General features: G+C 38.1%; 3 protein-coding genes across 3 annotated transcripts; 1 reads left to right on the forward strand and 2 right to left on the reverse strand.

Annotated features, from left to right (window-relative positions):
• Positions 1-2,109: 2,109 nt before the first annotated feature.
• On the reverse strand, positions 2,110-3,558 carry LOC146003410 (uncharacterized). The gene has a single exon (XM_083141693.1). It carries the CDS (start codon positions 3,556-3,558, stop codon positions 2,110-2,112), a length of 1,449 nt encoding a protein of 482 aa, XP_082997819.1.
• Positions 3,559-53,514: 49,956 nt separating this feature from the next.
• On the reverse strand, positions 53,515-54,957 carry LOC146003411 (uncharacterized). The gene has a single exon (XM_083141694.1). It carries the CDS (start codon positions 54,955-54,957, stop codon positions 53,515-53,517), a length of 1,443 nt encoding a protein of 480 aa, XP_082997820.1.
• A 45,455-nt stretch (positions 54,958-100,412) lies between these two features.
• LOC146003412 (venom dipeptidyl peptidase 4) lies at positions 100,413-240,321 on the forward strand. Its single transcript, XM_083141695.1, has 16 exons — positions 100,413-100,512; positions 114,472-114,619; positions 133,545-133,639; positions 138,967-139,041; positions 140,870-140,922; positions 154,687-154,880; positions 155,871-156,040; positions 159,469-159,575; positions 208,378-208,501; positions 209,471-209,691; positions 213,918-214,137; positions 216,586-216,773; positions 227,162-227,356; positions 231,845-232,005; positions 236,066-236,277; positions 239,073-240,321. Exons 1-16 carry the CDS (start codon positions 100,501-100,503, stop codon positions 239,190-239,192), a joined length of 2,295 nt encoding a protein of 764 aa, XP_082997821.1. The 5' UTR covers positions 100,413-100,500; the 3' UTR covers positions 239,193-240,321.
• Positions 240,322-288,358: the final 48,037 nt, after the last annotated feature.

Consider the following 288,358-nt stretch of genomic DNA (forward strand, 5'->3'; position numbering starts at 1 on the left):
AGCTGAACAACCTCGGCACATTACTTGACACTCATACGACTATTACTAATCAAGCACTTTGTATGTTCTCTGTGTGCATGTTTGTGCGAATGTGTACGTGTGTCTACTTCTGTCAACTTGCTCCCTTCAACTTGCTCCCTTATTTCAAGAGTTCAAGGTTCATTTAATAACAGGAAAGTGGATACATCTTAATAAACAACTCTCCATTGGCACGAATAAAATAAAATGTGTCTATGCCGTTTATTTGAAGTTACGATACATATCTCAAACAATTTTACCCAGATATTGTTGTACGCCATCAATGTCTCTAGCATATGTAGGGGCCCCTCTTACACCAGACGGCCTTGCGCTGTAGATCCAAATATGTGCTAAATTTAAATGCATGGTTTCAATCCCGGAAATAGCACCTGAGTATCTTATCTAAATAATATATTCACCATCCACCCGTGTCTTCGGAGACAGAGAATCACAGGAAAACAAACAAAATGATTCAAGAAACAGAGGATTTAGCTATCATCATTGACATTCCAATTAGGAGAACACAAAATATTTTATTTAAGTTTTTTTATTTACTTATGTAGATGTAATGGTGTACCCCCACTATACTAGGCACTTTGTGCTCCTTTTTGAAACTTTTCTTGAGAGATGAATGGAATGTTCCAATTCCTTGTTCTTCGTCTTCAGCACTGTCGAGAGGACATGTTGTGTACAATATGGCCGGTCGCATGGTGATCATGTGGGCCTTTGATTAGCACAAAAACTAATTTTGGAACTTGCATTTCAATATTAAACAAATGTTATTATCCTATGCCGTTTCTGTCTCATTGTCCTTGTATGTTGGAAACATAATTGTGGAACACCCTGTACATTGTTGGTGGCAAAATTAGTGTAAGAAGGATAGAAAACATATGTTAGGAATTATAACAACAGTTAAAAGTAATGGTGTTCTGTAGTGTTCTCTTCATTTCGATGGAAAAGCATTAAAATAGACAATGCATCTGAAATATCATTTTCAGAAAATATTATGTTTATATTATTAATTCCTTCAACGCTATTATAAATTCGTATTTTTGTTTGTGACGAAAACAAAAACTCTGTCTGTATTAGCAGCAAGAAAGTTTGACATTTGGGTGCATTATGACGACTTCACCCTTTACATTCCGCTGACCAAAAGAGATCACAAACGGAGGAAAACTGCTGGTCTGGATAATTTCTATGACTGCTAGGATCACATGTCCACTCATAACAATTTCTGTCTTTAGAACCTTATTGAATTCAGTTCTATCGTGGAAGTCATCGAAGTATCATCGAGGAAGGAAAACGAAGACATGTGTTTTCCAGGACAAAATATTTAGAATCGTTTGTGTTCCACGAGTCTTCAGTTAAAAATTTCTTCATATTAGGGAATAACTCCTCTCAGGCAAAAAGATTCACTTGAGAATGTTTCACTTCACTTCCAGGTCTTGCTTCACACCAGGTATTATAATTCGTATTTTTAATTATTATAAGAAAATTTCACACATATTATCTTGCATTCTAGTACATTTTTTAAACAATTAGTCTAAAATATTAAACAGTGTTAAAGAAAGTCCCCAAGAAATGTTATGTGCTACTTACATACGACGTTGTCTGCCTTGTTCCACAAGGCAAGTCTCTTGTGTCCATAGCAACAATGGATTAGTGAGTTTATTTAGTCAGAATTAACTCCAAAAGTCTTGCACTCTAGCCGTCCAAATGAAGAACTAGTTGATCTAATGACAACTGTAGAATTACAATTTGCAAATGTTAACCCATATTTACTATGTGCTGCTTCTAGAAATAACAGATGACTATCAGAATTAAATGGCATTACTTAAGTTGAACTTGTAACCAAGGGCCTTTTCTCTAACGTATAGTACAAAACATATATTCAGGACCTCCTAGATTTCGTAACGGTAAGATCAACAGCTTGTAATCAAGTGTTCCAGGATAAATTAGACTTACAATCAAAATTTTAAGAAATCCCACTATAAGCACATTCAAAGTCAACAAAAAGATAAAATTTTATGTTATAACGACGTAGTGCACATAAACCTATACATGTGAATGCCACTCCACCATTCTAGTTCTTCAATGCTGATCTCTTACACATTTCATTGACGCTAAAAATAACCAAAACGAATTCACCCATTTACTGAAATGTCTGTATGTGTTTTCCAATGCAAACACCGCTGTGCTGATAATTAGACCCAATGTGAGTAGGGCGAAGGCTCCCATTAGATTCTCCAGAGGAATCACAATGACATCTGGCTTCTCCTGGAACTTCATTCTCTTCAGAGCATCAAGGATCATCCTTTCAGCAGCGTCCTTCTTCCACTTTGGAGGTAGACCCGCTTCAACGCAGGAGGTGATTATGTGCTGAAGTTTGTCCCGAAAGGGAGAACCTCTCTGCAAGAGGAACACCTGAGGGGTTTCCAACATTCTGCTGGATGTTACGTGGAATAAAGGTTTCCCGTAGTTATCGAGTAGCAGATAACGATATGCGAAAACCTCTGGAAACAAGTTGCACGTAAGAAAGGCAAAATCACCTTTATTCAAAACTCTTTTGTAGTTTTTCAAATTCTTATTCTCTAGTACCCAGTTTGCGTAGATCTCCATATATATTGACTCATTCAGTGTTCGTATAATATGTTTACAATACTTATCGCCTCCGACAGATAGTCTCATATTCAGAATATCTTCTATGGTGTTTATATGAGGCGTAACTTTAGGATTTGTAATAAAACCAAACAATGAAGATTGGTAAAGAGTAGCGAGTATCACGGTAGAAAATATCCACTGTACAAAGATAAATCTGAGTGGACCTGCAGGAGGGGGAGGAACGTGGACAGACCCGACTAAGGAAGCCGAGAGACCTGAAAGCAGAGGGAACCGATATGTGATCCTTCCCCACCGACGCAGCAAAGAAACGGCCGCTCTCATCCAGATGAGGAGACTCAGTGAAGCCAGAAGCATGAGGGTCCACAAAGGTGGTTGGAATGCAAAGTACAGACTCATCCACTGTGGATAGAGTCGAGATTTTGGAACCACCCATGTAAATTCGACAAACTGCTGAATCTGCAACACTTCACACCAGAAATTGCTGTAAGTAGAAGCCCGAAGGAACTTTATGCTTCCATCTACGACTCCATTCCGCATTTCTGCAAAGTCTCCTGTGACAGTTCCATTTGGAAAAACATTTCCGTTCGATATAGTTTCGGTGAATATGTTGTTTGTTTCCAAAGTGAAGTTCATCTTTTCCATCGCTGTCGTAACAAAGCCACCATGTAAACCTGAATAAGTGTCATTGCTTTCAGAATTGCTCTTCGGAGTAAAGTATAACTCGTAAGTAATCGCTCTTACCTTAATTGAGCACTTGTGCATATTTTCCACTTTGTCTGGATACAAATCTCTTCCTGTAAGAAATCTCCCATTACTCCAGACATCCACAACTTCTGCTCCCTCAGCCGTTCTGCATTGGGACTCGGTGAAAGGGAAGTAAGAGTACAGGACAAGAGAATCATCTCCACCAGCTTCCATCTCAGATTCGTTTTCTGCTGATGGGGAAGCAATTACAATATTCACCATAAGATTAGTCTGTGCTACCAAAATCAAACCATTAATCGATTCCAATGTATTATACCCAGTAAGAAGGAAGAAGTGTTTTGCACTCCGTCTCCATATCTTAAAATGCCAGTGATATTTGAACGGATACATTATCGTGGATATATTTCTGACAAGAAACAGGTAGTAGATTTCTCTCCTCGTCGCAAACCATTCAAAGTCAAAACGTGTCCACCAGTTTCTTAACTTCGTAGGTTTAAAAATTGTTAACGGCATTGTATATTTCTTGCAAATTTGATCTGCAAACTCAGTTGATTCTTTGTCATAATGAACAACTACTGTTCGAGCAGTGTGGAAATATTTCCTCAAAATCTCTTTTACAAGGTGAACAGTATTATCACGGATTATTGTTGTTGGTACTGGTGATATAGGAACACAGAACGAATTGACGTTGAACCACAGAAAAATCACCAGGAGCAGCATTTCCTTCATCTTTCTTTCCAAGCAATGGGCTAGAATAGACAAGATATAAATGTAAATGGAGCAAAACAATTGGAAATGTCTTGACATTTTAAAATCTTGGGTGTATATTTGAATACATTGATGATTAATATGTAAAATCTGTATGAAGGAATGTAGAACCATACGCAGAGGCAGAGAATGACTTGATGTTACAATATAAAAGAAATGTATCAAGTAGTGCTCAAGTAATTGTAACGTGACATATTACAATGAATTTTTCCGTACTTTCAAATGAGCTTAAAATAAAATGGGGTTTCCATAAAAAAACTAAGTTTGTTTTGAAAACTACATTTCCTTACGTAGTTGAAATATTGTGTCCACTAATTTCCTGAGCCACTTTCATACCTAGATATCTGCCAAAGCAGTTTTTCAATATTTTTGTTGTTCACGAAATATTTCGGGTGGTACTTTTAGGTGCTCCACCAGGTGTGTGTGTGTGTGTGTATACACACACACACACACACACACACACACAGAGAGAGAGAGAGAGAGAGAGAGAGAGAGAGTTCACAAAGTGGGCGTACCCCCCTTTTTTCCGATACTACAGTGGTTGTTGTTATTGCGATGTGATCACGTACCCTAGAGTTTACTTGTCCAGGACATCGGTATAAAAAACCTTCATGATCGTAGAACAGCTGAATTCTGCACCATGTCCTGGCAGATGGTTTGCGGAGATATTCCGGCTTCACGTCCTATCAACATCAGAGAGTTCGTTAACGAGACAAGGACAGTACGGCTTGCGCTTTAAATCAAGTTTCATGTGTTTTATAATGGTCGAACGATTCCAAATCAACAACAATTAAACATACTTTCCGACGAAAACCCTGGGGTATTGTGGCTACCCTGTGTGTGTGGGGGGGTGTGTGTATGTGTATATATATATATATATATATATACACACATACACACACACACACACACACACACATGCATACATACATACATATGTGTCCTTGTATTTTTTCTGCCATTGTCCTACGTGAGCCTGTATGGCTTCATGGCGTCGTGAACTTTACTTTTTTATATTGAGCCTTGTATTGCTACGGTCACCCATCTGAATACTGTTCAATCGAAGACGCTGCATGACTCTTCGCTTGTGTTTCATTAAACCAGTAGCTGTATGTATTATCTTATGCGGCGTGTCGGCTTGTGTATTTGATATTTTTCTGATAATTTACTCTCGGCCTTTTATAAATGCGCCTTTTAGGGCACTGTTGGCCGATGTTATTGATAGTTAGGTTCATAGGATGTGGCCCTTTCGCGTTGCATGTAGTCGTACAACGTTTATTTGTCCAGCATTTACGTGTTGGGAACATATCCATCGGCACCAGATATTATGTATTCTTATTAGGTGTACTATTGGTATATAAGTTAAATGTTGTCATTATTACATTCAATTTGCAGATTTCAATTTCTTCTGTTGCTCGGGAACAGCTGCCACTACTTTCACGAGACTCTTACATTTGAGATGTGTTATTAATATTGGGGCCTCTAGCATTTTTAAAAAAAGTATTGTTTTCTGAAAAGTCTGAGGAACTGTAAACATTAGTACTTTAACGAATGTGCATTCATATCGACGTACAATAACACAACACTAAAACAAGACAAAGTCTTTCCAAGCAGATTTTCATTGAGTGATCACACCAACAATTCTTCTTGGCCTGGGATAGAACTCAGGATGTTTTACATCAATGAGAACGCAAATCATTTGTTTAAGGACATCGACTTTGCTCCTAGGAATATTATAGGAGGTGTATTGTGTCAAAACATTAATTGAATCCAGCACTGCTAAAGGAATTTATATTTCACTTTAACATTCGCAGTCAACTGGCGGGGGTGGATCATGGACTGAAAGGCCTCTCAGTAAGTTCAAACGGAAAATGCTGTACTTCACCACAGAATCGTCGACTACTCCTTTTTGGTCCATAATTTGGTTTATAACCTTTTCGAACACTGATGATTAAATTTTGTAACTTCGCAACGTTTGTAGTAAATTTCCTCAAGTGTAATACTTCAATTATAATGCACAAATAATGTGTTAACTTTTGTTTGCAGACCGCAAAAAAATGTTCCTTAAACTGTCACAAAGGAATGACCTTCGTAGATTCGGACTTTTCAATATTCACGAGTATTCGGTGCATCCTAAACTTGCACCGGAATCAGTTTAGTAGTGAATATTTTTAAAGTTCCGATTATAAGCAGGTCGCAACCACCTTTTGGCAACAAAAAAATGGCATAAAATATGCGACGAAATACGGTGTTTACTATCTATGGAAGAGTCCCAGAAACAGTATTTTTACATGTGTGTTTTTTTTTTATGTATCTAACCTTATTCTATAAAAATGTGTAAAGCAGAGAAGAAATACAAATGATATCATGAACCAAATATTTGCCCGCACTGACCCTTCCAAGACAGAATCCTGGCTGCGCCATAACGTTGAAGTAAAAGATAATATCTTCAATTTTATTTTCCTTTCCACATAGTTATGAAGAAATCCATATTTTCCTCATGAATGTCTTGCATACATACATACCGATAATATAAAGTACGTTGGAAGCCAGGGCGAATAATACCTTTGGATGCACATGTTAAAATCGGGTCTCCTGCAGATGGGCGAAGGGGGGGGGGGTAGCTAACTGCTGAAAGCCCTTCCAAAACTCAAGCGTCATCGTTGCCTAGATACGTTGTAGTATTGCACCTCGCCACTGGATATAATCATTTAAATAATAACGCAATACCCTCCGAATGATAGGTATTGTAAACATCTTTCTCTTATTAGTACAAATCCATTAAAAATTACCAAGTTAGATCAAGTGAGAACAAGCACGTATAACGGTGGGCTTGGCTAAAAACAACGGCAAGTGGCTGAACTCTTTCCGGAAACAAAGTAAACTATTTATTTCAAGATTAAGATTTCCATACCTGAGGTTGAAACCGAAGCGTCATGCAGGTAAAAGTACAAAACATGGGGCAATAATCAACACAGATACATGTCCCTATGCAATTCCAACAGAGTATTTTCCCACAGAAAAATGGAATAAAAAAATAATAGCACGTACGAAGTCATCTTAGAAGATGTTTGCAGAAAACGAAAAGTATTTTTCTTGAAAACAGCAAATATATCACTATGGTCCTTAGCATTACTTGTCAAAGATACTCTAGATCATGTTTTCAGCAATAGATGCTCGTGTACAGATTCAAAACTGTTATCTAAACGGTCTACTTATTCTGCTCCTTTGCCGAAATGAAAGAAAAATCTGATGAGACTGTTGAATATTGTTGTGGAGCACCCAGTACTACAACTACCTTCCTCTTCAGTACAACACAATGAACCTGGATGAGAACACGGCCAACGAGAGACCTTGGGTCGACTTCAAACAAACAGCATCATATGTCGACATCTTGATTGGTTTTGTTATTACTTGGCAGTGTCTTGGTTATGCAATTGCGAGGAAGACAAGAATTAATAATTACTATTGCCTTACCTTTAGTACGACCCGAAGCCTAATGGTGTCATTTAGAAGCGAGAATATGTACGAGCTAAGAGTCTTGCGTCACCAAAAGGTAATTTTCTTTTCAACAAGTATGCAAGAACTCCTCAATTGCCCTTTAGGGATATTCTACCAGTACGTCTTTGGTCAACATTTGAGTCATAAAATTTCTTAATTATCTGCATGAGAGCCGCAAGAAAGGGGAGCAAAAGCTAATAAATGTCAACCTACACACAGAACATAACTTGCATAAACAGCAAAGCAGAGAGTAATTTTACCAGCTGCTGTTCCATGTGATGAGAAGATAAGTTGCAATAACTTCAAGGAAACCAAAATTACACATGTAACTGAGTCAACTAATGCAGCAAAAGTACATTAACTTTGGATCGATGCATTTCCAGTTATGAGCATTATAAAGGGTGTCCCAGTTAAAAGTAGCCTGGCTCCGATCAGCAGTTACATGCCAAGGATCATGAAAATAAATTAAGTGTTTGTTCTTACTGATTACAGAAGATGCTGAAATCATGGTCTGCAGAGTTCAATCAACATATTCTGCTGCGCCTTATATGATGCAATTTTGGCACTCCAATATCACGGATGGCACGGCGTATATTATACGTGTGCTTTTAATTAATGTTCTAATTTTAGGTTATTTGGTGCAGTCAAATCATCGGTGATAATCCGCTTAACGTTGGCCACAATTTACTCTCCAACAACGCACAATAATTTAAAACCCTTCGATTACTAAAGTAACAATCAAGTGATGCCCGGTAATTAATGAGAAAGATGTTTTATTAATCTCATCTAAAAAAATGTAAACTAGAGGTATTAAAGTGTCAGAAGTTTTTAAAATGTTAGAAACGTCGGTAAATAGCCGTCATTTGCCTTTTAGATAAATGTCTTTGAGCCGGCCTACATTTAAGAGGGACACACAGTATATCACACGTTTAATTTCATTTCAGTCACCCATAGATATCTGTTAATTGTTATGATCGAGTAATAATTAGATGGAAAGCTCGTACAAATCGTTGATGTCAAATGGAAATGAACCACGCAGAATGTTTTACCTCTCCCCACTCCTTTGCTGTTTACTGGTCTTGAGGTGCAGCGTGCAGGCGTAAAGCTCTCACTGCACGAAGCGCTCGCTCCTTTCTACAAGTGCAAGGGAGACACTCAAGGCTATTCTAGACCGATCCCGATATTTCTTTCACGTAGCTCGTCAATTATCCAAAAGGTAATTCAGCATCGATATTCTACTAATAAAACCGGGGATCGAACCTGGGACCACTCATACAAAGGCAAAGACACCAACCATTTGGTTACTTCGAAGTCCTTAGAGTTTGGAGGTCAGGAAAAAAATCAATGCAATTTCCATTTACCTTTGAGTCTGCAAGTTTTCTTTTTCTAATTGATGATATAATGCATAAACATCAGAGGCGTAGCAAGGGGGAGCAACCGCCCGGGTCCTCGCGCTTGAAAGGGCCTAGCTTCCCACGGGGTCGATACGAAAAATGTTATAAATAGAAGTGAGAGAAATGGATGTAAAGGCTAATTTTTGTGGACAATAAAATTAAAGCATTCTCTTTTTATCTGGCTTTAATTTCTAGTTTAACGTTATTATTTGAATGAATACAAAAAATCAGATACGTAACATACAGGCGGGTGGGCTCTAAGCCCAAGGCGGCCCGAAAATAGAAAAAAGTATTGTCTTATTTCTCATGTGGAACACTTACGCAGAAATTGACGGTGACTAGCTTACACGTTTTTATTCATTTATTATTTTCTTTACTTAAGTACTTTGCCTTCTCTTTTCTTCATTCTCTCGAACTTGCACTCTCCAATTTTAATATGTTAACAATAAAGCACCTCCAACTTCCACGGAGCAAGATGTGAGACGTTTAAATGCTTGCGTTGCGTTGATTTCAACTTACGGAGGGCATGGATAATATTAGAAGTTTTCCCTTCCTTCCAACAGCTTCAGATGCCTCTGTAACGAGTACGAAGATGGTTTATCCTCCCAATATCCTGATCCAGTTCTAAGTTTCAGGAATGTGCTCAACTCAACAAGATCCATAAGTGCTTTGGAAAGTTTCATGTCCTCGATAACTCTACACTATACTCTGTTCCAGCTAACTGTAGAGCAGGCAAACGTAATGAAGTCTGTGCAAGTAGTGACGGGAGAGGGCTCCACCAATGAACACGTGAGAGGAACGGAATTGCGTGGAGTGGGGGAAAGTGACTGCCTTCCCAGCAGCGTGCACTGCTTCGCACTGCCCACTCGATTTGTCTCGCTTCTCTGACGCTATACGCTGCCTTGCTCCACAGTTAGCTGGCACAGGGTATAGCTTCCAGTGTTCTCTACACCCTGTATCGCCTTTCAGTTGTTTCTTATTCTTCCTGTAAGTCACGACAGAATAACTACCTTTCTCAAAATTGAAACTTACAAAGAAGCTTGTGTAGAGTAGTACGATTCAGGCCAAATTTAGCTGACTAAGTATTTTCACTGTTCAACGTGAAAAGGCAAGTTCTAATAATGTGGTGAAGTAAAAGTGTCATTCGCATCCCAGAAGTCTACTTTCTACTTAGAGGGGCAGAGTAGGGGATAAATTTGTATTTGTCTATTTTATTCTTTTGATTACACAAATGTCACAAAATAATAAGTTATGATCTATGAAAATTCACAGGTCAGGTTCGATTTGTATGATTATTAATATGAGTGAGTAGTAGAGATCTGCGCGAAGCTCGGTCGCTATTTAATATTCGCAATTAATTTGCAAGTACTTATAACTAATTTGCACGGGTTTTAATTAATTTGCATGTACTTAGAACTAATTAGCATGTACTTAGAATCCTTTATATTTATGTATTTGCATGTTTATAACTTTTTATGAATATATAATTATTTATTTTATGAAAAATATGTATATAGAAGGTAATTAGAGGTACTAAACGCTATGCATATGGTTTTATATTCATTACTGCAAAGTATGTAATGTATAAATCGATAATATTAATGTTTATAATATTGAAAATAAGAGTTTATGGTTTATGAACCGCTAAAAAAAGGTGTTAATGGTACGAAAGAAGACGGTCCCGGTACTCGAACCCACGATATGTAACGGTAATAAACGGTTAGGCCTATAGTGTATACAATGTATGTAATAATTTCATTATGTTATGAAAGACGGTGGTACGACACGCTAGACAGAATACGGTCTCTGAATCTGAACTCCGCTCTGAGGGTAGACGAGAAAGGAATTTGGGGAAGTTGCGGTCAAGGTCAAATGACGTCAGAACGCCAGAACAAAGAAAGAACCCGATTGACCAATGTGAGATCGCGTCGGTAGGTTTTCAGAACAGGTTTTTCCAAGGTCAACTATAACGCAATAACAGGGGAAAGCCATGCAATACTGTAGGGCAGGGGAAGGGATTGATCCAGACAACAAAGGATGTCTGAGAGTGCGCAGCAAGGGTCAAATTTCTGAAGCTATGCGTCGCTTGTAGAACCGGTTTCCGCCGCCAATTAATATTCCGCTCAGGGTTGCCCCAAGGCACAGGACGCTTTAGCGCGTCGTTTTAGGCTAGAACGCTTGCATGTCAGAACAGGTTTCTGTCTAAGTAAGCCAAGGTTACCGAGAACACAAGAGAAAAGGATTTTTGGATACCCAATTAGATTGGAGCGAGAACTTTACTTTGAACAAGGAGAACGAAGCGTAAGGTTTTTTTTATATGTACTAGGAAGAAGGGAGAGCTATCAGGGACTGGGCCTACAGTTTTCACCGTTTGCTTTTATCACGGGGTATCGAACCTAGGACCCTTTGATTATTGATTTAGGTAGTAAATTTATGTTACTGTGTGCTATTTAACATAATATCGAGTTTATTTTGTACCAAATTTTGACTTTATGTCAAACATTTTTCCAGATTATCCTTATTTTTATTCAAATAACACAATTCAATCTGTTCAGGAAAGACTTTTAGTTACATTTTCGACACACAAGGTGTGTGTTCTCAACTTCTATCTGTTTATTTCACAAGTTTAGGCTTATGATTACTCAAATAACACAATTTAATCAGTTCAGGAAAGATTTTTAGTTACATTTTCGACCCACAAAGTGTGTGTTTTCAACTTTTATCTGTTTATTTCACAAATTTATACCTATTTTTACCAAAATAACACTATTTATGCTATTCAGGAAAGACTTTTAGTTATATTTTCGACACACTAAGTGTGTGTTCTCAACTTTTATTTGTTTATTTCACAAGTTTAGCCTAATATTTACTCAAATAACACGATTTGAACGTGTTTTTTTATTACATTTTGGACACACACGCACTCACACACATACACACATCCACACACACACGCACACACACACACACACAGAGAGAGAGAGAGAGAGAGAGAGAGAGAGAGAGATATTTTTCCAAGTTTACAGGATTATTCTCTAGTTTACTCAAATAACACAATTTAGATGTGGTTTGAATTAAATTTTGTACACATGAAGTGTGTTTCGTCAAGTTTTACCCTTTCATTTTACAAGTTTAGGCTTAATATTACTCAAATAACACAATTTAATCCAGTTAGGAAGGATTTGTTATTATATTTTGGATGCACAAAGAGATGTTTTCACTTTTTTTACTGATTTTTCCAGGGTATGTATTAATTTTTATTTATTTTCTTTTGTATCATATATACATTTACAAATTTTTAACTTAGAGTTTAGTATTTATTTAATTTTTTTCAAAAACACTAAAGAAAAATTACTTTTAGCTAAAATGTAAGCCACAGAATATATTATTATTATTATTATTATTATTATTATTATTATTATTATTATTATTATTATTATTATTATTATTAGGGTTTCCTGATGTCCACTATGCTATTTTTGGTTCTGTATTTCTATATGTATTTATTTAGGTCAGGTTACGCCTGCTACGTAGGAAAGTTTGTTTATTTTAGAGTTTGCTGAGTATTTTGTTACTTTTATACTAGGTAAAGTTTCCTAAATATATCAGGTAGGGCTCCATCCATATACTTTTGTTTTGGCTGTTTGGAGATGATGTGATCAGCATCACTCTCCATCTGCTTTTTATTTTATGTACCCAATATTATTTTGAGGCTTAGTGAATTCTAGAGCCTATTTATGCAGGAGAGAGGGCTTGAAAATTTTGATCTCAGATTACCCACAACTATTTGTCAGAGTATTTTAAAGGATATTTTATATTTATTATGTGCCACTAGAATATCAAAGCTTGCTTAATATTTATGTCTGTAACGTTGTTATTGTATTTCTAGCTAAGGCTTACTGGATAAAGTACACGAAATGTTTAACATTTCGACTATTTACCTTTATACGAGGCCAAATTTTTAGTGTAACGAAAATTATTGTGTGTCTATAAAGACTGAAATTTCTTTACCGATGGGTCCATAACTGGACGCTTGCCAACATTGTTCCTTTTTTTTTAAAAAAAAAAATATATAACCATTTATCAATATATTGACAATGCACAGGACAAGACGAAGTTCACAGACGACTGACTATATGGACCATAGGTCCACTTGCTAAACTTTTTTTCTATGCTAGAAGAATAATTTAACCTTATAGCCTTTTTCAAGGTATTTTTGAAGTATTACTGGTTTTTTGGGTGCATCAACACTTGGGTTATTTCCATTTGGTTTATTATACGAGGCTACAATCACTATTTGAACACTGAAATTCTCTGATTGAAACTAAAAGCTTAGGCTGTAACTAGGGACTTATTATGTATATCGACAATTTATAGGACAACACGAACCTTACAAAGGATTATAGGTGATGTAGGCCCACACGCCAGAGCTTTGTTAACCTGCAAGAAGCATTTACAGCTAATATTACGAGGAAATGAGGTTGATTTTTACTGTTTCACAAGAATGCTATCTTTTATACACCCAATATTTGCTTTTTCAAGTAACTACATGTACCAGAAGCACTTACAGGCCAACTCTAACTGGACTTCGACTTATTCTATATAAGGTGCTAAATTTATAAAGAACTATGATTGTGTTTATTTCTGAGGAAGTACGCAAAAGCAGATTACCAGATTAAAGTATCTGAAAAACAGATTTTTCTATGCAAGTATATTTTTATTGACTGGATTATTTAACAGATCAAACAGGAAGACTGCAAAAATTCATTAAATGTAGTTCTATAGTATAGGTGGTTTCAGAGATATAAAAAGAACAAATATAAGATTTCGCTTTTTTTGCTTCTGAGGCTAATTGCGAAGCTAAGGGGAAATGGCGAGGAAATGTAACGGAGGAGAAACAGTCCCAAAAGTTATGGGCTGCATGTAAGTTAATACCACAGAGATATTACAGTAGGTGTAGGTTCTACCACCAGAACATTTCTATTAGAATAATACTGCTAATGCTGTAAACATGTTTTATATCCATTCTGCACAAGATCCGATGACAAAATTCAAAAATTGTAATCGCCCAGACAGGGACTCGAACCCTGGACAGATAGGTTAAAAGCCTAACGCTATACCAACTAAGCTATCTGGGCACAAGGTATTCTTTTTTTGAAAAGTTAGTTATGTTAAGAAATATATTGAAACAATTGAGAACACTCTTGGTCTGGTTCGCCAGAGAAGGAGACAACATTTCCAAATTTTTACAGACTGGGTGTATTTTTCCACTATAGAGGCCTTCACTATATGTTATTCGAAACGCTAAAGTTCAGCTAGCTTGCAAAATTGAGGTAAAGATTGTGTCTGGCGAGATTAACAAGTTACATTTATAGCCAGTTACGGACAAATAAAGCTAAAACTCTCAGATTTACTGCACTAGCCAAGTTTTAGTAACATTTTCCTTCACGTTAGTACAAATACCAAAGAAATAGGTATATTTTATTTATAATTTGACAAAATGTACTAGTATTTAATTCACAAAGGTATGTAAAAAACAGTATTTTTAATAAATATTGTTGCTGCCTTCAAATTTTATGTTATTTAGCCACTAACAATTGGTTTACACTGTTTGGCATCCTTTAAATAGGAAAAGAAGGAATTATTTGTTTAGTATTTTTACTACTTTATATTTATTTAAGAAAACAATTCTACAGTTTAACTTATTTTTTAACAAATTGTTACTAATTTATATATCAAAATTATGTTATTTAGAGTGTATGAAGGCGTATAAAGTTAATATTTGTACTTATCAGTGCAACTAACAATTATATTTTACATACAAAAGATAATGTTTACAGTTAAATTATTTGAATCAGAGAATAATATTTTACGGTAATTGATTCATTCAGCACTAGTCAGTACTTTTATGCATCAGAAAGTTTTCTTAATTTTCTATTACGCATGCTATTTTGTGCTATTTTTAAAATGTATTTCTAAGGCAAACTGGTTTAATTTTCTGCTTATAATGCAAAGTTGACATAGTTTTCGCACAATGCATTGTACATTTGTTATATTCACTACTGACAATCCAAATATGATGCTTATTTAATGTATAACTAACTAACTCTCTAGCCTTCTTAAACCCGAAGGTTCATGGCTGCAGCAACACACGCCTTTCATCTGTTCCTGTCCTGAGCAAGATCTATATACTCCTTTCCTTCCCCAACAATTTCCTTTAGGTCCATCTCTACATTATCCCTCCAGCTTTGTTTTGGTTTTTCTATTGGTCTTTTACCATCAGGTTTCCCAACAAGAATCCTGTATACTTTTCTTTCCTCTCCCATTCGTACCACATGATCTACACACCTAAGTCTTCTTGATTTAATCATTATAATAATATCTGGACATGAATACAAATTATGTACTTCTAAATTATGTATCCATCTCCACTCATCTGTCTCCTCATCTGCTTTAGGCCCAAATATTTTCCTAAGGATTTTATTTTCGAATACTCTCAACTTATGTTCCTTTTTCAATGTAAGTGACCAAGTTTATTTACTGTATTTAACTTTTATTTTCTTGTAATTAACAAAAATTAAAAGCTTATACTGTAGTTATTATATCTTTTTCTATCAGCTTATTTTGAAATTAATATTATTAGGTATAGTCTTTGATTTATAACTATATTGCTTTTTATCAATTTATCTAAGAGTACACACAGACAAACACATGTGTACACACTTTTATGTAAATAGATATGCCTTTTTTCAATATTTTAGTATGAAGATTGCACTTTAGCTATTTAAGCAAGGGTAGGAAAGGTAGGATTTCTGATAATTTGTTGCAAGATTTTGTTGTCCAAGTATAGATGAGAACTGAGCTGGGAGACTGTTTTGAACCTTTTCATGAGAGTTTGCATGTGAACTGTATGCAAATTGAGCACTATTGACTGTGCATGCTTCTAAGTTTTGCTGTTATTTCACATCAACTCTGTGAGACTGTAGACAGTTTTCCCATTTCAAGTAGTTTTTATTGATTGTATTTGTATATGTTTTGGGGACTTAGCAGTTTCATGTTATGAGGCAGTTTGTTGTAGAATATTTTTACCGGATTGTTTTGAGATATTGAGTGTCTGCTGTTTTACTTGTAATTATTTTCCTTCTTGTGTTGTGTATTTGACTATATTTTGTCCAAGTTCGTAGTATTTAGAATAATTTTTATTGACTTGTAGATGTAGGGAGTAATAATCCTTTGCAAGATGCCCTATAATTTAGTCTGAACATTATTTTTAGTGTTCACTTTTGAAGCCTTAGTATTCTGGTAGTAATTAATCTGTAATGTAGGCATTTTTCTGATAAATTAGACTCACTTAGTTGTTTCAGCAGGTAGAAGTTGCATGATGGTTTACTGCTGATGATGCTAATTTGCTCTTCTTATGTACTACGTATGATGTAGCTTACTTGAGTAATTGGAATTTTCTACTGAAAAAAAGGATTGCTTGTCTATTTTATTCCTATGTTGTTGAGTTTGTCCATAAGCAAGCCATGTTTTTACTCTATCCTATGCCTTGGAAGAATCTAGATATATTGTGCTTGCAGTTTTATGTTTCTCTAAGGTTTCAGCTATGTAGTTTTTTAAACTGTGCTATGGGTGTGACTATTGATTTATCTTTCTGGATTCCATGTTGGTTTCTGTGTATTCCTGTTGCTGCTTGAATTTGACTTAGGTTGTTTGCTTGACCTTGACCGCAACTTCCCCAAATTCCTTTCTCGTCTACCCTCAGAGCGGAGTTCAGATTCAGAGACCGTATTCTGTCTAGCGTGTCGTACCACCGTCTTTCATAACATAATGAAATTATTACATACATTGTATACACTATAGGCCTAACTGTTTATTACCGTTACATATCGTGGGTTCGAGTACCGGGACCGTCTTCTTTCGTACCATTAACACCTTTCATAGCGGTTCATAAACCATAAACTCTTATTTTCAATATTATAAACATTAATATTATCGATTTATACATTACATACTTTGCAGTAATGAATATAAAACCATATGGATAGCGTTTAGTACCTCTAATTACCTTCTATATACATATTTTTCATAAAATAAATAATTATATATTCATAAAAAGTTATAAACATGCAAATACATAAATGTAAAGGATTCTAAGTACATGCTAATTAGTTCTAAGTACATGCAAATTAATTAAAACCCGTGCAAATTAGTTATAAGTACGTGCAAATTAATTGCGAATATTAAATAGCGACCGAGCTTGGCGCAGATCTCTACTACTTGAGTGTAAAGTAATTACTTAAATTTCTTGGAAGAATCTGACTGTACATAGGGACCAAAATATGTTTCTTGGGAAAGCGTATCTGATGATTATGTTACGCCACTGCGTAAAATATTTAGTACTACAAGAATATTTCAGACGTATACAACAAAATGAGATTCACAATTAACATCCAAGTCCTGAAATTAAAAATTATCTGGTACAACTAATCTGCAACAAAGTCAAAATGGCTATTCGAAGAAAAAAATTCAAATCAGTTGTATCAAATTGATTGTCCCAAAGATTCCACACTTATGGAGCACATGACTATCCTCTTAAGATTTGTTGGTACTGAAACTGATTATGTGAAGAGCCAGACATTTTGTCGCCCTAGGCAGGATTGTGGTTTAGCGCCCACCCTCTTTCTCTCTACCAAGCACCGCATTTTATGTGCGTCCATCGATATTTCCTTCTTACGCCATGGTTTGTGATATTTATATCCTTCAAATTTTGAAATGAGGAAACAAAGAAAAACATTAAAAATAACATAGGTTATATTTAAGGATTCGTAGTTTGCATTTCTGATTTTTAGAAAAAAAGTTTGGCACATTGGTGGATATTTCAGTTATATCTTAGTGCCTGAAGAACATCTTTGAAAACGTACTATTGCTACTACTTTGGTTAAAAAACATTCCAGCAATGTGCTGTAAGAATATATCTCTGCCAAGTGTAAATTTCTCAGTCGCATGTATTATTAAATATAATTTTCGTCAGTAATTTATTATTATTATTTAAATATGATAATCTGCTCATGTATCCCTGAAGTTTTTTCATCGACTCACAATGAGATTTCAAATTTAAAGAACGGATGGGGGCTTCAAATTCTAATCTTGCCCAGGGCCTCGCAATATGTTGCTACGCCACTATGTAAAATATGAGCTAAACGCTAATATATGTACAATCATGGAAAATAAAAACTGAATTTTTCGAGTCTACATGCCATGACACTCAACGATAATACAAAATAAAACTGACTTCAGTTTCATACAGAAACATGTATGAACATCCGTTCAATGGTCATTATTATTATTATTTCTACTATTTAATCTTTAACAACGTTCTGATCCCACCCATAAAAAATAACTGGCGATGTTCATAAGAATAAACGAAATAATCTAATATGCAGATTTTTCTGATATTAAAAATAGGATCAAATATACACTGTATATCACGACAATTAGGAATGTTCCTGTTAGGCCCAATTTGTGGCGAGATGAACTAATTGTGACTGGGTCTTTCAAGTGGAATCCGAATCACTTACGTTTTACCTCCACTTGGAAACCAACCCAGAACCCTTTGAAATGGAAGGAATAGGGTCCCCTCTGTCTTTCTCTCTCTAAATCCGCCAATGGCTGTAGCATTAAAAGCGCGGCCACAAAAATAGGCGGCTGCGCAGAATAGCGCTGGTGCCACATACGAGAAAAGCAAAGCGAGAACATGACACAAATAGCTTGTTCACGCGCACTGTGTGGCAACGTGAACCGGGCTGTGATGCCTAGTTCGAGCGTCAGGCCGACCTCTCTCCGGGTCACTTTTGCGTCATCCTTGACCTTTCGAGCAAATACTGTCAGTTTGAATCACATGGATTACAAAGACCAACTCTACAACGAGATCTTTCATGATCGTAAACCTCTGAACACAGGGGGTTGTGGTCCGACTTGGCAACAGCGCGAACTACTGCCCTCTGCCTAATTTCATGGCCGTTCGTTTAGATGAATACATCTACCTTAACAATTATTTATAACATATCAAGCACGAGATCATTGAAATTTGGTTTAGTATTGCATTATCATTAGTTTTGGGATCAGTGATCTTTAGAAGAACGAAATAATATGGCATTTTTTATTACAGAACATTTACTACTACCACCAATAATACATAAAATATTCACATAACACTTCGATCAACTTCAACTTACGTAGTTTAATTCAGTGGAATATATAAGATACGTGATATGTATGACTTCTTCTTTTCAAAATACATTTTACAACAGTGCAATAAGAGTTTTTATTAAATGTGTATATTTCCAGATAATTCTACCAATAGTAGCACTAAGCACCTTAGGTTGTGAAGCTTGTTTCACAAAAAATGTTATTTGTAGTGTTCGCATTATTGTAAGTATTTTGGTAATGTTAACAAGGCATCTCTTGTTAAAAGTACACACTTCTCTTGCAGTTCAATCACAGTTAAGCAAGTGTGTGTGATTGTCTTCTACATTCGCGAATAACCAATATTTGCTTTATTTTTATTGTAAACATGTTTACACAATTAACAGGAAACCATTGAGATTAAGAGTGCTGTATCAATGTCAATATTTTCTTTTCTGATGTTGATTCCTATTCCTTTTGTTACTTAAGAAGATTGAAAATAAATTGTTGTGTTAAAATATTGAAAATGAGTATCGAATTATCTGAAGTGACATAATAATAGTTAAATTGTGTTCTTCTAATTCTCGCAACGTAAGTAATAGAACATTATGGAAACCCAGTTGAGCGCTAAGGACTTGAAATTTAATATTTAAATTGCGTAATACTCCGCTTATCCTTCGCATACTGCATGTGCTATATTCAGCGTAAAGTATAGTTGCAAGTGGTTGAAATGGAACACTGAATGACCTCGCCACTTTTTTTGACACTCGTACGACTATTAGTAATCACGCATTTTGTATGTTCTCTGTATGCATATTTGTGCGTATTGGTGTGTGTATATTTGTGCCAACTTGCTTCCTTCTTTCAAGAGTACAAGGTTCAATTCATGACAGGAACGTGGATAATAAACAACCCTTCCTTTGCAACGAATATAATTAAATGTTTTCCTTACTATTTATTTGAATTGTACCAAGTTAATGTTGTACTTCGTCAACGTCTCTTCCATCTGTGGGGGCCTCTTTTGTTTATAGTTGGAGAGGAATACAAGGGCGCTTACACCCCATGGCCTTGCGTCGGAGAACCAAATAGGTGCTCATTTGGAATGCTTGGGTTTCAATCCCGACAAAAGTAAGCACGTTTCTGCTCCCAATATCATATTCACCATCGACCTTCGTCTTCGGAGACTGAGAATCAAGTAAAAGAAAGAACATTATTAAAAAAAAGGAACTTCAAAATTTAGCTTCACAACATTGACCCTCCAAATAAGAGAACATTACACCCCAAGTTGTCTTTTTTGTGTTTATTTTTTCCCCTTATTTTCGAAAGTTAGCGTGGGTCGTGGGAACTCTCATGGACGTCACCCCTATCTTTGACCACCCCCTTCGCACAGCATGGTGCTGTCACAGTATGTCATTTTACCACCATGCGACTATCAGAGCCGAGGGACAGAATGTTGCAGCCAGTCTAGAAAGCTGAAAAAAATGTAACAATAGAGCTAGGTATATATAATATAACGCTGTAAACTTGCAAGGTCACACACCCTCCATGTTCATTGTCAATAGTGCGTCAGTAGTGCATAAGGAACATGAAAGTGAAAGCTCCTGATTGGTCAGGGGAACACAATAGTGCAAAATAGTGTTTCCAGGAGTGTGGAGAGTCCTGGGACGGGCAGTCTAAGTTTTAACGGTGAAGAAGTAAGGAGGCGAAGTGGTCGCTCGCGATAAGTTATGTTTTTCTTCCTTGTTCGTACGTAGATGTGAGCAGTGCTGATTTGTTGACGCTCGGACGCGTGAACGGGCAAGTGTTGAAACACCGTCAAGTACGGCGAGTCCAACGTTAAGATGCGTGTAGAACAACTTATACAGTGATCAAGCTCGCTGTAATGGACTGAACCGGAGACAACCAAGGAACCCACCAGTGGTTCTAGGTTCTATACTGAAGGACTGCTATCATTTCATCTATTACCCCCCCCCCCACCCACATATCTCTTCAAACGTGACATCAGGACCATATCAGAAGACTGGGCCCCAACGATGAACTAACTCCGTGCGCGCTTGTATATATGTTTTTCTCCTCTAATGTGCATCGGCAGACAAGGTAGCCTAATGTGCAAAATAGTAGTGTAGTACGCGTACTGCATGCACTTATTTAACTAGCCAAATATTTTAATTCTTCAATTCTAATTTTGATTATAACCGTGTGTGCAAATTTATAAATATGTTAATAGGTGTTTATTCTCGTATCAGTTTTGTTTCATGAATCAGTTAGCCAAACTACAGCGCCTTGAATAACGTAGTGTGGAAAACGACCCAAGAAACTAGTTCCCCGAGACGATGACAAGTAGATGGCAGTGCGATCGACCCAGGTGCTAATTTTGTTATGAAAGTAATGCGGCTTAGTTAGTTTTTGGAATATATTGTGTAGATCTGTTTCTCTAGAAAGGCGGTAAGTGAATTGATGGAAACAGTTATATTTGTGGAGTGATTTGCAGTCACGAAATGGCATTAATTTGGAAAGAAAAGTAAAATAAAATTAATAAATAAATATTATGCGTAACACAAGAAGAAACATCGCAATGTGATTCCGGACGTCAGGTCTTGGACTGTGTATTACAGTTTATTTTTCTATGTTATTAGAATATAAATAGTATCCTGAGAGATATTTCATACCGAGGCGACAAACCACAAATGTCGCTTGAAAGCGAGCAGTCGGAAATCAATGCAGCCTTTCGAACCGTAGGGACAAAAGCTCTGACTGCACCGTTTCCTCAAGGAGATTTTAGACCAAAGCGACACGCGACAAACGATACGAGGATTTCACACCAAAGCGACACGGGTCATTCGGTCCAAGGCAACTTTCATACCGAAGTGACACATTTTGCTTGGAAAGGAACCAATCAAGAGCAACATTTCACATCGTAGCGGCATGACGGGAAGCACAGGCCAGCGTTCGGTTGGTGAAATCCTCAAGCGATAAGTGTCGCGTGCCGCTTGTCGGTTTGGTGTGCAATCTCACTAAAGCAAGACACCCATTGCATCGCGTATGCGCGAACAACAAACCGCGGCAACAAGTTGCAAGCTATTGAGGAAATGGCCCAGTTTGAGCGACGCAGAAGCGACAAAGCGACACGTGTGGCTTATCGTGTCGCCTATCTGTTGTTCGCAAGCAACGCTTGCCAATAATAGACTGAAGGCACCATGTCGCTTGTCACTTAGTTGGGAACTCCCCCTGTAGCGCGTCGCTTCGGTCTGAGCACCCTTCCTTTAAGGAGCTTTCCGATCAAAGTAACAAGTAGCACGCAAATACGCCATATGAACTTGTCGTTTGCTGTTTGGACCCTCATGTGCAATGAATACTATTTTGCAGTCTGGAAGTATGTGTCACTAGTGTGACAGTGTGAACTTCCCGTGTCGCTTGTTCCATTGGTTTGAAAGTTTCCTTACACTCATGTCGATGGCACTAAGAAAGTTTTGTGGGGTTTCCCCTTGTCGTTTCCCCGGTGGAGGCACAAGTGGTTCGGATCCCACTTTAAACTGTAGGTCCAGTCCCGATTAGCCTTACTGTGCATAAAGTGGACTTAAAACACCAAATCAAACCAAACCAAACCCTTGTCGTTTCATGCAATCATCATTATCATCATCGCCGCGATTAGTTTAAAGCGGAAGAAAAGAGACAGTAAATATCAAAAATACAAATGCTTCAGTGTGTATATCTTTAAATGAAATGATGATGATGATAATAATAATGAACCTAATTCATACACAAAAAATTAGTTGCCAAGAGCATTCCACGCGTATTTTTTCTCCCGTATTATTAACGAAAGTATGACGATAACAGGACGTGGTCGACTGTCTGGAATGTTTGTTAATATCTTCGCGACCACTGTACCAAATATCATAGCAATTATCACATTCATAGAAATGCTTCATGTAAAAGAATCAGACGTTGCAGCGAAAAAAAGCAATGTAAGAGGTATAGAGAACATTTGGTAGGAAATATAACAATAAATTAAGGTAATGGTGTTCTGTAATGTCCTTTCCATTTGGATGGAGTAGCATTAAAAGAGTTAATGCGTCTCAAATATAATTTTCAGAAAATATGATGTTTGTATTATTAATTCTTTGAACGCTACTATAACTTGATCTTTTTGTTTGTGAACAAAACAATAATTCTCCCTGTAAAGTTAAACTGTATAACGAGCAATAAAGATTGACATCGTAACGTTCTCTCATGAACGTGAGATCGAACCAACAACCTTTAACCATTGAGGTGGGTGATTTGAACGCTCGCTCTTCTTGGTGGTAAGTCTAATGGTAAATAGCAAGATGCACTAACTACACACTTGGAAATGGCAAAACACAATCATTTGGATTTATACCTTAAAGTCTAGATCAACATGGTTGGAAGACTATATCTGTCCGTTTCTGATGATAAAGTTCCGCTGATGGCTGATGAATCGAATCGTGATCGACCGCTCAATCGCCTCAGTTGCTACTTCCTCGTCGACTCCAGGCAAAAGACCCCACACCGCCCGTTGCTCTCAGATTTGTTCTCTTTCCTGTAACCCTGTTCATTGTCCTGCAAATGCCAGTTGCTCAGAACCTTAATTCTAGTAAACCAGGAAGATTTGTTAATAACTGACATAGCATTTTTTGAATGCCTGATAGAGCAACGGCCGATGACTGATGTTAAGAATCGTGGCTTGATATGATTCTCTATTAAGAGGAGATTGATACGATCACTCCCTTATAAATCGAAGATTTTATTTTAAAAAACACAGAGGAGGAAATAAAATAAAATAGAACCATGTTTTAACGCCAAAAACAAAAATAAATAATAATAACAGAATGGTAATTGTGTAAATACTTGGAGATACTTCACATGCGAAAACAGGTCAGAGGCATGAATGTACTGTCTGGTGTAACTAGCCGTATAAGAAACAAATAACAATCTCTCATCTTTGCTGAGTAACAAAAGAAAAAAAATAACACAGTTCTTACATTTACACGTAAGGCAATCTGGGACATGTAAATTGCACTGTGTTGATGGCGTAATGTGACCTTAATTGGGTTATTTTGCTGGAACATATTGTATGAAGTTTGTGTGTCCAAATCTACAGTTGTTCATTCTTCTTTCTTCTTTTCTTCATATACGGGAACAGTGAGTAGGGAAACGGACTGTAGGATCCTGGTCCGTTGTGGGGTATTTCTCCTTGTGGAGAATTGTGGAAAATTGTGGAAAATTTTGTTGTTGGAACTTGGTAACTCAAGTGACCTTCTTCGTGAACAAAAGAGAAAAAATGCTGCATTCTTCCGTTGAACCTTAACTCACGCAAACCAGGAAGATTTGTTAATAACTGACATGGCATTCTTTTAATGCCTGATAGAGCAACGGTCAATGACTGAGGTTAAGAATCCTGGCTTGATATGATTCTCCATTTAGAGGAGAGTGATACAACATTTGGGAGAATTCTCCATTTACATCCCGCCGACGAAAGGAGACCAGAAACGGAGGAAAAGAGCTCGTCTGGAAAATTTCTATGACTGCTAAGATCAGATGTTCATTCACAACAATTTGTGTTTTTAGATGTTTACTGAATTCACATCTTTCGTGGAAGGCATCCAAATATCATCGAAAGAGTAGAACGAATACATGTGTTTTCGAGGACAAAATATTTAGAATTGTTTGTGTAACACGAGTCTTTTTTTCGAAACTCTTCAAAGTAGTGAATAGCCCATCTCGGATGAAATGGGAATTCACTTGACAATGTTTTACTTCAATTCCAGGTCTTGCTCCACACCAGCGATTATAATTCGCATTTTTAATTATTATAAGAGAATTCCACAAATATACTGCTGGACAAAAAAAACCGGACACTTGCATTTTTTGTGATAACGCAATGGGTCGATAAAAGCTCTGGTACAAGGGCTAACTAAATGTTGCAGAAACTGAATTAAGTACGAATGCATAAACAAAGTCCGAGCCTATGAATGGTGCATATGGTACTACATGATCTGCCGAACATTCTGTAATATACCTGCTAGCTGTTATTGCAATTCAGATGTCAAATATTAAAGTGTCCGGTTTTCATTGTCCAGCAGTATATTATTTTGCATTCACGGACATTAATGTTAACAATTACGCTAAAAGAAAACAGTGTTAAAAAAAATTCCCCAACTAATGTTAAGTCCTACGGACACAGGACATTGTCTGCCTTGATCCACATGTCAAACCGCAAGTGTCTTGTTCCCATGGCAACAATCGATTAGTCAGTTTGTTTAGTCAGAATTAACTCCAAAGGTGTTGCATCTTTTTCTTGCTGAAATAAAGACGGCTGCCGGAAAGTAAGGTTTGCATACTCTAGCCGTCCAGATGAAGAGAGAGTCGATATTATGAACAGTGTAGAATTACAAGTTGCAAAAGTTAAGCCATATTCACTATGTCCGGCTTCTCGAAATAACAGATGACTATCAGAATTAAAAGGCATAACTTAATTTGCACTTGCAACCAAGGGCATTATCTCTAAGGTATAGTACAAAACAAATATTCAGGACTTCCTGGATGTCGTAACGGTAAAATCAACGGCTTGTATTCAAGTGTTCCAGGATTAAATACAAATCTCGATTAGCATATCTGTGGATCAAGTAGACTTACAACCAAAATTTTAAGAAATCCCACAATAAGCAAATTCAAAGTCAACAAAAAGATGAAATGCTGTTATGTTATTACGACGTAGTGCACATCATCCTATATATGTGAATAGCACTAAAATATTCAACTTCTTTAATACTAATCTCTTACACATTTCGTTGACGCTAAAAATAACCAAAACGAATTCACCCATTTACTGAAATACCTGTATGTGTTTTCCAATGCAAACACTGTTGTGCTGATAATTAGACCCAATAGAAGTAGGGCGAAGGCTCCCATTAGATTATCTAGAGGAATCACAATGACATCTAGCTTCTCCTGGAACTTCATTCTATTCAGAGCATCAAGAATCATCCTTTCAGCAGCTTCCTTCTTCCACTTTGGAGGTAGACCCGCTTCAACGCAGCTGGTGATTATGTGCTTAAATTTGTCCCGAAAGGGTGAACCTCTCTGCAAGAGGAAAACCTGAGGGCTACCAACACATTGCTGGATGTTGCGTGAGATAAAGGTTTCTCATAGGTATCGAATAGCAGATAATGATATGCGAGAACTTCATGAAACAAGTTGCACGTAAGAAAGGCAAAATCGCCTTCATTCACAACTCTCCTGTAGTTTTTCAAATTTTCATACTCTAGCACCCACTTTGCGTAGATCTCCATGTATATTCACTCATTCAGTGTTCTTATAGTATCTTTACATGCCTTATCGCCTCCAACACATAGTCTCATATTCAATATATCTTCTATGGTGTTTATATGAGGCGTAACTTTAGGATTTGTAATGAAATCAAACAATGAAGATTGGTAAAGAGTAGCGAGTATCACAATAGAAAATATCCACTGTGCAAAGATAAATCTGAGTGGACCTGCAGGAGGGGAGGAAACCTGAAACCTGAAAGCAGAGGGAACCGATTTTTTATCCTTTTCCACCGACGCAGCAAAGAAACACCCGCTCTCATCCAGATGAAGAGACTCTGGGCAACCAGAAGCGTGAAGCTCCACAGAGGTGGTTCAAATGCAAAGTACAGACTCATCCACTGAGGATGGAGTTGAGGTCTTGGAACTACCCATGTGTATTCGACGAACTGCTGAATCTGCAGCTCTTCACACTAGATGTTGCCATAATTCCAAGAAGTCCCAATGAACTTTATTCTTCCATCAATGACTCCATTCCGCATTTCTGCAAAGTCTCCTGTCACAGTTCCATTTTGAAGAATAATTCCGTTTGAAGAAGTTTCGTTGTATATGTTGTTTGTTTCCAAAGTGAAGTTCATTTTTTCCATCGCTGTCATAACGAAGCCACCATGTAAACCTGAATAAGTTTCATTGCTTTCAGAATTGCCGTTCGGAGTAAAGTATAACTCGTAAGTAATAGCTTTTAGTTTAATTGGGCACTTGTGCATATTTTCCACCTTGTCTGGATACAAATCTCTTCCTGTAAGGAATCTCCCTTTACTCCAGACATCCACATCTCCTCTCTCAGCTGTTCTGCATTGGGACTCGGTGAAAGGGTTGAAAGAGTACAGGACGAGAGATTCATCTCAACCAGCTTCCTTCTATGATGGAGACAGGGTATCTGGTGATGGAGAAGCAGATACAATATTCAGCATAAGATTACTCTGTGTTATCAAGATCAAACCATTAATCGATTCTAATGTATTGTTTCCAGTAACAAGTATGAAGTGTTTTGCATTCCGTTTCCATACCTTAAAATGCCAGTGATATTTGAACGGATACATTATCGTGGATATATTTCTGACAAGAAACAGGTTTTAAATTACTCCTCTCGCCGAAAACCATTAATTGTCAAAACTTGTCCACCAGTTTCTTAACTTTATAGGTTTGATAATTGTTAATGGCCTTGTATATTTCTTGCAAGTTACAATGCAAACACAGTTGATTCCTTGTCATAATGAACAACTACTGTTCGAGCAGTGTGGAAATGTTTCCCAAAAATCTCTTCTACAAGGTGAACAGTATTGTCAGGGACTATTGTTGTTGGTACTGGTAATATAGTAACGCATAACGAAATAACGATGAACCACAGAGAAATCAACATGACCAGCATTTTCTTCATCTTTAGATCGAAGCATTGGGCTGTAAAAGACAAGAAAAAATTTAAAGGGAACGAGAAAATGGAAATTTCTTGACATTTTAATATTTTCCATGTATATTTCAATACATTGATGATTAATATGTAAAATCTGGATGTTTGAAGTAGAATGAAACCATGTCCAGTACAGAGAATGACTTGACGTTACAATATTAAACATTGTATCAGATCATGACTTAGAATATTACCCTGCTAGGACAGAAACTTTTCCTGTGAGCTCTTTGTGATTTCTGAGGACTAGATTTAGCCACCACGTAAGTGATTTACACTCATCTGATCTGATCTTTAAGGAGTCTCGGAGTGTTTTAGAGGTGGCTCTTTCTCAAGACATCATAATGCCAACCTCACTACCACGTAGTACACCCTAAACTGCTTTTTACAGACAAATGATATTCTGATGTCTGGACACATGGCCAGTGTAATCCTATAGAGCACTTGTGTGCTATCCATAAGTGTTTGTGATTGTGCCTCCATCTATTTAACTCTCGAGTACTCGAGCGGCATCCCGTAACACGGATACTCGCGCGGGTGACAGTTGTCAGCCATAAGGTTTCTTTTTTTAATTTCGAAAAGAGTAATTATGGTATGAGGTACTTTTTTATATTTACAATTAATTCTACTTACATTTGAAGTATTTTTTATTTTTTTATCAAACAGTTGTTGGAAAAAATCCAAATCGTTATTTTATAAAATTTTGCACCCAAAAAATATCTTAAACATTAGGCTATCATATTTTTTTTTAATGCAGGGTAACATTGTAAATCTCTTTGCTCATCTAAAAGACAGCTTTATTGAGAACCCATAAAAATATATATTAACATATTTTGGGCTTTATTACATGGCCAAAAAAATCGCTCAAGCATACTCTGCATTTTACATACAGAAAGAATGTAGCCACAACATTCTTTGTTACTTGTAATATTTTTTACGCATGTTGTAGGTTGAAAATTTCAACGTAATAAGTAGGCCTATATTGTCCTTATTTTGTTGCACTTTTTAGATATCAAGAATGAAATGGATGTTAAACTACAGAAATACATTTGTACATATGAATACTAAGAAGTCAGCAATATTTTACAGTTGCAATGGTTGTATTACCTTAGTCCTATTAAAAGCATTCAGTACAAACAATTGATGAATGATCACTACAGATATGACGTCCACATTTTTCACACTGTTTTCCGGTCGTTTTGTCTCTCGCCCTCCCCCACAGATAGCAGCGACCTCTACTGTTACCTTGTTGTCTGCACTCAGGCTGTGGAGTTTCTTCGATTCCAAGAAGGGCCTTTCCTATTCTCTTCAGATGCACAGGGATGAAAGGGAGCTGGATTCGACTTTCAATCAGAGGTTTCATGAGTTCCAACGCCAAACTTTGAAGGAAATCTCGTCTTGCAGGTGGTTAAGCTGCAACATTGTTGAACTTGTAAATGATTGAGGCGTTGATCTCTCATATGTTCACCAGATTGAAGAATACAACCATTGGCAAACGTTTTGTGTTGGGAGATACGTTGTATTTCGAACACATCTAGTCAAGGACATCTACACCTACCTTTGTTTTGTTATAAAACGTAATAATTTCGGGTTTCTGTTTATCACCTGTTTCGGCATCAATTGTGTTATCATGTATACAAACATGGTGACTGACAAACGTCCTCGTCATACACTTCATGCCCTCCGAGATGCATTGTAATCAAAGGGTCCAGGGTTCGATATCGGACGGACCTACATAGTGCCTGGATTCGAACTTTAAACTGTATGACTAATCCTAGTTCTCCTATCTGCGCATAAAGTGCACTTAAAAAGAAATTCACACCTTATCAATTAAGGCTAATCGAGACTGGGTTAAGGGACCAACCATGGAGAAACATATTCCCAGTGGGAATCGAACACTCGGGCCGTTGATTACAAAATACTCAACTTTTATATTCTTGCAAAAGGCTTATCGGCACTTGCCATGTAAGTTTCTTTAAAAAATAGATTTTTATAGATATATAGATTATATATTATAGATAGATTATAGTGTTATGGAATTTGCCAACAGTGGGAGTCGAACCAGGGACCTCTTGATTACAGCATTAACTTTACACCTCTTTCCAATTTAGATTTCCTTAATTTCCACATAACCGATCGGGACTTTATTAAATATAGATCTAAAAATCCAATTTGCCTACATTGGGAATCGAACCCGGAAGCTCTTGATTAAAACATCAGATTTATGCAATTAAATTGTAGAATATATATTTTGCGAGGGCAACCCTATCCGCGCCCTTGCTGGTAACCCGACCGCAATATTCTTTGATTTTTAAAATTCTATGTATGCAGAGATGGGCTAGTCGGGACCTACATTGGGAACAATAACAATTCCTGCATTTGACTACGTAAGGAACTGTACCCGTAACCTCTTCATTACGATGCAACAACACTAACAATTAGGCTGACGAAATCGCATTTCCAACACCGCCATCCTGCATGCTTTACATGCACATTATGCTCACATAGGCAAATCGGGACGATGTTTACACTTACATACGATACTAATTCTACCAGGAATCGAACACTAGACACCCTTGATTACAGAGTACCAACTTTAGCCGTTGGCCTTCGCCGCCATCTTAAAGTAAGATGAATTTCATGTCCTCAAGTTTTACCCATTGACGCTGTATTCATTCATATCCTCCCTCCCAATTACATATATTATGATTCTGTTAACGATGTAACCTTAATTCAAAATAATGGAAAAAGCTCCTACTGAACTACAAAGCTGGTATTCAGCAAACAAACTTTCTATGAATAATGAAAAATGTAATATAATAGAGCCTCCCCAATGGAGCAGTGGTAGCGTTGTCCCCTTGTAATCAAGGGGTCCCGGTTTCGAGACCCGGTAGAGGCACATAGTGGTTCGGATTCCACTTCATACTGTAGGTCTAGTCCCAATAATAACAGCTAATTGCAATACAAAATTTCTTGGAATATTTATAGACGAGTGTCTAAACTGGACCCAGGGCGGGCCTCAGCTACTGGGCGGGTCGCAGGTGGCGGATAGCGAATGGCCATCAGATATGATGGTTAGCTGCGAATAACCAAATAAGCAGTCCCGGACCGAGGCGGCAGTGCTATCAGGGTCTGGAGGGAGTGATCTGTGGCAGGATCACACCCATTAAAACCCAGAAATGCCCAAAGACAGCACTGTGACATGGCGAAGAAGTGCCGCCATTAAATAAGCACAGCCGCTGCTGCCTTGCAGGGAGGGGAGGGATCCCCAAAGGCTAAGGGAAGGATACCCTGACAGAAAACCAAGGGGTAGGAAGGGCTCCGAAGGCAAAGCAACACCAACCTACCTAGGGGAGTAAGCCTTAAATAAATCCTGGTCCTGCAGGTTGGGGGTTGGGCGTAGCGTTAACTCCCCTACCCCGTCAAAAGAACTTGTTACGGATACCACAAGATTGCCTCGGAGGAGATCGGATAATTTGTTGACGACCCGGCGAAAGAAAAGGTTAATGAGAAGGAAAAACGATATAATGCTCGCAACCTGGAATGTAAAAACATTGAAGAGACCAGGAAAGCTGAGAGAAATAAGAGACGAAATAGAAAAGTATGGAGTGAAAGTGTTAGCATTACAAGAAACACTCTGGAAAGGACAAGGAATGATAACGTCTGGAAAACATATACTGATGTATAGTGAAGGAGAAACTGGTAATAATGGTACAGGTTTCCTAATCCAAAAGTCTATTAAACCAAGTATTATTAACTTTACAGCAATTAATGATAGGATGTGCTCAGTCAGAGTTAGAGCAAAATTCTTCAATATCACAATGTTTTGTGTGTATGCCCCTACAGAAGAAGCAGATTAGGAGGAGAAAGATGCTTTTTACTCAAAATTAGAAGAAGAAATAAATCATGTACAAAGACACGATGTAAAAATCATATTAGGGGACTTAAACGCCAAAATAGGAAGAGAAGAGATGTACAGAAGCGTAATTGGCAAAGAAACCCTGCATGAAGTAAGCAATGATAACGGAATGAGATTGATAGACTTTGCAAGCAGTAAGGAAATGGTAATTAAAAGTACTTGGCTTCCGCGAAAAGACATAAAAAGGAGACCTGGGTGTCTCCAGACGGCCGCACAAAAAACCAAATAGATCATGTTATAATAGACAGGAGACATGCCACAGATATTATGGAGATGAGTAGTTGTAGAGGTGCTGATGGTGACACAGACCACCATCTAGTGAGAATTAAGTATAGACAGAAAATTGATGTGAAAAGATCAAAAAGGGAAAGTAAGAACATGAAACATAATGTAGAGGAACTCAGGAATGCCAGAGTAAGAGAGGAATACCAAGAAAAACTTATGGAGGCACTAGAAACAAAAAAGGATGTATGGGAGAAAGGAGAACTAGAATGTAAGTGGGAAATACTAAAAACAGTAATAGGTAAGGCAGCAGAGGATACATTGGGAAAGAAACAAAACAAGAAGAGAGATCAATGGTTTGATGAAGAATGCTCAATATTAATACAGGAGAGAAACGATGCCAGAAAAAGGATGCTTCAAGTTAGAACAAGACAAGTAGTGGAAGAATATAGAGAAAAGAGGAGAGAAGCAGATAAGACATGTAGAACTAAGAAAAGACAGTTTGAGAGAAATAAAATAGAAGAGTTAGATGAAATGAAAGATAGAAATGAGATACGAAAGTTTTATGAGAGAACAAGAGATCTGAAGAAAGGATGCCAACCCAGAGCAGTTTTCTACAAGGATAAAGAAGGAAACCTCATTGGAGACAAAAGAAAGATGATGGAAAGATGGCAGGAGTATTTCTGTGAATTACTTAACGGAACCAATGAGGAGGATAAAGAAGAGGAGAAAAGTGATGAAGAAGAGGAAGAAATAAGTGAGGAAGAGGAGGAAGAGATAATACCAACTTTAAAGGAAGTAAAAGATGCAATAAAGTGTCTAAAGAATAATAAAGCGCCAGGAGAAGATGGCATAGAATCGAAGCTGTTGAAATATGGTGGAGAAGGAGTGAAGAAGGCCATATATGAAGTGATAGAAGAAGTTTGGATAAAAGAAGAAATGCCCAGAGACTGGACAGTAGGAATAATATGCCCGATACATAAGAAAGGGGATAAAGCTAAGTGTGAAAACTACCGCGGAATAACACTACTGGATGGAACTTATAAAGTATTTGTTAAAATTTTAGCAACACGATTGGAAGACTGGATGGAAAGAATCATGGGAGATTACCAAGCAGGATTTAGAAAAAATCGCTCCACGATGGACCAGATATTTTTACTGCGCCAAGTTTTGGAGAAGTTCTATGAGTATAACAAAGAACTTCACCAACTATATGTCGATTTTAAACAAGCATACGACAGCTTGGAAAGAAATAAGATATACAGTATAATGAAAGAGTTTGGAATCCCAAGGAAATTGATAACACTGACAAAAATGATAATGAAAACAATGGATGTAAAGTCAGAGTAGAACAGGAAATGACAAACCTGTTTAAAGTAGAGAAAGGACTGAGACAGGGAGATTTACTTTCTACAATACTATTTAATTTAGCATTGGAAAAAGTAATCCGATAATCAACCCTGGAGGAACAATATTAAATAGACTAACACAAATAGTAGCATATGCAGATGATGTAGCTTTAATAGCAAGGAATAAGCAAGCTATGGAAGAAAGTTATCAAGAATTAGAAGAGAAAACTCAAGAACTAGGACTGGAAGTGAACACAAATAAAACCAAAGATATGAAGATGGGAAATCCAGAAAGAGGCAGAAGAGAACCTTACATAAGAATAAATGAAAAAGAATATGAAAGGGTGGAAGCCTTTAAATATTTGGGCTCAATAATAACAGCAGATAACAAGACAGCTACAGAAATACAGGAAAGGATAACAAGTGGAAATCGATGCTATTTTTCTTTGCAAAATGTGTTTAAATCTAAGAATGTTAGTAGGAACACAAAAATTAAAATATATACAACAATATTAAGACCCATAGTAATGTATGGTTCAGAAAGTTGGGTGATGTCGGTAAGAGAGGAAGATTGGTTGTTAAGGTGGGAAAGGAAAATACTGATAAGGATATTTGGAACGGTAAAAGATAAAGAGGGATGGAGAATGAGAACAAATATGGAAGTACAGGAATGGTTTAACCAGCCAGATATTGTAGTGAAGATCAAACAGGGTAGAATACGATGGGCTGGGCATGTTCAGAGGATGGAAGAAGCACGGGTTGTCGAGAAAATATTCAATGGAAAAGCGGAAGGGAGAAGAAGAAGAGGTAGGTCCAGGAAAAGATGGATAGAGGACGTGGAAGAGGACCCAAGAAGATTAGGAGTTAAAGGATAGAGAAGAAAAGCAGAGGATCGAGATGAATGGAGAGAGGTAGTCAGGAAGGCCAAGGACCTACATGGACTGTAGCGCCGACCAGTAAGTAAGTAAGTAAGTCTAAACTGGAAAGTTCACATAGATCATTTATGCAAGAAGTTAAACACCGTATGTTACCAATTAAGAACTCTAATATATAGTTTCAATACGGTATGTATGCCAAATATTTATTTCTCAAACTTCGAAAGTATTTTGAGATATCCAATTTTGTGGAAACTCGGCACAATCGCAGATGATTTTTAAAATTGAAAAGAGAGCATTGCGTATTTTGGCAATTGCACACAAAACTGATATATGTAAACCTCTTTTTTCGATTTAAACGTAACAGATCAAATTTTTCACATCAGAGAGACACTTGAGAAAAAGTGGGACTATAATCAAAACGTCCATCAGCTAGCTATTCATTGATTTTAAAAAAGCCTATGATTCAGTCAAGAGAGATAAATTATTATAATATATTAGTCGAGTTTGAAATACCTAAGAAGCTTTTTAATTAATATGATAAAAGCATGCACCAGTGAAACAGAAAGTATAATTCGTGTGGATATTCATATGTCTGACAAATTTACAATTCATGATGGGTTAAAACAAGGAGATGAATTATCTACATTTCTCTTTAAAGTTAAACGGTGTGACTCAGCTGTTAGCATATGCTGATGATATAGACTTACTGAGGGATGATGTAAATTAAATACAATGCTTAAATATTTTTCAAAGCAGCTAGAGAGGTAGGCTTGGAAGTTAGCAAAGAAAAAACTAAATATATGCTTACAGGCTGAAATCAAGTTTTAGGTAGTAATGAAAATCTAATTATTGATAACAACTCGTTTGAACCAGTTTCCAAATTCAAGTACTTAGGAGTAATACTAACAAATGAAAATGATATCAGAGAGGAAATAAAAAGTAGGCTTAATTCAGGAAATGGATGTTACTTTTCTCTTCATAAACTTTTGTCTTCTCGCTTAATATCTAAGAAACTCAAAGTTAAAATATACAAAACAGACGAAGATTTAGGAAAAATGTTGAGATGGACCTAAAGGAAATGGTAGGGATTGAAAAGATTATATAGTTCTGCTCAGGATATGGACAGATGAAGGGCCTCTGTTGCTGCAGCCATGAACTTTCGGGTTCAATGAGTTAGTTAGTGTCTTAGTGGAACAACACACCCATGCAAATTAATTAACTTGTTCGGATACAGAGATGCTCCGAACAATAAATCCTTTCCATTCCAAACATCCGAGGGAAGAACTCTTCCAACAGATCTACAGAGAGATTCCGAGAGGGGAAAATAGGTATACAATACGAGTTTCGAATTATCTGAAAACGAATAAGTTCAAAGTTGTTTTAACGGAGCAACGACAACCACATTAACTACAGGGTGACGCACGAAATGATCCACCATTTTGTTGTTGAATAAAAACTATATTATAAAGAATCTCTCAGTGAGATGGAAAAACGTACTACTGCAATACATGCTCAATATGGCGACCGTTTTGACTTTTAACCTCAGTTACACTAATATTTCCAATTACCCTACGGCACATGGGTTCCGTAATTTCACTGCAAGCTTGAACAATAAGTCTTCGCAGTTCCATTATATCTTGAGGCTTTTTTTTCCGAAAATCTTTTCCATCAAAAAAACCCAAAGAAAATAATCACAGGGGTTGAGATCTGGGTTATTTTCGGGCCAGGATTGTCGACCAGCGAAACGATCAGGAAATCTGTTTGAAATTACACGAAGATTGAAAATGTCGTGAAAAAAACAGCACAATATTTGCTGTGTGTGGCCTTGCACCGTCTTGCATAAAGCACTGCGTATTGAACGGTAAAGCTGTGGCAAGAAGCTGTGGAATAAAACTATTGCGGAGCGTGGTCAAGTAACGTTCACTGTTGACTGTCTCTTCAAAGAAAAAGGGTCCGATCAGACCGTGACTGGAGATAGCGGCCCAGACCGTAATCTTCGGTGCATGGCTAACTTTTTCATGAAGCACTCGTGGATTCTCAGCTGCCCAAAAGCGCACATTTTGTTTGTTAACCACACCATCCAAATGGAAGTGCGCCTCGTCAGAAAACCACACGTTGTAGAGTGTTGCATTGTTACCCTAGGCCTAATTAGAGAAGGTCAATCTCTTGTGTTTCTGTTCGTTTGTAAGTGTTTGCACCACGGTAATCTTGTACGGATACATGTGGAGATCACTTTTAAGAATCCTTTGAACAGAACGTCTTGATATCCCAAGTTGTGTTGCTGCTTTTAGGTCGATTTGCCAGGACTTCTCTGCACAGCGACGCGGACGGCTTCAATATTCTCTGGCGAACGCACAGGTTTACGACGATCACGCTTTGATTCCAGTTCTGTTCCTTCCACTAGAATCTTTTCATGCAGTTTGTGTATAGTTTTACTCGAGGAGACCCACCGAGTTTGAAAATGTGCACGAAAGCGCCTCTGAGTCCCCACAATGCTCTTTGTTTCGGCGAAAAATAGCACAGTTGCTGATCGCTGTTCCGTCGTAAGTCTTCCTTTGTCCGCCATGTTGTATACTCTAGCCCCCTCGGGACAGGTGGATGCATTACGCTTCAGTTTTAACCACACGATATTTCCAATGACTACTGCAACTGCTGTTGGCACACACGACATCATTCCTCATCTCAGATCTGAAAAACCAAAAAACAAATGGTGGATCGTATCGTGCGCCACCCTGTATATTGATGTTACTAATAGCTTCGAACAATGCAATTAGATCATGTTCAACACGCTTGTTTGTAACAACAATTACAAATTTCATTGCAGGCTTTCAATATCTAAACTGCAAGAAAGTCTGCATCATATTATTGACAAGAGATGCATTACTTGCTAGTATGACACAGCACTCTTCATTTCTCTCTTTGAACCATTTAGAATCGCATGTTCTTTCCATTACGTACAAGTATCCAGCATCAAGAATGATAAAAACTTCATTTCGAGTAATTACATCAGAAAGCTATTTTGTGTGTTCGTCATAAATTTCATTGATTGTCTTTGCACTTCGCAAATGCTTTTCCACTATTTCATTGATGCAATTAATAATACTACTGTTTTCATATATGGATTTAAATATTCACCAATATCGTAACTGTAATTGTTGAGAAATAATATTATAAAAATGTACTAACATTTTATCTCACGAGAACTGAAAATAAGGTAGAAAAATTTAGGGCTGAGCAGATACCACTTTGAACCGATACCGATGCCGATACTTTTACCGAATCCCACCGATACAGACACCGATACTTGAAAATTGCAATAAATTGATATTTGTTTGGTTAGAGGGGGTGAAAAATGACCTAGATTAGTGTCTTAATACATAATTTTCGGAGTCGCTAAACTAATTGGTGACATTCACGATGAAATGAAATATAGTCAGAATTCATTACTCTCCTGTCTAATAGAAGATTGGGAAAAATAAATGCCCTTGCAGAGCCGGGTAATCAGCTAGTACAATCCAATATCCAATATATATAAAGCCCCAATCCCACCACTCACTCACTCACTGACATAAATGTTCTCCATGAAGGAAGCCCCGGAGGCGAAAAACGCCCGATTACGACCCCCCATGAAATCGTCCCAAAAGTCCGAGAAAATTCAAAAATCGCTCAATCGGCCCTTCCTTAAGGGCGAAAATGCCCTTTTCTCACGTCCTTAGCAACCGTTGCCACGGGCATTTCTTTTTTGCACACATTGTTTCCTTCAATTCTTAATTGTCGAGATACATTATATTTCTCACAGATCAATAGCACACAGATGAATGAACTCCTGGCTTTGAAAAGGTGCCTAAAACAAGGGTGACATCTACATAATAAGGAGTTTCAGCCCAGATACAATTACGTTATACTCAATGCGTAAATATCTACATCGTGCTTGTTTTAACTAAATGTTTAGGGGGTATAATGACATGCAATTCCTTATAGCTTGCCGTGCCTGTTGTTGTCCATGGAAACGGACGTTGCTAGGGAACTTAAAGAAAGTTTATTTTTACCCCGGAAGCTACTGTAAGGGAATTATGCTAGACTTTTCGAATTTCAAAATACGAGCATCAGCATTTATTACAGAGGCAAGGTAGGGATTTGAGGGGAATGACGGAAAACAGTTATTATCCAATTACGTTCAAAAAAGTGAAAATAACAAAATATGTAAATATTGAATTTTCAATTTAGTCGCTATTCACTTCGTTCATGCAAAACATCCAACTACTTATCTTGAAACGGTTATTACTTACTCAGTTCATTATTAAGAAAATATACAATAATATTTTGAATATTTGTACCTTATTAGAGCCCATACACACATAAAGTTACTTTCTAAACTTTACAAATTAGTGAACTTGTACACATGTTCCCCATCATCCAATACAACATGCCACTTTTTCAAAGTCATTAAGGTCATTGAGGAACCCCATCTATAACGTGATTGCGCCCACAACGTGGCCGAAGGTCACGCATGCGAGCGTACAAGACGTGGCCAAAGGCCACGTCGAAAGTACGCGAGTATATATATAAAGCCCCAGTCTCACCACTGACTGACTGACTCACTGACACAAATGTTCTCCATGAAGGAAGCCCCGGAGGCGAAAATGCCCGATTACGACTCCCCATGAAATCGTCCCAAAAGGCCGAGAAAATTCAAATATCACTCAATTAGCTCTTCCTTAAGGGTGAAAATGCCCTTTTTCACGTCCTTAGGAACCGTTGCCACGGGCATTTTTTGCAGCACACATTCTTTCCTTCAATTCTTTATTGTCGAGATACATGATATTTCTCACAGATCAATAGCACACAGATGAATGAACTCCTGATTTTGAAAAGGTACCTCAAACAAAGGTGACATCTACTTAAGAAGAAGATTCAGCCCAGATACAATTACGTATGCATTGGTATACTCAATGCAAAAATGTCTACATCGTGCTTGTTTTAACTAAATGTTTAGAGGCATGATAACAAACAACTCTTTAGAGCTTGCCGTGCTTGTTGTTGTCCATGGAAAGGAACGTTGCTAGGGAACTTAAAGAAAGTTTATTTTCACCCAGAAAACTACTGTAAGGGAATTATTCTAGACTTTTGGAATTTCAAAACATGAGCATCAGAATTTATTGCAGCGGAGAGCTAGGAATTTGAGGGGAATGACGGAAAACAATTATTTTTCAATTACGTTTACAAATGTGAAAATGACAAAAGACGTAAATATTGCTTTTTCAATATGAAGTCGCTATCGAATTCTTTATACAAGAAATCTAACTAACTACCTTGAAACGGTTATTGCTTCCTGACTTTATTATTAAGGAAATACCATATTAGAGACACACAAAGTTACGTTCAAAAGTTTCCAAATAAGCGAACCATGTCGGCGAGCGCACGTAATGACGGAAGACATTTTTTTAAAAAAATTACGTTTAAAAATGTGAAAATGACAAAAGACTTAAACAATCCTTCTCCAATATAGTGTCGCTATTCAAATAGTTTATATGAAATACCTACTTTCTTGAAACTGACAATATTTACCCAGTTAATTATTACGAAAATATACAATAATGTGTTGAATATTTGTACAATATTAGAGTACACACATAACGTTATTTTCTAAACTTTTTAAATTAGCAAACTTATACACTTGCTCCCATTCATCCAATACAAAATGCAGATATTTTCAAAGTCATTAAGATCATTGAGGAACCCCATCTATAACGTGATTGCGTCCACAACGTGGCCGAAGGTCACGCATGCGAGCGTATAAGACGTGGCCTTCGGCCACGTAGAAAGTACGCGAGTATATATATATACAGGGTGTCATTTTAATGGCGCCCACGGACCACACATTTGTATAGAGGACATCAAAACAAACAACCTTTCTCAGTAACATTTTTCTCGTTGGCGGATCGTTTCGGCGCTACAGTCGTTCAAAAAAGCTCGTTTTGCCGCCTGAATGCTGGCTGGCAACCACAAAAAACATTTGATTGCATTTGTGACGTCATATCTCGCTGTGAAGCGATGCGTTCCAGGGTTGCCAGGAACACACGTATTCTGTGAAAAATCACATATCTACAATCAGCCACATTAGGTACAGTAAACCAAAACGAGCAAACACATTCTGTAACCTAATAGGAAGTAAACAAAAGTACGAAAAATGGTAGAAAGAAAATATAATTCAAGTGGAAGTGGTCATATCGAATTTTGTCTCAGCTTACATGTCAAATATTTGCAAATCTAGTTACCAAGTTGGCATCTGCAATTTAGTCTATCCACTTCGTCCTTCGGATACTAGTTGTCTGTGACACACTGAACACATGACAAAATAGAAATGAAAGAACTCAAAATTCCAAAGGTAAACAACACATAGTATAATGTATATTCACGGCATTCACGGCATTCTTAACCTCACAAATGATGTCTGAACATGATAGTTGAGTAATGAGTGCTGTAAGAGTAAGACTTTTGAAAAGAGGATCGTCAACAACAGAAAAGATATCGGAACTCAAAAAAGCCTTAAAATTTGAACAGCACTTTTTTACGTCACTTGCAATTTTCACAATTTAAGTGATCTATTGTTGAGAATCCGGACAAGAATAATGTATAATAATTTCGCGCGACTGTACTTTAATTTTTATAGTTGTTTTTAATAACTGACTTTTTCTTTCACGTGATATAATACTTTTCCAGGTAGCTAGTAAATATGGTCCTTTGTTTTATATTCACACATTTATCGTCAAGAAGAGTTATTACATAAAATATTTTTTCTTCTGTCCCATGTCTCCTAACCTCTAGGGCTATCTTATTTACAGGTATTATAATTTTAAAATTGTTGTTACCAAGAAAAAGAAGGACGAAAATACGAGGGGAGAATATCTGCTTAGTAATGAAAACATACGTTAATATTAAATTATCGGATAGGGCATAATGTCAGTCGTAGTGTATAATAACATATATCATGCATTTACACACTTAATACATGTTTTCTTTATAATGTTGGGAGTTTCTTCGATTCCTACCCGCTGTTGAATTACACATGCTCGCAAACCAGAAAAAAAGCAAAGCATAGTGTAAAAATCTAAAAGTTTGTATTGTAGACCCATGGCAGCTAGAGACGACCCAAATGACGTCAGGTTTAGTGTTCTTTGTGCATAAATGTACTATGTAGCTCGTTTTCGCAACCATTCCGTTGCGCTTTAATATATTAATTCTTAGGTTCAGGAGAATATAATTTTCGGAAACTTATGACTGGCTGCGTTATCTTAAAGCATTGCTAAACCCATTTTCATTATCGATTTACACGAGAAATTCTTACCTTCTTTGAAAATAACGTTTGAATAGCCATCCCATCGAGCTCCAATGTAAAGATTAGGACAACCAAATGACGAACGAAATTATTTAGCGACGCAAGGGGGGTGGCACCTCCACCGTACAAATTTGGCAATGAACAGCCCCATTTCAAAATACGAGCATCAGGATGTTTTACAGAGGCAAGGTAGGAATTTGAAGGGGATGACGGAAATTAGTTATTACTATCAATTACGTTCAAAAAAGTGAAAATAACAAAAGACGTATTGCTTTTTCAATTTAATTTTACTCACTTTATTATTAAGAAAATAGACAATAATATTTTGAATATTTGTACCTTATTAGAGCCCATACATGCATCAAGTTACTTTATAAACTTTTCAAATTAGCGAACATATACGCATGTTCCCCATCATCCAATACAACATGCAGCCATTTTCAAAGTCATTGAAGAACCCCATCTATAACATGATTGCGCACACAACGTGGCCGAAGGTCATGCATGCGAGCGTACAAGGCGTGGCCAAAGGCCTCGTCGAAAGTACGCGAGTCAAATATACAGGGTGTCATTTTAATGGCGCCCACGGGCTACAGATTCGTATAGAGGACATCAAAACAAACAACTTTTCTCAGTAACATTTTTCTCGTACGTGCATCATTTCGGCGCTACAGTCGTTAAAAAAAGACCGTTTAGCCGCCTGAATGCTGGAAACCACACACAACCTTTGATTGCATCTGTGACGGCATATTCCGTCGTGAAGCAATGCGTTCCAGGGTTGCCAGGCACACACATATTCTGTGAAAAATGACATAGCTACACTCAGCCACATTATGTACCGTAAACCAAAACGAGCAAACACATTCTGTACCCTAACAGGAAGTAAACAAACGATACGAAAAATGGTAGAAAGAAAATATAATTCAAGTGGAAGTTGTCATATCGAATTCTGTCTCAGCTTACATGTCAAGTATTTACAAATCTAGTTACCAAGTTGGCATCTACTATTTGGTCTATCCACTTCGTCCTTCTGATACTAGGTGTTTGTGACACACTGAACACATGACAAAATAGAAATGGAGGAACTCAAAATTCAAAAGGTAAGCAACACACAATATATCGTATATTCAGGGCATTATGAGGCAAGTAGCAAAAATGGTTGAAAATACAGGGATATAAGTAGCAGTAAAACAAGCTCTCCGACGACTGTGTTTATCTGTGAACAGTGCTCTGTATTCGCTACTAATTCATCATTAGATTGTTACTGTAGTTGTACGTGTTTTAGCTGAAATGTAATAACGTGAAACTCGGATACTTCCATTATCAGCACAAAAATACCACAAAGGCATATGGGCACAAACCTGCACATATCAACCTTGCAACAAGATTTGTAAATATTATTGACATGTAGCCGGGCTTAAACAGCCACACGTAAGCTTTAGATCCAATAACATTTATTGTTGTTGATATTTTACATGTAGGCTGAGACAAAATCCGATATTGACACTTCATTTTTAATAACTTTTTTACCATTTCTCATATCGTTGGTTCACTTCCCCCCTCCCCTGAGATGACTGCTGATCTTCTGGCTGGTAGGGTATGATGTTCGGTCTACTTGACGCGTTTCTCGCTTCGTTTTAAAACTAATAATGTGGTTGGTAGGTTATATTTTTTTCACAAAATTTGTGTGTTTCTTGCAACCCTGCCGTGCGCGGTTTCGCTGCAGGATATAACGTCACAGATACGATCAAATGTCGTGTTGGGTTGCCAGCATCCAGGTGGCAAAACGGTCTTTTTTGAACAGTTGTAGAGTCTAATCTACTCAACAAAGAGAAAAATGTTTCAAAGAAAAGTTGTTTGTCTTGATGTCCTCCTTACGTTTCCGTGGTCCGTGGACGCCATTAAAATGACACCCTATATAAAAATTGATGTGTGTGTGTATGTTTGTTCCGGCATAACTCTCAAACGCCTGGAGCGATTTCAACCAAACTTTATACGCGTATCACTTGCAACCTGGAAAGAAATACTGTGGGGGTAAGACACCCCTGGCACCCCCGGGGGGGGTGGTGGTGTAAGGGAGTGACATGTAAAAATATTCGAAAACTACCGATATTAGTTGTGGAATCCATAGTTTTCGGGCCGCTAACATGAATATTGACACTCCCAATCCCGTTCAAATCCAAGACACCCCTGGCAACACTACGATCGATTTTAGTTTTTAATCAATAGTTCTCGGGCTCGCTAAGATGAATAGTTACATTCCCAATGTCGTTCAACTCCAAGAAACCCCTGGCATCCCTCGGGGTCGGGTTGGAAGGGGGTGACATGTAAAACGACCGGTATTAGTGTGGAATCCAAACTTTTCGGGGTCGCTAAGATGAATGGTGACACTCCCAATGCCGTTCATCTCCAGGACATCTCTGGCACCCCTAGGGGTGGGGGTGGGAAGGAAGTGACAAGTAAAACTAGCGACATTAGTGTGGAATCCATAGTTTTCGGGGTCGATATGATGAATAGTGACTCTCCCAATTCCGTTCACCCCTGGCATCCGTAGGGGTTAGGGTGTGAAGGGGGTGACATGTATAACGACCGATATTAGTGTAGAATCCATAGTTTCCGGGGTCGCTACGATGAATAGTGAGACTTCCAATACCGTTCAACTCCAAGACACCTCTGGCACCCTTAGGGGTTGGGGGTGGGAAGGGAGTGACATGTATAAATAATCGAAAACCACTGATATTTGTGTAGGATCCACAGTTTTCGGAGTCGCTAAAATGAATTGTGACTCTCCCAATACCGCTCAACTCAAATACACCCCTAGCATCCTTAGGGGTGGGGGTGGGAAGGACGTGACATGTAAAATTACCGACATTAGTGTGGAATCTTTATTTTTCGGGGTCGATAAGATGAATAGGAACACTCCCAATGCCGTTCAACTCCAAGACACCTCTGCCACCTCTAGGGGTGGGGGTGACATGTGAAACGACCGATATTCGTGTGGAATCCATAGTTTGTTTTCGAGGTCGCTAATACGTATGAATAGTGACACTTCCAATGCAGTTTAATATATTTATTCTTGCTCTTCGAGGTGAAACTAAAAATTTTGTTCTTAAATTGTTGTTGTTAATATACATTATAGTGAATTTGTAAAATATATTAGTTTATGATTTGTTGACTGTAATTATACTTTTAAATATCTGTAAAAAAAATTAGGTACATTTTACGCTATAGTTAGAATTCATCATACACCCGGGCAACGCCGGGTAATCAGCTAGTATAATACAAAGGACAATGAAACAAACAGAATGATTTAGTCAAAACTTCAAAAAAATATATATATATATCGATATGGAAGCTCTCAAATTAATATTTGTTACTTGAAATCAAACTTCAATGAAGACTACAGGAATAATTTTGGAAGTTTCAATAAATCTTTTGTACACTACTCAAGAGAATTAGGGGATAATGTGATATTGACGGAATTCGCCACTAACAATCACAAATCGTTACTCTGTGGGTCAACGTACGTATCGTAGTGTTATGTAATCACAAAAGTTGGTTGAAAAGAATATGCACCAGGGGGCTACCGACGTTCCACATCACATGACCTGAGCGTAGAGGGCGGAATGGACAGAAGTACTGCCCTCTCTGTGTCATCCTGTTCACTTGGAACAAGGCAGTGCTGCTGTAGGGTGATTACGTGATGCCTCCGCAAAGCGAATTATGCGAGTCCACTGCTTGGAGAGCAATTGGACGACTGGAAGGTGGTCAAACACACCATGTTGTGGCAGCAGTGTGTGGAGTGTCGCAATGTGTCATCTGCAGACTGTGGAGGCGTTTCCAGGATACCGGAACGGTACGAAGACGACGTGGTCAGGGTCTGTCAACATCAACAACCCCACAAGATGACCGGTATTTGGCATTACTAGCCCATCGAAACCGCCGAATGAATGTTAGCGAACTGCAACGTGAGTTCACCGTGGCTACAGGAAGACGCGTATCGGCGCAGACAATACGGAATCGCCTTCATCAGGTAGGCCTGTATGCCCGTCGACCGATGGTGTGTGTACCCTTCACTGCACGTCACCGGATAGCCCGCAGAGAGTGAGTTGAAGAAAGAACATCGTGCGTGGAGCCATGAACAATGGCGATCGTTTTTTTTTCACTGACGAGTCTCGGTTCAGCACGTATCCCGATAATTGACGACTGTTTGTGTGGCGGGAAAGAGGAACACGAAACAATCCACAATTTGTGCTAGAACGACATGCGTTTGGTGGTGGTGGAGTTCTTGTGTGGGCTAGCATCAGTATCGGTCTTCGTGCAGACCTCTACAGTGTCCGGAATGCATCGCTGACAACAGTGCGATACCGTGATGAGATCTTGCGACCCATAGTTGTACCTTACGCTGCAGCGGTAGGGGACACATTCCTTTTTATGGACGATAATGCTCGACCTCATCGGGCACAGCTGGTGGACACCATGCTTGACGAGGAAGGTATCGAGCGGATGGACTGGCCAGCGTACTCGTCCGACCTGAATCCTATCGAGCATGCGTGGGACTCACTAGGGCAACGTATTGCAAGTCTGCAAACACCTCCCCGGACTTCTCAGGAGCTTGAACAGGTCCTCATCGAGAAGTGGCACAGAATCCCCCAAGACCTGTTGGATAACCTGATTCTCTCTATGCCACAGCGATGCGCAACGGTTTTAGTGGTTGCTGGACACCACACACCATATTAGAGGTCCATTTCCATGCGGCGGCATTGCTCTCTCAGAGTCCATCGTTGGTGACTCCCATGTAACATGTTGCTGTGGACCACTAATTTTGCCTTCATGTTCCACAAGTGGCCTTTGCCTTGCCTGTTTGGCATGTGTTAGACCCCCATTGACTGGCATTCTTGGTTTTCATACCTATCTATCGTCTGGCTGTCCATGCAAAGTCTAAACTCACATTATCCCCTAATTCTTTTGAGCAGTGTAGTACTTATCTGATGGAAAAGTGTATTTAAAGTATAGGTAGTGTAGAACAAAGTGAAACTTTCTACATCATATCGTACACTTCTAGATTTCTTTTGCATTTCATATCGACCAGCATTTTATAAGTACGTGATCAACTGAAACGATTTGTTTATGAGAAATTACAAACTTGCAACAAACAATCGGGTATTGCTGTTTTTCATATATGACATTTTCATGTTGAAATATTTATCCGAATTATTTTGATATCGATCGAGTAGCACGTAAACCTCTTTGAAAGTAGTCATTTTAGAAAGTGGGTGATAAAGTAAAGAACACAAATTATTATTTAATTGGTCTTAATATTTGAATATTGCTCAATACAATTTCATAACACAGAATTTATGAATTCCACAGTTTCATCTTCTACACGGAAATCCCGATAATGAAACTTAAATGTATCGGTTATTGTATTATATTATAATTAGCTCACAGAGGGAATTTCTAAATTTATCCCTTTTTCTCCCAAAAATCCCTAGTTTTTCGTAACGTCAGTAAAACATTGCATTATTTCCACAACAACCCCTTTCGTTGCCATTTTTACCTAGATTCAGTTTTAATTGGTAATGAAACACTAATTGAAACAAACGCTAACACCGAATATTCTGTCACACAACAGAAATCTTTAGAAATACCCTCGTTTCTTTCTCACATTTTGCATCACTTTGATTTATTCCGGCACGTGGAGTTCGCTAAGTCATCAGATCCGCCAAATAACTGTAAAGCATGTCAATGTAGAACCATGGGCGTTCTGCATCCTTTCAGTAACATCACTATCAATAGAATAAATATAATTTTTATAGGTTTCAATCGTACATCTAACAGTTAAGTATATGGTTGCTAGCTGTTTATCCAATAGTCACATATTGCAAATCAATTCAGACACTAGTATCCAGACTACTGTTATAAAAAAAAACTAAAAAAAAATACGATGTAAATTCTAAGAATGATTGGAATCTATCAATTTACGAATTTTCGTTTAAAAACGAGCAGAATCCCTTTTCAAAAATTATGTTATATGACGCATAGCATTCACGCCTACTACTTTACAAATGTAATACCAAACGCATAAATGACTAAAGTGGATGTTTGGATGCATATGGCATTTGTTCGATATGTTTTGTACTTTCTTACCTAGTTGCACCTGCTTAGGGAGAGGGATAATAAAATCCACCCACTTCAGTTTTGACTGAATTAATGCTCTGATAGTTTCGGAATAATTATAGATCTTTATACTGAAGATTATTTCAGATATTTTGGGTGGGGGGAGCATCGGTATTGAGAAAAGGGAGTGAATTTAATTTAGAGGCAAAGAGAATAGCAATGTTATCACTTACCGCGTTGCTGTATGGTCTCATCTAGCACTGCATATGGGAAGAGGCGGATTATATGAATTGTTAGACAGTCATAGGTGGATATAAATTCAAAGTCAAATCGACATAAGATTGCATGGCATTATTTTCTAGGCACATTAAGTAAGCTAATATTATTTTACATACCTTCCAAAAATCTGTAATGGTATCTTACGTATTATTTTATATATTGAGGTATTACCTATTAAATATAATATTTAGTCTGTAATGTACCTAGGTATACATTTGCGTAGGAAGGGGGCACGGGGGTATATTGTTTTGGGAGACTGTACAGTATCCCATAAATTCTTTAAATACAGCTGTACCTCTTGTAGCTATCTTCAGATAATTTATCACGCGCAGGGTGTTTCCGATCAAAGAATCACTATTTAGTAGCAGATTGCAAGAACTCTCTTTTGTATGCATTATTCCCCTATCCAAAAGAATGAAAACCACTCCATTAAGAAATAAAAACTGTTTAAAATTACTGCAAAGTGATGGAATCAGGAATTTATGTGCTTCTGAATTACGCACATATTTTGAAAAAATTGTTAGAACTTTATTGAAAATTTCCATATTTTAAAATATGTATATATAAATATCAAAATCAATATGTAAATATTTATTTCCTTTATGGCAGCACAAATTCATGTAAATTTTACTTTTAAAACTAAATTCACACACACACACACACACACACACACATAGAGATTAAACTTTGAATGTATACATTTCTTGTTTTCTTCCAAAGATTTTTTACTAGCACCAAACGTTTAATTCCACACTGATCCGGCTGATGCATTTTTGACATTTGCACAAAGCAATGCGCAGGAAGTAAATACCAAGTATCACTTGACATTTTCTCTTTTGGGTTATTGTGTCTACGTGTTGCATTGTAGTATTTGGAAGTAACTAGTAACAAGTAACAAGTAACAGAGTGACAAGTAACATGTACATTTTTGAGGCATTAGAGTTGCAGCTATACTAGCTACTTCTAAAAGTAACTGTAACAGTTATTTTCAACAAAAGGGAAGTTATGAAGAGGCGTTTTAACAGTTACTTCACGACAATGAAATTGTTAACTTGAAAAATTGTAACGTGGAGGAAAGGCTCAGATATTTTTTTTTTTATGTTGGACGTCCATAAACATTGTTACTAAAATTGACCCAATATTTTCGAAGACTTTTCTCAAACGTTAACAATAAATGTAATAATTATAGGCGTGTTTCACCTACGTTACAAACTGTTGTATTGCCGCTTCGAGCAGCCATGATTGAGGCCAAGTCTTGTAAGTGTATGGAATTCAAAAGGGCGACAGGAAGATACTAACACATATATTCTTGACTTATAACAAACGTGGAGTTGATGCAGATGTAACGAATACGAATACGAATACTACGTAATTGATATTTCCATGCATACGACAAATAAAATTGTCCGCAAACATGGCGACTGTACGCATGCTGACATCACATGAAACCCACCTATACATTCCAGTACTAACTGTATGAAATGTTTACAAAAATAATGACAAACAGTTGTGCTGGATGGTCGCTGTAAGATATAATAGGAAAGTCTCCCGAAGAATATAATAATAGTAATAATAATTAATTTTTTTAGTTCATAATACTCATTATTATTATTTCTACTTTAATATATAACGAAGATTTGACCACAACAACATTAAAGTATCTGGCGACGTCCATAAACATAAGCGAATTATCAATAATAATATAATATGCAGATATTCCCAGATAATAAAGATAGGCTCAAATATACTGTATATCACATTCACATAACGATAGTTACGAGGGTTTGTTTCAGTCAGATTTGAGGTGCGATAAACTAATCGTGACTGAAACATCCAAGTGGTATCCGAAACACTGTACGCAGTTCCTCAACTTGGAAACGAACCCAGGACCCTTTTAAATAGAAGGATTGATTGATTGATTGATTTGGTGTTTTAAGTCCACTTTATGCACAGAAAGGTTAATCGGGACTGGACCTAGAGTTTAAAGTGGGATCCGAACCACTATGTGCCTCCACCGGGTATCGAATTCGGGACACCTTCATTACTGCTCCATCAGGGATGCCCTTAAATAGAAGGAGTATGGCCCCTGTACCTCCCTCGCTAAATCCCTCGATGGCTGTAGCATTAAACGCAAGGCCATGAAAATAGGTGGCTGGGCAGAATTGCGCTGGTGCCACATGTAGGAAAAGCGAAGCGAGAGCGGAACAAAAGTCGCTGTTTCCCGCGCACTGTGTGGCAACGTCATCCGGGCTGCGTAGCCTAGTTCGAGCGTCAGACCGACCTCTCTCCGGGGCACTTTTGTGTCTTCCCTGACCTTTCGAGTATCACATGGACAACAAAGACCAACAAGATCTTTCATTCTCTTAAACCTCCGAACACAAGGTTTTGAGCTCGGACGTGGCAAGAGCGATAACTTCTGCCACCCACCTAATTTCAAGGCCGTGCTATTTGATAGATACATCTACGTTATCAAATATTTGTGGTTTGTCAAGCAGGAGACCATTAAAGTTTTTTTTAGCATTGAATTTTTAATAGTTTTGGGATGAGTTATCTCTTTAAGAATGAAATAATATGGCAGTCTTGATACAGAACATTTACTGTTACCACCAACATCATATAAAATATGCAAATACCACTTCCATCAACTTCAAGTTACATAGTTTAATTCAGTGGAAGCTATAAGATGTATGACCCTCTTGTTTTCAATATAATTTCAAAATAATGCAAGAACAGTTTGTAATTATTAAGTCTGGTTATACGATCTGCATTTTCCCCAGATAATTCTTCCAATAATTGAAGGAAATGTGTAATAACGCTAAGCACCTGAAAGTTGTCAAGTTTGTTCAACAAAAATGTCCATTGTAAAGTTGGCATTACTTTAGGTATTTTCATAATGCTACCATAAGATTTCGTTTTTAAAGTACACATTTCTCTTGCAGTGCAATCTCTGTTAAGGGTGTGGTTGAAACGGAACGCTGTGTGAACTCGAAACTTTACTTGACACTCATACGAGTATGAGCACTTCGTATGTTCTCTGTGTGCATGTGTGTGTGAGATTGTGTACGTGTGTCTATTTCTGTCAACTTGCACCCTTCAACTTGCTCCCTTATTTCAAGAGTTCAAGGTTCAATTCATAACAGGAAAGTGGATACATCTTAAAAAACAACTCTCCATTGGCACGAACATAATAAAATGTTTCTATGCTAATTATTTGAAGTTACGATATATATCTCAATCAATGATGATATCCAAATCCTCTGTTTCTTGAATCATTTTGTTTCTTTCCTGTGATTCACTATCTCCGAAGACACGGGTGGATGGTGAATATATTATTTACAGAAGAAACTCAGGTGCTATTTCCGGGATTAAAACACATGCATTTCAAATTAGTACATATTTGGATCTACATCGCAAGCCCGTCTGGTGTAAGCGGCCTTTTTTCCCTCTAGAACTTTAAACAAGAGAGGCCCCCACATTGCAATGTGGGGGCCTCTCTTGTTTAAAGTTCTAGAGGGAAAAAAGGCCGCTTACACCAGACGGGCTTGCGATGTAGATCCAAATATGTACTAATTTGAAATGCATGTGTTTTAATCCCGGAAATAGCACCTGAGTTTCTTCTGTAAATAATATATTCACCATCCACCCGTGTCTTCGGAGATAGTGAATCACAGGAAAGAAACAAAATGATTCAAGAAACAGAGGATTTGGATATCATCATTGATATTCCAATTAGGAGAACACAAAATCTTTTATTTAATTATTATTTTTATTACTTATTTATATTTTTTAAATGTAATGGTATTTAATTATTTTTTTTTTAAATTACTTATTTATATTTTGTAGATGTAATGGTGAACCCTCACTATACTAGGCACTTTGTGCTCCAGAGTTCCTTGATGAAACCTTTCTTCGGAGATGAATGGAATGTTCCAATTCTTTCTTCTTCATATTCAGCACTGTCCAGAGGACATGATGTATAGAATATGACCGGTCGCATGGTGTTCATGTGGGACTTTGATTAGTACAACAACTGATATTGGAACTTGCATTTCAATAGCCAACAATAGTTATTTATCCTATGCGGTTTCGGTTTCATTTTCCTTGTAAGTTGCAAAGATAATTGTGGAACACGCTGTACATTTTTGGTGGCAAAAGCAGTGTAAGAAGGATAGAAAACATTTGGTAGGAAATATAACAACAGTTAAAAGTAATGGTGTTCTGTAGTGTCCTCTTCATTTTGATGGAAAGGCATTAAAGTAGACAATGCACCTCAAATATAATTTTCAGAAAATATTATGTTTATATTATTAATTCTTTCAAAGCTATTATAAATTGGTATTTTTGTTTGTGAGGAAAAACAAAAATTCTGCCTGTATTAGCACCAAGAAAGTTTTACATTTGGGTGCATTAAGACGACTTCACCCTTTACATTCCGCTCACAAACGGAGGAAAACTGCTGGTCTGGATAATTTATATGACTGCTAGGATCACATGTCCAATCATAACAATTTGTGTCTTTAGAACCTTATTGAATTCAGTTCTTTCGTGGAAGCCATCGAAGTATCATGGAAGAAGGAGAACGAAGACGTGTTTTTTAGGACTAAATATTTAGAATAATTTCTGTACCACGAGTCTTCAGTTAAGAATTTCTTCATACTAGAGAATGACCCCTCTCAGGTAAAAAGGGAATTCACTTGACAATATTTCACTTAACTTCCATGTCTTGTTCCACACCAGCGATTATAATTCGTATTTTTAATTAATATAAGAAAATTCCACAGATATGATCTGGCATTCAAGTACATTAATATTAACAATTAGGCAAAAATATAAAACAGTGTTCAAGAAATTCCCCAAGAAATGTTATGTCCTACGGACATACGACTTTGTCTGCCTTATTCCACAAGGCAAGTCTCTTTTGTACAAGACAACAATCGATTAGTGAGTTTATTTAGTCAGAATTAACTCCAAAAGTCTTGCATCTTTTTCTTGCTCAAATCAAGACGGCTGCAGAAATGTAAGTTTTGCATACTCTAGCCGTCCAGATGAAGAGCTAGTCGATCTAATGACAACTGTAGAATTACAAGTTGCAAAAGTTAAGCCATACTGACTATGTGCTGCTTCTCGAAATAACAGATGACTATCAGAATTAAAAGGCATGACTTAATTTGCACTTGCAACCAAGGGCATTATCTCTAAGGTATAGTACAAAACAAATATTCAGGACTTCCTGGATGTCGTAACGGTAGGATCAACGGTTTGTAATCAAGTGTTCCAGGGTTAAATATAAATCTCGATTAGCATATCTGTGGATAAAGTAGACTTCAAACAAAATTTTAAGAAATACGACTATAAGCAAAATCAAAGTCAACAAAACGATGAAATGTTATGTTATGACGACGTAGTGCACATAGTCCTATACATGTGAATACCGCTCCACCATTCTACTTCTTCAATGCTAATTTCTTACACATTTCGTTGACGCTAAAAATAACCAAAACGAATTCACCCATTTAGTGAAATGCCTGTGTGTGTTTTCCAATGCAAAAACTGCTGTGCTGATAATTAGACCCAATATGAGTAGGGCGAAGGCTCCCATTAGATTCTCCAGAGGAATCACAATGACATCTGGCTTCTCCTGAAACTTCATTCTCTTCATAGCATCAAGGATCATCCTCTCAGCAGCGTCCTTCTTCCACTTTGGAGGTAGACCCGCTTCAACGCAGCTGGTGATTATGTGCTGAAGTTTGTCCCGAAAAGGTGAACCTCTCTGCAAGAGGAACACCTGAGGAGCGCTCAACAATCTGCTGGATGTTACGTGGAATAAAGGTTTCCCGTAACTATTGAATAGCAGATAACGATATGCGAGAACCTCTGGAAACAAGTTGGACGTAAGAAATGAATAATCGCCTTCATTCACAACTCTTCTGTAACTTTTTAAGTTGTCATCCTCTAGGACCCAGTTTGCGTAGATCTCCATGTATATTGACTCATTCAGTGTTCCTATACCATGTTTACCTGTCTTATCGCCTCCCACAGATAGTCTCATATTCAGAATATCTTCTATGGTGTTTATCTGAGGCGTAACTTTAGGATTTGTAATGAAACCAAACAATGAAGATTGGTAAAGAGTAGCGAGTATCACAGTAGAAAATATCCACTGTACAAAGATAAATCTGAGAGGACCTGCAGGAGGGGGAGGAACGTGGACAGACCCGACTACTGAAGCAGAGAGACCTGAAAGCAGAGGGAACCGATATGTGCTCCTTCCCCACCGACGCAGCAAAGAAACGGCTGCTTTCATCCAGATGAGCAGGCTCAGTGAAACCAGAAGCGTAAGGATCCATAGAGGTGGTTGGAATGCAAAGTACAAACTCATCCACTGAGGATAGAGTCGAGATTTTGGAACTACCCATGTGTATTCTATGAACTGCTGAATCTGCAACTCTTCACACCAGATGTTGCCATAAGGAGAACTGCCAATGAACTTTATGTTTCCATCTACGACTCCATTCCGAATTTCTGCAATGTCTCCTGTGACAGTTCCATTTTCAAAAATAATTCCGTTCGAATAAATTTCGTTGTATATGTTGTTTGTTTCCAAAGTGAAGTTAACTTTTTCCATCGCTGTCGTAACAAAGCCACCATGTAAACCTGAATAAGTGCCATTGCTTTCAGAATTGCTCTTCGGAGTAAAGTATAACTCGTAAGTAATCGCTTTTAGCTTAATTGGGCACTTGTGCATATTTTCCACCTTGTCTGGATACAAATCTCTTCCTGTAAGGAATCTCCCATTACTCCAGATATCCAATACTTCTGCTCCCTCAGCCTTTCTGCATTGGGACTCGGTGAAAGGGAAGTAAGAGTACAGGACAAGAGAATCATCTCCACCAGGTACCATCTCAGTCTCGTTTTCTTTTGATGGAGAAGCAATTACAATATTCAGCATAAGATTACTCTGTGCTACCAAAATCAAACCGTTAATCGATTCTAATGTATTATTCCCAGTAAGAAGGAAGAAGTGTTTTGCACTCCGTCTCCATATCTTAAAATGCCAGTGATATTTGAACGGATGAATTATCGTGGATATATTTCTGACAAGAAACAGGTAGTAGATTTCTCTCCTCCTCGAAAACCATTCAAAGTCAAAACTTGTCCACCAATTTCTTAACTTCATAGGTTTAATTAATGTTAAGGGGCTTGTATATTTTTTGCAAATTAGATCTGCAAACTCAGTTGATTCTAAGTCATAATGAACAACTAATGTTCGCGCAGTGTGGAAATATTTCCTCAAAATCGTTTCTACCAGGTGAACAGTATTGTCAGGGACTATTGTTGTCGGTGCTGGTGATATAGTAACACAGAACGAAATGACGTTGAACCACAGAAACATCACCAGGTGTAGAATTTTCTTCATTTTTAGTTCGAAGCAATGGGCTAGAAGAGACAAGATATTAATATAAATGGAATAAACATATTTGGAACATAATTTGATTTTGAATCAAGAACAAATATTACACACCCACTGAGGATAGAATCGAGAGCTTGGAACCACCCATGTGGTGACATCTTAAAATCTTCCATGTGTATTTCAATACTTTCATGATTAATATGTAAAATCTGGATGTTGAAGACAAAAAACATGGCCAGTGGCAGAGAATGTTACAATATAAAAAAGTGTATCAGATCCTGACCTACAACATTGCCCTTCTACAACAGAAGCGCTTTCTGTTAACTCTTTGTGGTTTCTGGGGAATTGTTGTAGTGAAAGGACTCGATTTGGCAACCACGTAAGTGTAAGTGGCGGAAGGATCTGATCTGTAAGGAGTCTTGGGGGTGTAAGGCGTAACCCGTTCTCAAGACACCCAAATGCCAAAATCAAGTAGTACACACTGAACTGCATTTTACAGACAAATGAATTTGTGGCGTCCGGACACACGCCCACTATAATCCTCTAAGGAAAGGGTTCCAAAACTATTTCGTTTCACGGCACCCTTGATGTTTCAAGATTTTTTCGCGATGCCTAAGTCAGAATGTAGGTCTGGCTAAGATTTGTAAAGCTCCGTTAGTGTGGTTAAGTTGCTTACCTTAAGTTATAAAAGCACATATTTGAAATTCAGAATTATTTTACGTGTAAAAAGTGCTACATACGCACATATTTGGAAAAACCATATCATTGATTGAATTTACAATTGTAATAGTGGGACAAGTGAGCCTCAAAACCATGTATAGACTGACAAGTAACACTTAAGTGTCATAAAGTGTAAGAATTGAAACATTTTGCCGCGCCACTGTAAGCCAGGTTCGGCACCCCAGAACGCCGCGGCGCACACTTTGGGAACCACTGCGACATTTGTGTGTTGCCGATATGCGTTTGCGATTGTTCCCATATCTATTCCATCTTATCACCATTTATCACCACCTTCGCAATTACAGATAAGCGGCAGAAACGCGAAATAAAATGAATGAAATATGTACTATATCTCGTGAATCTCTGGAGCAAGGCTGCGGATAAGGTTTGAAAAGGGGGGAAAGCGAGTGGTCGGAGCAAAGAAGTACACGCAGTTCCATAGCATGGTAACTGCAGTCGCTTTTCAACCTGCACGCAATACCGCCCCCTTGAACATTGAAAGGTATTTCTTCTGCGGGCGAACTCAGACGTACGTTTCGTGCAAACATGGTGACTAGCCATGCTACTGCACGAGTCCATTGAAAGGGAAAATAAATAATATTAAAGCTCTTGGAGAGCATTTTCTTTTCCTCATTCCATCTGTTACAGCTTCTCCCTCCCCCTCCGCTGCGAACGTGGCAAACGAGTGTTCAAATTCCCCTCTCTCCAGAGCTCCTCTAAGTAGGTGAAAGCACTCACGTGATGGTTGCCAAGGTCAGAATAAACCTTCTGAGGTAGAGGCACCTGGGCAGGGCAACCTTCTCTCTGGAAGACGTGTTGGCTAACTGGAAGAAGTCACACACAAACAGCAGCAAGATTGGAGGAAGCTGCTAAGTATTGGGTGGCGCCGTGTGTAGTAAATAGCGCACAACTCCTGTATAGATCTTGTGATGTACTGAAGAATAGCAGCCATTAAATAAGCTCAGCTAGGTAGGATGGTCCTTTAGTGTTTGCGACAATCTAGAAGATTTTTAAACAATCGTCTGGTATGGTGCAAGGAATTTTTGCCTAATATTGTGAGAAATCCACATCTTTGCATTCAAATGCGACGGCAATTCCCTACACACGAGAATCTCTTCAGTGTTTCAAGCTGTTTCAACATTCGAATTTTATTTCTACTTGCGATGTTTGTTAAATTGTGAATTGTATTACTGGTTTAGGATTTTATCTTCATGGAATGTGTAATAATATATATAATCACAAGATCGTTTTCAGTTATAATGAGTAGGGGTCCCGGGTTCGATACCCGGTGGAGGCACAAGTGGTTCGGATCCCACTTTAAACTATAGGTCCAGTCCCGATTAGCCTTACTGTGCATAAAGTGGACTTAAAACACCAAATCAAACCAAACCAAAGTTATAATGAGTAGAAAACCTGACCCCTTGTCTCTGCAAAACATCAACGGGAAATAACTTTCCAAATAAATATTTGCATTTTGAAAGAATATGTTTGTGGTTTTAATTCAGTAGTTGCAACAGACAGTGGCTCTGACAGTGACACAATTCGTTATGTGTGCGAGTAAACAAGCAAACAAAATAGAATTTGTATTAAAATGTTGACAAACGGTTCATTGTAACACCAATAATAATTATGTAGTGTAAAGGTGTGTATTTTTGTATTTTTGACTCGTCAGAGATAAAGCATAGAGCTTTCCTGTACGGTGCTGGACATACAATGCCAAGTATCTTTATTTTCATTCTATTCCTATCAGCCATTCTTTTGTTTTCTTTATTTTTTGTAAATTTGTATTTCTCTAAGTGAAAACTAACTCAATTCTTTCTTAAACATCTATCGCCATCTTTCTTGTTTTGTGTGTGGTTTCCCTTTATGCATTAATACTAATAGAGACGTAAATATATAATTTTACAAAGGAGTAAAACCAGAGACATTTGCCTCCATTAGGAATCAAACCTTGGAGCCCCCACTCCACATTTGATTATAAAATGACAGTGGCCATTTAGCTTGTTTTGCCTGCTCTTTATGCAATAAGACTAATCGGTACTGTGCCTGATTTGCAAAAACAAGGGATCGGACGCCATCTTTGTTTACTTTACTTCCCATTCATGCACTTCCCCCAAGATGGAATAGTTGCATTGTAATCAAAGTGTTCCAGATTCGATGCTCGACGGAGGCACATAGTGGCTCCGATCTCATTTTAAATTGTCGGACCAGTCCCGATTACCCTAATATTGCATAAAGTGGACTTAAAACAAAGACTCACACCTTGTGCATTAAGACTAATAGAGACTGCGTTAAGAGCACCAACCATGGCGAAACTTAGTCTCAGTGGGAACCGAGCACTCGAGCCCTTGATTACAAATTACCAAAGTCCGCTCTTCGTGCTAACCGGCACTGGTAACGTAGTTTTATTGTTTTTAAAAAAATCGATTTCATTATGAAATTTGTCTGCATTAGGAATCGAACCCTTGACCTCTTGATTAAAACATCGGCTTTAGCCAAATAAATTTTATAATGTTATATATCGCGCCGCCGTACGAGAAACACCGAGTCAATTTTCTTTGTCATTTAATGCTATTTATTTACAGATTGGCTAACTGGGACCTACAATAGGAACAATAAGAATTGATCCATTTCACTACGTAGGGAATCGAACCCGCGACCTTTTCAATACGAGGAAATAAGATTACCTATTAGGCTGACCAAATCGCTTTTCAAAACACGGCCGGCCACCTTACTTGCTTCTCGTGCACATTGTGCTCACCCGGACTAACCGGTACAACGCTTACACTTACAATACGATACTAACCCTACCACGGATCGAACACTCCACACCATTGATTACATAGCATCAACCTTAGCCGATAGGCTTTCGGGATACAATAACTTCGCCACCACCTTAAAATGAGTTTTCTTCATGTCCTCGTGCTTCTTGCATTCACGTTGTATGTCCGCGAATATTCTACACACACACACACACACACACACCCACACACACACATACACAAACACCACACACACATACACATACACACAGGTTATTAAACGACCAGAAACAACGTCAAGACTTAATCACACCCTCCCACTTCCACCTCGGCACGGGGTTCTCAGACGGATGTATTCAAGGTCAACAGGGAGATCGTATTTCCCGCCAAGGTCGGCGGAATTGACATAGCACTGAATGTGTCAGATTTCTGCTGACTTGTTGAACTTTAGTACCTCCATTATTAGTCATGTTTTCAGCAAAGAATATTCGTGTGCAGAAACAAAACGGTTATCCAAACTACCTACTTACTCTGTTCCTTTCGAGAAATGCAAGAAAAACCGATTGGACTGTCGAGATAATACAGTTTTGATATTATTGTGGCGCACCCAGTTCTGTAAGTATCTTCCTATGCAGCACAACCCTATGAACCATCAGGATGAGAATGCGGTCAATAAGAGACCTTGAATTGACTCAAAACTAATGGGAATATATGTTGACATCTCAACTCATTTTGATATTACTTGGCTGTGACTTGGTTATGCAATTGGGAGAAAGGCATGAAGTATAATTTACTAATACATTAACTGTAGTATTGCGCCAAGTCTAATGTGCCATAAAAGAGTGAACAGTCTTGCGTTACCAAAAGGTAATTCATTTGTAACAAGCATGCAAGAATTCCTATATATCCCTCGAGAGATGTTAAACTAGTACATGTTTGGTCAACATTTAAGTCATAAAATTTCGCAACAATTTGCATGTGAGTCCGCAGCGATAGGGGGGCAACAGGGGCGTTGCCTCTCCATGGAAAATATATGTCAACCTACACTGAGAAAAAAGTTTGGTTGGCTGCAACAAATCCTAGTTACAGCAACCAAATCCCTTGTTTGTTATACGCGAGCAAAACGTGAAGGTTCAGGGTACAAAATCATTTGACTGACTTAATCTTGTTCATCCAACCAAATCGTCTGTTTGTTGTATCTAATTGGGTCCAGTTATCTGAACAAATTGCTTGGTACCATCAACCAAACAACCTGTTGGCAGTAAAGGTTATTTTGTTGGAATTATTATTATTAAAAATATGAAAAAGCGCGAAATCCTGGAGACAGAGGAGGAATTCCCCCCACAAACAATTTTGTCCTACAAAAATCCAGTTGGTAAAGGAACTGGTTTCTTAGTTTATGAATACCTGATGTGTATGTTTGTGTGTATGTACACATATGTATCTAATAATACACACATACTTATGCATATCAGGTATTTATTAGCAAACCATTTCCTATAGCAACTGAATTTTTGTAGGACAAAATTGTTGCTGGGTTGAAATTCCCCCATCCCCCAGGATTTTACACTCTGCTCTTTAACATAAACACACACACACATACACACACATATGTGTGTGTGTATATATATATCATAATAATAATTCTCTCACACATACATACATATGTATTTGTGTGAATTTTTCCGCATCCTTCAACAGTCTTCACTGATTTGTTTCTATCCTGAAGTAAAGTAATTTTCTGTTAATTACAGCGGCATGCTGGTGCAAAGGGTCATGGAGATGTGATCAGAACCATGCTGTAGCTTCCTTTACACCCCCAGTGATATGAGGGTGGATGTGTGCCATAGCTGCTTGTACTAGGACAGATCAAAATATTTCCTCCCAAAAATCACATATCCTGATAACCAAAACCAAGTGTCCTGTATGGTAGTCGGACATCCTACCGACTGGACCAACATGTTAAACTAGACCACCGGTTACAATGGACATTAGAAATCTACACTGTACATAGCTAAAAAAAATTGAACTTTTTTTTTTTTTTTGAGGCACTGCCTTGTGAATGTTGCAAAGACAGATTGCAATTTCATTATATTTTTTGCATTATGTTTCGTAAAGGCATATTCACCATAGCTACAAAATCTATATGGTATATTCCATTTCTTCACACTGACATTATAGACAACAAATAATATCTTAAAGTATTATTAACCTAGAACACTAGCTGGTTCCCATATTACACTGTAACCTAGAACACTAGCATGTTCCCATATTACAGTGTTAGTACTACATAAATTTTACTTAAATGAAGCAATCTATTTTCAACACAACCTCTTCATCATGAAAACAGTGTGACGATTCCTTTTGAAAATCAACTTGTGTATATTCCTTATATTGGGGTTTTATTCTTCATTTTTAAAAGTATAAATATGGTTTTATTATCACCACACTGCTCAGAAAGCCCATATGCTGAACAACAGATTTATTTCACAAAAGGAAATAAAAGAAAACATAGTACACGAATACTACAGCTTTAAGAGTATCAACAGCCAGCCCACTTCGAAACACGGATTGCACACAAACATCGTGCACCACTCACAGTCCGAACAGCAAGTGTCTGACGTGAATCACTAGACCCCGTCGGTCAGCTGTTGCTACTTGGCAGTGCTGCCCTCACACAATGGCGGAATTTATATGTACTGCACATCTTATGATCATATCTCCCCCTCCCTGGAGAGAATAATTTTTGACATAGGAAAAAAAATTACAATACACAAAATATGCAAGAAAATATAACAAGTTTAGTCCAAAGTTCAAAATTAATATTTGAATAAACAAAAATCAACTTAAATTCTTATCCGGTTTCACACTTCAGGATATTTGTTCATAAATTCATTCAAATAAAATTTCCTTTCTTCTATACTACAATTCCATTTTTTCAAGTTTTCTACATGATGGTTTTCTGTTACTTTTCCTTTGCTTAATTCAATTAAACTAAATACACCTTTTCTGAGCTTCTTAAAAACATAATAAGGATCTTCATATACATTACAATATTTTCGAATTCTCTTGTCAACAATACTACTGAGATAATGTGTTTTGATAAATACCAAATCATGAATTTTGATCTCATCTTTTTTTCTGTTTTGTTACATTATGTCTCAAGTTTCTCATTTTTCTCTTATTTATATCCTGCATACTGGCTGAAAAAGTTTTATCGTCCCAATTCTTTTCTTCTGCCTGGGGAATATTAAAATAATTTACCACACGGAGCATCTAACTTACGATTGACCATTAATTCCACTGGTGCATATCCTAAATTGGAATGGATACTATGCTTTATTAAATGGACTATAATATCTATATATTTTGGCCAGTCTTCTTGACTTTCTGAACAACAGATACGCACCATTCTATTCAATTCTGCATGTACTCTTTCTACTAAATTAGAACTTGCATCATAATTTGGAGTATACATTACTTTAATACCTAGAGAACTTAATGTATCCACATATTTCTTTGAATGGAATGTTGTAGCATTATCAGAAACAATACCATCTGGAATACCCATATGTTTGATGTATCCTTCTTTCAAACATCTTAAAATACTATCTGTATTACAATTACGAATAGGATAAACAAAAATATATCTTGTTTTTAAATCTTGAATTGTCAACAAATATTTCTTGCCACACTTACTTCTGACAAGTGGCCCTTGCAGATCAAAATATAAAATAACACCATTACAAGAAGAATCATGAAATGAAATTACATTTTTAGATGGATGTCTATTAGCTTTGGTTCTTTGAGATATCTCACAATTCTTAACATATTTCTGCACATCTTTTCTCATTGCAGACCAATAAATAAATTTATTCATTCTTCGGGGCATTTTGTCTGCTCCAAAATGACCCATGTTGTCATGATATGACCTTAAAAGTATTGGAACTAAAGATATAGGTATACACAACTTATAATTATTAATGAAATGAAAATCACGATACAACAAAATTCCATCTTGTAACTTAAAATACTTTTTCCAGTTTCTTGATCTAGGCTCTAAAGTACCTATAGTTATGTTTCCAGATAAATAATCAATGATTGGTTTCAAAATCAAATCTTTCTTTTGTTCATCCACAACAACTTCTTTTGGTATATTAATAACATCACTCCTTAAGAAATCTACTACATTTACATGCAAGTATTGAGTACTTTGTTCTTGAAAATTTTTAGAAATAAAATCCGCTAACAAATTATCTTTTCCTCTGCAGTAGTTCACTTGAAAATCATAATTTTGGAGTTGTAAGACCATCGCAAAAGACGTGAATTCCAATTTTTTGCATGTCGAAGCTAGATTAGGTAACAATGATCACATGCAATAGTAAATCTGCTACCTAGGAGATATTCCTTGCATTTATCGATACAAAAAAGAATACTAAGGCATTCTAATTCACTAATTGTATAGCGTGACTCATAATCCTTAAGAGTTCTACTCATGTATGATATTACATGTGTTTCACCATTAATAATTTGGTATAAGTAGCCACCAAGACCAACAGAAGATGAATCGGTTTGAATGTAAAATCTGTTTTCAAAGTCTGGATGATAAAGCTTGACATCCTGTACAATTGCTTCTTTTAACAAATTGATACTAGATTGTTTTTTGTCTCCCTAATGCCATTTTTTCCCATCCTTCAGCAAAACAGACAAGGGTGAACATAAATTCGAGAAGTCTGGAATAAACTTCCTTAACCAAGTAAAACATCCAATAATTTCTTGAAGACTTTTAACATCTTTAGGAGTTTGTAATTCAGCTATTGCCTTAACTCTATCAGGGTTCATACTGATACTATCTTTATCTATGATATGTCCTATAATACAATAGTTTTTCTTTGCAGAAAAATGTCTTTTTCAACTTTATGGTCATTCCAGCCTGCCTAAGTTTTTCAAATACTTCTCTCAAATCTTGCAAATGTTTTTCAAAACTTTCACTACGTATACACAAATCATCTACATATATGATAACAGAGTCACTTAGCTTGGACACCGTTACATTTACCAAAAACCAATCTCTTGAATTGATATTGTTTTCCTTCAAAAGCAAACGCCGTGTAAGGCCTAGACTTTTCTGTAAGAAGTATGTGATGAAATTCAGCGGACATATCTATAACTGAAACATAAGGTTTATTCTTAAATCCTCTTAAAGCAAGTTCAATATTTATTAGACGCAATTGGCTGTTTTTTTATGTAAGTTTATAAGTCTAAAGTCTGTACACACTCTTATACCTCCAGAAGATTTAGGTACTACAACTAATTGATTTAAATATGGAGATTCACAAATTTCAATTAAATCCCATTCTAACAATTTTTCAATATACTCTCTCACATCTATATTGGTAAGGAATAGTTACCCTTACTAATGGTTCTTGAGTATCTAGTTCAATGTTATGTTCATATACATTACACACACGTGGTTTTTCATCAAATAAACTCTACAACCAAATTAAACAATTGCTCTTTTTCTTCTACTGACAAGATTTCTGCCTGATTTACATTGTTTCTCAAATCTGTAGTATTGGCAACCATTTCTGATAAATTTTTATTTTATTTTTTAAAATTTAATTCATCATTCAAATTCTTGAAATATACCATATACTTCTTCAGATTGCAACGGTCAGCCCCACGTTGTGAGCCATAAACGTTTGCAACGGACAGCCCCAGTTATGTTAGCACACGTTATGGATATTCACCGGCTGCGCAGAGCCGTTTACATCACTCTAACACTTTCACAAAGTGGGCGGCATTGCAAAGTTTACCCATGATTACTAGCCTAAACAACAGTCGGAGAACACGAGATTCTAAAATACCTCAGGGCTTGCGGGGTGTGTGTATAGGACCAACCAGGTGACCAGGATGCAGGTGACCCGTTACAAAGTAAGAAAAGGAAATTACAAGAGATAAGAGATGTTTATTACTTATTTAACACAAATTCTCGAAATTTAACAAAATAAATACAAAAGGGCTTTTCTTCCTTTCTGTGATATCCGGGCTCTTCACTAACCCGGTGACAACAATATACATCTTCCTATAATAATTTTTAATGGGTTAGATCCTAAATAAACCTTTTTATCTCAGTTAGTCACCTAGATGAGCCAATCTCATATTAAAATAAAACATGTTTATTTCAGTTAGGTTTCCAGACTTACTTGAAACGTTTGCCGGTTAATAGAATGTCAAAACTTCATGTGCATATGCTTAAAAGCTAAAACGGGAAAGGAAAGAAACCGACCGGGGTCTTCCCGGGGTTTGAACCTGGGAGTCAGTTCCTGAACTAAATAAAACTAGGTTAAATTAAAAATAAACCTTTTCCCCCCTCTCCTACCCTCCGAACATATGCTTATTTATGGAAAGGAAAAAACGGAGGGGAAAGGAAACCGACCAGGGGACTTCCCGGGGATTGAACCTGGGAGTCGGTTCCACCACAAAATACAAAGCAAAAAGAGGGGAGGAAAGAAAAGAACCGGCCGGGGACTACCCTGGTATTGAACCTGGGAACCGGAACTTTACGGGGCCACATCTATTACAGGCCTCTGGTCGGGGACCACCCGGGATTTGAACCTGGGAACCAGAAACCTTGGAAGGACCCAGCCGGGGGCTTCCCGAGGATTGCTCCTGGGAACCGGGTCATTAAGGGCTTCATCTTTTAAGAAGGGACCTGGCCGGGGTCTTCCCGGGTTTTGAACCTGGGAACCAAGTCCTCCAATGCTGCTACTAGGCTTCTCTGGCAAGTAGGCCGTTTCCTGGATGTCTGCCAGTTGACATCAGGGAGCCATAAAGAGACTGATTTTTCGGGCCGTGTGAGCTACTTATATAGGTAATGCAGATGGCGCTGATGTACCTAACTACGTCACAAATTTACACGTAGCAAACCTCATATATTTACATATTGCAAACTGTGATAAACTAGATTACCCAAATCCTTACTGTTAAAAACCCTAAACGCCAGAAAATATACATGTTAATGAAACACAGCTGATATAAATCATTTACCAAACTTTTTAGATAACAATGAGCCTCGGCGGAACGGAGAGCAGATAAGATAACACGACAATGAACGATTATGCAGCATTTCAACAATCAGAAAAAAGGAGTTATCAAATCTTCGCTGACAAAACCAAAACAGTGCGTTTAATGAAAAAGATATTGTAACTGCGGGCACGTTACAAGATACACATGGTAAAAGCTTAATCTACTTATTACCTTGAGCCGTCTTGAATAACAATTCATTACATGAAAAATCAATATGGACTCCTATATTGTATAAGAAGTCTAAACCTAATAAAATTCCAACATTTAGGTTCTTTACCACTACAAATTCTATTAAAATATCTTCTCCATCAAAACTTACATTGACAATGATCTTGCCTAATGCCTTTTGTTGTTTCTTGCCAGAATAATCTAAAAGTATTATGTCTGTTACTGGTTGTAAAATTGGTCGTGTAACTTCTTGAGTAATCTCTTTCCATTTATCTGCAGAGAGTAACGAGAGTTCACTACCCGAGTCTACGAGGCATTTATAACCTAAACCATTAATTTGACAATTAATAAAGCATGTACCTTTTATTTTTTGTCTTACATTAATAGGTAAATTCATGTTTTTTTGTACTGAATTTCTCTTTTTATATTATCAAGTCATTATAAAAGTCAACATATACTTGGCAAATATGTACAAAAGTATTAACCTTAGGTCTTTACTCGGAATTTATGTTAGTGGTTTTCAATAAAGTTTCATCACTACTGTCAAAATCTAGTATCTTATGTTGGTATGACACAAAAGCATTATCTTCGCCTATTGTACTCAAAATTCATTTTAAACTTCATGAGGGAAAAATTCTCAATGAAGAATTTTATCTTACACCACTACAATTATTCCTATTTGGAAAATTCACTGCATGGACTACACCAGTATTTTCTTCAAATTCAGTATCCGTACTACTTGTTCGCATCAGAGGCTTCCTCTGATGAAACGTATTATATGGATTATATCTATTTCTATCATTAAATCTACTGTAATTTTCATTTCTGTAACCTCCTTGGTAATGATTGAAATTATTCAGAGATCTATTGCTTACAGTATAATTTCCAGATTGATAATCTGTATTGTTGTTATACCTTCTATAGGAATTAAATCTATCACGATTGTTGTTACCAACATTTCCTGCACTATTATTTACATTTCTGGATGTATTCGGTTCAACATTATCATCAAACGTTCTTACATTTACTTGCCTAACAAACCTACTGGATGGCTTTGAATCTACATCATAGGAATTATAAAGAGCTTCTTGTCTTGAAAGTAATTCAGCTACAATTCCCAATGAGATATTTGGCTGATTAAGTATAGCCTTTCACTTTCATTGGCATTTGATGAGCAACAAAAATAAGTTTTTACTGATCACTCATTTCAGGTTGAACTACATTTAACACATTTATCTTTGACCAAAAATAACCTAACAAACTTTGTTTACTCTCCTTGGAAAATTTCTTACATAGTACGTACATTCGTTAAACAAGTACTCTTTCATGATGGACTTTCAAACACATTTAGAAACAATGCTTTATAAGTTTCATATTCATATATCAACTCTTTGTTTTGATCAAACCAATGTTTTGCAACACCCTTAAGAACCATGGGTATGTAATTCATGTAATGTTTAATTGGAATGTCTGACATTACAAAACTATCTTCAATCTCTTTTAAAAACTGTGACGCTAAGTAATCTGTCCTTGTGGCATTGAAATTTGGCAACTTTCCTATATCAGAGTATCTCAATATACAATGCTTTTTCTTGAATCTTCTATTAAATTCAGATTCAGTTTCACTAGCTACATAACCTTTTCTATCTTTATTAAAACTAGATTTTCTTTTGTTAACACAATTTCCACTTGTACTTAAAGAATGACTATCTATATCGTTTTTTCTTGTACTCTATTAAGCTTTCAGTATCAGAACTAGAAGTATCAGATTTTGTACTAGTAGTTTTCTTTCTAAATGTAACATTGGAACATTTTGACTAGATCTTGAAAAACGTACACGACTAGCAATACTACTAGGACTTTTATTTAAATCACTAAGTTTACTGGTGCTTTGCACTTGACTTTTGTTACTTTGTTGCTGAGCAATGACCTGCAATGCTCATAAGTCTTTCAAAATATCTCTTAACTGATAATCAGTCAACAAATTTATTGTTTACTATTTCTACTTTTGACGCAATGTCTGTTACTTGTTGAACACAACCCTTATATGTAATTTCACATCCTGCAATTTTATTTGATACTAAATGAACACTTTGACTCAAGTCCTGTATTCTTTGACCTGTCTTCGTTGAAAGTTCTGAGAATTCTTCTTGTGACTGAACAATACTAGCATTCTGTTCACCTATTTTAGTAACTACAGTTTCGTACCTAGATTGGTCAGTACCGATAATGGATTTTATTTCTCGAAGTTCAAGATCATTCTGTTTCACGTGTTCATTCAACCTTTCTTGTAACTTGTTACTTTGGTCGGAGCAGTTTCTTGCAACCTCGTCAATTTTTGTTTCTAACTGATTACGAAAACACTCATAATTATTCTTTACATCAGTTAAAGACTCACGAGAGTAGTGGTATTGACTGTACTATAAACCCACGAAAGGAAGAGCTCCCCTCCAGCAGATTTGCTATACTTAAAACAAGCTCAACATGGCCATATGAGCTTTTTGCTCTAGTCTGGAACCCTGCCTAATCCAAGATTTTTGTAAAAATGCCCTCGGGAATTTTTCAGAAAAGAAGAGCTCCCTCAGATTGATTTGCGCATACTTACAAAAGTTGCATCAGCCAGATTTTCGTCCATAAATTTGTCAAAAATTGATATATTTTTGGCCACACCTGAAATTAAGCAAAAACCCATACATACACACACATATTTACTTCTGGTTTAAGTTTAATTGGAAATTAAAACAATGCAATATGCAGAGCCCCTCTAGAATTGCTCCGTGTTTGCATGTTTCCCCCTCTGTGTCAGTGTGTATAATTCCCGAGACGGTAGTATTGATTTTTGTTTTGCATGTTTCTCCTCAGCGCCAGTACTTACAGAAATTCCCGAGTATTGCATCAGCCAGTATTGTGAGAGTGGCAGGGGAGAACAGATGTGTTGATACAGTGCTTCTCATACTTACAGGCCTGTTTGGTTTAAATATTCATATTGAACAATATAAAATCTGATATTTGTTGTAATCCACTCATATTTAGAGTCAAGCTTATATTTGTCCCATGTCCTGCATGTTTGTGCAGGTATTTGTGCTGGGTCAGTGTGAATGAATATTTATTCTCTTTTTCCACTTGTAGGCTATTGGCTTTACAACCTGTCATAATAAGCATAGAGATTAGATTTAAAACCCAGGAAATTTTATATAAATACCAAAGCCAAAAATATTAAGTGTATACACACATACATACATACACATACACAAAGTACAGTGCTGATCCCAGTTGATATTTTTATCCAGCATAGAATTTTGATTTGAATCCCAGGAAATTGTATATAAATACCAAAGCCAAAAATATTAAGTGTATACACACCTACACACATATACACACACACAAAGTACAGTGCTGAACCCAGTTGATATTTTTATTCAGTATAAAGTTTTGAATTGAAACCCAGGAAATTGTATATAATAAACAACAGCAAAAATGCCGAATCAAAAATATTGTAATCAGTGCAATAAAAATATATTTAGCTCTAATTGGGCCAGACACCAAAAGATTTGTAACCCAGACAAATACAGAACTCCCACAAAAATTTGCCCCAAATGCAATAGAAAATACAGCATGCAATACTTCACATATACACATAAAAATACTTGCTCTGTACAGTCATCAACACAACCATCTACATCTGGTCTGAAAAGAAAGCACGAAGCACCTCTTAATGCCAGAGCAGCAAAGCAGCCACGCTATGCACCACCTATCCATAGCAGTTTTAAGGGCCAATTAAGAGATTATCGGTTTGTATCAGAGCCAAGATGTGGCATTAAGAATTTTTTGAACAGTGTAAATCCTAATCTGCAGGCAATTCTTAATGCACAAAATGGCTCTTATAAGCTCTCCCTCAAATTGTTTACACAATATAAGAAACCAAATGGCACAAAATTTACACAGCCCCACATAACAGAACTGTACCGGTATATTCAAATGCAAATTCAGACAAAATAATAAGCAGTTTGATGGATCAATTAAATATCAAACACTCTGAATTTGCGGCAAAAGAGTCCGGATGGAGCCTATATGGCTCTCCGCACAAGTTATATGTTAATATTTCTGAATTCAGTCCATTACAAGGATCTACATATTTGCCATTACCTGACAATATTAAAAACAGAAGAGCTGTGGTCAATATTGAAAATACCGACCAGAAATGTTTTCTGTGGTGTATATTAGCTGCTTTGTTTCCAGTTTCAAGGCATCCTGAGAGAATAAGTTATTACAAACAGCATGAACATGATTTTGACGATGCAATAGAGGGTTTAGAATATCCAATGCTTGTTCAGAATATTGATAAATTTGAAAAAAAGGCCAGGCACATCAATGGCAAACAATTATCTATTAATGTATTTACTTGTTCCACTGGCAATTGCTTGATAGATCCTCTCAGAATCAGTACAATTGATGATGAATCTGCTATTCCGATTGATCTGCTCTTAATTGAAGGGGATGGCACATATCATTACACTCTGATACATAATCTTGAAGCTTTGGTGAGAACACAACTAGACAAAACTCATACAATATTCAAGTTGTGCAGAAGATGTTTATCTGTATTTTATGGTCAAAAAATGATAAAAGGGGTTCGGGAAGAGAATGCAGAAATTGCCAAAAACAAGTTAATTGAGCATCTGAAATACTCTGGGAACCATAAACCTGTTCATATGGTGATGCCCAATCCAAGTGAAAATTGCAAATTCAAAAAGTTTGAAGCCTTGTTGGAACACCCCGCATATATTGTCTGTGATTTTGAATCGAACCTCAAACCTCTTGCATTCTGCAATCCAGATAATGAAGAATCTTCAATTACACCATACCAGCTACATGAACCTTCCAGCTTTTGTTATACAGTTGTACAGGATGGTGTAGCTAGTGAGCCACACTTATACATGGGACCAAATGCCATCAAAATATTTGCACATAGAATAGAAAATGAGTGCCGTGACATAGCATCTAACATCTTATTAAAATCAAAGCCTATGTTGCCTTTAACAGAGGAACAGATTGAAGATTTCAACAATGCAGAAAAATGCCCGGTATGTGATTCTGAATTTTCAGATACAAATATCAAGGTGAAACACCATTCTCATACAGATGGTAAATTCAAAATGGCCCTGTGTAATAGCTGTAATATTAAGATCAAGAGACCAAGATTTGTCCCCATATTTTGCCATGGAGCATCCAATTATGATTTCCATCATCTGATCAGGTACGAGGGGTTTGACAAGCAGAATTTAAATATTTTAGCTGAAAATGATGAAAAATATATATCTATTAGCAAGATAATTAAAGTTAGTGGTGTTCCTATTTACATAAGATTTCTTGATTCTTACAGATTTTTATCTGCTAGCCTGGCCACACTGGCCACTCAATTATCTGATGATCAATTCAAAATCACACGTGCATTGTTTCCAAATCAGGACCTGAAATTAATTAGGCGGAAGGGTGTATATCCATATGACTATGTTACAGATTTTTCTAAATTTGATGAGTGTTCTCTGCCACTACAACAAGAGTTTTACAGCAAAATCAGAGGATCTGGAATCACTGATGAAGATTATCACCATGCTCAGTTGATGTGGAACAATTTAAAATGCAAGACATTTGGTGATTATCACAAGGCATATTTGAAACTTGATGTCACCCTCTTAGCTGATATATTGCAGGCATTCAGAAAATCTTCCATGCAAAATTATAAACTGGACCCAATATATTTTTTCAGTGCTCCGGGTCTAGCATGGTCTGCAACGTTTTTGAACACTAACATGCAATTGGATCTGATCCACGATCAAGATAAGTATCTGTTTATGGAGAAATGTATAAGAGGGGGGATGGTGCAATGTTCCCAGAGATATGCCAGAGCAAATAACAAATATATGCCTGATTATGATCCAGCACGGCCATCAAATTATATAACGTATGTAGATGCAAACAGCCTCTATGGTCACGCCATGATGCAAAAATTGCCATATGCAGGGCTTGAATGGGTTGAATATTTCAATATTGAGGATCTTCAGGACTTTGATGACAGTGAATATGGCCTCTTATTAGAGGTTGATCTGATAATTTCTGATGATTTGCACAAAAAATTTTCTGATCTGCCCCCAATTCCCGAGGTTCAGTGCTCACCCGGCTCTAAACAGAAGAAGCTCATGATGACTCTGGAGCCAAAACAGTGATATGTTACATATTACAAAAACCTCCAGTTCCTGATGAAACATGGTGTTCAAGTGACCAAAGTTGGCAAAGTCTTAAGGTTCAGGCACTCAGAATGGTTGAAACCATACATTGATACAAACACAGAGCTTCGAACATCTGCAAAGAGCCAATTTGATAAGGGCTTGTTTAAATTGATGGTGAATTCAGTGTATGGCAAAACTATTGAAAATGTCAGAAAACATACCGATGTTAAAATAATTACTGACCCCAGCCTGAGCAAAAAATTGGTTGCAAAGCCCAATTTCAATTACAGAAGAATTTATGATGAGCACATGGCACTTTTCAACATGAAGAAAACAAAGATTAAGTTTGATAAACCTATTTATGAAGGGGCTGCGATATTGGATTTGTCCAAATTACATATGTTAACATTGTATTATGATGTGCTGAAACCTTTTTATGGTGATCGTGTAAAATTGATGTACATGGACACGGATAGTTCTATTCTTGATATTCAAACAGAAGATGTTTATCAAGATATGACACAGCCTGAATTGTTTCAATACTTTGATACCAGTGAACATACAAAAATTCAACACCACCACAACAAAAAGGTGCCTGGCAAGTTAAAAGATGAGACACTTGGTGATGTTATTGTGGAATTTGCTGGGTTAAGTGCCAAGGTGTATACTTTTAAAACATGTAGTGGTGCTGCTGCCAAAAAGGCCAAGGGCGTTGGCAAAGTAACTGTGGAAAAAGATCTTGAATTTGAAGATTATAAAAATTGCATCAAATCACAGAATTTAATCAGAACATCAGAAAATAGAATTCAGAGTGAGGATCACTTGCTGACTAGCAATATTGTAAGAAAAGTGGCCCTGGACCCACATGATGATAAGAGATGCATTTTATCATGTGGCATACATACTTTACCTTGGGGGCATTGTGATTTGAAAAATGGGAATCAATGCCCAATTACAGAGCATGATTTGAAATAAATAAACATGCCTATGAACTTATTTGGGTTCAAAAAACAGGCTATTATGGAGCTGCCAACACCACAACCCTCTTCTGATATGCTGTCTAAACTGAGTGGCTTGTTAATTATTCATCTGAACAGCATACTTACAGGTGTTGATGATGAAACAGGTAAAATATTGTACATATTTAACAATAATTTAAATCATTACCAATTACCTGTAGGTGGGCAATTGCAATTTATTACAACCCCTGAGGGTGATGTCAAGATTTCAATAGGGAGAAATATTTATAGAATTAAGCACTCAAACATGATTTCTGGCACTGTTTATACTGTTTCTGCTGGTGACTGCTTATATATTGAGGTCCCTGGATCCTATGACAAGCTTATACCCTTTTTTATAGAATTAAGAATCAGATACTCTATAATAAATAACCACTAAAACAAAAATGCCTAATGATATATTTGGCCATACAAGACATGAAGATCACAGTGATGAGATTCTGATGCTTGATGTCAGAGTCAAGAAATTAAGAAGTGATTTACAAGCTTTGCAAACCACACTCAATGCCAGTCTTCAACTAGAAATTACAAATTTACAATCACAATGCATGGACCCTCTTCTTAAAATCGATTCTGAACTCAAATTGTTGCTTCAAAAATATACTGATCTGGCAACATTAGATAATTTTCAAAGTTTGGAAGAAGCTGTAGCAGCTCTTCAAGCCAAATTTAAGACCCAGGCTAACAACTCTGAGCAATTGAAACAACAATTGGAAGAGCAAATAAATAATGTCCAGACACAGCTCCAAACAATTGTCAAAAGCATAAAATCACAAGAAGATTTTGATCTAGTGATTTCCACTCTAAAAGAACAGATTCAGTCACTCCAAATACCTAATCTGGATCCTCTGCACAATGCCATAGCCGAGGTTAAAGAAAAAATTGAGACACTTGAAAATTTTATAAACAATTTGCCATCTTCTGATGCTTTGAGTGCAATAACTCGGAGTGTAGCAAATATTAAGCTGCAACTTGAAACATATGAAGATTTTGGAAAAATTCAAAGTACCATAACCCATCTTGAAGGTACAATAGCAGCAGTGCAAAATGATTTGGCAAATGTACTAGAATCCCGATTGCCTGGGATTGTAGATACACTTGTCAGTGTCCAGCAACAAATCACAAAGCTTGAAAACCTCAACACTGAATCTGAGCTATCTCATTTTCATCATTTGATCGATGATATTCAAACAAAACTTGAAATTTTACAACAATCAACACCCACTCAGGCAGATATAGCTCTGCTCCAAAATGCTATGCAAAATGTGGCTGATGCTTCTGAATTAAACAATGTGAAATTGGCACTTGAATCTTTGCAAAATACAGTATCAAATCTTCCTACATCACAGGAACTTAAAAATATAAAGAGGGCAGTGAATAGGATATTGAAATCAGAAGATATCAAGAATATCCAAGCAGAGATCAAACAACTCACTCAGACAGTGGCAACTCTTCCAACTAATCAACATATTAATGAACTGCATGCCCTGTTTGAGGATATCAGAAGACAGGTCCATGATCTTACTGCTCAAAATTCAAAATTGGCAGTTGTTAAAAATTTGCAACAAATTGTAGCTAATATCAAGCAACAGCTAGGAACCATGGAATCCAATCAAGCAAATGCTTTGTCTGTTTTTGCCACCCAGCTTCAAGAAATTGTGCAACAATACAAGAAACTTATTGTGGACATAAAAATTAAGCCAGGCCATGATGATGTTGTTAGGACCATCAATGAGCACCTTGAATCTGTAACAAGCAGATTGCTTACAGCAGAAAAGGAAATAACAGGCATTATCGAGAATCCAAAACATACAGTAATTCTTGAATTGTACAGTATCCCCAACAAAGAATATGATTCACCATTTACACCAGGTGGCAAAATATATATGCTGTCCCCTGCACAATTTTATTACCAGTTTTTTGTTGGGGGCACATTGAGACCAATCAAGATCAAATATTGGCATCAGCCACAGGCACACCACTACCCTACCTTATCAATAACAAATGCTGAGAACAAAATAAAAATCACCAGTGTAGAGTTAGAGGATTTTACAGACCCCAATACATTAGAAACAGCCTATACTGAAGATGATGGCACTTTGGAATTTAAAATACATATTGGAGACAAATTATATTTAGAAAATCCTGCAGTCTCAGCTGCTGAACACCCCATAGTTGCAATATTCTTGTTTACATATTATGTCTAGACAAATTATTGTTGATGAATTACACAGACAAGCCAGACATAATTTTAAGAGACTCCCAGTAGTCACAAAGGGCATAGATGATTTATGGCAGAGCGACTTGATTGAGTTGTCAAGTGGACAGTTGAAAAACTTAGACAAAATCAACAAGAGCTACAAGTATCTACTCACTGTAATAGATACATTTTCAAAATTTGCCTGGGCTGTGCCACTCAAATCCAAGACTGGAACATGTGTTACAGAAGCCTTCAGGACAATCATCAATCAGAGTGGAAGATCCCCGCGCTATTTGCAAACAGATAATGGCAAAGAATTTTATAATTCAGTGTTTCAACAATTTATTAAAAGCCAGGCAATAAAACATTACTCGAGTTACAGTGACCTCAAAGCCTCAATTGTAGAGAGATTCAACAGAACCTTAAAAAATCTTATGTATAAACAATTTACACTTCAAGGTAATTATAAATGGCTTAATATTCTTCCAGAACTTCTACATAAATATAACAACTCGGTCCATTCCAGAATCAACATGAAACCCTCTGAAGTAACTTCATCTGATGAGCAAAAATTGATCAGCACTGTTTATTATCCTAGATACCAGACAACAACAAGAAGGGCCAAATACAGGGTGGGTGATCAAGTAAGAATCAGCAAATATAAGCACTTATTCAAAAGAGGTTTTACAAGAAACTGGAGCACTGAATTATTTACAGTGGTTCAAGTTAAACCCGGGACCCTTAACACATATATAATAAAAGATCACCGAGGAGAAATTCTCAAAGGCAGGTTTTATGAACAAGAGCTCAGCAAAACTAAACAGCCTGACACTTATCTCATAGAAAAAATCATCCGCAGAAAAGGCAACAAGTTATTTGTCAAATGGCTGGGTCATCCGGAAAACAGCTGGATCGATGCAGACAAAGTGATAATATGAGCACCTGGGATGTTATAAAGAGGCTGCCAGAACCTGAACAGCAGAATAAGAGAAATGGCAACTTGCTGCCTGATAATATTAGGTGTCTTATTGTTGGGCCATCTGCTTGTGGTAAAACTACACTAATGGTTGATAATTTTTTATTGGCACCCAACTGGTTAGACTGGAAAAACAGGCACTTGTATGTCTTCTCTAAGAGCTTGGAACAATTAAAATATCAGCAGCTGATGAAGCTATATGATGGATTAGATATAGCTATTTTTGAACCAGATGTTAAGCCACTTCATGAATGTCTCGATAATTCTGTTGTTGTGTTTGATGACATTATACTGGATAATCAAAACAAGGTTAGAAATTTCTTTACACAGGGCCGACACAAAAACATTGATTGCTTCTACCTGGCACAGACTTTTTCTAAAATACCGAAGCAGCTGATCCGAGACAACAGCAATTTTATATGTGTGTTTCATCAAGATCATACCAACCTCAAACACATACATGATGAATATGTAGGTGGGGACTTGAGCTACAATGATTTTTCCAAGTTTTGCAGCAAGTGCTGGAACCAGGACAGTTATGGGTTTGTCACAATTGATATGACAAGAACACCCAATAGTGGCAAATACAGAAATAAAATCAACAATTTTCTAGACATTGAAATATAAATAAATAAACATGAAAAGGCCAATCATTGATGATCTTAAGTTAAGAGATTATCTTGTAAAAAGATTTAAGGGATGGAAATCAGAGAACCGGGGAATTTATGAAAAACACAAACAAGCAGAACAGCCTGTAATTGATGCTATTAATAATTTAGGTAAGAATATCAAAACTGTTACAGAGCAAAATCAAGATTTGATCACAGAGCTTGTACCTGTAGCTGCAAGGAACATATTAGATTATCCATTCACCCCACTTTCCAGTATTCATACACCTAGTCCTGTTGCTCCTCGAAGAATTGAAGCTACTCAGGATCCTATTGAATTGGGTCTTCTTGCTCAAAAATATTTAACCACGCCTAAAGACAACAAAGATGAGGTGTTTGGTTTATATGCTGACACAGAGCTTGATGGCAGCATCATACATAGAATTGGCAATTCCAGAGTAACATTTATGGGGGATGATCTGATTGTTTATTCAGAATCTCGCCTCGGAGAAAAAGGTGCTTTTGTTAAGTACCCCGGAACACCTGGGTTGTGGGAACTGATGACTAGGAAAAGGCCTGGCAGCTATACAGATCAAGATTATGAATATTACAAAGAAATATTAATAAAATCAGATGCCCTATACCAGAACAATGATCCCACACAAAAAAGAGTCAAGTCTAGCAGTGGGGCAAAATACAATAATTTAATCATGCCAATATGGTCACAGATCAAGACTGGCAGTGGAATCAAACAATACAACACCCTGCCTAAAGAATTTGTGTGGGTTGATGATGTCAGGAAACTTGTAGATAGGTTGTTGGTGATAGCTGGGGAGGAAAATGCTGGCAACAACAATTTTTACAATGAAAAGGTTGGAATTATGGACATGATAAGCACCAAATTGTCTAATTTTATAGTGAATGACCCTAAGGGGATTGGATATCTCATAAAAATTATTAATACTCTACCCCCCAAATTTTGGAATATTTCTGAGGGTAGGGGACTGGTTAATGACATTATAAACAAGCTGCCATTTGAACTACACATTCCAGGCTATCAGTATTGTGGTCCAGGCACAAAATTGGACCATAGATTAAACAGAGGTGATCCTGGTGTAAATCCTCTAGATGCTGCTTGTAGAGACCATGACATAGCATACAACACACATTCTGATCTTGACAAGAGACATGTTGCAGACAAGAAATTAGAAGAGGCTGCATTTGGTAGATTTGTAAGCAAAGATGCTTCTTTGAGTGAGAGAATATCAGCATTGGGAACCACCATAGCTATGAGCACCAAACAAAAACTGGGGTGGGGGTTGTGAATATGTATATAATAAACCTACAATGAAGGCCAAGGGTGTTATGTATCAAATACCTTATGCAGGTCTCAAATCTCTTAAAACTATTGATAGTCTTTTAACCAAAAAGCAGCGCAAGAAAAAAAATTCTTGTCTTGCAAAGGGACATGGTATGAAATTGTTGCTTAGTACCCCCCAATTAAAAAAATTACAGCAATCAAGAAAAAAATCACATGTGGGGGGATTTATATTTACCATCCCTGCCATCTTAGCAGCACTTGGGGCTGTGGGGAGCTTGGCTGGGGGATCAGCTGCCATAGCAAAAACAGTAATAGATGCCAAGAAAAATAGGGCAGAATTAGATGAGCAGAGGCGCCATAACCTGGCCATGGAGAAAAAAGGCAAAGGTGTTAAGAGAGCCATGAATAAGTTTAAAAAAAACAAGAGCCGCTTACAAACCAAGATATTGAAGCTTTAATCAAGCCACTGGGCATCAAAAATTTTAGGGGTGTGTTCATGTCTGATTCTATACCAGAACAACCACTCAACAAAGAGTGTGGCATTGTTAATTTGAATGAGTACAAAAATCAGGGCACTCACTGGATCTGTTATCTTAAATATTTAAAAAATGAGGCATTTGTGATTGATTCATTTGGAGGTGTTCCACCTGAAAATTTAATAAAATATCTAAATTCATCTAATCTTTATTACAATAATGCCCGTGTTCAAAACTTCAAAGATGTTAATTGCGGACATTTGTGTTTATCTGTTCTTAGATATATGTCTCAAATAAATAAACCATCAATTGAAAATTTTCAAAAAGCCTTGTGGTATTTAAAACATCATGGGGGTATTCCATCTCACCAGCCAAAATTCAATATTGAAACTCAAATTGCATGATGACATAGTGTATCCCAAAACAATAGCTCTCAGAGCATTTTACGGCATGTACTTGATCCCTAATATTACACACCACAACAACAAAATTGCAGTAGGGGATCAAAAAATTGTCATCACTCCAGGGCAGTATAATCTATCCACTCTAAATGCTCAATTACCCAGAGGTGTGGTGTTAAGTCAAAATTCTGTCACTCACAGAGTAGAGATTGTGTCTGCTACAGAAACAGTGGATCTGGGTACTATAGGAGAGCTGTTAGGCTTTGAGAACAACACAAAACTCGAAGCGGCCATCAAACACACTGCTATGAATATACCTAAATTCTTAGCCATAGAGATTCTGAATATTCACTGTAATGTGGCCGAGGGTATGATCACCAAATCAAATGGCATAGGCACTCACAAACAATCCGGCATCATTGCAACATTCAAACCTAATTCCGAATTCATGGAGCCCATCATCTACAATCCATCCCCAACATTATATTTTCCTGTGTGTCATAATAGAATAGATTACATTGAATTGATGGTCACTAATGAAAAAGAAGAATTAGTTGATTTTGCTGGAGCCACAACAACTGCTATCATAGAGATTAACATTTAAATAAAAATACATACAATGGAAAATATTGAGAGTTATGAGCTACAATCATTCCCTCCAAACAGGAGGACATTTGCAAATTTAAATCAACCCAACACAGAGATTGAGGTTGATCTTGATGTAGGGGATGGATTTATACACCCCCACAGAGCAGATCTATACATCAAATTTGATGTTGTAAAGCTCGATGGAACAGATTATCCGGCAAATTCAAATATAAGATTGGTGGACAATTTTGTGCCGCATCTGTTCTCTGAAATTGAGATCAGAAAGCATGGCGTTGTTATAAACAGAATAGATTATCCCGGCATTACCTCCACAGCTTTGGCCACACTAAAATTATCCAAAACCGAGGCTTCATACTACAAAATCGGTGGATTTGAGGCTGGTGATAAAATATTATCTAAAAACCACACAGTGCTGTTCCCCATGCGCCTGTTGCCAGGATTCTTCTCGGATTACAAAGATATTATGTGGAAGGGTGGGTTAAGAATTACATTTAGAAGAGCTGCCAATGATAACAATGCTTTGATGAGGTACAGCACATTAAACTCTACAGGGGAAGCTCTGCCCAATACCCTACCTGATGAAGGCAAATGCATTATTCAGACTATGGAGTTAAGAATCCCGGTTGTTGAATATGAGGCCAGTTATGCTCTTAAATACAAAGCTGATATAATAAAAAATCCACAGATTCCTCTGCAATTTTACACATATCAATGCGTACAGAAGCCCGCATCTGGCACATATTATGAGTTTGATGCTACAAATTCATTCTCCAGTATACAATACGACATGCCTGATTTTGTGGTGGTACTGTTTCAGACTGGAAGACACAACAATCAGGAAAAAAATTCGAGTAAATTTGATAGCTGCAACATCAAGAACATATATCTTAAAAATGGCAGAAATGAGGTATTTCCTAGAGAAAATTACAATTTAGACATGTCCAAGGATGATTTCCTCAAATTATATGAGGCATTTTCGGCTTTCAAACGTGTCACTACAGGCAATACTGACATGTATTACACACCAGATGAATTCAAGACACAGAGACCCATGTTTGTAATCAACACTTCAAAAAGAAAACAAGTTGTGGTGAATGACAGGACAAACATTAAAATTATCTGTGAATTCCATGAGGCTTTACCCGATGACACCATATGTAGTGTTATTCTCATAGGTGAAAAATCATATGTTTATGATGTAAGAAATGAGCGGGTCACGGAGCAATTCTAGAGGCCCGATTCAAACACAGAGGCCCTTTGGATATAAAACAATACTTTACCGTCAGAAAATATATTACCTACCCATTTTATAGCACCTCTGCTCATGGCAGAAAAGCTTTTATATATATTACCTACCCAAATAACACAGCACATCTGCCAAAAAGCCTAAATTGCAATTATTCTGTTGCGACAAGACCAAACCAGTTTGCATGACAATATCCGAGAAGGCAATTCCTCAATATGATAGATGGTAAGTAATTTTCCTGAAAAGAGCATAGTGTAGATAAGAATTTCTCTTTGAGTTCCATGACAAATGACATGTAATTTCCCTCGGAAAAGGCACAGTATAGGTAATGTCAACAGATATAATCTCCCAGGCATTTACTAATGACGATGAATAATATGTTATTTCTCTCTGAAAAGACACAATATAGATTATATCTGTTGACATACAACTCCCAGGCATTTACTAATGGGACTGGTCAAAAGATTATAAAAACATGGAAGCATGTTTGTTCGCTCCTTTCCCTTTGTATATGTCGGGCAATTGTTTACGCACAACTCGGGAAGCAAAAATCAATACATAACAAGGTTATGGCTAGACTAGAGGGGCTCTGCATATAAATAAAAAAATTGAACCTGGTATCCAATTGAACTTAAACCTGAAGTAAATATGTATAGGTGGGTATGGATACAAGTTTATAGACAAAAATCTGCTTGAGGGGGGTTGATACTTTCCGAAGAGCATTTTTACAAAACTCTTGGGTTAGGCAGGGTGCTACACTTGAACAAAAAACTCATATGGACATGTTGAGCAAGTTTTAAGTATCGCAAATCAATCTGAGGGAGCTCTTCTTTTCTGAAAAATTCCCGAGGGCATTTTTACAAAAATCTTGGATTAGGCAGGGTTCCACACTAGAGCAAAAAGCTCATATGGCCATGTTGAGCTTGTTTTAAGTATAGCAAATCTGCTGGAGGGGAGCTCTTCCTTTCGTGGGTTTATAGTACAGTCAATACCACTACTCACGAGTTTGAACACACAAATCAGTAACCCTTTTTTCAACATTCGCTTCAAGGCGAACAAATTTGTCGTTAAAGTTAAATTCAAATTGATCCAATTTTCTAGACACGTTTTTGTCAACATGCGTAACACTCGTTTCCACATTGGCAATTTTCTCATTCACGTTAGCAACACAGTCTTCTACTAACCTTAATTTCCTTGTAAAACTTTTTTCTACTTCAGAAAACTTCGAATCCAACAACGACAGCTGAGAATCCATCTTTTCATCCCTCGCCGCGACGTTCTCTTGCAGGGAGGTAATATTTTCTTGCATGGAAGCAACATTTTCTTGCAAGCCAGTAATCTGGGATCCAAATGTAGATAGCTGCTGCTGCAATACGTCTCCTAGTCGATATTCCAACTGCTTCAACGACTGTTCAATGTCTGGTTTTGCTGGCATTTTGCTGCAACTAGTGACCTACTTATCCTTTCCACTAAACGCAAGTAGCTGGCAATCAAAGACCTTCTTCAATACTCGCGACCATCACAGTACATGGCACAGAACAACTGCTTACCTTCGTAATCAAATCAACTTCTCCCTTCCCAGCACAATTCGTAACGTAACGGCCAAAAACGTCGTGTATCGTTGAGCGGTCTGATATTCGGTCCGTTGTTCGGGCACCACTTATCATCACACTGCACAGAAAGCCCATATGCTGAACAACAGATGTATTTCACAAAAGGAAATAAAAAGAAAACATAGTACACGAATACTACAGCTTTACGAGTATCAACAGCCAGCCCACTTCGAAACACTGAATGCACACAAACATCGTGCACCGCTCACAGTCTGTACAGCAAGCGTCTGACGTGAATCACTAGACCCCGTCGGTCAGCTGTTGCCACTTGGCAGTGCTGCCCTTACACAATGGTGGAATTTACATATACTACACACCTTATGGTCATATTATTAATTCTAGTTTTTTACTTTTAACCACTGTTAACTAGAATGAATAAAGCACCACTGATTAGCTACAGAGAAGAATGGTTTTTTATTAAATATATAATACTTTTAAAGAATATCTTGATTGTTAAGCCAATATGTACATTAAGAATGAAGGTGAAAAGTTTATAAAATGAAAATTAAACAAAAAATATTCATAACACTGTAAATATGGAACGAATGCAATATTGTAATCCTGCAAGAAAATAGTGCATGCTTCTAAAAATTTTTCAAATTAAACTCTCCAAGTCGAATTTACGAATGTCAAAATTATGTGAAAAGTTTTTTCTAGTTTTACTAGAGCTACGCAAAATTGGCATACATTGCACAACATAACACACAAAATCAAGATGATCAGCACTTACCTTCTCCTTATGTCGGACAGGCTGGTTGAGGCACTGCTAGGTGGAGGGATGTGTATGTGAGAGGTACGGAAGGGAATTGAGGGAACACCACATGTACGTGTAAATATTACGTACACTAGTGTTCTAGGGTAAAAACATTTGATATATTGAAAAAAATATAAATTAGCTCTATTGTTGTGTTCAAAGATGAAATGCAGGTCACCCTTTGTCACACAGGCAGAGTGGTGAGATTGTTTGCAATGGAAAGAGCCAACATGTGGTCGGAAGTATTTAAATGTTAGGAAGGTGGGTGGTTTTGGTTATTTTTCGGTGAACGTGTACTCGTTGATATTTTATGATAGGTTTTGGACCAGGAGTAGTCAAGTAGTTGCGAAGCACATGGCAAAGTGTCATCAGCTCACAGAACTATCACATCACACACAATACATAAACAATGGTGTCTTGCATTATGAACGCAATCCATTCCAGGACAGCATGTGTTAAGTGGCACACTGTTTTAAGCAGGTTACTAAATGAATCATTTTAATCTGTTCCAAAGCCAGGTTCAAGACCTGGAAACATCATAAAGAAAACTAATAGAGGTAGAGAACACACCAGCAAGGCAAGAATGTTGAAAATGCTATGAATTTATCAAATTATAAGTTGTAGAAAATACAGCATGTACTGTACAATAGTTATAGCCTGTGTGCAATGTTTGTTATGCGGGATGTTCACTGTGTGAGCAACCTCTGTATTTTTAACATGCATCGTAATATTCAATGAATGATAGAGGGAAAGGGAAAAAAGTATGAATACTTCTTTAATGATATGAAGTTTCTCAATATATTTAGATTTGGATTTTCTTCCACCATTACACTACTCCAGGACACAAGTATACAAACAAATATTAACGCAGGGGGATTTAATGTTACAGCAGTTGCACTAAATTGCTGAAAAAAGTAGTCGAACCACAATTAAAAAATTATAATATTATATCATCATTGGTATATGCATGAGAAATAATTAATGCACCTATTAGTGTTCCAAAATGTCTGCGAAACTTGCATGTATTTCAGAAACTTTTTTACACGTGTGACCACAAGCAGTTAAATAGGTACCACAATGCTTAAAAACAACATACCACACAAGCAATTTAAGAGTACCAAAATTCTTCTTGCACATGTAGCAATTAAACATATTGAAGTGGAACAATAATATTTTTTTAAGAATAATCAAGTGTCATGACTTATTGTGTTCATACCCACACATACACTACATATAAAACTTTTTTGTTCACATAACAAAAGTTCATCTGTATTAGATCTCTGGAGACATTCAAAGGATGAAGTACAAGAGTTGTTAACGTAAATATTGATTTAATGTATATCCTCCTGAATCGAAACATGTTTGGTTACTTTTTCAGCTGGCAATCCATCAAAATAGGAATAAAAAAATATTCCTTTGAAGCAGATAGTGCTCTTCAGTGGATTCACGGAAGGTGTTATTTGCTAAGAAAGAAAGAATAATATAATAAATAACAGAGTTAACTGGTTGGTTGGTTTATCAGATTAATTAGAATTTTAAAATTCTATGACCATCAAACATGTTGAAAAACATTCTGAACTTACAGGTATGGAAATATTTGCTGCAGAATGTATTGTCAAAATAACATTCTGTAAAGTATATACAGTGGTTCGTATCCCAGTTAGGACTAGTCCCAGTTAGCCCATGTGGAATTTGAAACTTTTTTTATTTTTATTTAACCAAAACTGTTTACAAATTATCCTCTTTCTTTTGTATGTGCAGTGGATGTACGAGTGTTGCTCGGCAAATTAACCATGACTATTTCCATTGATTTTTTGCTCTTGAAAGACTTAGTGTTTTTAAGCTGGGTTTTCACCTGGTGGTTGCAGTGTTTGATAGCAGCTTGTTTGGCATGTTGTTTCAATTTTGTTCCTTGAAGGTCTCATTGTCTAAAACAAAGAATAAACAAGTTCGGGGAATATTTGCTTGGGAATACTTATATATCACACTCAGTGGCAGCGATTAAGGGGGGCAGTTGTCCCCCCAGTTTTCATCACTTTTGCCCCCGCACTATGCCAAATATTATCTATACTATCTTTGACATCCCAGTTTTGGTACTTTGCACCCCAATCGCCGCCACTGATCACACTGTATATATTGCTTGCATTGTAGCTTCTTTCTTATAACTTACAGTTATTACAAGCAAATGAACATATTTCTTGTCGTAAAGTTTGGAGATAACACAAACACACACACACCCTGTGTGACACTTACATTGCAAGAAATGTGTTAATGCTTGCAATTACAAAGTTATAAGAAGGAAGATTGAATAATACTTAAAATGCAATATTTTACATTTTCTAAAAGTGAACACAATTTGTGCAATACCATCCATAAGAGGCAAATTAAAGTTACTCTCCCTCTCTCTCTCTCTCTCTCTGTCTGTCTGTCTGTCTCTGTGTGTGTGTGTGTGTGTGTGTGTGTGTGTGTGTGTGTGTTTGTTTGTTTGTTTGCCCACCTTGAGTTACATAGAATCTTGTGCGTACATAGTGTGTCTATTGCAAAATTTAACCATTAAATTTTCACATTATTATGCGTTGTTTTATTTTAATACATGCCATGATTCATTTCTACGCATAATGTAACAAATTACCTACCTTTCCATTAATTTGCGAAACAGTTGGAAGTCACTTATCAGTATATAGGATCTACCCTGCCAAGTAATGTCGGAGCATCCTGCACTTGCAGTTGAATTAGGTGACAAGTTTAAACAGCCAAAGAATGACAATTCGATCAATTCAGAATAAAGTAAATTACCTCTAACGTGGTCTCTGACAAATGATTGATTGTGAAGAATGGTGTAACATTTTAAGAGAATAACATTTAGTACTACATAACTAAAAAAAATGTTTCACAACATGAAGTAATAAGTAATGTTTCAGTTTTCCATCAGGTTAATGGAAGCATAGTTTAGAATAACACTTAGGTTTCATATATGAATAATGTTAATCTATACACAAGGTCAAATCGAATGAAATAGCATTAAACTTCCTTTTTGTAATATAAAACCTTTGCTTTTTATTATTTATAACACTGCCATATACAATGATAATAATAGATTGACTGTTAATTAAATCATGTGCATCGTTACTTTTATGCATAGTATCGTTAGATATTCTGTTATAAAAATATATTTGTGACTGTTTCTAAACTTTAAAATTGTAATTTTACAAAATGAAAACTAGCCTTAGATATTCTTTATCTGTCTATCAGGTCCAAATGTCTTGGTTGGATGTAGCACTTGAGAATTTTTCCCACACAATGACTAAACATGGAAATTAAGAAATGTTCTAGATGATTGAAATTAGGAATTACGAATATTAGTTTCACCTTTCTTGAAATGCAGAGGGTACACGATGAACCTCTGGAGTATTGTAGTGTCTTGCGGTTACTTATAAGGTTAACAATGGTAACAATGAAACAAGCAAGATGTGCGGTAAGCAAGTTATAGATGAGGGTATGATGACTCCCCCCACTCCCGATCGCTCCCACTTGCAACACTGCGTATAACAGTTCGATCAAGAAAGATATAGTATTTTATGTATCTTTCTTGTGAACGCAATGTGGCATGTAGCTACTTTAGTAACTAAAAGATTCTCCAGGAATTAGCTACTTTCATTTTAAACTATAAAACAACCTATCCTGTGTAAGTGTGTAAGCAAGATATTTTTGGAGGAATATACAACTTGAAACCGTTGCATAGACATCTTATAAGTTAACTAAATGAAATGAAGTATTCATCTTTTCTGGCATATTTTCCTAAAGAAAGTCAAATGGAGAACTTGAAATACAGCAATTCAAACACAAACACCGTTATACGTAAAAGTAAACCTTTTGTCTGTAAAGCGAAGGCTCCCAGTGAATTCTATATTTGAATTATAATATTAACCGTAGGATCCTCAAAAGTTGTATTTCTTATTAAACTATGTATTAACATGTGTATCGTGTCGCTTACCACTTGAGAGGAAGACAGATTCCACACAAAGTGTAGTTAAACAAGGAAAGGAGAGCCTGAACAGAGAACTAATTAGCAAAATAAAAGAAACAAAGGAAGAGTTGAGAGCTTTTCCGAGGTCCTATGGATTACCAGGTTACGATAAGAGTCAAACAGCTTATACCTGTAGGCCATTATTCCCTGTTAACTGATCAAAATCACCTTGACTTACAATTTTTATATAAATTGTTTGCATGTCTTTCCACCAATATCCATTTTTCGGATATAATTCTAATTACAGGATCATCGAATTGTGCAATCTGTTGATGGCCTATGGTGTCACCTCCAATGTATAACCCTTGGTCCAAAATATCCTGCACATTTCCGATCTTAGGATATGTCTTGGGTTTGGTTTTGTCCTTGCACTTTGCAAATGCTTCTCCACTAATTGATTGATGTAATTAATAATACTACCGTGCAAAGTGTTCAGATAAGAATTTATAGATCCACCATTATCGTAAATGTAATTGTTGAGAAATAATATTATAAAATCTGCACGTCAAGACCTTTCAATAGAGTATATGGTAGACCCCCCTTCCATATACTCTATTGAAAGATCTTGACGTGCAGATTCCGAATCTGCAATCGCTTTCATATTTATTTATTTATTTATTTATTTATTTTATTTTATTTTATTTATTTTTCTTTTTTTCTTTGCGAAAATGTAAAATTGCCATATGTCCGTTCCTAATTGAGCTATGAGGATGGTTGATAGCTCGTTGGACTCGGAATGAAGTCCTCTTTCCGATTCTACAATACAAAATTGGGGTTTCCATTTAAAATTTCACAATTGCCTCCGCCCCAACCCCTGGGCGGGGGTGGGGATTCAAGTGTGATATCATTAAATAGCTTTTTTCACTTATTAAACACGTATTTCTTCGTATTCCGATTCGATGTGTATTTCTCACGATATGTGACCGTTCCGGGAATTTTGGACCACACGGTATATATATATATATAATAGCTGATTACCCAGCTATTTGAATCAAGTTTGGTTAAAATCGCTCCGGACGTTCGAGAGTTATGCCGGAACAAACACACACATATGCACATACACACACACACATCCATTTATATCTTAACTAGCTAATTATCCGGCGTTGTCCGGGTATTTATTTATCCCACTCTTGTATTAGACAGGGAAATTATGAATTCTAATTGTATGTAACTAATTTTATTTCATCCTGAATGTCACCAATTAGCTTAGCGACCCCGAAAACTATTTTTCACCCCCCCCCCCCCATGCCGATAGCTGATGAACTTGGGAGTCGAACGAGATTGGGAGTGTCACTATTCATTTTAGCGATCTCGAAAATTATGGATTCCACACTAATCTAGGTCATTCTTGACATTTTATTTTTCACCCTCCTCTCATTGAGAGTGTCATCCTAGCAACCCCGAAAACTATCAATTGCACACTAATATCGGTCATTTTATGTCAACCTTTTCCCACCCTACCCTAAAGATACCAGGAGTGTCTTGGAGTTGAACGGTATTGGGCGTTTCATTATCCATCCTTGCAACCCCGAAAACTATGCATTCAGAACTAATATCGGTCGTTTTACGTGTCACCCTCTTCCCACTTCCCACCCCTAGGGGTGACAGGGAGGTCTTGGAGTTGGATGGCATTGGGAGTGTCACTATTCATCTTAGCGGCTCCGAAAACTATGGTTTCCACACTAATGTCGGTCGTCTTACATGTCACCCACTTCCCACCCCAACCCCTAAAGGTGGCAGGTGTGTATTGGAGTTGAACGCATTGGGAATGTCACAATTCATTTTTAGCGAATCCGAAAACTATGTATTCCACACTAGTATTGATTGTTTTCGATTATTTTTTTATGTCACCCCTTCCCACCCTCACCCCTAGGGCTGCCAGGAGAGTCTTCGAGTTGAACGGCATTGGGAGTGTCACATTTCATCCTAGCGACACCGAAAACTATGGATTCCACACTGATATCGGTTGCTTTCATTAATTTTTACATGTCACCCCCTTTCCAGCCCCACCCGTAGGGGTGCCAGTGGTGTGTCGGAGTTGAACGGCATTCGGAGTGTTACTACTCATCTTAGCGACAACAAAATAATATGGACTCCATACTAATATCGGTCGTTTTCGATTATTTTTGCATGTCACCCCCCTTACAACCCCTCAAAGAAAGTGGATGTTTGTATGTATGTTTGTTCCGGCATAACTCTGGATAGCTTAGAGCGATTTCAATCTACCTTAGTATGCGTGTCACTTGCAACCTGGAAAGAAATACTGTGGGGTAAAACACATCAGGCACCCCAGGGCGTAGTAAAGGGTGACATGCAAAAATAATAAAAAAAACTACCCATATTACTGTGAAAACTATAATTTCTGGGAGTCGCTAAGATGAACTGTGACACTTCCAATGCCGTTCAACTCCAACATACCCCTGGCAGCCCCCCTAGGGGGGTGTAAAGGGGGTAACATTTTTTAAATTAAAGAAAACGACCGATATTAGTGTGGAATCCATAGTTTACGGGGTCGCTAAGATGAATAGTGACACTCCCAACGCCGTTCAACTCCAAAACACCCCTGGTACCCCTAGGGGTGGGGGTGGAAAGGGGGTGACATGTAAAAATAAAAGAAAACGACCGATATTAGTGTAGAATCCTTAGTTTTTGGAGCCGCTAAGATGAATAGTGACACTCCCAATGCCATTCAATTTCAATACCTCCCTGGCACCCCTAGGGGTGGCGATGGCAAGAGGGTGAAATGTCAAACGACCGATATTAATATGGAATCTATAGTTTTCGGGATCGCTAAGATTACTAGTGACACTCTCAATGACGTCAAACTCCATAAGACCCCTGGAACCCCTAGGAGGTTGACATGTAAAACGACCGATATTAGTGTGGAATCCATAGCTTTCAAGGTTGCAAGGATGGATAATGACACTCCCAATAATGTTCAACTCCCACGACACTCGTGGCATTCTTAGGGTAGGGGATGGGAAGGGGTTGACATACAATGACCGATATTAGTGTGGCATTAATAGTTTTCGGGTCGCTAAGATGACACTCCCAATGACATTCAACTCCAAGACAACTCTGGCGCCCCTAGGGTTGGGGGTGGGGAGGAGGTGACATGTGAATCGGCCGATATTAGTGTGGAAACTATTGTTTTCGGGGCCGCTAAGTTGATTAGTGACACACACAATGCCGTTCAACTCGAAGTTAATTTTACACTACAGTTAGAATTCATTATTTTCCTGTCCTTCAAGGAATAGTGGGATAAATAAATCCGCGGACATCTACGGACAATCAGTAATCGAAAACTACCCATATTATTCTGGAATCCATAGTTTTAGGGTTTGGTAAGATGAATAGTGACACTCCCAATGAACTCCAAGTTTGTTACCTATCGGCATGAGAGGTGAGATGAGGGTGAAAAATAAGAAGTCAAAAATGACCTACATTAGTGTGGAATCCAAAGTTTTCGGGGTCGCTAAGATGAATACTGACACTGCCAATCCCGTTCGACTCCCAAGTTCATCACCTATCAGAATTGGGGGTGAAAAATTGTTTTCGCAGTCGCTAAGATAATTGGTGACATTCAGGATGAAATAAAATTAGTTAAATATAATAGATTTCATAATTATCCTGTTTAATAGAAGAGTGGGATAAATAAATACCTGAGCAACGCCGGATAATTAGCTAGTTAAGATATAAGTGGATGTGTGTGTGTGTGTGTGTGTGCATATGTGTGTGTTTGTTCCGACATAACTCTCGAACGCCTGGAGCGATTTCAACCAAACTTGGTACATGTATGACTTACAATCTGGACAGAAATACTGTGCGAGTAAGACACCCCTAACTCCCCTAGGGGTGTAGGTAGTTCGGGGTGACATGTAAAAATAATCGAAAACGACTGATATTAGTGTGGAATAAATCTTTTTCGGGGTCGCTAAGAAGAATAGTGACACTCCCCATGTCGTCTAACTCCAAGTTCATCACCTATCGGGATGAGGGGAGAGTGGGGGTGAAAAATAAAATATCAAAAATTGCTTACATTAGTGTACAATCCATAGTTTTCCGAGTCCCTAAGCTAATTGGTGAACATTCACGATGACCAAGCTTGGTACACATATAACTTATCCGCACAGTATTTCTTTGTAGATTGTAAGACACCCCTGGCACCCGTAGGGGCGGTGTGGGAAGGAGGTGACATGTAAAAATAATCGAATACGACTGATATTAGTGTGAAATCTATAGTTGTCACGGTCACTGAGACGAATAATGACACTCCCAATGTCTTTCAACTCCAAGACAGCCCTGGTACCCCTAGTGAGGGGGTGGGAAGGGGGTGACATGTAGAAACCACCGATATTAGTGTGGATTCCTTAGTTTTCGGGGTCGCTAAGATAAATAGTGACACTCCCAATACCGTTCAACTCCAAGACAGCCCTGGCACCCCTAGGGCGGGGGCGGGAAGGGGTGACATGCAAAACGACCGATATTAGTGTGGAATCCATAGTTTTCGGGGCCGCTGAGATGAATAGTGACAGATTCTAATGCAGTTCAACTCCAAGTTCATTTTACACTACAATTAGAATTCATTTTATTCGTGACTAATAGAAGATTGGGATAAATAAATACCCGTATTCAATATAATACGAATAGACAATGAAACAAATTGAATGATTTAGTCAAAGATTCAAAACAAAATCATCGATCCAGAAGCACGCAAAGTAATATTTGTTACTTAAAAAAAATAGTTAAATAAAGTCTACAGGAGGCATTTTTTTTCAATTTTTTTAAATACGTTTCACAGTTTCAATAAATTTTTTGTAGTACTTATCTAATGGAAAAGTGTATTTAGAGAATAGGTAACCTAACCTTTGACAGTATTCAAGATAATGAAAGTTTCTAAATTATATTGTACACTTCGAGATTCCTTTTCATTTCATATCGACTGGCATTCTACAAATGTGCAATAAATTGAAACTATTTGTTGATGAGAAATTACAAACTTGCTGTAAACATTTGACATTGCTGTTATTCTTACATTTTGAATGTTTCATCCGAATTACTTTCATGTCGATCGAGTATCATGTTAACCTCTTCGAAAGAAGTTATTTTACATAGAGGCGTGATAACGTAAAAATACAAATTATAAACTGGACTCATATATTCGAGTATTATTCATTTCAATTTCATAGCACAGAAGTTATGAATTCCACAGCTTATTCCTCTACATGGAAAATCCAATAATGAGACTAATTAACAAATTATTGGTTATTTCAAACTACGTCCATACGAGTACATTATAAATATTATAATTCTCTTCTTTTCACTCAAATATACTCAAGCCGTTCATTTCAAACAACCAACCGTTGGCCACGATTCCAAACCGAAGCATAACAATACTCATTTGCCTCACTCTGTTTATAAATTTGTAAATTTCTCTGTTTTCTTGCCAGAACCCTTACTTCTTCGTAACTTTAGTAAAACTTTCCATCTCCCTAGAACTTTTTCATCCGTTGCCATTTTTATGTTGCTTCGGTTTTCACGGATATTGAAATGCTAATTGAAATAAATATTAACACGGAAGTATTTCCTGTCAAAAAACAGATTTTTTTAGAACTACCCTCGTATATTTCTCACATTTTACATTACTTTCATTAATTCCATCTCGTGGAGTCCGCTAAGTAAAGAGTTCCTCAAGACCACAGTAAAGCATTTGAATGTATAACCAAGAATATTGTGGATCATTTCAGTAACATCACTCTCAATCGGCCTAATTACATTATTTATAGGTTTCAATCTTGCCTCTAATAGTTAAGTATGGTTGCTAACTGCTTATTCAATAGTCATATATTGAAAAGCAATTCATAAACTATTTGTCAGACTACTGTGTATGAAAACTCAAATAATTTCTAAGATGTAAATATTAAGAATGATCGAAATCTCTCAATTTACGGACTTTGCTTTTAAAGAGGAGCAGAACATTGTCGAAAGATTGTGGTACACGAGGCATAACATTCACGACTCCTACTTTATAATTCAAATATCAATGACTGAAATAAATGTTGGGATGCACATGGGATTTGCTTGATATATTTTGAGAAAGAAGGAGAAATGGTAGGCAGCGACGCCGGTCTTGGTCTTTCGAGGGGACCGAGCTGGTGTGTCGTGTGCCTTGGCGACGGGTTGAAGGCCTACATTGTTGCAATCTCCCCAAAAGTTTGTAATGTATATAGTTGCGCAAGAAATTATGCATGTGTGGAAAATACCAAGTTACTGATAATATTTGGTGCAGGTGTGCAAAACATCAAGGAAATTGCAGTAGGCTATTTGTTACAGAGGTGCAAAGTTCCAACTTCTGGAGAGTATTTGCTGCAGGTGTGCAAAATAATTAGTGACAATATTTGGGACACGTAAAAGGTAAAGTGCTCCCCTGTGCATAGCACCACGCCATGAAGTCGTATAGGGGGTATGGGGGTAACGCCCCACACTTTCTTGATCCGTTCGTGAGTGGGGGTGATGTGATCAGCATCACGCCCCTGACCGCCTTTACCCCCCAGGGTTTCCCCCAGGTACCCATGTTATTCGACGCTGGGTGGGCGCCGGGGCCGCTTCCAACGTTAGAAAAGTTCCCGGATTTGAACCGGCCGGGGATCGAACCCGGGACCTTGAGCATGGTAGTCAGACGCGTTACCGACTGAACCACCGCGGCCACGTAAGCAATTCTAATACTCATAATGCTGACAGGCGTGTGAAACACTATATAACCCATTGTAATTGTTCAGATGGCAGTGTCACAAATTTAAAGAGAACATCTTGAGTGTTGCTAACTTACGATATGATTTCTTCCGTGGTAAATGTTTTAATCTCCTGCCCCAGTGGTCTAGATATTACAGAATGCTTATCCAAATTCTTGATCCAAAGATTCACTAAGTTCCAAAATCCCCATGAATACTCTCACGTCTGACTATGATCGATTGTTTTATATACATTTCATTCACACGATCAGTTTGACAGTTAAAGGTATTGTGTAAACGTGAATGGGTCTTACTAAATCAGTGATTAGTCAAATCTCACACGTTTTTCTTCACCTTGACTCTAATAATAATCTCTTGAGGTAAATCTCTTACAAAATAAAACATACATTTATCAAGTACAAATGTGATGGAGTTGTTTCGTGTGAAAAATCTTGATTCTTGGGATCGAAACTCTGGTAAAGGGTTGTAATACCTACAAATTCGAATGTATACGATTGTGGGGATTGAAGCTAAAGCATACCCAAGGTGTATGAACACACGATAAATCATTTGGTGAATATCATAAACGTCCTTGTACGAAAACAAATCGTGAAAACTAATTATATATTTTATACAAGAAATGCTAATCATTTAATTCAATTTAGTTCTGTTTTCACTTTGCAGTGGTTTATAGTGCACAGCACGTTCTAAAGCATACATCGGATATTTCAATGCAAATTTAAGTGCACGTGGATATATTAGTGTACATGCAACAAACATCAAGCCACTACACATCGAGTCAGATTTTGATGTAGGTGTAATCGATTGATTGACTGAGTTTGTGTTTTAAGTCCACTTTATGCACAGTAAAGCCAATCGGGACTAGACCAACAGTTTAAAGTGGGATCCGAACCACTGTGTGCCTCCACCGGGTATCGAACCCGGGACCCCTTCATTACAAGGCGACGACGTGATGTATAATCCTGCGTGGTGTTTGGATATGGGATTCTTGGGTTCTAAACTCTGGTAAAGGGTTGTATTACTTTTGGTATCTATTTGCATTTTACGTATGTTCTTTTAACATGTCCAGGTTATTTGCGGCGACGAGGATGGATAAAATAGATGAGACAAACGCTATGAAACCTGACATAGAATTCGCACATAGGAGACCTAGATTCGCAGCCATTCCTTCTCTGATTGATTAACTAACTAACTCTCTAGCCTTCTTAAACCCGAAGGTTCATGGCTGCAGCAACACAGGCCTTCCATCTGTCCCTATCTTTAGCAAGATCTATATACTCTTTTCCATCCCTACCGATTTCCCTTAGGTCCATCTCGATGTTGTCCCTCCATCTTCGTCTTGGCCTTCCTACTGGTCTCTTACCATCAGGTTTCCCAACAAGAATCCTGTAAACTCCTCTTTCCTCTCCCATTCGTGCCACATGGCCTGCCCACCTAAGTCTTCTTGATTTAATTATTCTAATAATGTCTGGACATGAATACAAATTATGTAGTTCTAAATTATGTAACCTTCTCCACTCACCTGTCTCCTCATCCCTTTTAGGTCGAAAGATTTTCCTAAGGATCCTATTTTCAAATACTCTCAATTTATGTTCCTCTTTCAATGTAAGGGACCAAGTTTCACACCCATATAATACTACAGGCAAAATTACTGTTTTGTATATTTTAACTTTTAGTTTCTTAGATATTAAACGAGAAGACAAAAGTTTATGAAGAGAGAAGTAACATGCATTTCCTGAATTAAGCCTACTTTTTATTTCCTCTTTAATATAATTTTCATTTGTTAATATTACTCCTAAGTATTTGAATTTGGAGACTGGTTCAAACGAGTTGTTATCAATAATTAGATTTTGATTATTACCTAACACTTGATTTCGGCCTGTAAGCATATATTTAGTTTTCTCTTTGTTAACTTCCAAACCTATCTCTTTAGCAGTTTTGAAAAATATTTTAGCATTATTCTTAATTGTATTCACATCATCCCCCAGTAAGTCTACATCATCTGCATATGCTAACAACTGAGTCACACCATTTAATTTTAGTCCTTCTTTAGTTTCTTTTACCTTCCTAACAGCATATTCTAAGGTAAAATTAAAGAGCAATGGAGATAATGCATCTCCTTGTTTTAACCCATCATGAATTGTAAATTTGTCAGACATATTAATACCCACACGAATTTTACTTTCTGTTTCACTGGTGCATATTTTTATCATACTAACAAGCTTCTTAGGTATTCCAAACTCTACTAATATATTATATAATTTATCTCTTTTGACCGAATCATATGCTTTTTTGAAATCAATGAATAGCTGATGGACATTTTGATTATATTCCCACTTTCTCTCAAGTGTCTCTTTGATGTGAAAAATTTGATCTGTAGTTGATCTGTTTCGTTTAAATCCACATTGATAATCACCTATAATTTCATTAGCATATGGGGTTAGTCTTGTTAAAAGAATGTTAGATAATATTTTATATGTTGTTGAGAGTAGAGAAATTCCACGGTAATTATTGCAGTTCATTTTATCACCTTTTTTAAACACAGGAACAATTATGGATTCTTTCCACTGTTGAGGGATTTCTTCTGTATTCCATATTAAACAAATTAATTTATGAATTTGACATATTAATGAATTTCCACCATATTTAATTAACTCATCTGGTATTAAATTAATGCCAGGTGCTTTGTTATTCTTTAGCCTTTTAATAGCATCTTTAACTTCAGTCAAGTTAGGTTCTGGAACTAAAGGTTCTGCTGTGTGTACTTCATTTACTTCTGATTTATCTCCTACATGGACATTTAAAAGGTCATTAAAGTAGTTCTTCCATCTATTTAGACTATCGCTTGGGTCAGCTAGAAAATCACCGTCTTTATCTTTTATCAAGTTTACTTTAGGTTGCCACCCCTTTCTAAACTCATTTACACCTTTATATAAATCTCTGATATTTTTATTTTTGCTGTTTGTTTCAATTACGTTAATTTTGCTTTTCAAGTAATCTCTTTTTTTACTTCTAAACGTGCGGTTAACTTCTCGCTTTATTCTATTATAATTGTTTAGATTTGTATCATCAGAGTTATTTAACCACTTAAGTCTAGCCTGATTTCTTATTTCTATTAGATTATGACATTCATCATCAAACCATGGCTTACTTTTTCTCGGTTTATGGTATCCTATACTTTCTTTAGCTCCTGATTCTATTGCATTACGTATGTGCTCCCAATTCTTATTTACGTCTGTTTCATTTATATTTTCATCATCATTTAAATCCTGCAAAACATCAACTCTATTTGACAGTTTAATTTGGTAATCTTTCTTAATTCTTTCATCAGTAAACTTTCCTGTATCAATTGTCCGGTAGCCGGACAATTGCAATGACAGTTAGAAGTGAAGTGAAGAGTAGACAATTGCGATGACATTTTAAATCTTCTATCAAATTGAAGGGTGACTTAACACACCACCGTACAATACCTCTTACAAGAGGATTATGTGAAATATTGATATTTTCGACTTTGAATTTGGTTCAATCAAGTTTTTGAATATGGGCTAGAACCAACTGACACCTCTTGAAGTAACCCGTTTCCTCATATGTGCGAATACACTTCCCAACTCTCTCCTCGATTTTAATGTCACGCTTCTTCCATTTCTTACCTTCTAGATTATGTTCCATCCGCATGTACTTGATGTTGGTGTCTTCTGCTTAGCTCTTGAGGCAGGCCAGAACATCATGAATTTTTGGATGCGGTCTTCCAAGCCACCTATTTATTTTGTTGTTCCAACTTTCCACAACATTATTAGTTCTGTAGCGTCTTTGGTTAGGTTAGATTAGGTCCTGATGGATGCAATTGTCCTATCATTAATTTGTAAAATGATCTTCACCGTCAAAATCATCGCAATTGTCCGTGATTTTGGATTCATCGCAATTGTCCGCCATCGCAATTGTCCTAGATTCTTCACAACGCCCAATGCAAGGTAGAAATATACATAAAGTTATATTAATACTTGTATCCCAATAACGCTACATACTACAATAAGCCCGCATAATCCCAGGAAGCTCTATTGGTTAAAAAAGGATAAGGTTGCAAATTCCTATTATTAACACTGTAATAAGTTTACTAGATAAATGACAGTCCAAGAAGGTGAACTTCAGCTGTAATCTAACTGTAAAAATGTCTATGAATGTTTTAAATTATTAAGGACCAGCACATATTTACCCTAATTAATATAATTTAAATGAATGAGTTTTCAAAAATATATTTATGGTGCAGGAAACTCAAATTTATAATCATTATCTACTCTTATAAACTGATATATTACGATAACAGATTCAAATTTAAATAAGCCAACCTCCGTGGAGGAGTGTTATCAGAGGGGTTCAGGGTTCGAATCTCGGCCTGGACATGATTCTCCTTTGTAAGTGTGTTTTCATGAATTTCATCATACCATCATTCATTCTCATCTTCACGATTAGCCAAAAGAGACAGAAAAGCGAAGTAAAATGCACCAAATAAATCAATCAATAAATAACGGTTGCGTCCCGTTTCTGTAAATTATCAGGCAGGCTGTTAAATTTTAGCTGCAGAATGCTGTACATTTTACGGTAATATCGAAATAAGAGCTAAATAAGAAATTGCTCGTAACTGGAAGACTAAATAGCTGGTAAGGTCGTCGCCTTGTGATCAAAGGGTCCCGGGTTCGATAGCCGGTGGAGACATATGGCACGGTGGTTCGGATTAAATTTTTAACTGTAGGTCCAGTCACGATTAGCCTTTCTGTGCAGAAAGTGGACTCAAAACAACAATTCGAACAAACAGATTAAATAGCTCCTCGTCCCCTAGAATGAAGCTACAGGGGGAAGTTTCAATGAAGCTACATGGGGAAAACTACAAAATTAAAATACCAAAAGTAGTGATAGATTTTGAATTAAATATGATCAATTTTCAAGTCTGTGACGAAAATTCACTCAGAACTCACCCCTCATAGGAGACTTAATGATCGGGTGACCAGGGTTGGGTGACTGCCGACGTGCCACCCTCGGGGTGCGCTCCACTTGAGCACTGCCAAAATCTCACATCAGAATCTGATAATGTAATTGTGGCTATTTTTTTAAAAAAAGAGTTGGCTTTGTGTAGACTACCAAGGTATTCTCTAACAGTAATATTTAAAGTACTTAAAAATATGGCTATTATTTTTCGTCATTGAAACCGTAAATACATAACATGGTCATGTTTTTATTAGCGGATGTGGGAAGTAAGCGGAACGGTGCACAAAGTTGGAACGTTCGTGAAGGGGTGCAAAATCCACCTTGGTTGTGTGTTAATTTTTTTTTCTGAGCTGCCCCTGTTGCCAGTGCCAAGAATTCACCCTGAATTTCAGGGTTGTTAAAGATCCAGGAATCCTTAAATTCTAATGGGTTCTACTGGGTTTGGTAACAGGACGGGAAACATTCTTCTCGTACAATTTAGATTCGGTCCAAGTTGTGTATTGTTTCATTTCAATACGAAACTTTGACCCTATTTAAACTTATCCGGAAAAAAGGTTCCTGGACCAAATTGAACTACTTTACAGTCCAGAACCCATTCTCTCTCCTGAACCGGAATTGAATTTATTTAAAATTCCTAGACCTTTAGGAATTTTCTGTCGGTAGACACCTCGCATTTACATCACGTATCTTTTTCAACACCCTGTACCAGAAACTTGTGTATTTTGTTAAAACAATATTTTTGTCACCGTGCTCATTGCGTGGCATTCCTTGTTTGTTTGTTGTGCGACTGAGGTCAATATCGTAAGACTGCGGTGGGGTAAGAGATATTGAATAATTTTTATCAAAAAGAGCAAGCGCAACATATACTTTTTTTATCTCATAAATAGCTGTCAAAGTGCTGTGATGTCACATATTGACGCTGTCTCATTGGTCGATAATGTTGAGTAAAGGAGAGAGCTATGTAGACGAGAGAGCGGCTATATAAGCTAAGACAATTCCGATAACTCGGTATACGCATCCAAGGTTCTGTATTGTTCTGTGTTCGTTGACCCCACAGGAAGATACCAGACTGAAGGATGAGGAATCAGGTAAGTGTAAATATTTTCGAATGTGCTCCTTTGTGAAAATACGATTTTGGTTTGCTTGTCTCGTGATAAGATTGCACAGGTACGCATTTCGTACAAAACAGAAATAGGCCTCCCCGATGGCGTAGTGGTAGAATCATCGCCTTGTAATTAAGGGGTCCCGGGTTTGATACAAAGTTGAAGCACTTAGTGGTTCGGTACGTCCAGACTTAATTAGCCTATCTGTGAGTCCTCCTCCGTGGCCGGGGTCTAAGGCGCTATGCTTTGGATTCCGATTGCGGGTCGGCATGCGTTCGATTCCGCCTGGGTTCAGTCTGGGTTTTCGGCCTGTGTATAGGACCGGTGGCAACTCACCATCGTGAGGAAATTGGGGAGCTACGAGTGAGAAGCGTAATCCGGTCTGCGAAATCTCCTATAACAGCTGAGGGTTCGACGTGCTGACCCCATCTCACCCCATTACCGGTTGAAGATCTCCACACCTCTAGGTAAGATTGTTGGAGGGAGATTGGCAGCCGGGAGATAGGCCGATGCTCTTCTAGGGCTGTATAGCCAAGGGTTATGAAATGTTTTTTATGTGATTTTTAATGGGGTTTGGTATGTCCAGACATAATTAACCTATCTGAACATAAAAATGGACTTAAAACTCAATCAATCAAGCAAAACAGAAATTGTTGGAGCTGCGTTTAGTGCGTAACAGCGATTTTATGCATCAACACCTGTACAGTGGATGCACACTCATTGCTCAGCAAACTGTACATAAATATCTTCATTCATTTTTAAGGGGCGTTAACATCATATTGTTTTGCAAGTTTGTTTGGTTTTTATTCTTGAAACTCTCACTGTGTAAAAGATAGAGCATGATGACAATGATGGTAAATTCTTTGGCTAATACTTATGCATTCCACTATACACCGGATTAGCACCATAGCATGATATTTTGTGCTCGCCGGCGACCATACCGACATTTTGTGTGCGTCCTTCGATATTTTCTTCTTGTGTCACGGTTTGTGATATTTAGATTCTACAAATTTTGAAATGAGGAAACAAAAATACATTAAAAAAATTATATAGGTGTTAAAAATTCGTAGTTTCCAATTAGGATTTAAAAGAAAATTTAGCATATTTAATAATATTACTGCTGTGTCATAGTGTCTAAAGAAAATATTTTAAAAAGTACTATTACCAGTACTTTTGGAATCATCAAATTCCAACAGTGTTTTACCAGAATATACATATGCCCTTGCTACAGGACAGTACCGGGTCTGGTAAGTTCTCTCTCGTATGTATGTGTGCCGGCCACCGTGGCGGAGTGGTTAGCACGATGCCAGGGGTCCCGGGTTCGAATCCTGGCCTGGACATGGATGTTTGTGAGTGTCCATTCACCAATTTCATCATATCATCACTCATCCCCATCTTCGCAAATTAGCGAAAAGTGGCGCAAAACGCGAAGTAAAATAAAGCAAATCAATCAATCAATCGTAGTCATGTGTCAGGTGTAAAGCAGTAGCGGCACTATAACCTCGTAAAAGGGGCGGAAAAGAGGAAGTGAACGAGACGGGAGGCTTCGTCAGTCACGTTCGAAAAGTGGGAAATCTGTCATGAGCCCCAGTGCAGTGTGGAATTGTGATCATGGCAGACGAAACAGGAGGTGACTCTGTGAAAACGAGGACTCTGCTGCTTACTGATCTTGAGTTTCAGCGTACAGGCGGGAAAACTCGCACCGCACGGAGTGCACGCTGGCCTACACAAGTGCAAGAGACACACTTAAGCCTGCTGTAAACTCAAGTTCAAAGACAGATGTACACCAAATTGTACATAGATAATTTATTTTGTTTGCAGAATATGGTTTTAAAAACTGGAACAAAACCTTCAGAAATTCAAAGGGTAGCCTGGTCCAAAATTTCATTTTTGTTTTAAGCAAGTCACCCGCAGTTGGGTGCCAATTGACCTAAAAACACCGCAAATAAAGTTTGGCATCCGAGCGACATTGTCCGGCCGTGCCACAAGCGTTTTTATTTTTCCCGTACGGATAACATATCTAGAATGTAGACATCCACGCCGAAACTGTTCTATGACACTGGAAGAATCTAATCACTTTTACCTTCTTTTAAACTTGTTCCTTTATCATAATTAGAAGGGAAAGCTGCATGTCGTCATAATTCGCAACCATATTTCAACTGAAAGCGAGCTTTCGGACCGAAGCGATAAGAGGTAGCCACAGGTGACAAGCGGCATGTAGAATTTACACCCAAGCGGCAAACCACGAACGACTCTGCCTGAAGCAAAACATTAACCGCGCATGCGCGAACAACAAACCGACGCGATACGATAATTTGTTCTGCAAACATATAGAGATAATGCAATTAACGAATAAAGAGTGTGGGAGTTTTAATTACAAGAAGTTTGCTAGAGAAAGACGTTGGATAGTTTAATTACACAGGAAATTGCACCCCATCCGTCGTTGCTTTGAACTTGAAAATACTTTTGTTTTTATTTATTTTTACGATGATAAGATTCCTATACACTAAAGTTCTGAATGAGAGTATTGTGGGGGCAACTGCCCTCTTGTTCCTCCACCCCCCGTGAGCACGCCTATGTGCACGGTATTGAGAAAACGGCCCAGTCAGAGCGACACGTGCTGCTTGTCTGTCTCGTTGCTTTTGAAGTTTACATTGGTTACTGGTTCACGACCAAGCGACACGTGCCGCTTGTCGCTTCGGTCTGAAATCTCCCAAAGTGTCTATTCATACTGGCCACTGTTCTTGTCCACTCTTACGGCGGGCACTCTATATGCTGGCAAGGGAAGTGGAGAGCGAGGAAGCGACCAATCATCCAGCAGCAGTGTGCAGTACTTCCTCCCGCGACGTTGCAACTCTCGGCGCCACCGATGTTGTCTGGTTGGTCTGCTGAGTATTCCCGCTCCCCATTTCCCTTGCCAGCGTGTGGGCCGACCGCCGTAAGCCCAGAATAGTAAGATAGAACGAGTGGATCGTTTGCCTATGGCCTTCTTGTGAAGACTCATGGATGAATTTTGTCCAACGAACTGTGAAATTTATATTTATGTTTCGAAGCACATTTTCGATTTTGAACAGGGTTTAGTTAGTTTAAACCAGAGTTTGGTGAACTTCCGCGTAGCTTTAAAGACCCCCAGCCTCACACGTGTTATGCAAATTGATGCGTTCTCTGTTACACATAAGCTTGACCCCTGATCGTAAAGCGCGACGAACTTATCTGGCGTGAAGCCGCCGTTTTTTTTCGTAATTTGGTAATTGTCAGTAAGAGCAGGCGCCTCTGCGATAACCTCTCGTCTCAAGCGTGACCTCGGAAAATTTTACAACCAGTTACGCACTGAGGCGAATAATGACCCTCGACCTTTAAGAAAAACAGTTCGTGTTACATTTCAACTTTTTATATTAATAAAATTATAATATACTAGCCCGTGACGCAACAGCCTACCAGAGCCTACCTACCAACTGCCGGTCTCACTCCCACCTGCCGAGGTGAGAGTTTTGATTTGATTTGATCTAGTTTATTTTACTTCGCGTTTTGTGCCTCTTGGCTAATTTGCGAAGATGAGGATGAGTGATGAAATGATGAAATTGATGAATGGACATTCACAAACAACCAAGCCCGACCGGGATTCGAACCCGGGACCCTTGGCGTCGCAGCGCGATGTGCTAACCACTCGGCCACAGGGTCGGGCCAGCCGAGGTGAGAGATCAACCAAACAGTTACGGGGTGACGTGTGGCCAGCACGACGAACCCCTAGTCGTTGTTGTAATATTCCAAGACAGGGTTACGTTACTCGTTTGTAGCTCCCCAACTTCCTCACGATGATGGGTGGCCACCGGTCCCATACACAGGCCGAAATCTCAGGATAAAGTTGTCACACTTCCCTCGGCAGACTCAAACCTGCGCCTGTCCCAAGGCATGATGCCTTAGACCAAACAGGCACGGTGCGGGTTAACTTTCTATAGTAGAAATAGGAAATCCGGACGCAATAATTACAACAGTTTTTCTGGATGATACACATTTGCTTTTTACCATCAGGTGCACTTCGGTCCATTTCGAGCCCTGGTTATTGTTATGTCTTTTTTGTGTAATCTGTCCATTTTCTCGCTATATTAAGTACAACGAGTCATTAGGCTTCGTATCCATCTTCTAAACGGAAACATATTTGCCAACAAACGGGGATTGGGGTATTCAATATGATACAGCAAGGAGGTGAAAATAACACAAGTCGAAGCTTTCAGTAAGCATTGTCCTTTATTGCTCCATAACGGGGAATATGATGTGCTGTACTTAACAATTAGGAGGAGCTTATGGGGCTGTAGCCATGGACCTCCACTGTGGAAAATTGCTTCAAAGAAAGCTACAAAATTAAACAAATTAGCACTAGGCAAGCCCGGGCAGTTGGTGATCATGAGAAGGGAGATAACTGAATCCTTTGCTCCCCCCCAAAAAAAGGTACTAGCTAGGCTGGATATACCCCATTCCAGGAATCTCTGGAGCAGGCCGCGCATAACGACAGCGGAGAAGAGAAAGCGAGTTGGCGGAGCGAAGCAGTACACACTGCTGCAAACAGCTGGTACATGCAGTAGCTTTCTCCCTCCACGCAATCCCGGTTGGTCGAACCGTGTAGAGTCAGTCACTACTTGCGCAGAGACCTGCTTTCGTTCGCTCGCTGTAGAGAATCCTAGGGCTGAGTGGAGTTCCTTAATAACTGACCGGTTGTCTAGCTTACGAGAAAACCTCGTATGATTTACATACAGGGTGAGTCAAAAGTCGCTTATCACACGGATAAAATGTAGTTACGCTGTGTTCATTTGATAAGGATAGAAACAGGTGCAGGTGAACCATAGTTGCGTGTATCAAGCTGAGGTCTGCCATATTCTTTGCCGCTATATTGAATTCAACACAAAAATTTTAAATGGGAAAAGGAGATGCTATATATCAAGTTAGGCTAGAATTTAACTAGAAATACAGTGGTGAAGGCTTTTTCAACGTAATCTTTAACAAAGAAAAACGTGTTAAAATACTTTTGACTCATCCTGTATTTGATATGTGATAACAACATGAAAAATATAACTAACTGTCTGACATAACTTTAAATAAAAGTTACAAGATAAATTCGATATAGGGGGGATTCCACAAAATAAATCCGGGTTTAGAACTTGAAGATAAGCTACGATAAAAAAAAAATGATCATAAATTATGAATGTCGTGTCATTGCTCAACTTATGAACAGATTAAAAAATCAAAATATCAGCTTCCCTTTGTTTGTGTTTCCATCTTATGATATATATATATATATATATATATATATATATATATATATATATATATATAGTGTGTGTGTGTGTGTGTGTGTGTGTGTGTGTGTGTTTGCAAACTGCTTATGAGTACGATTATCGAACTCCTATTTTAGATCTGATTTTAAAAAAAATCAACATTCATGAATTAGGATCTGATTAGTAACGGATTATTATCTGTTTAATCTTTTTGTTTACATAATTTTCTAAATCTCCTTTCTATATCGAATACTTGTAACACGATCCTACATTTATCATAAACAAAAATTTTACGCAATAATTTTATCAAACTGCTAGCAGCTGAACAATGCCTAGACATTAACATGTCCGTCATTATGAGATATGGAGAAGCACTTACAAGCTAAATAATCCAAAATTACTTATGGTTAAAGTGCGTCTCTTCAGACTAATTTAATGTGCCTGATAATCCATGCGATGGATTATTTATCTAGAGCCGTTTACAAAACGTCTGAACATTCATATTGAAGAATCATGGGCTTGCAAACTTTGCGATTGTATGACATAGCTCTGTTACGTAAGTAGACATATTCGCAAAAAAAATAGCAAACTGTGTGTTGCGTTTTCGTGATTTCGTCATTTTTACATCTCCTTTCTATCTCTCAAGGCTAATCCGTCCGTGCGATTATAATTCAACGAAACAGATAAAATCAAAATAAAGGCATACACATGCCTTGCCTGAGCCTTCCAATGACGTACTGGTCATGTCGTAGCCTTGTAATCAAGGGATCCCGGGTTCCATGCTCGTTGGATGCTGGTTCTGGTTTGCTTTAAACTGTAGTTTCAGTCCCGATTAGCCAATCTGTGTATAAAACGGGCTTAAAACAAAAATTTAAATCAATTGAATGTGACTTGGTTGACAATCAATCACTATATGAGGCTTCGCATAGTGTTATGGTAGCCTGTTAAGCTCAAGAAACCAGGAATAGACAAGAAAAATGTTCCGGTTTGCAGTTTTAAAATAATATACGAAACCGAAAATCGGGTACTCGAATCCGAAAGTTGGAACTGCAATTACTTTACTTGCGTTTTTGTCATTTTTCATCGCATTTCTGTCCCTTTGGCTAATCGCAAAGATGAGAATGTGTGATGATATTGATGAAGAGACACTCACAAAGAACAACAATGCCCTTGGCAGGATTCGAACCCGGATATTTCGGTGGTGTGTAATGATTTCATCACAATATGATATTTTTCTTTGATATTTCTGCATGCGTAACATTAATTTTTGTTTGATGCCAAATGTAATATGTTCCTTTATTCAGTATTTAGTATAACTTAGCCTATTATAGCCATCGCCTACTCAATCCCGTTCGTTGGTCTATAATACTTGGCTGGGCTACGTGACTCTTACATTTCTTGGGCATAAGGGGAGACTTTGAAGGTTCTCTCGGCGCTGGTGTATTTATCTAGTCTAATGGTTAGCGGTCGCTCAGTTTCCTGCAAGAAAAAAGTATAGATAGTTCACGTATACTTGAAGTCCTGACTCGAACGCCACTTTACTTCGAAGAAAGTTATGAAATATCAGTTTCGCTCTGACAGTCATATATCAAGTTCACGCGGAGCCCAGTAATTCCTCCCCTGAAACCTTTCCCACCAATAGCGTCCGTTTTAGGAACTGACAGTACTTGTCAAGTCCACATGGAGTAAACGAGATGTTACCAATTCAGTTTCTTTAGAGATTGCATAACGTGAGGTTGCATTATCTTTGTTAGTTTGTGTTATTGTGTTGAGCTACTGTTCCATTTACAACGCAGCCCGGAGTTGAGGATAGTACAACTTTTGAACCGGAAGTGTTACGCATCTAATCCTTATACCAAATTGAAGCCTTTTTCATGCGTATATTTTAACCGGGGAACAATGATTGGATTTCAATAGTGTCAACGCAGTGTTGCCAGATGTAACTGGAAGTGTAAATAATTTTTTTAACAAAGCATGAAAAATGGCACGTAACCGCATGTACAGACATGCCATCGGCAATTTTCAGTTTGGTTAGGTGATTAGCTCGGCATCTACGGCAGTGAAAAAAGAAATTTTCATTTCTACCGATAGCGTCTTTAAGGGGGAACTAGGAAAATCGTTGTTTTTAGAAATGAAGACTGTGCATTGGCAACACTGCTGGTGTTTCAGTGCTACAAAAGGTGTAATTACTGAAAACAATAAAAAAGAATTACTTTCACCTGGCAATCATGCGATGAGATTATATTTTCCCCCGCTTGGAAAGAAACAGAGGAAAGGCCAGTCGTGTTCCAATCCTGATGCATCGCATCTTAGTAAGTAAAATCATAGGAAGTCGAGCCACAGCTGGTTTCAACTAACGATAGACAAGCAAACATTACAGGAGAGATTGAAAATTAACAAATTAACCTGCTCGGGCACTGGTTACTGGGTAATAGCGATATGCTCATTGGGTAGCAAATCAGAACTTGTCATATAATATTCTGTAGAATAGGGTAAGACTACTATAATTTGAATTATGCCTCTAAGTTCGCAAATGTGGATAAAGGTACGTTGCACCCAGCGTTGTTAAAGATACAGGAACCCATAAATTATAATGGGTTTCTATTGGGTTCCGCAACAGGACGTGGACCTTTTGTCTCGCACATTTTAAATTCGGTTCAAGTTGCGTATTGTTTCATTTCACGGAACTTGGACCGGATTTAAATTAATTCGAAAAAAAATGTTCCTGGACCGAATTGAATACTTTAAATATTTTTTAAAAAGACTTTACGGTCTAGAATCCATTTACACTTGCTAATTTTCTCTCCAAAACGCGAATTGAATTTATTTACAATTCCTGGACCTTTAACAATCCTGGTTGTAAAACTCTTGCAATTGTCATTTTGAGCAGATTTGTGATTTTTGTTTCGAGAAACTTGTGGAAAATATCTCACTCTGATTGAAATTCTTGTCTGATAAACCTTTAGCTTTACAACATTTAAATATGCAGATTTATTCTATTAGTTTCCAACACATCGGCTAATTCTCACTTCATTTTGTAGTTCCTGAGATATGGATTTGACAGTTGTCAACAAATGACAAACATGATCTGCGCATAAGTGCAGTTTTTCAGCTCTATAACTGATCAGTATCTTAAAAACAAAGGAAAATTAGTATTGATGGTTGATATACGCAACAATTGCCAGGTTTCTGTTATAAAAATATCTGAGAAAAATCAATGATGGAAGACAGTATGTAATGATTATATCTCAAATAAAATTCTGTGTCTGAAATAAAAGATTGAAAGAATTACCGCATCAAGTTTTATCAGATTACAGGTGAGATTCTCTGCCACGTTTGTTAAATCTTGATTGTATATTGTGTTGAGATGTTCTATTATGGTCTGTATTAAGATGTAATTAATTCAAAAATATTAATCGCCGCAGTTAATCTTAACAAATGTAGCATACAAGGAAAATGAATGTGTTAGTCGCAAAAATCGACACAACGGCGCATGAGCTAAGTGAACGAGTACATTGGCAAAATCGGGATGGTGTCTGCCGCAAGACGAACGCAGATTGGGAATTAAAATTTGTGAAAATAATTTTAGATCATCTTCCAAAAGGTTAATTGCAAGTTGTAACGCCCATTACAAATACAAAAACCCACGCACGCTAAACAAACGAAAGAATACAAGCAATGTACTGATCCGAACACAAAATACAGTTTCGGCCGTATGTTTCTGCCAACCTCCCGTTCAGGGTTTGGATTCGTCCAGTCTACGTAGGGACTACTTCAGCAGTCTAAACTTATATTATTGGGCAAATGATATTTTTAACCAGAGTATCACAAAGGAAAATCAAAACATACATACATACCATTATATGATCAAATTGTTTTGATTTTCTTGGGAGTCCAATTATCATTATTATCATAAGACATAAGGATTGTGAACACACAGTGTACATAATCCCCAAGTCATATGATAATAATAATAATAACAAGAATAAGACCCCTCCTTCTCCATAGGCTATCACTAATAAAAATATATTTATAAATATTCCATTCCCAGCGTCCAACCTAATGATATTTCGAAACAACTTCTTGGATTTTATGAGTTCCTTTCAAAGTTCAATCTTCATGATACTTCCCTGTCTTTCTGTACATAGCACTCCAATTAAATTCAAAATCTAAAGTTGCGGAAAAAATAGTTTAAATTTAGACCTACAGTTTCACAATCAAATAAAATAATTTGAGATTCTATCGTAAAGCAGCCTTACCTTGAACATTAGACTACAATCCTGCTTATTTTCAAGTTGAGATGAAAATATTTTTTTGTTGTCTATGTGTTTAGGTAATCGCACACATATGCATGTATGTGCATAGGTGTAACTTGGCTGGGGCAACGGGGAGGGAGGGAAGGGGGCACTTTCATCCCCAAAATTTTATGAAAATTTACAAATTAATGGTATTTTTGTTAACTTCTTGGAACCTGAGGAGCAAAGTAACGAGCAATTTTTGTGATTTTGCAAATGTAAATTCAACAGTCTTGAAAACTTTCCATTTTGCCCCCCCCCCCCCCTTTCCAAAGTTAAGTTCTAAGATACCACCATCTTGTGGTGAGTTGACAAAACATTTAAGTGTATTTCGCCCAACATCACGAATACAGGGATAGCAGGACAAAAGAATGCAATAAATGACCTTGAACTATCCAATGACCGGACAACTCCTATGCACAGACAGCAACAAAGCATGTTGCCGATTCCACTTTAGTATTGCAGATTGTACGGTTAAATATACACTTACAGGGTTATTTCGTTCGTTTACAGTACATTACTATTGCTAGCATTGTGCTGGATTCAAGAATCAATTTTAAAATATAAATATAAATTTTGGAAGCACAGTAGAGAGACAAAAACATGACTGCTTGCAGAATAATAACTTACGGAGGTGATCGATTGAAAAACGAACTTTTGTAGACATAAAAATCAAGTGCCCCTGCTGTCCCCGCCCCTTTGTGGTCGCCCCTGGCAACACTGCATCTGGACTTCATGCGTGGAAATTCCCACTGTAGCGGCGCACTGTAGTAGATTGCACCATTTGATTCCATGTGAAGTAGGAAACGAAAATTTCTTATCGTCGGCATAGGACTGATCTATACGCTTTGGCGGGCGAGAAGCTTAAATTGGTATGTGGAAGACATGGGTCAAACAAGAATAGTTAGAAAATATTTTTCCTGCGACGGAGCAAAAATATGTGAAGGTATATCTTTCCCATGAAACATATTAGAAAAGATACACATGAGGAGTAAATATTTCCACATGGGCAAAGTGTACAAGCGTGCAAGGATAGCGACTTACAACGAATGTTGAAACCAAATTTTTCACGTCGAGACCTCATCGAAAATTGGAACGACCCAAACAACAGGTCTGTCCGTGTCATAGTGATTGAGTTCCATTGATCTGTTAGATATGATCTACTGTATGCAGTGGGCTTCGTGCCATTTGAAAGTATGGGTAGAAAAGAAAGGTGCGTGGCACTTGAAGGCACAAAAGTGTTTTCTTCCACCCACAAGCCCCGTCTAGCTCTCTGCACTTTTTCAATTTGCACCCGCGTGTCTAGTTGGTTACGAAGTGCAACACTGAGTCGTCAACTTTGTCAATTTGGTGTCACTCAGGGTCGTTAAAGGTCCAAAAATTTTAAATAAATCCAATTCCGGTCCAGAAGAGAAAATCAGCAAGCGTAAATGGGTTCTGGACCGTAATGAACCTTTTTATGTGTGAAGTATTACAATTCTGACCCAGGAACCTTTTTCTCGGATCAATATTTAAATACGGTCCAGGAACATTTTTTCCGGGTCAATTTAAATCTGGTCTAATTTCCGTATTGAAGTGAAACAATATACAAACTTGGACCGAATTTAAATTGCGCGAGAAAAAAGGTTCCGGTCCTCTTGCTGAACTCAATAGAACCCAGAATTTATGGGTTCCTGGACGTTTAACAACCCTTACGCCATCTACTGTATTTGATGTCTGTACCGTTTGCACCACGTTATCGACGGGGTGTACAGTGTGGTGTATGGTCGCATGGTACGTGCTAAACAATCAAATGAACGCTGAAAGCAGCAGGCAGTCATTTCTTGGATCTTCTGAACATGAACAAGGCTATTCTTGCGAGCTGCGTCTACTTGGCTTAACACAATGCCCTTGCACCAGCCTGAAGCCCCGTTTCCATTACCACAAATTTGCCGCGCAACATGGCGCGGGGCATGCGACGTGGCATGTGACAAGCATTTGTTGAAATGGAAACTATCTGCAACATGCAGCGGGGCAAGTGCCGGGGACAAAATTGCCCCAAACTATTTTGACGCACAACATGCGCCGCGGCCAATGGAAACAGCCTGCAGCAAGTTCCTGGGTCACGGGCATGCGCACTAGAGTAGAAACAGACGACGCGACTACAACCACGTGCTCGCTGTTCGGACCGAAGCGGCGTCACGACACAATGTCCTGTTATTTGAGTGTAGTTGGTTGTGTAGTTGCATGTGAGTATTTGTTTTGTGGACAATATGGAGTGGTCGAAAGATAAAGTAGTAAAACTTATAGAGCAGTATGAACAGGAATCAGTGTTGTGAAATGTCATCAGTACCCGCCTGCCATAACCTCAAAACTCGCCATAGCTGTATTGTCCATCTTTACACAAGTTACATCACCACCAAATTATTACAATACCAGAGGAGAAACACTGAACCACTCTCAAGCACTGCACAACGCCACACTGCGGTCCTGCACTCCAGTGTTGTTGCGGGCGTATTTTGCAGAAGTAGTTTTGAATTGGAAACATTGCACTAAATGACACGCAACATGCGCCGGCGCATGTTGCTCGTCATGAGTGTGGAACTTGTCAGAATGGAAACTAGGCTTTACACGAAAAGCACCTGCACTACACCTACAGTCTGTGGAATCTGTGGAGTAAAGCCGCACATAACAGTAGAGAAGGGGAGCAAATGAGTGGGCGGAGATAAGCAGTGCGCGCTGTTACAAACGGTTGGTGGCTGCAGCCGCGTTTACCCCTCTCACGCATTCATTGGTCGAGCTTTCTAGAGTGCGCGTCAAATCTCCTGCATATGACCTTGAACGGCTGAACAGCACCAGTGAATCACAAACGTGCGGCGTTGCCTAGTTTCGTGACAAGGCGTTTCGCTCAGCACGCTGTCTCTTATCCGTGTGAGATCTCGACATGGCACCGCTGCAGAGCGCTGCTATTGGCTATCGCCATATGCAGGAGATTTGACGCGCACTCTACGAGTCGCTACTTGCGCAGAGAACTTGTTTTCGTTCGTTTGCTCTAGAAATTCCAGTAAATGTGCGATATCGCCCGATCGGATTTCTTCAAATTTACAGGAGAAACTACTTACTGAAATCAGTTTCTGTAGCATTGTCGAAGTTCATCGAGGTATTTTCTTTCGCGGAAACTGAAAACTTCACCATATAATGCTGCAGAACAAGAAATAATCACTTTTTATATAAGGAACTTGCATTTTCTGTAAAGCGACAACATTATGCTGTTGTTTCCATTATATACCTGCAAATGGCGCGAGCGCCGAAACTCACGCGGTCTCGCCAGTGTTTCCAAACGTGCATTTTTTACGAGAATTTTATTTCTTTTTTTTAACTATGCTTACCAAACCTAACCTAACCTAACCTTGCCGGAAATGGTCCGTGGGGCTATCGTGACTGGTTTTTGTGGCTATCGTTAATGGTTTTTGGGGTTATCCGTCATTGGTTTTTGGGGCTATCGTGAATGGTTTTGGGGGCTATCCGTCAATGGTTCGTGGGGCTATCCGTCAATGGTTTTTGGGGCTATCGTGAATAATTTTTGGGGCTATCCGTCATGGTTTGTGGGGCTATCTTGAAATTTTTTTGGGGTTGCTATCCGTCAATGGTTTGTGATGACATAATGAACACGAAAGTAGGTATTTTTCGATGAAGAAGATTGAAACACTGCATACCCACTCCAAGTCGACAAAACACAAGCACGACGCGCGATGATCCATGACGAGTGCACGCCATATTGTCTATTACCCAAGCGGAACAAGGAAGACAAATAATGACTCATAATATGAAAATTTGACACTATTTTATGGGAAAAGGCATAACCTCACCTTAAAGAATCTTCTGCAATGCAGAATAGGTACGTATCAATGCTAAAATTAACGAAATAAACGAGTGAGAGGTGTTCGGGCGATATCACATAATTACCGAGATTCCCTGGACATAGTGAAGAACCAAAGGAGCCACGAACTTGACTGGACTACAGTGGGCCTAAGAATGCAACACATATTGTCAATAATAACTCTATTCAAAGATTCAAATCATTGAATAAAATGCACCAAAATGATTAACAAAAGAGAGAGAGTTGCAGTTAAAAGAGAATCAAACAGAGAGACTCGTGTGTAACAAAGCATCCTTTACCGTGTAAAAAAACCCTCCAATATCTCTGGCCAGGCAACTAACACTATGCTATTCTTAAACTCGATGGTTTATCGCCATAGTGATACAAAGCCTTCCATCTATCATTATCATCTCAAACTAGATTATCCTAATTTCCTTCAGTACCATTTCAATTGACACTTGGTGGTTATTTGTGATAAGCTGTTATAGGTAATACACATATTCTGTATATATTGCAGGGAAGGTTGTGGAGTGTGTTTACAGTAGCAGTGCTTGCGTTTTGCTGTGTGTCTGCAACCCCTTTACGTGCGCTGAACCCTTTCACTCTGGAGGAGATTCTTGGGGGAGAGTTTTCTGCGACTGGCTTCAATGGACAGTGGGTCACAGGTGAGTACTGACTCTTAAAGACAAATTAGAACAATTTTAGTTTAAAGTTAGAGATATTTTTTAAAACAACTTGAATAACACTGGTCTACATATGAAAAAAAGATTTCTGCTGACTTAGATATTTTAACTGATTCTATATAATTTGAGGTCGCTGATTCCAAATATGTAGTCAGAAAATGTGTATCACGTCACAATTTTTCACAAATCACATTTGAAAATTTTCACAATATTATAATACTGGGCTAAACTCCAACAATTTTTCATATAGATATCTGCACATAATGAAATTTCTTTTTCTGTTGACTTAGATATTTTAACTGATTCTATATAATTTGATGTCGCTGATTCCAAATATGTAGTCAGAAAATGTGTATCACGTCACAATTTTTCACAAATCACATTTGAAAATTTTCACAATATTATAATACTGGGCTAAACTCCAACAATTTTCCATATAGATATCTGCACATAATGAAATTTCTTTTTCTGCTGACTTACATATTATAACTGATTCTATATAATTTGAGGTCGCTGATTCCAAATATGTAGTTAAAAAAAAGTGTATCACGTCACAATTTTTCACAAATCACATTTGAAAATTTTCACAATATTATAATACTGGGCTAAACTCCAACAATTTTCCATATAGATATCTGCACATAATGAAATTATAGGACTATACATAAGGTGGCGGAGCTGATAACAGGTATTAAGTTGCATTGTTTGACAAGTCACATTTCAAAATTTTCAGAAAATTATATCCGGCTACATTCCAACAGCACTTGCAAAGAGAATGCGACGTAGTCAGATGTTCAATCAGAGTATCACGTCACGTTGTTTAACAAACATACGTTTCTATTTTCTCAATAGGGAGTTCTTAATGAACAAAAAGTTTAGGTAATTCCGGCAAATTGATCAATTTGTTTCACGAGCACATACAGTCAGCACCTGATGCCTGTACTTATGCTAAACTTAACATACACCACAGAATAGCACAACATGCATACCTAACTTTTGAAACGTCACCAACAAATTTTCAACTAGAACCTCGTAGTTGTGCGCCCTGAAGTTTCCAAGAAAGTTTGTATTGACATCAGAAAATGCACAGCATACATCTTTCTTTGTGTGGTTAATTGTTTGTAAGAATTCTTCATCTTCCATTAGCATCCTTATCTGAGGACCATCAAAATACCTGCTTTTACTTTCTCATGCGTCAATGCAGGACATTTTGAGCCAATGTATTTAAAGCAAGCCCCATTCTTATCCAGAGCTTTTACATACTGCTTCATTAATTCCAACTTAATGTGCAGTGGAGCAAGTAACACTTCCTTAGGATCAACAAGCGGCTTGTTCTGGATGTTTTTCACCCCGACTTCAAAGCTTTTCCTGGCAGGCCACAGTCTTCGTACCCGATGTTCGTTCCTTGCTCGACTGTCCCATAAATACAAAAAGCATGGATATTTCGTGAAACCTGCTTGTTGACCAAGTAACATTGAAATGACCTTGAGATCTTCACACACAAGCCAACTGTCATTTGCATACTTTTTTCTTTCGAAGCAGTTCTTTCATTGTTTCGTAGCTTTCCTTCAAATGTACGGAGTGGCCAACAGGAATGGATGCTAACTTATTGCCATTATGTATCAACACACACTTCAAACTCCTCTTGCTATCAATAAAAAGCCTCCATTCTTCTGCATTATACGTACATCCCATAGCTTCAATTAGTCCCTTCACATCTGTACAATACACATATTCTTCGTCCCTTTGAAAATATCTTAATACATGCCTATCTCTGTCCAGATACATGAAGGTTGTTCCAGACGCTAACATATTTCTTTCCTTCTTTTCTACACAGGTCCTGCATACTTTATGAGGTGCCCAGGATTTATCTTGGTCACCCAATTTAATCCCGAAATATGCACTATACGCTTTCCTTACTAAGTTAGTAATATTTGTCCTTTGTTTTGAGGTTAACAATGTTCGAATAACTGATTTAAATAATAATCACTATAATGTTCCATGTGCTGCCATCTTGTGACCTCTTTACGGACTACGTTGTTTCATTGCTCTAAATATACATCCCTAATATTAGATAATTTTCTATTTTCCTCCGAAACCTGACGTGATAGAAAAAAACGGATTTCGGTTTTGGATTTACCACCCTCGAATTACTAAAGAACAACCATCAGACTCCAGTCAGCAAAATGGACGTAGACCAGTGTAATCATTCATGTTTTGAAGCTGATTTCGAGTCGCGTAGCTGTTGCCAGTGATTAATCCATACGCAACACCCCCTAACACCTCCCAAAATATCTTCTACAGCCCCTAAACGTTTTCACAAAGGCCCAATATACACACATAAAATTAAATGCATCATATCGATTGATGCACCAGAATGCATCTAATGATGCACTAAAGTGTGTTTGATGGATTCTTCAGAGAATCGGATTCACATTTGATGTATTTGTGTTCATTTTTGTATGTCGTGAAAGAAACACCAAAGTGCATCATTTGATTTAAGTGAGGATTCCTTTCCGTCGAGATGCACTTCAATGCATCAGTTGATGTTCCTTGATGCACTTTCCTGCATCCTTTTGGGTGATGCACTTCAACGTTTGGTCTGAGCTACAGGGTTTACGAAGCTCAGGCGAAACGTTTAAGTGCATCATCAAAAAAGATGTAGGAAAGTGCATCAAGGAACATCAACTGATGCATTGAAGTGCATTTCGACTGAAAGGATTCCTCACTTGAATCAAATGATGCACTTTGGTGTTTTCTTTCACGACATACAAAAATGAACACAAATGCATCAAATGTGAATCTGATTCTCTGAAGAAGCCATAAAACACACTTTAGTGCATTATTCGAAGCATTCTGGTGCATCAATCGATATGATGCATTTATGTTTTCTGTGTGTGGTCAGCGCATCGGATCCCATCGCCACTGTTTTCTGGTTTTTATGACTAGAGCCCGCTACTTCCTGAAGTAGCTTCCCAATTGTCCTCACGGTGCTGGGTCAACTACGGTGACCAGACACATACATGTAAAAAAGAGGACAGAGCATGGTGAAAGAGGAGGATAAAGTCATAAAAAAGAGGGCACCCCAAATGGCAACTCATTTGCCATTACTCATAATTTAATCAATATAAAAGAAAACCGTACCAACACTTTGCTCACATATAATTCTGGTGAATTTTTAAACAATTTCCTCTTACCTTTAAGCAACGAAAGCAATCTCCTAATTATCATTTAACACATGACAATCATAACTAAGAATATCTATAGTTTGAAGCACAGACTTCTACTCTTTCTACAATCTTGGATATTAGAATGCAATATCACCACAAGTGAATGCAAATGTAACAAGTAAGCTTCGCTTTAACTTATTTCCAAAAACCGAATTTAAATTTTATGTAGTTTAGATTGGGTCAAAAAATATGATTTTAATGCCACGAACATTTCTATCACTCTTTCAACAGCAGGGGAAAGTGACAGCCACCTTATACTTTACCTCATATTCGTTTCTTCCATCCTTTAAAAGTTGGATATTTTCTTGCAAGATCATTGATGCATATTCGCTTCGTTATTTCATAAAAGTAAATATGACTTAATAATCAAAATTCTCACTACGCGTTTCTGTATCACGTATGTATGTCTCGAAAATGAACTTGCCAACCTCTGTGGCGGAGTGGTTAGCACACCACGCCACAACGCCAGAGGTGCCAGTTTCGAATCCCTTCCTGGGCATGGATGTTCTTTGCGAGTGTCCCTTCATAAAAATCATCATATCATCGCTCATCCTCATCTTCGCGATTAACCAAAAGTGGAAGAAACGCGAATTAAAATAAACGATACGTATCAGTCAATCAAAAAGGTGCTCAAATTACATGTGTTTCACAAGTCTCAGGTTGTGAAACAACGAATTAGAATAATAATACGTACTGGGTGTGCGGGACAGAACTTTTTTTGGCCGGGACGAGGAAATCTTATAAATTCTGACGTTCGGGACGGGTAAAATCCGCAATTTCCCGACCAAGTGGGAAATTTTCAGTAACGGTAAATGATAAAGAAAATTCCCCAGTGGAAATCGCGAATTTGACGTCATTTCTCTTTTTTTTCTTTTCTGAAATAAAAACTAAAAATTTCCAAGAAGTGTCAACACACTTACAATGCAGAAAACATCAAGAATTAACCACTCTTTAAAACGACCATTTGAAGGTTCCGAACTGCTCGGGATCCCGAAATGTCTGGAAATCATATCCCGAAGTCAGGATCGGGACGGGGATTTTTTTTTACCGATCTCGGTACCGACTTTTCTGGATCGCGCACACCCCTACTAATGACTCAGTCGGGAAAGGGAGACAAATTTATGGTAAATAAAAATGCAGGAGAGCGGTAAATAAAATGTTAGATCAGCGGTATATACCAGCGGTGGACAAAAAAAAAAAATTGGCACACACTTTTTCATCATGAGAGGAAACAACATACAGAAGAGCTATAAATTGATAAACTACTTAATTTTTATGTACTGTACACATACACAAGTACTTAACTGTCCAACCAAAAATAAAACATCAACACAAAATCAGTTCATTTCTAAATTGCATATTCAGGGGAAGAAAGGAATGCAGTTTCACAGGGAGCGAAGTTTTTGAACTGAGATTATGTGCATGGGAAATCCCAATTTGCAGCGTCTTCCTGATGTGATCGAAGATAAAACGTTCTTCAGCTGTAAGTGGTAGGAAACTTTAGGCAAACGTTTCGTTACAAATCGACGGTTTGCTCGCACAACCTCGATTTCCAGTTTTTGCGTGTTTTCTACTTAATTTAATTATATTTCACCGTTATTTCGCGAAAAAGCGTTCATTTCGTGGAAAAGCACACATATCTCATTACTTCGCGAATACAACTCATGCATATTTCATCATTGGGGGAGTAGTTACGTACAGAATGTTTAAAATTGCATCTTTTTTTCACATTTCGCGATTTCGCACATCGCGAAAATTCAATGTCCCTAGTGATCATGTTCATCTCCAAGATGCTAGGTGAGCATTGCTCGAATACTTAATGCACCCCAAGTGATATGAATATCATTATGTGTGGAAGCATTCTCTATGCAGAACATTTGCTACTGTCGATGCTATACTCATTCTAAAAAAGGAGGACATTTACCGATTTCAAAAAATTCCGCCCGGACAGATACCTAAAAAGGAGGACATGTCCGGATAAAAGAGGACGTCTGGTCACCCTAGGGTCAACGCCGTTATTTTGGGAATATCGAACTCAGGACCGCTCGCAACCAAAGCCGAGAGCGCTAACCACTTGGCTACGCGGGAACCCTCTCCATTGGAGAACAGTTACCCAGACTTCAGTGACATGTGTCGCCTGGGAACAAGGCAAAGAAAGTTTCACACCGTAGCGGCATGACAGACCGCACAAGCCTTCGTTCGATTGGCGAAATCATCAAACATGCATCTGCTTAGAATTCATTTGCGTTAATCTTCGTGTTCTTTGCTTTTGTTGTCGTCTAGATAAAGTTGAACCTGAGTTATACGCATGTCAAGGTGAAGAGAAAATAATACGTATAACTGAGAATTACTTGATTTGATTTGAATTTAAAATTTTGGGTGCGTCAGAACTTAGGCTATTTTGCACTCGTCACAATATGCGGAGTCTAGCCCTTATCATAAATAAAACACGTAATATAATTGTTGTGCCGTGTAACTAAAATATTAGAATATTCTGACTTTGGTGACTGAGGCTGTAAAGGTGCACGCAGCACACATAAGGACAAAGCACAGGACAACGCACAGAATTATACTGGCCATGAAGACAGACACCAGAGCCTCGTTAGTCTGCAAAATGCAGTCCACGGTGTACTACGTGGAAGGTCACTCCTTTTACCCCTTGAGAATTACTTACAAATCAGGTTTAAATACCATGTCATATCATTATTAAAATACTGTAATTGTATCTATTTTGAGGAACAAGATACATGTATAATACAGGTTATTTCTGTGATAATGTAGTAAATTAACGAATCTAAAAATTTGATTCTTAAATACAGGTAAGAAGAGCTTTGTGCAAATCCGTCTTGTTGACGGCCTGAGTTTTGTTCATTTACTACCCAATTTTAAAACTTGGTCTCGTTTACTAATGACTGTGTAAAGTGAGGTAATATAAGCGATACCTAAATCTGCAGTACTTTCACTTTTAATTTTGTGTAGATTAGCGTTCACTTGCCGTATAAATTTAACTTTCTGGTCAAGTGTGTACCTTCTCCTCTTTCTGTTCTCCGTGACCGACCAGTAGAATCTGAAAACGTTCACTGAAGGAGCCGCTCTTCTGTTTTTATTATGGAGCACGATAAACGTCAGCTATAAGCACCTTTTTAACGTGTGTACTTTCGTATCGTGATTACCAGTGAACGGATTTATATGTAGCAAAAATGTGCTCAATATGTAAATACATATTTAATTATTTTCAGCAAATAGGCTATGGATTTAAATATGGACTTAAAATTGCAAAAAAATATATTTTTAATAATATGAGACTCTGCACGAGCTATATAAAATACAGTACGCTTACATTGATATTAATTGTAAAACAACACAAAATGGGTTTTCATTTGCTGTTTCCAAAACAATGGATAAACCAATTTTGTTGTAAATGTTCGAACGTGAATTTGCTTCTGCTATCTTTTAAGATGGATTTACATTGACTAAAACTGCGTTCAATATCGCAAGAAGTAATGAGTGTGTATTTCAAATTTGTCAGTTATTCGCAAGAAATTCACCCAATTCTTTCGGTCACACGGGGACATGTAGACTAGTTATTGCGCGATGTTGAGAAATGTTCTGAAATATGGAAATAATATGTAAAAATAGCCAAAATATGTCAAATATCGGCCAAAACCTAATACAACACCAAATATGTACAAATATGGGAAATAAAAAATGAATTTTTCGAGTCTATATGCCGTGATGCGCAAAGACAATACAAAATATAACTGACTTCTAAACTTGAACAACATAACCAGTAGCAAAACACCTGGAAATGTAATCTTACCTATATATATTGTCAAAAATTGGCAAGCTGAAAAGTAAACCATAATACTAACACGGTGCAATAATATACCCTAAAAATCCCGAATAAGCACCATAGAGAAAATACTAGAATTCAATATAATATAAGCGGAATCATAAATGGTAGAAAGCTAACATATTAATCCGCAAGAAATTTGCAAGAAAACTCCATGAAAAATTCAAAATAGAAATACATATATAGAAATACTCATCTAAAACCCATGAATATACTCAAAATATGGGTGACACTAAATATACCACCGTGTATTTGGAGCCGGAGCATCCACATGAAAAATGTGTCCAAAGGACATTCCAATTTACAATTTGCAATACATGCACAACACCTATAGGAAAAAGCAACAGATGAGAGCACCTGCAGAACCTATGTTACATAAATTGACGCTATTAGGGGAAGAACCAATGTATAAATTCATACATATAAATCAAACATACATCAAAATATGAATTTGTTACAATAACTATCATACTAAATCAGTCCACACGCACTACTAATTCAAGGAAACTCCCATGTCAGCCATCCCGGATCCAACATAAGGGGAGCAACTTAGTATTCACACGAAACAACATTGGCACTGAAACGAAGGGTTTCCAATACTGGTCACTTAGCTGAAGAAGAGTGCAGAAATGTCTACAGCTGAAGATGAGAAGGTTGTAACGGAGATGGAGAAGCATGGGGGCAATAAGCTGAGTTGCAGATCTATAGTCCAAAGCAAATGACGAATGGCACATAGCAGTGCGTGCGTTTCAGATGGTAAAGCCGATGCATATACTTCCAACCAAACATTATAGTAGCGTAGGAGCCCCGTGAAATATGTAACATATAAAAGGAAAGGGAACTAACAAAACGATAATAAAAGAATAGAAAATTAGAGTAATAAATAGGAAAGTTAAGGCAACTCGCTGCAAAAGGAAGGAATAGAAGGAAAGTAGTATCATTAGAACTATACTGTAGCATCATAGCAAGGTATTGAATGCCTCAGTGCAAAAAAAAAAAAATATTAATAACTATTATAACACCATTAAGCCTTGTTTCCATGATTATGAAAAACCTAATATGCTTACCAAGGCAGTAATTTATTTTATTAAAAACATAAACTAAACGTAACGTTTCAATCTTCTAGCAAGGTTTTCTTCAGACTCTGTATCAAGTACAATAACGGTTACAGTATAATGGGAGATAAAATAATGTTAATGAGTGAAGGACTGAATATAGGTTCTAGCCTAAGCCCAGCATTGGCTGAATTGGTTACGAATGAATAGGAAAAGAAAGTGATAGATAAAGGAGGTGACAAAATAATTCCGTTTTGCAGATATGTGGACGATTGTTTTGGCATATGGGAGGGAACGAAGAGGAAGCTCGACATTTTTGCCAAAGAAATACAAGATGAAGAAAGAGGGATAGTATTGGAACTTTAAATAGAAGAAGAAGACAAGTTAAGCTACCTAGATATGTTGATGAAAAGGAAGAGAGGACAAGAAATTGAAACCGCTTGGCATCAGAAGAAGTGTGCAGCAGGGGTATTCTACCACAAGAGAAGTGATGTAACAGAGGTGACAAAAAGAAATTCGAGGACAGAATAAAGAAAATATGCACGAAAGAATGTGAAAAAGAAGGCAAAATAAATAGCCTATGGGCACAGCTGGAAAATAATGGCTATGAGAAGCAGGATAGATTGGACATAAACAGAAGAAGGAAGAAAAGGGGCAGGGGAGAATTGGAAGAGAAAGAAAAAGAGAGAAGGTTTGGAATAAGGAGTATGGGGAAGACCACAGAAAAGGTATGCAAAGTGCTTAGGAAAGCGGGCATTAAAACTTACAGGAAGGGAGGGAAAAGCATCTTAGGAATAGCAAAGAATGCAAACAAGAAAAAGGAAAACAGAGAAGAGGAAGAGGAATGGATTATCTACGAAGTGAAATGTAATGAATGTCAGAGTGTGTACATAGGAGAAACGAAAAAGAGACTGAAAGACAGGTTGAAACAACATAGGGATGATGTACGACTTAAGAGAGAGAGAAATGCAATATTTAAACACACGAGAGAAACAGGACATGACATAGAGTGGGATGAGGCTAAGCAGATAGGAAGGGAGAAGAGAATGCTAGTGAGAAAATGGAAGGAGTCCAAGGAAATAGAGAAGAAAGGTGAAGAAGACACAATGAACTGGAATGCGGGGCTGAAGTTAAACAAAGAATGGAAGAAGGTGTTAGAAAGAGTGAAAGGACAAGAGAGAAAGAGGAGAGGAGAAGGAAGAAAAATGAAGGAAAAAGAGCGTGAGATATAAAGTCCAATCACATTCTATATGGAAGTAAATATGTTTAGCCTTTTAGGTGAAAGTAGAGTTGACAAGGGAAACCCACCTGCTAGAAAGTTGCAGAACAACTTTCTAATAGTCTGGAGGGAGTAATGTTTGTGTATAATGCCCTGTTTTTGTATCTTGTTACATTTGTACTTGATACAGAGTTTGAAGAAGACCTTGCTAGAAGGTTGAAACGTTACGTTTAGTTTATGTTTTTAATAAAATAAATGATTGCCTTGGTCAGCATATTTAGTTTTTCTTAATAACGTTATTTAATGACCAATATTGTATATGGTCAAAAGGAGAAGCGATAATCCAATTTAAAAGGAGATAATACTTATGAAATATGTTACCCTTAAAATTTAGAATTAATAGTCGAAATGGAAAGATAAGGGAAAAGAGAGAGGCTCGAGAAAAGGAAATGTTGCTATGAACTATCATTACCTTTGTAGGTCTTAAATCAACAGGTGACTGGGAGTAGTCTAAGTCCCAAATCGCGTACGATTTAAGATGGGACACATGAGCCTTACGAAGTATGTGTTGGGTATCTGAATCGACAAACAAGGTTGTTACTGGCGTCAACATCTTGAGGACCTGAGCAAGGGGGGGGGGGGGCGAAGGCAGAAGCGAAATCGAACCCGCCGAAAGTGGCACAACAGGGAACGACAAAACCGTCCGACAACTAACATCGAGAACTTTCACCTCATCGAGAGGTGTCATTCTTATTGGACAATAGAAAAGGTACAAGGTCAAAATTTCAAAATGAGCGTGGTGGATGGGGAAAATGAGGATGGTAAAAAAATTTCTCAAAGAAAACTCTCACCTCAGTCAATAATATGGAATGGAAAACCGAGCTCTGGTGCCAAAACTTTGTAACGGTCGGTATGGGCTGCTATCGATTTACCCCAGTTAATATTAGATGATATAAAGGCAGCGCGTGTAAAGGAAACCCATATCGACAACTAACATAATCAACCCGAGCGATACAAACAATCAATAATGTGACGTCCTTGCTTCGCGCGAGTTCAAGGAACTACTCCTCTAACATGGAGGTCACATTAGGTTCTAATTACTAGAAACCAGAAAAACGGGACTAATCCTGCGGAGTCCGTTCTATTTACCACGCAAGGACAAAAGAATGATTATAATTATTAATATCAGATTATAATACTCCTTCTTTGAGCTGTTATCTTTCCATACCTGATAAACAATCATACACATATATATTATATACCACCTGCTATCGACAGGGCGATTGTAACGTCACGATGGTGTTACAACGGTAACAATTTACTATCCGTCGGACACCTATAACTTCTTCTTTTTGTCAATTTTTTGACATTCGTACTTACCTATCTGCATCGCGAAACATTCCTTAAAGTGTATTGACGTTTTTTTGATCAAAGTAATTGCAATTTTTCACATTACGAGTACTTTTTTATCTTAGTCTTCTTGCTTCCCTGAGACACAATATGGCGCGTACACCTTCCTACATAATCGCGCGTCGTGCTTGTGTTTTGTCGATTTTCATTCGTTATGCAGTGTTTCAACCTTCGGAACCCAAGAAATTCCCGTGAACAACGCTCATCTGATCCATTTTTTTAAAAACTTTTTCGCATTGTTTTACGAAGAAAATTGTAATGTTTCTTGGCGTTATCCGTGAATGGTTTTTGGGGCTATCCGTCCCGGAATCGGTGGGAAATTTAAACTAAAAATTATTTTCGTTTGAAATTTTTAACTCCAAATTTCTCACCGATTCCGGGCTCCGCACCTGGGGTAATTGACCGACCGACCCCTACCGCTACCGCGGCCCCGTCTCCGTTCCGGCTACCCGGCTTTCTCTATAGAATCCCTGTTAAAGGCATGTTAGATAATGGCCGTAGTCACCTGCCCCCAAATGAGCCCCAAACTTTTAAATTTGAAGAAATACGTTTCCAGGATACGGAAAACTTACCTGAATTTCACCACGCATCCACGACACGTCATATTAGTAGTGATGGGCACCATCGACTAATTTCCACCATCGACTAGTTAGTCGTTAGTCGAAACAAAATATCGACTAATTAGTCGAAAAAATTAGTCGACTACTTTTTCGACTAATATTAGTCGAATTAGTCGTTCGACTAATATTAGTCGAATTAGTCGTTTGACTAACATTAGTCGAATTAGTCGTTCGACTAATATTAGTCGACTAATTTTTTCGACTAATTAGTCGTTCGACTAATATTAGTCGAATTAGTCGTTTGACTAATATTAGTCGAATTAGTCTTTCGACTAATATTAGTCGAATCAGTCGTTAACGACAAATATTAGTCAAAGTGGAACTATATATTTTTCTTATTATTTTCAAATTCCTCCACTCTTGTGCTGAGCTGAGCCAGGCTAAATTGGACTGTTTATAAACGAATGTTTATACACACACACACACACACACACACACACACACACACACACACACATATATATATATATATATATATATATATATATATATGTATATATATTTGTGTGTGTGTGTGTGTGTAGGCGCACAGAGAATAGACCCGGGATCTCTTCATTACAAGGTCACGCATGAGAACATTGAGAACAGTCTCTGTGGCCCGAAACGTTGAGTTGTGTACTCACGATGTCAGTCACCATCAAGGTTCCGGCTTCAAATAAAGACGTAAAGAAGACATAGGCAGGCCCATAGACGGGAATTATCATGTGTCTTGGGTGGGGGGGGGGAAAAATCCTAATTGGAACAAAGAAAAGATGCGAAATGTTGTTTGTTGGAGTGTCAGATGTGACCGATAACTTTACTATAGTAGTATTACAGTTAGACATACAATTATAGAGATGCTACATTAAAATCTAAAGTAACGGAACAAATCAATCTCACTGATAGATACCTCGCCTACGTCGTACAGCTTCATGTTTGATGTTTACATATATTCTTAGAAGTATTCTAATAGTATTCTAATAGTACTGTATTCCTTAACAGTGTTTTCAATGCAGTTCGAAGAAAGTCGGGACGGGGATTTAAAACAAGGACACTCTGGGCTGAATCCGGGCGTCTGATAGATATGCATCAATTAAACCTTTAAAGGTTATAATACTAAAATTATAAAATAACCAAATATTGTAGACTGCAGAGTCCTGGAGCCTATCTCGCTTCGCGAACAACCCATTCATTTATGTAAGAATAAAATCGAATTTCTTGCAAAATCTGAAAAATCGTCAATGTTATTTTCGTAGGTTTTACAGCTTCATATTAAAACATTTCATAGTTGGAGGGGGTAAATGACCCCATTGCCCCACCCCTTGAGTATTAGGCTGGACATGGATGTTCTTTTTGATCAATTCGTCCTCATCGTCGTGGTTACCCAAAGTGACATACATCCTCTATCTTTCTTTATTATTATCCTCATTTTACATCGCTTTTATGCCTCTTTAGGCTAATCGGGATGATGAGAATGAATTGTGATTACAGGAAATGGATGAGTGGAAACTTACAAGAAACACCCATGTCCACCACAGGATTCGAACCCGGAGCCGTAAAAGGCGTGAATGTGAATGAACCACCCTGCGCGCTCTGCCACCGATGTTGCTGGCAAATTTTTACCCCATAAGGGGCAGAAAGGTAAATTAACATCTAGCGACTGCAGCAAGTTTGAGATCGTTCTGGACAGCGTATATTTTAGTATTTGCCCCACGAACATAATTAATGTTTATTTTTAATTAAATTAATTTTACCTTGCCTTGCATCAGAGCTGGTGGATTGTAAACTCTCTTCTTATATTCGACCGGTTTTTTAAGTTTAAGAATATTTCCATTCCAGTAAAATGCATTTATCATAAACCCTCTAATCCATCTGAAGGTCAGAAATGGATAGTTTTGCTTTTAAAATGTTGCGGTGTCTTTCTTGCACCAACAATGTGCACTGGCCTGTGAATACCAAGGAACTCTCGGAACAATGAATGTGTATCCCTTCAGAGAAAACAAAAATAGCGACATGAATGACGGTAGGCATCGCCCCCTGGAGGTAGGGGGGGATAGAGCTACAGCAGGGTCAGCTTTCCCTTTGCATACCAGCTCTTTCGAGGCATCAAGGGATAAAAGATTCCAGTCACTGACCTTTCCAAGAAATACCTACCTGCTTTGCTTCCCTTCTTGACAATAAGCCCTCTGCTCAAGTAGTCGATTGTTCGTCTGGAAATGAGACATGTTCGGTCATTTCGACTAATATTAGTCGGAATGTTCCCGACTGAAATCAGTCGAAATGTTTCCGACTAATATTAGTCGAAATGTTTCCGATTAATATTAGTCGAAATGTTTCCGACTAATATTAGTCGAACGACTAATCCGACTAATATTAGTCGAACGACTAATTCGACTAATATTAGTCGAATGACTAATTCGACTAATATTAGTCGAACGACTAATTCGACTAATATTAGTCGAACGACTAATTCGACTAATATTAGTCGACTAATTTTTTCAGTCGACTAATTTTCATTAGTCGATAATTTTTTCCATGGTTTTAATAATCGACTAATATTAGTCGACTAATGCCCATCACTACATATTAGGCATATACTCACAGCCCATTCCTTCTAACAAGTAGCTTGCATTCACTGCCACATTTTCGACATTCCTTTCCTTCCTTCACGATCCCGTGTTCAATTAAATTAAAAATCCACTGGATCTTCCACACCCGGTACGAATTTCCCCACGCATCCACGACACGTCATGTTTCTAACTTTCGTTGCAAACACAGACAGTTCGAAACACTGGATAACCAATGAACATGAACAAAACACAATCACGACGCGTGATGGTGTACAAAGGTGTACGCGCCAAAGGCTATTGTCCGTCGGAGAATTAATTTACAACAAAGAACATGAATTTCCTCTATAAAACATTCCCACATCACACAAAACACGTTCCCGATGTTAGACAATGCTACAGGAACTTATTACGGTAAGTAGTTTCTTCTGTAAAAATGAAGAAATGTGTCCGAAGCATGGTAAATTAGTACCCATAAAACAACTAAAAGGAATGTGCATTGACGTAGATATACCAATATTTAATACAAGGTCCTACATAGGTTCGATTAATTAGTCTTGGTTCAATTTTCACAAATTAACAATTCCTTTTATTTCTGTGTCTCACACCTAATCAATTAAACACAACATCAACAATGACACCACGAAGGCTTCCCTTCATACATATGTATAACTACCCATTCAACGATTACATTGTGCTAAAACTGCAATATTCATATTCATACATATATCAGGCGAATGCTTCGTGAATTTGTTTACAAACAATTAATACCTTTTTAAAATTCACGCTGTTTTCAAACAGTCGCACAATTCATTAATTCTGGTTCAGCGATTAACGTTAATGTCTACGTTACAATGGGAGACATGCAATGACCAATTTATCCGTCAAATTTCACCAATAATGCAAATAATTAAATTGGTTCAGTAACTACATTATTTGTCTTCCTACTTTCTATTCAATACATTATTGGCGCTTAGGCCTTTTTTCGCGGATTGATGCTACTAACAAGGACAAGGAATGTATGGATCATTTTTCCTCTTTTAACTTTTTTGTGCAAAGTGAGGGGGGGGGGTGGTTGTTTTCTTTCTACTCAATGATCAAATCGTAAAGAACGATAGCCGAGATATGTAGACAAGCTCTTATCCGTCAGTCTTGGACATGCAAGTCAAAAAGGCAATTTCACTATAATTTGAAATGGGAAGCACATTATTATGTTCAAACTTATGTTCACACGTACGAACCATTCAAGTGCCATGATTATCCGCCGTGTTGGCATAACGTCAAGTCCACTTACTATGAGTCGAATAGCGATCAGTCAAAGTTCTTGCCAATTTTTAACCGGAGTTAACTTCGTGGACAATATGATGTCTCGTAGAACTAATAACGGAACATATAAAGTCACTGGTTTACCTTATATCCCTTAACGCCGGCTTGATGATTCCCTTGAACCGTACGGGTACCCACTTCTACGGCTAGATGTTGCCAGAGGAACACGAAGCGCTCGGCGACAGGAAAAGGCTTCCGTTACAGCTTTCTGGCGAGGCGTAGGAACAGTCTACGGCGAAGATAGTAACCGACAACTGAAACCATAGGCGCCGACTCCATGGGGCTTGGGGGGGCTCGAGCCCCCCCAATATTAATGATGTGGGGGCCGAGCCCCCAAATAATTTTGCTTAAGAGGATCTAATGTATTATTTTTCTTCTCTTGTAAAGTTTACTCTGAATTGTGCCATCTGAACTTAACTTTAAAAACACATTTGAAATGTTCTAGACCATCAATTTTGGGGAGCTGAGACCGCTAAACCATCAACTTTGGGGGGCTATGACCAGATACAGCAAAACACATGACTTATTACTACTGTATATACTAAGTATATATAATTGTGAGTATTGTTAACATTTTTACTAAAAAGAGTTTCAAAAGAAGATGTGCATGAACTGGAAGAGTGGACTACAAAGCTCTCACATGACATTCAGAACGAGATAATTGATATATTAGAAAGATCTGTTTTGCGCTCCATGGTAGCAGATATTAAAAGTCGGGAATATTTTGCTATTATGGCTGACAAAACTTGTGACATATCCATCCGTGAACAATTGACATTCTGATTCGAACTGTAAATAAAAATTTCGATATTTTTGAGGAATTCATGGGCTTTTATGAAATTCTGAACACTGAGGCCTAAACTTAAAAAAGGGAGGGAGTGAGTCATTCATTAATTTATTTCAGTGATCAGAGCCCCCCCAATAATTTTGACAAGTCGGCGCCCCTGACTGAAACTTATTTATTTACTCAGAGTTTCAGATACAGTCTTATTTGGCCATTTTACACTGAAACAACATAAAGTAGAAACAAAAAATAACAAAAGATAAAAACAATAACAAGGTGGGATGGATTTACATGTTCTTGGTCAGTAATATACAAAAATTACTTTCTGGAAGGAAAATATCTACATTCAGGGGAAGTTTGTTGTAGATTTCTGGGAGCCTGTAAAACAAAGAGCGTTGTAGAAGGGATAGCCTAGTGGTTGGGTTGTGGAAGAGTTGCAGGTTGCGCGTTTGCTTTTGGGGTACTCTAAGTGTGAATTTACTGATTAGGAGATCTGTTCTGATTTTGTCATTTATTATCTTGTACAAAAATTTCATGTCAGCTAGATCACGACGAAATATTGAGTGTGAATATTCAGAGTAGCCATGGTGTCTGATTTTTGATACATGTCGAAAGGAAGGTATTCTATGGCGAACAATTGCAAGAAAGAAACTGAGAACAGAATCTATTCTGGTGAGATTGGTTTTTGAGGCCATTGCCCAAATTGGGGAATAGTATTCAAGGATGGGCGAGATGAAAGATTTAAAGAATAAAGCAAGAGATGATGGGTTTTGAATTTTGCTAATCTGTATAGAAGACCGAGAATTCGCATGGCTTTTTTAGTGGTAGCTGTAATATGATAATTAAAAGTGAGTTTTTCAACCATGATAATACCTAGGTCCTTTTGGGTGAAAACGTTTTGGATTGGATTGTTTTCAACAGAATAAGTAAAAAGCAATTTGTTCTTTTTTAGAGAATAAGTAAGGAAAGAGCATTTCTGAGGGTTTAGTTCTAAATTCCACTGACAACACCACTTAACAAGTTCTGTGAGAGCATTTTGAAGAATCATCATGTCATGATGCGATGAGATCTCCTTAAAGAGTTTACAGTCATCCGTAAACAAAAGTCTATTGATAGGAAGGGAGGACAGTTTTTCAGGGAGGTCATCCATGTACAGAAGGAATAGGAGCGGCCCTAAGACACTCCCCTGAGGAACTCCAGACAAAACGGGTAGAAAGTATAAAGGGGGAAGAGGGGGAGGAGGAAGTTAGTTTAATTTTGTTCCGCTTGACGGCGACTCAAGTCGACGTGCAGAGCTTCTGCCGTCTGAATGCGCATCTGAGAATTTAAATAAACAAATAAGTTCTGTTTTCGTATGTACTCATACGTGTAATTATCACAAAAAGTGATAAATGCTTTATGATGTTACAAGCTTCATACATAAGTATGTATTTACATATAAATCCGTTCCCAGGTGATTACGTACAAAAGAAAATGCGTCTCATCTCTGAACAACTGCGGCAAATCCTTCTCCTCTGATTTCATGTTTACCTTAACCTTCTCTGTGACACCACAACTCGAGACCGACCGACTCCATACCGGCCTATCCTGTTTCGTATTTGAAACTCACCTTGAGTTTTTGTAACAAGAAATGTATACTTCTGTGGCATGCATTGTTGTACGTTAGTTACGTACAAGGGAACTGTATTTTGTGAAAATTAGTACGTATAACACCGAATTACGTACAAATAAGGTATAATAAACAAGTTTTTAAATTATATTTTGTCCTACAGTAATTTTCATACACAACAGAATTACGCAGAACTGAGTTACTTTTAAAGCAGTGTCAACTGTATTTACAATAATTTAACAGGCTTGCATAGCCACTAAATCTAGCATCATATGAGGACTTCGAGTCATTCCATTCCAAATCGACACAGATAAGTGCATTTCTCAATCTGATTATCTCCGATTTTCATGAAATTTGGGGAGTAAAAAGTATGTATGGAACGTAATAACTATGAAAAATTTGAGTTTCGTTTCTCTTGTATTTGTAAAATTACATCACTCCTCTAGTTTCGATTGAAAATGTTTGAGTTTTATTCAATATGGCGGTTCTCTGATTGATATACACAACTATGGTTTCCCTGGACCTAACATGTTTCTGTCACAACTCCTTTACATTTTAAATGGATTGTAAAGAGACTTTTGACTTACTCTAGTACATTGTAATGATACCTTCTTAAGTCACATAGCTGTACACGATATTTTGTATCTTCTGATCCCATTGTAGACCCACCTTGATTTCTTCATATGTTTTAGAGTATAGCATGGTGTACCAAATATATTTCCTTCAAGATTTCTAGCGATGACATGTTTTGAGATATTCAAGGTCAAAGACCAAGGTCACGTGACAACATTTTATTTTTATCCAAAGGTTGGCTTGTTACATATAATTGGAAAGCTTGTTCCATTCCATGCACAAAAAACTTTATTTCAGCTTCTTAGGCGAAATAGGAGCAGAGTTACAACACATTTAGTACAGCTAAATGAGCTCAAAAAGGCAATTTCTGCTATTTTTGACACTGAATAATTTTACAATTACAAGACAAACGAGACTCAAAATTTTTATAGTTACTAAGTTCCATGTATAGTTTCAACACCCCAAAATTTTAATGAAAATCTGAGATGATCAGCTTGTGGGCTGTGTTGATTTCGCATGGAATGACTCCTCAGTGTCATTGATCTAATAAAGTTGTAAAGGTTCAAGTCACGGTGAGAGAATTAGACAATGCATCCAATCCAGAGCAGCCTATCTAGACATATAATAAACCTTAAACATACTTTTCCAAATAAAATATAATGAATTTTTCTGTTATTTCCAGATGATTTGATTCTGTATAAGCATACAAATGGAGACCTCTACTACAATAATGTCACAACTGGTTCGAGCAGTGTGTTAGCTGATTCTGATGTTTTAGTAAGTACGGAAGGTTGATTCTCAACTTTAACACTTGTCTCAAGGTATACTTTTATGAAAACTGTGTTAATTCTCTTCTCTTCTGGTTTCAAAATTAGTTCCTAGATCTTAATACTATATTTTGCTTATCCTAATAATACTCGTCTTGTGTACATATGTAACTCGTTAATTTTATGCCATTTGTGTTACCCGACGATGAGGCTAAAAGTGACAGATGGAAATGAATTAATTAACTAAAATTGTTGGGTTCTGCAAATAAGGTCATTTTGCAGCATTAACAAGAGGAAATAGTCTAACTAACTAACTCTCTAGCCTTCTTGAACCCTGAGGTTCATGGCTGCAGCAACACAGGCCTTCCATCTGTCCCTATCCTGAGCAAGATCTATACGTTCTTTTCCATCCTTACCAATTCCCTTTAGGTCCATCTCAACATTATCCCTCCATCTTCGTCTTGGTCTTCCTACTGGTCTCTTACCATCAGGTTTCCCAACAAGAATCCTGTAAACTCTTCTTTCCTCTCCCATTCGTGCCACATGGCCTGCCCACCTAAGTCTTCTTGATTTAATTATTCTAATATCTGGACATGAATACAAATTATGTACTTCAAAATTATGTAACTTTCTCCACTCACCTGTCTCCTCGTCCCTTTTAGGCCCAAATATTTTCCTGAGGATTTTGTTTTCAAATACTTTCAATTTATGTTCCTCTTTCAATGGCTAATATCTAAAATTCTTAGCTAAGAGGTAAGAAAAGGTGTAAAATGCCACTTAGGAAAAGTTAAAAGTTCAAGGTTTCAAAGGGACCTTGCACAGGACAATCACAGCATATTCAAAAGGTAGCAATATACTTAAAACTTCCTCACAGACAATGGAAGAGACCAACTCTTCTCAAAAAGCTATAAACATTTATTAAAACACTGTTGTCATCTCCCAACAGGAATGATAAACAATTAAGAAGATTAAAAGTCTGTCTGAGAAAAGCAAAATCTGCACTTTCAAGAAGAATATGCCGAACACCTAAAATATTATAGACACGAAGCATCGGAGGGTCCAGACCTTGCAGTAAGTTACCATGTGTGAGACGGCTGCGTCCAATATGCAGACGAAAAGTACAGAAATTCACATAGAAATGTACTGTTTGTTATATCAGAAGACCCAATATCCCAATGTCTGTTTACTCAGAAATATCTTCTATACATTATAAATCTTTTTTGGGTATATTTTGACGTGTGAGAGACATGACCATCCGCAGGATTTTTTTCCATCGAGGGGACAAGCGAGATATATTTTCCCACATAATAAGTGTTGCCACCTCAAAACAATTCCATCGATTTGAAGTTATCATGTTCCTGTAACGCCATAATTGATATAAATTACTGTGACTAAAATTAAATTAAATGTGTGAAATATACAGGCGATTCTATGGTGACATGTGTCTTTTATAAGTAAAATCTGACACCAATTTGTTTCTAATCCATATACAGGGTGCGTCAGAAATAATAAGACGATTTAAATTTGTGAAATCTGTATTACACTTAACAATAACTATGAAAACACTTACAAAACTGGAAAATACATAGAAAAGCATTTCATGCGATGCATATGTCTTGAAAATAATGTCAATCAGATGGGCACTATTTTCCCTCAAACAGACCTCTGTACGTCGACGAACAGCATCCATAGCCTTGTACACCATCTCCTGCGGAATGTGCTGTATTGCAACGCGAATAGACTCCTTTAAGTCATCCAACGTGCCAGGTCGGGTCATGTAGACCTTTTGCTTCAACAACCCCCTACAAAAGGAAATCACACCCTGACGTGAGATGATCATTCCTGGAAACATCGCACAAAGAACCGTCATCGATATCCTCACTGTGTGAGCTGTGGCACCATCTTGCTCAAACCACGGCATTACCACGGAGCCTATGAAGACCGAGCCTACGCAGTTCTGACTGTAGAAAGTCTGTCAGCATGGTCACATATCGGTGAAGCGTTACAGATACACCGCTGGAGATGCTGCACAAGGCCATGGTTGTTGTTCGTCGACGTGGAGACGTTTGTTTGAGTTGGAATGGTGCCCACCTGAGTGACATTATTTTCAAGACATAGGCATCGCATGAAATGCATTTGTATGTATTTTCCAGTCATGTAAGTGTTTTCATTGTTATTTTGAAGTCTAATATAGATTTAGCAAATTTAAATCGTCTCAATATTTTCCGCCGCACCTTGAATTTGTGATAAAATGGCTTGTTTCCTTCTAAATTATTTTGGTGTAAGGAACATATACTGTACATGAAAGATTCCAACTAATTTTCGTAGAACATAATAGACGCCTGGAAAATCACCGTGTGTGATTCTACATCAGCATGCAACTGCGAAGCGCTTCTTTAGAAGTGCCAAATAGGATTATATCTTTATTATCTGAGTAGAGAAGATCCTTCTGTTGAATTCTACATTACTTTTAATAGTTGGCCAGAATGTTTTGCTATTTTTTATAACTAGCAAACCAATCAGAAAATAAAATAAAATAAATGTTTAAAAAGAAACGAAAAATATGACATCCACATGCAAAACAAAAAAAAAATCATTTTCAGAAATTCGGGCCTTTTGCTGTGAAATTTGATAGACGCATGATAAGAGGAAGAAGAAGAATTTGTATTTTATAGCATGTTATTGATTGGTTGTGATAGTAACCGTGTGTAAGATGTACCTGAATGGCTTCCATGCATTAAAGTTATTTTGTTTAATTTGAACCTACGTGTTTGTATGTGTTGTGTAAGTATAGATAAGAAATCACACACACACAACAAGGCTCACATCTATGGAGCAGTCGGTAGGATATTCTTGTGATTCTTCGTGAGAAGAAGTATGGATGAAGACATCACGAAGAGTACGCGACGATCATCATTCCAGCATAGGCTTATGCAAAGAGAAATTGTGTCGGCTTGATCAATTTCTACGGTAGGAAACCAAGATTGCACGGTTTGTGTATTATTTACAATAATCGTACAAGGGCAAGTTCAAATCAGTGTGATATAGCTTGTATCTATGATGTTGTGATATTAAGTTATTCACAATTATAAATATTGAATTTATTCACTGAGTTCCGGCCAGATTCGGAAGAAATAGAAGATTATTTAACGAGGTTTGAACAGTCTTGTTTGGCTCATGATGTTAATGAAGCCAGGAAGGCACCCATACTGATTGCAGTTATAGGGTCTGAAGCTTTCAAAGTGCTGAAGAACATCCTTGCACCTGAACCAGTCGATCGTCAAACGTATTCGATCCTCAAGGACAACCTGCTTAAACATTATGGCCAGAGAATAAACAAATATGTGAAACGTTTTAAGTTCAGGCAATGCATACAAGAAAGTGGCGAGAATGTAACACAATTCCTGGAACGTGTTAAGCAACAAGCACTTAAATGTAGTTTTGGCCACTACTTACAGGAAGCCATTGTAGAGCAAATAATTGCAGGCGTTCGGTCTGACACCATTAGAAAAAAATACTGTCTGAACCTACATTGACTCCAGCAAAATGTCAAGGTGTTGTGCATCAAATGGAATTAATTGAACGAGAAACACAAATGTTTTCACGTCGTGAAAAGAAATGTAGTCCTAATCTAGTTGCATTTGCTGGGACACAGAAATTTAAACCAGGTTTCCTGTCGTCGCGAGCACAGAAAAAGAACTTCGTTAATCCTCACGATAGAAGTTATAAAAGCATCGAAGAATGTGATAGATGTTCCAGAAGACATGACAGTGGACAGTGTTCAGCAAAAATTTCAATGGTTTGATATATTGATACGAATCTTTTAATTTTGGTTGTATGGGTTCTCTGACCATGAAATCGTCCACAACTATTCTTCTATGTTTACTTTAATTTTTCAGGAGGGCTTGTTCCCTCTTGCTCCCCACCCCCCTTCCCTTCAGGACGTTCATGGTGAGGTAGCGTTACTAACAGTAGTCTCTCCAATGGTGGCAAAATATATGTATGTACAGCAATAAACTGGTGAAAATTGTTATAATTATTAATTCCTCAACGTTACGTAAAGAAACACTGTTAAGTTTCTTTATGTTAGCGGTAACGAAGAGACTAACCTAGCAAATTTATTAACCGAAGATAGGAAACAAAACTATCGTATTTTGTAATCAATATGAAATTTCACTTTCGCAATTTCCAAATAAAATCGAATACACAAAGATCAAATATTGAAAGATTTTTTGTGTTTAACGTTATAGCTCACCTTACTTTTTCAAATATATTGATAAATACAGAGTCTACATAACCAAGGCATCCGGTCAAATATGTAGTGTAATTTTTGGTAGGGCTTGGGAATTCGTATTTTTTCTAATTTTTCTGTCTGTTAATAGTTATCACGATGATGAAGGGTCAAATGCCAAGAATACTCATTGCCAAACCGGGATTCGAATCCAGATCCCTCAGTAGTGGTATCGTGGACCAAATTCTGAATAGGCTAGGCCAGTGGTTCCCAAAATGTGCGCTAAAATGTGCTTACAGAGGCACCGCGAAATGATCCAAAATTCCCACTGAAATGACACTTACTTGTTAGTCTGCACATGGTTTTAGTACTTTTTACATTAAAAAAATATTTTCCTTAATTTGAATTGTGTGTTTATTTTTTAACTTAAAGCAAGCAACCTAGCCACACTAACTGAGCGTTGCAAGTATTAGATAGGCATACATTCTGACTAGGGCGCCGCCGAAAAATATCGAAACACTAAGGGCGCCGTGAAACAAAAAAGTTTGGGAACCACTGGACTAGGCCAACAAGATATGCTAAACAAGCATACCTGTTAAAAATAAGTTGTCCTCCCTGCTAACGTCGTGAGTAACGTTGTCGTATTGTAATAAATCTTCTGAGTTTAATTCCCTACGGAAATAGATTTGGATCCGTCTTAAAACTGAAGGTTTTATCTGGACTTGAACCAAAGGCTTTGTTAAAAATTAAGCTAGCTAAAACCACAAATTCTCCAATACATGTTCAAAGTAACTAGTAGATTATGTTAAAGAAGAAGTTTTAATCCTGGTCCAATATATGCATATCAGTGCAACTGAAATTTCAGTGTGGCATATCAAAACAAACAACAGTGGCAGTAGCATACAGGACCAATTCAATCATTCAGAGAGTGAAGTTACGTAAGAAATGTATGTCCTGCTTACTACTGCATTTGTTTCCGATGTACTATAAGCGAGTCTTTTCATATATTTCGGGCGTTTCTAGAAAATAGATGCAAAATGCAGTGAAAAGGGTGTACGAATAATGTGCTGAAAATGAACAATAATTATATTTAACTTCTCTTGCAGACAAAGTATGGTGCCACAGGATATTCACTTTCTCCAACCAGGACGCATCTTCTCATATCATATGATTACGAAGCGGTACGTTCCATTGCTTAACTTAATCTTTGTGATACTTCTTGATCTGGTCACTTTGTTCTTCAAATGCAATTTTTCATGAATTTTCCTAACGCTCGAACAAGGTGCACGCGCAACATACAGAATGCATTTATAATTACTAATAACTAGGGACGTGAAGTCTTCGTTTTATTTTTCCATAAATGTCCATGTTATTTTTTACTGCAATTCGGTGTTATTTTTCGCGGTTTAAGGCTTAATTCGTAGTTATTAATCTATTTATTTATTAGCTTTATTTTACTTCGCTTTTTGTGCCACTTTTGGCTAATTTGCGAAGATGTGGATGACTGATGATATGAAATTGATGAATGGACACACACAAACATCCATATCTAGGCTAGGATTCGAACCTGAAACCCCTGGCGTCGTAGCGCGATGTGCTAACCACTTCGCCACGGGAGCCGGCAGTGTTATTAATTTAAAATCGGTTTGCTTGCCTTTATGAGAAATGGCTAAATTTCATCCATTTAGAAAACTATGTCATCTCATCAGACACTAAATATAAAATATTTTCTGAATGATAACACCCAAATCTTTGAACACAATCATACTCATCACATTTCCATAACAATGGCAAAAAATCCCTCTGCCACCTTGAAATACTGTTTTGTGTACACACGCATACACGCCTTCCCCCTCCCTCATATCACCACGTAGCGTTCGTTACATCTGCACGTTTGCTTTAAATCATGAATGCCTGTGTTTGTACTGTATCTCCCGCCCGGCCACTTGAATTCCATATGTTTACAAGAACTGGCCTCAATCATGACTGCTTGAAGCCACAATGCAACAGTTTCTGATGTAGGTGAAACACACCTATATTGAACTGAACAATGCATTAAAGAGTGAAACAGGACAAGAATACCTGTAAGATCAATGTCAGTGCACTTCTCAATGGTAGAACTTCTCGGTATGTTGACCATCATTCTCGTAAACACTGGAACGCCACGTGCGTCTGTTTACTCGACTTAGCATTTCGGAGTGATTATTCTGAAGACAGTTAAACTCAAGGCGGGAACGCACACTAACACAACGTGGTTTTAAATGTAGCATTCGGACTAACCTGACTCCTAACACAGTGTTCAGATTGAGTGATCTGTATCGGAAATCATAGATAAGCATTCACTTTGCAACAATTTACGTCAATTTCGCTTGTGGCTTTGGCCCACGGTGTATATCACAGTATATATTTACAACTATCCACTCTTAGAATGGCGATCGGGGGGTAGTTTTAAAAGGGGTTTACATTTACCACTCTGCTTCCCCCCAGTTCTTCACTGCTTTTATTTGAAAATGTTAATTTTCTCAAAATTTCGGAGGGGGCTTTAGCCCCATCAGCCCCATCCCCCACACACCCCTCTTCGTACGCCAGTGATCCCAGCTAAAGCAGTGTTGGTAGTAGGGAAGGTTATACGGAGGGATGGTATCCCCTGAGCTAGCAAAATTTTCGCGAAGCATCCCCCCACCTCTCCTACTGTTACCATGTTAAATCATAGGAGCATCCCCCCAGCCAACCCCAAGACTCGACCGAGCATCCCCCAGCTAACATTTTCCACTTCAAACGCTGAGTAAGGCATGGACTTCGATTCCATAAAAACAATTAAGGCAATAAGCACTCTTGTAGCCAGTTACCTCCACATTTCAACCGATCATATCCAAATGTCTTGTGACAAAACATCTTTGTCTTCATGTACCATTGAAGTCTAAATATTCCAACAATCCTTTATTTAAACAAGATAGAACATTGTCTCAAAACCTGCACATTCTCACAACCGATTTGTTTCTTTCACAGGGATATAGACATTCATCAAAGGCGAAATATGTCATCTACGATTTAAAAACAGCGTAAGTAGCTACAATAATAGTAATATACCAAGACATTAATGTAAGAGAAATGTTGCATGAAAAACAATATAAGCGCTTGAATAGCCGGCATAGTTTATTTTTGTTTAACATAATTGGTGAACCATAAAGTGGTTCAAATCAATCACAACAAAAGATAATACGCCATCAATGTTTATTATATTTTTGTTACTCGTGGAAAATAGATTTTTGTGTTCACAACTTAAAAGTGATTGTTTAAGAGGAGTATCCCGTTGAAAACGTTGCAGGAAATAAGTAAGCATTTCTTCAATACTCTTTTTCTGTTTGATTCGTTTCATGCACACAACACTTAGCAATGAAACATTCTTCAATAGTGTAATTAGAAGAATTGGCCACAGTTCAATTTGTATGATTTGAAACAAGTAGTGTAATTGATGCTACAACCAGCACGAGAAATGATGAGCCCCCCTCAAGCAGATTTGGCTACACTTAAAACTTGCTCAACATGCCCATATGAGCTTTTTGCTCAAGTGTGGTACTCCGTCTAATCCAAGATTTTTGTAAAAATGCCCTCGAGAAGTTCCTCTGAAATGATGAGCCCCCTCAGATTGATTTGTCCACACTTACAAAAGGCACTTCTGTCAGATTGTTGTCCATAATCCTGTCAAAAATATGCCCCTCTTGATATTTTTTTTTGCCCACACCTAAAACTAAGCCCCCCTCACCCACACCCACCCACACACACACACACACACATATTTACTTCCGGTCTACTTCCGGTCCACTTCCGGTCCACTTCCGGTCCACTTCCGGTTTGCCTACTTCCGGTCCACTTGTGGCCTATTTCTGGTTTATTTATATTGCATCATGTTTTGCAACAAATTATTAGACATGTGTTGTTTTCTGATAATTGGTTATGACATAAAGTGATGATGTGTTATATTCTGATTGGCTTATTGTTTCATATGCTTTCAATGCGGTCTGTGCTTAGGCTATATAAAGAGATTTTGCATTGCATATCAGCCAGTATTGTGAGAGTTGTTGAAGAGTAAGGGTGTGTTGTTGCAGTGCTGCTCATATTTTTTTAAACACAAAAATATTGCAGATTTGTATAAATTGAAACACAAATCTATTTGATTTAATATACAGAATTTTTGACAACCTGTCATAGGTTTATTAAGTATAAAGTTTTGATTTGGACCCCAAGAAATTTTATATAAATAACAAAGCCAAAAATATTAACACATACACACACACACACACACACACACACACACACACACACAAATCACACTGCTGAACCCAACTGATATTTTTTATTAAGCATAGAATTTTGATTTGAACCCCAGGAAATCTTATATAATGAACAACAACAAAAATGCCAAATCAAAAATATTGTAATCAATGCAAAAAGAATATAACCAGCCCCAATTGGGCCAGGCATCAAAGGAATTGTAATCCAGAAAAATGCAGAACTCCCACAAAAATATGCCCTAAATGCCATAGAAAATATAATCTGGAATATTTCACATATAAACATAAAGGTACTTGCTCTGCACAGTCATCAATATTGCCCCCACAACCATCTACATCTGGTCTGAAAAGGAAGCATGAAACACCTGTTAATGCTGGACCAGCAAAGCAGCCACGCTATGAACCCATCCATAGCAGTTTTAACGGCCAATTAAGGGATCGCCGTTTTGTATCAGAGCCAAGATGTGACATTAAGAATTTTTTGTACAGTATAAATTCTGATGTGCAGGCAATTCTAAAATCACAAAATGGCTCTTTTAAGCTGTCCCTCAAATTGTTTACACAATATAAGAAGCCAAATGGCACAAAATTTACACAGCCCCACATAACAGAAACTGTACCGGTATATTCAAATGCAAATTCAGACAAAATAATAAGCAGTTTGATAGATCAATTGATTATTAAACACTCTGAATTTGCTGCAAAAGAGTCTGGATGGAGCCTATGCGGATCTCCACACAAGCTCTATGTTAATATTTCTGAATTCAGCCCATTACAAGGATCTACATATTTGCCATTACCTGCCAATATTAAAAACAAACAAGCCGTGGTTAATATAAAAAATAATGATGAGAAATGCTTTTTGTGGTGTATTTTAGCTGCCTTGTATCCAGTTTCAAGGAATCCTGATAGAATAACTTATTATAAACAACATGAAAATGATTTTGATGAGGCAATGGAGGGTTTAGAATATCTAATGTCTGTTCAGAATATTGATAAATTTGAAAAAAAGGCCAGGAATATCAATGGTAAACAATTATCTATTAATGTATTTACTTGTTCTACTGGCCGTGGCAATTGCTTGATAGCACCTCTCAGAATCAGTGCATTTGATGATGATTCTGCTGTTCCGATTGATCTGCTCTTAATTGAAGGGGATGATACACGCCATTATACTCTGATACATAATCTTGAAGCTTTAGTCAGAACACAACTAGACAAAACTCATAAAATATTCAAGTTGTGCAGAAGATGTTTGTCTGTATTTGATGGTCAAAAAATGGTGAATGGGGTTCGGGAAAAGAATGCAGAAATTGCTAAAAACAAGTTAATTGAGCATCTGAAATACTGTGGCAACCATAAACCTGTTCATATGCTTATGCCTAACCCAAATGAAAATGCCAAATTCAAAAAATTTGAAGCCTTGTTGGAACACCCAGCATATATAGTCCGTGATTTTGAATCAAACCTCAAACCTCTTGCATTCTGTAGCCCAGATCCTGATGAATCTTCAAGTACATCATACCAGTTACATGAACCTTCTAGTTTTTATTATGTGATTGTACAGGATGGTGTTGTTAGTAAAGAAAATTTATACATGGGAGCAGATGCCATCAAAAAATTTGCAGATGAAATAGAAAATGAGTGCCATCACATAGCATCTAATGTCTTATTAAAATCAAAACCCATGTTGCCTTTAACAGAGGATCAGATTGAAGATTTCAACAATGCAGAAAAATGCCCGGTATGTGATTCTGAATTTTCAGATGCAAATATCAAGGTGAAACACCATTCCCATACAGATGGTAAATTCTTAATGGCCCTGTGTAATAGCTGTAATATTAAGATCCAGAGACCAAAATTTGTCCCTATATTTTGCCATGGTGCATCCAATTATGATTTTCATCATCTGATCAGGTACGAGGGGTTTGACAAGCAGAATTTAAATATTTTAGCTGAAAATAATGAGAAATATATTGCCATTAGCAAAATAATTAAAGTTAATGGTGTTCCTATTCACTTACGATTTCTTGATTCATACAGAATTTTATCGGCTAGCCTGGCTACACTGGCCACTCAATTATCTGATGATCAATTCAAAATCACATGTGCTTCGTTTCCAAATCAGAACCTGAAATTAATTAGGCGGAAGGGTGTATATCCATATGATTATGTTACAGATTTTTCTAAATTTGATGAGTGTTCTCTGTCACCACAACAAGAGTTTTACAGCAAAATCAGAGGATCTGGAATCACTGATGAAGATTATCACCATGCCCAGTTGATGTGGAACAATTTAAAATGCCAGATATTTGGTGATTATCACAAAGCATATTTAAAACTTGATGTGACCCTCTTAGCTGATATACTTCAGGCATTTAGAAAATCTTCCATGCAAAATTATGAGCTGGATCCAATGTATTTTTACAGTGCTCCGGGCCTAGCATGGTCTGCAATGTTTTTAAACACTAAAATGCAATTGGATCTGATCTAGGATCAAGATATGTATCTGTTTATGGAACAATGTATAAGAGGAGGCATGGTGCAATGTTCTCAGAGATATGCCAGAGCAAATAACAAATATATTCCTGATTATGATCCAGCACTGCCATCAAATTATATACTTTATGTAGATGCCAACAGCCTCTATGGTTATGCCATGATGAAAAAACTGCCATATGCAGGGCTTGAGTGGGTTGAAGATTTTAATATTGAAGATCTTAAAAATTTTGATGACAGTAACTATGGCCTGTTCTTAGAGGTTGATCTGACAATTCCTGATGATTTACACAACATATTTTCTGATCTGCCCCCAATTCCTGAGGTTAAGTGTTCACCTGGCTCTAAACAGAAGAAATTGATGATGACTCTAGAGCCGAAACATGATTATGTCATATATTACAAAAACCTCCAGTTTCTGATGCATCATGGTGTTCAAGTAACCAAAATTGGAAAAGTTTTGAGGTTCAGGCACTCAAGATGGTTGAAGCCATATATTGATACAAACACAGAGCTTCGAACATCTGCATTGAACCAATTTGATAAAACTTTGTTTAAATAGATGGTGAATTCAGTGTATGGCAAAACAATTGAAAATGTCAGAAAACATATTGATGTTAAAATAATTACTGACCCCAGCCGGAGCAAAAAATTGATTGCAAAGCCCAACTTCAATTACAGAAGAATTTATGATGAGAATATGGCACTTTTCAACATGAAAAAAACAAAGATTAAGTTTGATAAGCCTATTTATGTAGGGGCTGTGATATTGGAATTGGCCAAATTACACGTGTTAAAATTGTATTATGATGTGTTGTAGCCTTTTTATAAGGATCGTGTAAAACTGATGTACATGGACACAGATAGTTTTGTTCTTGATATTCAAACAGAAGATGTTTATCAAGATATAACACAGCCTGAATTGTTTAAATATTTTGATACCAGTGAACATACAGAGATTCAACACCACAACAAAAAGGTGCCTGGCAAGTTAAAAGATGAGACACTTGGTGATGTTATTGTGGCATTTGCTGGGTTAACGGCCAAGATGTACAGTTTTGAAACATGTAGTGGCGCTGTTGCCAAAAAGGCCAAGGGCATTGGCAGAGTGACTGTGGACAAAGAGCTTGAATTTGAAGATTACAAAAATTGCCACAAATCATTTAGCACAATCAGAACATCAGAATCCAGAATTCAGAGTGTGGATCACTTGTTGACTAGCAATATTGTAAGAAAAGTGGCTCTGGACCCACATGATGATAAGAGATGCATTTTGTCATGTGGCATACATACTTTACCATGGGGTCATTGTGATTTGAAAATTGGCAAACAATGCCCAATTACAGAGCATGATTTGAAATAAATAAACATGCCTATGAACTTATTTGGGTTCAAAAAACAGGCTATTATGGACCTGCCAACACAACAACCCTCTTCTGATATAATATCTAAACTAAGTGCTTTGTTAATTATTCATCTGAACAGCATATTTACAGATGTTGATGATGAAACAGGTAAAATATTGTACATATTTAACAATAATTTAAATCATTACCAATTACCTGTAGGTGGTCAATTGCAATTTATTACAACCCCTGACGGTAATGTCAAGATTTCAATAGGGAAAAATATTTATAGAATTAAGCACTCAAACATGGTTTCTGGCACTGTTTTGACTGTTTCTGCTGGTGACTGCTTATATATTGAGGTCCCTGGGTCATATGACAAGCTTATACCTTTTTTTATAGAATTAAGAATCAGATATTCAATAATAAATAACCACTAAAACAAAAATGCCTAATGATATATTTGGCCATACAAGGCATGAAGATGACAGTGATGAGATTCTGATGCTTGATGTCAGAGTCAAGAAATTAAGAAGTGATTTACAAGCTTTACCAACCACACTGAATGCCAGTCTTCAACTAGAAATTACAAATTTGCAATCACAATGCATGGACCCTCTTCTTAAAATTGATTCTGAACTCAAATTGCTGCTTCAGAAATATACTGATCTGGCAACATTAGATAATTTTCAAAGTTTAGAAGAAGCTGTAGCAGCTCTTCAAGCCAAATTTAAGACCCAGGCCACCAACTCTGAGCAATTGAAACAGCAATTGGAAGAGCAGATAAATAATGTCCAGACACAGCTCCAAACAATTGTCAAAAGCATAAAATCACAAGAAGATTTTGATCTAGTGATTTCCACTCTAAAAGAACAGATTCAATCACTCCAAATACTTAATCTGGACCCTCTGAACAATGCCATAGCCGAGGTTAAAGAAAAAATTGAGACACTTGAAAATTTTATGAACAACTTGCCATCTTCTGATGCTTTGAGTGCAATAACTCGGAGTGTTGCCAACATTAAGCTGCAACTTGAAACATATGAAGATTTTGGAAAAATTCAAAGTACCATAACCCATCTTGAGGGTACAATAGCAGCAGTGCAAAGTGATTTGACAAATGTACAAGAATCTCTAGAATCCCGCCTGCCTGGTATTGTAGACACACTTGTCAGTGTCCAGCAACAGATCACAAAGCTTGAAAACCTCAACACTGAATCTGAACTATCTCATTTTCATCACTTGATCGATGATATCCAAACAAAACTTGAAATTTTACAACAATCAACACCCACTCAGGCAGATATAGCCCTGCTCCAAAATGCTATGCAAAATGTGGCTGATGCTTCTGAATTAAATAATGTGAAATTGGCACTTGAATCTTTGCAAAATACTGTAACAAATCTGCCTACATCACAGGAACTTAAAAATATTAAGAGAGCAGTGAATCGCATATTGAAATCAGAAGATATCAAGAATATCCAGACAGAGATCAAACAACTTACTCAGACAGTGGCCACTCTACCAACTAATCAACATATTAATGAACTGCATGCCCTGTTTGAGGATATCAGAAGACAGGTCCATGATCTTACTGCTCAAAATTCAAAATTGGCAGTTATTGAAAATTTGCAACAAATTGTAGCTAATATCAAGCAACAGCTAGGGACCATGGAATCCAATCAAGCAAATGCCCTGTCTGTTTTTGCCACCCAGCTTCAAGAAATTGTGCAACAATACAAGAAACTTGTTGTGGACATAAAGATCAAGCCAGGCCATGATGATGTTGTTAGGACTATCAATGAGCACCTTGAATCTGTAACAAGCAGATTGCTTACAGCAGAAAAAGAAATAACCGGCATAATTGAGAATCCAAAACATACAGTAATTCTTGAATTGTACAGCATCCCCAACAAAGAATATGATTCACCATTTACACCAGGTCGCAAAATATATATGCTGTCCCCTGCACAATTTTATTACCAGTTTTTTGTTGGGGGCACACTGAGACCAATCAAGATCAAATATTGGCTTCAACCACAGGCACACCACTACCCCACCTTATCAATAACAAATGCTGACAACAAACCAAAAATCACCAGTGTAGAGTTAGAGGATTTTACAGATCCCAATACATTAGAAACATCTTTTGCTGAAGATGATGGCTCTCTGGAATTTCATATACAAATAGGAGACAAATTATATTTAGAAAATCCTGTAGTATCAGCTGCTGAACACCCCATAGTTGCAATATTCCTGTTTATATATTATGTCTAGACAAATTATTGTTCATGAATTACACAGACAAGCCAGACATAATTATAAGAGACTCCCAGTAGTTACAAAAGGCATAGATGATTTATGGCAGAGCGACTTGATTGAGATGGCAAGTGGACAGCTGAAAAACTTAGACAAAATCAACAAGGGCTACAAGTATCTACTTACTGTAATAGACACATTTTCAAAATTTGCCTGGGCTGTGCAACTCAAATCCAAGACTGGAAAATGTGTTACAGAAGCCTTCAGGACAATCATCAATCAGAGTGGAAGATCACCGCGCTATTTGCAAACAGATAATGGCAAAAAAATTTATAATTCTGTGTTCCAACAATTTATTAAAAGCCAGTCAATACAACATTATTCGAGTTACAGTGATCTCAAAGCCTCAATTGTAGAGAGATTCAACAAAACCCTAAAAAATCTTATGTATAAACAATTTACACTTCAAGGTAATTATAAATGGCTTAATATTCTTCCAGAACTTCTACATAAATATAACAACTCGGTCCATTCCACAATCAACATGAAACCCTCTGAAGTAACTTCATCTGATGAGCAAAAATTGATCAGGACTGTTTATTATCCTAGATACCAGCCAACAACAAGAAAGGCCAAATACAAGGTGGGTGATCAAGTAAGAATCAGCAAATATAAGCACTTATTCAAAAGAGGCTTTACAAGAAACTGGAGCACTGAATTATTTACAGTGGTTCAAATTAAACCTGGGACCCTTAACACATATATAATAAAAGACCACCGAGGAGAAATTCTCAAAGGCAGATTCTATGAAGAAGAACTCAACAAAACTAAACAGCCTGACACATATCTCGTAGAAAAAATCATCCGCAGAAAAGGCAACAAGTTATTTGTCAAATGGCTAGGACTCCCAGAACACAGCTGGATCGATGCAGACAAAGTGATAATATGAGCACCTGGGATGTTATAAAAAGGCTGCCAGAACCTGAACAGCAGATTAAGAGAAATGGCAAGTTGCTGCCTGAAAATATTAGATGTCTTATTGTTGGGCCATCAGCTTGTGGTAAAACTACACTAATGATTGATATTTTTTATTGGCACCCAACTGGTTAGACTGGAAAAACAGGCACTTGTATGTTTTCTCTAAGAGCTTGGAACAATTAAAATATCAGCAGTTGATGAAGCTATATGATGGATTGGATATTGCCACTTTTGAATCAGATGTTAAGCCACTTCATGAATGTCTTGATAACTCTGTTGTTGTGTTTGATGACATTATACTGGATAATCAAAACAAGGTTAGAAATTTCTTTATACAGGGCCGACACAAAAACATTGATTGCTTCTACCTGGCACAGACTTTTTCTAAAATACCGAAGCAACTGATCCGAGACAACAGCAATTTTATATGTGTGTTTCATCAAGATCATACCAACCTCAAACACATACATGATGAATATGTAGGTGGGGACTTGAGTTACATTGATTTTTCCAAGTTTTGCAGTAGGTGCTGGAATCAAGACAGTTATGGGTTTGTCACAATTGATATGACAAGAAAACCCAATAGTGGCAAATACAGAAATAAAATCAACAATTTTCTAGACATTGAAACATATATAAATAACCATGAAAAGGCCAATTATTGATGATCTTAAATTAAGAGATTATCTTGTAAAAAGATTTAAGGGATGGAAATCACAGAACCGAGGAATTTATGAACAACACAAACAAACAGAACAGCCTATTATTGATGCTATTAGTGAATTAGGTAAAAATATCAAAACTGTTACAGAGCAAAATCAAAATTTGATCACAGAGCTTGTACCTGTAGCTGCAAGGAACATATTAGATTATCCAATCACCCCACTTTCCAGTATTCATACACCTAGTCCTGTTGCTCCTCGAAGAATTGAAGCTACTCTGGATCCTATTGAATTGGGTCTTCTTGCTCAAAAATATTTAAGCACACCTAAAGACAATAAAGATGAGGTCTTTGGCTTATATGCTGACACAGAGGTTGATGGTAGCATCATACATAGAATTGGCAATTTCAGAGTAACATTTATGGGAGATGATCTAATTGTATATTCAGAATCTCATCTTGGAGAAAAAGGTGGTTTTGTTAAATATCCTGGCACACCTGGATTGTGGGAACTGATGACTAGGAAAAGGCCTGGCAACTATACAGATCAAGATTATGAGCACTACAAAGAAATATTAATAAAATCAGATGCTCTATACCAGAACAATGATCCCACACAAAAAAGAGTCAAGTCTAGCAGTGGAGCAAAATATAACAACTTAATCAAGCCCATATGGTCACAGATCAAGACTGGCAGTGGAATCAAACAATACAACACCCTGCCTAAAGAATTTGTCTGGGTTGATGATGTCAGGAAACTTGTAGATAGGTTATTGGTGATAGCTGGGGAGGAAAATGCTGGCAACCACAATTTTTACAATGAAAAGGTTGGAATTATGGACATGATAAGCACAAAATTGTCTAATTTTATAGTGAAAGACACTAAGGGCATTGGATATCTTATAAAAATTATTAATACTCTACCACCTAAGTTTTGGAATATTTCTGAGGGTCGGGGGTTGGTTAATGACATTATAAACAAGCTGCCATTTGAACTACATATTCCAGGCTATCAGTATTGTGGTCCCGGTACAAAATTGGACCATAGATTAAACAGAGGTGATCCTGGTGTTAATCCCCTAGATGCTGCTTGTAGAGACCATGACATAGCATACAACACACATTCTGATCTTGACAAGAGACATGTTGCAGACAAGAAATTAGAAGAGGCTGCATTTGGTAGATTTGTAAGCAAAGATGCTTCTTTGAGTGAGAGAATAGCAGCATTGGGGACCACCATAGCTATGAACACCAAACAAAAACTGGGGTGGGGGCTGTGAATATGTATATAATAAACCTACAATGAAGGCCAAGGGTGTTATGTATCAAATACCTTATGCAGGTCTTAAATCCCTTAAAACTATTGATAGTCTTTTAACCAAAAAGCAGCGCAAGAAAAAAAGCTCTTGTATTGCCAAGGGCCATGGTATGAAATTGTTGCTTAGTACCCCCCAATTAAAAAAATTACAACAATCTAGAAAAAAATCACATGTGGGGAGTTTCATATTTACTATCCCGGCCATCTTAGCAGCACTTGGGGCTGTTGGGAGCTTGGCTGGGGGATCAGCTGCCATAGCAAAAACAGTAATAGATGCCAAGAAAAATAGGGCAGAATTAGATGAATTGAAGCGCCATAACCTGGCCATGGAGAAACAAGGCAAAGGTGTTAAGAGAGCCATGAATAAGGTTAAAAAAACAAGAGCCGCTTACAAACCAAGATGTTGAAGCTTTAATCAAGCCACTGGGCATCAAAAATTTTAGAGGAGTGTACATGTCTGATTCTTTACCAGAACAACCACTCAACAAAGAGTGTGGCATTGTTAATTTGGATAAGTACAAAAATCAGGGCACTCACTGGATTTGTTATCTTAAATATTTAAAAGATGAGGCATTTGTGTTTGATTCATTTGGAGGTGTTCCACCTGAAAATTTAGTAAAATATTTCAAATCAGCTAATCTTTATTACAATAATGCCCGTGTTCAAAACTTCAAAGATGTTAATTGTGGACATTTGTGGACACAAAACGTGAACCAGCCATGAAACACACTGCTATTAATATACCTAAATTCTTAGCCATAGAGACTCTCAATATTCACTGTAATGTGGCCGAGGGTATGATCACCAAATCAAATGGCATAGGCACTCACAAACAAACTGGCATCATTGCAACATTTAAACCTAATTCTGAATTTATGGAGCCCATCATCTACACTCCATCCCCAACATTATATTTTCCTGTGTGCCATAATAGAATAAATAACATTGAGTTGATGGTCACTAATGAAAAAGAAGAATTAGTTGATTTTGCTGGAGCCACAACAACTGCTATCATAGAGATTAATATTTAAATAAAAATACATACAAAAAAAATGGAAAATATTGAGAGTTATGAGCTACAATCATTCCCCCCAAACAGGAGGACATTTGCAAATTTAAATCAACCCAACATAGAAATTGAGGTTGATCTTGATGTAGGGGATGGCTTTATACACCCTCACAGAGCAGATCTATACATCAAATTTGATGTTGTAAAGCTCGATGGTACAGATTATCCGGCAAATTCAAATATAAGATTGGTAGACAATTTTGTGCCGCATCTGTTCTCTGAAATTGAGATCAGAAAGCATGGTGTTGTTATAAACAGAGTGGATTATCCCGGCATTACCTCCACAGCTTTGGCCACACTAAAATTATCCAAAACCGAGGCTTCTTACTACAAAATAGGTGGATTTGAGGCTGGTGATAAAATATTATCCAAAAGCCACACAGTGCTGTTCCCCATGCGCCTGTTGCCAGGATTCTTCTCAGATTACAAAGATATTATGTGGAAGGGTGGTTTAAGAATCACATTTAGAAGAGCTGCCAATGATAATAATGCTTTGATGAGGTACAGCACATTAAATTCTACAGGGGAAGCTCTGCCCAATACCCTACCTGATGAGGGCAAGTGCATTATTCAGACTATGGAGCTAAGAATCCCAGTTGTTGAATATGAAGCCAGTTATGCTCTTAAATACAAAGCAGATATAATAAAAAATCCACAGATTCCTTTACAATTTTATACATATCAATGTGTACAGAAGCCTGCCGCTGGTACTTATTATGAGTTTGATGCTACAAATTCATTCTCCAGTATACAATATCACATGCCGGATTTTGTGGTGGTATTGTTTCAGACTGGAAGACACAATAATCAGGAAAAAAATTCAAGTAGATTTGTTAACTGCAACATCAAGAACATATATCTTAAAAATGGCAGAAATGAGGTATTTCCTAGAGAAAATTATAATTTAGACATGTCCAAGGATGATTTCCTTAAATTATATGAAGCATTTACAGCATACAAAAGGGTCACTACTGGCAATACTGACATGTATTACACACCAGATGAATTCAAAGCACAGAGACCCATGTTTGTAATCAACACTTCAAAAAGGAAACAAGTTGTGGTTAATGACAGGACAAACATTAAAATTATCTGTGAATTCCACGATACACTCCCCGATGACACCATATGTAGTGTTATTCTCATAGGTGAAAAATCATATGTTTATGATGTAAGAAATGAGAGAGTCATAGAGCAATTCTAAAAGACCTTTGCATATTACATTGTTTTAATATTAGATAAACAAATTGAACCTGGTATCCAATTGAACTTAAACCGGAAGTAAATATGTGTGGGTGTGGGTGGGTGTGGGTGTGTGTGTGGGTGTGTGTAGCTTAGTTTTAGGTGTGGGCAAAAAAAATATCAAGAGGGGCATATTTTTAACAAATTTATGGACAACAATCTCACAGAAGTGCCTTTTGTAAGTGTGGACAAATCAATCTGAGGGGGCTCATCATTTCACAGGAACTTCCCGAGGGCATTTTTACAAAAATCTTGGATTAGACGGAGTACCACACTTGAGCAAAAACCTCATATGGGCATGTTGAGCAAGCTTTAAGTGTAGACAAATCTGCCTGAGAGGGGTTCATCATTTCTCGTGCTGGTTGTAGCATCAATTACACTACTGAAACAGAAAGATAAATATGTGCTAACTATTATACACATGCATAAGAGTAACAGGACTTTGTTGTCACCCTGTATACTGTGGAAACTTATTTTCAGTGTTATCGTGGTGCCTATAAATCACTTTAAAAGTTCAAAGTGCAAATGTTAACTTTTGGTTCTGTTAATGTGCGTGATTGTGACGTAAATTTCAATTTTCTAATATATGTTATTCGTAATATCATCGCAATATTAAGTTAAAATCTCAACTTCTAGTTTGTTATCAAAGGGTTAATTTACGATCTCATGGTGATATAAGTATGCAAATTTATACATATTCAGCTAAGATACAGTACATTGCTTAGTAACATTTTCTAGAAATCTAAGATAATGACTTTTTTATTATTCAAGGTAAACGAAAATATGTAAGATATTAAATGCAAGATCTTGAAAATTATCCCAATAGCTGCTTTATACAATATAATTAAAAATAAAACATTATTCTGCAAAAGTTGCTAACTTTACACCATATGATCTAGAAACAGTATAACTAGAAATAAGATATCCTGTATCTGTGCAAAATGTATTAATATATGGGATCAAGTCAATGTTCTCTCTGTACTGCTATGATTTGATATGGAATGACAATATTTGCGTTCCAATCCCCTGCAACTGGTTTCGATTGTTAATAATATTCATCACTGAGTTGCATTTACGGTTGAATTACGTTAGCATTTCTTTCAAAGATTGAGATATAAGCATAGTTGTAAATGAAGGGCGATTTGTTTTCATCTTTCAGCCAATACCTAACGGTAGCAGACGGTAAGCCGCTCCAAATGTGCAAATGGTCCCCGGTGGACAACAGCCTCATCTTCGTGCTGGATAATGACCTCTACTATAGGAGCGCCCCTACGTCATCTTCGGAGTATCAAATTACAAAGACAGGGGTTCCTGGGGTCATTTACAACGGCGTTCCGGACTGGGTATACGAGGGTAAGTCAAATTATGACTTTCACAGAATAAACACAGAAGAGTTGTGTGATTTTAGAGCTCCATGTGTAGCTTAGTAATTGAGATCTTAGTATCCTGTTTGTTTAGGGGTGTTTTTTTATATATATGAGAAGGAAAAACGGATGCGTTGATACAATACAAAGATGTTTTCGCTATGAGTAATGGAGTACCGTAATTACAAGTTAGAAAATTTAACAATAATTTGGCGCAAGTTTAGATTTCTTAATTTAGCATGCAATTTCATTATATTTTAAGTCTCAGAAAAGCGACGTAAAATAACAAAAAAATACGTAAAAAAAATACATTGCTTGAAGTCGTATTTTGAAAACACGAAGTTATAGTAGCCTAATTGACTATATATGTTTTGGTATGATTTTTTTAATTTACCGTCGCTCTTCTTCTGATTTTGGCTAATCGCAGCGAGTGATGGTATGATGAAATTGATAAAGGGACACTTACAAAGAACACCCACGCCAAGGTCGGGATTCGAACCCGGGACCCTTGCGTCGTAGCGCGCTGTGATAAGATAACCACTCTACCACGGATGTTGGCAATGTTTGGAATTTTGTACTTAAGAATTTGTTTAAAAAAAACATTGTTTTTGAAGTAACAATGTGCTAACTTTACATTATTTTCTAATTTTCGTATTTCCTGACGATACCTAGTTATAATATCATCGCACCAATGCCAAACCCACGAATGTGCAAAATTCGACTTTTTCACCTAAGTACAGTTACTGACTATATTTTGTTAATGGTTTTTTATGCTAACTTATGTGAGCCATAAAAGGCATACGTGGGAACATTTTCCAATGACAACATTTATCCAATATCTAAAACCCAGGACCTTGAAAATGAAAAGTAAGATTTAGCACACTCGTGGTTCTGGCATTGGTGCAACATATTATTTAATGTGAATGATTGTGTTCTACATTTCGTAACCCTGTGCTCAATTCATTGTTTGTCTTTGCAGAGGAGGTTCTGGGTTCCGGCTCGGCAAGCTGGATTTCCCCCGACGGGTCATTCGTCGCCTTCGCCGTCTTCAACGACACCTTTGTCAACGAGACGGCCTACTCCCATTACGGTCTTCCTGGCAGCCTCGAGTACCAATACCCAGAGATCGTGAAGATACGCTACCCTAAGGTAAGTTCAAGAAAAGCAGTGCTGTTTTTTGACTGCATGGTTTAGTCCTTGGTGTGTACCTGACCTGTTGACATGAGAGATGCAAATTAGAAAGAAAGCCGTGCGTCCATTTGACCATTATCGGATTTAATGCGAGGGGTACGGGGGCACCTGTCCCTCCCAAAAAGGGATGACTAAGTAAGTATTATAATAAGTATAGATAACATTATATTACAGCGAAAAACAAATTTTCGAGAAATATTTTTCCAGATAACGAATAGAACAGTCTAGTACAAATATATTGATCGGGACCAGTTTCGAATCCGGGACCTGTTGGTTACAAGACAATAACGTTAACTGGATAAGTAAGGATACAAAGCGAACGTATTGTAGGTCGAATACATCCGATGTTTGTAACAGTTTTCCTGAGACATGAATTGTCAAGCTTTATATTTTTCTGTCTGTCACCATTGTTAATACAAAAAAACGTAGAACTATTCTGTTTCACGAAAATGTACTAATCTTTTAATCAAAGCTAATCTTTTAATGAAAGCGACTTCGATTCTTTTCCTAACGCATGTACATTGTGGAGTGCTTCCATTAGTTTATTTGACCACAATTGGACCTAAAACGAATTCCTTCAATTGTCTGGATGCCAATATGGTATGTATATTTGGGACTGAATATACTATCTAAAAAAAACCCTGCAAATTATATTTCCAATGTCATATCTCATATGTTTACAGTATATTTTCTGCCCCTCCCAGAAGAAAAATCTAGATCTGTATATGCATTTGACCTTTCATCTGAATCTCTACTTCTTTATCTTGTAAATGATGTTAGAACAACATCTATAGCTTAATTATATCATAAATTTTGTGATTTTTTAAGCCTCTTTTATAAGACTAACTGTTTGTCAATTTTTTTCAATTAACGAAAAACGATTTGTTAATCTTTTCGGTAACCGTAATCAAAATATTTAGTAGCCTTTATTAAATTTGAACATTTTAAATAATTCTTTTAATAACTCTAAGCGAATGTGTACTAATGGAATTTGGTTATGGTGAACAAACATTTGTTTATCGCCCATTAAAACATATATTAGGTTACGAGAAATATGTTTCGGTTACTTCAAACAAAGGTTTTCCTCTGTGTACTGTAAATATGCCACATAGTTTCAGAAAAAGACTATTATACTCAAACATTAAAAATTTTTCAATACAATGAAAAGTTAATTATATGTAGCTAGAATAACTGTATTAATTAAGACCAAAATTCGAATTATTTGTTTTTATAGACAATAAGAAATTGTTTTTGCATCACTAGATTTAAAATTTTCCAACTTTTCACCAACATTTATGGAGGGTATAATTTTGATTACTGAATTTAAAGGGTGACTATACCACCTTGCAACTTACAATGTACCATATACACCCCGTTTTCCTCTTTCCTGTGCCATTGTAATTGATAAGCATTGATACAATAAAGATTCAAAGATACAGTGTTTGAATGTTTTTGATTTCCTAGTTACATTAGTTGTTAAAACATAATAAATCGGGAGTAATACCATTATCAAAACTAGGAATTAGATTACTTCATAAAAGGTCGTAGCTAATGTTACGTGGGCGAATATGCTTAAATGTAAACACAGTTCAATTATTTTCTGTGTAGGGATAAAACCTGAGGTTCTAATATATCTCTTCAAAGGAGGACACTATACTATAAAATTATAGTTGAAGACAAAAGGATTTAACAATTCCCCTCCTCCTTCTGCTTTCCTTGCAAAGCTGTACATTTAATAATAGAAATAATACCTTAATGGATTGGGGAGGTGCGAGATTCAGCATGTGCTGTTCTCCGACCTAGCGACGTCAGGTCCAGAATATAAGGCTGGAGTATATTTATAGGCTTACGAAAGACCATTATGTGGAGATGTGAAGGCCGTAGTTATTTGTAATAGATAACAAATAATATATAAAGTACATTTATCAAATAAAAATAAAAATTTATGGATTAAAAAATACCAAAAAATATTTTAATAATCAGAAGCTTGGCAGATGTAACAAAAAGCAATGCAATAATAAAGCAAGTATAAATTAAGAATTAATAGTATTTCATCATATCATCACTCATCTCCATCTTCGCAATTAGCCAAATGTGGCACAAAGCGAAGTAAAAATAAAACAAATCAATCAATCAAGAAATAATAGTATCACAAAAATTAAAACAAAATGGAAGTACTTATATATAGGCTAAGTACAGGATATATATATATATATATATATATATATATATATATATATATATATATATATATATATATATATATATATATATATATATATATATATGTGTGTGTGTGTGTGTGTGTGTGTGTGTGTGTGTGTGTGTGTGTGTGGGTGTGTGTGTGTGTGTGTGTGTGTGTGCGTGTGTGTGTGTGTGTGTGGGATGGGTGTCATGTTACGTCGCTCTTATGCCACGTTCTCTAATTGCAACAAAGAGGGTGGATTATTATTATAGTGGGACCACCACCACCAGCAAAGAAACCTGCGCAGACCCGCGGCTCCTGTGAACCGTACTCCCACGAGGAGGGGAGGGGGAGAGTGGAGCATGCTTTCTTATGGTCCAAGCTGAACGGATCGAGGGGAAGATGCGCGATGGATTTTAGCCGAAGGTTATTTTGTTTGTGGTCGCTATATAGATAAAAATCATGAAAGGACACTTACAAAGAATACCCATGTCGAGAATCGAGCCCGGGAACTTCGATGGAGATTGAAAGTCAACTACCTAACGCACCCGGCCACCGATTCGGCTGCTTTATACAGTATATTTAATCACAGGCTCTACAAAGGTAGTGGTAGTTAAGATTAAATAAACACACAGACACACACAAATAAGTACTGCATGACCACTACAATGAGCGAGTCAAGTCAGAAAAAAATATGACAATACTACAACCGTAAGTAGGAATTACATTTAAAATGAAATGCGTCTGTTTCCCAAAATATAATTTGAATGTTTGACAACTGCTACTAACGTTATTTCAATGAAATATAAATCAATTTACTCATGCTAATTTAGATCGTAATATAAAAATGTAAAATTAGGACGTTCTCATCCCTTTTACATTTTCCATTTCGAAGTACTTAATTCAAGGTTAGTATCATTAGAAACGGCTGTACTTTCAAACATATTTCTTTACTACGTAAAATGAACTTATCAACAAACATCCTAAAACCATTCAAACTTAATTCCTACGATTGAAAGTACGTGTCTACAGATAAGTTGCATAACAATTGAACTAAAGCAGAGAACATTTGACAACAAATAATTTTAGCCATAATAACTAGACTATCTCTTTGTATCTAAAATCATGCTCCCATCATATCGTCAACAATTGTTAACTATATTTGGCATCATCTGTTTCATTTTGTTGTTTTCTGTTTTAGGCTGGAACCAACAATCCAACAGTTTCACTGAAGGTCGCAGATCTAAAAAGTTCCACAAGCGCATTCAAGATTGTAAACATAACAGCTCCAGTCGACATCGTCTCAAAGTAAGTGATTTTTTTCATGTCATATCTTGTTCATTGTTTTCCTAAAGATGTACACTCGCCTCAGTTAGTACTCTAGCAGTTTGATTTCTTATACAGCATATTTGCAGAAGATACAATTCAACATACAAGGTATCAATATACGTTGTATAAAACACAACTAATTACTAACTTCGTAGCCCTGTACATAAATTAGCCGTATCGTGGCCAGGCATTTTTATTCAGGTGGGTGCAAGGGTGGACACTCGACGATTGTTACTCTTAAGACTTTTCTAATTTTAATATCAACATTCGACAAAGTTGTTACAATTTTGTTATATAATTATATATCTTGCCTACAGACAATTTCCGATATTGCCCTCCCCTGTAAACCACTATCATAATAAATAAAGCAAAATAGTAAACAAGGAAAAATACATAAAAAGGCATTGAAATCAAAACAGTTTTATCCGTCCACGGTTGCGTCATGCAAGGAGATAAACGTACCGCAGGGAAATTTAGTATATCGTTGCAATAAAGTACTTAATCATGCATTGTGTGTTAGAGCGAACAAAACAAGCTTCAAAATACAACATTAAAACAATAGCGTACCGGACAACAACGTACAGGATTGAATGTAAACAAACAACTGTGAAGAGGATGAGGAGTGAACTGAACAGTTGTGAGACGGATGGGAAGCGAGTGAGGCGTTGGAGTGTGAACAAAAACAACCGTAGGCGGTTCTCCGACAGTGCATCAATGATTCTTAATATAGACTTTTTCAAGCTTGTCCGAAGTCAACTATATTCACAGATAAGCTAATGGAGAATGGACCTGGAGTTAAAAGTGGGATCCGAATCACTATGTGTCTACTCCTGATATCGAACCCGGGAGAACTTTACATGTCGACTACGTTAAAGACTTTTACAAATAATATAATAGAAGGCGATATTTCATCAAGTGCACGCAAACTATTTTGATGACCTCAAACCCAAAAGCCAGCCATTGTGAAACCAGAGATGAAACTTAACCATTCCATAGTCTATCCGTTGGCTTAGTAGTAACGTCGGCTTGTAATCAACTGGTTCCGTGTTTGATACTCGGGTGGAGACACTTAGTGGTTCTCATCCAACTTTAAACTGTAGGTCCAGGCCAGATTAACCTATCTGTGCATAAGGTAGCTTTAAACTGAAAGGAATGACTTCTGGATGATACCGAATACCCCATTGTTAGGTTCATTGCTCAAGACATGTAGCTGTACTGTACTATTTATCATGAGGATGCCTGTTATCATATCAATTTGAGAAAACATGAAAAATAAGTTTTCACAATACTAATAATCAAAGTCTTGGAAAATGTACCACTCAACGATATCTCAGTTAATCTCAATTTTCGACATATCGAGTAATTCTTGTTTGTTCGTTTTCGCTTGCGTTACACGCAATATTGCGGAGAAATCTTGGCTAGCGTTGTCCATGATCAGTGGCTATGCAACCTTCTTCATCGAAAAATACCTACTTTCGTGTTACTTATTGCGTATTGTTTTCCAGGTTCGAAAACCCCACGAACCATGCACGGATAGCCCCACGAACCATTCACGGATAGTCCCACGAACCATTCACGGATAGTCCCACGAACCATTCACGGATAGCCCCACGAATCATTCATAAATAGCCCCACGAACCATGCACGGCGAGGCTAGGTTAGGTTCGGTTAGGTTAGGCAAACATAGTTAAAATTGTCATCTTCAAAATTGTCATGTTCTTGGAAAACAACGTTGTGGTTGGAAACACGGACCGGGGGTTACATCATCGAACGCACGCAACATTTGGACGGGTTAAAGTTACAGTGGTGTAAGTCACTTTAAAAAAAAAGAGAGACTTAGACACAGAAACCAGATCTATATAAGTCAATCTGTTAACAGAAAACGTGAAGTACATCAAAGATTCGTTCAACTGTCAACAGATGACAGTTTAAGGTCTAGTGATAAAGGAAACAGCTATTGTGTTGATCAGCAGAGTGCTGTGAGTCAGACTTGTTTTTCTTTTTAAGAAAGTGGCTTACACCACTGTAACTTTAACCCATCCATTTGATTCACGTAGTGTAGCAGAAGCAGTTCCCGGCTTGCAGCGAACTGAATCTCGTTCTAATATACGTAAAGATACAAAAGACCAAAGGAATCATTATGGAATGGTGTAATTGGATCCTTTTATGGACAAAATTTTACATTAGCGTACACGGCAGATAAAGAAAGGCAGAGGGAACACTATATAAATAAGAGCTGGCGGTCACTTGTACAAAGTCGACACAGCGTATAATTTGGAGCACTCTTGAAGTAGCTCCGAAATGTAATGCACGAGGATCTCGAAAATTATGGAGGGGGGAAGGGGAGGAACGTGTGCAGTTAAAGACAAGACTCCCAGCCTGACTGCACGCGAATATGAAATCTTATTGACCTGGCACGTCACACATATAAAAAAAAATGTTTGGTGAATTTTAGTGCAGTGCCGAGAAAGAATGCGAATGCTTTTTTCACATAAAGCGGATAGAACACCCCTTCCCTTTGTAAGTACGTATCTGTACGACGTATCTCAACGTATCTTTCCACAAAGCAGTGCCAGATTAACCTATGGGCAACTGGGGCAATTGCCCCGGGGCCCGCACCAAAAGGAAGCTGGAACGGGCCTCCACCAAAAAAATAATATTTTAACCAGCTGGCTGTGCTTGTGAAAAATTACAAAAGAAGTTGTATTTTAAAAATCAAAAAGCTTCAGTATTGTCGTATGTCTACACTCTTCTGGATCAGAAGAGTCCAATAGATAAGGAACACTCACGTCAGCAGGTGATAAACGTCAGACTGAATCCTCTTGACTATGAAAATTAACCTCAAATCCACCTATATTTATTTATTTATTTATTTCACCTATAACAGAGCTTTCGCTCCAATTACAATAGGCTTACATATATATATATATATATATATATATATATATATATATATATATATATATATTTTAAACAATTAAAAAATTATAATTCCAACAATACAAAAACAATAGAAGAAAAAGGAGAGCAAAACTACAATAATCGTTTCATAAAGAACACCAGCACAAGTATTCTAGAGAACATAAATCCAAAAATGATATTCACTGAGGTAGAACAAGGTACATATCTATATACAGACTGAGGCATTTATAACTATACACATGTAAATACTCATATATAAACAAATATACACACATACAGGCATAATTGTATTTACAAACATACCCATATACACAGAAAACATCTATAATTATTTATTATTTATTCATGATATTCTTCGAAGGACTGACAGGAATTGCATGAATGGCATAGCGAAATCCAAGTCTCCACCGTTTCTGACTATTTCATTATGTTTAATACATAGTCTTAGAATGGGGGAATTCTGGTGTTCTGTTGAGTTGGATTTACTGTAATAAAAAGGCTGCCTGAACCTCAACATGTCCTTCTTAGCATTAAATTTTAATGTTTGGAGGAGACTTGGACTGTCAACCAGCCCGTTGACTAACTTATATAAAAATAATTGATGTGATACTACTCTCCTTTCGTACAGAGGTGTAACATTGAATTCTCTGAGTAGTTGTTTATATGATACCTGATCCTGAAAAGATGATCTTTTGTGTTTCTTGTAATATAAGTAACGAACAAATTTCTTCTGAATTATTTCTATCTTTTTGCTATTACATTGAGTGTAAGGTGACCAGACTACACTTGCATATGCTAATTTGGTTCGAACAAGGCAATTGAACAGGCTTGTCAGAGCTCTTTCATTATGCATGTCTTGTGAACTTCTAATTAGAAACCCTAACGTTCTGTAAGCATCATTACAAATCTGATCAATGTGTGTTCCAAAAGATAATTTATTATTTAATGTAACTCCTAAGTCATTTATGTGATTTACTCTTTGTAATGCACGATTATTCATTGTATACTGATAAATACTGGGTTTGATTTGCCTGGAAAAAGTTATTGCAAAACATTTTGTGTCATTAAAATTTAATTTATTTTCGATGCTCCATCTCTGTGCATTTTCCAAGTATTTTTGCAACTTATGTGCATCATTTGGATCTTTCATTACTTTATACAATTTTAAGTCATCAGCAAAAAGTAAGCATTTTGAGTATTTAAAAATTGTGGGTAGATCATTGATGTATAATAGAAAGAATAATGGTCCAAGATTGGAACCTTGTGGTACACCGGAACAGACTTTGTAAGTGTATGACTTAGCTTGATTGTATGTCACAAACTGCATTCGATTGCATAGGTAAGAGGATATTAACGTAAGAAAGTTATGAGAGAGACCAAACTTAGACAATTTACTTAACAATACATCGTGATCAAGAGTATCAAAGGCTTTGGCGAAGCCCATATATATTGCATCAACAGAATTCCTATCATCGAGGGAATCGGATATACTCTGTGTGAAATTGACCAAATTAGTTGAAGTAGACTTTCCAGGACAAAAACCATGTTGATCTATTTGATATATAAGGTTTAATGTGGTTGTATATCCTGTCATATAATATATATTCAAATATTTTTGAAGGAGCTGAGATTAGTGAAATGGGTCGGTAATTTGTAATTTCGCATGGGTCTCCCTTTTTTAAAACAGGACAAATTTTACTGATTTTCCAAAGATCAGGAAAAATTTGAGTTTTTAAAATAATATTGTAAATATAACACAAAGGGGTGCATAATAATTCGGCACAACCTTTGAATATGTATGTTGGCAATTGGTCGGGACCACTAGATTTGGTTGATTTCAGTTTTTTTATGGCTTCATTGCATTCTGCGTTGGTGATAGAATCTACCACCAACGACTGAGATACTATCATGTCAGAGGATTCAATGATGTTATATGTTGAAGGATTTGAAGCATACACTGTTTGAAAATATTCAGCAAAACCATTAGTAATTAATACGTTCGTTTCCAATCTATTCCCCTTATACATCATATAAGCTAGTTTCCTATTTGTTTTTTTCTTTCGCCTAGTGAACATTTCAGAGTGGAAAGTTTTCTACCAGTGATTGATCAAATCACCTCATCACTCGCAGACAGGATTTTTCCCTATGAAACTGTCGCAAAGAGGTTCAGTATTCTAAATGAACTTGCAGTGGCAACTCCCTCACAAATTACATCTGCAGCTCGCGAGCTTGTGAGCATCTACGAGGAGGATCTGGAACCCTTGCTAGAGAATGAGCTGATACAGTTTGCACACCTAGTAATCTGTAGCAATGTCAAACATCAGTATGACATCTCAACGGAACTGCCTATGTATAATGTTTTCAATTTTATGCTGAATATTGTCCTTTAGTTGTTGTAACGTCTCTGTCTTATTCACATAAACCAATGATTTCATATATCCCCAAATGAAAAAAATCTGGAGCGGACAGATCGGGGGATCTGGCCGGCCATGACAATTCACCAAAATGCCTGGAAAAGTGTCACGCAAAATTGTCACAATTTTTCCACGTTCTTGTGCGGTATACTTATTCATTTTCGCACACTATAAATTTCGTGAGTATCTTCTATTTATCTGACAAGACTCTACTGATATAAACAACAAGATGTCAAAATAAAGGTCAGTTCAAATAGGATGATGACTTTTGCGCCACCCTTTATAAGTGTTAACCTTTGGGAATGTTCTTGAAGAAAGTGTAGTTACTACAATTTCCACAATGAACCTGTCGGTAATTGTCCAGTAGATGGACCGTGCATATGTAGTGACATATTTACTCTTAATTGTAAATAATATCATTTATAATAAATTATGTACGTAGTACAGTCTACTGCTCAGTTCTCTGTTTCAGAGTGAACCCCCTTAGTATTTACTACATATGGCAGTTACGGTGTTCACTCTTCATAATATACTGTAGACATTTAGACGTAGAATTTTACTGCTGCTATAGCACTACAATTTTCGTCCTGTAAATTTATTTTACTGCGCTATTCTCCCTGCAAACTTATCTGCGATATGTTCGGTTGTGAACGACTACTGAATCTAAAATCAGGTATACCATTTCAACTGTTGAAAATTGGTGATTAACATATTGAGCAAATAGAGCTCCTAGTAAAAAATAATAAAAAAAATGGAGGGCACAAAACGTTTTGCCCAGGGGCCTCCACAAACCTTGATACGGCCCTGCCACAAAGTATCGCAACAGACTGGATACAGAGGCGGACATAAAACTGCAAACTCCCCTCATCGGATGAGAATGAACTTTGGGAGAAGAAACTCTCGCCACCAAGGACGTATTTAGGTGGGGTCCGCCCCCCCACAAAACACTTTCCAAGTACTAAAATAAAATAATGAAAATGTACTTTTTAGCATTGGTCGTTTACTATAATCGATGATTATTTAATTCCATTGAATTCTGAAGGCAAGGATTATTATATTGGGATCATACTGCTTTGAAGGGCAGTACCAAAGAAGATTTATGCACACTACTTATGAAAATATGCATAAAATATTAATCACGAGCATCCTTTTTATTATTATTCAATGAATATTCAATTCTTTATCTATTTGACATTAATTTCCTTGTTTTAATACAAATTTGGCGATCTTATGTACACACAAACTACGCGTAGATAATAAATATATGCTGTTATGTTTATATTCTTATACTACCATCTTTATAAATATTTGTGTAGTAATAAAAATGCAATATTAATAAAGTTACGTACTTTAATTAATATTTAATTTACTTTTTTTAATTCAATTATTATTATTATTACTATTTCTGGAACCGAAATATATTTCTAGATACGTGCCTGCTCGCCACATTGAGATCACTAATTGATTTACATTTTCCTTTTATTACGAACACTTACCATGAAGTTAACCTTTTCTTCTAGATTCCCAGAACATCAGAAACGCTCAAAGTGTGCATGTGGTGTTAGCTAAATCCAACATATCTCAGAAACGTAATTCCTGAATTCTCACTGACTGATAATATACAATTTTATTATGAAGAGCATAGAAAAAATGTTGTAGCTCCGTGGCCTCGTCTTTGGGGGCAAAGGGCTCCGCGGTCTCCCCTGCAGTTGAGACCTAGGACCTAGGGCTGCCGTCGAATGTTCAATGTTCCAGCGAAGAGAGCATGGGCGAGCCAATCAGCTGTTGACCATGTAATTCTGCCCTTGTGTTGCCAAATGTGCGGTATTATTTGACTCATCGCCGTACAGTGGCGCCAACGTTTCAAAAACATGGGCGGGCTGAACACAGAGATTTGTTTTATAATTTTATTCAATCATATGATATAAGTGGGCTGGGAATTTGCTCTAAAATGCCTTTTTTGTTACTTGACCTGAAAATACAGGCTTTTACGTTTAAAAACTGTTTCAAGCAAAGTGCATGGAAATAAGCTGTACAGAAAAATTATGGTTTATGATTGATTTATTTAACTTCGCTTTTCTGCCTTTCTCTAATTTTGAAGATGAGGATGAATTTTTCATGAGATGAAATTGATGAAAAGAAAATCACAAACACATGACACTAACCTCATGGAGGATTATACTGGCTGCTGGTCCAGGCGCCGAACCCTCGTTAGCCTCCAAGAATGATACGTGGAAGAGAGGTGGACATTTCAACATCGAAAAGAAATGTTATATCCATTCAATAACCACTGCGGAGGACTTCTTCCATTTCGTTTCTTCTGCCAAGTGTCCTTGATCCTCACTTGGGGACTATATCATCTGCAAATAGGAGAACTACCGAAGGTGGTGCAGGTAGATGTTGGTGGAAAGCCCCACAACGCCGTCAAAGTCTCTACCATCTGTGGGGGCCTCTTTTGTTTAGAGTTGGAGAGGGACACAAGGCGGCTTGCACTGTACGGCCTTGCGCCGGAGAACCAACCATGTGCTCAGTTGGAATGGGTTTGCTTCTCTCAATAGTTTGTCCACTATCTACCCTAGTCATAATTTTTACCTGCGGAGAGAATCATGATAAAGGCCAGGAAATGAGGAATCAGAAAATACAGGGTATTCCAATTTTAGCTTTACCACGTTGATCCTCCATAAAATCTAAACGAATTATGAGAGCAACATTTTCTGTTTCTTTTTCACGTAACGGTGTATCCCCTATACACTTTTTGTTCATGAGTGTGTTGATGTAAACTTTCCTGATAGATGCATTGAATGAGATGGTCCAAGGATTCAACAGTTGTGGCGCCTCCTGGCGTCTAACACTCTTTTGGAAAGACAAGGGTTGCCGGCGATCTGTTATATCCTATTCCGTTTCGAAGTTCATTGCCTTTGAAAGTTGTAAAGATAATTGTGGAACACCCTGTACCTTTGTGGTGGTAGAGTCAGCGTAAAAGAGGTAACGAACATTTGTTAGGAAATGTAATAATAACTAAAAGGTAATGGTGACGAATGATTATTTCTGTAAAGTCCTTTTGATTTTGATCCAATAACTACTGACGTAGCTATCGTATGCCAAAAGTCCTTTATTAAAAAATGAAATTTATCTTCATAATTGTTTCAACACTTTAACTATTTTCATTTTTTTTTGTTTATAAGGAAAACAATACCGCTACTTCTGTTTATTTCTCACCTTTCTTCTTTTGTTTTGGCACTTCTGTTATTTATACACCTTGAATGATTTTTCTTAAAATCTAGCTTGAAGTTTTGTATCTTTAAACAATTATGATTCCCGTATTCTAACATCCTCGTGACGTAATTTAGTCTCGTCTAATAATCATTTATTACCAATACTAATAAACAAACCTTCCGCCCACCTTAGATTAGGACAACTTAATTTAAAGGATTTCCAATAGATGGTAGCACTTAAATTAATATTAATTTTCTAACAAATAAAGGTGTATTTAATTCTTATGCATAATAACGTAACACACTATGCATGCTTTTTACTATATAATACATTATCTAAAACATACTGACTAGCACGTTTTATATTTTAGTTGTTTAGGTTTGTCAGCAAATTATTATGTAACACTTGCATATAGTTTAGCGACAATTCTTACTTAAAAACTTTAGGATTTCTTTTTAATGGACATCAAGGTATAGGTAATCGTAAATCGGTCTCTCTTGTGTCACGCATAGTGGGCCAATTACTCCAGGTGGAAGCCGTAAGTCTGGAACGGACAAACGGTACCAATTGTGCCTATACGGTGGTTAGGTGATTGCGAGGAACCTTCTTTTGGTTGAACACGTTGAGTGGAGCAGACATACGACTTACACTATTTTTTGAAACTGTTTTTCCTTATTACCTTCATCCTTCCTCTTCTTGGTTGTCTTGGGCTCTACAATTAGTTTGGAATTGCTTCTTTGGATTGAGTTGCCGGTTGGTTTGAGTTTGTGCGCTTTCCCACAGGATTTTCGTTTGTTCCATTGGATCATATAACAACTCACGGTTGTGGTCTTCTGATATGCATCATGGTCTTCCTGCAACGCTGCTACGACAGCGAGAAGGGGTGAAAACCTTCACCGGAGGTACTAAACGGACGGACGGTCCAAACTCCGAGACGATGCTCGATTCACGAAGTACCAATGATCCAATGCAAACGTCCAGCTATTCCACAAAACACCGACGTCGCAATTCCTATGAAGGATTACCTCTACCTCAACGTCAACGATCTAGATCACCAATTAAACGAGATACAGGAAATACAGCTCATGCAACCCAACTAAAATCCAAACAACAGGATAATAGCTTATACAACTTCCTGCTCACCAATTACGACACCAAATTCAATACAGCAAAACATGTGTTCCAACAAACATCTAAGTATGTACCAAGGGCACAAATTGCACAAATACTGTTCACCCGTAATGCCATCATATTGAAATCACCAGATCCAGACTTTGCAAAACTAATTAGAAACAAAGCTTCTTTTGAAATTTATGGAGCCAAAGCAAACATCCAAACACTGAATGCTTCCATTCAAAAACAACCACCACCACCACATAAATCCCCACTACTATCAGTAGTCATCAGGGGTGTAGAACCTATCTTAACAGACGAGGAGATCTTTGAGGAACTGCAATGCGAAGGTGTACAAATCCGCAAATGTATCCGTATTCGCAATAACAACGGACCCACATACATGGTGCGGGTCCTAACAGACTCACAAAATGCTGTAGACACACTACTACACAGTGGAGCATACATATACAGACGCAGGTACAAAGTTGAACCATCCCGTTCTCAACAACCTCTTCCATTGCGGTGCGAAAAATGCCAACAGTATAACAAGCACACTACCGCTGCATGTCCAAACCGAGATAAATGCGGATACTGTTCAGGACCCCATTCAACCAAAGAATGTCAAAACCAAACTGCTCCACCAAAATGTGTCACATGTACGGAAAACCATCCTACATACAGCTACAAATGCAAAGCCAAGCCTGAAGCAATACCTGAACACCCCGACCTAACAGTCCCCCTGCGCACCAATGACACTGCTACGGAACCTGACAACTCACTACGACATCCTGTAACAGTGGAAGATCTAATACGTTTCTTCACACTGACTCTCCAAAATGTGCACCCATTTTTAAGAACGCACATATTAACCCAAGTAACGGCATCGGCAAAAACCATTTTCAACTTGCAACTCCATGCAACATACTCTGGTCCTCACGTGCATTTCCACATATCCCACTTGGAAACTGCGGTTTAAGGTTTTGAATATGGCAGTACGGAATATGTATAATTTTCTATTTTTAAATATCCGATCCGTTTCTAAACGAAAAGCTTTATTGCAACACCTGCTCTTGGAAGAATCTGTTCACTGCTTTGCGCTAAACGAAACCTATCTTGCTCCAAAAATGATCTGTCATATTCCACCATACAACATCTTACGCCACGATGGCCCGCCGGGCTTAAGAGTAAACGGCGGCACAGCAATTGGAGTAGATAGAAAATTACCATATCGAACAGTTACCTTCCCACCACACTTCCACTTGCCAGAACATACTGCTAGTACAATTTACTTTCCATCCCGGGTCGTTACATTTGCTACCATCTATGTAAGACCAGGGGAGACTATTCCATACCAATTCTTCCAACATATCCAAACCCTTAGCAAACATTATATCATAGCAGCGGACATCAATTATCATAGTCGAACCATGCAAGACAAAACAAACTTTTTACAATTTCTGGACCAAAACACTACAGCAGAATTCCATGTACTGCCCAGAGCCACACGTCCCATAAGTAACACCACCCCTGACGTTGTTATAACATCAACATCTCTAAGTGCCTGCTTGAACATATCTGTGCTGGATTCCATCGGCAGTGACCATGACCCAGTGAAAATTACCTTAAATCTTGGTAACCGCAATACGAGCAGTACAATACAACCTCGAAAAATCTGGTGTTACAACAAAGCGAACTGGGAGGCATATAGTGAAAAGCTACAGAATGCTTTTTCTCACCCGCATCCAGAACCAAACAATTCAGAGGAACTCGATACGGCGGTGGAACATCTTACTGCTCAGATTACCAGTGCGGCAACCACTAACATACCTACGACCACTCTCAATAGTTACAAACCAAAGCTACCTCCGCAATATCTTCACCTAATCACAGCATCACGACGAGCATACAGGGACTATCTCCAGACCAGAAATCCTGAATCCCTTAACTTACACCGTCAATGGCTGCGTACAGTTCATAACTATATAAAAGCTTATAAACAACGTCGATGGATTGAAACGTGCAACCAATTGAGTGACGAAAGCCATCCCACAAAATACTGGAAACGTTTCAAGGTGCTCACTGGACAATCCAGTAGTACTCCTTATCCGATAACAATCAAGGACGCAGCTCTAAACACAGACACTGAAAAAGCTTATGCCTTCGCAAATGCCTTGCAAGACACTTTCACTCCGACACCGCAACTAGCTCCAAATCTCCGCCTCCAGACCAAAATTGACAGAGTCACAAACCCCAATAACCGGCAACTGCAACCCAGTAATACGCACACTATTGATCCTACAAATGCTCTAACTGTTCCTATCACAACAGACGATATTATCAATACTGTGCGTAGGAAGAGAAACACTGCTCCCGGATTGGACAATATCACATACGTATTGATTAAACAGGCCCCGCTTGCATTGCTGTCCTTTCTGGCCATTATCTACAATTTTATCCTCCGCACAGGACACTACCCGACAGACTGGAAGATTTGAAAGGTTCTAATGTTCCCAAAACCAAACAAAGATAGTACCAACCCAACAAACTATCGACCTATTCAGCTCACATCAACCTTTAGCAAAATATTCGAACGCATCATTGTTCGACGCATACACATGCACTTACAAGCACACAGTTTACTTCCGTCGCACCAAGCAGGCTTTAGACCTCAACACAGTGTCCTTGATAATTTATTAAAACTAACGACTCGCATCACAAATCATTTCAACACATCCAAACCATCCTGCCTAGTACTATTCGACCTGGAGAAAGCATTTGACAAAGTATGGCATACTGGGCTCATCTACAAGCTCCATAAATTCCACCTACCGCTTTCCTATGTCAGATTAGTACACAGCTTCCTAACAAATAGGGTCGCCTATGTCACTGTAAATGGAGCAATGTCATACCCCATTTTCCCTTACTCTGGCGTTCCACAGGGTGCTGCTTTATCACCATTACTCTACATACTATACGTTGCCGATATGCCAACACCCCCACAAGTTTCTATCTACCAATTCGCTGACGACACCGCATTTCTCGCCTGTTGTTCAACCATCCAAGCTATAAACAAAACTCTCCAACCAGCTATAAACTCCTTCCAAAGATGGTGTGACACATGGCGTCTCACAATTAATGCTCTCAAAACACAAGCATTGGTGTTTCTGCAGACAGGCTGTCGCTCGAAGATCCAAAGGAACCCAACATTATTAAACATCAAAATACGGGGAACTCCAATTCTGCCTGCCACCACTGCAAAATACCTGGGAGTCATATTTGACTCCAAGCTAACCTGGAAACCTCAATTGCTCAACATCGTCCAAAAAGCTACAAATCGTCTGAGCTTGCTCAAACGGCTAATTGGAACATCCTGGGGACTCAACTCCCAGGTTGTCCTGCATACCTACAAGGCTTTCCTTCGACCAGCAATTACTTACGGCCACACTGCATGGATATCAGCCCCAGACTCATTCTATCACAAACTACAAGTTCTGGAAAGACATGCTCTTCGTTTGGCCTTCAGAGTAGTCCTACCAAGTCCTACACGACTACTGTACGAGCGAATAACCTTTCCCGAAATCACAACCCACATCGAAGCCATCCGTCACAAATATATAACTGGTCGAATGAACTCGCACCATCCACAACTTCTTAGCACAATGTACGAAGATGCTCTACACGACTGCCTTCCCACATACCACTGCACACCATTACAGCATCTCTTAACCATGTACACCTTCCTGATAGATCCACAGCATCCTGACTACCAGCTGTATAATATCCATCATCCTCCGGAACTACGGCACGTGATATATCCAACACATGCCGCACCATAGCAAATTATTACTTTCCTAACTGAAGTAATTTTCCCACTACTGCATAAATAAGATCTAAGTGAACTACCCTCAGAATAAGTAAATATGTACCACTTCATTACTGAAAACACTTAGACCATCACCTTGCAAGGGAAAACATTTATGGAAACAATTCACTTACCAAAGAGAAGGTGTACCCTTCTAAATGGAAAACGAGGACAAAAAAAAAAAAAAAAAAAAATTTTAATGGAGACGTCAGTGCGTCGAGAGAAAACCCCCTTGGAACATTCGCTGTGACTGTAATTTCAGTACGTTTGGAACGGACGACTGGAGGTAATTGCAGTCTACACAGTGGTTTGGTGTTCCCGAGGTACTTTGTTGAACACCTTGCTGCGAAGGGATATCTGGCTCGAACGACACTTTTCAGGTGGCCGCAGCTAGGTTGTAGCCCCAAACATTCCCTGTTGGAGCTCTGGTCACAGTAGCTAGAGATACCAATCCTTTCTTTCTTTCGTTGGCTCTGGTTTCTGTCCTCGTTTCTCATTGGCTGTTTGGTTCTAAAATCTTGTTTGGTAAGTGTCTGTTCCGAGACTTTGACTCTGACTCTCTCCATCACGTGCAAAGTTTTTAGCACTTTGTACTCTGCTTAACTAGAAGCGAACTGTGCTACAATTCACGTTTGCAGCACTTTGTACTCTGCTTATTTTGCAACACCTGAAATAACTCTGTCTCCTAATTGTTTCGTCTTCGAAATGGATTACTAGGTTGCCTCCCTTCGCTCACCATGCATCAAGGGCTCCCCCAACAAGTTGGGGGTGCAAACTCTCGAGACAGGATAATCCAAAAACAAGACCGAGGCAACTCAAGAAGCACTTCAGCCGATTCAAAAACATCCAGGGATCGCTCTCGATCTCCTCTTCAACTACAAACGAAACAAAAATATCAAGAACAAACACGCAATCCAAAGTTAAATCCCAGAGATACCACACAAATTGATGGCCGAACTGAAGAAAATTCCACTGTCTACAACTTCCTACTACAAAATTACGACTTAAAGTACAGAACTCCTAAGTTGCTCCTTCAACAGTTACAAAAATACCTTCCCCGAGCACAAGTAGAACAAATTATATTCACCAGAAATGGCATCATTATCAAATCCAGAGATCCGCAATTTCTATCCACTTTGAGAAACAAAGTTTCGTTCAAAAATTTTTGGACCACAGGCTGCTCTATCCCAACTGACACCCAAAACTGCCAAACAATCACCACCCCCAAACAAACCACCTCATATGTCAGTCGTTATTAAAGGCGTAGATCCAGAACTCGCTGACCAAGAAGTACTAGAAGAACTACGTTTGGAAGGGCATGAAGTTATAAAATGCGTTCGAATCCAAAACAACAACGGACCAACTTACCTGATGCGAGTAATAACAGATTGTTCCAGCACAATGGATCGCTTACTTCATGAAGGGGCTTATATATATCGCCAACGACATAGGGTTGAACCATCGCATTCAAGGGCACCTCTTCCGTTACGATGTGAACGCTGCCAGAAATACAACGTCCACACTACGGCAAATTGCCCCGAAATACCTATCTGTGGCTATTGTTCTGGCCAACACACGACTAAAGAGTGCACAAATCTGAATGCACCACCCAAATGTAACACGTGCAAACAGGCTCATCCCTCATATAGTTACCGTTGTGCTGCACGCCCAAACCCCGAAGCCTCACGCCCTGACCTAACTGTAGCATTAAGAACTATGTACTCTACAACTCCACCACAGAACTCTCTGAAACAACCAGTGACTGTTGAAGATCTACTTAGATTTCAAACATTAACCCTACAAAATATCCACCCATTTCTACGCCAACATATATTACAACAGATAGTACTGACAGCTAAGACTCTTTTTCGTGTCCACCTGTTCGCTACATATTCTGGTCCACATGTACATTTTCAAATTGTACCACTGGAAACTGAAGTTTAGAAACCTAACTGTTATTTATGTAATTATGGCGGGCTATATACAATATAATTTCCTATTTATGAACATCCGTTCTCTACCGAAACATAAAGCTATATTCCAGGAACTTCTCCTGGAAGAAGACATTCATTTCTTTGCACTGAATGAAACCCGTATCCCCAAAACCACACCCCTTTACATACCCAGGTATTCCTTGATACATGCACCTGGTCCTATAACGGCGCAACGATTATGTGGTGGAGTAGCCCTAGGGATCAAGCCAAAATTTCCCTATAGAACAAATATATTACCACCTCAATTTCCATACCAAGAATATTATATTGCCACACTTTATCTCAAAAGTATAAATGTGACATTGGCTACTGTATATATACGACCCACTAGCCCACTACCTACGGACTTCTTTCTTTATATCGCTTCTACATACCGTCACTACTTCATACTAGCTGATATTAATATACATAGTCGAACCAATGCAGAACGAACAGCTTTCCACACTACCATCGATAACAATACTACAGGTATATTTCAAGATTTACCATCTGCAACTCGTCCAGAGAGTAACACAACCCCCGATGTAGTTTTTGTATCACCTTCCTTAGCTGACAAAATTAACATAGAAGTCCTAGCACCGATAGGAAGTGATCATGCACCAATTAAAATAACTCTACCAGTGCACCACTATACTCAACACAAACAGGTTCCTTCAAAGCGGATCTATGATTATAACAGAGCAAATTGGGAAGGTTATCGAGAAGATATCTCCACTGTCTTTCAAAATCTCACCCCTCCAACGAACTCTAACGAATTAGATAAGGCTGTAGAAAACATCACGTCAGAAGTCAAACAAGCAGCAAGTACACATATACCACAGATAACTGTGAACAGTTTTAAACCTAAACTACCACCTAAATACCTTCATCTAGTAACTGCATCACGTCGTGCCTATCGGGAATACGTACAAACAAGGAATCCTGAATGTCTGCGAGTTCACCGTCAATGGATAAGAACTATCCATAACTACGTAAAGGCACACAAACAACGTCAGTGGATCGACACTTGCAATCACCTTGATGCTGAAAGCCATCCTAGCAAATTCTGGAAACGATTTCATATGCTTACAGGAAAACATACAAGTACTACGTATCCTCTTCTCTCACAACAACAAGCTCTTACAAATGATTACGAAAAGGCAAATGAATTTGCACAAATTCTCCAAGACACATTTACTCCTCCGCTTCCGCTTGCTCCTAATAGCAGATTAGAATCTCAAATAACAAGGAAGGTACATCCTGAAAATAGACAACTGCAACCCAGTCCTCATCATGCTATCAACGCAAATCACCCTCTTACTACTTTAATTACCACAGATGATATAACAAACGCAGTCCGCAACAAAAGAAACACTGCCCCAGGGTTTGATTCCATCACATATGTTTTGATAAAGAAAGCTCCACTAGCAATGTTGTCATTTCTCGCCTTGATATACAACTTAATCCTTCGCACTGGATATTACCCTGTCGAATGGAAAGTGTCGAAAGTACTCATGTTTCCGAAACCTGATAAAGATCGTACAGATCCAAAATGCTATAGACCTATACAACTAACATCAACACTCAGCAAAATCCTTGAAAAAATTTTAGTCCGCCGATTACACTCTCACTTATTGTCAAATAATTTTATCCCGATACAACAAGCCGGATTTAGGCCACACTTTAGCGTCTTGGATAACCTACTAAGACTCTCAAATCGAATCTGCAACCAGTACAATACCTCTAAACCCTCTTGTTTAATACTATTCGATCTTGAAAAGGCATTCGATAAAGTGTGGCACACCGGCCTCATATATAAACTGCATAAGTTTCGCCTTCCTTTCTGTTACATTCGATTAATTTTCAACTTTCTTACCAACCGAATGGCATACGTAACAATAAATAACAATCTGTCTCACCCTATCTTCTTGAACGCCGGAGTACCGCAAGGATCGGTATTATCTCCATTGCTCTACTTACTTTATGTCGCAGATATGCCAACATTCTCTCAGGTGTCAACATACCAATACGCTGATGATACAGCTCTACTGGCTTGTGGTTCTACAATTCAAGCAATAAATCGCATTATGCAACCAGCTATTAATGTATTTCAACGATGGTGCGACACTTGGAGACTCACCATCAATAGCGCAAAAACTCAAGCTATAATATTTCTTCCTACCGGATGTCGCTCACGGATACAAAGAAATCCAAGTCTGTTAGATCTTAAGATCCGTGGCACACGCATAATTCCTACCAACAGCGTCAAATATCTTGGTGTCATATTTGACACAAAACTAACATGGACACCACACCTGCAGAACATCAAAAAGAAAGCCAAAAACAGACTACAGCTGATGAAGAGACTTGTCGGCACGAATTGGGGACTTCGAGCAAACATCCTCCTAAATACCTATCTGGCCTTTCTTCGGCCCGTACTTACGTATGGACACACAGCATGGCTCTCAGCAGAGGACTCGTTCTATGAACGACTACAAATCATAGAGAGACATGCATGTCGACTGGCATACAGAATCAAACTACCAAGTCCAACTCGACTCTTATACACACGAATAAGTTTTCCACATATAACACTTCACCTAGAGGCATTGCGAAAACAATATATAAATAACAGGATGGACAAAGAACACCCACCGTTGGTTCACACAATCCGTGAAGATGCAATACACGACTGCTACCCGTACAGATTGTATACTCCATTACAACATCTTTTAACTCTGTATACTCTGACCATCGGGCCCAGACATCCTGATTATGAACTATACACCATTCATCGTCCACCACAATTACGACCACATTTATACCCTTCATATTAAAAAAAAAAAAAGTAAAGTGTTCCCCTGTGCACAGCACCACGCCATGAAGGCGTATAGGGGGTGTGGGGGTAACGCCCCACACTTTCTTGATCCGGTCGTGAGTGGGGTGATGTGATCAGCATCACGCCCCTGACCGCCTTTACCCCCCAGGGTTTCCCCCAGGGTTTCCCCCAGGTACCCATGTTATTCGACGCTGGGTAGGCGCCGGAGCCACTTCCACCGTTAGAAAAGTTCCCTTTAGCATGGTAGTCAGACGCGTTACCGACTGAGCCACCGCGGCCTCATATTGCAACTAATAATCAAACTACAAGAAAGGGTATTTATTTACTAACATAAGAATGAAAGTAGGGTGTTATATAATATAGCAATGAAAATCCAAGGTCATTTCAAGACTAGGTTAGTGTTCATTTCATAATCCGAAAAATAGAAAAAGTCCACTTAGCCTATCTATTATTATTATTATATATTTAAAAGTATCAGCACGTACCGAAGAGAGGGACATAACCCTCTAAACGGATGAACGAAAAACAAAATTAATGGACACGTCAGTGCGTCGAGAGAAAACCCCCTTGGAACATTCTCTGTGACTGTAATTTCAGTACGTTTGGAACGGACGACTGGAGGTAATTGCAGTCTACACAGTGGTTTGGTGTTTCCGAATTACTTTGTTGAACGCCTTGCTGCGAAGGGATATCTGGCTCGAACGACACTTTTCAGGTGGCCGCAGCTAGGTTGTAGCCCCAAACATTCACCGGTGGAGCTCTGGTCACAGTAGTTAGAGATACCAATCCTTTCTTTCTTTCGTTGGCTCTGGTTTCTGCCCTCGTTTCTCATTGGCTGTTTGGTTCCAAAATCTTGTTTGGTAAGTGTCTGTTCCGAGACTTTGACTCTGACTCTCCTCCACGTGCAAAGTGCAGCTTCCACACTCACTCGCCGATAGCAAAGTAGTGCAAGGGAAGCGATGCATAAAGGGCTCCCCCAACAAGTTGGGGGTACTGTCCCTAGAGATGTCAGAGCCAGAGGCCGGAACAAGCTTGAAAACCCAAATTCCCGAAGCTCTTCCATGGATTCCCGTGAACGATCTAGGTCACCACTTGCCAACAAAAAGCAGAAACTTCCAGAGCGAACAGACTCCAGACAGAACAAGACCGAAGTAAACACACAGACACCAGTGCTGTACAATTTCCTTCTTTCGAACTACGACACCAAATACAATACAGCAAAACAGGTATTCCAACAAACATCTAAATATGTGCCAAGGGCACAAATTTCACAAATACTGTTCATATTGAAATCACCAAATCCAGACTTTGCAAAACTAATTAGAAACAAAGTTTCTTTTGAAATTTATGGAGCCGAAGCAAACATCCAAACACTGAATGCTTCCACTCAAAAACAACCACCACCACCACATAAATACCCACTACTATCAGTTGTCATCAGGGGTGTAGAACCTAGCCTAACAGACGAAGAGATCTTTGAGGAACTGGAATGCGAAGGTGTACAAATTCGCAAATGTATCCGTATTCGCAATAACAACGGACCCACATGCATTGTGCGGGTCCTAACAGACTCACAAAATGCTGTAGACACCCTACTACACAGTGGAGCATACATATACAGACGCAGGTACAAAGTTGAACCATCCCGTTCTCAACAACCTCTTCCATTGCGGTGCGAAAAATGCCAACAGTATAACAAGCACACTACTGATGCATGTCCAAACCGAGATAAATGCGGATACTGTTCAGGACCCCATTCAACCAAAGAATGTCAAAACCAAACTGCTCCACCAAAATGTGTCACATGTACGGAAAACCATCCTATATACAGTTACAAATGCAAAGCCAAGCCAGATGCAATTCCTGAACACCCTGACCTAACAGTTCCCCTTCGCACCAATGCCACTGCTATAGAACCTGACAACTCACTACGACATCCAGTAACAGTGGAAGATCTAATTCCTTTTCTTCACACTGACTCTCCAAAATGTGCACCCATTTTTAAGAACGCACATATTAACCCAAGTAACAGCATCTGCAAAAACCATTTTCAACTTACAACTCCATGCAACATACTCTGGTCCTCACGTACATTTCCACATATCCCACTTGGAAACTGCGGTTTAAGGTTTTGAATATGGCTCTACGGAATATGTATAATTTTCTATTTTTAAATATCCGATCCGTTTCTAAACGAAAAGCTTTATTGCAACACCTGCTCTTGGAAGAATCTGTTCACTGCTTTGCGCTAAATGAAACCTATCTGGCTCCAAAAATGATCTGTCATATTCCACCATACAACATCTTACGCCACAATGGTCCGCCGGGCTTAAGAGTAAACGGCGGCACAGCAATTGGAGTAGATAGAAAATTACCATATCGAACAGTTACCTTCCCACCAAACTTCCACTTGCCAGAACATACTGCTAGTACCATCTACTTTCCATCCCGGGTCGTTACATTTGCTACCATGTAAGACCAGGGGAGACTATTCCATACCAATTCTTCCAACATATCCAAACCCTTAGCAAACATTATATCATAGCTACGGACATCAATTATCATCGTCGTAGCATGCAAGACAAAACAAACTTTTTACAATTTCTGGACCAAAACACTACAGCGGAATTCCATGTACTGCCCAGAGCCACACGTCCCGTAAGTAACACTACCCCTGACGTCGTTATAACATCAACATCTCTTAGTGCCTGCTTGAACATATCTGTGCTGGATTCCATCGGCAGTGACCATGACCCAGTGAAAATCACCTTAAATCTTGGTAACCGCAATACAAGCAGTACAATACAACCTCGAAAAATCTGGTGTTACAACAAAGCGAACTGGGAGGCATATAGTGAAAAGCTTCAGAATGCTTTGTCTGACCCGCATCCACCACCAAAAAATTTACAGGAACTCGATACGATGGTGGAACATCTTACGGCACAGATTACCAGTGCGGCAACCACTAACATACCTACGACCACTCTCAATAGTTACAAACCAAAGCTACCTCCGCAATATCTTAATCTAATCACAGCATCACGACGAGCATACAGGGACTACCTCCAGACCAGAAATCTTAAATCCCTTAACTTACACCGTCGTTGGCTGCGTACAGTACAAAACTATATAAAAGCTTATAAACAACGTCGATGAATTGAAACGTGCAACCAATTGAGTGACGAAAGCCATCCCACAAAATACTGGAAACGTTTCAAGGTGCTCACTGGACAATCCAGTAATACTCCTTATCCGAGAACAATCAAGGACACAGCCCTAAACACCGACACTGAAAAAGCTTATGCCTTCGCAAATGTCTTGCAATACACTTTCACTCCAACACCACAACTAGCCCCAAATCTCCGTCTCCAGACCAAAATTGACAGAGTCACCAACCCCAATAACAGGCAACTGCAACCCAGCACTACGCACGATATTGATCCTACTAATGCTCTAACTGTTCCTATTACAACAGACGATATTATCAATACTGTGCGTAGGAAGAGAAACACTGTTCCCGGATTGGACAATATCACATACGTATTGATCAAACAGGCCCCACTTGCATTGCTGTCCCTTCTGGCTATTATCTACAAATTTATCCTCCGCACAGGACACTACCCGACAGACTGGAAGATTTCGAAGATTCTAATGTTTCCAAAGCCACACAAAGATAGTACCAACCCAACAAACTATCGACCTATTCAGCTCACATCAAACTTTAGCAAAATATTCGAACGCATCATTGTTCGACGCATACATATGTACTTACAAGCACACAGTTTACTTCCGCCGCACCAACCAGGCTTTAGACCTCAACACAGTGTCCTTGATAATTTGTTAAAACTAACGACTCGCATCACAAATCGCTTCAACATTTCCAAACCACCCTGTCTAGTACTATTCGGCCTGGAGAAAGCATTTGACAAAGTATGGCGTACTGGACTCATCTAGAAGCTCCATAAATTCCACCTACCGTTTCCTATGTCAGATTAGTACACAGCTTTCTAACAAATAGGGTCGCCTATGTCACTGTAAATGGAGCGATGTCATACCCCATTTTCCCTTACTCTGGCTTTCCACAGGGTGCTGCTCTATCGCCATTACTCTACATTAGGGTGTATCGAAAAAAACTTTTTTTCGAAATGTTAAGGTGGCTAGTGGGGAAAAGTGGCCATTTGTGACAAAAAACACGTCTGATTTTTTTCAGATTTTTTGGAGGTCGTTTAGGTGGCGCGCATCGACCTTGAAGTTTTGATAGTGATTTGGTTATGCAACACGCACAACAATTTCACAAAAATGTCATTATTTGGCTATTTCATGTGTTTTTTTCTGCATTATGGTCGTTTATTGTTTTGTTTATGGCAAATATGTTACATTCGTGTCTTAGGGGTGGTTTCCTATGCTGTTTACGTATGCTTTTGGTCAAAAATTGTCAATTTGAGGCTAAAAACTACATATTTTTCTATTGATGGTTTCCAATTGGTTTCGACTGTGTTTTATTAGAAGATTTTCAGATATAAAAGACTGAATAAAATATTTCGGCTCTCTAATTGCTAACAGTTCCTCAATTACTGTCCAGCGCTTCGCTTATTTTCATAACTTATTATGCTTTGAAAATAACCCAGAGCTCACCACGAGGAGGTGGCTGGACTGCGAGCTCCACCCACCCAAATGATGTTGGCAAACATAATTTTACTAAGGGGCAGGCCAAGATTTTCTTCTAGTTTTCTCCTTGAACTTTATAGGCACTTTTTGTTTGAAATGTCGGCATATGTTCTCTAGATTCGAATTTCGCTTTGATGTAGCCATCACGTGCGCTGGCGCCGAAAACGAAAGAAGCAGCCTCTGTGATAATTTTCACAAGTCGCTCCACTCCTTGTGTGTGGCAGGGGAAGTCTTGAATTTCCGCTAAATTTTTGGTTTTATTGTAGTCATCTACTTCTTCATTTGTAATATTATTGGCCAACGTAGGCTCGTGGAGGGAGTATGAAGCCCAATCAACCATGTCATAGTATTAGTCTGCATTAAAATTGATGGTTGGTAAAACAAAAGTGCGAATTCTTTTGCCTTTCTTTCAATCCTCTTGCTTTCTTAATTCTTTGCCAACCAAAACGTCCTATTTCTGGGATTTTGTCGGTTATTAAAGCCAGCAGGAGATTTTCAGGATGAGCCAAGAATGCGTTTTGTTGAATGACCCTATTAATCAGATCTCTCAAGTGGTGTGGGAGAAATCTGGACAAGTGGATCAAATTCCAGAGGTGTTATCGATGGTTCCTTCTTGATCCCAAACCACACCGGTGCGTACACCTTCATTATGTAGTATGTGGAATTTGTTCTACTTGTCCCGATTTCTCCCACACCACTTGAGAGATCTGATTAATAGGGTCATTCAACAAAACTCATTCTTGGCTCATCCTGAAAATCTCCTGCTGGCTTTAATAACCGACAAAATCCCAGAAATAAGACGTGTTGGTTGGCAAAGAATTAAGAAAGCAAGAGGATTGAAAAAAAGGCAAAAGAATTCGCACTTTTGTTTTACCAACCATCAATTTTAATGCAGACCAATACTATGACAAGGTTTATTGGGCTTCATTCTCCCTCCACGAGCCTACGTTGGCCAATAATATTACAAATGAAGAAGTAGATGACTACAATAAAAACAAAAATTTAGCGGAAATTCAAGACTTCCCCTGCCACACACAAGGAGTGGAGCGACTTGTGAAAATTATCACAGAGGCTGCTTCTTCCGTTTTCGGCGCCAGCGCACGTGATGGCTACATCAAAGCGAAATTCGAATCTAGAGAACATATGCCGACATTTCGAACAAAAAGTGCCTATAAAGTTCAAGGAGAAAACTAAAAGAAAATCTTGGCCTGCCCCTTAGTAAAATTATGTTTGCCAACGTGGGTGGAGCTCGCAGTCCAGCCACCTCCTCGTGGTGAGCTCTGTGTTATTTTCAAAGCATAATAAGTTATGAAAATAGGCAAAGCGCTGGACAGTAATTGAGGAACTGTTAGCAATTAGAAAGCCAAAATATTTTATTCAGTCTTTTATATCTGAAAACCTTCTAATAAAACACAGTCGAAACCAATTGGAAACCATCAATAGAAAAATATGTAGTTTTTAGCCTCAAATTGACAATTTTTGACCAAAAGCATACGTAAACAGCATAGGAAACCACCGTTAAGGCACGAATGTAACATATTTGCCATAAACAAAACAATAAACGACCATAATGCAGAAAAAAAACACATGAAATAGCCAAATAATGACATTTTTGTGAAATTGTTGTGCGTGTTGCATAACCAAATCACTATCAAAACTTCAAGGTCGATGCGCGCCACCTAAACGACCTCCAAAAAATCTGAAAAAAATCAGACGTGTTTTTGATCACAAATGGCCACTTTTCCGCACTAGCCACCTTAACATTTCGAAAATAAAGTTTTTTTCGATACACCCTACTCTACATACTATACGTTGCCGATATGCCAAAACCCCCACAAGTTTCTATCTACCAATTCGCTGACGACACCGCATTTCTCGCCTGTTGTTCAACCATCCAAGCTATAAACAAAACTCTCCAACCAGCTATAAACTCCTTCCAAAGATGGTGTGATACATGGCGTCTCACAATTAATGCTCTCAAAACACAAGCATTGGTGTTTCTACAGACAGGCTGTCGCTCGAAGATCCAAAGGAACCCAACATTATTAAACATCAAAATACGGGGAACTCCAATTCTGCCTGCCACCACTGCAAAATACCTGGGAGTCATATCTGACTCCAAGCTAACCTGGAAACCTCAATTGCTCAACATCGTCCAAAAAGCTACAAATCGTCTGAGCTTGCTCAAACGGCTAATTGGAACATCCTGGGGACTCAACTCCCAGTTTGTCCTATATACCTACAAGGCTTTCCTTCGACCAGCAATTATTTACGGCCACATTGCATGGATATCAGCCCCAGACTCATTCTATCACAAACTACAAGTTCTGGAAAGACATGCTCTTCGTTTGGCCTTCAGAGTAGTCCTACCAAGTCCTACACGACTACTGTACGAGCGAATAACCTTTCCCGAAATCACAACCCACATCGAAGCCATCCGTCACAAATATATAACTGGTCGAATGAACTCGCACCATCCACAACTTCTTAGCACAATGTACGAAGATGCTCTACACGACTGCCTCCCCACATACTACTGCACACCATTACAGCATCTCTTAACCATGTACACCTTTCTGATAGATCCACAGCATCCTGACTACCAGCTGTATAATATCCATCATCCTCCGGAACTACGGCACGTGATATATCCAAAACATGCCGCACCATAACAAATTATTACTTTCCTAACTGAAGTAATTTTCCCACTACTGAATAAATAAGATCTAAGTGAACTACCCTCAGAATAAGTAAATATGTACCACTTCATTATTGAAAACACTTAGACCATCACCTTGCAAGGGAAAACATTTATGAAAACAATTCACTTACCAAAGAGAAGGTGTACCCTTCTAAATGGAAAACGAGGACAAAAAAAAATAATAATTAATGGACAGATCATTCACAACGCTTTGCCGTCTTACAAACCACAATCTTTGAAAGGACAAGGGTTTCTGTCGGCCCTTGCCTAAAAATTGCAAATTAAATACTAATCGAATGATGATAATCTGGAAGAAATATATCCTTGACTTTATGTATGTAATGATTCATTATAATACACCACTTCGATACATATTATCAAGTGGAAAACTATATTCAATTGTATACTTTAATAAGATTCTGTTTAAGAAGCTGTCTGGTTTCCAATAATATCGGGTGACAAGAAATAACCCGTACTAATGTTTGTGATCATAAAGTTATTAAACCGAAACAATTGAGCAAAACAACACTGAAGAACAATGACATGGGACCTTAGGAACAAGATGTTCAACTGGTTTCGAAGTGGCCTCCCTGGGCGGCGATACAGAGGTCCAAACGGGCTTTGAAATGTTGGGCAATGGGCCGCAGGTCCTCGGGCGACAATCGGTTCCACTCATGACGCAGCAATTGCTTCAGCGACTCCAAACTGTGGTGGCATTTAGCACATACCCTGGCCTCCAAAATCGATCACAGACTGTAGTCCGTTGGGTTGAAGTCCGGCGAGTAGGGCGGCCATTCCGTCGATGCGATGAAGTCCGGAAAATGGGTTCTGCACCACGCTTGCGTCATTTTCGCCCTGTGGGCCGGAGCGGATACTTGCTGGAATGTCCATTGTGTATCGCCGAAGTGCTGCTGGGCCCACGGAAGGACAACGTTCTCGAGAATGTTGCGGCGGTACACTTCTTGGTTGCTTTTGACCCCTTGATCCACGAAAACCAGGGTCGTCTTTCCGCTTGCGCAAATTCCGCCCCATACCATGACCGACTGCGGATTTTGGCGGTGTTGGACGATGGCTGAGGTACCGGGAGCCTCTGCAGACCAGGTCCTGTTGTTTTGGTGGTTGTGCGCCTGCTCCACGGTGAACAGCTTCTCGTCTGTGAAAAGAATGCGCTCCCATTGCTGACCTGCGGCCCGGCACTTCAGAGGGCGGCATCTTTTGAGTCGCAGGCGCTTGATTTCGTCCGTGTGAAGCTGAACTTTTTGGAGCTTGTACGCCTTGAGGTTGAGGTTCTTTTTCGCCATTTGCCGCACCGATTCGCGGTTGATCCCGATCTCACGGGCGATTTTTCTCATGGAGACCCTCGGATTTCGCTGAACTCGCTTTTTGATGATCTTGCGGTTCTGGGACGTGTTGATGGTAGGCTTTCTTCCTCTTGTGGGACGGTCGCCTTCATGGCCGAGCTCCTTGAATCGCCGAACTGCATCTGAGACTGTCATTTTTGAAACACCCAGCAAACGAACAATTTCACATTGACGCTTTCCCTGACGCCACAGTTAAAAAATTGCACTGCGTTTGGTTGACAGTCTGAAACACAAAGACTGTAATCGCTATGAAGCCGAAACAACAAGTACAGTTACAAAAGACTATGGAGAATCCAATAACACAACAATTATTTGGCTACGATACACTACATTCTTGTCAGGATACGCCAAACTTTGTACGGGTTATTTCTTGTCACCCTGTATAATTCATTTTCTCTTGTTCTTAAGACGAGGAGATACAGTTACGCACCATGTGTGCATTTATTTGAATATCGTCGGAATGGGCAATGCTACTGAAGAAAAACGGGGTGTTACAAGAGAGTATGAATTTGTCCACATGTGGCAGGGCGAAGGGTTTTCAAAGTTGATTATTAAGCTAGATACGACCTGTAAAATATATGACGAATAAGAATTTTCGGAATCCCATGTATTCCTTATGGGGAATCAACTTCAACAGCAAGTTACGGCTAATGAAATGGGAGTTTCAACTTTGGTGCTGGGCAATCACTTCTTCAAACTGCCCTCTTCCCGTTGATATCATTTTCTATTCCATCGGAAGTTTGATATTCCCAAGATAACAAATCAAAAAATACTCCCATATGTCCAATGCATTTCTCCTTGCCTCCTGGCAGTGTTGCCAAACCTGGTGCGCATAAGAGAGCTAAATTTCACATTAAATGGAATTAAAACTGATAAGGAGCTAGATTTATGAAATGCTTCCTAGAGAAATGTTAGTTCTCAAAGGATTGGGGCGCTGTTATTACCGTTAACTCTAAATTGATGACAATTTATTCTTAGTTTTCATCATCTAGATCCGGCGGCATCACCCATCTCATGGTCGTACGAAATGGAAAATAAAGGATTCCCTGATAACTATATTATGCCAATTTCACGTCAATACGGCGCTATAGAAAAGTAGCCTTGGATATAAGAGGGGATGGGCGACGCAGCTAATATAACAATATCACGTCACGTGCAAAATGTATAATTATGGCAAACGTTGGTCTATGTGGGCCGGAACCAGTGATGGTATCATAGTGAGGCACAGGGCGGGCTCCCCAGTTCTGACTCGAAGAGAGCTAAGTTGGCAACACTGACTCGGAGGGAAAAGCCGGACGGAGACTGTATCGCATGCCCTTAAGAGTCAAGCGTTGAAAGAAACTAAGTAACTAACGAGAAAAAAATCCTTCAAAGCCTGATTCAGCAATATTACAATGCTTTGCATCACTCTTGTACGGTTGTCCCGATATTAGTTCTCTGTGCATTACTGTCCAGTTTTAAAACTGCACTACATAAACTGCTTCTTTGCAGGCTGACAGGGCTGAGGTGCCCCTATTTTCTTTGTGAGCGCTTCCTCTTCAGGCCATCTCCCTTCCACACAGACAATTTTCATCCTAATGCAATATATGTATTTAATATACAATATAAAAAGAATTGTCATATTTAAAAGCAAGATTTCTGCATATTGGAATCACGCGATCTGCTCCTGCATATTAGGTGGCGATACTCGTGTCCAAAGTGAAATTATCAACTTGAATGCAGTGACGCTTAGTTTCCTTGCTGTTTAATGTGGTGAGTCACTCATGTGAATTAGTTTCGAAATTCTGTTATTATTCCATCGCCTACTGCTTTCTTTCATTATTAATATTTCTTGCGTGTACAACATGAACATTCTCATTCGATTATTATTAATTTACCCATTTGAAGCAAGAGCCGCCGGCAACCCTTACTATAATATATTAGATAGATATTAACATTATACTGCTAACGTGTGTGTAGCTGAACTTAAACGTTATAAAGGTTGCAAAATCAAACATGAAAGCACGTTGCAACCTTGCTTCAAACAACAAACAATAATTATAAACTAAGTTACTCTCTATAATGTTAAAAAGAGTGTATTTTTCGACGAAATAAGCACCGCACCGTTTATTACAAAACTTTGCATTTCTGCGTACCTTCGCATGCTATATCCAGTGACTCCTTGCCTTCGGGAGAAGCTTGTCGTGTAGCTATTACAAGTAACCAAGACGACTGCGTACCTAAACTATTCAATGAACATCATAAGCAACTTATATGAATGGGTGCGAGAAAGGAGGTAAAGATTCCACATTTTGGTCATTTTGAACTGAGATAGTCATTTTATTACTTAAGCTAAGCTGCATCAACTGACGCAGAGAAAGCAAACATTCTCTCTCTCATCTCGTAGTAGTAGGCAGCAGGAAATATCATTGAGGGGAAGAAGGAAAACATTCCTGGAATAATGGTCTTTTAGCTCTCAGCACCGCGACAGTTACCCAATTTGCAACAATAGTGCTCTGCTGTTTCTTGTGCGATTGTGTTTTGTTTTGATTCAGAATTATTCAGTCGTAGCAAGCAAGTATCAATGGTTGTGTTCATAGGCGTAGATACCAATTTTCGTTTCGTCTCCCTCTCTCTTAGAATCACGTGTTCTACCCTGCTCGAAAACCTTCGCTATTGTTGCCATATTGTCATTCCATTCCTGGACACATTCGCGCAAACATCATTGAAAACAATTGAATAGCGCTCCAGCTCGCGGTTCACAACGTTCGGCAGGGACGGTAATGTGGCAATATAGCACGGCGTAGTGGTTGCTTCTTTTATGCAGTGCATGTTCATTGGCTAGCTGGTAACTAGTGTTGCCAACTGTAATAATGAAGCACTATTTCCGTCACGGAAGGGGAAAGACAGGCAAAATGACGGTGAGTTTTGTTGGATTGGAAGCACCATATTTTTATTTCATACTAAGTATTTTACCGGTTTGACGTGGTGTGCGTGTATAGCGTGTGTGTATGTGAAAGTGTGTGTTTGTTAATGAACGTTAAATTCCATAATGCCTCCAGTTATGTCAAAGTTGAAATCAAAAACCTTGCATAGCCAAGCTCGGGAAATTCTAAGCAACGTGCACGAGTTCATGAAGGAGGAAGCCAGTGAAGGTGTTAGCATCCCAATACAGCATTTTGGAAAGAGAGCAGCGGCTGGAGTTCCTGAACGAACAATCAGGGCTATCATGAACGAAAGACAATCTCTCGAGTTGTCAGAAGGCCCCTCCACATCATTCCACACTCCCGGGAAAGAACGACAAAGACCAGCGACCAAATCGTCAGTGGACGCTTTCGATGAAAACGTTATCCGTAGGCGCATATACGACTACGCTCTGCGTGAAAATGAAGTGCATGTCAAATTACAGGCGGACATACATTTTGCGGGAAGTCAAGAGAGTTTGCGACGTTTGTTGTGAAAGATGGGATTTAGGTGGAGGAAGAGGAGGCTGTCATTTTTGCTGCTTAATGCGATGCATATTGTTTTCTGTGTTAAAATTGCCATGCTCTGATGGGTGACCAAGTTCATAGCAGGGCCGGCGGAAGGGGAGAGCGAACCGTGCCACCGGCCAGGGCGGCAAAATTTGAAGAGAAGAAAAATATAAGCCTATTGGAAACTGTGGTCGAGCGAGATATTCTTTTGCGCTTAATAGTATTGAAATAGCATAAGAAGTCTCATTATTTATTTTATATTTTTATGTTTTACTTAGGAATCTATTGATTTTCAATTTCCCGTTGCTGCGTAATGGCGCGGGGGGGGGGGGTCGAAATGGAGCGGCATCTACCGCCACCGCCCAGGGAGGCAAAATGACTAGCGCCAGCCCTGGTTCATAGCAAAAGAAAAAGCCGCGCAGCTTATCGTCTAGTGGCAGTATATGTACGTACTTGTTATTGTTGTGGAAGCCGGCATCGTTTGTAAATGTAGAACAAAGGCAACCGACTTTCGTCGATCACAGACAGGAAATAATAATACTGCTTGAGGAGGAGTGTTGTGGTCCAATTGTCGCGGTTTAACACGTTGGCATGTTGTTATCTGCCGTTGCAGTTCTGTACCAGTGTATAGGGGTTTTGGGAGTGAACAGTTAGAACGCCACCAGTGCATTAATCCAATGAAAAATAATATATTTTTTATTTTGTTTGAAATGACTCAAATAAGGAATCGTATGAAGAAGTCTTCTTTGCAGCATTTTTCGTAATTTTACGTATGTGTTAGTTCATATTTTGCGAATTTTTAGTCCATATGTATGTAGATACATACAAAGCCACTTGTTAGTACATATTAATCCTAGTCCTGGTATAATGCATGACGTTTAAAACTCAACGTTAGATAGACCTGAATTCTCTAATTTCCTTGTTGTACCTAACAGCTGTGCATCGGCGCACTGCAGCGATTTTTCTATCTGCTCCATTAGCAACACTGCTTCTTTAGTTCTGTCGGGCATCGCACGGCAGAAATATCTGTGCTGGAGTCTAGCTAGAACTTTATATTTGGGTGTGCACAATGAAAAAAATGAGGTGTTGTACCTTTTTAATAGCATATTTTGCAACACAATCACTTGGCTCTTTAACTGCACTGATGTTTGTAAAGGAATATAAATTCACTAAATGACTGTGTTGAAAATTTCTGATTATATGTAGTAGAAAAAAATCAAATTGCATAGAAATTACACACACACAAAATGTTCATAAATGTGTAACGACCCTGCGTGGTCATGACATTTAGCTATCCTGCGTGATAGCCATATTCTTTAATATATAATTATTAATGCTTGAGAAATACCCTGCGAGGCTTACGCTTTTGTTTTATCTTTTATCTAATTTTGGAGTGCATTGTTGTTAAGCATATATTGTTATGGCACACACGTTTTGGTTAAAGAAAGCATGCTAAATACCCTGCGTGGTTTACGCATTCAGTTATCTTTTGTGCAGTAATTGTTGTTTAATTTGTAACTTGCATTGTCGAATCTCTTTATCTTGTAACTTCTTTAATGTAACGTGTTCAGTATAGCACACAAGTGTTAAGTTTATATCGCCACATGCTAGTGGTTTTTACAATGCTAAACTTGATATTTTATAACGCACGAGTTGCATCTCGTGAATTGAAGGGAGTCTGCAACGCTGCAGCCGGCTTAATTCCGATCTTCTCCACCCACCTCAGTGCTGCCACCAAACAGTATATAAACAAAGCAGCGAGGCCCGGAGCTCAGTCGACTGCCAGATGGCGACTGCGAAAGACCTGGTTCCCAGATCTAGTCTGGATGTTTCCCCTACCAGGATCCAATAGCTTCCTTGAGAAGGAAGGAGGAGAATAAGAAACGCAGATTCCCTACCTACCTGGTCTGCTCCATAAGAGCTTGGTGTGCTACCCTTGGGTCGTGATGGCCCAAGCCCAAGTCTCCTGGGTGCTTCCAGACCTTCCCATTGTACCTTGCCGTCTCTTGCTACTGACTGGACATACCAAGGGACCGAACCGTTCCCTTGTCGTAGCTGGATTGACTTTGCGGCGTCCTTTCATACCAACACCTTTGTGAAACCGCGGGTCCTTTGGCCCGTCCCTCGCTATTGACGCTTTCGCATGTGGTCCCCAGACGGCGTGTCACGTGACGACTACCAAGGTTCGTATTGATTACACCTGTACTAGTTGGTTCCCCCTAAATTAGATAAGAATACTAATATTGCCCAGGTACCTCACTGAGGAGGATTTAAGAGCGTATGTGCTAAACTGGTTATTTACATGCGTGTATAAATATAAATAAACTTTTACAAGTTGACCTTTGACCTTTCCATACTAAACCCCGCAAGCCCTGAGATACTTTGAGTCCATGTCTTCGGCTGGCTACAAGCTAGCATATATGGGTACACTTTTGCACCGCTCCGTGGTGTAGTGTACAGTGCTCCGGCGCGCGGACGTTGCAAATGTTACAAATACATCAAAATACACGTCATCTATAACAAGAGACGTCTGTCAAAAGGTACAATGTTCTTAAACTCATCAATAACTTCATTTACATAAATAGACTAAGCTTTTTCCTGTTCCACAAATAGCAAGAGCAGGGCTTCCAATCTATCCTGCTTCTGAGTTGCTCTTAATTTAGTTTTAACTTGAATAAGCTTGGAGAAAGCTCTCTCACACGTGCAGCTTGTGACAGGTACAGAACAAAAGTGCTGTAGTACAGAGTAGAGTGCAGTAAATATCTTCTTTCTCCAATGACATCAAAAAATCGAAAATCTATAGAAACCCGTTTCATCAGCGACAATGCACACGTTTGTACCAAGTAATCATATTTTCAACCAGGGAGTCGTAACGTACCCAATTTGCGTTACACGGTACGTTCCATTTTGTAGGAGGAAGAGTATGGTTCAGCTGCTGGTACCCATGGAACGTAACGAAATGCAATATGTTACAGACTGACGTTACAGAGAACGTAACAAAATGTATTATGGTAGATATTAACGTTATAAAGGAACGGAACGAAATGAGCACATTGGAACATAACGTAATATGCAATATGGTATATACTACCGTTACAAGGATACAAGGAACGTAGTAACGAAATGCATTGTGGTATATACTAGCGTTACAAAAAAACGTAACGAAATGCAACATGGTAGTAAATAACGGTACATAGGAACGTAATGAATGCAATCCTCCGTAACGGAACGAAGTGAAAGGCAATATGGTTAATTAACGTTACATAGGAATGTAACAAAATGTAAACCACTGTAGCGGAACGGAACAAAATGCAGTTGGGTACATACCATCTGCATAAGGAACGTAAATAAATTCAGTATGGTAGATGTTAACGTTACAAGGAAAGAACAATTCACAAATGTTTGCTAGTAACGTTATAGGTGCGTGACAAATATAATCTATTAAACATCAAGGAAGAAAAAGGAATAGCCCAAATCTCTTGCCATTCATTGGAACATTGCGAAAAATAACTCAGTATATTGTGTGGGATTAATGTTTCGTTAAAAATATGGTTGTTTGTAAATTAATGAATTTCCACCAGGGTTGTTAAAGGATCAGGAATTTTAAATCAATTCAATTCAGGTTCAGCAGGGAATATTAGCAAGCATAAATGGATCTGGACCGTAAAGAGCCTTTTTATGTTTAAGGTATTTAAATAAGTTCCAGGAACCTTTTTTCTGGATCAATTGAAATACGGCACAGGGTCCTTCGTTCCGGATCAATTTAAAGACGGTCTAAGTTCCATATTTGAAATGAAACAATACGCGACTTGGACCGAATTTACACTGTGATAGAACAGGTTCCGGTATTGTTGCGGAACCCAATAGAACCCATTAGTTGATGGGTTCGTGGACGTTTAAAAACCCTGATTTGAAAATTACATTTTTGGCTCGAAATTGAATAAACCTTCCATGTAGTGTAGAAATGAGTAGCCATAGGCGTGCGCACGAAGTCCAAAGGGGGGGTTAATGCCCCGCCCTAATCATGGACGTCTGCAGATATTTTCGACGGAGGGAGAAGCGAGGTATTTTTCCATGGGGCATATTACCCCGATAATAGTGTTGCCCCCTCAAGAAACACCACTTGAATTCGAAATTATCGCATTCCTGCATACCCATTATAATAATTAATGTAAATTACTATGACTGGAATCAAATTATACGTGTGAAATATATACTTTTAGCTGACATTCGTTTTCTAAAGGAGAGAGGTGGCCATCCGCACCCCCCTTTCAGATTTCCATGCCCCTATATTATTATACTTTAATCCAGAAATTTAGGGGAGAGGAATTTTATCGCCGGTTATTAAACTATATTATGCTCTTGAAGAAAATGAAGTATTTTTAAGCCAATGAAAGTTCACAAAACAACTACGGCTAAAGAAGGTGCAGTGGCGCAACCACAGGGGGGGGGGGGAGATTGGGCCTCAACCTTGGACGGAAATCAATTCTAAGGGGTAAGGTTGCAAACATTGAACTATGGAAAGAAAGGTTGCAGAATCTAAGAGTTACAGGACAAAACGATACTAAAGACGGATTTAGTTTTCACGTCTTTCGTGCATTATTTCTTCCAGACGGTCAAGAGCATCTGCAAGGAGGCACAGAAGGGCAATTGCCCCCTTTCGATTTATATCTTTATACAAATGTAAATAAAGTTATATAAAATTGTCTAGCTCGTTTCGCTCGCAATATCTGCTTTTCTTACAGTCTTGTCAATTTCAAACCCTTAGCTATAGTGGAACCATGAGCAAAACAACCTGCGCAGACCCACGACTCCTGTACACCATACTCCCGCTTGTAGGGGAGGGGGAGAGTGGACCATGCTTCCTTATGGCCCGAGGTGGAGGGAAGAAGGGAAAGCTGCGCGGGGACTTTTCGTCCCAAGGTTTTTTTCCTTGTGGTCGATGTATAGGGGACGGCGGCAGTCAGCCCTGGACGCCGAACGATGTAAATAGAAAAAAAAATGTAAAAGAGAATGTCATGGGCCTCCATGATTTTTTTGCGCCATATTAAATCAATATTGTTTTCAGTTTGCAAAAATTTGGATCTAAAAGTTTTCTTGATCGCTTCGCTAGCAATTTATTTTCTGTAATGCATTGTAAATTACCAGAGGGACAGACGGGATCAAATGAAATGTACTTCCGTTTTCCTACCAACTCAGAAGCGAGTTGGAAACTCTTCATTGCTCCTGTATAGATAAGAAAGTGGGGGAGGGCAATAGCAGACAAGGCCAGCACGCAAACTTGTTTCCGGCAAAGCGTCTTGTTGGAGTCTTGGCAGTTTGTGGAAGGATTTTGTGTTCCTCCCCCACCCCAACCCCGCCTTTCTCTCTCTCCTTGAGTTTGTGTTTGTGTGTGTGTGTGTGTGTGTGTGCGCGCGCCGACTCCTGTTTCATTTTAAGTTTGACGTATTTTTATTGCATCGACTAATTGCTGTCATGACTGGAAATGAAACAGGTTAGCAATGGAGACATAATGAGGGATCAAAAATACAAAAATTCCGGGCATGAGTACTTAGTAGTAGTAAAGGTAAGGTAAAGTTCGTCGTGCGTATAGAACCGTGCCATGAAGGCACATTTAAGGGTTTGTGGCAGTAGGGTGTCGCATATTCTCGAGATCGGACATTTTGGAGGTCATATGACCAGCACCACGCTCCAGCCGTCTTTACTCCCCAAGGATGTAGAAGAAACGAGAAAATAAAAATGTTTTACATTCTGCGTATGTGACAAGTAATTTTTTGGATATTGTCTTTGAAGTATCTGTTAACATCCTAACCCGCAATTTTGTTTAAGGATAAAACTGGTTGAAGGCCGCGAGTGTTCCTGAGAAGTAATGAACATATCACAGAACGCGCAATAGTTTAGCTCGCGTTTTTCTGAAAAAAAGAAAGAATGATATACAAATCAATTCTACGAATGCTTACGTCATTGTGACCATGGAGTGCATTTTGCACACTAACGAGGATCTGGCGTCATGACATAAGGTCAGTATAATGGTCTGTGGGGTTTGGACTGTGTCCTATCCATTTACGTTTGTAGTTGTCCTTTCACAAATTTCATCTTAACACACCTTTCATACTTATCTTTGTGATTACCCAAAAGTGGAAGAAAAGCGAAATAAAATAAATAAACACATCGATTATTGTGTCCCTGCGTTTTTCAATCTTTCTTCATGACCGAAAATTTATGTTTCACTGATGTAATGCATCACTTTAATCATGTGAATTATTTTCCGTCATCGTTGTGTGCTTAATCATTCCTTAAAGCATAGACTCTAATGCTGTTGTCCTTAGTGTAATTGATCTTATTGTGTGGAAGTTTTGATGTGGACAAAATAATGGTGAAGAATAAATCTCAATTGATTGTTCGAAATTTAAAATATAATAACTCCGAGGTGACGCATATTAACTGTTCTTAGTTCGATGTCAAAGAACGATTTCTCCTATACATTAAGAAGGATTCCGGCCTCCGTGGTAGAGTGGTTAGCACAGCTTGCTTAAACACCGGCTTTGGCATTGTGTTCATTCGGTGTTCATTGTGAGTGTCCCTTCATTAATTTCATCATTTCATCGACCATCCTCATCGTCGCGTTTAGCCAAAAGTGGCACAAGAAGCGAATTAAAATAAAGCAAATCAATCAATCAATCGATCATAGGGTCTCCGGTTTCATAGAGCAGTATGCAAAGCACTTCGTCATGGATGCCCTCAAAATTCAAATAATAATTTGCAACAGAAAACCTGATATTAGAGTATTTTAATAGTTTAGGCATATTAACAATTCACGTCAACCAACAATAAACAATTTATTGATTGATTTTCTTTTATTATACTTCGCTTTTTGTCCCACTTTTGGCTAATTTGCAAAGATCAAACATTCATGGCCAGGCCAGGATTCGAACCCGGAACCCCTGGTTCTGAGATTTCGGCCTGTGTATGGGGTTGGTGGCCATCCACCGTCGTGAGGAAATTGAGGAGCTACAAATTAGTAGCGTGACGCGGCCATGGAAACCTGCAAAGACTGAAGACCACAGATTAGCTAAAGACTTGTCTTGTTAACCACGCGTCACCCCATAATTCCAACCTCGGCAGGTGGAAGTGAAGCCGGCAGTCGGTAGGTAGGACGTGGCCCTCACGGACCGTTGCGTCACGGGTTATTATTATTATTATTATTATTATCATCATCTTCAATCAAATAAAGCTTTATCGTTATATATTACCGTATTTCATCGCATAATCGTCGCACCCTGTTTTTCAATCCAAAGAGAGAGAGGAGGGGGGGAAGGCAGAACACAAAATCCTTCCACAAACTGCCAAGACTCCAACATAAAGCTTGCTGGAAACAAGTTTCCGTGGTGGCCTTGTCTGCTACTGCCCTCCCCCACTTTCTTATCTATACAGGAGCAATGAAGAGTTTCCAACTCGCTTCTGAGTTGGTAGGAAAACGGAAGTACATTTCATTTTATCCCGTCTGTAAAGCAGTCCCAATGTCTGCTCCAAGTTGCACAGCTGCTTTCAGAGCCCTTGGTTTGAGAAGGGGGTGGGGGTGAGGAAAGGGTCTTGATTTTTCATACCGAAGCTCCTTCATTTCTTTCTCCCATTTATCTTGGTTGAATTTTCTGAGATACGGAATTTACCTCATTTTGCTTTTCATTACGTTTTATTGCGTTACCCACGGTACGCTTACATGTACTTAACATTTTCAATTTCCTTGCACGTACCGACACCCTTTGGTTAGATACGGCAAATATAAATAGCTGTCGTTCGTCAAATGTTGTTTTTTTGTTTTGTTACCCATTTTTCTCGTACTTCAGTCAGGGATCAATGCAGTTACTCATAACAGATGTAGTCAGGAAGTAGCATGAATTGTTCTTTCCCCGCATTGTAGTTGACCGGTAAAAAACTATGTAACAGTAACAGAAGGCTTTCAAGATTTGTCTGAATATTAAAGTGATCATTTTTTTCACACCCAAATATAAATAACTAATTTCAGATTTGAAAACGTAACAGGGGTGTAAGGGGTGACCTTCCACGCAGTACATACACCCGATCGTCAAAATCAGTTCCACGTAGTACACCCTGGGCTGCCTTTTGCTGACTAACAAGTCTCTGGCGACTGGCCAGTATAATTCTGTATGTTCTCCTGCTTTTTGTCATGTGTGCTGAGTGCCCCTTTACAGCCTCAGCTTTTAACCTAAGTCAGAATATTTAGATATTTCAGTTATGCGACCTTACAGTTATGTTATTTGTTGTGGTAAGGGGCTGGACCCAGTATAACGTGGCGGGTGCAAAATAGCCTAAGTGCTGAAACACCCAAAATTAAAAAAAAAAAGAAAAACGTAACAGGGAATATAGCTTTAATAAATGCGTATAAATATTTCACAATGGATTATATTTATGTACATGTTGTTAATTGTGAAATATTGTGAAGAAATGAAACAAAATGCTACGTTTCGGTTACTAATGTGAGCCACTGTATATGTAATGTTTTTATTTCATTAACAATGTACAATGGTCAAATACAACTTTGCAGACCTCCGTGGCGGAGCGGTTAGCACATCGCAATACGACGCCACAGGTCCCGAGTTCGTATCCCAGCCTATGCATCATTTTCATTTTTCTTTGTGATGTCCTTTCGTCAATTTTGTAATTTCATCACCCATCCTCGTCTTCGCGATTAGCCAAAAGTGGCAGAAAACCAAAGTTAAATATAACAAATCAAAATCAAACATTACTTGGCATGACAAGAATGGATAGGTTATTTTGAAGCTGCTGTTATTAAAAGCAAATTTTATGTAGCTTTCCTAGACAGAAGTTTCAAACACAGAAACTGATTGATTGGATAACGCCTGTGGATTCCTACTCGAGCAGAAAATGTATATGCTTCCATTTATTACTTACAACAATAGCAGACTGATTTCCCGCTAAATCAAAGAAAACTTGCATTCACAGTTACAAATTGACGTGTTGAATGATTTCTCTCACTCCAATTCTGCTTAATCGAACAGCACACCACAACGTGGGTCATTAAATATTTGCAACTTACTCTCGAGTTCCTCAACTAAAAATAAATTGACTGCGAAACAAGACCTCGTCTGCGATAACTATATACCACGTTATATGAAGAGTATACGCAAGTTGAAATTCCATCATAATAATTTGAATTCTTCTAGTAGCTACAAACATATTTTTTCATACATATTTTCTTAGCAAAATATGAAGTTCCTCACTTCAACAAGGACAACATATACACAGTATTCCACAAGAGTTTTTAGTTCGAGCTAGTCGTAATATGAATATACACGTCACTTCATTACTTAGTTTAAAAAAAGTGCCAGGCAATGTGAATTCGACGGCATGCCTGAAATTATTTGCAGTATCTCATGTATCAAGGGTGCTTTTTAAGTAAAATGAAGGACACATACCACATGCTTGGGTCAATTGAGAGTAGTAGAAACGTAATTATACTGCATGTTGCAACTGAAACAGTATCCTCGAAGCCGAAGTCGTTGAGTGATCCACTCATAAACTCTCTACCAAACATTTCAAGTTCGAGTAGACACCTGGGCATGAGCGTTTTCTTTGGTAACCATCCCTTCATAGATTTAATATGATCATCATTAATGTTCATAGTCGCGATTATCTACAAGTGGCAGAAAAGCGATACAAGAACAATACAAAAGTAGAAGAAACAAAAGAGGATAAAAGGATGAACTTAGTTAATGATAGGAAGTTTTATAAAATTACTGTTTCTTGAAGAATCTTGTCCTTTGTTCCGATTGTATTTCTCAGTCACACGTTGCTCAATGTCCATGTCGACTGTCGTTCTTACATTCTTGAAAATTACTTTCATGTCTGCCTATGCTCTTCTTTCAAACGTGGTAGGCGCTCTGTCTGTTTCTACACCAAAAAGTTTAATTCATCTCCTGTCCAAAAAGGCACGAATTACTGAAAGTAATTTTCAAAATTGTAAGCAGATGAGGGCCCTTGTAAAATACGTGTACTGTCCTTTTATTCGCTTAGTTTTGAGAATCACTCTCCATACAATTGTTGCCTACTTCAGAGTCCAAAGGCCCTGTCTAGCTACAGACCAGTTGCGCAAACGCGGTTTCATTTGTTTCGTACACAAATTCCATCCTTTATACGTATTTTCTACTTGCTAAAAGCAGCGGCGGCTCAAGGGGGAGAGCCGCCGTGCCATGGCACTACCCTCAGAAGAAATGCATACCTAGCCCCTAGCCCAAGTATTGTTAAATTAATACATTGATAGTTTACAGACAATGAGATTCGAATCTTTCAATCAATCAAGCTGACGTGACGACCGCCCCAACCACAGACTAGATATGAACCGCCCCAACCTCCTCACTGCATCGCCAGCTGTTTCGTATCCTCGGCGAGGCAGCGGTCGGCGCCACCCAAGAGCTGGCCTAACCAAGTTGAAACGCGTGCAGAGGGTTGGTGAAGTCTCAGCGAGTAACCTTTGCACCATAAGCCGGGAAGAAGGTGGCAGGGGGTGGTGTTAGCCAATGGGGTTAGCCCATAAGACACCAGCCGTGCCCGTTTAGCACAGCGAGGGAACTTTCTCAGTGTTGACACCGTTGCCATCTTCAGAGATAAGTCGCTAAATACGACGGATTTGTACGACCCGTTGGGGAAGTAATTCGTGAAAAAGGTACTATCTACTTTTCTGCCAACATTTGGAGAAACGAACCTAGTATTTTTCCGAAGTTAAATGAACATTTTGATAATAGATAGATGCGCCTAGAGGGCCATCCAGACTTTTTAAAAATATAAAAGTAAAAATTCCTTTGGCATTTCGACAATTTCTTTTTACATCAAATGTAGAATATTTTCAACGTCCAGTTGGAATACGTGTGCATGGGGGAGGAGAAGGTGAGAAGATTTGCTTTCCCTTCCTCTTGTAATTGTGTTTTTAGTGAAGTGTCCTGTAGTGTTTAAAGATAGGTTAGTGAGTGAAGATGAATCGTATTAGTGTGTTATTACTTAAACACACTGTTTTCCACGTTACCAAACAAGGATATACATCTTGGCCAGTGGGGCAACCTCAAGGAGGGGGGCCAAGGCATTGCGGAGGTTTTTTTTCTTCGATTTCTTGATCACGTTGACAGTACCCGCCGGCCGCCACTGGCTAAAAGTGCCTTTCATATCGCCTCAGGGCGTTGTCTACTCGGATGCTTCGTGATCGAAGGTCACGTGTACAAAGTTTCAGATTTTCCGATTTGCGTGGTGCTGCTGCTATCAGTTCGGTTCGCCTTCTCAAGGTCGCGCAGCAAGCAATTATTTTTCGTCTTCCGATAGGAAAAAGCTTGCCTCTCGCTTATGTGGACGAACGCGTGGCACGGATGACTTTTTGGCTCGACCATGGTTGGTCCTTTATGTTTCGTCCTTCAGCATTTTAATCTAAGAACGAATCATTCTCATCGAAAAACATAATGTATTTTTTTTTAATTGATGTAACACATGTAAACCGAGAGCGAGAGATAGATAGATAGATAGAAACGTTTTCCTTCAACAAACGTTTGTTTTCCTATTGTATAAAGTGAACGCACATGTTAAAATTCATCTTGCATAGATATTCAAATTAGAACAAATTCACGTAAAGTGATTAAGTATGCAGAAAAGAAATATATTTGTGATAAATACATAGTTAGTCAGTAAATTCCGATAACCAGAATTCTGTCACGCCGAATGAAACGTTTTGTTTTACAATTTAATGTTTTCACTGACATCCAAAACGAAAATACGTATTATAACTTAATGACTTTCAAGGTGTCAAAATATTGTAATGTTACTATGCTGCCGATCACAATTATGAGAACGCTACGGGTCCCGGGTCCGAATCCCGGCCTGGGCGTGGATGTTTGTGAGTGTGCATTCATCAATTTCATATTGTTATCACCAATCTCCATCTTCGAGAATTAGCCAAAAGTGGCAAAAAAAAAGCGAAGTCAAATAAAGCATATCAAAATCAAACAATTATGAGACTTCTTCGAAAACGCCTTCGATAACGGTATTTGCTATTCGTAACGGATATGTGTATCACTTTTTCGAAACAGACTTTTGTGGAGGAAAAGAACTGTAACGTTACAAAAGTAACGAGCACAATTATACGAGAGACCTATGTTATTCTCTCCGGAACACGGCATCGGACACGGTATTGCACATCGGAACGTCTGTATGATACCAGCTATAAATAACGTTGTTGCTTTGAAAAAAGGAGTGTAACGTTTTTTCAGTAGTGACCTCAATTAAGTTACTGGTTAATTGTAACGTTACTATCACTTTCCACACACACTAAAGTTACTAGTCAATACGTGACGAACCTCTTTCTTACCCTGTAACGTTACTGGTTGCCGGCAATGGATGTAACGTTAAAGTGTCACGTGAAGACCTACTTCTTTAAAGATCAGTTATGGTTCGGTACCGTTATGCACACCTGTAACGTAATGTTCATATACCTGAGGTAACGTTTCTGTTCACGAAAAAAGTTATTCTGTTTCTGGTTGTAACGTAACGGAAACCGTAATTGAAAATACCGTTCCATTTCGTTACGTTACGACTCCCTGTTTTCAACTTCTTACTAACTGCCGCTTATTTTCTTTCTTATTGAAATATCTGTCTTTAATTCTCTTTGATAAAGCAGCCCATTAGGGTGTGCCTGGGCACACCCCCGTAGCTACGCCTATGGTTGTGTTGTGCGTATACTCGTAACAAATATCTGAAACTCAGTGTGAGAGTCCAGTTAAGAGGAGGGTGTGTGTAAATTTAAAGACATTTATGAACAGATCTAGACTGAGTGAAGAAGAATTCGTGACACCTGAAGGCAAGTTGGTGGAACAGAAAACAACAGGACCAGAACGTAATTGTAAAAGTATGTGTACCAATGTACAACTGTTACTTTGCTATAATGAAGAGAGTAGTTCGTCGCAAGGACCGCATTTAACCATCACGACAATACGATACCAAAATACGAGATGGAAGAAAGAAGCAGCCAACCTTTGAAGTAAAAAGTGTTGAAAATAAAAATATAATGAACTTTAAGCAATTGAGGCCTACTCTGCTTAAGAAGAGTATTAAAAGCTTGCAAAGCAGAGAAGTGTTTCAAATTACCAAGTACAGGCATCTCATTTACAAAGAAGAAGAAAAGGGATATGTGACAGCACACGAGTTTATAAACTGCTTTGGGAGTGACGTGTTCAAACTCTACAAAGGCGGTAAGATTGTTTCATTCCTAGTACTAATGCTTCTGGTAGAAAAGTTCCAAAAAACAGTAAAAAAAAATGAGGACATGGCTAAAATTGTGAATCACGTACTAGACGACTGTAAAGAGTTGTATGAGAGCATTTTCTCATGGCTTACGTCCATGCAGTCTGCATATGATGAACATTCTGATAGTGATTGGCAGATCTGTACAGAGAATACTGTTCAAGGTAATGTTCATGTTGCAGGTTCACCCCTATTTGAAGATAATTTTGTGATATTTAAAACTTATTATCAAGAGTTGTGGTCAGAACACTTATCTTGCATTCATAGTAGCTAATCTTATATCAACTAGTAGCTTGGCTGTAATATTTAAAAACTTGCATTTATACTTGCTACGTTCAAGTGTGTAACGACCGCCATGTTAGGCGATTTCAGTTGTATATTGGCATTTATTTTATTCGTATACTTTTAAGTTAAGAACTTGGATTAAATTATTTATACTTAATTGTTTTTATAATTCATGTATATATAATGAATGTATATTCATGTATAAATTAATTTGTTTAATATGGAATAAAGAAGAAATCCCTCAACAGTGGAAAGAATCCATAATTGTTCCTGTGTTTAAAAAAGGTGATAAAATGAACTGCAATAATTACCGTGGAATTTCTCTACTCTCAACAACATATAAAATATTATCTAACATTCTTTTAACAAGACTAACCCCATATGCTAATGAAATTATAGGTGATTATCAATGTGGATTTAAACGCAACAGATCAACTACAGATCAAATTTTTCACATCAGACAGACACTTGAAAAAAAGTGGGAATATAATCAAAATGTCCATCAGCTATTCATTGATTTCAAAAAAGCATATGATTCGGTCAAAAGAGATAAATTATATAATATATTAGTAGAGTTTGGAATACCTAAGAAGCTTGTTAGTATGATAAAAATATGCACCAGTGAAACAGATAGTAAAATTCGTGTGGGTATTAATATGGCTGACAAATTTACAATTCATGATGGGTTAAAACAAGGAGATGCATTATCTCCATTGCTCTTTAATTTTGCCTTAGAATATGCTGTTAGGAAGGTAAACGAAACTAAAGAAGGACTAAAATTAAATGGTGTGACTCAGTTGTTAGCATATGCAGATGATGTAGACTTACTGGGGGATGATGTGAATACAATTAAGAATAATGCTAAAATATTTTTCAAAACTGCTAAAGAGATAGGTATGGAAGTTAACAAAGAGAAAACTAAATATATGCTTACAGGCCGAAACCAAGTGTTAGGTAATAATCAAAATCTAATTATTGATAACAACTCGTTTGAAACAGTTTCCAAATTCAAATACTTAGGAGTAATATTAACAAATGAAAATTATATTAAAGAGGAAATAAAAAGTAGGCTTAATTCAGGAAATGCATGTTACTTCTCTCTTCATAAACTTTTGTCTTCTCGTTTAATATCTAAGAATCTAAAAGTTAAAATATACAAAACCGTAATTTTGCCTGTAGTATTATATGGGTGCGAAACTTGGTCCCTTACATTGAAAGAGGAACATAAATTGAGAGTATTTGAAAATAAGATCCTTAGGAAAATATTTGGACCTAAAAGGGATGAGGAGACAGGTGAGTGGAGAAGGTTACCTAATTTAGAACTACATAATTTGTATTCATGTCCAGACATTATTAGAATAATTAAATCAAGAAGACTTAGGTGGGCAGGCCATGTGGCACGAATGGGAGAGGAAAGAGGAGTTTTCAGGATTCTTGTTGGGAAACCTGATGGTAAGAGACCAGTAGGAAGGCCAAGACGAAGATGGAGGGACAACGTCGAGATGGACCTAAGGGAAATCGGTAGGGATGGAAAAGAGTATATAGATCTTGCTCAAGATAGGGACAGATGGAAGGCCTGTGTTGCTGCAGCCATGAACCTTCGGGTTTAAGAAGGCTAGAGAGTTAGTTAGTTAGTTATTCATGTATATATTTACGTTTTATCTTATGTTATAATATTATTCGCGTATTTTTGCAACATTTATTTAGAATTTATAGGCTAATAATTATCTCAAATAATATATGCAACGTCTTCATTGTTTTTCAAGCACAAGTTAAATACATCTCTTCTTAATATCGATTTTTGTTCAACAATGTACCAGATTGAAGTAATTTGTCTTCGTTATAAACTAAATCTTTATTTAATCATTTTTTTATGTACAAGGGCAAATATGATTTATTTGATAAAATCAGGGTCTCACTGCAGAACATGGGCTGCTGTTTTCCTCTGAATACATGAACAAAATTTATATTTACACAAAGTACGTACCTTCTGCTTCGATTTTCCGGTGTTCCTTTTTGGATTACTATATAGTTTAATATTGTAATATTATAGCAAAGTATTTCTCCCTCGTTTTCAATAAAATATCGTATTCCTATTGGCTGTTTATGTTAGGAGTGGGGGAACCACGCTTCGTGTTCTTGGCGATGTAAAAACTTCCACGTTGGCATTTTTAATTGTTGCCAACCTGAACTTTAGCTTACTATCGCTAATTAACATTGATGTGTTATATAAATTATCAGTTTTTCTTGTGCTATTTTGTGTTATGAGTTTGTATTGTAAGTTAGAACAATCTGTTATGCTGCGCCTCGCGCTTGAGGTAAGCAGTTGAGGTCTTGCTATTAACGGTGAAGGCGGTGCGCGGATTCTGTCGTGATAAATAAGTTACTCATCACTGCCTACAAGCGAGCAGGACCCAACACATTATATTTTTGGCTTGTGCGAATCAGTATGTACGCGCGCGATTCGTGATTAAAAATTTTGAATATTTTTAATATAAAGTATTTGGAATTTTATTTACTGTCACGTGTCGCAATTCGGTGGTTACCTTCCTGGAGGAAGGGCGGATCTTCTTAATCCCGATCCCTGGGTGAGAACTGGTGCTCGCAACTGACCAGCCGGAGCAAGGAGTGGTGGCACGTTGCAAGTGAGAACCGAAAGGAAAACATTCCACGATGTTTTTGTAACTGTATCTATTTACGAATTAACAATTTACAAAAAGTATTGCTTTAGAATTATTGTCGAAGCTTTGTATTATAATTTCACAATGGAAAGTTTATAAATTGAAACAGTATTTTGAGCGCCAGAACTATATCCTTGATATCCCAAAAATGACACTCTGTGGAATATGTTCCTTCTTTCTTTCACCTATTCAAATATTTTTTTTAAAAAAAACGGAGAGGGGAAACCGGGATAATACCGAACACAGAGATAATGGCAAACACCAGGTTTTCTGCTTTGCATCCTTGATAAGAGTGATCCAATTGGTGCTGCCACCTAGCGCCTATCTCGGACAATGCGTTTAAGGCGCAGAAAGGGGTAAAGGAAAACAGTTGAATCCTTCCATAGAGGTGTGCGGTGTGTGTGGACAATTTGGAAGATGTCAAGACGTAAAATGTTCAAATAAAAATGTAAGGACAAAACCCGGAAAGACTGTAATTCCTAGGATAGAAAATTAAAACATATTTGTGTGACTCTTGCCCAGAATATTGCAAATAGAACGCTTCACTAGTTTGTGGCCTGAGAAATTGAATGTGTAATGCTTCATATTTAATGTTATTATGTACTTTGGTAAAAATGTACTTAAAAACAGGGTCTATATTTCTAATTTTAGATTTCATTTTTCTTGGTAGTAACTATTTTTCATAAGGCATTACCCCGAAAAATAATGGCAATGCTGAACATGACAGCTACGTACTTTTCTTAGTTTCCTGTGTAACACAAATATTTCTGGAACGTTGTTACCGAGTTGATTTTGAAGGGAATGTATTAAAGTTTTCTTTAGAATCCATGCAATGTCTAAAATGTTTTCAATTGTGTTCCGGTTTCCTCCCATATACACTTTTCAAGTACTCGCCGATCCTTGCAGTCATTGATGGAATTTGATTGTAGTTACATGGATACAGAGCAACAATACCAAATTATTACTTCGACATTGTTGTGCGCCTGCAAGATGAACATTGTCATCAAATGCATCATCCTTTCAAATCCTGTAAGTCAGTCAAGGCTATGAGGATGAATGATTCTATGGCAGATGCTCAGGTAAGAAATCCTTACAAAAATCAGCTATCAAAATGCTATTGAAATGCTTACAAAATGTTATAACATTTTGATACGAGATATTAACGCACACTTAGCATTCGATTTAGTATTTGTGATTACTTAGATAGATGGTGTGTACTGGCAAGGTTGTTGTTTTGTAATCAAAGAGTCCAGGGTTCCATTGGCGGACCCTTGGGACAATGGTTTAGTGGATGGTGCTTTAAGTTAAGATATTGTTAATGTCTGTCTCAAGGAATAAAAACGGTTGGTGTAGACTTCTAAAGTATTTCATATTGTGTAAAAATTTCAACATGCGAAGAGAAGAAGCTCTAACTCACTCCTACGTTCTCTCTACATTTTATTCAATTCTAACATTGGTATGACAAGCCACAAATTATTTTATTGTTTACTTACTTGAAGACGAAGAATTATCACCTTATGTTCGATATTGCATGTCCTCATCACTATTGGCTATAAGGGAACTAGAAACACGACTAGAATTAGGCAAAAGAGTGTCAAAATTAAATAATTTCCTCCTAGGATTGAGCAACACGTCACTGCATGACTTCATCTTTCACAATAGCTTGTCATGTTCTAAAAAAGGAGAGGGAAAATCGTTTTGACAACAGCATGTTAGTCTGCATGGTGCTGCTATCTGTTAGCAATTTACCGAAGTAATACCTGAAATAGCAACACACCACTTAGACCGAAAACGATTTTCGCCAAGAGTGTGGCTTGTCATGTTATTGCACCAAGCCCGTTATTTGCATTGCAACATGATGATACTTGTACTTAACAATGTATTTTGAGCCTTCGATTTAAACTATTGAAATCAGACATTGACTTGCGTTTGAAAACTAAACTAAAACGTTGACTATTGTACTGCTTTCAGGGACCATATTCTAGCAGCGGTCACTTGGGCTCCAACCAATGAGCTGGCAGTGACCTGGATGAACAGAGTGCAAAACATATCTGTGATATCAATTTGCAACCCCGTAAACGGAAGCTGTACGAACGTAAGTAACACTTCCTCTTTTAAGAGATTATATTATTTTTCACCTAAAAACTATGCATGCATTCTTTTGTCCCTGTATATTTTAAGCTTACCGCTGTTTGGTTTATTCAAATTACTTCAAGTTCTACAATACAGGGTGTTTCACTCGCTCTCGCCCCTGACTCATTTTCGCTTATGAAAATAAAACTATTGGTCATAGTGTAATGAAATTTGCTATGGACATACCTTGGTGTATGAGAAGCATGGTGACGTCATTGTAGATGGCCCCACAGTCTCTAGTCCTTGCGTGGGGATGCGCGTGCGTTTGAGTGATTCTGCCGTTTAATACCAATCGTACGGACTTGTGCTTTCAGTCTGAGTTCTTGGCTCTGCTGTTGTGACGCGCCTGATAGTGGTTCGTGTTTGTTCGGGTTCGGTTGAAAGTTCGTGCTTAATATCAGTAGTTCGCGATTACAGTACAGTAACAAAGCAGTACAGTATGAATCAATACTTAGTGGAACAGCTTGTGTTTATCTTTCGTACACACTGGAAAACGGAGTCCATGAAGGACTATCATGGAACTGCAAGACAGCATTCGGCGGGAAATTGACGCTGTGACTATTAATGTGTTGGTGGCTGCTTTCTGTAACATTTAGAGACATGCACAGGCAAACATTTATGCTAATGGAGACCACTTCCAACACTCGCTGCAACGTCACCATCCTTCCATAGACCAAGGAATGTCCGTAGCAAATTTCATTACATTATGGCCAATAGTTTGAAACCTACACAATAAATGAATGCCTTCTTTCTCCTGAGATTTTGCAAAGAAGGAAAAAATTATTTTATTGTATTATCATAAATGCTGTCACAAATTTGGAAGGTGGCTCCTCATCTGGTGTTCAAAGTCAACTTTCCCTAGTTACATTTAGAATTCTTGAAATAAAGACGTGTTATTTCCAAACACTGATATATCATGTGATTCTTCCAGGTGATCCAACTGATCGAATCTAAAGGATGGGTGGACACAATGGAACCAGTTTTCTCAAAAGACGGATCGTATTTCGTGGTGATCATGCCTCAGCCGCAAGGCGACTATGGAAATTACAAACACGTTACCCTGATTGACCGAAGCGGCCAAAATGTTTCCCTATCGTCCGGTACGAAGGTGGTGACCTCTATACTGGGAATCGACCACAGCAGGAACAAAACGTAAGTGTTTACATTCTCGCAATGTGCTTGGAAGCACTTATTCTACTGTATTTGTCAGAATAGACAATTATTAGCTCTTATCATGGGCGTAACTTGGGACCTAATTTTGAGGGGGAGGGGGCAGAATTAAACTCGACCTAATTTTGAGGGGGCAGAATTAAACTGGGCCTAATTTTGAAGGGGTAGAATCAAACTTGGGGCCTAATTTTAAGGGTCAGAATTAAACTAGGTCTAATTTTGAGGGGGCAGAATTAAAATAGGCCTGATTTTGAGGGGGCAGAATTAAACTCGACCTAATTTTGAGGGGGCAGAATTAAACTGGGCCTAATTTTTAGGGCGTAGAATCAGACTTGGGGCCTAATTTTGAGGGGGCAGAATTAAACTAGGCATAATTTTGAGGTGCATAATTAAACTGAATCTAATTTTAAAGGAGCAGAATTAAACTAGGCCTAATTTTGAGGGGGCAGAATTAAACTGGGCCTAATTTTTTGGGGGTAGAATCAGACTTGGGGTCTAATTTTGAGGGGGCAGAATTAATATAGACTTAATTTCGAGGTGCATAATTAAACTGAATCTAATTTTGAGGGGGCAGAATCAAACTAGGCCTAATTTTGAGGGGGCAGAATTAAACTAGACTTAATTTTAAGGGGCAGAATTAAACTAGACCTAATGTTGAGGGGGCCGAATTAAACTGGACTTAATTTCGAAAGGACAGAGTTTAAACTCGACCTTATTTTGAGGGGGCAGAATTATACTGGACTTAATTTTAAGAGGCAGAATTAAACTAGACCTAATTTTGAGGGGGCCGAATTAAACTAAGCCTAATTTTGAGGGGGCAGAATCAAACTAGGCCTAATTTTGAGGGGGCAGAATTAAAGTAGGCCTAATTTTGAGGGGGCAGAATTAAAGTAGACCTATTTTTTGGGAGGCAGAATTAAATTGCGCCTAATTTTGAGGGGGCACAATCAAACCTGGGGCTTAACTTTGGGGGAAGAGAGTCAAAAAGTTTTCCATCCGATAAAAACAGCGTCCAGGATTATTTGCTAAATAACTGCGACGTTTGCGAAACCACAAAAATTACTCTTTAATACTTTGCTCCTCAGGTCACCTAACTTGTACATTTTAATAAACCCGATTTTTGGGGGGGGGGGCAAGTGCCCTTTTGTCCCCGCCAAGTTATGCCTATGGCTCTTATAGAGCATTTGGTATAAGGCCCGCTTTAAAGGAAAGCATTTTCCTTAACATTTGTGCCATGACAAAAATGCTACTGTGTAAAGTGAGAAATGTTATGGCACTTCAGATGCCATGGCATATTTCATGGCATTTCTCAATTATAGGATTGGTTCTATTTCCGTAGCATTTTTCGTAGCATAACCAATCAGAAGCGAGCTCTAGGTCACGAGTGCAGCTGTAGGTGATGGTGGCCGAGTGAGACGTAAACAATGTATCACTTCACATTTTTAAAAGTCGATAACTATTCAACGGAGAAGAATAACGTATCTTATTAAAATATATTAAATACAAATCAATAGCGCTACTTGGACCTTCCCGGCGGCATAGTGGCAACGTCGTCTCCTTGCAGAATATTTTAGTCGCTTCAGTTGTAAACATCATAGACGTTGTAACTCGATGTGCCATTCGTGCTGTATATATAATACATTGTAGTCGCAAAAGCTTACCTAAAGGTTACATGAAATGCGTCTGTGTAAAGTACTAGGTGCTGTAAGATTTTTGGAAGAATTTACATAGCATACATAATTCATGCATAACCAATGTTAGCAAAAATGTCAAAGTAAATGCTTCCGTCAAGGCAGGCCTATCTCCAATGGCTTCCCGCTAAAAGAGCAGACGACAGAATGGGGTTCAAATTTCGACGACAGCGCTGCAGGGTTTATGTTTCTTGGTTAACTGTCAAGCAGGCAAGAGAGATAAAATCAGATCTATTTCTCTCATAATAGTATTAATTTTATACGGCGGTAATATATGCATGATTCTCCAGTACGTTTCCCTCACCTTCTTGTCTACGGCTATCAAGCATATTAATTGAGTTGGTGTTTTAAGTCCACTTTATGCACAGTAAAGCTAATGGGACTAGACCTACAGTTTAAAGTGGGATCTGAACCACTATAGGGCTCTAACGGGTATCGAACCATCGACCCATAGATTACAAGGCAACGACAATACCTCTGCGCCATCGGGGAGACCCAAGCCTTATTTCCTGTATGCTAAAATTTCAGACAACGAAAAATAAGTACATTAAGATAGTTAAATGCTCATAGAAAATTTAGAATTCTTAGCTTACTTAAGAGTATTCGAAAATAAAATCCTTAGGAAAATATCTGAACCTAACAAAAATGAGTAGAAGAGTGAGTGAGAATGTTACATAATGTAGTACTGCACAATTTGTATTCCTGTCCAGATATTATTAGAATAATTAAATCTTGAAGACTTGGTGAGCAGGCCATGTGGCACGAATGGGAAGGGAGAGAAGAGTTTACAGAATTATTGTTGGGAAACCTGATGGTAAGAGACCTATAGTAATGCCGAGACGAAGATGGATGGATAATGTTGAGATGGACCTAAAGGAAATCGCTAAAGATGGAAAAGATTGGATTGAAATTGCCCAGTTAGGGACAGATGTAAGGCTTGTGTTGCTATAGTCATAAACCTTCGGGTTTAAGAAGGCTAGATAGTTAGCTAGCTAGTTAGTTAGCACTCACGGCATCTGAACAGTGCCGACCCGACAATATTTACCTGGTAATGCTGGGAAGTTAATACAATTAAATGAACATTCCTGGGTTGTAATGAATATATTGATTTTCAATGGTGCCCTTAGCATTAAGCTCCTTAGGTAAGATTTCTTTACATGAATGGTTCTAGTTAAGTGCATCTACAACCTAGTTCTATCACACAGAATTCTGTTCAGGTAAACGAAATCAGTGCCTGTGACTGTACTACATACCCCCAACACCTCCTAAATTTCCCCCAATAACCCCATGAAAGTTTTCACAAAGTCTTTTTTATGGCAATTTTGTTATTAAATTTACCTTACAGGCCTCAAAAACTACCCTACAACCCATTGATGAAAGATTTTGGATAATAACTGCAAATAGACATAACATAATTTTATTTGGATTTTATATATTTTACTTCGCTTTTATGCCGCTTTGGCTAATCGCGAGGATAAGAATGAATGGTGATACGATGAGATGGAGGAAGGGGCAATCACAAATAAAATGGACAACCACAAAAGTCCTGCACTGGATGTTCCTTGCCACAGGTCCTGGCACCAGACCCTCGTTAGTCTGCAGTCCATAGTGTAAGATTGACATTTGAGTGTCTTCGGAAAGGTCACACTTTACACTCCCATTACTTTCAGTAAATTAATTGCAATACAGGGTGTCTCATAAGTAATAGCACAAACTGAACAGGTACACGATATTTGAAGCAAAAAAAAAGTCTCAGTAAACAATGATCTGCAAACGAGTCGTTTTCAAGATAATCGAGAATGTGTGATTACAAGGCGCCACTGACTTCATTGTTTGTAAACGTCGTTCTAGTTGGTAAAATGCTAATAATGTGTGCAAATGTGTGGTTAGAAGCCGTCACTGATTGCATTTTGTAAACACCGAGTGCTTTACTCCTTGCGCGGTCCGAGGTCTGCTCTTTGTTTACAAAAGAGAACATTTCGAGAGGTGGCGTTGCATCAAACAGAATATTAGCACACATTATTAGCATTTTACCAACTAGGACGACGTTTACAAACAACGAAGTCAGTGGCGGCTTGTAATCGCACATTCTCGATTATCTCGAAAACGACTCGTTTACAGACCCATGTTTAGTGAGACATTTTTGATTCTATTATCGTGTAACTTTCACCTGTGTCAGTTTCCGATATTACTTTTGAGACACCCTAACATTAAGACACGCTATCTGCCTTTTCACACTCACTATGTTGAACAAAATGTTCAATCCAGTTGACCCTAGATCCCTAGACAGGGGTAGTGAGCGCTACCTCTGGGTGCATTGAATGTACGCCACTGGGTGTCCCCTTTCAGTAACTGGATGGCAACGACGCTTATGTTCAGAAGTGGAAGATTCCTCGTCTTCTACACCTCTAGAAGGAAACGCAGGCCTGTCCTTTATTCCTTATATTACATAACTTCTCATTAAATCTTATTGTTAAATATACAAGAGTGGGTATATATTAGATACTCTTTCGTCAGGTATTTCCTCGCTACCGCCGAGGCGAGGCCATCCAGAAGGGAACTTTATGAGGTGGATAATTTCGACTCCTCTGAAGCGCTGTGTGTGACGTGCAATTTCCAAAACGAAGCCGGTGGGGACTGCTTATACAACTCCGCCATCTTTAGTAAGAACTTCTCCCATTATATGTTGGCATGCAGTGGACCTGACGTGCCCGAATACAGCATATACAGATCAAGCGTGAGTATTTATTTATTATCGTTGACATCACCGTGTTGATTGGATACTATCCATTATGGAGACACTACGTGTCGAGAGCTGAAAAAAATATATATTGTCTGGTAAGAAGGAGGCACATTCCACGGTGGTTCAGATCCAACTTAAAACTGTAAGTTAGGCCACGATGAGTCTATCTAAGCCAGTGGTTCCCAAAGTATGCACCGCTGTGCCCTGGGGCGTCGTGGTTGGCTTACAAGGGCGCCGCGAATATTCCAATATTTTCACTGAAATGACACTTACTTGTTGTTCTACACTTCGTTTTTAGTACTTTCTACATACGAAATGTTAATGAATTTGAAATTTGTGTTTATTTTCTAACTTAAAGCAAGCAAACCACACTAACTGAGCTTTGCAAGTACAGTGCGCTCTCTTTAATTCGAAATTGGATAATTCGAATAAAAGCACATTCCCCTTGAAACTCATATCTAAAACAATGTTAAAAATGACTACTTAATTCGAATTTTTAAGGTTAAATTTGGATAATTCGAAGTTAGGTTTCCAATAATTTAACATAAATCTTTCCAAGAAAGACCAAAGTGGTTGTTACATAAGAAATTCTAACAGATGACTCGTCCCCCCTTTCTTCTTGAAAAGGGCCTCCCGGATGGCGCAGTGGTAGCGTCGTCGCCTTGTAATGAAGGGGTCCCGGGTTCGATACCCGGTGTAGGCACGTAGTGGTTCGGATCCCACTTTAAACTGTAGGTCCAGTCCCAATTAGCCTTACTGTGCACAAAGTGGACTTAAAACACCAGCTCAATCAATCAAATCTTCTTGAAAAGGTTGTTTTTATGGTTAACAGATGTGCCGACGGCAGATAAGAAAGGGCAGCTGGAATCCCCAGAGCTTTTGTTTGTAGGAATGCGACGTTCACCCTCTCAGAAACAAGTTTAGAGCGGAGCGGATAGTCAGACAGAAGGGGTCATTTGTCTGTGTGTTTTAGTGGAGTCACAATGTCGAAACATGGTGCGTACAGTGGCTTAACATTAGATAAGAAAGTTCAAGTTCTTGGAGAGGTAGAAAGAGGAAGCAAAAAGATTGAAAGACAATCACGTGATGCGAATATTCCTGGATGGAGATATGGATAAAACAAAGGAGTTGTAAGGTAAGGTGTACTGTTTGCGTATTAATGCAGTTTTATGTTTAATACAGTTTGTTATTTCATTGGTGTGTTTTTTATTATATTCTGGTTAATTCGAATTTTCGATAATTCGATTTTTTTTCGTAGCCCCTTGGAGTTCGAATTAAGAAGAGTCCACTGTATTAGATAGGCGTACATTCTGACTTGGCCGTCGTGAAATGAAAATGTTTGGAAACCTCTGTTCTAAGCAATAAACAATAGCCCTTGGCGCAACGGCCCTTGAGGGCCCGGGCATACCTACCGACTCTCACTCTTACCTGATCGTACTCACTAACTCACTCATCTAAGGTGGGAGATCATGCAACCAGTTACGGGTAACGTGTGGTGAGCACGACGAACCCCCAGTCGCTTTTGTAAGTTTCCATGACCTGCTTACGCTGCTCATTCGTAGCTCCCCAAATTCTTCACGTTGGTTGGTGGCCACCGGCCCCGTACGCAGGCCGAAATCTCAGGAGAAAAGTTGTTGCACTTCCCCCAGGAGACTGGAACTTTCGCGCGTCCAGTAGCCGAAGCCCAAAGCGTGACACCTTGCGGCACGATGTGGGACTGGAGGCAATAACACTGACTTTAAATAATTTCATTTTTGTCAAAATGATATACAAGTCTATTTCCAACGAATTGTACCCAAGTATGCATTGTACTTTGAAATTATTATTTATTATTAGGCTATAGTTATAATTATTAATTTAGAAATTATGCTTTCAACTGCCCTTAAATGGCATTTTTCGGAACTTGACACGTCCTATCCCGTTGAACAAATAGTTACTTTTGTTATTTTGTATTCTCTGTAACTTACACATGATTGCTGCGTGTGTTCTTTTGCTTATTTGTTTACTATTTTCGCCAATTACTGATGATGTCAGAGAATAGTAACGCACCTTTCTGACAACCGGGTTTTCTCCCAGATTGTACGCTGGGAGGGCGTGGAAAGCGAGGGGCTGTCAGTTCCACCGCTGCAAACTGCGTTGGCTGGAGAAAACCGCATGTTCCTTTGTGCTTTCTGTGCCGCGCTTAGCAGAGGCAGCGTTGCTACATCAAGGGAAGTTTCCCTTTGTGTACGGAAATCTAGGTCCAATTTTAGGTAAAAGGGAGATTACATGAAAAATATAGAAATTGCTGGAAATTTTGAAGTTGTTGTATTTCTTTTACGTATAATTATAAATGGGTGTATTATAAATATGTACACTAAATACGAATTGTTGAGTTAAACCATGTCAAATTTTCAGAATACGCCACTAATATAATCTAAAATGTGCTTTCTGATATTCTAGAACCACACCCGTATGTCTGTTTGGGAAGACAATCAAGATCTGAGGAACAAGCTAGCATCGAAGCTGATGCCTGAGGAGATGGACATTGATGAAATTGTACCCGGCGGCTTCAAGGCCAAAGTTAGGCTTCTCCTTCCTCCAACGTTCAAGAAGAATCGTCTGGTGTCCTATCCACTCATAGTATATGTGTGAGTATTTTTTTATATTACAATATTCATTGCAAAATGATCTTCAAAAATTCCCTTCAGATGGCAGCAAATTTTGAATTTAGATGTTGTATTGTTAGGCGCTGTCATTTCGACAGAACGTCAAACATTTCATCCGATTTACTTAACATTCTTATTACCCATAGCTTACGAAGACAATTCTCTCCGAAAGAAGCACAATCTTGTCTTTTCACTAATAATTCTAGAAACTTCGGGATAATATGTACTCGTAAAATATTATTTAATGCATACGATATGCATTTGCATCTATTACTAAAAAAAATTGAGTGACAAAAAAATCCTGACAGAAATTAATTCTGATAAATTATTAACTGTACTTTATGTAGACATTTGTTAGACAATATATTTTAATGAAGAAATGCTATTATGAGGTCCAGACAGGAGAACATTTCTTAGAAAAAAAATCATAACAATGGGATCTTATGAGCCCTCATTATCTATTGTTGACAACAATTGTAAATAAACAGAAATTTAAAGTGTTTTACAATACCAAGAGCAAATAGTTGACGAGTGCAAAATTGAAACAAAAAAGCATTATGATTCAAATGACAGAGAACTTTGTAATTAACGCAATTGGAGGGAATAAAAAAAATGTCGGGAACTTTTGTTTGTTTAACGTCGCTTTGGACTTGTTATCAAGTTCTCCCTTTAAATGTGGAAATAATGTGTAAAAATAAATAAAAATATGAGGGAAAACATAATGTGTGTTCAAATATGGGAAAAAAACAACTTTTTCGAGTATACATGCCATGATGTTCAAAGATGAAACAAAATAGAGCTGATTTCAGCTTCATACATAAATATTTATTTACATATAAATCCGTTCCCTGCTTATTACGTTATGCAACTAACTAACTAACTAACTAACTCTCTAGCCTTCTTAAACCCGAAGGTTCATGGCTGCAGCAACACAGGCCTTCCATCTGTTCCTATCTTGAGCAAGTTCTATATACTCTTTTCCATCCCTACCGATTTCATTTAGGTCCATCTCAACGTTGTCCCTCCATCTTCGTCTTGGCCTTCCTACAGGTCTCTTACCATCTAGTTTCCCAACAAGGATCCTGTAAACTCCTCTTTCCTCTCCCATTCGTGCCACATGTCCTGCCCACCTAAGTCTTCTTGATTTAATTATTCTAATAATATCTGGACATGAGTACAAATTATGTAGTTCTAAATTATGTAACCTTCTCCACTCACCTGTCTCCTCATCCCTTTTAGGTCCAAAGATTTTCCTAAGGATTTTATTTTCAAATACTCTCAATTTATGTTCCTCTTTCAATGTAAGGGACCAAGTTTCACACCCATATAATACTACAGGCAAAATTACGTTATGCAACAGTAACTTCAATTAATTCTTGTCAACAATAATTCCGACAAATAGCCACGGACCCGGTGAAGTCACTTAGTGGTTCGGATCCCACTTTAAACTGTAGGCTTAGCCATTCTGTGCATCAATGGGACTTTAAAAATAAACTCAAACAAACAAAATGTTGGCTACCCACGCTTCTGCAATCAGAAATAAGATTTTGGTGCTAATCTCGGGGAAACCCGAAGTGGCGCCCCGAGCAGTCTCCCAGGGCGTTCGGCCAATAACCCCCCCTCCCCCCCTCCCTGGCTTGTGGCCCACAGAAATCCACATTGACTCGTTAGAAGATTATTCTATTTTGCTGAAAGTTGGCTATTTAGTTGTCAGTTGGGTGCTAAAACGCATGAAAGATGCACGATCCAATTTAATTAATTCAATGATATTCTCTGTCTGAAAGAGATAAAATGGACCCTAGACTTGCCTAAACTACCAGTAATATTTCTAATACATGGACAGGTTAAAGTTACAGTGGTGTAAGACACTTTTCTTTTTTTTCACAGCACTTTGCTGATCAACACAACAGCTGTTTCCTTTATCACGAGACCTTAAACTGTCGTATGTTGCCAGTTGAATGAATCCCTGACTTACTTCACGTTCTCTGTTAACAGATTGACTTATATAGATCTGGTTTCTGTGTCTAAGTCTTTAATTTTAAAAAAAAAGTGGCTTACACCACTGTAATCTTAACCCGTCCACATGATTGATCGATTTGAAGTTTTAAGTGCACTTTATGCAGAGTAAGGCGAATCGGGAATGGACCTACAGTTGAATGTGGGATCCGAACCACTATCTGCCTCCACAGCGTATCGAACCCGGGACCCCTTCACTACAAGGCGACGACGCTACCACTCTTTTTTTTTTATTATTATTCCATTTTAGTCAACAATTACAGTAAATCTTTACAATTCTTACAGATATGTTATTCAAGTATTACATTTAGAAAGTTGGCATAGTGTAATTTCTTATAACCTAACGACATTTGTTGATATTCTTGTCTTATAGTTAATCCAAAGTCCAAGTAATTATAATTTTTCCCCACAGGAAATACAAACATTAAGTATTGTGCTATAAGCCACTGAACTGATTGTTGCTTTGTGCTTGGAAACAAGTGGAACTCTGGTAAAATAATGTCTTTTACTGATACCTGGTTTGGTGAAATACGACAAATTCTACTTAGCATTGTTCTTAATTTTGACCAAGCTGTGGCTGCTTTCTTACATTCTGTTATCTTATGGGTAATCGAATCTGGTGCTTGGCAATCATAGCAATTTGGAGAATTACTAAAACCATATTTGTGACATCTATCTGCCGTTACAATAACTTGTTGAATCACTTTGTACCATATAGATGATGCCTTGTTCGTTAGGTGTTTCGCCGTTACATTGTTCCATATTTGTTTCCAATTACATTGTGGATTTTCTCTTGCAATTCTAACGGTTATTATATTTGCGTTAAGTTGCTCTCTGTAAATCTGTTTAACAGAAGGACAATCATAAGTTTGTTTCACAGTTTTGTAAAATGTATGTATAACGTACTCAGTATAAAACGCTAATTCTCTGGGTATAACTTTTATATCCATTGGTGCTGTTAATGGTACATCTTTTAACATTGTAATTATTATTCGTTGCGTGGTGGATTCAGTTGGAGAAAATATCGCTGAAAGACCGGTTTGGATAAATAAAGCTTTTGATTGTATCGCCACACTCTTTAGATTCATACCTCCCCTCTTTTCCGGGAGGTATAGCTCGCTCATAGCCACACGGAACACTGAGTCATGCCAGAGAAATTTACCAACCTGTTGCTTTACCCTGGCTGTTTGCTTCGCGGACAAGGTCAATGTCTTGGATAGGTACCAAAGCTTCGATAGAGCGTAAATATTTACGTATCTCACTCTCGATTTCAAACAAAGAAACCTGAGTTGATTTGCACGTAAAGTGTATATCACTTTTTCGGTTACTAACCGACTATTATGCTCAATGGTGTCACTAAGATTTGCATAAAATTGTATACCTAGAATTTTTACTTTCTGTACTACACGTACACTAGTGTTATTACTAAACAAATTGTTGACTCCCAAAGGTAACAAAAACGTTTTGTTTACATTTAGCTTTGCGCCCGAGACGTTTTCGAAATATTTCAAGTAGTGTTGGGCTTTCTCCAAATCCCTTTCGCTATTTAAAAATAATGTAATGTCGTCCATAAAACTACTAAATCGTTTTTGACATGACAGAAATGCCTTCATTTATCTCTTGTATTCTTTTAAGTAAGGGAACCAGTGTTAATACATATAATGCACTACTAAGTGGACTTCCTTGTAAAACCCCTCTTTTCATTTGGAAAGTTTTCGTGAAACACCCATTAATTTTTAATTTTAACTGAATGTCTCCGTACAAAATTTGTATCCATTTTATAAAGGTGTCTCCAAAACCAAAAGCCTTTAAAACACTGTACATGTATTTATGACTAACTCTATCATAAGCCTGTGAGAAATCCACCGATAAAATTGCGTTGCTAGCTTGCTGGTTTTGTGTTGTAATGATTACGTCACGTATGGCTTGTAATAATTGATGAATCGTTCTTTGAGGATTACATGCATATTGGGTGTCCCCTATTAGTTTGTGCATGTAAGGAAATAGGCGGGTGTTTAACCATCTGCTAATGATCTTAATGTCACTACTTAGAATTGTAATCGGGCGGTAGTCAGAAACCACTTTGGGTTTCAGTTTTTTTGGAATAAAAACCATTATTCCTGTTCGACTTGAGGACCCTAATTTCCCACTCTGTAATACCTCATTAACCCATTGCGTGAAAACATCCCCAAAGAGATTCCAAAAGGTTTGGTAAAAGTCTGAGGGCAGGCCATCCTCTGCCGTTGTTTTATTTCTGGCCGCTTTGAAAACTGCATTTCTTACTTCGGTATTCGTAAAGGGTTTACTAATTTCCGTTCGCTCTTCTTCTGTTAATCTTTCTGTCACATGGTTTGTGAAGTCCCACTCTGTTTCTAAGGGATTATAAGCTTGGCCCATTAAGTTTAAATAATACTGTAAAAATGTGTTCTGAATTACTCTAGGATTAGTTGTGTCCTGTCCCGTAGCGTCTGTTATCTCTGTTATTAGGTGACTTTTAACGTGTCTATGCTCTTGTAAAATATGATATAAATTTGCCTCTTCGTCATTATCCAAGGGTAACTTTTTGCTTTTGATTTTTACGATACTTCTCTTTTTTCGGTGTAAAGAAAGTAATTTTGATTTCATCTCGTTAATGTAAGGCTTATTTACATGACCTTGTAAAGCTTGACTTTGTAAGTCGTGTAACACGGCATAATAGAAATTATACATGTTGTTAAAATCTCTACTTTTGTCTATACTATACATTTTACTAATATAACGAAATTTTGGTTTTGCAATGAATTCCCACCAATCTGTCAGTCTTACTGGGTGATCTACGCCTAACTAACTCTTGCCAAGTGTCTTTTATTAACAGTTCATAATTTTTATCTGCCAATACGGAACAATTTAGCATCCAGTATCCTCTTCCCATATGTGATTTGTTTTGTTCCAATTTTATTTTTAAAATTAAGGCACTATGATCACTGAAGCACACAGGGAACACACTTACACTTTGTACATTTTCTTTATAACCCTTCGCTATATAAAAGCGGTCAATGCGTGAGGAACTTCGAGTTGTAAAATGTGTAAATCCTGGTTGGTCTCTATTTTGACAACTCCATGCATCTTTTAACTGTAAACCTTTTGTCAATTCATAGAGTGCCCGGGAGAAATTATAACCTGGTTGTTGATCTTGCCTGTCTAGGACGGAATTGAAATCGCCAGCCACTAACGCATTTAATGTATGCGATGTTAATTCTGGACTTAAGATTGTCGAAAAGAAATGTTCTCGTTCATGCTTATTATGACTTCCTGAAGGCGCATATACATTGCATAAAAACAAAGGACCTAATTCCGCACTTATTAATCTTCCTGATGGGTGGAAGGTGACATTATGTAATTCAATTCTTTGATGCACCGCTACTGCTGTGCCTTGATATGTGGCAGTAAAATTATTATGAACCTTGTACCTTGTCAGGGTTGAAAAATTGTCAATGCCTACTTCTTGTAGGAAGGCGATATCAATATCCGACTGTGACAGAAAATCATTTAACGCCATTAGTTTATTCTGACTTTGTAATTTGTTAAGGTTAATCGTTGCTAATGTAAATGTGTACATTAGGGTTGGCAGGATCTTATTTAAGCAATGCATTAATTATTTTTTGTACTTTATGCTCTGCAATTGTTCCACTTTTGACGCTGGGCATACTCACTCATATCTCTTCTTCACTACCTGAGATATGAACTGTAGGCATTTCTGTATCACTTGGTTTATGTGTCCCTGCCCCTATTAGTTCTAAGCTTTTTTCCTCTTTTCCTAAAAAAGGGTTTGGTTGAATAGGGTTTTCTCTCTTGGGCTTGAGCTGTACTTCTACTGCTGTACTTACCACGTCATCCTTTTTTTGTTTCTTCGGACGTAAGGTCATGTGGTCTGTTGCATTTTTCCTCGCATCCCTGGCGGATCGTGAGCGGGGTTTTTTGGGGGTCGGTGCTGGAAATTCTGCTGCTGTGAACATCGAACTTGTTGGAGTTTGGGGGTCTTGATTCGGGAAGTCGAATAGGGTGGATGGAACTATAGATTCGTTCCCACTTACACTTTCACTTGCACTTTCGTGCACACTTTCCTTGTTCCCATCACTTGCATTATTTTCTTGCGGATTTAACTGTGGGGGTTTGGAGATCTTAGTACTGACCTTGGTCTCGTTGTCTTCCGTGACTTCCATCTGCTCGTGTTGTTCCTTGCGGTCCTCTGGTGTAGCCTGTCGGTATGCCGGTACTGGTAAAATGGTTCGGATATCCTGGACATGAGCAGTTGAATCCCTAGGAGGGTGTGAAGAACTGGGTAGTGTATTTACCACCGCTGCAGCGTACCCAGCGGTGCGTGTCGGCCTTGCCACCCTATTCTGGCACTGATGATGTAAGTGGTCCTGCGCGTTGCATCTAAAACAGAGTTTAGGTTGTCCTTCATAAGTAGTCCAATAACGCTCTTCATTTAACTGTATGTAAGATGGCACCGGTTTTTGTAGGATGATGCGTACTATTTTCCTGCCCGTTCTGACTGGGTAGGGGAGGGTGGTGGAATAAACTTCATCTCGTACTGCTTGTACTATTCCGTATTTGGACATTTCGGTTGTTATGGCACTGTCTGGTAATTCCATGGGCACTAGATGAATACGGACGATTGTGACAGGTTTGTCTGCTTTATGTACTGGTATATCGTATTCTCCCGTATCGTCTGTGAATACGAAGGTTCCTTTACTACGTGCTATTAATTCCGTGCAAAATTGTTCGGTGCTTAATTTAACAAACACTTGGTGTTTTACAAAGTCTACTTCGATACTCAATACGTCCGCAACGCGCAATTTCACTACATCTCTCATCCATTCATGGATGGCGAGCGTGGTCGGTCTTTGCTGCACACGGGCGAAGGAAAATTGCAAAGTATTTAACCTTTTGACCGGCATGACTCAGAAATTACATACGTACACTTAACGTCACTGATACTGAGCTGCTCGCTCTGCTGTTAGTATAATAATCACCTGTCTGTAGAAACAATTTCCGCGTGTTGATTATACTCTACTTGACGAAAGTTCGGGAGCGCTCGCTAGACACGTCTGCTCTCTACCTCGCCTCGTCGCGGAGTTCCACTCCGCCATCGAGGAGGCTCTCTAATGCATATGATTTTTACAGTAGCATACAGGATCGGTTCTCCAATCACTCACTCCCTTCATCTGTTTGAAATATATCACCAAATAAATAACTTCGTCTGAAAATATGCAAAGAGAAAATTAATGTGCTGATTGAATGAGGATATTTTACGTGGGTTTTCTGCCACTTTTGGCAAACCAATCAGCCACGAAGGTCGGCACAGCACGCTACGATAGGTCCCGGGTTCAATCCCGGTCAGGGCATGGATGTTCTTTGTGAGTGTCCCTTTATCAATTACATCACATCATCACTCATCCTCGCCTTCGAGATTAGCCAAAAGTAACAGAAGAGAGAAACTAAATAACAACAAAAATCATTCTGTGGTCAATAAATTTACCTACAATTTTTGAAGGGGTAGATGAGCCGCAGTAGCTCAGACGTTGTCGGCCTCCGTGGCGGAGTGGTTAGCTCAGCGCGCTACGACGCCAGAGGTCCCGGGTTCGAATCCCGGTCAGGACATGGATGTTTGTGTTTGTCGGGGAATACTTCTGCATAGGGGCATTCCTTAAAAAAAAAGAGTCGTTAGAGCGTCTCACTACCATACGAGAGATTCGGGTTCGATCCTCGGCGGGGGAAAACCGGGATTTTTGGATTTATGGAAAGATGTGAACATACATATATTAGATATCCAAATTTGTATAGCTACGTTTGAGATATCCTTCTTAGATATATAAAATAGATCCTGTCTATATATATATATATATATATATATATATAGAGAGAGAGAGAGAGAGAGAGAGAGAGACTGGATATCTCATGTACAGTCAAGGGGACTTCTGGGTTGTATTAACATACTGACTGTCAATGAAGTCCCTACAACTCAGAATTCTTCGTCACTGTACGTTCAGTGAATATCCATAGTATGCATGTATCTGAAATTGACATTGTGAATATCCAGTCGATGTGCTTAGCGCTGAGTGGAGCTCGTCCATCTGACAGTTAATTATTGCTGGGTTTAGGTATATACGTTACATTGCATGCATTGCGTCATCTACGTCATCAATTCATCATTCACCCTTATCGTGATTTAACAAACGAGGCAGAAAAGTGACGTAATTAAACAAAAATGCAGAATAAAATACACCATTAATCATCTTTGCGGTTTCATTCAACAGGTAACGTACGGAAACAGAAAATATTTGTCAATACGTCCATGCGTTATGCGCATTCCTACCTCTCGCCATCTGTGGAGAATATCCTGAACTAAATGCAGGAAAGCTTCCTCGTAGTTTATTATTTTCCCGCCAGATGTCAGACTTTCACTCTCCGGCCAGATAAGTTCAGTTCGTCACTTTGATAATACATAATTTACATTGGCAGCATAATTCAGTTACAATGCATAACTTTGCGTGAAGCAAGTAAGTTTTGGATTGCTGCATTCACTGGAAATTGTTTATTAAGAGAAAGTATTTAAGGTACTGCATGTGCATAAGTAGAGAGAGGAAAATAAAATGAATGGTCATTGAAGCAAAACTGGTTGATGGTTTGTATTGTCATAAAGAGGGAAAGGATTTTAAGGTGCAATCTGTTGTTGAGTTGGTGTTTTAAGTCCACTTTATGCACATTAAGGCTAATCGGGGCTGGACCTACAGTTTAAAGTGGGATCCGAACCACTTGTGCCTCCACCGGGTATCGAACCCGGGACCCCTTGATTACAAGGCAATGACGCTACCACTGCGCCATGGGGGAGGCCCTTAAGGTGCAATCTGTATGTAATGTGCGAACCGCATATAGAACTGTGGTTCTGCCAAATAGATTTAGTTGAAGTTTGTATTTTTTCATAGCGGGTTTTGCTACATTAACTTGTGAATTATTGGAGCTGCAGTGAGTATATTATATAATTTTATAGCTCTCGTTCTGCTCAGGAAGAGTAAAAATTATTTATATTTCTGTTCAATTTTTGAACAAAACATGACAGAAGGGGAAGGAAAAAGGTGCTGAAGCATCAAAGAGAGGGATAAAAAGGGGATAAATGAGCTAATATCACGAAAAAGTGCAACAACATGTGTTCATTTTATTTGATTTCATGTCCTAAAATACATGTCTCAAACGATCGGTGTGAAACACCTTAAAATCTGTTCCCTGTTCATAAAGGTACGTATCGAATAAATATATTTTAGTTTCTTTTGAGTTTGTTATCAAGTCCACATTATGCACAGAGAGGTTAATCGGGACTGGTCCTACGGTTTAATGTTGGATCCCAAGCACTCGGGTATTGAACCCGGAACCTTTGATTACAAGGCTGCAAATGTTACAACTACAACATCGGGGAGGTATTTTAAATATGAAGGCTTATATTATGTACCAGAAACATAAATGAAACATACACATATGTATATTTTATTACAATTAATGATTTGATTGTGTCTGAAATTTTCCAAACACCACGGTGCTAACACATGAATTATTATATGATACACATATTTAGTATGTTATTATATAGTATAAAAATAAATTTTGAGATATTTTAAAAAATATACTCCCTCTGTCCCATAATTATTGTCCGGTACACCTTTGTAGGTTGTCTCATAATATTTGCCCGATATTCAAACTGTGACATTGGTGTATACAGAATTATATTACACACACACACCTATATATATATATATATATATATATATATATACACACACACACACACACACACATACACACATGCATGTTTTGTGTGTGTGTGCGTGATATATATATATATATATATATATATATATTATCATATATGTCAGACATTTATATAAAATAGTAAACAATTTATTTTACTAACCGGTTAAAAATGTCAGTGAATTACAATATAGTTGATATTGTTTTATTACTTATAAGTTTTTGTGTAGTTTTTGATTTCTCTTAATATAAAATACTTAGATTTCGTAGTAATATTTTTCTTCCATTCTTCTTCATTCTTATTGCACATATATATTGAAGTATATTTGAAGTCAAAATTAATTCAATATCATTGCAATTGCAACAAAAACTCTCCCTTTCCCGGAAATATTTGATTGGGGGAGGAATTCTTTTAGGACAAAATCGTTCGAGGGGGGAGAAATCCCTCTTCCCCCAGTTTTCACCCTGGCGAACACTACTATAGTCAAATCAACTACTTTCTTGCTATCATTCCTATCTGATTTCTCTATTATTGTAGAATTAATCTTTTGTTATGTTCGTTGCAGATACGCCGGGCCAAACTCCAATCAAATATCTGATAGCTTTGGAATCGACTTCTCCACGTACCTGGTGACCAATAAGAGCATAATCGTGGCCCTCATAGACGGACGAGGCTCTGGGCTTAAAGGAGATAATATGCTCTTCGCCGGGTACAGGAACCTGGGCACTGTTGAGATCGAAGACCAGATCAATGTTACCAGGTAATGCAGTTTAATCTGAATTATAAGTATGTCAAGGTGGAGAGAAAATAATGCGTATAACCACAGATCTGTGGTATAACTGAGAATTACTTACAAATCAGGTTTGGATACCATGTCATATCATTATTAAAATACAGTAATTGTATTCATTTTGAGGAACAAGATGTATATAATATTATTTCTGTTCTAAAGTGGTAAATTAATGAATCTAAAAGTGAACACATTGACACTAAAATACTACAGTAAACACTATACTTTTACAGTTTTACTACCAATTTTTTTAAAATGGTCTAAAATAGCATTCTTTTTTTACTAATTACTGTGCAATTTATGGTATAAGCTATGCCAAAATCTACAGGTATTTCAGTTTTAGTTTCATGTGTATTAACATTCACTTCCTGTATAAATTTTATTCTCTGGTAAAGCGTGTAACTTTTCCCCTTTTTGTTGTCCATGGCCGTCACTTCTGTGACATTGTTGTAGCTTGGTTACGTTCAAACAAACTGTATTTTATGAAAATTAGTACGTACAACACCGAATTAGGTATAAATGAATCACGTACAAATAAGGCTTAATTAACACATTTATTAAATTCTGTTTTGCCGGTACCTACAGTAATGTACGTATAAAATAGATTTGCGCAGACCTGAGTTATGTATAAAGCAGTCTGAAGTATCTGCTTTCGATCTTCAGTCCAAGAAAGTTTTCTACAAGAACGACTTCCCTTCCGAGGCAGGCATGGCAAGCCTTTGTTCAGGATAACGAAGCTCTGGCGACATAATAAACGAAAATAACTCTTGGCTTCCAGCGGTTGTTTACAAATTCTCGACACTTTCTTAAGGACATGATGTGACGTGGGGCGAGAGGTTAGTATGTAACAGTGGCGTGCGGTGACCATTTAGATAGCCGAAGAAGTGAATATATAATTTTTGAGTAAACAATAGTAAATGAAGGGACAGGCTTGCCTTGATAAAAATCACAGCTGGTAACAGATTAAATTAAAAGAATAGATATTGATATAATTAGAGCTAATATCAATTTTACTGTAAGCACAATTTTATTATCTGGGGAAAACCAAAAACAATACGAGTTGAAACACTCCAATACACTCTCTGTCTCTGTATAGAGTAAACTAACTCAGTGTTGCCAATCTCCGAATGTAGGATTTCCCTTTTACCAGTGTAAAATTTCCCTTTTTCGACCACAATTTCCCTCGATTTTCAAAACACATCTGAAGCTGTATTTTTGTATTACTATAACTGTTAATCAGGACCGTATATAAGGGGGTTTGTTGGTTTTAACCCCCCATTGAATAAAATACTAGAAACTGATCATAGTTTCATAATATAATTATTCTTAAATAAACATTTGAATTTTAAAATAAAACGCTAAGGTATTGAAAAATCCCCAAACCCAAAAAATTTCGTATTCGGCGCAATGATTGTCGGACTTTGAAACCCACCCATTGTCAAACCTTAGCTAGGGGCCTGCTGTTAATATTTTTCTTTTGACGCCTGTTTTGCTTAAGGAACAAACTTTATTATTATTATTATTAAATATTTATGAAAATCATAAAAGTGTGAAGTAATGAGCAGATATTCTCGAACAAGAGAAGATAACAGGGCGCACCGAAGTGGTGTCGGGTGCTATACGTTTTTCAAATTTTCCTGGGGAAAAAGAAAGATAAAATTTTCCCACTAGCCTCACCTGGGATACAAACATTTCTATGATATTCAAGACACTTACACTCGTTACCTTTAACTGATTGTAGCCAGCCTTTGAAATGCAGGTCTTCCTGCTACTCAATACGAAATTTTTTCACATGTTTCTTTTCATACGTATATAAATCCCCACGACGCTTTCTAACCTTTTTGGGAGTTGCAGGTAGCTTCCTATCAGCATCAGTCACCTCTTCCATTCTTCTTGCAACGACACAGGACACACAAAGTCACACACACAGCCACTAACAAACGTTATAAAATGATGGATGGAACAAGGAAAGAAGTTGAAAATCGCGTCCCAAATTCTACCCATGTGCAGCGCTGCTCGTGCATTGAGGCCTTTCTAGGAAACGCGACAAATATAAGACTGACCGGTCAAGGTCATCTATAACAGGGAGAAAGAAAGCTTACTGAAAAGTGTCACTGTTGCTAACTATTCATTTGGAAAAAGCACACGCTGAAAAAAAATATTTTTGAACTTTTTAAAAGAATGAAACGAAAATGTGAGTTTAAATTTCCCTGTTTTTTAGCTATTTTTCATTAAATTTCCCATCTCCCTTTTCACCCTCAAATTTCCCTGTGGTGAGGGAAATTTCCCTGCATTTGTTAACTCCCTGTCCGATGCTAGCTTCGCTTATAGCAGAAATACGCGCACACGGACCGTGACCTTGAGGTGCGCGCGCAACTGTCTGCTACTGCTGAACTGATGCGAGAGGGAGATCGCTTCGGCTCAACCTCAGTTAAGGCCTGCAGGGGCTAGTATTTGTTCTATGTGTAGCGAAGAAATGGAACGGTTTTATCTAGATATTATGGAATAATCGTATGATTATAATGACATAATATATTGTTACGTTATTGCATTCCGAAGCAATGCTTCGGTAGCTTACATTGTATGCACGCCACTGGTATGTAAATAAATGAGTGAAGCCGGCCTCTATGGCGAAGTGGTCAGTATATCGTTCTACGAAGTCAGGAATCCTAGTTTCGAACCTGGTTGAAGGATGGATGTATTATTCCTTTCATCCCATCATCAGTTCATCATTCATCCAAAAGTTAGAAATACTATGTCCAATGATCAAAATACAACACATAGTGAATGAGTAATTTACATGTGTCATATAAACTAATTAAAATTTGTTGGTGTATTATCAACGAGGGACGTGTGAAACTGAAAGTACAATTTGAATTGCAATGTGTGCTTAAACAAGCTTAACCTTTACTTGGCCAATGGGTCACATGTGACCCGTAGAAAATATAGGCGTAGTCGGCCGATGGGTCACTGGTGACTCATTGTGCTGATTAAAAAGTTCATGTGCTTTTAGCACCTTCATACTTGTATGTGAGGTTGTAAACGCTGACAGATGTTCAGATAAAACTTTGAAATGTCATGTGGAAGAACATCCCCCCAGGACCCTCTCCTCCCCCCCCCCCCTTCGACTCCAAAGTTACGTATGGAAGCTGGCCCGAATTTTAAATTTGTACACTTATTTGACAAAAAATGTTATAACTCGTACACTATCTGACCAATTTACTTCGGGTAACTTTTGTGTTGCAGCTAAAACATCATGGCATGCAACCGTGTAGGAATAAAAACGCCAAAGAGGGGTTAGGTGGGCCGCGGCCCCCAACTTTCAATGAAAAAAATCATAAAAATGGGTAGTTTGCCCCTGTTCCCCCGCTATGTTTGCAAGGGGACGCAAACTTTAGCCTTATTTTCAAAGAATGGTCATTTCTCAACCGATTGAAAGTCATTTCATGGTCCTGGGTGCATTCAATTATCGAATATGTGGAAAAAAACATTCTTATGATTTTTTCATTGAAAGTTGGGGGCCGCAGCCCACCCAACCCATCTTATTGGCTTTGGCGTTTTGATTTCTGCACGGCTGCATACCCTGTTGTTCTAGCTGCAAAACAAAAGTTACACGAAGTAGATTTGGTCAAATAGTCTACGAGTTATAGCATTTTTTGTCAAATAAGTGTAAGAGTTTCAAATTCCCGCCAAAAGGCCTCGGCGAAACCGAAAAATTGTTATAACTCGTAGACTATTTGACCAATCTACTTCGGGTAACTTTTGTTTTGCAGCTAGAACATCTGGGCATGCAACTGTGCAGGAAATAAAACGCCAAAGCCAATAAGAGGGGTTGCGTGGGCCGCGGCTCCCAACTTTTAATTAGAAAATCATACAAATGGGGAGTTTGCCCCTCTTACCTCGCTATTTTGGGAAGGAGAGGTAAACTTTAGCCTCAATTTAAAGGAATGGTCCTTTCTCAACAAAATGAAAGTCATTTCATGTTCCTGGCTGCATTACGTTATCGAATACGTGAAAAAACCTCCCATTTTTTATGATTTTTTTTATTGAAAGATGGGGGCCGCGGCTCACATAACTCCTCTTCTTGGATTTGGAATTTTGATTATTACACGGTTGCATGCCCTGATGTTCTAGCTGCAAAACAAAAGTTACCCGAAGAAGATTGCTGAAATTTTCTCCGAGATGTAACGTTTTTCTGAAATATGTGTAAAATTTAAAAATCGCACGCAAAGGCGGCGGCCAGAGAGAGGTTACTTTCGAAAACCCGCTCGGCGGTCTAAAGGTTAAAATACTGAATGAAAATTATCTAGTGAGGTTAGGTTAGGTTAGGTTAAATTAATCTGTTTGAGTCGGGTTTTCAGGCAAGATCGAATTCCTATTTTACAATGTTTGATACTTTTCATGTGAATGTAATATTGTGCTTATTATTTTCTAATATATCGCTTATTTGTCTTTCAGGGCTCTGCAAAAGAACTATGATTTCATCGACCCCAACAGGACTGCCGTCTGGGGGTGGAGTTACGGAGGATATGCGACAGCCATGTCCCTGGCTAAAGACACGGAAGGAGTTTTCAAATGCGGGATTTCGGTTGCTCCCGTAACCAGTTGGATATATTACGGTAAAGGTTTTAAATATCATAACTTGATTACATAAATTCAAACAGTGTGTTCCTAGTACCCACCAATTTTGGAGAAATGGGAGGGATTTTAAACGAGTGACATATTGACAGAAGTTCTATGAACTGCAATTTTTCTGGGCTTTACCGGGGCTTGCATTATTTATGCAAAGAGAGCTAAGCCTAACCTAACAACGAAGGCATTGTCAGAACATGGAGGACGGCGCTTGACCATAAAGGTGTCTGGTTTGCGTGCGAAGAGTGAGACCCAACTTGTATTTCTGGAAACAGAATTGATCATTCTGAGACCTAAAACCCTAGACTCTAGCATTGAACTTTCAGCCCACAATCTTTCACATAGGGGTCTATTAAATACTGAAAGTGGGGGTGGGGTTGGGGGGAAGCAGGAGATGTTCAGTGGCGGTGATTAGGGGGAGCAAGGGGACATCCCCCCCACTTTTCGCCACTTATGCCCCGCACTATGCTATACCATATCTATACCATATCTTTGAAATATACTGTCTTTGCCCCACCCCCCAGTTTTGGCACCTTGCCCCCGGTTTTGGAGCCCACTCGCCGCCACTGCAGCCCCGACAAGGATAATATGATTCATTCTCTCCCTGTTTTACACGTCCAAGCATTCCCTCATCTAGGGATTTTCACTTCGAACACTGCGTTGGAGCTGTAGCAACATGACAAGTTGTGCTGTCCTCTTGGAACAAGCATGCACACACTCGCCCTCTTCAAGTAGGGATCAGAACTAGGACTAGACCATTTTTGAATTGTTGCTACTCATTTGAATCGAGAGTTCCTTTCAAAAAATGCCCGATTATCTTGCATCTAGACACAGTGAATCACCAAATACCCAAAAATTAATGTAGGTCAAGAAGAGTTTCGATAAACAATTGTGAGTTGTCAACATTCAATCCAGAAATGTTCGTGACTGTACATGCTTTGGCACTTCAGATAAGGCATTGTCCTGAAATAATGCTACACATAAAACATAAAACATAGAATCCTCAGGACCTAACGGCAACGACATCATAAGCATACTCTAAAAGGACATCATCAGTTTTAGAAATTAATTGAGCAAATTGTTAACATGTTTTTTTATTGTTGGGGTCTCTCACTTCCGCGTAATACACCCTGGTAAACTGCACTTCTGCAGACCCAACGAGGCTCTGGCGTCTGAGTGCCCCTTTACAGCATCAGCTTTTAACTTGATTAAAGAGATTTTAGTCCTCAGAGACACGTTAGCTATGGTGAGGGTCATAGCATCCGCTAATAACGGTGAAAATAGCCCAAGTGCTGACACAATGTGATGTGTCGTACACTATAAATTTACGTCTACATACGTTGTATACACGTAATCTACGCGTACATTACATTTAGTTGTAGTTTACATAGACTACATAGACAATCTAAAGTACATTAGAGATAATTTTGAAGGCTTTCATGAAAGGAAAGTGACATTTTCTACTATATTTGTTCTAACGAACTGACAAGAATCTTATTTACAACAAAATTTCTCTCTTCTCTTCTACAAACTTCAAAAGAAAATAAATCGTATGAAAAAAAAGACAACAGATGGCAGTCGTGAGGCAAAAGCAGTCATTTTTCCACAAAACATTAAAATATTTCCTATGTTAGGCTTCTTTCCTAGGTGAGAAATTGTTTGAAATTGAAAGGAAGAGTATGAAAGGTTTTCTTACACATTAGCAACTGATACGCAGTATAATTTTGTTTCATTTCTACAGCGCCCTTAGCTAAGTTATCACCTTTTGTCATGTTGTTTACACAGATTACGTTATCTACGTGTATAAAATAGTCTACGTGTAGAATGTAGACTATCGTTGTTTACACGTAGACGCACATCACAGACAAAACTAAACTGAATACTTGCCTTGCGTCCCGAATAAAACGAAACTATATTATACCAAACTCCAGACACCTTTCTTCGGTCACAAAGAGAGGGGAGCTTGTCACAGAATTCTATTTACAACACCTTTCTTCCTCAGCGAGAGAAACTAAACTTCACTTAGCGTGGAGAAGGAATACCCTGGAATCTTTTGTAAACTGCGCACGTAAGAGAGAAATATTAGCCGGGGAAAAGCCGAACTTAGAACAAACTTTGTTTTCACCAAAACAAGAAAACCTCTCGCCCACACCTTGGGGAAAAGACATCCTACGCAAGATAATCCCTGGTCTTCGCTGCAAGACGGACGCATGCTGAAGAAAACTCTATGTTTTTACTAAATATCTCTGCTTCCCTTACTCTTTTAATTTAAATGCATGTAAGGATTTATTTCTGAAATATAATTCATGTTTGTCTTTAGGCAGGGACATGGCTGCGACAAGCGGCTTGCAACAGCCTTAGCAACTTGGAAGTACATGCTAAAAGCACAACACCTAACCTATCCACGTATGCATATTATAGCTTAAATAAACAAAATATAACTTGCCAAACCTATTTACATGCTTATTTATGCTATTATATGCATTCGTGGATAGTTTAGGCAGGCCAGGTTTGGTGCTGCTAGCATGAATTTCCCAGGGTGCTAATGCTGTCCCTATCCGCTCGTCTGGGACGTATTCTTTGTAACTTCACCACAAGGTGGCAGCTCTGTTGAGGTTGATGAAGTCCTAGATCTTTTTAAGTGCTCTGAGAGATATATGAACGATATTGCAAAAACTGTAAAGCACAAAATAAATCGTAATTCGTCTATTGCCCACGTGTGACTTGTTACGCATTCACGTTGTGTTGCATTTTGTTCAGTTGACATAGCTTCTCAACCTCATGGATGAATAATGAACTGGTGAAATTCATGGTGGAAAGACACAATACATCCAGGTTCGAACCTGGAAATCTGAAGGCACAAATTGATTTTTTTTTTCAATGGAGGCCAATATACAAATGTGTCTTGTTGAATGTGTATGAATGTCAAGTTTGTGAAAAGTAGTGCTTAATAAAGTTTTCTAGTTGTGAATATATACATTGAAAAGCAAATGTAGTGATCCGATTTGTTGGAGGTGAACAAAATATTTATCTGTAGGCATCTCATATATGTCGCATGCTCACGTTTGTATTTCTGTATCGGAAATGTTTTGTCAGAAGAATTTGATAATTTTTCACGTATACAAAGGTTGGGGCATCTTTGCATCAGTGTAACTCTGGTTATTTTACGTCGCTCTTCTACCTTTCGTAGATTAACCGTGGCGATGAGGATAATTAATGATTAGATGATGGAAGAATCATCACATCGAAGGATTCGAACTGAGACCTTGGCTTCGTAACGCTCTACGCTAACCACGCCCCACAAAATCTGGCTCAGACATCGTATAAACGCACGCAAACATACACGCAAAAAAGCGTTACTTACATGTACAATGTGTCCCCAAAATAGTTAATATTTTACGGCTAGATACAAGAAAAGACATTTACGTCACTATTCGTTAAGAAATGTAATCCTAGGTAAGTTTTGTCGACAAAAGAACAGATATGGTTTTAATTAAGATTGATGTCATTTCTCAACAATACAATGTAAAACATCAATGTGAAAAGAGGTTAATAATGACTATGAAAGGAATGCAGGCATAGTTAGAACATCGCTATTCCTCACGGGATTTAATGTACCCGGTGCTATGTAAGTGGACTCTATTCTTATCTCATTGGAAAAAGTTTGCACCTATTTTAATTTTGTCTTTCCGTTGTTGCCGACCTCCGTGGCAGAGTGGTTAACACAGCGCGTCATGACGCCAGGGGTCCCGGGTTCGAATTGACATAGATGTTCTTTGTGCATGTCACATCATGAATTTCATCCTCATCGTCGCGATTACCCAACAGTGGAAGAAAGCGACGCTATATAACAATCATTTAAAAATACTTACGTATACAGGGTATCCCAAAGATGTGATCTTTCTGTTATGAATACTTGCTTGATATTTTTGTAATCTGGCATTGTTCAGGCCATAGTTTCTAGGAGTACCAGAGCGAAGAAAAATAACTATGTTTGTTGTTAGCTATACCGCACTATCAATATTATTATTGATATTATTATTTCAGATTCCATATATACGGAACGTTACATGTCCCTGCCTACCAAAGACGACAACGAGGGAGGCTACAACGCCAGTGACGTCACAAGGCTTGTGAAAAACTTCAGCAACAAAACGTACTACCTGATCCACGGCAACGCAGACGACAATGTCCACTACCAACAATCAATGATGCTCTCCAGGCAATTGGAGAGAAACGACATCCTCTTCAGGCAACAGGTTAGTCGACAATCATGCATTCCACTTAACTAGGGCGACCCTTCCACGTAGTGCACCCTAATGTCAACCTCACTTCCACGTAGTACACCCTGGACTGCCTTTTTGCAAACTGACGAGGCTCTGCGTTTGGTAATACAGAGAGTGTAATTATCTGTGTGTGTTGTCATGTGTTTTGCCCACACATGTGCTGAGTGCTCCTTTACAGCCTCAGTCTTTAAGCCAAGAATATTTTATTCCTCAGACACGTATTGATTTTAGTAAGGGTAAGGGGCTGGACCCCGTATAATGTAACGTGTGCAAAGTAGCCTAAGTGCTGACGCACCTACAATTTCAAATTCATTCATTCAATTAACTCTAGTCTATTATAAAGGATGAAATAGGAATAAGAGTAGCACAAAATAATGAAGATTTTGAAATAGTAAGTTATCGGTATATGTGAACTTACTGGAAAATATGAGTTTTTAGTTTTATAAATCGAGCTTGTGCAATTGAAAGGCTTGGTTCAATAACATGACAAGCCACGTCCACTTAAATTTTCAGTAGAGCGACTTTTAACTTTTCAATATTTTTTACAATTTTTCTAATGATTGTCAGGCTACATAATTTTTTAAATACATATTTATCAACAACATGACAGGCTGCATGGTGCTGCTATCTCTTAGAAATTTTCGGAAATACCACTTGAAGTAGTTGTCAGTGATGTGCGTCTACGTGTAAAGAACGGTAGTCTACATTCTACACGTAGACTATTTTAAACACGTAGATGACGTAATATATGTAAACAACATGGCCAAAGGTGATAACTTAGCAAAGGGCGATATGGAAGTAAAATAAAATTACAACGCGTTTCAGTTGTTAATGTGTGAGAAGAAACTTTCATACTCTTCCTTGCAAATTCGAACAATTTCTCACCTAGGAAAAAACCTAACACAGGAAATATTGTAGTGTTTTATGGGGAAAAGACTAATTTTGCCTCAGGACTGCCATCCGTTGTCTTTTTTGCATACTATTTATCATCTTTCATAGTTTATGATAGAAGAGAAGATAAATTTTGTTGTAAATAGGATTCTTGTCAGTTCGTTAGGAACCAATATAGTTGAAACTGTCACTTTCTTTTCATGAAACCCTTGAAAATTAATTTAAATGCACTTTAGATTGCCTACGTAGTCTATGTAAACTACAACTTAATGTAATCTACGCGTAGATTACGTGTAGACAACGCATTTATTAGACGTACACTTGTAGTATAAGGCACATCACTGGTAGTTGGATATGATAGCAACACATTACTTGGACCCAAAATCGATTTTCACCAAAAGTGTGGCTTTTCATGATGTTGTACAAAGCCTTTGAATTGTGGTCTAGCAGTTTACAGCTTAACCAAGATGAGAAGAACCCCGGCAAACTCGCGAACTAAAGTGGATAGTCATTTGTTTTCTCCTCTTGTCTCTGCCCGACTGCTCCCGTCTTGCCATATAACTTCCATCCCTCTCTTCGTTGTCATAAATTTCCACAGTGCCAAATACTACGTCTACGCTTTCTTTCTGTCGGGTTTTCCTCTTTCTTGAAGAAACAGACACTTGGCGCTTAATGAAGGTGACGACGATGTGTTGAAGACCGTAGCACATTTTAGCAACGCAGGGAAGGAGTACATGGCAAGCAGCTGATTGCATCCCCCACGCTCCTTTTGCTCGCTTACGGTTGCAAAATTCGACTACAACGCCAGAGGGGTTTCTTTTCTTTGTCTACCTGTAGTTACCTTACATTATTTTAACGATGGGATACTTTTACATTACGATTTTTACATCACAAATACATATCACCGTTTACCCCTAGAAATGTATATCTGTCAATCAGTATCTCTTCATTTGTTCCTGTAGCTGGATTACGATTTCTAGTTCTTGGAAATTACTTCTTTGTACAGTTTCAATTATTTGATCCAGATATTCTTTATTTGACCTTCCTCTTCTACGTGAACTTCAGTTCTCTATGATCCACTGTGATAAACTATCACGTCTTCGAGAATGGACATTCTCGTTCTTCTGTTGTCTAGTTTTCTACAGATTTCGCTGTCCATGTGCAACCTCTGGTAGCTTGTCGTTTACAACTTGAACCACCACATTATTACAAAATTGTTGAACATATACACCAATCACATAGGTATCGGCAGTGCAGTCCATAATTCTTTCCGTTTTAGCACTACTCAGATACCACTAATATGCTTTCCACGTGTAAAACAAGCTCTGAAAAGAATAATAATGTTAGTATTGATCAACCTGCTTTCAAAATTCCACAAAGTAAATACAACAAACTGAAGCAGTATCACGTACATGTCAATGTCCAAAACAGGAAACCTACAGGTTAGTCGATAACCACCTTCAAAAGTCATATAATTGCGTCATCTAATAGAAATGACGTCATAACATGCATTTAAACGTAGCTTTTGAATGTTCAGCTGCTCAATTATGAATAGGCGTAACAAGTCGTTGCTTCTTCCTGCTGATACAGTGCGATCCATGAGTATTTCCGTGCAAATTGTCCATCACCATGTTCGTGCACTTTATTTGACCCAATAAGAGCTTCAGCAATTAAAGGAAAGCTCAAAACAGGCTGTTGACAACTTCTACACCACCTTCCATAAAAATCCATAGCTGAAAAACACATAAGATAAAAATTAATGATAATAGTCATGGACAATTTGCACGGTAATACTCATTGATCCCACTGTACCAAACTTTTGCTACTGTGTTTCTAACTTTTACACTACATTCAAAATCACTGCAATTTTTTTCCAGAGTTACCCGGATGAGAACCACGGACTAGGAGGAGTGACAAAGCACCTCTACCACTCAATGGACAAATTTTGGAACGACTGTCTCCAGCCGTCATCCACGGTGCACAAGAAGAAGAAGTAGATAAGTTCAAAATTCAGTGGAAGCTACATGCGCTTTATACCCACGCATAACTAAACGTTCCTGGTATTTGCGTACACCGTCGTTGATAGGTACACATAGTCGCGTGTTCATTATTCTTGTGTTTGCGATGAACCAAGTTCTAGTTTAAAGCCCATGTCTTTTTCCACAATGATGTTTGATTCGTTGAATTGATGGCCAACATTAATTAATGTTATTGAGGAAGTCTTTAAGCATTTTCATATGGAATAGTGCTCCTCAAAATACAAAAGAATTACACGATTCTTCTTACAAATAGGCAAAACAAGGATGAAGTATTTGTTATCGCTTTCATTACAATTGACAATAAAGTCTGAAATTTTACCATGAGCATAAGAATAGGTGTGGTGCTGTGTATGGTGATATGAGATGGAAATTCTTCCAGGATGACCTTTCATAAATCGGCTCTGTGGATCACCTAGCCTCGGAGAAAAGGCAGCCGGAGTGTGATGCTGAATAAATCATCTCCACAATGGATGAAATCGAGAATGGCTGAAGCCCTACCTCCACATCTCTATGTTCATACATTTTACCAGTTTCTTACACGCATGCGCCAACTTTTTTTGAGGTTGTAAGTCCACTTTGTTCACATATAGGCTATTCGGGAAGAGACCTACGGTTTCAAATGGGTTCCTAACCACTATGTGCCTCCACCAGCTATCGAACCCTGAACCCCTTGATTACAAGGCGACGACGCTACCACTGCGCCATCGGGCAGGACCCGTAGTACCTCATAGACATTCTACATATTATACACAGGCAGTGATTTGGTGGGGGACTTGACCCCCTAAAATGTTCCTTCTTTATCCCCACACTATGGCCTCTTAATGCTAAACTTCCCTTGCCACCCAGTTTTCACATTCAATCGCCGCCACTGCACACATCTAATAAAGAAACATTTATATTAAAAAATCATTGATTAACTACGTACTTGAAGACTTACTCAATACTCTTAATCAGAAATAATTCTTCCTGTGGAAGCTTACATTGATTAATCGCTTAATGATTAATAGTTATAACAATTACAATGTAATTTTTGTCAATCATGATGTAATAATATAAATTATAAAAATAAAATAGGTCTTATATTTCATTACATTTATTTTACCTTAAAAAATAGCATTAGACACCCCCCCACACCGTAGCCAGATATTTCTTCATATTATTAACTACAGTCCAAATTGTATTACACCTGAAATTGATATATAGGCCAGCACGTTTGTAAAATTTGAACTACACCTGACAGAGAATATCTATTATAGGAGGTATACAAAGAATATCCGTACCTGAAACTCTGTTAAACTAGAAACAATAGGTAATAGTGTGTTCCTTATCACGTAATAGGTGTAACATTTATTTATTGAATGAATCCCCTCAAAATTCATGAAATTCTTTCGTTCATGGGTTTTTCATATCTGAAATTGTTTTCTGGCTGATTGTCCTATGTATCCTAAGAGAAATTCTAAACAAATCACGTTTTTCCAAATATAGTTTGGACATTTGAAAGAGAAATGTTTTTCAAAATCTATCTTCTGTCATGTAATCAAAGTGCTGCCCTCTGTTAAGAAGATAGGATATAATATTTTTGAAAAGGTATAATTATGCGTAAACATGTATATATAAATTCAAAGTAGTAAGTTTCTTAATGTTTAAATTGTAGATCCACCTTGTCAGACACTGGCACGCAGGAAGGGGCAGCTGAAGGAGCTACAACCCCTCGAAACATTTCCAAATGAAAGCAGGAAGGAACACTGAAAATAAAAACCCAGGTGCTAAATTCAAATCGCCCTTAAAGTGATCCCCGATTACAATTCATGTCTTCAAACAACTTTAAAAATGGTAATTTCGAAATATTCTATTGGGTATCCAGCCCCCCCTCCCCTAGAACGCAGCAATATAATATCCACTTTTTCAATTCCAGATTCCTCCTTAGAACAATCGTGCGTATTCTAGTGTTATGAGTTTTGCAAGAGTTTTCTGAGTGTTTGAGATGAGAAAATCTTAATGCCGTTGCAGAGCATTTCTTGAAATCCATCCAACACTTGCTGGAGAACGCTGTGCTTCTTCACATTTTTATAAATATGAAGACAGATCCTCAAGATACTGATATTCTAACTGCATTCATTTCCTCTGTCGCAGTACACACTCCCCTTGTCTTAGCAATATACAATATTTATCGTTTTATTTTATGTATTTCAGCATTGCAACTTTTTGCATACCTTTCAGTGTTTACATATTTCAGAAGGTGCAACGAAATTTCAGACAGAAGGAAGCGTCACGGAGATTTCGTACCGAAGCGGCAAACGACACGGACACTTTCAGTCTAAAGCCAAGCATTCACCGCGTCATTCGCTTGTGTAACAAGCGACACAGGCTCTTTCAGTCTATCAGACCAAAGCGACAACGTAAAAGTGTCGCTTGCAACTTGAGTGTCGCTCAGCCGTTTTGTCAATGGCGTGCAACGTGGCTCTCTGTCTTGTTCGCGCATGCGCTGTGAATGCTTGCTTAATGACTGAAATGGTCTGTGCTGTTTGCCACTTCGGTGTGAACTCTCGATGTCGCTTGTCGCTTCAGTTTGAAATCTCCATAAGCACATGCGCGGACAAGAGACCAGTGCGACACCAGCACGCCGTTGAGAAAACGGCCCATCCGAGCGGTGTGAATGCGACAAGCGACATGTGTGGCTTGTCGTGTCGCTTTGCTTCGAAAGGTTGCTTCTATTTCTGACGGTTGATTTCCAAGAGACGTGTGTCCCCCTGTCGCCTTGATCTGAATGCTCCGAATCGTGAGACGTCGCTTCAAACAGCATATTCAAATTAATTTCATTTGTGAAATGATAAGCTTACACCAAACCTGATTTGAAGACGTCAAAGCCACATTTGCAGGCCAGGATGGAGAATGTCAAATAAACTGATCAAGACGTGATGAACACATTGGCGGCAGACTGTAAAAGATGGAGAAATGCAACAAAATAAGAACAAAATACAAACAAGTTTCACAGACGCCTTGGGCAAATAAGAAGACACAACAACAAGGAACTCAGAAGATAGAAGGGAATACGGAAATATGATGTGAACAGGAAAATAAAGGGGGGAGGGACAAAACTTCGAAAGATATTGAGAAAACAACAACAAGGTTGAGGACTTAATAAGAAAGGAAAGTTCACTTGTTCGAAGAATAAATGTGAAAACACACACAGCTTAAAGTAATCTCTACCATGCCATTAATATTAAAATATCGTAAGATATATCATAATGATTAGGTATGTAAAATCTTGTGCCAAGTATCCAGAAAGGGGCATATTTTCTTCAAAACAACAAAAAAAAAGTTTCTCAAAGTTTAAGACCACTTTGTGATCAGACAGGCTAATCGAGCCTGAAACTACAGTTTAACTGACCGCTGTGGAATATGCCTCCACCAAAGCTCGAACCGGGACTCCTTGATTACAAGGCTTTTCTCCAAAGCACTATCCAAATTAGAAATTCTAGAGTTCTTGCGACCCCAATATAATTATCAATTCCGTTTTAAGAATTAATGAAATATAAAGTCAATAAAAATTGAATTTTATGTAGGCCTGTAAAATTTGATAATCCAACGGACAGTTTCTCAAAGCGGGAAATTCATGGCCCTCACTTCTTCCACTTTCAAGTATTGACGTGCATGCATAGAAACATTCTTGCAGAAAAAAACATCTTTTGTCCGAAATATCAGCCTTCAGTACATTAAGCTATTATACAAGAAGTTTGAAATTTCTATTGTAGATGGCAGTGTAATCGTAAACAATACTCATGTGCTGATTTGTATAAAAATGTACAACTTATCTTATAGAAGTATGTAACATTAAATGCAAAAAATTATGCGCAAATACATTACATAATGGCTTGCATTAAACTGGATATTCTGGGATACGGATTCTTAAACCATAGCACAATCTGAAGTTAATTTAGAAATTATATGAAAGAAATATATTTAAAAGGAGACCAGAAACAGTCAGAAGAAAGTAGGAAATGTTTAATTTTGCGTGGCCTTAAGGTCAAAATAAACCATAAATATAAGACGTCTGATGGTAATTGTTTTCGGCAGTTTAAACTACTGCTGGATTAGAGGGCAACGAACTCCGCCTATACTCCCTTTCCAACAATAAAGGCAGAGAGCAGTAAGGAGACTATGTACAAATAAAAATAGTTGAAACACACACACACACACTACACACACACACACACACACACACACACATATATATATATATATATATATATATATATATATATATATATATATATATATATATATGGCTTTGCAGAAAGGGACCTGAGTCACTTTTGCACAATTCTGAGAAAAACAAGAAAAATCGTATAATATTGAGAGTGTAAGAAAGAAATGTGCTGTTGTTGGCTCAAATTTTTAGCATAATGAATAGTTAATTTTGCAACCCTCAATGCGCCCTCCTGCAGTATGCTGCTAGAGACAAAGGAGATGAAAAAGTTGTGACTCCGATACCTCAAAAATGTGACTCAGGTCCCTTTCTGCAATAAGCCATTCATATATATATATATATATATATATATATATATCGGTAGGGCCTCCCCGATGGCACAATGGTATTGTCGTCTCCTTGTAATCAAGGGGTCCCGGGTTCGATACGCGATGCAGGCGCATAGTGGTTCGGATCCCACTTTAAACTGTAGGTCCAGTCCCGAATAGCCTTACTGTGCATAAAGTGTACTTAAAACAACAAATCAATCAATTAATATTTTTTTTGGCTGTAGAATGGTTTGTCAGATTCTGAGCGCTTTCTTTGTTGCGTTACGTTTTCGTACGGTTGGGTTAACTGTGACGGGAAGATGAAAGAACCACTACAATGGAACATGGACGTCCACAAGATTTTTTTCCAAGAAGGAGTAAATAAGGACTTTTTTAATGGGGAAGTAAACGAGGCATTTTTCTTCTATAATAATGTGCCCTTGGATCCTTCAGTTTGTAATTATGAAGTTCCTTGAACGCCCATCTAAGAATATACATAATTTAGTGCGACTGAAATGAAATTATGTGCGTAAAACAGTGATGTGCAGTAGACTATAAGTTTACGTCTACATGCGTTGTCTACACGTAACCTACGTGTAGATTACATTGGGTTGTAGTTTACATAGACTACGTAGACAATCTAAAGTGCATTAAAATTAATTTTCAAGGGTTTCATGAAGGGAAAGTGACACTTTCAACTAATTTTTTTTCCTAACGAAATGAAAAGATTCCTATTTACAACAAAATTTCTCTTCTCTGCTATTACACTGGTCGACATGGGTTCTGATGTTTGGAAACTAATTGTGGTTTCTGAAACTACATTTGATGCTGATTTCAGAAGTGACCTTGTTTTTGTTGTATCACCCTCAGTTATTTAGAAATCTTCATTGTTATATAAATCGTAATTCCTGCCCAGAAATTAGAAGTTAATAATATTCCAGATAGATGGCAGTGCACCTCTTGTTACATTATATGATTAACAAAATTGCTGAAGACGCCTATTAACAATGAATGATTCAATAAATTTGTTTCTAAGTTTTGTTATTCGATACCAACTAATGCAAATAGTACAGTTTTTAATTTATTTACCGTGTATAAGGTTACGTGATCCGAAAACCTTAGTTAAGTGTATTGTAGATAGCAGTAGGGAATGCAAAATAATTGATAAAGTTTTCGTCATTGTCGATAGTTCGTGCTGTGTTGTGTCGAGAGACAATATCATCGTCGTCCAGGAAGTGTTTGAACTCGCCCCATGTATTCTGTTACATTTGTGGAAGCTATGTAGTGAAGAGGCAAAGACAACTTATCACCACATTTGTGAGGTCTGCTTACCACGAATATTTTGGTGCTAAAATAGGTGATCAGGACAAAAACTGGGCCCCGCATGAAGTTTGCAAAACATGTGTGGAAGCTTTGCGATTGTGGAAGTGTGGCAAGAGGAAAGCATTGCCATTTAAAATACCAATGGTATGGCGGGAACCAAAAAATCACATTGATGACTGCTATTTCTGTGCTATAGATGTTAGCGGTTTCAGTGCTAAGAACAAGAGCAATGTGAGCTATACCAACAACATACAATCGGCTATTAGGCCCGTGCCTCATGGGCCAGATGTACCTGTACCTGTACCACGTACGAGTAGTGATAATTGCAGCACTTCAAGTGACACTGAAGTTGAACGTGCACACTATGATGACAGTGACGATTTCTGTCCTGGTACAAGTACAGGCACTCCGCAACCTTTCACACAACATGAACTGAATGATCTCGTAAGAGACCTAAATTTACCAAAGGAGAGTGCCCAACTTCTTGGTTCCCGACTGAGTAAGAAAAGCCTGTTGTCTCCAGGAACACATTTCTCACGGTACAGTCATCGAGAGACAGAGCTACTCCCATACTTTACTGAAGACGAAAACCTTGTTTATTGTAACAACATAAGCAAAGTCATAGAATTTTATGGTATTTCTTACAATGTAAGTGAATGGAAACTTTTCATTGATGCATCACAGACTAGTCTGAAGGGTGTTCTGTTAAATAACTGTAATGTGTTCCCATCGATTCCAGTTGCATATTCTGTGTCGCTTAAGGAAACTTATGAAACTTTGAGGTTCATGCTACTGAAAGTGAAATATGAAGAACATGGTTAGTCTGTCTGTGGAGATTTCAAAGTTGGGTCTCCAGGCTGGGAACACAAAATTCCCCTGCTTCTTGTGCGAATGGGACAGTCGGGACAGGGAGAATCATTGGAAAGTGAAAACGTGGCCAAGTAGAGAATCTCTCTCTCCAGGGAAGAAGAATGTGACACAACGGCAATTAATTCAGTCGTCTAAAATACTGCTTCCTCCGTTGCATATTAAGTTAGAGATAATGAAACAGTTTGTGAAAGCGTTAGACAAAGACGGCGAATGCTTTGAATACATTGCCAGGAAATTTCCATCCGTCACTGAGGGTAAGCTCAAAGAGGGTATTTTTGTTGGCCCTCAGATACGGAAACTGATGTTGGATGCAGATTTTGAAGAAGAAATGACTGCTACGGAAAGGGATGCCTGGGTAAGTTTCAAAATGGTGGTTGCCCATTTTCTGGGCAATGAAAAACGCGTTAACTATGAACATTTTGTGAAAAATCTGCTAACGAATTTATGTAAACTTGGTTGTAAAATGAGCCTCAAATTGCATTTCCTTAACTCACATCTAGATTTCTTTCCGAGTAATCTCGGACACTTCAGCGAGGAACACGGGGAAAGATTTCACAAGGACATAGCAGAGATGGAACGGAGATACCAGGGACGATGGAATGTTTCCATGATGGCAGATTTTTGTTGGATGTTAAGAAGAGATGTTCCTACTTCGGGTGTCGGGGAAGGCAGAAAGTCAAAAAGAATGAAGTTTGATCCTGAGTCTCAGTAATTCGAAATGCACTATGTTATATCTCTTTCTAGACATGTGTAAATGAAAATGTACATGAATATAGTATATAATATAGATTTTACAATCTCAATATATGTCCCACTGATTACTATATTTGCAAAAAAATATTTATTCTATGTGTCTGTAAAATGATTATATAAACCCCAAATGATCCCAATAATACCATAATAGACCCCTATATGCTATTCAGTTTTCACGATTTGTGAAAAATTGTGACGTGATGGAACAAAACGGTTTTCAAATTTGAATTCAGCATGAAAAATCCTTTCAGAGTCACCTATTCATTTCAAAACATCGTTCAACTTTTGCAAAAATGTCGACCAGCAACTATGGAACAAGATAAATAGTATGCAAAAGAACAACAACAGATGGCAGTCGTAAGGTAAGAGTGATCTTTTTCCCATAAAACACTAGAATATTTCCTATATTAGGTTTCTTCCTAGCTGAGAAATTGTTCGAATTTGGAAGAAAGTGTACGAAAAGTTCTCCTCACACATGAGCAACTGATACGTAGTATAATTTTATTTTAATTCCACTTCTCCCTTTGCTAAGTTATCACCTTTCGCCATATTGTTTACATAAATTACCTTATCTTCGTGTATAAAATAGTCTACGTGTAGAATGTAGACTATCGTTACAGCGCCTTGAATAACGTAGTGTGGAACACGACCTAAGAAACTGGTTCCCCGAGACGATGACAAGTAGATGGCAGTGCGATCGACCCAGGTGCTAATTTTGGTATGAAAGTAATGCGGCTTAGTTAGTTTTTGGAATATATTGTGTAGATTTGTTTCTCTAGAAAGGCGGTAGGTAAGTGAATTGATGGAAACAGTTATATTTGTGGAGTGATTTGCAGTCACGAAATGGCATTAATTTGGAAAGAAAAGTAAAATAAAATTAATAAATAAATAGCATGCGTAACACAAGAAGAAACATCGCAATGTGATTCCGGACGTCAGGTCTTGGACTGTGTATTAGAGTTTATTTTTCTATGTTATTAGAATATAAATAGTATCCTGAGAGATATTTCATACCGAGGCGACAAACCACAAATGTCGCTTGAAAGCGAGCAGTCGGAAATCAATGCAGCCTTTCGAACCGTAGGGACAAAAGCTCTGACTGCACCGTTTCCTCAAGGAGATTTTAGACCAAAGCGACACGCGACAAACGATACGAGGATTTCACACCAAAGCGACACGGGTCCTTCGGTCCAAGACAACTTTCACACCGAAGCGACACATGTTGCTTGGAAACGAGCCAATCAAGAGCAACATTTCACATCGTAGCGGCATGACGGGAAGCACAGGTAAGCGTTCGGTTGGTGAAATCCTCAAGCGATAAGTGTCGCGTGCCCCTTGTCGCTTTGGTGCGCAATCTCACTAAAGCAAGACACTCATTGCATCGCGTATGTGCGAACAACAAACCACGGCAACATGTTGCTAGCTATTGAGGAAATGGCCCAGTTTGAGCGACGCAGAAGCGACAAAGCGACACGTGTTGCTTATCGTGTCGCCTATCTGTTGTTCGCAAGCAACGCTTGCTAATAGACTGAAGGCATTATGTCGCTTGTCACTTAGTTGGGAACTCCCCCTGTAGCGCGTCGCTTCGGTCTGAGCACCCTTCCTTTAAGGAGCTTTCCGACCGAAGTAACAAGTAGCACGCGAATACGCCATATGAACGTGTCGTTTGCTGTTTGGACCCTCATGTGCAATGAATGCTATTTTACAGTCTGGAAGTGTGTGTCACTAGTGTGACAGTGTGAACATCCCGTGTCGCTTGTCCCATTGATTTGAAAGTTGCCTTACAATCATGTCGATGGCACTAAGAAAGTTTTGTGGGGTTCCCCTTGTCGTTTCATGCAATCATCATTATCATCATCGCCGCGATTAGTTTAAAGCGGAAGAAAAGAGACAGTAAATATCAAAAATACAAATGCTTCAGTGTGTATATCTTTAAAAGAAATGATGATGATAATAATAACGAACATAATTCATACACAAAAATTTAGTTGCCAAGAGCATTCCACGAGTATTTTTTCTCCCGTATTATTAACGAAAGTATGACGATAACAGGACGTGGTCGACTGTCTAGAGTGTTCGTTAATATCTTCGCGACCACTGTACCAAATATCATAGCAATTATCACATTCATAGAAATGCTTCATGTAAAAGAATCAGACGTTGCAGCGAAAACTCCATTTATTTCAGTAGTGCTAATTGGTTGTTTCTACGGCGTACTTGGTACGAGCCCTTTTTTCCCTCTTTTTTTATCAATTGAATATCAGTTTTTGACATATTTTTACAATTTTTTGTCGATGTTTTAGCGTTTAGCGATGTTTTAGTGAAATTTCCCTTTTTTCCTACCTCGTACTTGGTACGAATGCCACGATCTTAGGTGATATAACTTAACCTATCCTTTTTTCTTACGATTTCTTTACGATCTTCAGTGATATAACTTAACCTATCATTTTTTTTTTATTTGCGCACCGAACTAACTTACATTGGACTCCGCGTTTGTTTTAATATTTCAGTCGAGAACATGAAGACGATACCTGTGGAAATATTTCTAGTGTTTGCTACTAGATGTCACCACCGGCGACTTGGACGCAGTGTTGCCACACTATGAGGGCCTTCCCAAGGGGCAAAATTTCCCTTTTTGGACCATTCTTTTCCCTTTCACCTAAGCAAATGACATAATAGAATAATAATTAGTTGTGGTAGTAAACTTAGTAGATTTTTTTTTTTAGTATGTGGCCAATTTTTTTTCACGAATATTTTAAAACTGATCTGTGACCCTCTCGTTCTTCACGTCGTACGCGAAGGACTTCTCTGCGATCAGGATGACGCTGCACACGGTATCCTCGGGCAACGGACTGTTGAACTCGCAGACGATCTTGATGTTAGTTCGATCGTTCGAACAGATTTCCCCTCAAAAATTTACATCGTAAAAAGCTACGCTCTTGTTTTAGGCACTTGCCTTAGGGGTGAGTTGTAATATTCTCCTCCCCTCTTCTCTTGTGAAAGGCTATGCTGTTGTTTTAGGCACTTGTCTTAGGGTGAGTTGTTGTACTTTATTGCCCGAAATATAGCTCGGTGACCCCCAAACATATTTTTCCTAAGTCTTACCGTTTCCAAGATAACCCCACTTCCGGTCGCCATTTTGGATTTCCGAACATAGGTTCTATTCATATTTTTTTCTGACGTATAGGCGTACGTGATGAATCCCCAAACAGATTTTTCCTAAGTCTTACCGTTTCCAAGATAACCCCACTTCCGGTCGCTATTTTCGATTTCCGAACATAGGTTCCATTCATACTTTTTCTCACGTATAGATGTACATGATGAATCACCAAACAGATTTTTCCTAAGTCATGAATTTTAGGGTTCTATGACAACCAATATTAATTCTCGTAAGAGAACAGAAAACACAAAAAAACAAAAAACAATACTGTGGTCACTACAACAAATAGTCTTCTTCAACCCCAATCCAACAACCCAAAAATCATCATCCTAACTAGAACCATGTAACTATCTGCCATCTGTTAGAGGTTTTGTGAACTAAGTGGTGCTTTGTTTGTGTGTAAAAAAAATGCAATGCTTTTTGCACTTGGTTATCATCACCTAACATGTTATTAATTGTTTTTTAAAATTAATTACAACTGAAAACTAATAATTAATATTATCTAAAGTTACTAATTAATATTATACAAGTAATTGATATATTTTTTTGTTCTTGTTGCTAGTGTTGGGGAATTATAGTTGTTGCAAAATATAGGTCTCGCATATGACAGTTTCTGAGTTTTGTTGGGTATATAAGAACAATTATACACAACCTTTTTCGGTTCTCCTCCGTAGCCGTGCGTGTTAAGGCGTTCACTCGTTCTTGTCATTGTTCGTTCTACGTGTGGCCTATAGGTTCGAACCCGGTCGAGGTCGAAAGTTTTTCAGCGTGTCTAGGAGTCTTTAACAGTGTGTATATTTACTTCTCTGTGTTGAGTCTACGGATTCTGAACGGGGTTGTTTAATGTATATGTTGTTCTTGATATATATATATATATATATATATATATGGTGTTCATGTATGTATCCAAAGCACATTGGAAACACTATTCGATCATTAGCTGCGTTCAACCACTGCTGCGGAGGAGTGACCACCCCCTGTCCCCGGGGGTTCCCCCCCTGTCCCTGGACCCCTGTCCCCGTGGTCCTATCCCTCTCCTCGTGCTCGTGTTCCCGGGATCCTATCCCTGTCCCCGGGCTCGTGTTCTCAGGGTCCTATCCCTGTCCCCTGGCTCATGTTCCCGGTTAAGTTAGGTTAAGTTGTCTAATGTCTATGTTCGGGCTCGTGTTCCCGGTTAAGTTAGGTTAAGTTGTCTAATGGCTATGTCTATGTGTAATATCTATGTCCATGTCTCTGACTTTCCAGGTTTTTTTTTGTCCTATGTCTGTTTGTCAAAAATTCGAGATATTCGCAATTTAACGCTGGACTTAGAAAATTTTCGATTGATGAAAAAAAATTGGTTCCATGACGACCTATGTTTATTTTGGTATGGGAGGACAGAGGACACCGAGACTCGACCGACACACAAAACCCGACCTCTCTACGACTATTCGTTCAAAAGTTACGAGTGATCAAAGTTTTTGGGGGTTGGGCTAACTTCTTACCCCTTGGCCCCAGGACCACCAAAACTTGGTACACGTATTCTCCACCTCCAAAGTCGACACGGGGGTAGCTTCGCTACCGGGATGGGGGTGTTTTTCGAGTTATTTTTTCGATAACTCTTACCATTTTCGAGATATTTGCAAATTGAAAATTTTTTAACACAGGACTTGGAAAATTTTCGGAACATTTTTTTTTTGGTTCCATGACAACCTATGTTTATTTTGGTATGGGAGGACAGAGGACACCGAGACTCGACCGACACACTAAACCCAACCTCTCTACGCGTACTCTACGTCACCAAAAAAAAGGTTAAAGGTTCCAAATGACAATAGTTAGAGGTTCTCCAATCTAGTAAAGTGGATTGGTTGAAATCTCCAAGGCGTATTTTGCATTTTTTTTTTCAAATATGAACACGTTAAAACTGAACTGTCTCGGATTTTGAGTTTTGTATTCGCCCCGAGAAAATTCTATATAAAATAACATACATGGAAATTATATTCACGTTAAGTTGAATTTTGATTTTTTGTAATCACCCCGAGAAATTCTATATAAAATAACATACCTGGAAATTATATTCACGTTAAGTTGAATTTTGATTTTTGTAATCACCCCGAGAAATTCTATATAAAATAACATACCTGGAAATTATATTCACGTTAAGTTGAATTTTGATTTTTGTAATCACCCCTAGAAATTCTATATAAAATAACATACCTGGAAATTATATTCACGTTAAGTTGAATTTTGATTCTTGTAATCACCCCCGAGAAATTCTATATAAAATAACATACCTGGAAATTATATTCACGTTAAGTTGAATTTTGATTTTTGTAATCACCCCCGAGAAATTCTATATAAAATAACATACCTGGAAATTATATTCAGAGTAGATTGAATTCTTGAGTTTTGTATTCACACCCAAGAAATTCTATATAAATAACATACCTGAAATTCTATTCACAGTAGATTGAATTCTTGAGTTTTGTATTCGCACCCAAGAAATTCTATATAAAATAACATACCTGAAAATTGTATCGCTATATACTAGACTTTTTGGTTTGTGTGATCTGAGAAAGCATAATGGAATCCACCAGTTTGATCGAATGTGTTACTTGCGAAAAATTAATATCTAAAACTAATATTAACAAGCACAGGGCAAGATGTAGCGAAACAGGTTCGAGAATTAATAGTTCGTTACATTCTAAGCCTTGTGCTCGATGCGGAAAGATGACCAGCATTACAAATTTAAGTAAACACCTGAAAATTAGCAAACCATCGACCGAACAAGGAACATTGAAAAGAAAAATCGATGATCCAGGAACCGAAGCTTCCACTTCCAAGCACATTAAATTATCTAATGAATGCAAACCAATGAGATCTGCATTTAACCGTCATATTCAGGATTTCTCTTTTACTTCGGAACCAGGCTGCGACATTCTTAGTTTCTTGCGTGAAACGAAAACATCTGTGATAAATATTCTAAAAAATAAATTGGAAAATAATTCCATAAAAGTATACGTTGATCTGTTTTCTGAATACGAGAAAGTTGATGGCACAACGAGTATTTTTAATCATCGTACAAAAAACCAGACTCTTTATTTTGCTGACGTCGAAAATTTAGACAACTTCTATTATAAAGTTACCAATGAGCTGGTTAAGAAACACGACGATTTCGAGGCTAAAGGGTCGGGATGGTCTCTGTGTGGAAGTCCTCACACGTTAACTGTTTACGTGAACCGATTCTCGCCTCTTCGCGCATCCAGCTACGTTCCTCTTCCGTCGAACATTCAACACAAGAGGGCTGTGTTAAATATACAGAACAGCGATAACAAGTGTTTTCTTTGGTGTGTGTTGGCGGAACGTCACCCGATTAATTGGTCAAATCATCCAGAACGGGTTTATCATTACAAACAATACGAGTCCGAGTTTGAAAGTGTAATGTCTGGCATCGAATACCCGATGACCATATCTGATATATCAAAATTCGAAACACGAGCACGAGATGCAGAAGGAAAACGCTTAATCATCAACGTGTATTCCTATACGTTGGAAAAACATGTCGTGCATCCCGTCGGGATAAGCGATGTCGACGATGATGATGCTCGTGTGATTAATCTTCTTCTAATTTCAAACGACAGTGTTCACCATTACTGTCTCATTCGTTCACTATCACGCTTGGTCAGAAGTCAATCAACCAAGCATGCAAACAACATAGAAGTTTGCCCGAGATGCCTAACCACGTTCGACGATCGAAAACAATCCAATTATCGAAATTACACCGGACGTCAGATTGCTATCGAGAAACTTGCCGAACATAAAATTTATTGCGGTGACAACAGACCGACTCGCATGTTGATGCCGAAATCAAAAGAGGTCGAAGAATTTAGGATGCATAAGGCATTTTTGGAGCATCCCGCAATCATCATTGCTGATTTTGAGTCTTTTCTCAAACTGTTGTCTTACTGCGAACCAGACCCCGAACTTTCTTCCACAACACCGTATCAGTTGCACGAAGCCTCGAGTTTCGGTTATGTTGTCGTGCGACAGGATAGGATAGATGAACCGTATGTTTACCGAGGACCAGACGTTATCAAACATTTTTTTGAAAAGATGGTTGAAGAGGTTGAGACCATTGGCAGCCTCTTACGCGAATCGAAACCAATGCTTCCATTATCCAGCGATGAACTTCAATCTCACAATAACATTGAAACGTGTTCGGTGTGCGATCAACGTTTCACCGACGAGAACCGGAAAGTATTTCACCATAATCACTTCACCGGAAACTACATCGGTGGAATCTGTAACACGTGTAATCTAAAGATCCAAAAACCTACGTTTGTCCCCATATACCTTCATAATGGCAGCGGTTACGACTTCCATCTCTTAATTCGGAATCTTGGATATCATAGACAAAAAATAAATATTCTAGCAGAGAATGAAGAAAGGTACATCAGTGTCAGCAAGCGAGTATTGATTCCGGGAACAAACGAAACTGTGGAGATGAGATTTTTAGATTCTTACAGTTTTTTATCTGCGAGCTTAGACGCTCTTGCAAGCAAACTTTCGGCTGAACAATTTAGAATAACGAGAGCTAATTTTCCCACCGTAGACATAGAAATGATTAGACGTAAAGGTATTTATCCTTACGAATAAGTTAGTGATAATTCTAAATTTAACGACGACACTCTTCCACCTCAAAAAGAATTTTACAGTCGACTCAGAGAGAAAGGAATCACGGACGATGAATACGAACACGCGCAACGGATGTGGGACAAATTAGGATGTAGGACACTCGGCGATTATCACGATGCCTACTTAAAACTGGACGTGACGATACTCGCGGATGTTTTTCAAGCATTCAGGAAAACGTCGGCGAATATTTACAAATTAGATCCTGCATATTTTTACGGTCTCTCGGGCTTAGCGTGGTCTGCTATGTTATTACAGACAAAAATAAAACTCGAATTGATACCGGACGTGGACATGTTATATTTTATCGAGATGGGGATACGAGGTGGAATGGTGCAATGCGTACAGAAACATGCAAAAGCAAATATCGTTCACATGACAGAAGAATACGATCCTAACGAACAATCGAAATACATATTTTATGTGGATGCAAATAATTTATACGGACATGCTATGATACAAAAACTTCCTTACGGCGGGTTCGAATGGGTGGATACCACTTCCATTAACATTAATAATTTCAACGACTGTGAATTTGGCTTGTTTATAGAGGTGGACCTCGAATTCCCCGACCATCTACACGATTACTTCAAAGATCTACCTCCTGCACCCGAACTAAAATGTTCGCCTGATTCAAATCAACGTAAGCTTCTGTTAACATTGGATAGGAAAGAGAGATACGTTATCCATTACAAAAATCTTCAATTCTTAATTGAGAAGGGAGTTCAAGTAATAAATGTGAGAAGAATAATGAAATTCAAACATTCCGAGTGGTTAAAACCTTACATTGAAAAAAACGTATCATAGAACACGCGCCACGTCAGATTTAGATAAAGATTTTTTTAAACTCATGAATAATGCTGTTTACGGAAAAACAATGGAGAATGTCAGGAAGCACGTGGATGTGAGATTAGTTCCCGATTCAAATAAATGTAGAAAATTGATAGCATCGCCGACATTCAAATCACGAAATATATATGATGAAAACCTGGCCCTGTTTGTGATGGATAAAAAAAGAATCAAGTTCAACAAACCAATCTACGTGGGGGCGACGGTTTTGGATTTATCTAAACTGCATATGTTTGAATTTCATTATAATGTCATGAAACCCTTCTATAATGAAAATTTAACACTTTTGTACACGGACACGGACAGTTTTATTTATTCCGTACAGACATCTGACCTCTACAACAATTTGAAACAACCGAAAATAATTGATCATTTCGACACATCTTCCTTCCCTCAACCAAACATATTTGATCTCCCTTCTCGCAATAAAAAAGTGCTTGGTAAAATGAAGGATGAATGCAACGGAGAAATCATTCTGGAGTTCGCCGGCTTACGTTCCAAAATGTATGTGGTGAAAACAGAAACCAGCATCACCAAAAAAGCCAAAGGTGTTGGTAAAAATACCGTGAAAAACAAGCTTCTGTTCGAGGATTACATCAATTGCCTCTATTCACAGTCGAGGATTCTACGTTTGGAGACAAGGATACAAAGCGTAGACCACGTGCTTACCACAAACAAAGTTAAGAAAGTAGCATTAGATCCCCATGACGATAAAAGATGTATTTTGTCTTGTGGAATCTACACGTTGCCTTGGGGGCACTATCGTTTAGAAATTAGTAAAAATTGTAGGCAATGCAAATGAAAAAAAACTTAAATAACTGTAACTAAAATAAAAAAAACTTTAACTGTCTCATACACAATAAATAACTAGCAAGGACAATGAATCTCTTTGGTTTCCGAAAGCAAACAATGGAGACTGTACACCGCACGACAGATCATGAATTTCTACCTTCCGTGTTAACTAAACTCAACGGTCTGTTGATCATTCACCTCAACAGCATTTGGACGAAATTGGATGAGGACGTGGGCAAGATTTTTTACGTCTTCAATAACAATTTACATTTCTACGAAATTCCGATCGACGTGAATCCGGAAAACGTAGGCGAAATCAAAATATCTACCGGCAAGAACATTTTTCGAATGAAGCACAAGATGCTTTCTTACATGGCATACGATGTTTCTGCAGGCGATTATCTTTACGTTCAACTCCTCGGAGATTACGACAAACTCGTTCCTCTCTTCGTAGAATTACGAATCACCTATCCTATAATAAATAACCGTTAACAAAATGCCTAACGACATTTTCGGCCATACCAAGCGTGTAGACCACGCAGAAGAGATTCTCATGTTGGATATTCGAGTTAAAAAGTTGAGGAGCGATTTGATCGCTTTGCAGGAGACCTTAAACAAAAGTTTAGAGTCGGAAATCGCTACGCTCCAAACGCAATGTCTCGATCCTATTCTGAAAATCGATTCCGAACTGAAAACGCTCATAAAAAATTATGTTGACGTACCTTCTTACGACAACGTTCAAAATATACAGTTGAGCGTGGATTCGCTTCAAAATGATTTGGCCAAATTACAGCAATTTCAATCGAAAAATGAAGATTTGGAAAAATTGAAACTTGAAATCGAAGAACGAACTTCCGCAATTGAAAAGAATTTCTCTGAACTTCAAACCGTCGTGAATTATATTGATGTAGAACGCTTGCATGTCGTTGTTTCCAAATTACAAGAAGAATTCACCAGCACGTTGGAAGAAATTAAATCCAAGTTACAGACTTTGGAAGATACCATGACGAACCTACCATCGTCAGACGAACTGCAGGTCATCGGTAAAAGCGTCGCGAACATAAAAATTCAATTGGAGGCTTATCAAGATTTCGAACACATTCAAACCACCATCGCTACGCTTCAGGCGTCTTTGGAGTTGATCAACGAAGAAATTAAAAATATTCACGTTCAAGCAAGCGCGTTGACGAGTATTCAAGACACGTTAAGCACGGCTCAGCATAAAATCGACTACCTGGAAAATTTGAACGTCGAAACGAATCTTGCTCATTTTCATCACGTACTGGACAACATACAGGGTGACTTGGAATCGTTACGGACGAGCGTGCCTTCGAAGGAAGATTTGGAAAAATTGAAAACGGCAGTGACGGCATTATCCGATTCGAGCGACATCAAAAGTTCATTGAGCGATCTCGAAAGTACGGTGGCCAATCTCCCCACCTCCAAAGAATTACACGCTTTGAAAAGGAACATATCTCGAATGCTGAAATGACTAGAAACGGAAACGGCAAACGTGAAACAGATTCGAGATGAAATTAGTTCGCTGGTGTCGACCTTGCCCACTTCGCAGAGCGTCACGGATCTTCACTCGCAGTTTACCGAGATGCGAAGCATCGTGAACGATCTTACCGAGAAAAGTTCGAAATTGAATCAAGTTGAGAACCTTCAGAACATTGTCGTCAACATCAGAGATCAAGTTTGAGTGCTGGAATCCACGCAGGAATCGACGCTGGCCTCTTTCGGTGCCAAGTTGCAAGAACTGAACGAAAACTACAAGCAGTTGAACGTGGAAGTGAAAATCAAACCGTCATTTTCTGCCGTAACGGATACCATAGTCGAGCATTTGTTGCCCATTGAAAATAAACTTGGACACGTTCACAGTAATCTGCTCAGCGTCGACACTAAAATTTTCGTACTGGTCTCACGGCAGAAAAGCTAGCGTTCCCACCATGACCTTGATATCGAATCGTGGTGTCCAGAAAGCAGGAAACATTCCTCTGGCACGTTGGAACGAAACGCGCAACATATATGAAATACACGAAGACGAAGATCTAACCGTTTTCGACGTGAGTGCCGGCGATAAGCTGATCATTCAAAACACGAGCGAGGTGCCACCCTCTTTGAATCCCATCACGCTCGTGCTACTCTTCAAACGTAATCTCTAAAAAAAAATGTCTAGGCAAGCCATCGTCGAAGAATTGCATAAACCTGCACGCCGCAACTACGAACGTTTGGCGGTGGTAACCAAGGGCATCGATGACCTCTGGGAAAGTGACCTCGTGGAGATGAGTAGCGGCAAGTTAAAAAACGTACATAAATTGAACAAGGGCAACAAGTACCTCCTCACCGTCACAGACACATTTTCGAAATTCGCATGGGCTCTACCTTTTAAAGCCAAAACGGGAACATGCGTCACGGAAGCATTCAAATTAATTTTTCGCGAAAGCGGCAGACGACGTCGGTTTCTGCACACGGACAACGGTAAAGAATTTTACAACGCCGTATTCCAAAAGTTTATTCAAAAACACAAGATTCAACATTATTCGACCTTCAGTCACATCAAAGCCAGCATCGTGGAAAGATTTAATCGAACCTTGAAAACACACATGTGGAAACGATTCACGCTTCGGGGAAATTACAAATGGGTCGACATCCTGCCGGAACTCGTCGACACCTATAATGATACGGTACACAGAACGATAGGCATGAAGCCAGCTGACGTTACGAAATCTGACGAGCAGCGTTTAATTTCTACAGTTTACTGTCCAAAGTACACTCCGACTACCAAGAAATCAAAATTCAAAATTGGAGACCAGGTGAGAATCAGCAAATTCAAACGCACCTTCGAGAAGGGATTCACAAAAAATTGGAGCACGGAACTTTTTACGGTGGTTCGAGTTTTACCCGGAAACCGACACACGTATATAATAAAAGATAGCAGCGGCGAGATTTTGAAAGGAAGATTTTACGAAGAGGAACTCTCTAAAACGAAACACCCCGACACGTACCTCATCGAGAAAGTATTGCGTAGGAAAGGTGACAAACTGTTTGTCAAATGGCTGGGACTTCCGGAAAAGAGTTGGATCGACGCGAACGAAGTGATCTTGTGAGTACGTGGAACGTGGTGAAGCGTCTACCGGATTCGGAAAGTCAAACGAAAAAAAAGAACGGCGAGTTGCTTCCCGACAGCATCCGCTGTCTAATCGTAGGTCCTTCAGGGTGTGGGAAAACGACACTGCTCGTGGACAATTTTCTCCTCGCACCGAATTGGTTAGATTGGAAGAACAGGTACCTGTACGTATTCTCGAAAAGTTTGGAGCAATCCAAATACCAGCAACTGATGAAACTGTACGATGGTCTGGACATTGCAACGTTCGCTTCGCATCTAAAACCACTAGACGATTGTCGTGAAAATTCGGTCGTTGTGTTCGACGATGTCATCCTGGAAAATCAAAATGAAATTCGCAACTTTTTCACGCAAGGTCGTCACAAAGGAATGGATTGCTTTTACCTAGCTCAAACGTTTTCCAAAATTCCAAAACAGTTACTACGCGACAACGCTAATTTCATATGTTTGTTTCGTCAAGATCACACCAACCTCAAGCACGCGTACGATGACTACGTAGGCGGAGACATGAACTACAATCAATTTTCGGAACGCTGCTCTTCTTGCTGGAACAGTGACGATTTCGGATTCGCGACGATCGACATGATGAGGAAACCCAACGACGGAAAATACAGAAACAAAATCAACGACTTTCTAAACGTTGCAACGTTGTGAGAAACGACGTGTATAAATAACCTTATGACGACACGAAAAATCGAAGACGAAAATCTTAAGCTTCGCGATTACCTCGCGAAACGCTTCAAAGGTTGGAAATCCGAGAATCGCGGATTCTACGAAGAGAAGAAACGTCAAGATCAACCTGTGATCGATGCCATCAGCGATCTAGGTAAAGAAATTAAAGGTGTCACGGAACAAAATAAAAATTTGATCAACGAACTCGTACCACTTGCAGCTAAAAGTTACACTCTACCCACGCCCATTTCGAGCATTCCTTCGACGCCGTTCGAACTGAAGGACGTACCACGACGTCAAGCCATAGGTAGCACGTCGTCGTCTTCGGATAAGATCGAGTTGGGACCTTTTTCACGAGACTACCTGAGCACGGGGAAATTCGACAAGGATGAAGTGTTCGGATTGTATCCGAGCATGGAAACCAACTAGGGTGTGATGTGGAAGATTGGGAAATCGAAAGTCACCTTCGAAGGCAAAGACATTAAAGTTAATTTAGGCGAGAAGAATAGTTGGACCAGGTATCCGGGTACGGTGGGACTGTGGGAACTCGTTGCCAAAAAGCAGCCGAAAGATTACACCGACGAAGATTACCAGAGTTACAGGGAAATTCTAATCATGACGGATGCCATGTACCAGAACAACGATGGCTCGCAGAATAAGGTGAAAACGAGCAGTGGTGAGAAGTACAGGAATCTCATCAAACCGATATGGAACGAGGTGAAGAGTGGAAGCGGCGTCAAACGCTACAACACGTTACCCAAAGAATTCGTTTGGGTGGACGACGTGAGGAAGCTCGTGGACCGATTGTTAGTGATAGCCGGCGAAGAGAATGCAGGCAATCGTAATTTTTACAACGAGAAGGTTGGCATCGTGGACATGATCAGCACCAAACTTTCCAACTTCATCGTGAACGACGACAAAGGCATAGGTTACCTGATCAAAATTATCAACACGCTGCCTCCGAGATTCTGGAACGTGGCCGAAGGAAAGGGACTCGTGAACGAAATCATCAACAAGTTACCTTTCGAGATGCATTTACCTGGCTACCAGTACTGCGGACCGGGTACCAAACTCGAGAAAAGATTGGAGAGAGGAGACAAGGGTGTGAATCCGTTGGACGCCGCATGCAAAGATCACGACATCGCTTACAACACCACTCGCACCGATCTGGATGCACGTCACGAAGCAGACAAGAAATTGGAGCATGCCGCTTTCGAAAGATTCGTTAGCAGAGACGCCTCGCTGGGTGAAAGAGTTGCAGCACTGGGCACCACCATCGGCATGAACACGAAACAAAAATTTGGGTGGGGTATATAAATAACATACAGTAAAAAAATAATAACAACATGTCTCGTATAACTGATTTGCCGCCCGAGCTACTATGTAAAATATTCAAACACGCAGTAAACGGAGATTGTGAGGATGTAGGGAAACTTGTAATCATAGCAAATACAACATCGGAATTTCGTATCCCTTGTGAAATGGTTGTCAAGGACCATCTTCGGGAGATCAGCGGCCTGAGGTGCGGTGATCTCGACACTCTTCTTTCGGCCGCAGGGGAAAAATTAAACGATAGGATGGACGAACTTCACGAGGAGAGCCAGGGGAGAAGACGATACACGGATGATTGGTGCAAGTCTAAACAGAAGACGGAAGATATTATAACGCACATCATCGCGTTTTCCGAAGCACGAGCTTTCTTCCTCTAACACACACTGTGAAAAAAATAATAATATACGTGTAAAAAAAATATACGTGTCAAAAAAAATGTACGTGTCAAAAAAAATATGAGACAAAAAAAATATACGTAAAAAAATGTACATATCAAAAAAAAATTGCCATGGAAAAATTATTTATCGTCAAAAAAAATTTGTCTCGTCAAAGAAAAGTTGACGTGGACATCGTCAGAAAAACAAGTTGCCTTATCGTAAAAATTTTTTATCGTCAAAAAAAAATTGTCACGCCAAAAAAAGTTGACGTGGAAGAATTATCACCGTCAGAAAAAAGTTGCCTTATCGTAAAAATTTTTTACCGTCAAAAAAAAATTGTCTCGTCAAAAAAAGTTGACGGAAAAATTATCACCGTCAGAAAAAAAGTTGCCTTATCGTAAAAATTTTTTATCGTCAAAAAAAGTTGTCTCGTCAAAAAAGAATTGTCAAAAAATGTGCAACAAAAAAAGTACGTGTCACAAAAATATACCTGTCAAAAAAAATGTGAGAAAAAAATGTAGGTGTAAAAAAATATACGAGTCAAAAAAAGTACATGTCAAAAAAAATATGACAAAAAAGTTGTCAAAAAATATGCAACAAAAAAATGTACGTGTCCCAAAAATGTACGTCAAAAAAAAGATACGAGAAAAAATATACGTGTCAAAAAAAATATACAAGACAAAAAAATGTACGTGCCAAAAAAATGTACAAGTAAAGAAAAACTTGATATATAAATAACACACATCGTGAAAAAAATCTACAAGATCAAAAAAAAAATCTTCGGTATATAAATAACACACATTGTGAAAAATTAAAATTCTCTAACACACACACACACCCTGAATTTCTCTTCCATATGACTGAAAAAAAATAATTGAAATCCAAGCATTAAAACAAATGCTAAATTTGTCAGTCGAGTATGTAAAAATTCAGGAACTGGAAGTCGACAAACCTTACACGATAACTTCCGGTTCAATCGTTTCTACCCAGTATGGTCCCAAGGTGCGTCTGTTGCTCGACGGACAATACAGTCTATTTTTACCAGATCGATACGCTAACATGTTATCCGACGAGAAACTATCTATTTTAATCGAGAACAAAACTCTAATCGTGTACAAGGGGACAAAGGAACTTCTTGGTAAGAAAACGAAGCACGTAATAGAATTTGTGTAACGGCTGCGCGGAGTATATAAAATAACATACCTCGAAAAAAAATTACACGAAACAAAAAAATCTCAGAACATTTATATAAATAACATACCGTGAAAAAAAAACATGAAGCCCAAGGGTGTCGTGTACCAGATACCATATTCGAATCTGAAAACGCTGGGTGCCCTCGATATGTTACTCACCAAGAAACAACGCGAGAAGAAACGTTCTTGCTTGTCGAAAGGACACGGAATGAAATTGCTGCTCAGCACTCCACAATTGAGACGGTTGCAGCGTTCGCGAAAACAGCAAAAGACAGGGGGGTTCATATTCAGCATCCCGGCCATCCTGGCAGCATTGGGGGCCGTTGGAAGTTTGGCTGGGGGTAGCGCCGCCATCGCGAAAACCGTCATCGACTCGAAGAAGAACAAGGCGGAATTGGAAGAACAGAAACGTCACAATCTGGCCATGGAGAAGAAAGGGGGGAAGGGCGTCATAAGGAAGTTTAAAAAAAAGAAACAGCACTCACCAACCGAGACATTGAATCTCTGATCAAACCATTACAATCAAACACTTCAGAGGCGTTTTCATGTCCGACTCGTTACCTTCAACCGTTAAAAATAGAGAATGTGGCGTAGTCAACTTGGACAGTCAAGAAAATCCAGGCACGCATTGGATATGTTACCACAAAAATGATAAAGCATTCGTTTTCGATTCTTTCGGAGGTGTTCCACCTACAAATTTAGTTCATTATCTGAAAACGAACAAACCTATATACTACAACGACGAACGCATTCAGAATTTCGGAGACGAGAACTGCGGTCATCTCTGTCTCTCCATACTCGCGTTTCTCTCTAAAATAAATAAGCCATCGGTGGAAGATTTCCAGAAAGCATTGTGGAACCTGAAAAAGCATCACGATGGGCGTGTTCCATCTCACGAGCGAATCTTCGATCTTGAAACTCACGCTGCACGACGACATCGTCTATCCTAAATCCGTAGCTCTGCGTGCATTCTACAGCATGTACCTCATACCTAACGTCACGCAGCACAACAACAAAATTAGCGTCGGAAGCGAAAATATCGTCGTCACGCCAGGTCAATACAATCTTTCTACTTTGCAAGCTCAATTACCCAAAGGCACGTCATTGTACTCTTTCAGACCGGACGCGATAACAATCAGGAAAAAGATTCCAGCAAGTTCGACGACTCCAAGATCAAAAATGTTTATCTCAAGAATGGAAGGAACGAAGTGTTCCCGCGCGAGAATTACAACCTCGACATGACCAAAGATGATTATCTAAAACTTTACGAAGCTTACACCGCTTACAAGAGGGTAACGGAGGGAAACGTCGAAATGTACTACACGCCCAGCGAATTCAAAACCCACAGACCCATGTTCATCATCAACAGCACAAAAAGGAAGCAGGTCGTGGTCAACGATCGAACTAACATCAAGATCGTCTGCGAGTTCAACAGTCCGTTGCCCGAGGATACCGTGTGCAGCGTCATCCTGATCGCAGAGAAGTCCTTCGCGTACGACGTGAAGAACGAGAGGGTCACAGAGCAGTTTTAAAATATTAGTGAAAAAAAATTGGCCACATACTAAAAAAAAAAATCTACTAAGTTTACTACCACAACTAATTATTATTCTATTATGTCATTTGCTTAGGTGAAAGGGAAAAGAATGGTCCAAAAAGGGAAATTTTGCCCCTTGGGAAGGCCCTCATAGTGTGGCAACACTGCGTCCAAGTCGCCGGTGGTGACATCTAGTAACAAACACTAGAAATATTTCCACAGGTATCGTCTTCATGTTCTCGACTGAAATATTAAAACAAACGCGGAGTCCAATGTAAGTTAGTTCGGTGCGCAAATAAAAAGAAAATGATAGGTTGTTATATCACTGAAGATCGTAAAAAAAAATCGTAAGAAAAAAGGATAGGTTAAGTTATATCACCTAAGATCGTGGCATTCGTACCAAGTACGAGGTGGGAAAAAAGGGAAATTTCACTAAAACATCGCTAAACGCTAAAACATCGACAAAAAATTGTCAAAATATGTCAAAAACTGATATTCAATTGATAAAAAAAGAGGGAAAAAAGGGCTCGTACCAAGTACGGCGTAGAAACAACCAATTAGCACTACTTATTTCCATTATAAGCAGTCGAACACCAAGCACCGGGGTCAACACCAGCGCCTCTAGCGGATCATTTTCGAGTGGAACCATCCAGAGAGCGCAGAAGCATGCCGTTTTCCACACACGCACATCACTGGTGTAAAATAAGGCAGGTGAACCAAAGGTGACCCATGGGTTAGTTGGCTTAGAAAATGATGCTTGGGCTCAAGAAAACATTTTTATTCATATGTATTCACGTATCTTCGTAGCGGATCTGTACCTTCGCTGCTCCCGTTGCGACCTCCTCTTTAGACAGAAATCTTTGACTTTGACGTCATCATCCACATTGCTTCCTTCCACATCTGCATGAAACTCAAAGGTCAACATCTCCCAAGTTTTGGGATCTAAGGGGAGTATTATTGCTTCTGTCGGGGTTGGAATGTACGATAGGCTCTATGATTGAATATTGTGCATATTTTGTTGTGTGGTATAAATATCTGCATCATCAAAAGTAGTATGTATGTGTGTGTGTGTGTTGAGAGTGTAATAATAAGAGACGATGTCAAGACTTCAAGAGATGTTTTAAAAGCTATAGAAAAAAGAACTGCAGTGTTTGTATGATATTTCTAAATTTTATATTTTATATTAACTTCATGACCCCCCTCTCACCCACCCACCCACCCAACACACACATACATACATTGCCTTCATTTAATATCAATAAACTTTTGAAAAATTGACTTGCTGTACAAAGCAACCCCTGTGTATCAATTCCAGATACGGGCTGGTTCCTGCAGCAGTCAGCGTCCTATGGCTACGGAAATCCAAGGTCACAAAGCAAAAGCCTTCTATCTTCCCCATCTCCTATCGCACAGTGTTTCCAACTTGATATCCGTTAATGTTTCACTCTGTACATGGATGAAGTCAAATCACATTTCGCGCAAGCGATCTGGGTAGGACAATTCCACAATTTTGTTGTTAAAATTAACCATAGTTAATTGGGATCTGTATGAAAGCAATGCTAAAGGACTCAGGTCTACAAACTCAGACATCGGCGATGGGACTCTATGCGCTGACCCCGCTTCACCCGATAATTAAGAGCTTTCCCAGGTCTTGGCCTTCAAAGCATTCATTTTAAATCAACATCCCTCACCGTCACATCTCACCCTCGTCCTCAACCTCAGCAGTCCCGTAGTTAAATGTTTTAGCGTCCTTGGCAGGATTGTCCCTTTTGCACTACCAAACATCAACATTTTATTTTCGTCCTTCGATACATTCTTCTTAAACAATAATAGTGTGATAGTTATATCTTACAAATCTTAAAACAAATAAGACCCCATTAAAAATACCATATATTTTATGATTCGTAGTTTTCGTTTCTGATTCAAAAAACAAGTTTATTATTTTAAGAATATTTCAGTTATGTCTTAATGTCCGAAGAACATCTTTAGAAAGCTATTATTACTCTTACTTTGGAACACAGAATATTCTAGCAGCGTGTTACCAGAATATAAGCCTACAAGTAAAGAAGAAGAAGAGAAAAGGTTAAGATTGTTGAGAATGGCAGTAAGAATGATGTAAAATATACGTAGATCTACACTCTGTCCCGGCTATCTTTGGAGCAAGGCCGTGCATAGTGGCATAGAAGGGGGGAAATCGAGTGGACAGAGTAAAGGAGTACACGCTGCTGTGAAGACTGGTAACTGTAGACGCTTTCCGCCTCCACGTGACCCTTCTCGCTTCACTGCTTGCGCAGAGACTGATTTTCGTTCGCTTCCTCCAGATGTATCCGGGACAGTGTGTGTGTGAGGGGGGGTGGGGGGTGCGTGTGTGTGTGTGTGTGTGTGTGTGTGTGTGTGTGGAGAGAGAGAGAGAGTAAGCCTGAGGTTCGTGTCAAACTCATAAACCGAAAAGGATTTATGAGAAAGATCTTTTCGTGACGTGGCCGAACAGGACACGTCACGTACCGAGCGAAATGATGGCTTTTATTTCCACCTTGTAACCCCTTCAATGGAAGTATCTAGGGGTCGCTTCATTACTTGAAAATGGGAACAATGGTCGACTAACACCTTGTACAGTATGCGCCAAAATATACAGTACTGAAATGAAAAGATGAACAAAAGTATAAGACATGCTACAATATAGTGACTGGTCTATATGCAACCCAAATAACAATCGTGACTTTTGGGTTGCATAAGTGTCAGGAAACCTAAGGTTAGGTTAGGGTATGTGGAGTGGACGATTGTCATTTGGGTTGCATATAGACCAGTCACCTTTTTCAAACTCGGTCCACCTTCACGACCGCTTCCGTATGAGCGGAAATAATGCTCAACTATCAATACTTTTTCCTCCGTCCAGAAACCCATTTCCAACAACAACTGCACAACACAACTTCCTTTTCACTACTGCGAACACGTGCAGCTGGCGCTATGCTCCATCGACAAACGCAACCACGTGTTCGAGATGCGCGAGTTTCAGTACTGTATATTTTGGCGCATACCGTATGTTCTTTCCTTCTTCCTTTGCATCTGCCAAGTGTAAATTTCTCCGTCGCAAATTATGACTTTCTTATCTCGCCCAATCGTCGCCACTGTTAGTATTATAACTATGGACTTTTTCATTCTATGAAAAACAAGGACTATGTTGAAAATCTCTAGCACACGCAAGAATACACAGATTCTAATTGTTTCTTTTTTATCGTGTAGGCAAATAATTTGCCGATATTTTTATGTATAACACATGTATAGTAAGACCAAAAAATAAATTGTTTCACATTGTGGAAAATTACATAAAATGCCCGGGTTTCTGAGTTATTGCCAATTTAAATACCCTGGGTTAAAGATGGGGCAGCTAGATCCTGGAATGCCCGCTATCGTACGAAGTGTTTTATCTGTTGCCTAACTCTACTGCTATAAGTATATAAGTATATACAGTAAAACCTCGTTAATCCGGACAAATGGGGGGATAAGTTGACCGGTTTAATGAAAGTCCGGATTAACTAAAATAACATAAAAGAACAGTGGAACGTGCATTAAAACACCGTTTATAGCAACAAAACACTTTTATTATGGTGTATTTTAAGGGCATGCGCCTAAATACACTATACAGAATTTCATCAGTGGTTGACAGCCTTTTCTTTGGCAAGTTCTCTTGTTGACTTCTAGCCACATTTAAATCCTTGCATTCTGCTTTTTTTCTTCATTTTGCCTTTTGCCTGTCCGGATTAAGCGAAGTTCGGCTTATCGGGGTTTTACTGTATTTCAATGGCAACTTCTACCATAGAGTTAGTCAACATACATAACACCTTGTAGGGAAGCTAGTGTTTCAGGATCTAAGTGTCCATTTTTCTGCCGCTGACTGTACATGAATAAAACATTCTTGCGTACAATGCAATTCACTTATGTTCTTAACATACTATGAAGTATTTGATTTAGTTTACAACCAGCTTTAAACGCTAGGTTTATTTAAACCTAAATCTACTGTTAAGTGCTTGACTTGGTTAAACATTTAAACAACAGTCTAAAGCAATCAATGTAATGCGTTCATTACCATTGATCTCAAGGACGGAATTAATCTTTGCATTAAGCACTCAAATTGATAAGGACTTCCTACTTCTCGTTGAGGAAAAGGAACAACGTTTTAGCGTGTTTATAGCCTGAACAAAATTATATCATGTCACGGAACATTCAAATTATACTGCTTATCATCATTTATAATACAATTCCACTTAATTAGTGAATTTACGGATTCATATCCAGTTTATTTTGTCCTGATATAAGGTCTTAAGTGCTTCTGACAATTTAGACTGGAAATTCTTGTCATTCCTGACACGTAATTTTGCTCTTCTTTTATTCTCATGTGGACATTTTGCATAATTCTTGCACAAATAACAAGCAGAAAAATGTAGAGAAAGCTTTAGAATTAATGTTGTAGCAAGAGACAGAAAGGTTCTGCATCGTCACAATTGTTACCTTGGACATTTCACGTGACAGTTATTTTTCATACAGCCAGTGACGGATCTACAAGTCTTGGGCCACCCCGCAAAATTTTACCCCCTTTGCCCCCTTTACCTAAACCCACACGCACCTACCCAACTCAACATTTTTATATTGGAAAGGGAGTACACGGTTTTATCACAATTGGAAAATATATATTTGATACAATCATGCAGTCATACTTTCTTCCTGATTAAAGATAGGTTGAAGAAACCTTCACCACTGAATTTATTGTGAAATTCTAGCCTGATTTGATTCTAGTTTGACTGCCACTCGGGAAACTCGGGGTGGGTGATCTATGGTCGGAATTTTTCCGGCTCTAGGGCGCACCCAGCCAGAAATCAAATGGCATAGGGGGAGGGGTAAAGGCGACTGCAGCATGGTGCTGATCACATCAACTGCAAAATGGCCGACATCGAAAATATGTGGAGCCCTACCCCACATACTCTAAATGTGCCTTCATGTCATGGTGCTATGTGTACAGGGAATTTAGCTTTTTTTTACCTGTAAAAAAAGGAAAACTGTTCTCCTGTGCTTAGCACCACGCCATGAAGGCGTGTATATTGTATTCGTTTCTGTACCCCTGATGGACCCCGAAATGCTTACTGGTCTCCGCCCCAGCACTATAGTGACCGTAATTTGCGAATTTGTCATTATTCATATCTGTCTTCCATGTGTTATTGAAACAAATACGCGTAAGTGCGGCAGAAAATCGTTAATAGTATCTCTGATAGAACATTATGGTTAAAAAAAGGATGTCATTTGAATATACATAATATTACACGAAGAAGTACCAGGGGTGGTACCAAAAAAGGCACTCTACCTTACGTGTCCCAGCTCGCAGAGAAGCTCGGATGAGCTTTAAAGTGAACGATTTTATTTAGGTTGTCTCTACTTCGATTGCCATATTGCTAAACATTCCACTTTCTTCAATCATTCCATCTTTTTCTCTCTTTCTACTAGTTTCAACCTTGTTTTCTTTATGTCTCTCTTTCTTGTTTCTATCTTTCTTCCAATATATTTTCTCTTTTTCTGTTTATGTCAAGTTAATTTTTTCATTCTCTCTCGCGTTTTCTTCTTCTGATTACGTTTCCTTCTTTTTCTCTCAGTCCGTTTAACCTTCATGTTTCTATCCTTCTCTCTTTGCTTCCACACTCCTATATTTCTCTGTTTCTCTCTTCCTTCCTCTGCTTCTTTCCTCCTGTTTTTATCACTCCAATTTTCTCTCTTTCTTTCCACTTTCGTATCTTTTTGTCTCTTTCTATATCTTTTTTCATTATTTTTCTCTCAAACTAAACATTTGCTTGTTTTTATTTCTTTCCACATATCTATCTTTCTGCCTCTCCTCTTCCTTTTTCTCTATATTGTCTCTATTTTTGTTTTAATCTTCATTTTTTTGTTTCTTCCCTTCTATTTATCTCTCTCTCTCTCTCTCTCTGTCTGTTCCATCCGACATCTTTTTCTCGCTTTCTGTTTGCGATCTTTACTTTTCTTACCTTCTCTCTCTCTCTCCCTATCTCTCATTCCATATTTCTATCTTTCTCTTTCCATTCCTCTGCTTCTCTTTCTTTTTCTATCTTACTTCTGTTTCTCTATATTGGCTCATTTTCATGCTCCGTTTTCTCTCTGCCCATTATCTCCACCCCCCCTTCTCTTTGGGACTGTGTCTTCCTCCATCGCACCACTTCTGTCTATCTCTCATGTTCTTTCTCCCCCTCTCTCGAACCCGTTGTGCGTGATTCTTGCTCTGCTTTAAAATATACTGAATACTTATGTAGCCTATTTGCGGGGGCTAAGATCATTTAAGGGGGAGCAGAGTCCCCTCCTTCAGGTAGCGACTCTCCTACCCTATGCGTGCACTTGAATATAATTCATATATCTCTTTATCTGTGATGTAGTCACGGAAGCCATACAAGTTACAGTTTACATTTAGTAACAACATTCGCACGCAACATGATGGCCTCTGTCACCACTGCACAAAGATCACTTCAATGATTACGAAAACCTAGATTATTTCTCAAGAAATCTAAATGCATCTACATAAGCGTCCCCATACATTTGAATCCCTAATTTATGCATAACAATGACTGTAAATGTGAGGCCTGTTCTAACAATATCAATTTCCTTGAGGTAATTAATACTTCATGTTTTCTGTCTGTGACCTTGCACGTGTGCTCTTTCTAGACATAGATCTTGGATAAAAAAGGCGCAGTATAGTGGTGGGTGTTCCTAGAAGAGAGAGGAGTCAAAAAGGTCCCTCCCTTGGGAAATAGATTCCTTGATTTTCAAATTAAGGAGAAAAAAATGTACCACTTCGAAATAAATTTCAATTATTTAGTACACTACAAAAGAATAACCAAAGTAAAAATTGTGTTGGATCGAAAACTTTGGTGTAAAAAAAGGTACAGAAATCAGGTCCGAATTTCTACCACTCTTTCCAAAATTCCCAAAATAGTTTTATATGAGATATGATGACAAAAATAAATACTTTATTATTAATGTATTATTTAATTATCCTTATTTCCCTGCCCTACAATACTTCCCCGCGACGCCCATGAGTGTAAGGGTGTAAAAAACAAAGTTGCAGTGTTCACTTCCGTGCACTGAAAGAGCCAAGCCGTGGCAGAGTATTAAAAGCATGGGTACTTTAATTCATCTACTTAATCAAGTTTCACCATTTTCCCTATTGACTTGGTTGAGTCATTACACCCAGTCTTTGAAGCAGGAATATTTTGGGAGGGGTTGGAATTATAAAGGCGGATATTATACAAGGTTTTTCAGAAATAATTGATGGTTTACAAAAATTTATTGCAAGTAAACTATTGAACTTACGTAAATGAAACGAGTCCAGAGCGAACGAGGAAAGCAAACAGTTTTTTTGACACCTATAAATGTGTGCACCACGGGCAGTGATGTGCCGTAGACTATAAGTTTACGTCTACATGCGTTGTCTACACGTAATCTACGCGTAGATTACATAGGGTTGTAGTTTACATAGACTACGTGGACAATCCAAAGTGCACTAAAATTAATTTTCAAGGCTTTCTTGAAAGGAAAATGACATTTTCAACTATATTGGTTCCTAACGAAATGAAAATAAACCTATTTACAACAAAATTTCTCTTCTCTTCTATTACCAACTATGGAAGAAGATAGATAGTATGCAAAAAACAACAGATGGCAGTCGTGTAGCAAGAGTGGTTTGTTCCCCATAAAACACTAGAATATTTCCTATATTAGGTTTCTTTTTAGGTGGGAAATTGTTCGAATTTGGAAGAGATAGTATAAAAAGTTCACCTTACACATCAGCAACTGATGCGCAGTATAATTTTTTTAAATTCCACTGCGCCCTTTGCTAAGTTATCAACTTTCGCCATGTTGTTTACATAGATTACGTAATCTACGTGTATAAAATAGTCTACGTGTAGAATGTAGACCATCGTTGTTTACGCGTAGACGCAAATCACTGACCACGGGTGACATGGCACACATCGACATAATAATCTGGTTCTTGCCACACTCGCATCAACATGGAGCTGTCGATAGTGCCTATCTCTGCCATGATACGCTCCCTTAGGGCTGCGATGAAACCCCACGAAAAAGAAGTCCACGGTGTAAGGTCTGGTGATCTTGGGGAACAAAACACTGTTAATGATGCAAGCAGCGTCGCCTAGCGGCAGGAATGTGAACTCACAAAACATACGCGCATAAAATGTTTGTGTTCCTTGTTCGTTCTGGACTGGGTTTCATTAACGTAAGGTCAATAGTTTACTTGCAATTAATGTTTGTTACCCCTCAATTATTTCTGAAACACCTGATATAGCTGCTTACCGGGCGGGACCGGGATACACAATAAAATATTGCGTTTTAAAAGTTGTTCAAAGACAAAAGAGGTTATCCGGAGTCGTTTTAAGAGCGGTTTGCATATACCACTTTGGTTTTTCCAGAGTTCTTTACTGTTTTCATTTGAATATTTCCCAAAATGTTGGGATAAGATGTAGCCCCATCAGCTCCCCACTGCGTACACCAGTGACTGAGCCCAACTATTGTGCAGTAGCCATTTAATTTGAAAATAGACTTCTTATTTCAGTTGCGGCACTTGAACCCAAGATGACAATTATGAGTATAAACTTTAGAGATAATTTACTATTAGTATTATCTATTTATCATAAACATTGTGTCAAATATGAGTTTTTACAATTTGTCTGAAATTCTTTCTGAACACCCTGTATATACCCTGGATATTACTGTTAATTTTAATTTCTATAATGCAGAATTACGCTGTGTAAAGAAGAGAATTACTGTACTTTCCACTCCTTTCATAATAGTACAGTGGGATCCATGAGTATTACCGTGCAAATTGTTCATCACCATGGTTGTGCACTTTATTTGACCTAATTAGAGCTTCAAGAATAAAAAGAAAGCTCAAAACAAGCTGTTGACAACTTCTGCACCAACATACATAAACATTCATCGCTTAAAAACACAGGATGTAAGACAAAAAAATAATTAAAATAGTCATGGACAATTTGCACGGTAATACTCATGGATCGCATTGTACATTGAGAGATTCAGCAATGAACATATTGATGACGAAATGAATGGTGCAATGAATTCGTTTAAAAATTAATAAAAGTTGCGATTTCAATGAAAATGTATTGTTTTTAAATGTTAAAACAGTTTGTTTCCTCCATGAATATGAAGTCCCCCTTTAGGTTTATTTGGTTAACAAATGGTAACACCGATTGCGAGAACTTGGCAACATTGCGTATCGTTTGAGATCGTCATGAATCAAGTTGTGCTTCGCGTTGCTGTTGTGAAGTTTAAATGAGGTCATAGTTGTTAACTATTGAAACTGACGATGCTCATTGCAAGGGTAAGTTATAAATTACTAGTTTATTCAATTTGATAAGTAGCTGTTAACGAACTTTGATGTTTATTTGTTATTGTATGTGTAAATGTTCGGTGAAGTGCCTATTTGCTTTGCACGCGTAGTGGAAAATTCCATTACTTTTTCTCGCGCCAGTAGCGATACTGTTGCTAAGTTAGCTCTTTTGTAGTGAGGTCTGTCCTTTTCTTAAAGTCGTGAAATGCGTTATAAGGTGAAACTAACTGCTTCTTATTTGACAGATCCTGTTCGATTAACAAGTATTACTCGTTATATTAATTGATTTGGTTTGCCATTTCAGATTCTACCTTATGTTCATAGGTAATTTCGCATTACATATTTGCGGGATTACTGCTGGGTTAAAAAGAACAAAGTGTAGATAAATATTCAGCCAGTGACAAAGCTGTTTTCCAACACCAGTATTCAGTGGTGGCGATTGGGTTCCAAAACTGAGAGGGAGGGGGCAAGGTGTAAAAACTGGAAGGGCAAGAACAGTTTACTTTTGCTTGATACATAAGGTTTAGCATAGTGCGGGAGGAAAAGTAACAATAAGTGCGAGGGGGGGCAACTGCCCCCCTCCTAATCGTCACCACTGCCAGTATTTATTTATTTATGTAATGACTTTAAAGAAACTAGTTAGGTCACTGTTACCTAACCGCAATTCCAACTTTGGTAACATCAGCAGGGGCGGGTTAAAAGCCCAGGCGACTGCGTCGGGCGCCGCCCTCGGGGGCGACAAACAGGATCGTCGCCTTTGAGAGGCCCCAAAACTTAATTTATGATTATATAAGCGTGCCTATTTGTTTTTTAAAAGGCAGAATTTGTGTAGACAATTAATTGAAGTTACTCCTGCATAATACAATAAAGATATTACAAAATCATGTAGCAATTGAAGCTAAGAGATTACTGTTACTTCGATATTAGTAATACTAACGTATTTTAAAAATAAGGCTATTATTTTTCTTCGTTAAAACCGTAAATGTATATCATGGTCATGCTTTTATTGAGGGTTTTTTTATTGGGAAGTACGGATACCAGGGTGTAAGGTTGGAGGTGTTAGTGTAGAAACAAAAAGTTGGCACCAAAAATTCACCTCGCCGCCGGGGTGAAAACTTTACTTTCAGCCTCCCCTGAGCATCCATAGAATTTTTGTACACATAAGTTCAAAAGTCCTGGGCTCGAGTTCCCCATAAAAGGTGTGACGAACGCCAGAGAGAGACAGATATGTGTGACTGAGTATGTTTTTAATTCATAAAAACACGGTGTGGTTCTTAGTTCTATTTTAGGTGTGGTTTAGCTCTTTTTCAATAATGTGGTTTGGCAACATTGAGCAACGGTGTGTCTTCAACATTACACCAGCCAGCAGGATGGGCAAGAACGAGGGAGGGAGTTGGTATATTCACTGAAATAAACGAAGTAACAAAGCTCAATTTGTATCCCTAGTAATAATGGTATTGCTTGACGCTTGTCGCCTGTCGCTTCGGTCTGAAAGCTAAGAGAGATTTCAGCCCCACGTGACACATGTTGCTTGGAAACGAGTCAATCAACAGCATCTTTTTACACCATAGCGGCATGAGAGGTCGCACAAACCTGCTTTCGATTGGTGAAATCCTCAAACGACACATGACAGGCGACAGCGGGGATTCAACACAGCCCCTTCAGCCTGCAAGCAAGCCTGGAAGGCGCATGCGCGATCAACAGACCGAAGCTACACAATGATAAAACGGTCCAGTACGAACGATACATGCAGCGTGTCGTGTCGATTCTTTTACTGAGGGTTTGCTTCCAAGTGACACGTGTAGATTATTCGCTTGTCGCTTCGGTCTGAAAACTCTCTAACGCGCTGCGTACTTATGGGTACTTTGTTTGATATCTGGCCAAGACATAGATGTTTCCATTGCGTTTATCCCCGATTATACTTTGATCATATCTAGTTACTTTGATGATTAATTCCATTCCTTTAATTAATTGATTGATTGATTGATTGATTGATTTAGTTTATTTTACTTCGCGTTTTGTGCCTCTTGGCTAATTTGCGAAGATGGGGATGAGTGATGAAATGATGAAAGTGATGAATGGACATTCACAAACAACCAAGCCCGACCGGGATTCGAATCCTCGACCCTTGGCGTCGCAGCGCTCCTTTAATTGAAAAATAACAAAACTTAATAATGCTTAGGTCAGATGTAAGACTGAATACTCATGTACAGTATGACACCCTAAGACTCAACTTGACATACATAAAATAGAGTAAATTCAAATTATATTTTAAATACAGTGAAACCTCGTTAATCCGGACTAATGGGGTGGGGTGGGAAAAGTTGACCCGTTTAACGAAAGTCCGGATTAACTGAAATATCCTAAAGAATCAGTAGAGGTGCATTAAAACTCCGTTACAGTACAAAGTCTGCGGGAAACAGAATTTCATCAGTGGTTGACACCTTTCCTTTGGGAAGTTCTCTTGTTGACTTCTAGCCAGATTTAAAATCTTGCATTCTGCTTTCTTTTGCCTTTTGCCTGTCCGGATTAAGCGAAGTCCGGCTTATCGGGATACGGATTAACTTGGTTTTACTGTATTAAAATCATATTCGAGGCCGGTTACCCTAAAATAAAATCCCCTTATAACCTTCTCAAATATTTTAAGATAACATCTCCCCACAACCTGCGTGACATGCACAAGGGCGCCCACAGGGAGGGCCAGGAGGCACTAGCACCCCTGTGATATCTGGAAAAAATTAATGTAATTCGAATTGTGAAATTGTAGATATATATATTTATTACAAATAATGTTGTTTTCTGTGATTTATAGGCTGTCAGTTACAGCAATTAACTGTCATGTCCAACAATGTAATGAGAGAACAATTTCAAAGAGACATTAGAATGATGTTGACTGTTAGGGGTGTGTGGGACGGAACATTTTTGGTCGGGACGGGATTTGGAAGGAAATATTAATAATCCTGATAATCAGGACTGAAAAAAATTCTCAATTTCCGGGTCAAAAGTTGGGAAATTTCCCAAATTTTCGGATGCCGTTAAAATCTCGAATTGTACACACTATTTTCCCTTCTGCGAGAGAGTATCGAGAGATTGCTCAACCAATCACCGCTTGAGAGGCGAAATGAGTGAATGGAGAGGAAAGAAAGACTGCAGCTACAAGTCGCTAGCAGTGCGCAGTGTTTTGCACTGCACACTCGCTTTCTCCTTTTTGCTACCCTTATATATGGCCTTGATCCACATATTCCTGAGAGAGTGTAGCTATCTGCGTTTTGCCACTTGTTTACAGACAGTGACGTTTCTCTTTTGCACGAAATCGAGTCCGTTAGCATTCTTCTAACAGACATTCCAAGAAAATTCTTCCAATCATCTAGAGCAGTGGTTCTTAAACTGTGGTAAGTGTACCCCCAGGGGTACACGAACAACTTGAAGGCGTTACACAATCAACTCGGAAGAGAAATGTTGAGAATTCCCACAAGACAACATTGTTTTTGCTGCAGGTGTGTAGAGCAGACTTCATAGCTTTAACGCTCAACAGTAAAATAAGGCTGTTTTTGTCGCTGACATTCTTCGTTTCATAGGTTTTGAAATAAAATACTCGTTCGAAATCTTTACCCATTTCGTTCTTCAACTCAAAAACCCACAAGTACTTATTAACGTGTAAAAACGTCACGAGTACGAGTGGGAACAATAGATTACATTTGGTGACGAATCTCCGCTTGAAAGTTTCAAGTGCACAATAAGACATCAACAAACTGTGTCAGGCCATGCAGGCACATCTTTCTCACTAGAAACTATAATGATTTACAACAAAACTCCAAAATTGTGCTGACTGTTTACAATATTATGTTTGTTCTCAATTTCTTCAATAACACTTTGAGACGTTCTTTTATTCAAAAGAACATGATTTAACTAAAATATCAAATAATAAGTTCACATGAAACACTCGAAAGCATTCACGTGATGCCTCTCAGGGTATTGGGCAGTGGCGTGGCGTGGGATTTTTAAAAGTGTTACCAGTTATCAGTAGTACATTTAAGGGAGGAGCCGTAAGACTTGGGCGCCTCCCCACCTTATGCCCCCCCCCCAAATGTCTTCGAAGTAGTTCATATAATATTAATCTGGTACGTCTGCAATTCAATACTAGATTTTCAGTAGTGTTGCCCACGAGACGAGACTTTGGCCTGTCTCGTCTCGTGGAAATACTGTCTCGTGTCGAAAATATTATATTGTCTCGGGGCACATGGCCAGTCTCGTCTCGTCTCGAATTTTTAAAAGCCTGTCCCGTCTCGTCCCGTGGACAACACTAATTTTTGGTAAAGTTATTAATCAGGAAAAAAAATGTTGACATAAGGACTGAAGTGAAATCGCAAACATTGGTTGTTGACACAATAATACGTAATTTGATACTTACAGAAACATCGAAGGCTACTTATAGAGCAGATCAATCCGACGACTCTTCTTCGAAAATAGTTATATGATGCTGGGGTCCCGGGTTCGAATCCTGGCTTGGGCATGGACGTTTGTGATGTCTATTCATCAATCTCATCATATCATCACTCATCCTCATCTTCGCAAATTAGCCAAAAGTGGCACCAGTGAAGCAAAATCAATCAAATCAAATCAAAAAAGTTCTATGATGCTGTCATAAAGTGAAGTTTTTAATTTGAATTTGAATTTTTGGGTGCGTCATGGTCATGATCCATGTTATCCACAACTGAATTCCACACGTTTTTTTCACCCGAAAATAGAGTACATGGCCAACAAAACAGTTTCGACAACTGCGCACATCTACATAACCACGGATAGTCGTTATACGAAGAAACATTGAAATGTCGGTCATATCCAGCAGACGACTTGGTTTTTAAATCGTTCAAAATCGGCTTTGGCCTCCCTTTCGCCACAATTTCGCTTTTTTCTGCAAAAGAACGAACCGAAAGATTGCTTCAAAATATCTTCTATCGTACGATTACACACACTGTTCAGATAGGATGAACCCGCCACCTCGGAACTCGGAGCAAGCTCCATTCAGCTTGTTAATTAATTGACAATGCCCGAAAACAACATAAAGACGAAAGACACCAGTCACAAAACTCCCACTGTACAGTCCCTCCCGCAAATCGTTGTTTACTTTTGTAACATGTGAAGCACCCTCCTTGCCCCCTCCCCTCTCAGCATCGGCGCGAAAGTTTTCGTTTCAAATAAGACGTATGTAGAGTAGATTTAGTCTTCATCTGTTTCCTAACTACTCCCACTCCCATGTTTCGCTAAATGCACAGAAATCTCATTTCTGACACCACTACTATTTCGTATATTTTACGTCCCTTGCTTCCTTAAGGCTTTCGCTTTATAGGATAATTGTGACGATGAGGATGCATGGTGAATTATTGAAATAAAGTTATTATTTCTTTGTGTATGTAATTATTAATTTTTATAATTATGTAAGTAAAATAATAACAAAAAACATTGACATAACTATTTCTTGCTGAGGATTCGAACCTGCGACACCTGACACTTCAGAGCGTGCTAAGATAACAATCGGGAAATTATGCTTGTAAGTATTGTTTTCACCCAAAAACAGTTCTACCACCTCAAAAACATTGCTTCAATCCGAAATTATCGCACTCCTGCGACAAAGTATGTCAATTTCAATCGGCCCTTTCAACAATTATCACAAATTCCTGTAACCGAAATAATATTATATGTGTGAAATATAGAATTTTAGGTTGACATTTTTAGAAGTACAGCGGACCCCATGACTATCCCCAACTCTCCTTCTCGCCCATGATGTCAAAGAAGGACAAAGAGGACTTTCGTAATCGCTGATATTTAGTGTAAATACAAAATATCACTTGGTAGTTTGCTTTTCCCCCAGTGTGATTTGATATTTTAAAATTTTGATTTGGCGATTTAAGTCCACTCATGCACAGTAATGCTAATCGGGACAGTTTAAAGTGGGATCCATACCACTTGTGTCTCCACCGGGTATCGAACCCGGGATCCCTTGATTACAAGGCGGCGACGCTACCACTGCGCCAAAACCCACTATTCGGAGAAAACCTATTGTGGGGGTACATTAGATTTTTAGTTACGACTAAGGGTACAATGAGAAAAAATGTGAGAACCACCGGTTCTAGAGCCAATGCATAAATTGCGGTAGGAAACGAACAATTGGATTGATTGATTGATTGAGTTAGTTTATTTTACTTCGCGTTTTGTGCCTCTTGGCTAATTTGCGAAGATGGGGATGAGTGATGAAATGATGAAATTGATGAATGGACATTCACAAACAACCAAGCCCGACCGGGATTCGAACCCGGGACCCTTGGCGTCGCAGCGCGATGTCCTAACCACTCGGCCACAGGGTCGGGCTCGAACGAACAATTGGAGACATTTATTAATGTCATGTTATCTTTGAGAAGATAAATTATTCCTGAAAAAACGGAGCTTAATTATTGAATTATTTTCTCTCTGAGAATGAAATTACATTCCGTTTTCATCATAGTATTTACATGAAGTCAACAATATCGCTGAAGTTCATGCATGTTTTGTAATTTGATAAAAATGGTCAGAGATGGCAGCTCATCTCTTTATGTAGTTCTTTCTATTTCTAAGTTCTTTTTCATTTTCTACTCCTACAAATATGGTACTAGGAATAAATAAATATATTACATTCACTTATAACATGTTTCTGAAGTTTTGTACTAAATTAGAGCATTTTCATTTTAAAACTGTTCCTTAACTCTCATGAATAATGTTCTTGGTTTATAAATTCTTATTGTTCTCGAATCAGTAATTTGACTATACGTAGGTTCACTTAAATCTCGATTTTTTTTTAGGCATAAGTTTGAGGATTGCATTTCGCGACTCTATGAGCTTCTGCCAGTTGTGAAAAGCTACGGAACTTTGTAACTTGGCAAGCACAGGTCAGTGTTGACATATTTAGGAAACTTAGGATCGTCAGTGTTACCGCATGTTGGGAAATTAGTATCGTCAGTGTTGCCACATGTAGAGAAACACGGATCGTCAGTGTTGCCACATGTAAGGAAATTCGGATCGAATTTTGAGGGAAAATGGAATTTTAAAAGAATGGAAAATTTGATGTCTTCAGACTCGATATTAGTACACATTATACTGTAAAGGTAGGTTCCAGTTATATATCCATAATTTTCTGCTGCTCTTTCTTATTTCCATTCCTTTCAGTAAGTAAGACTATATGTCTTTTATATTTTGTTAATTTTCTGTTAGCCTTAATATCTTCGGTCAAAAGGGACGATGAGTTGACCTCTGTGGTGGAGTGGTTAGCATAGCACGCAACGACGACAGGAGTGCCGGGTTCGAATAACAGCTTGGCCATTGGTGTTATTTGTGTGATTGTCTCTTCATCCATTTCATCAAAAATTAACTATCCTATTATTGTAATCGTTTCATTGCGAAATATTTGCTCATTTGTGGAAAACTATGTGGTAGTGTAATGAAACCTATAATTGGCAATTACAAAAAAAAAAACACTGTATTAACTCCTCCAATGGCTAAATATATCTTGAAGTTATGAATTTTCAAATTGCATTGCATCAGAAATCTAGAACTATATAGTTTAAAATTATACTCGTATATAACTGGAGACATCGATTTTATGTGTTATTTTCCCCCCAATTTGTGTTCCGCAAAGTCTCTTCATGAAAATTCCACATCTTGAAAACGATTGAGAAGTTATTTTCCAATATTTCTCTCGCGAAAAAAATACCGATGTTACGGCTCCCGCTTAACGGTAGGTGTTCCATCGATTGCCGCCAGAAATTCGCCGCTTTGTTCGGTGATGCAAAACGTTCCGATAAAATTTTAAAGATCCTGGCAAACTCCATTTACATGTGGTTTTCTGTGTTTTGCTGAATTACTTAAAGCAAAACACGCACCTTATTTTAATGGGGAATGAAAGTTTGGAAAACGTTTGCGTTATACATGCATAAATATACTACCTTTTATTTCTGATGACTCTCTAGCCTTCATAAACCCGAAAGTTCATGGCTGCAGCAACACAGACCTTCCATCTGTCCCTATCCTGAGCAAGATCTATATACTCTTTTCCATCCCTACCGATTTCCATTAGATCCATCTCAACGTTATCCCTTCATCTTCGTTTTGGCCTTCCTTCAGGTCTCTTGCCATCAGGTTTCCCAACAAGAATCCTGTAAACTCCTCTTTCCTCCCCCATTCGTGCCACATGGCCTGCCCACCTAAGTCTTCTTGATTTAATCATTCTAATAATATCTGGACATGAACACAAATTATGTACTTCTAAATTATGTAACCTTCTCCACTCACCTGTTTCCTCATCCCTTTTAGGTCCAAATATTTTCCTAAGGATGTTATTTTCAAATACTCTCAATTTATATACGTCTTTCAATGTAAGGGACCGAGTTTCGCATCTATATAATAATACAGGCAAAATTACTGTTGTATATTTTAACTTTTTGTTTCTCAGATATTAAACGAGAAGACAAAAGTTTATGAAGAGAAAAGTAACATGAATTTCCTGAATTAAGCCTGCTTTTTATTTCCTCTCGAATATCATTTTCATTTGTTAGTATTGCTCCTAAGTACTTGAATTTGGAAACTGGTTCAAACGAGTTGTTATCAATAATTAGATTTTGATTATTACCTAACACTTGGTTTAGGCCTGTAAGCATATATTTAGTTTTCTCTCTGATAACTTCCAAACCTATCTCTTTAGCTGCTTTGAAAAATATTTTAGCATTGTTCTTAATGTTATTTATATCATCCCCTAATAAGTGTACATCATCTGCATATGCTAAAAACTGAGTGTCATCGTTTACTTTTAGTCCTTCGTTAGATTTTTTTACCTTCGTAACAGCATATTCTAAGGCAAAAGTAAAAAGCAATGGAGATAATGCATCTCCTTGTTCATGAATTGTAAATTTGTCAGACACATTAATTACCACACGAATTTTACTTTCTGTTTCTCTGGTGCATACTTTTATCATATTGACAAACTTCTTAGGTATTCCAAACTCTACTAATATATTATATAATTTATCTCTTTTGACTGAATCATATGCTTTTTTTAAAACAATGAATAGCTGATGGACACGTTGATTATATTCCCACTTTTTCTCAAGTGTCTGTCTGATGTGAAAAATTTGATTTGTAGTTGATCGTTTAAATCCACATTAATAATCACCTATAATTTCATTAGCATATAGGGTTAGTCTTGTTAAAAGAATGTTAGATAATATTTTATATGTCGTTGAGAGTAGAGAAATTCCACGGTAATTGCAGTTCATTTTATCACCTTTTTTAAACACAGGAACAATTATGGATTCTTTCCACTGTTGAGGGATTTCTTCTTTATTCCATATTAAACAAATTAATTTATGAATTTGACATATTAACGAATTTCCACCATATTTAATTAACTCAGCTGGTATTAAATCAATGCCAGGTGCTTTGTTATTCTTTAGCCTTTTAATAGAATCTTTAACTTCAGTCAAGTTAGGTTGTGGAACTAAAGGTTCTGCTGTGTGTACTTCATTTACTTCTGATTTATCTCCTACATGAACATTTAAGAGGTCATTAAAGTAGTTCTTCCATCTATTTAAAATATCTCTTTGATCGGCCAAAAAATCACCGTTTTTATCTTTTATGAAGTTTACTTTAGGTTGCCACCCCTTTCTAAATTCATTTACACCTTTATATAAATGTCTAATATTTTTATTTTTGCTGTTTGTTTCAATTTTGTTAATTTTACTTTTCAAGTAATCTCTTTTTTTACTTCTAAACGTGTGGTTAACTTCTCGCTTTATTCTATTATAATTGCTTAGATTTGTATCATCAGAGTTATTTAACCACCTAAGTCTAGCCTGATTTCTTATTTCTATTAGATTATGGCATTCGTTATCAAACCATGGCTTACTTTTTCTTGGTTTATGGTATCCTATACTTTCTTTAGCTGCTGATTATATTGCATTACGTATGTGCTCCCAATTCTTATTTACATCTGTTTCATTTATATTTTCATCATCATTTAAATCCTGCAAAACATCAAATCTATTTGACAGTTTAATTTGGTAATCTTTCTTCATGCTTTCATCAGCAAATTTTCCTGTATTAAATTTTAGAAATTTTAGATTTTGTTGCTTATGGTTATTTTATTTCTTCAGGTCAAAATACAAGAATATACTGAATTTTCGAGATATTTTTAATTTTAAGCACAAATTGTGTTGAAATTCGCGAGAAAGGCCAGAATTCGAATTTCATTTTTGAAGTAATGCATATTAGAAACGTTGAAAAATATATCTACAGGTTTAATTAATGAGACGGATTCAGCTGATATAGCCTTGTATTGTGTTACATTTGTTAGAGTTGATTATTTAATTTTCAATTGCTTATTTTCATTATTTAAATGATGTCAATGTCGTCATAATCGTAGGAAATCCTAGGCCAAATTGTTAAGAATTACTGAGAAACTATAATGTTACTATTTAAGTACCTAATATATTCTGTGAAAAAGGATCATTATGTTACGATAATTAGGCTAACATTGTGCATATTTGAACTTCCCTCAAGGCAACGCTAAATAAACAAAACAAAGTAGTGCATAAAAGATACTGCCAAGCAGTGCATAAATATCGTGTTCAAATACAAGTTCAATCAAAACCAGTTAATGTGTACTATTCATTTAAGTATAGAATGAAACCATGAAGTGATATCATTGTACATGAAACTATCCAAATCACTATAGCGTCACCATTCAATTAAAGTAAAAAAAAATATAATAATAATATACAATGTTATTGGATGTGATTTAAAATGACCACTTTGATAGGGAAAATTATAGTTTGATATCGAACACACCCAGTTTTTTATAATTAAATATAATGAACGTCGAACCAATGACACATCGGAATTCAAAAGTAACTATAGAAACTTGTTTTACCCTGCCATAATTCTTGAACATGTTGCGCTAAAAGCTGTTAGGAAATAACACAACGATATATATACAAATTAATTATTTATTAATTTTAATAATGCTTATATGGGACATCTATACTTCAGACCAACGAACAAAAAATCTAGTTATAGGTCCCGCATCCACCTAGGGCCGGCGCTGTCTACAGGTTTTAGGCTTCAAGAGGTCAAGAAACCATCCTCATCACTGAAGCCTCCATTTTCTTTAAATGGTTTTCGAATGATCACTGTAGCAGTCTTGAAGAGCTTATATAAATTACAGTTGATACCATATATAAATTGAAGCTGTATGATCTTAAAATGTTTGTTAGATTTTTTAGGCTTTTACTTGATTCACCATGATATATGTACAGGGTGATTCAAAAGTCGCGCGACATAGAATAACTCCGTTATTTGTGCAGATACCGAAAAAACGATAGAGGACAAAATTGTTGGACATATGTTTGAAATCATGACCGTGATGTTGCATTTGTATTAATTTCATTGTTTGCAGGAAACAAGAACAAAATTGTTGGAAAATACGTTTTAAATCATGGCCGTAATGTTGAATTTTTCTTTTTTTTCCAGTAATCAAAAACAATGTCCCAGTACACAATTCAGGAAAGGGTGAAATTGGTTTTTATCCATGTTGCAGGGATAAGTCCGCGGGAAGCTGCAGAGGAATATCACAGACGGCATCCAGATCAACCACCGCCACATCATGCAACTATTGGTCGTTTACTGGAGCGGTTCAAGGCAACAGGCAGTATCCATGACAAAAGACGACAGTCTGGGCGGCCACGTACAGCAACAGATCATAACGCTGTATATTGGGCAACCGAGAACCCATACATTGCTGTAGATGCTCATCATCAGACTGACCCAAGGTTAAATGTATGGTGTGGCATACACGGGGATGTTCTCATCGGTACCGTATTTCTTAACAACAAACTCACTGCTGAACTGTACAGAGAGCATCTCGAGATGACACTCCTGCCCTATTTGGATAATCTACCCCTAGCAAAACGACGGGTTTTTTTCTTTCAGCAAGATGGAGCACCGCCGCATTTCGGACTAACAACTCGCGAATTGCTGAATGAAGTTTTACATGGGCGTTGGATAGGTCGCAGGGGTCCCGTGGAATGGCCGCCTAGGTCGCCAGATTTTTCACCACTTGACTTTTTCCTCTGGGGCCATCTCAAATCTGTCGTGTACAGAGACAGCCCCGAACACTGCATGAACTTCAGGAAAACATGAGAGGAGCCTGTGCAGCAATAACACCTATGGTGTTACGTAATATGCGCAAGAGTTCTATGAACCGTATTCGGATGTGCCGTCAACAGGATGGCAATCAATTTGAACAATTCATCCGGTAGTGTCCCAGCGGTGCAGCTGCTGGACATGTCAGTTGAGGTCGTTCCTTTGTATCAGTTTGCTACTCCGTGCGGTTGCTATTGCTATTGCGATTGTCAATTTTGTTGTTCGGTCGTAAATGGAGTACGGCTATGACATTGATTTGTTTGTGTTTCTTTCCGTTTGCCATTTTGACAGTCATTTTGTTTTGTTTTGTTTGTGATTTCAAGCAGACTAATAAATGATCCATCTGCTGTCGCAACAATTACGCTCATGATTTCCAACAATGTATTTCCTACACTTATGCCCTCTATCGTTTTTCGTTATCTGCACAAATAACGGAGTTGTCATATTTCGCGCGACTTTTGAATCACCCTGTATAGCCAGTTTTCGCCGTATGTCCTATGGTTAACCTTCTGCTACGTGTGTATCCCTTCTACTTTCGATTTGCATATATTTATTCCTAATTTCTCATCACTCCAGTGAGATTATAAAGATTCGAAAGTTGTGTACTAAATTAAATTATTTTCATATTATCACTGTTTCTTAGCTCTTATGAATAACGTTCTACAAAAGTGGTTTATAAATTGATATTGCTCTTTTTCATTTGAGTAATTTTACATTTATGTAACAAATTGTTTGTAGATGCAAGTTTGAGGATTACAATTCGCAATTCTATGAGCTTGTGCCAGTTGTAAAAATCTATGGAACTTTGTAATTAATTTATTCCTAATTTCTCATCACTCGATATTATAACGGTCAAATACTTGTGATTTAACGTAATCAGAACATAATATCGAGAAGGGCCACCTGCGTCATAAATATGTGAAGCCATGACTGGAAAACTAACATCCGACAAATGACACTAATTCAAGAGTTTGTGTAAAAAGTGTGGTGACGTGTCAAAAGAGGCACTTTTTAGTGTTTTCGAGTAGACAGGTAAAAATAGTTCCAGAAGAAAACTTTATTGCTAATTGTAAATAGTGCGATCATCAAATATTTTTTTTCTCCAAATATTTTATTTTTAGTGGTACAGAACGACCACAAACAAGAACCTTCGCCAATACGATGCACAGGAGTCGCTGGTCTGCGCAGGTTCTTTTGCATGTGCTTAAACTATATTAGCAGTATTATTAAAGTACCGGTAACTAACAGCAAACTGACAATTCACAAAAGCAATATCAACAAGAAAATTAAATGCAATAACAATATGTATCACGAACACTTCTGGGTTGTAATCCCATAGATTTTCAATGGAATGGTTGCAACCCAGAAGTGTCCGAGACTACGCTCTAATCTATAAAATACTACTGGAGCCCTTATGCTTTAAAATATGCGTTTCATATTTATATTATATTTTAACATATTTTCTTTACTGTAATATGCCTCTTTCATGCCAATTACGAGTGTATCATCTGGATGGCGCAGTGGTAGCGTCGTCGCCTTGTAATCAAGAGGTTCCGGGTTCAATAACCGATGAAGGGATATAGTGGTTCGGATCCCACATTAAACTGTAGGTCCAGTCCCAATTAGCCTTACTGTGCATAAAGTGGACTTAAAAACAGACTCAAGAAAAACAACTGAATTTATTACAATATATATTAAGTGAAAGTATCTATGGATATTTTTTATGCGAAAGAAAACTAGAAAGACAATAAACTAAAGACAAGATGGTTTACAAATCATTTTCGTTCACCTTCTAGAGGGAAATTACAGCATACTGACCCAATTTACAACAAAATCGGTCAAGTAGTAACAGAGATTTGAGCACTTTTGTGATCGAGTGGCCGCCATGTTTGATGACGTCATAGCTGGAAAATGTACCAGATGGCGGATGTCCAGCCAAGTCAAAAATACTTCCTAAGACTTCTACTAAGCATTGACGCAAATAAAGTATCTGTAATCAAATTACCTTGCAGAACCATAGCCAGTTCCTGGACTAAAAGCAAAAACTCAAAAACCATACTCTTGTGGAAATTTTGGGATTACAGCACTGCATATAGCCTATATAAGACTATAATCTAATAGGTAGGCGATTTCGGCAACAGGAATGGCTCCCCGAATTAGCAAAGCAATCTGTTTCTCTGAGTGACGAGCTCCTTAGTTCATGATGTTTGCTCAAGGCCCGGAAATTCACCCGCTGTTGTTGCGATAGAGGAGTCTCACCTATTCTATTCCTGTGAATTTCTAGAGATAGCCAGGAAGAGATATGGAAAT

Source organism: Lepisma saccharinum, chromosome 20, assembly GCF_977018435.1.
Source record: "Lepisma saccharinum chromosome 20, izLepSacc3.1, whole genome shotgun sequence".
Taxonomy (NCBI): domain Eukaryota; kingdom Metazoa; phylum Arthropoda; class Insecta; order Zygentoma; family Lepismatidae; genus Lepisma; species Lepisma saccharinum.

What these genes read in the sequence shown, in the direction of transcription:
- LOC146003410 (XM_083141693.1), bottom strand. Translation starts at nt 3,558, where the DNA reads ATGGAAGCTGGTGGAGATGATTCTCTTGTCCTGTACTCTTACTTCCCT.
- LOC146003411 (XM_083141694.1), bottom strand. Translation starts at nt 54,957, where the DNA reads ATGGTACCTGGTGGAGATGATTCTCTTGTCCTGTACTCTTACTTCCCT.
- LOC146003412 (XM_083141695.1), top strand. An exon ending in TAGCTGATTCTGATGTTTTA is followed by an intron (nt 133,640 to 138,966) that starts GTAAGTACGGAA and finishes CTTCTCTTGCAG; the next exon opens with ACAAAGTATGGTGCCACAGG. An exon ending in AACCAGTTGGATATATTACG is followed by an intron (nt 232,006 to 236,065) that starts GTAAAGGTTTTA and finishes TTATTATTTCAG; the next exon opens with ATTCCATATATACGGAACGT.